The following is a 288,358-nucleotide window of genomic DNA, read 5'->3' as shown; positions in this document are numbered from 1 at the left end:
AATTATGCTTCCCCAACCAACTTAAACGTCAGTACGCATGTACTCATGGCAGCTTTGGAAGGCTTTCTTTAACATTTACATTAGTGGCAACTCACTCCTCCGATTATCAGAATATGCTGACTGCAGAACTTTATTTTTATGATGTCCTCTCTCTAACTAGTGCTCTGTGCTGGCAAAATGTTGTGCTTTCTTCCTCACACTGTTCACATTGCAAGTCCCCAGATGAAGACTGTAGACTGCTGTATGTGTGGCAGATTTGGGACTGTAGTCTGATTTCTTGCTGATGTTTTTCAAAGGTTTTCCAAATTCCATGCACTCTGAAGAGTTTTTACATAAGATATCAAACTGCACTTTATCAGTGGCAGATGTGAAAACTTCTGTGCGAGGGTGCTTCAAAAGGTTCTCGGCCTCACCAGAAAGATCGTTCTTGCATTATTTTTTAGCACAAAATTTCCTTTAACGTCAATGCAATTGGTTCACCGACGTTCAAGCTTCACTATCCCTTTGCAGAAGAAGGTCACATCTTGAGCCTCCAGTTACTCAACAGCTTGCATGACTCCATCATCACTCTGAAAACAGACCCACACAAGTGGGATTCCAGTTTGGGAAACATAGAAGTGCAGGTCGGGTGAGTAAGGTGCATGAAGCAGCAGTTCAGTGCCACATTTGGCTGCTTCCGCAAACTGTGTTGTGTGGAAAAATGCACTGTCCTGAAGCAACAGCAGGCATTTTGAAACTTTCCTCTCCTTTTTTATTTGTTCTTTCAGTTGTTGCAGTTCTGATACATAATAATCCCCATTAATGGTTTGGTGCTTTGGCAAGAAGTCAATCATGAGCAATCCCTCACTGTCCCAGAATGCAGAGCCATCACCTTGCAGACAGATGTAACTTCGTCAGACTCTTTGGCAGCTGAAGAATCAGAGTGTTTCCGTAGTTGGCTTTGGTGAGCCAATGTCTCATCCTGGATCACAAATCTCCTCAGGAATTTGGCTAGATCAGCCTGAAAATGAACCAAAAGTGTCCTTGAAATTTCCATTATCATCAACTTCTGATCTGATGTAAACATTTGAGGCGCCCATTGTACAGTTTGCTCATCCTCAAGAAGTCAGTCTGAACAATATAAACTGAGCCATCATTGAAAATTAGTTGTTTCTGACATGTGCTAAACAGTTACATGTGCATCATTCATAGCCATGCGATGATTCGCCTCCTCTTGGTCATGGATGGTTGCTAATTTTTGACATCATCTGCAGTGTTCTCCCTGCCCCTCTTGAAATCAGCAAACCTCTTCTTTAATAACAAGACAAGTCCTTACAAAATGTGTTGATTCTACCTTTGTGGAATATCTTGGGGGTTATTATTTTTAATGCTGCTACTTGATCACAGCTTCCTGACCATATCTTCATTTCATTTTCTCCTACTGATTTTCAAAGGGTGTCACCAGCAATGTAATGGCAACAAACCTTTACCTTTTTGTGAACTGTGATATAAGGCTTTGAAGGATACAGTTATGCTCCAAAATGGGAATTACACCTGTTGTTTCTGGGTGAATCCCTCTTCCATTGGCTTGTCTGAAACATTTTTGTTATCCAACTATTTTCCTTGAGTTTACTCATAATGCTGCTGACACCATCTTTTGTTGATGATTCACTTTCCGCTTTGGCTCCCAGTTCCTGCCGGATGTGACCTAAAGGTGCTTCTGCCTAATGAAATATTGCTTGAACCTGCGTCCTATTCATTAACCCTCTCTGTTTCTGACTGCCTAAATGACCCAGCAATTTAAAGTAAAACTGCTAGAAGCAGAACTTTTTCTTTTATTACTCATTTCCTTTAGAGCTGACTCCCTATTGTGATTAGATGGGAGAACAGTTTGCCAGCATTTCTCTCAACTGCTCTGCCAGTTTATTTATTTTTCCATAATTGTGCATGTCACTTAGTGCCAACTAATCATATTTCCAATGTCATAGTGATTTGAATAGTAAACACACTGCAAAAGACTGGCGGAAATGGGATGAAGATGAAAAACAATTTTGTTCACACGAGCCATGCGTTCAAACGCAGCATGCGAACATTTGACCTTTAAGAGAGCGCTGGATTCATGGGCTGTGCATTCATTTGGCTAATCAGATGAAGCCCAAGCCTCCCCCTCAGATTAATTGGTGTCAGTCTGGTGGCAAAGATAGCTAACACAACGGCTGAGGATGGAGAGAAGAGCGAGGAAAATGTTCGCACATGCTTTTGTTGAGTTTATATGAAAATATATTAAAGGGAGCAGGGGAAATTAAACTTATAATTATTGTTCAGTTTAATTTACTGTGTGATTATGTGCAATTTGTCAAGTGAAATAGATTGATTTCAATTCTTTATTCAGTGAGGTATTTATTGTTTGGGTTCCATTTTAGCAATGCAAATATTAAATCAGAATGACTAATGTGAGTCATGTTGTTATGGCAATATTAAAATATGTTAATGCATTTCACAGATTTTCCTCCTATCATACGGGCCTAGTGTCTGTTCTGAGTTGACCCAGCTTCTTTGTGCACCCTCTGCAGGCGAAAGCTTTTGTCCTTCGTCTGCAAAGGGTGCAGAAAGTGCACTTGAAAACACTCCGCACTCCACTCTGTGTCCATTTAGCTGGCACTGCATTGTTGTTCTTTATCTCTTCTTTGCTCCCTAATACCTAGCTGGTGATATTGCAGTTTAGCTGTGCATTTGATCACCATGCATTTTGGTCTGCATGCACAGCTAAAATCAGAATCTGAATCAGGACGGTTTTATAGCCGGGTAGGTTTTCACATATAAGGAATTTGGCTCGGTGTCTCAGTGTCACGGTGTTTGCTTGCAACTTCCTCTACTGCACGTAGAAACACACTGAATTTATAGGTTCTTGTGCAGTTTCCCTCTGCTGTGCCTCTGGGTCTTTCTTCCTTCTTACCTCTAATGATGCAGTAGCGGTTTCTGGCGTTTTCATGCTGTTCATACAATTACCTTAATTATGACAATTATGTTTGCAATCATTTTGCTAATTTTAATGTATTTTGTTTAGTTTTGTTTAATTATGAAAATGGAGCCTTTGCTAAGCCTCTCCTTCAAGTGCACGTGACCTTCTCTGTGATGAAACTCCATTTTTCCGTGGGTCAACAAAGTGCACCAATCGCTGCAATTGGAGTCAGAACACAATATAAAGCTTATACACAAGGTTAAGTAACATTTCAGGCCAGGGGGACGCTGACAAGACTGAGAATACTGTTGAACAAAAACAATTCCAGTCCAAAAAAAGAAAAAAAAAAACAGGCACAATTGCTTTTCCTTAACTACATGATGAAAGAAGATCATTGCTTTAGCACGAAGCTGGCTGTTGTTGAGAAAAGGAGATTAAGGATTTTTTTGTTGCAATGAAGATTTTGCAGCAAATTCTCCTTGTTCCTATTGATGTGTCTTTAAGCGTGCAGCTGTAGTTGAGCTCCTTTAAAAAACATGAACATGAGAATGCTTTCCCCAAGGCTAATGCTAATGTGCCTGTTTTTTTTTTTTCTTTCTTTTATTAGTCACTGAAGTGGAATGCATGACATTACAAACAATGCCTGGTTATGCTGTGTGGAGCAAGAGTGTACTAGATCTGAAAAGTCTTGGTTGGTTGTGCCAACCATGACTGTTCTGGAGCATACTCGAGGTAAACAGGGACTTTTTGTGCACACTCTGCTTTGCAACACACTTGAAAAACATTCAAGCAAAGCCGAAAACTAAGTTTAATGACCAGCTCTCAGTCTGAAAGAAAAGGTGAAGATTACAGGCCGCTTGAAAGCTAGATATAATGTGTATGTTCTTTAATCAGACGACAGACTTGCACTCCGTTATTCTTGGAGAGGGAGAAAGAGGTGGAGGATTCATTTTTCATGGAGCTATTTGATTTGCACATTTGGCTTTCAAGGATTCTCAGTTGGCATGTGAAGACCTGGAGTATATTTCTGCGACTGAAAGCTCAGCATGAATAAGTCAACAGTGTCAAAATGTTTATTTATTCATTTATGAAGCTGTCCTCTCCGATGCTCTTCAGCAGCCCTCCTCAGTGGCACCTCAACAGATGCTTTTGTCTGAGCACATGCACAGTATAAAGCAAATGTGATTGTTTTATGAATTTGTGTTATTGATTCCATATTATGCATCCTTCCTGGCTTGCCTTTTCTCCTTCTAATCAGGCATTTGTCCATCTTTATTCTCCCCTTGTCTCGGTAAGACTGACATTTGCTAGAAAAAAAATCCCCTTCATCTAATTAGTCATTGCTACAGCATGAAACTAATGTGTTTTAAACAAACCAAATAGGAGCCTCGGTATGACAGATAACTCCAAGTTGCTTGATGTTGCTTTTCGGCTGGTGTTTCCCTCTTTAATATTTCACTAGCTGTTGTTAATCCAATTTTTCTCTTGGAGTGATTCATATTCTTACTGCAAACAGAGCAGTTTGGCTCCCAGGACGGAAGAAATGCCTGTAACGGAAATACTTGGTGTGTTGAATGGGGGATAAAGGGCACTAGATTATGTTGGCCATGTGTGGTGGCAGCCTGCGTTAGTTTGCAAAGTCAGCACTGTTGCAAAGCAATATACAGTTTGGAAAGCAACATACGTGATTCAAACAAAGAACTACAATCCAGCAAATACCTATTTCATACGTGCTGATCCCTGGCAGGCAGCAGAGGTATCAGCTGGCCACTCATTGGTGAATGGAGCTGAGAAAAAGAAACAAAATGATAGTAAAGTCAGAGGCTCATCTGCCCATCCTTTTGTCTTCCTCCTTCTTCTGCCAAGTTAGACAAACATTTTCTGCTTTCTAGGAAGCATTTTTATGGCAGCACTGCAGAAAGAGGCCTTTTTTTTTGAGTTAATCAGTATTCCAGGACATGCAACACTACTGAATCCCTGCTCACCAGCTGTAATATAGATTTAAACTGTTTAGTGTCACTTTCCTTTATCCTTCAAAGTTAATTTTGGTGCCTGATATCCAAAGATCCCACAATGGTTGTTATACTCGGTACTTTCACACATCTTGGGCTCCTCGGTGGGAATAAAGGCACACTCAATATTTGTTAGTACCTTGGGTGTGGCTGAACATTACTGATGTTACGGAAAGATCAAAGGGGAAGAAAACAACCCTGCTATCTCTGATCAAACTTGCCTTACACTTGAGGTGATGGTGGTCAGAAGTCAGTGATTTCAACAGATTCATGCTTATTGCTAAAAATCTATAATCTCTGCTTAAAAACGTGAAACCCTATGATATGGAATGTCAGTGTTATAGTATCATTATGTGTTAAAAACAATAATGATGAAAGTGCATTTGGAAATAAATAGTGCTGCAGTGATTAGTCAGTTAATCAGACTGTCAGAAAATGAATAAACAACAATTTTAACAATTAGTTTCAGTTATTTTTTAAGCAAATGCCAATCCTCTGGTTGCAGCGTCTGCGTGAGGACTTGCTTTTCTTTGACATAAATGACTGGAGACTGACAAGATAGTGGGGTTTTAGACTGTTCTTCAAATATAGCAAGCAATTTTAATACATCATCTTGTGCTGTTGGAGATTATAACAAAGGAATATGAAGTTTAATGACAGTACACTAAAAAAATTCACTGTTAATAAAGGTAATCGTCAGGTCAAGACTGTCTTTAAAGGATGATGTAATTTACAAAAACACTGGCTTTAAACTCAATAATATATTGAATGAAATAACATCAGTAAATACACCCCATGTCAAAAGGTTTGAGACAGGTTCTAATTTATTTGAATGAGAAATTGTCTCAAAACTTTTGACGGGGGTGTACATTTGAAATGGTTGCTAGTGTCACTGATCCTACTAAGATTCTCACCAGATTGCTTTGTCTTAAAGTTATATTTCACAGATAATATACACCGATCGGCCGCAGCTTCAAAACTTTGACAGGTGAAATGAATGACATCGATCATCCCATGACAATGCCGTGTTTTGCTGGGAGTCCTTGGGTCCTGTCATTCATGTGGATGTTATTTTGACATGTGCAACGCAGCTAAACATGGCTCTGGACCAAGCAACGTTTCCTCAGGAAATCCTCAAGGAACCCAACTAAGAGCTCAAGGTTGTTGACCAGCTACTTCCCAAATCTCAATCCAAACCTATAAAATACTCTGGAACAAGGCTGATTCGCAGATGTCGCTCAGGAACCAAACACTGCAACCAAACACGGCAACCAGCGTCCTGGTCCAGCCACCACAGGACGCCTTCAGAGGCCACAAGTCCTGGAAAAATTCAAAGCTGTTTTGGTGGCACAAAGGGAATGTACCCAGAATTAGACCAGAGGTTTTATTGCTGCTGTGTCTGATCAGTGTTGAACTGAATCAATGCAGACTAATGCAATTTATTATGTAGAAAATTATAGGTCACTGTATCACTGAAGGCACTCGTTACGCCACATCTTCTTACCTCATGCTACAACATAGTAATACATTCACTATATATGCAGCTTTCATTAAATTTTATGAATGTTCTGTAAATAAACAGTGTTTCTAAATGAGATCAAACACTAAACAGTGATGCAGACCTATAGCTTATGTCATGCTTCATTTAGTTTGTTGTGGTTGTTTTCTTTATTCCCACATGATTCTTTTATTATGGTAGAAAATCAGAGAACTTAATTACATATGGCATAGGTGTACAAAACACATTTTGCTTATGGATACTGCAGCATGTAGAGGCAGTGGAGCAGGAAGCAGGTTCGACATTGTAATTAGTACAGTCTAGCTGGTAATTTGGAACAAAACAAGAAAACAGCAGGTGTCAAACCTCAGTAAGATTCAATTTAGGATGAAATGAAATCTAGATTTTCCTGGTGTTACAGTGTTACAGTGTTGCTATGCAATATGTGTGTGTTTGTGCTTGTGTCTGTCTCCTTTTGTGTGTTTGTAGATGGAGACAGGCTTGGAGACTGCTGTTTTCTTCCTGCCAACATAGCTGTTTATGTTGCTGATGCCGATAATTGGATGAGACTATGCTTATTAGTGGTGTATTGCAAGCCAGTGACATATTTCCAACAAAATGAATGCATGAAAAAATACATGGCTATCTTTTGTTTACTATCACAAGCAGGGGCTGGGATCCAAAAAGGAGTCACAATGTAATGAGATGAAGACAGAAATGCTTACGTTCAGTTTTGAGACCTAAAACTGGGGAAAAAAAAGAAAGGGAAAGAAAAAACAGTGTGAAACCTGAATACCTCAGAGACCATGATCAATCACATTATCTCTCCTCTATGCTCTCCCCGCAGGCTGCACCCAATAGCTTTGCTTTCAGCGCCTTGGCAGCTTAATCAAAGAGAGTCCAGAGTGGGTTCAGAAATGTGCAGGCGGGAACAGACAGTGCAGGCTTTCACTTACCTGTTGTCTCAGACTTGAAATGAAAATAGCCGAAACTTTACGTCTCAAGGGAAAAAGCATCTATTTCAATATTTACTCAGGCGCAGCAGTCCTCACAATAACGGCATCATCGATTTTTTTTCTCCAAAAAAACAACCTATCTTGACGTTGATCTGACAAAGTACATCTTGAGGTCGTCTGGATAAAGCCTCTGGTGTATTACAGAACTTAGTCTCTTTTGCGGAGGAGGTCCTGGTGGATAAATGTGTGATTAAATAAAGAAAGCCAAAGAGACTTTGACTTCGAACATTCTTGTCTGTATCTGCACTTTAAAAGTATCTGTGTCAGTCCGTACAAGTGGTGAATAGGAACATTAAACAATTTAAATTCAACCCAACGCATGTTAAATCATGTGTCAGAGTGGCGATTATAACATCAGGCTGGTGTCTGACCAGCAGTAAAGCAGTGAAATGTTTCTCCCCCGTCGCCAAATGGGATCATTTCCACTTTCACTCTTCATAAAGACCCTGAAGACTTCTTTATTATGTAGTTGCTGTCAATGAAGAATGGCTGGTTAAAATCTCAACTTGTTATATTTCCAGTTTACAGCACTTTCAACATTTTACTAACTTATTAAATAGAAAGCACTTGCTGTGTTGTCCCCTTCTCCACAAAATTACATTCTAATACAACTAAACTTCATTCTCAATAAGATTTTGAAACTAACGCACCTGTAATGATGCAAGAAAGCCCTCAGAATAAGAGGATGGAGGCAGACCAGACATTGACCTACAATCTCATCCTATTTAGCTTAATTTGAACTGCTTTAAATTCAGTTTTCCCTCACTGTTTGGTTAGATTTTGGCGCTAAAATTACATGACTGGTTTAGGAATACATCACACAGTGGTTGACACTTTAAAGTTCTCAGCCTCACCTGGAAACAGGGCTTCTAACTCCTATTTTGAAGCATAACGGTGCACTACAGAGCCTTGATTTACCGTCCATAAAACCACAAATGTTACAAGTAATCAAAGAACAAAGGAGAGGAAAGCTGTGAGCTGGTGTGCTGCTGTTTTACTTCAGTGCGTCTGTCCAGAAGCACAGGTGGCAGAAGCAGCTATATGAACTGTTGCTCCATGAACCTGACTCACCCAACCTGCACCGTGCCACTTCTCTCTGTTTCCCAAACTGAAATCAAACTTTGGTTGTTGCCATTTTCAAAGTGTTGATAAAGTTTCCCATGCTGTCGAGGAGTATCCGGAGGCTCCACATGACCTTCTTCAGTGAAGCTTGAACATTGGTGGAACAAGTTCACTGAAGTTGATGGAGACTAAAAAAAATAACACAAGAACAGGCAGAGAACTTTTTGAAGTATCCCCATACTCTTCAGCTGCTTGGTTGAGTTTAGGGTTGTATGGGTGACGAGTCTCACAAATCTAATACACAACTGGCTGACCGAAAAGAAGCAACAATAAAATATTCTGTTTAAGGATATGTCACATACAAATCCAGCAGAAAACAAGTTTCCCTCAACACATAATTGAGATTGCAGTTTAGCTGTGCAGAAAAAGTAATTTTTGGGAGAATTTGTTGGCAGTGTGATGCAACACCTCTGCTTGTTCTGAAAGAAATTGAGTGATTACTGTATTAGTTGTGCTGTCAGTTTAGCACTGGGTAGCACAGTTAACTCAAAGGTTCTGGGTTTGAAGCTGACGCCCAGCTGGGTTTAGTTCTCCCCATGGTTGTGAGGATTTTCTTCATGTTTTTTCATTCTTCTGGCTTCCTCTCACAGTTTAAAGCCATGCTGGCGAGGTTGTTCTCTGACTCTAAATTGCTGGCATTGGCCCTGTAACTGACTGCATCCTCACCTTCCATTGATAAACACATTACACCCATTTCTGAACTGAGACCTCTTCTCTCAGACAGTTCTTGGTGCTCTGACTCTTAACCACAGATTCAGTAGATTTACTCACAGTTGCTTTTTGTCTTCAAGGCGGTATAAAACTAATCATGCATCAGCTAATGGATAATTGTGCCTCTTGGTCTTGTTTTTTTTTTTTTTTTTTAGCTCATTTGCCTGCTGTGCCAAGACGTTTGCCCTCTTTTCAATATTTCCTTCTTCATCTGCACCAGTTAAAGTGTTTAGATCTTATAGAATCCATGCAGGGATACAGGATTTTGCTCATTATAAGTGGAGTTTGTCATTTTAGCAGGCAGACGCCTCTATGGTAATGATTACAGGTGTTTGTCTCAGTTAACCCACAGCTCCGCTTTAGGAAACATGGGAATACCGCACAGCACCATTCAAATTAAATCTAATGCGCCTGCTAATTACATAATTTATTTTCCATTCCTCTACGCTCACCTTCAACTTAATCACAGGTTTCTTTTTTATTCTCCACTGGGGATAAAGAGAGTTTCTGGGAAATTCAATTATCAAAGTGGGAGATACTGTTCTTTGACTACAAGTACTGGCTCTGATTCTTTTCATTTCTCTACTCAATCTCCATTACGGATATCGAACCATATCCCCCACTTTACACTCTATGTTAAACAGTTAAATCCAAGTATTATACTAGCATAATATTTACTGTATAAAAAGGCTTTTAATAATTCACAAGATTATGTTTCTTTTAGTGTTTGCCTTGTAAATGGAATTTAAAAAACACCGCCTTTTGGGACAGAGCAGGATCCCAGATTTGGCTGGTTCAAAGAGGCTTTTGTCCAAGCTCAATTTGGATGAAGGAAAGAGGAAGCTCTAGAGAAAACCATCAAGAGCCAAACAGACAGAGACAGAGATTAAAAGCGTCTCTGCTGCCACAGGCTTTTAATCGTGAAACTCATAAAGTAACAGGAAACAGAACAGTCTCATGGTTCTGTAATATTCTGTGAGGATCCAGTGCCCCCCTAAAAAATGCCACGCACCCACACACACACAAACGGTTACAGGCGCGTGCACAGCGAAACCTGCAAACCAAACCTGACACCGGCTGTCACAGAGAGGTTTTCGCTTTTTCATTCCAAGACCCTGTTTGTCTTTGCTGAGGTTGTAAGATGTAAAATTACACGGGGGACAAGTCTGCAGAGAAGGAAAAACGGTCTTGTGGAGTGGACCGTTTCAATGGACTGAGGCAGAAATAATAAAAAAGGCATTTATCATTCATTCATGAAATTAAATAGATGTTCATTACAATAAATTGTGTGCCAGAGTAATGAATGGATTTAAACAAAAATGAGCAATTAGCAAAATAAGTTATTATAATTAATTACATTTTTTAGCACAATTATTTCTTGTTAGAAACACACACACACACACACTCGGGCACAAGCACACGTCATATTTTTCCCTATTATCCCCAAAGAATAATGTTCCCTTTCAGTACAGACACTACCAACCACTGTGAACCACGGACATCATTTAATACCACCTGAGGCAAGTAAAAAGACAATGAATAAGCAGATAATATGACATGCTGCACAAATCACGGCAGATAGGATCAGATCAATTAAAAGTGCCATATTTTACTGGTAACTGCACATCAGCAGAAGGCAGAGTACAGGCCTGTGTCACAAAAATATATTCCCATACAACAAAACTCCATTTTCATTTAGATTTCTCCCAGGTAAGGTAACAGTATGATGAAGTATGAAATACTTCCAGTTTGTACGAGCCATGAAATCTGTGTTAGGAGCTGGAGGCATAAATCAGCAACGGGACTTTCACCATGGAGACTCTGGATTTTTTGCTCAGTGTGAGATTTCAGTTTTGTTTTCACTCAATTTGCCTCCAAGTTTAGATCATTTCATTTAGCATTTTTCCAGTTTAAATTTAATTGACTCTTGATAACATAAATTAATTTATAATGTGCTATTTTGGCTTTCTATCTGTAGTCTCTACTCTGTGGTCTTGAGCAAAATTCCTTCCACAGCACTACCTGATGGGTTACAAAGTTTGAGCAATCATCTTTATGAATAATTACTAACGGTAAATGCACAAAAATTATGTCTCTATTAAATATATCACAATTAAACGGTGGCATTTAAGTGCAGCTTCTGTTGGATCATTCAAAATGTGGACGCCAAGATTTTCATTAATAGTACAAATTTATATTCAGAACGCTGGTTATCGCCCTCCTTGGTTATCAATATTCAGCATCAATATGGAACCTGAAATGAATCAAACCATTCAACCCCTAGCGTTTGGTAATTTTTGCTTTAAAAGATAAAGGTGATTAAGCCAGTCAGTTAATCTACAATGTGCTTCATTTTTTTAAATTACCAAGAGTACAGTATATGGGATGCTCAATATGCAAGATCCACCTGAAAGCACTTCATCCATCATCCTCCTTCCCTAGCTGAGATATGTTTTTGTGACACAACACAAGCTTCATCACTGGCAAATAAAAGCTGCCAAGCAACATAATGACATAGTAAAAATTCCACATCCACTATAGTTGCTGTGACCTTTGATGTTTTTGACCTTCCTCATGATTCAGATAATTACTTTTGATTGAATAGTTGCGGGGATGTGTAGGTAGGTATTTGTGTGCTCGTGCATTTGGGAATGGGACGTAAAAAAGTAAGTTACAGACTTTGACACCTGCTCCATCAGCTCTGTGAATTGTGGAAATGAATCGATCGTTACGACAACGTTATTGTGTCTTGCCGGGCCCAGCTGGGGAGGAAGATAACAGAGATAACATAGCTCGTTTCTCAAGAGAGCATGCTTCTGTCTGTTTCCCTGCCTCTGCCTTAGGCTGTGCATCTGAGCAGCTGTGTGTGTATGGATGTGCTCTGTTTATGTTGGTTGGATGCATGGTAATAGGTGGTGTCTCAGTGGCAATGCTAAAGATAGTGGCAGCTTGTGTGTGTAAAAGGTTCCCTATGTTGTCCATTGCAAACTATCTTAGCTGTCAGGGCTGGATGATATATGGAATTATTGCAATAATTTTTTATGAAAAATATAAATAAGTTTTTGTCTTGGAATGATGTGAAAAATGGCTAAAAATTTGCACTTCTTCTGCTGTCTCTCAAACACTAATGGCAGTAGGTCGCCATAGTTACAATAGTAATTACAGTAATGGCAGCCACAGCCAGTGATGAGAACAATAATAATAAGCAAAGAAATGTGGTCAAATGTAGCTCAGTGATATGAAAATAGTTCCATATTACAAGGTCTGACAAAGGCCTGAGCAGAAAAACAATACTGATATATACCAGTGATAGACACCTAATCAAAAGCAATAAGAAAACTGTTTGACAGAGTATTTGATAATTTTACTTTTTAATTTTACATTTAGATCCAAACCGGCGCAAAGGTTAGAAGTTTAATTAACACAAACAACAGTTGCATGAATGAACCATAAATGTGCTTCCTCCCAGCCAGTCATCCTTTAAAAATGGAGCCTCTTTGCCCTGCCTTGTTCTGCCCCCACTGACTCCCCTGCAGGACTCCTGAGGCATGCTAGTCTGCAGACGCATGGGCCTCTCATCACTCCCATCTCCCATTGGAGACTGCAGACAGACAGGACCGGTGGCAGCACTTGCAAGACAGATTTCACAGTCTAGAAACACCCACAAGCCCATGTCCCCCACTGTCAGTGGCCTGTCTTGTGGGCTGATGGGCTTAATGCTGGGAGGCAGGATCCATGTCTGATGAATCTTGCTCCAGGCCAGGCATAACAACCTAACCTCAGCACAGCATGGCAACTTCCACATAGTGGCCCTCATTTTGTCTCCTGATTTTTCTTGTTTGTTTTTGTTATTTATTGTATATCAGCGAGCCTATTGTTTTGTCCTTATCCATTTTTATTTGTGTGAGTACATTTATTTATTCATTTTTGTGCAAACATTAGAATTGTTACCTGTGTAGCTTGATAAATAGGCTAAAGTATTTGTAAGTGAATGCGATATAAATGGTTAAATTAAAGCTCAATCATTTTCCTCTTGGTCCTTAATAAGAATCATTCATTACAAATAATCAAAGATTATCTGTATAAAATGAAAAAAAAATTATGATAAATCTTTTATCTATATTCCCAAGCAACAGTCTAACGTGTAACACACTACCGTGCTGCGTAAAGATTGTAAAATACTAGTAGAACTAATAGTAGCTTCATAAACCCGTTCCAGCACCAGAAACAAAAGCATGAAGTGGAGTTGGAGCAAAATGTGTTTCTTTGAGGTTCTGATGTTAGCTTCTGTGTAAACGCACTTGAAGTAGAAAACTTTAGCTGACTCATTTTTCAGGGTCACCCCATCAAAAATCAGGGCATTGGTGAAAGGAAATTACAGAAGCATGACTAGTGACTGTGGAACAAATATGATCAAGGCCTTGAAAGTGAATCAGTGGGCCCACCTCCAGTGTTTTGGACACAGGCTGCACAGCATCACAGGGCTGTGGGTTGTAGATATTAATAAGTACTGCAGTTGTACAGTGTGTGTGTGTGTGTGTTTTTTTTTAAGTGTTCAACCCCCTTGGAAATTGTCCTCTTGAATGACTTTTTAACATTACTTTTTTGCTTTTTTTTTTATCTTTTTGACAAGCGTTCACAAAAAACACTCATTCGTGTACAAGTGAAAACCATCTTCTACACAAAGTAATGTCAATTAATTAAAAATACAAAACGTTAAAAAAGCTAAAGTTATTGCATAAATTTTAAATCTCCACTAGAGTTTGCCAGACGACATATAGGAAACCTCTGTAGTCCACTTGTAAAAGGTTCTCTGGTCTAATTAGACCAAAACTGTACTTTTTGGCCATCCGACTAGACGATTTATTTGGTGGATGCTAAGATAAGATACAATGCGATATGATACGATACGATATGATACGCTAAACTTTATTCATCCCACAGTGGGAAAAGTTCACTGTTACAGCAGCTCCAAATGAGAGAAAAGCAGTTTAAAGACGGTACAGAATAAATAGAACCACAGTACAAAAAAGCAGAGAACATTATATACACAGAAGATTTTTTTTAAAGAAGACTATTTACATGAGGTTGAAAAATAAAAGTTATTGCACATAAGTGGGGGGGGGGGGGGGGGGGGGTGTGCAGCAGTGACAGAGGTAGACCAGTTTATAATGCGGCATTGTACAGTCTGACTGATGTTGGGATGAATGACCTGCGGAAACGCTCCTTCTTACGCTTAGGGTGTACCAGTCTGTTGCTGAAGGCGCTTTGGACATCATCACAAATAGAGTGTCCCTACTGTGAAGCATGGTGGTGGAAGCATCATGACGTGGGGATGCTTTCCTGCAGCAGGCCCTGGAAGGCCTTTAAAAGTAGAAGTTAAACTGAATTCAGCAACCTAATGCAGTCCACGAGAGAACCGCTACTTGGGAGAATATGTGTTTTCTCAGCAAGACGATGACCTGAAGCATAAAGCAAAGCTGCAAAGAAATGGTTTAAAGACAACAAGGTAAATGTTGTGGAGTGACCATGTCAGAGCCCACAGCATAATCCAGTTGAGAATTTGTGCCTGGACTTGAAAAGGGCTTTTCACTCTTGATCTCTGTGCAATCTGACAGACTTTGAGCAGTTTTGCAAAAAATAAAAGGTTAAAATTGTAGTGTCCAGATGAGCAAGGCTCACTGAGACCTATCCACACAGGCTACAGTTGCAGAGCAAATGGGCATCCTCTAAATACTGGCTTGAAGGGGGTGAATACATGTGCAATTATTTGTGTTCCATTTCATATTTTTAATTGATCGACATCAATGTCTAGAGATCCATTTTACTGAGACATGAAAAGTTTTTTTTTTTTTTTTTTTTTTTGCAAATTCTCTTGAAAAAAGAAACATGTTGATCAGTGACTGGGCTGCACAGTGGTGGAGTAGTTAGCACATTCACCTTGCAGCAAGAAGATCCCCTGTTCAAATCCCGGGGTGGGCCTGGGATCTTTCTGCATGGAGTTTGCATGTTCTCCCTGTGCATGCGTGGGTTTTCTCCAGGCACTCTGGCTTCCTCCCACAGTCCAAAAATATGCTGAGGTTAATTGATGACTCTAAATTGCCCGTAGGTGTGAATGTGTGTGTGATTGTTTGTCTGTATATGTAGCCCTGCGACAGACTGGCGACCTGTCCAGGGTGTCCCCTGCCATCGCCCGAGTCAGCTGGGATAGGCTCCTGCACCCCCCGTGACCCTAGTGAGGATAAAGCGGTGTACAGAGAATGGATGGATGATCAGTGACTTCCAGGAGTGGTGAGTATCTTTTATTGGCTGTGTATATTTATTTTATTTTTATTCCAAGTCATTTTTTGCCTTTTGTTCATTCATGTGTAGACCAAAAAATCTATTAAAATCATGGATTGTTTGTAACGCTAAAAAAAAATGAAACAAATAAATAAATCAGCCCTGTCATGCAGCCCGACTGTCAGATATGAATGGTATAAAATTTAAGTTAACGCACACGTACGCACAGACGTGCATCAAGTCATATCATCTATCTTTTATTGTACCGCAGTGTGGGGAGTTAATGGTGCAATATGTTAACCAAAGACAGCTCCAAGGTTAAACGTTTGCATTCCTGTGTGCTCTGTCCCATCACAGTTGATGAAAAGAGAAGATTTCCTACACTCTTATCTTTTTTTCTGTGTGGATGATGATGAAGTGGTGCTGAACATGTGCAAGCTGCAGGGGAGTAAGAGATTAGAGGAGGTCGTATGTGAACTAATAGAGTGCAGAGCACCTGAAGGTGGAGCTTGGAGCTGACAATATGCTTTGAGCACTATGGAGTCTTGGCACAAAAGAAGGTCTATAAACCTTTGCAATTGGCTGAAGAGAAATGAACGGCTTTATAGAGAGAGAACTGCAGATAATGAATGAGCGCAGACGCATATTTATCCTGCAGCATGACTAGATACATCTGAACTGTCTGCTGCCTTTTCTTCTTATTCATCCATTTTCTTCTTATTTGTATTTCTAATTTCTCAAGCTTCCCCTCATTTTCCTCACCCTCCTTTCAAGTCCGAACCACCACCATTTATTACTTCGTCTTTCTTACGCCCATTTCTGCTCTGCCCCTGTCCCCTCTCGGCTTTTGTCCCTTCCATGTGTCTCCTGTTGTCTCCCCCGCAACTCTTCATCTTCACCCTTCCCTTCCTGAGCCCAGAATGAGGCTCATTTCACTGCCAGCTCATTGTCAGACAGACAAATGAGATCATGAGACACAGAGGGACACAAAGTAGGCTTTTGACAGTAATGGGATTATGAGGTGGGGATTGAATATTAAAATAAAGAAGGGGAAATGTGAAATGTCAAATGGCCGTCTGAACAGAAGGGTAGCAACAGTTTATCTGAGCTCGAAGTCGTGCCTGCACTGCGCAGTGATTGGTGGATGCATGAGAGATGACAGGGGAAACAATAAAGGCTCTCACAGTCTGTTAAGTGTTCCATTATGTGCCAGCTTGTGATGCCCGAATGAGAAGTGAAAGAAAGAGGGAAGGTGGTTTGGCAGGATGTTGGAGAAAGACATCCTATGGAGGCCATGGCACTCTCAATCATCCAAGGACAGCTTGCTAATGGAGTTGTTTACATGCATGCAACAACTCCCTCGCTCTCTCTTACATTCCCTTTCTCTCTCACACACACAGGTCTGCAGCACGCATTCATGCCATTTCCATGCTTTTCTGTCTTCGATTTGATACAGATTGTCACCAGTGGGACCTCCAACCTCTCCACACGCTGATACTCATCAAAAGTAAGCTTTCCTTATGAACATGCATATTTAGTGTGATATACTGTAGCCTGTAGGCTGTTTGTGCCTGTGTATGTCTGTGTGTGTGGGTGTGTTTAGTCAGCAAGGCTTGATCTGGGACAAGCAGGCCTGTTAGTTTAACCTTGTGCCCTGCATGCATACCCAGCAGATAATGGGCACTGTTGGCAGGAGCCAGTTAGTATCCTCTGACTTCGCATCTGCCATGTGGTCTGGCTGAGCGTGATGCCAGTTTCTGCACCGTCTGACTGATTTAATTCACACTTCTACATCTCTATTTTACCGCACTGCAAGTCAACATGCATGTGTTTGTTGACGTGCTGTCCTGATTTGTGTTGCTTTGCCAGTTTTTTTTTAAATTTACATTGCACCTTTCAGAGCAGCGGTAGAGGGAACATGAGCAGCAAGAGACAGTAGTTTAATCAAAGGGCCTGAGCTCAAGCTGCTGTCGGGTCCTTGAATAAGACACTGAATCCCTAATCCCTGAGGGAAAAGTGTCTGCATGACTTTTTGGTTTCTGTAGCGGAATGGTTTGAAAATGAGATCCCTGCTACCCCTGTTGACAAAATCCTCCTTCAAAATCATCACTTCTGTTCTTGTTGTGTACTGTGGGTTACTTAAAGGGCAGGAACATCTGTCTGGAGAGTGAAATGCCTTGTGCAGTAAGGACTGTTTGACGGTAAAAGCAAAAGTAACACAACAATATAAAACATAAATTTCAAAGATTTATCAAGTCTTAATAGGTCGTGGAGTCACAAATACATTCTCTCAGTATATAAAGGTCAGTTTGGGATAAAACTTCCTCAATGTGATGCATCCTGTGAAAATGTTCAAAACCAATGTGCAAACCCAAACATCAATGTTGTGTATAGTTACACATCTAGTCTTATGGCTTCACAAGTTTAGATGCCCAGCAGCACATTTTCAGGTAGAATATAGTTGAAGCTAAAGAATACGTTAAAGCTAAATAAAGTTGTCATTTAATGTATCAGTAGGACAGAGCACCCCACAACAACACAACCACCTGCCTGGTGTTGTGTGGCCCAAGGACAGAAACCTGCTGGAGTGTTCATGGTGTCTTTTTGTCTGTTTCAGGGTGTGGTGATTCATGGGTCTGGCTGGTTCCAGTGCAGATCCTAAGTTGGGATCTGAGGAGTTTTGAGGCAAAACCACAGGCTCTTGGTCTTGTTCACCGAGCCGTTCCTGAGCATTTTTTGTCATAGCACTGCTGTTTACGAGTGACGTTACCATTGACGGGTGTGATTGGTCAGTCTGCCAAACATTAAGGTTGAAGGTATGTGTCAAAGTGACATCCACATGAATGCCAAGATTTCCGAGCAGAACATTGATTTTTAACAAGACGATCAATATCATTCACTTCACCTGTCAGTGGCTGATTAGGGTTCATGAGGGGGACAGATCAGCAGAAGAACAGCAATAATTGTCCTTACTGACATGTTGTGTCACTGTGAGCCTCCAGATTGCACAGATTTCTGGAGCTCTATTAGCAAGATAATGGCTGTTTTTGCTAAATCTATTGTCTCATTTGATGCTGTAGTGCTGGTGGTGAGGATTTTATAACCAGCATTAAGCATTTGGAAAACCCAATTCTTTTTAGGGAGGCATTTGCACGGCCAATGGATATTGGAGGAATATTCTTCCTAATCCTCTAATATTGATTTCAACTACTGTTCAGCAGAAACATGAGGTAACTGTGGTAAACATAGTTTAAGCAGTAGGAAAATAATGAGGCACACAGAGACTGTGCCCCCACATTGAATACCCTGTATTATCATTTGACTATTTAGGTCAAACATAAAAACTTTCATGTTAGTGTTTAGTAGAAAGTGTTGGCTTGAGTTAAATGGTTGTGGCACCGGTGGCAAATGGAGTGAAAAGAATTCTCACTCTAGCCGAAGTTATTGTCCAGTTAAGGAAAGAGACCAATGTTACAACCAACAGTAATCTTGAACGACTATTAAAAGGCTAATATGAAATTACTCACAAACAGTGATATTGATCTATCACGGATAAAAATGTGTATTTACTGTGGCTATGCATTTAATATTTAGCTAATGTTGCGTAGGACATAATTTTCTATTAAAACTCATAAACAAAAATGCGCGCACACACACACACACACATGTACACACACACATGTACACACACACACACACACACGTACACACACACACACACACACACACACACACACACACACACACACACACACACACACACACACACACACACACACACACACACAAAGACTTAGCCTGTGCCAGAGGCTGACTACAGGGCTCCATGGTGCAAAATAATAAAAAGACATTTTCAGTGATTAATACGCTTCTCTTCCAGCCTGTGGAAAACTGACGCCTCTACTCAATCATGTCCTGAATCTATTAGAAATTATTGATTTTCAAGGAAAGACAGAGAAAGAGAGAGAGAGAGAGAGAGAGAGAGAGATAAAGGCAGTGAAAAAGAGAGAGAGAAAAGTAGAACGATATAGAGACGACAGAGAGTTAGATGAAGACAAACACAGAGAGACAAACAGAACGCACCAATCAAGTTGTCGTATCTCATCAGTAATTGGAAAACGTCATGCGAATGAACTCGCCAAACTTTTCAGAACTGCTGGCGAACGTGCTGACAAGTTCGGCAGAAGTTGAACAAATGCAGTGGAGTTCATGAAAGCCTCGGGAGTGTAGCGTGATGTGACCCTTTTTCTTCGGCGTCGGCCGAGTCCTGTCTGCTGTGGCAGTGACTGATGTTGAGAGACAGAGCAGACTGGTGCAAGTTGCTTTCCAGGCAAAGCCATTCAGTGAACAGAAGAATGGGCAAGAATTCAGAGTGCTCAAAGACTGATAGGTCTTTGGCATGGTAGAAATCAAAGTCAGACCACTTCCTGAATATATTGTAAGTGTAGAGGGTGAAAGAGTGTGTTTGTTTGCGAATGTGTGTGTGTAGATTTAGTCTCAGGGTCAACATTTGATTTCAATTCCAGACAGGTATGGCATTTTATGGTGAGCTGAAGTTCCCTAGGCCTGATGTAGTTGCGCAATGACAGCATTGCTCTGATGTGCTCTGTCTTCTGCTTTGGACACAAACTGTTTCTGTCTCACCATATACATCTGCAGATACATTAGCGAATAAGGGAGTTGCAAGTGCTGGTTGTGGTACAATTTACAGTTATGGCCTTCCAGACTGCGACCTCTTTGGTAATGTAATCCAGCCAGCAATTACTTTAGTCCCTAAATGTAACTGGAAAAACAATTCTTTATAAATGTAATTTCTGGGAGACAGCAGAGCTTTCCCATAAGCACCTGCTGCCAACGAACACTAGCCTGCTACTTTGCTCCATTATATTTATTTATTTATTAAGAAAATAGTTTTGATTCACAATTTGCAATTTGCTTTATGTGTCCTTTTTACAGCCACTAGCCTGTGTGAGCCTGACAACAGAGAGGCAGTCTACTGCTGCATGCAATCCATGAATGCGTTTGCTTGCTCACCTTAGAAGTTGTGTTCTGCTGTACAGAGCAGAAAAATCGTCTTTAGTGTGCTGCATTGATTAAAATGACAGGGGAAATCCTCATTAGCCAAGATAGTTTAGAAAACCCTGGTGGCAGCAATTTAAACGTGTGCACTAAGTATTAAAAAGTCCACTGAAAGCCTTTTCTGTATACATCACATAGACGTTTATGGGCCTAAGTGACAAATAAATGATCTTTATTTACATTGTGCTTTTTACAGCAGACTCACCGCTAAGATGCATTCTGAACACACACTAAGGAGCAACAGTTAATATTTGAAACATGTAGGCCATGATTCAGCCTCGCATTGTAATTTTATAGTTAATAAATCCTAGAATGCTTTTGTATTTTTTGTCATTGACCAGTTATGCAAACTAACTTGCAGATGTCTCAAATTACATTTTAAAAACAAAATCTAACGTACAGAACTTCCTGCAGTGATCAGCATGATCAAACATGTACATTTTTCCACAACATACATTTTGTTCATAGTTTGCGTTTTTGGTTATTCTCACATTGAAAACACGTTCTCCTGCTTTGTGTGCAACAATGTTCATTCTTAAAGCCCCTCTCACATCCCTCTCGAATAAACACCTAAAACTCATCTCTGTTTATCAAAGTTACAGATTTAAGAGGGTTTTTTTCATGAAAACACTTATTTCACACCTTAAAATGGCTTAAATTCTGCTGCACACCGCTGCTCCCTTGACAATGTGTAGATCAATAAAGGCCTCCCTCTCTCTCTCTCTGCCCACCATCTGTCTGCAGCTCAAGCACACCAACTCACCTCTGACTGCTCAAAAACTGTAAAACAACTCTACGCTAGACAAGTTGTATTCCTGTTATATTTCTTGAATCTGTTTTTTAAGACTTTTGTTTATGAGATCGGTTTCAAGGAGGAACTACTCAGGCTACTGCTTGTTATCGTCATGTTGTGTCTTCCAGCATAACTACAATATAAAAGTAACATACAGTATACACATGTTAACAAGATTATTGCATTGATTTTCACTAGAGGAGGTCTTTAAATTGTACATGCTTACTGCTGAAAGGTGTGGAGGGTATAAATACAGAAAATAAATATTACTAAATGGTCTAATGATTCTTAATTACAAAAGTTCTGCTTAGTCGGGATTAGCTGAGGTTTTAAATATCACTCCCTATTTACACACTGTGAGCTACAATGCACAATAAGCCTTATCCCCCTTTACTGTGGGCTAACTCATTAAAATATGCTGTAATTAAGATCACTGCATATGTAAAGGGCCATTAGACTGTGTCAGAGGCCACCAAATTTAAGCCAAATCTTTTCATTGCACTATAGCTTTAGGGGATGGGACTGTCCACTGTTCCAGACCTAAACTTTAAAAAACTGGGAAGATTGAGGCAACATTTTTCTGGTCATTCATGGTCCTGTTGATGCACATGACCAGCCCCAGCATGGGTCCAGTTTAGCACCTGAAAATTTCAGCACCTCACTAAATCCATTTCATGCAGTTATCTTTAAATCCAGTTTATCTTTGTCCATGGAATCTAGTGAAATAATAGTTTGCCATTTGCACTACTAAGGTTGAATTATTATATGCATTGCTATACATTTACTGGGATGATATGAATGAAAGTGAGATTATACAATGTGGATAACAACATGCCACAGCTCAGGAAGAAACAGACCTCCACAGCACAACTCACTAATTAGAAGGTCAAAGAGTTCACCTTTTATTGAAGGTAATTCTGGTAAGGCAGGCAGCTTATTTAGACAAGGGATGAAGGCAACAGGAAGATCCGTAACAGGCAGACAAAACACTAGACAAAAACAGCAAAAGGGCACAGACAAAGTCACAAAAAAATTGTGCAGCAGAATAAGAAGAAGCTAAAAAAAAGTACAATCAAAAGAAGGCTGGAAGGTTACAGCTGGGATGGCACAATAGACAATCTAATCGACCTCTCATTTACCACCGGGGCCCTATCGGACGCTAAATCAATCCCTCGCTTCAACGTAGATGTTCTCCTTTGGCCTCTCAGTAGTCTTATTTTTGGCAAATCCCCCATATCCCAGCTGCCCGTTATGATACTGTGCCCCTATAATAACCTGTAAGCGCAGAGATTACCTTTCCATCATTTAATATATTTACAGCTAGTTTAACCGACACCCGCTTCGGTGCGGTCTAACACAAACTATCTGTAGTTGAGTGTGCATTTTGATAATCTTCATTGTTTTGTTCCCAACATGTTTATTCGAGGTTCTACTGAATAGTAATGAAACTGAGCAACAGAATAACAGAGAAAACTGTCAGAACAGTTATGCATGGATGACGACTCACTGTTGGCATTCAGCTGTTCACCATGATGGCAACTAATGGAGAAATGATAGTGTGTTCTGGATTCTTTATCTTCTGCCAGATTCATTTTGCCATCAGTGCGGCTGCTGGGACTTCCTAACTCAGAGCATTAACACCTGAACTTTGAAAAGATTGTTATCAACACAGCTGCCGTACTCCATCCTCTGTATTATTGGTTGAATGTCACCCCCTTTAATTAGCCCCCTGGTTGGGAATCAGCTATCTATTTTGTGACCAGACTTGCCTCCGAACCGGCTGTCCAGGAGGGAGAGCAGATGTTTCTCACAGTATGATTATCACATGAGACTTAGCTGGTTTTCTGAGACTACAGAGGCAGTGCCCTCTAATTTTTCTCTCACCAAGATGTCACAGCTGGTAACATGCAACTGTGACAAAGATGGTGTTCCAAGACGGTAAAAAATACAGTTGTAGTACACCGAGTGTTTAACGTAGTCCTGAAATAACACACTTGCCTCTCTGATGCCTTCATCCACACTTAAGTTAGAAGCTCAGTGAGTAATGTGAAGTCAATCTGTAATTATACTAAGCTAAGAGTATAATTTAGAACTAGCCAGGCAGTTGACCATTGGTCCTCCAATCACGCTTCTTACCGATTTTAAAGTCTCTTGAGTCACAAGGTCATCATTCTATTAACAAAGGACCTCAGCAATCTTTCAAATATAGATTCGCCCTAATAGGGATGTTCCTAATGACTAATTTCCCCGTTCAATTCGATGGTAGGCTGATCAACTAGTCTAAAAACCAGTAAACACCGAAAACTGAGCACAATTTAATCAATAGGGTTAAACATTGTCCATTATTAGGAGCAATTTCAAACACTGAATCACATAAGCAGCAGCTGACCAGTGTTGTACATTAATGCAGTACTAGTGATTACAGACCGACTCGTATTTCTGGTTCCAGCTGTGCGTTTTTAGCAGTGTGTCAGCCCATCTAAAACATTAGTTGCATTTACGTATGTTAACAGCACATTTTCCAGTTGTGAATCTAAGTCTGCCTCCCCAATGATGTGTGTTTTCCTGAACCAATACGTATCCTAATGCTAACCACAAGGATGCTCGTTGTCTAACAAATTTCTTGCTCCTTTCGTCATATATTCTGGCTGTTACACAACAAAACGAGTCAAGAAGCAACTTGTCTGTCTATCGTGCTCTTTCCCCACATCATCATATACAAATAAAATTCTGCAAACTCAATACATGTCTTATTTGTTTGTCCTTGTACATCCTCAGTACAAGCTACTTTCATTTTTGGAGAAAGTGGCATAAATACATTTAACAACAGATCAAAATTCTTTGGCCATTGGCCTTCATAAGTATTTGGTGTCAGCCAATACTGCTGATAAACACTGCTATTTTATTTTTAATGAGCTACTAATTCAAATGCTGAAGTTTATAAGCTTAAGTTACTAATACGATATGCATGAAAGTATAACTGGGATAATGCAGCTTCTGAAATTGGCTAGACACAGTGTGTGACTCTCCTGATGTTGTTGGGACAACAGAGACACTCAGTTCAGGTTGCAGTGTTGTTTTGATCCAAATATTACCTCATAAAAATCTCTGGTGCAGTACCCAGGTGATCAAATATTTAAAGCACATATCACATAACTTCAGCATCTGCTGTTTATCAGAGGATCCTTGGTGCGTGTCATACCTCTCTCTCATACGTTTCCTGCTGTGCTCTGCTCTGACTGCCTGGATGAAGGCAAAAACACTCCAAAGTTCTTTTGAACGGAGTTCAACCTGCTGCTGAGAACACTGCCACCCAACAACTGTCAAGTTTAGTATTAGCGTGCCATCAAATTACTCCTGGAATTTATGTTAATAAACCTGTCGCCTGCAGCATTTTGTCGTTATGAAAGTGATGGTCGGCGCCTGCTGAAAATGAGAAGCTGCTAGCTGAATGTTTTGTACAGTGATCTTTACTCATAAGACAGAACAGCTTTGTAACCATCGGAGCAAACTGGAAGGTGTCAGAACAGACTCGGTCACAAGTGCAACCAAATACAGTGCCTTGTGAAAGTATTCGGCCCCCTTGAACTTTTCAACCTTTCGCCACATTTCAGGCTTCAAACATAAAGATATAAAATTTTAATTTTTTGTCAAGAATCAACAACAAGTGGGACACAATTGTGAAGTGGAACGAAATTTATTGGATATTTCATACTTTTTTAACAAATAAAAAACTGAAAAGTGGGGTGTGCAATATTATTCGGCCCCTTTACTTTCAGTGCAGCAAACTCACTCCAGAAGTTCAGTGATGATCTCTGAATGATCCAACGTTGTCCTAAATGACTGATGATGATAAATAGAATCCACCTGTGTGTAATCAAGTCTCCGTATAAATGCACCTGCTCTGTGATAGTCTCAGGGTTCTGTTTAAAGTGCAGAGAGCATCATGAAGACCAAGGAAAACACCAGGCAGGTCTGAGATACTGTTGTGGAAAAGTTTAAAGCCGGATTTGGATACAAAAAGATTTCCCAAGCTTTAAACATCTCAAGGAGCACTGTGCAAGCAATCATATTGAAATGGAAGGAGTATCAGACCACTGCAAATCTACCAAGACCCGGCCGTCCCTCTAAACTTTCACCTCCAACAAGGAGAAGACAGATCAGAGATGCAGCCAAGAGGCCCATGATCACTCTGGATGAACTGCAGAGATCTACAGCTGAGGTGGGAGAGTCTGTCCATAGGACAACAATCAGTCGTACACTGCACAAATCTGGCCTTTATGGAAGAGTGGCAAGAAGAAAGCCATTTCTCAAAGATATCCATAAAAAGTCTCGTTTAAAGTTTGCCAAAAGCCACCTGGGAGACACACCAAACATGTGGAAGAAGGTGCTCTGGTCAGATGAAACCAAAATCGAACTTTTTGGCCACAATGCAAAATGATATGTTTGGCATAAAAGCAACACAGCTCATCACCCTGAACACACCATCCCCACTGTCAAACATGGTGGTGGCAGCCTCATGGTTTGGGCCTGCTTTTCTTCAGCAGGGACCGGGAAGATGGTTAAAATTGATGGGAAGATGAATGGAGCCAAATACAGGAGCATTCTGGAAGAAAACCTGTTGGAGTCTGCAAAAGACCTGAGACTGGGACGGAGATTTATCTTCCAACAGGACAATGATCCAAAACATAAAGCCAAATCTACAATGGAATGGTTCACAAATAAACGTATCCAGGTGTTAGAATGGCCGAGTCAAAGTCCAGACCTGAATCCAATGGAGAATCTGTGGGCAGAGCTGAAGACTGCTGTTCACAAACGCTCTCCATCCAACCTCACTGAGCTCGAGCTGTTTTGCAAGGAAGAATGGGCAAGAATTTCAGTCTCTCGATGTGCAAAACTGATAGAGACATACCCCAAGCGACTTGCAGCTGTAATTGCAGCAAAAGGTGGCGCTACAAAGTATTAATGCAAGGGGGTCGAATAATATTGCACGCCCCACTTTTCAGGTTTTTATTTGTTAAAAAAGTTTAAAATATCCAATAAATTTCGTTCCACTTCACGATTGTGTCCCACTTGTTGTTGATTCTTGACAAAAAATTAAAATTTTATATCTTTATGTTTGAAGCCTGAAATGTGGCGAAAGGTTGAAAAGTTCAAGGGGGCCGAATACTTTCACAAGGCACTGTAATATCACCTTTACACAGTATATTCACTCATATGTTCACAAATGGGTGGTAAGAGGTGGAAAAAAATACTGTACAGTAAACAAAGGACTGGATTTTTATCTGATTTACTTTGGATGATCCTTTAAAACAGCATCAATTCTACAGTATACACTTGTGCATGGATTTCCACAGTTCTTGGCAGGCAGTTTGCGATGCGTTGCCACAGTTCCTTCTGTGGATTTAGGCAGGCTCAGTATCTTCTGTTTCTTCATGTAATCCCAGATTTACTCGATGATGCTGAGTTCAGGCCTCTGTGGGGACCACACCATCTGTTGCTGGAATCTTTCTTTTTCTTGTCTCTGTAGATACCGTAGTTTTCTATGCCTCTGGCTGTATGTCTGGGGTCTCTGTCATGCTGGAGAAGAAAAAAAAAGGGAATCAGATGCAGATGCAGGATCAGGAGATTCTAGACATCTAAAGAATGCAGTCCTGTATAGAGAAACATAAGGACATTTTATCCCCCTGGTCTTGATGTGGACAGGTCTTACACACGCACACATGCACACACACAACACACACACACACACACACACACACACACTGTGTTTTCCTATCCTTGTGGGGATCTACCATTGACTCCCATTCATATCTAACCCCTAACCCTTACCCTAACCTTAATCCAGACCAAAACAATGCTTAACCCTAAAGAAACGTTTTTGCACTTTTACTTTTTTCAGTAACAACAACATGGCCAAGAAAACACTGTTTCCTCTCATGGGGACCCAAATGAGGTCCCCACAAGTGACATTTCTTTTGGTTGTCCTATGGTTGTGGGGACATTTGGTCCCCACAACAATACCCACAACCTGATCACACACACACACACACACACACACACACACACACACACACACACACACACACACACACACACACACACACACACACACACACACACACACACACACACACTATGTTTTTCTATCATTGTGGGGACATACCATTGACTCCCATTCATATCTAACTCTTACCCTAACCTTAACCCAGACCAAAACAATGCCTAACCCTGAAGAAACGTTTTTGCACTTTCACTTTTTTCAGTAACAACAATATGGCCAAGAAAACACTGTTTAAACCTGTGGGGACCGAAATGAGGTCCCCACAAGTGACATTGTTTTCTCTTTTCCTACAGTTGTGGGGACATTTGGTCCCCACAAGTATAGCCAGCACCTGACCACACACACACACACACACACACATACACACACATACACATACACACATACTGACATTTATTCTCTGACATTTAGATAAATTTGGCCTCTGGGTCGCAGAGAATATTCGGATCCATAAAGAAAACCTCCAATGACAGCTGTCATTTACTTACAAAAGTAAAATTGTCACACAGCTCTGACAAGACAGAGGAGATCCATATAATCTAATATAATACAACATAACAGATGCCCAGTAATTGACAAGCCATCTGTGTCAAAGAGAAATCTTATTTAGACTGAAATGTGTTTACAGTGAAGTGACAACTTCATGGCGTCTACAAGGAGTTGTGCAAATCATGCTGGTGCTCTTTCTACAGCAGATAGCAAGACTTTCCAGTCCTTTCAGATCTTTATTTCCCCGTGGCCCTGCGTTCTGTTCGTGGGATTTCACAAGTGTCACAGCCAGATGGTATGTGCGTGTGATCGTGTGCTTGCTCATGGTTGTATGTTTTAAACAGAATAGAACAGGTGTGCCTCTCCATGTATTGCAATATTCAGTAATTACAAATTAACATTCATCAACATACACATGAAAGCCACATTTAGAATCAAAACAGCTCTCTGAAATGGTCTTGTTACCTAACCTGTCCTATCTCTCCTCTGTCTTTGTTAACAGCTCTCCTGGTGTGTAAATACCAGCCTGGTGATTAATGGTAGGATGTAAGTCCTGTTGTGTCTCTGTCACATCATCTATCATACAGTCCAGGCTGACCAATAGCAATGACAAGATGAATGGACCTGATAAACCGGGCCTGCTGGACGGTTACTAAGATCGCTATGGTAAAAATGAGCAAAGGTTACCTTCTATACATTAATACCTCACAGCTTTGCTTGGATGACTTTTACATTTTCAGGCGGGCGGGTTTTTGCTTCTGCTCAGGTGACATTGCTCTTAGCTGTCAGAATCAACTAAACCAGAGACGTAAATGTTCAGTGGTGTGACTGAGCTGCTACAGACATGCCAACGATGTGACCATGCCCACCAGGCACTATGAGGAAGCACAGTGTAATCAGAGAGCCGCCATATTACATCTGGAGGTGAAACCACATACCTCAAGGGCATAGCTTGACCTTTCTGAAAGAAATGCGCTGCTTTTTGCCACACTGGGGCAGTTGGCCCTCACCTTCACAGGCCCCGACTGGTCATCAGTCAGACTTTTCGTCCTTCTGGTCTCTGATGAACTGACCTTCTCACTAGTCGAAATAGCTGAGTCGTACCCTTTCCTTCACTGAAGACTGAAAAGTCAAAGGTAACACACGCTGACAGTCACCTCTGCTAGCTAACTGTCCTCTATCATAGTTATAAATTGTTTCCTGTGTGTTCTTACCCTCTATTTTAGTCAAAGTACATTGGTGTTTACTTATCATGGACACACTCCTGTTTCTGTCTTGCATGGGTGTTTCACTCATGCTGCTTGCTTGTAATATTGATTTTTTTTTTTTTTGTGATTTAAATTTTTATTGATTTTCAAAAAACTTTTTCTAAAATTTACAAAACAGGGAAAAACACAAAACAGAACAAAACAAAACAGAACAAACAAAAAAAAAAAAAAAAAAAAAACCACAAAATTTGGTTGGCGCACCCCCACCCCTTTCCCTTTAGAGTCACACATATTGCAAATGCAAGTACAAAGAAGTTACATTGTTTCCTGCAACCAAAACAGAAGCAAATCCAGACAGCTATTATTTAAAAACAAAAACAAACAAACCAAAAAAGTATTATTTTATACATCAGTATAAATCAGATTTTGTTTAAGAAAACTCCAGAATGAGTCCCATTTAGTGTCTTCGTCCTCCATGGTGGCTTTTAATTTGTAAAGCATAGATTCATAAGAGGCTGTCTCTGCCATGGTTTTAATCCAGTCTTTCACTTCCGGACGCACAGTGGTTTTCCAATGTCTCAAAGTTATTCTAGATGCTGTCACCAGTCCAGTCATAACAATACTGAAAACATTCTTTGAAACATTAGGCATTTGACATCTTTCACCAAGTAAGCACAGCTCTGGGGTCAAGGGCATCTGTGAACCAGCCCATTGACTTAAAACTTCAATGACCTTTGTCCAAAAAGGTGATATTAGAGCGCATTCCCACATACAATGTAAGAATGTTCCCACCTCAACTTTACATTTCCAGCACAGGTTGTCTGATGCAAGTTTCATACCATGTAGTCTGACCGGGGTATGATAATATCTGTGCAATAGTTTATACTGTATACATTTACTTCTTGCTTCCTTCACGTATTTCCCATTATCTGATAAAATATCTGACCACCTCTCATTTGAAAAATCTACCTTTAGATCTCTCTGCCATAAAAGTTTGATATTAACAGATTCACTATTGCGGGTGTTATTCAAGAGCCTGTAAAACTGTGAAGCTGTATGACGTTCCCGTGGCATCTGGATATACTCAGAAATTACATTATCACCACCCTCTTTGAATTTTGTAGACACGCAATGTCTCATTTGCAAATATTTCCAAAAATTGTCTTTCCTTTCTAATTTAAATCTTTCAATGAGATCTGTGTAAGACACAAATTGCCCATCATTATATAAATTTTCAATAGTATATATGCCACAGGAATGCCACTGCCTCCAGAATACTGGTGTTTTACCAATGCATATTGCTGTGTTATTCCAAAGAGATGAATACTTTTGTACTTGATGTGATATCTTAATCATTTTATGTGCCTTCAGCCATACTTGGCAAGAATGAGTAAGCACTGGGTTAGTATTATCAAATTTCTGAGACAGTATATTTTTGGGATGAAATGGTGAACAAATTTCTGTTTCTATATTTATCCATTCTTGTCCCTGCTTTGATTTCTCCCAGTATTTAACCAATTTGGCCATTTCAAAAGACATACAATACAAATTTACATCAGGCAATCCTAAACCACCTTTTTCCTTAGGTGCATACAATTTACTCAGTTTTATTCTTGCTCTTTTTCCTTCCCATAGAAACTGTTTGATCAGACTTTCATACTGTTTAAAGAAGATAGGCGGAATTTCCATTGGTATCATCATTAATAAATACTGCTTTGGTGGACATTTTTAAAATATTCTGTCTGTGCAACGCTAGAGAATGGACTGACTCCTGTATTTCTTTCAACCAATCACATTCGTCTTAGTTGGAGTTTTAAAAATGGCCGCCAAAGCGTGATCTCACTTGTGTCTAAGGATAAATTTATTTGTATGACCCTAAGGTACTTCCATACCAAAGGGGACTTCATCAGTGGTTCTAGACTCACATAACAGCAGTATAGAATGGTCTGACTGCACCTCACCCTTGTTCTGCTTCTTTGTTATGTTTATGCTGAATGTATTACTTGTACTGGTTGTTTTTCAGGACCAAACTAGCTCAGTTGGGAGAGCGTTAGACTGAAGATCTAAAGGTCCCAGGTTTCGGCAGGAAGGAAGAGTTTTAGGAACAGGAAGTCTTCAGCAAACAATGCTAGAACTAAATGTTCATCTCAAAATTTCTGGGTTTTCAACAGCTGTTCTGTCTGTGCAATGCTAGAGAATGGTCTGACTCCTCTGTATTTCTTTAAACCAATCACAGTCATCTTAGTTGGAGTTTAGCCCAGGATGTAGTAATGGTGTCCCTGAAATATAGTGACATAGAATTGTTTTGGTGGGATGTTTTCCTGGTGGCTAGTATCTCTTAGCTCTGTTGGCATTTGGTCCGTCTTAATGGAATTTGAAATTAAAGCTTTTTAAATGTTGCTCTATTTTTTGCACCTTTTGGCCTCTGTAATCGCAACTCTTCAGGCTGAAGTAGCTCAGTTGGGAGAGCGTTAGACTGAAGATCCCTGGTTCGATCCCGGGTTTCAGCAGAGATATATAAACACAAGGTTGTTGCAGTACCCCTGAATGCTGTCGTCTCATTAGCTACCAATGCTAAAGTTAATGATGGTCTGCCTGAGCATGAAAATCTAAAGTTCAATTCTGGACTTCATCGGTGGTTCTAGACTCACATAACTGCAGTATTGAATGGTCTGACTGCACCTCACCCTTGTTCTGCTTCTTTGTTATGTTTATGCTGAATGTATTTCTTGTTTTTTTATTTTTAAAGATAACACTGACTTTTTGCACATCTTGGCCTCCATACCGGTTGTATTTCAGGGCCGAAGTAGCTCAGTTGGGAGAGCGTTAGACTGAAGATCTAAAGATCCCGGGTTTTGGCAGGAAGGAAGAGTTTTAGAAACAGGAAGTCTTCAGCAAACAATGCGATAACTAAATTTTCATCTCAAAATTTCTGGGTTTTCAACAGCTGTTCTGTCTGTGCAACACGAGAGAATGGTCTGACTCCTCTGTATTTCTTTAAACCAATCACAGTCATCTTAGTTGGAGTTTAGCCCAGGATGTAGTGATGGTGTCCCTTAAATATAGTGACATAGAATTGTTTTGGTGGGACCTTTTCTTGGTGGTTAGTATCTTTTAGCTCTGTTAGCATTTGGTCTGTCTTAATGGAATTTGAAATTAAAGTTTTTTAAATGTTGCTCTATTTTTTGGACCTGTTGGCCTCTGTAATTGCAACTTTTCAGGCTGAAATAGCTCAGTTGGGAGAGCGTTAGACTGAAGATCCCTGGTTCGATCCCGGGTTTCAGCAGCGATATAGAAACACAAGGTTGTTGCAGTACACCTGAATACTGTCATTTCATTAGCTAATGATGGTCTACCTGAGCATGAAAATTTAAAGTTCAGTCTTGGACTTCATCAGTGGTTCTAGACTCACATAACTTCAGTATGGAATGGTCTGACTGCATCTCACCCTTGTTCTGCTTCTTTGTTATGTTTATGCTGAATGTATTGTTTTTTATTTTTAAAGATAACACTGACTTTTTGCACATCTTGGCCTCCATACCAGTTGTTTTTCAGGGCTGAAATAGTTCAGTTGGGAGAGCGTTAGACTGAAGATCTAAAGATCCTGGGTTTCGGCAGGAAGGAAGAGTTTCAGGAACAGGACGTCTTCAGCAAACAATGCTAGAACTAAATTTTCATCTCGAAATTTCTGGGTTTTCAACAGCTGTTCTGTCTGTGCAACACGAGAGAATGGTCTGACTCCTCTGTATTTCTTTAAACCAATCACAGTCATCTTAGTTGGAGTTTAGCCCAGGATGTAGCGATGGTGTCCCTGAAATATAGTGACATAGAATTGTTTTGGTGGGATGTTTTCCTGGTGGCTATTATCTCTTAGCTCTGTTAGCATTTGGTCCGTCTTAATGGAATTTGAAATTATAGCTTTTTTAATGTTGCTCTATTTTTTGCACCTTTTGGCCTCTGTAATTGCAACTTTTCAAGCCAGTGGTGAAGTGATTAATTAGCTCCAGTGTATTTACTGTGGAAGACTGCAGCTCGTTCATCATGTCATCAGGTGTTTACTTTACTTCATGCAACTCATTTTCAAGTGTCAGTGGTTAGCACAGTTTTATCACTGTATGAAAAAGGGCCACCCTCACGTCATTCATTTCAGCTATTTATTGATTATTGATTGTTAACGTGGTTGACTTTTGGTTAAGGACATTATTTAAAATAGACATCATAGGTTCACATATTGAAATGTGTTCTACAGTTGGACACTTTAAGACACTGCTCTGAATCAGAATACAATAGAGAAGGTCATTTTCTGAGGCACAGCTATAGATTTAATTAAATTACGATAAGATTAATGAGCAATGTACCACAAATACCATAAACCTTGCCTTTATTTATATAAATTACAATACTAATCTGCATGGAAGACGTCCATCTGCTCTATTATTCATTAAAAAAAAATTGCCCAGAATTGTGTTTAAGTAGCCATCATTGTTATTACTTTGAAGTCTGACTGTGATTTGGTTCAGCTGGTTAATTTAACCCTGTTTCACCTTGAGAGTTAATTAAAATGAAAGTCAAAATTCCATTTCAAGCACTATATTCACCAAACACAACGGTCATCAAAACTCTGAATGCTGGAGTAGGGGTCATTAGTATGAAATGTGAAAGAATTTTTTTGTCCAGCATCGGGATTCAAATGAGGTCCTACATGATTCTGGTCTGCTATGAACAAAGCCATAGTCCAATAATTCAGACCACCTCTCCTTGGGTTTGCGGTTCAGCTGAGTCTATTGTTGTTCCCAGGGGTCATCCTCACAGTGATGGCTGAGCCGGCGGATCCTGGCTGCTATGCTTGACCTCTCGGCAGTCTGAAGTAATTGGCAGTCAGAAATCTCACCTCTCATCTACAAAGAGATGGGTCTGTGCACAGCATAAAAATAACAGCTCCTCCATTTCCTCACTTCAGAACACGAGCGCTTGTTGTCATTGAGCTTCACCAGGAGAGAAAAAGAGGGAGACAGAGAGAGAGAAGGGTGGAGAAGTATTCACTGTCTTGATTTTGTTCTCTATTTTGGGGATGGATTTTGTGTTAAAATGTGTTATATAAAGATACATTTACACTTTTCTTAAATTATAGTCCTGTATTTTCTGACACTTGCATGTTCACATTATGGTCTTAGACTGTCGGCATACTATGTTAATGTTAATAAATGGATGGGATCTCCTGGCATAAGAGTAGTTGCTTGACAAGTAGAGAAATGGTAGCATACTGCTGCATTATTAAGACATCATAAGCCCTCCACTGTATTATATATGTCAACCTGTATAGAACTAAAAGAGAAGATATGTATAGAAGTAAAATAAATTAAAATCACTTTTTTACTATCTAATATTATTATTATGTTGCGTGTTAAAGGGATAGTTCCTGAGGTCAAAATGAATAGCTGTTGCTGTCACATTAGCTGTCTGAAGGTAAAGTTTGCTTTCATTGGACAGTTGATGGAGAATTGTAGTCCACGTGTACAAAGAGGACCTCATTGCAATAGAAATGGTTTATTATGTACAGTATTTTGTGTAAAAGGAAGCCGAACAGTAATGCGATAGCGTGTGGTGTTTGTTTAGGGTCTGACCATAGAAAGACTTAAATTTGAAACTTATTTGGTAAAGTGAATAGATTATTGAGGACAATAAAAGCAATAAATACTGTTTTCTTTCATAAATATGGTAAACATAATGGATAGGAAAATAAATACGCGTAAATTTATTTCAAACCCTTCAACTAACTGAACTCAGACAGCACCTATGCCTTCTGCAAATATATAGAAAACTCTGTAAATAAGCACGAGGGTGAGGTAGTCTGAGGACTCTCACTCGCAATGAGTGAAAGCAACAAAACAGCTAGGTGTCCCCCAACAAATGCCTGTCACTGGACCTTCAAGTTGAAAATATTTTGGCACATTAATAATGGATTAGATATATATAGCGCTGTTTTGGGCACTCAAAGCGCTTCACAATGGATCCATTATTCATTTGCTCACACATTCTCACTCTGGTGGTGGTAAGCTACATTTGTAGACTGACGGAAGCATGGCTGCCAATCCACACCTACGACCACCACCAACATTCACACACCGGTGTGAGAGCAGCACTGGAGGCAAGGCAGGTAAAGTGTCTTGCCCAAGGACACAACAGGACATGACAAGGTCATAGCGGGAATCGAACTGCCGACCCTTCAATTATTGGACGACCTGTTCTACCACCTGATCCACAGCCGCCCCAAACAGGTACGTTCAGTATGTTGTAATGCGACCCTCTAAGGTGTTGGTGTGTGACTGTACCAATAACGGACTGATCCAGGCTCCTAAATAGAGCTTGCCAATTCAAAACTGCACAGAATGTTCGTCTGAACTTGACGTCCTCTGTACTCAGAAAGACCTCGTTTTGTTGGAGTCTTGTTGTCACAGTGAGGTTGCCAGGCAACCAGTCTAGATGCTGCACACTTCTGTGATTGCCACAAACAATTTTCCATTGACCTCCGTTTTATTGCAGATATTTCAAAACCATCCACATGACTAGATATCACATTTGTGAGAAAGCTTGTTTTTTTATAATGCAGCTGAACATTTTAATCGTTGATACTTAGCCAGTACTACGTAGGAGAAACCTTTCTCTTGATATTTGTGGATAGGACATAGCCGTCGTATGTTTCTGTTCTGTGTCGGAGATCTGTGAGCGTGCACCTGTGGCACATATTACAAAGACATGCAGCCTGTCCACACACACCTTTACATATGACTGAACAGCTCTCTTAGGTGTTTATTTATTCAGTTAAGTTGTGTTGCTCTCAGAGAGTGACCTTGTTGCCTTCATACCTGTCTCACTTCATGATGTACTCCACTATCACACTTTTCACATTTGCACACCGCTGAACTGTTCACTCACTTTTATCCAACACACACAAACACCCCCCCACACACACACACACACGCAGACACACACACATTGAAAGAGAAAGTAGTATCCCATTTCCACTGACACATTACAGCTTGCAGTATGCATGACCCACCTTGCCATTATCTCAACGCAGAAATAATTTGAGTGTCAGATGTTTCGTCAGGGAGCGGTGATTATTCACCCTGTCATTGACTGTGCGGCTCAGATGGGTGTTGGGGTGGGAGTGTTAAATTTAGTCCCTGTATGAAAATTACAGCGGTGATGGTGGAGATCTGACCAGGAAAATGAGACCTGTGACTTATGATTGTGCAGATCAGCTTTTTAAAATGTGATGTGTTATCCCAGTTTTAAGATCGTTACAGCAAAGTCCTATTATCTCTGCTAATGACCTCATCATTCACCGGGGAACAAGCTTTATTCACTCCTCTGAAGATTTACAGAACAAAAGGCCAGACTTGGGGGTGAAAGCTGAATTGTTATTTTTTTTAAACAGTGAGCCCACAGGAAATCATCGACCACTCACTGTTACTCCTTCAGTATTATTGAGTGGGAAGTTCACCGCACAGTTATACAGTCTTTTCTTTTCAGTTTGCCTCAGCTGCAATCATTTAGTAAAGAAGATGTTTTGATCCTTTGAAGGGAAACATCAAACTGCAAAATTAGGATTTAAAAATGGCAACTGTAGAGTAGGTCTCCATTCCTGATGCTTCAATGAATGACTTCACACAATTCCCTGTATAGTTCACAAAATACGGTTCACTTTTGGAGTAACTCGTTGTTTCAATCAATAACAGGGAGTATTGGATTCTGACCCCAGTTTGGTGCCCGGGGAGCTGTGTGGTGCTGGGAAATATGAGTAATATCTTTCTAGATGCACGTTAAAGCCTGATGAAAGTGAACACAGTAAACTGGACACCTCTGCTTACACTTGTGCGCGCCCACAGGATTTGTGATTGACAAGTGCATTAAACCCTCAGCAATCACACAACAGGCTCCATCAGCTCTCTCTGCATTATGGAGAACAAAAAGTCTGCCGTATGTGATTAGACTGACTGACACCGTTCACAGGTTAGCTGGCACACCAGGGGCAGCCTGTTTACAAAGCACTAGATGCAGACATGTAACCTGACTATGGCAGTATTACTCTGAGTCAAAACAATGGCATGAGATCACTCTGAGGGCATTAATATTTAACCAAGTGGGCAGGTGGACCAAAAGAGCTTGTCCTGGTTTATCTATCCCAAGAGGGGTTAGGCACTTCGGCAGACTAATTGCATCACATTACTATGCAGAGTTGTAATTTACACCTTATTCCTCTGATAGCACTCAAGGAGGGAAGAGTGCATGTGCCCATACGTGCCTTTTCAACCATTTGGGGAAACAAAGTGAACTCTTTCCTGAGCTCAGGCCAAACTTCCAGGTGTATTAAAAACTGTGGGGGAAAAAAACATAGAAATCTCATACTGTTGAATTACGGTGAAATACTGCATGAACAGACAGTGATAGTTAAAGCTGTAAAGTATTACTCTTTATTGTTTTACAACACTGGGCTGCAGACTGTTAAAAAAAACTTGAAATACTGTAATAAGGCACAAATTGCTTCTGTAGTATCTCATGATCAATAGCTTTGGGGCGTCTTGTCTAAATAAAATGTTTACATTAGAAATGGAATGTGAAATGCAAAGTAATTCATTATGCAGATATGCTGACTCCTGGTGTTTCCGATGCCTAAATAAACGCCCTAAAGGTGGATCACTTGTAAGTTTCACTGAGGAGGCTCTGCAGATTATGGCTGCTGTTATAGTAAGTGTTTTCCATTTCCAGCACCGAGAAGCTGTGATCACAGTGCAGCAGCTCTCAGGAAGAGCGGCTGAATATGTGACAATTGTACAGTATATTGCAGCTCATATACTGTACTTGCGTGTGTATTTTCTGTATAATTGGATTTCCTTTGGTGCCTGAATGGAACAATTATGCATTCAGAGGTACCTTAGCTTATTCAAGTGTGCTGATGGATTTAAAGTCCTGCTTAATTGGATGGAGAGAATTGATGGTCTTTGTCTTTGTCAGTATGTGGGCAGTCTTTCTCACTCTTCCTCTCTCTCTCCTTTTCTCTCTCTCTCTCTCTGACATTTTAATGCAATTCATTTTCACTCCAAATGTTGTACACTTTGTCCAAAAGATCTGCTTTAATTGTGCACTTCAACCTGCCCTCTGCCTTTCACAGGCGGGAAGAAAATGCCACATACCACTTGCTGCACGTCAGGTTACCATGAAAGAAGCTTTGTGGGCGGATAAGCTTAAATGCATGAACTTAGCTCTCGGCATGAAATGGCAGTTTTACATATTTTTATATATACTGTAGATATATATATATATATATATATATATATATATATATATATATATATATATATATATATATGCTGAAAGGAGATAATTTTCTGTGATTATTTCACCAGTGAATCTCTGTGTATGCAACCAAGATCTCTCTCTCTCTCTCTCTCTATACATGTGTGTGTGTGTGTGTGTGTGTGTGTGTGTGTGTGTGTGTGTGTGTGTGTGTGTGTGTGTGTGTGTGTGTGTGTGTGTGTGTGTGTGTGTGTGTGTGTGTGTGTATGCCTGTTCAATGGAGCGTATTTGAAATCTGTGGAAAGGAATTTAGTTTCTAAGCATAGTATACAGGACAGAAAATAATCATTGAATACATCTGAAAAGACTGAACTGTCCTGCATTGTGGAGTGACACAATTAAACCTATTTTAATGTTCAGGATTCTTTTGGATGTGTCAGAAATCATGGTTGAGTGAGGCACCAGAGCTATAATGCTATAAAAACTAGAATGCATGAGCATCAGTGGTTGTTTTGCTTGATCACATTTTACTACTACGGCCTACAGTCTGCTGGGCAGCTACACCCTTTCCCAGTAAATGCATCCAGAATGTGCACAACAGTATATAGAAGTGATGAGATGGTGAGTAGGTGGATTGTGAATGGAGTTAAATAGATTATCTCCCTATTTGCGTTTAATCAAAGTTTCCTTTTGTGCTGTCTTTTTTAGAACAATAGCTGACGTAGTCTAGAGAATACTCTTTGTCTGCATTAGACATTTGTAATTTCACATCTAAGTGGCTCTGCTAAACCAAACTCTGTCAGTACAGTTCATTTGGGCTGATTTAAAATCAATCAGTGATCACCTTCTGTGGACACTACACACAGCATTTCAGAGCTGAGAATACCGGAAATTTTTCACAATTCTGAAACCTTACTTTTTAATTCTCGTCATTTATCTTAGCCATTCCAATTAGACTGAGTGGTTAATAACAGTTTTCTGTGTTGTCATCAACTCATAACTCATTTGCTTGCTGTTTTAAATGTCAATCAGCTTACCTCAGTGTCAGAGAATGCAAAAAAAAGCTAGTACCAGACTGAAGCCACAGATATAAAACTAAATATTTTTATTACAGCTTGTGTGACCAGAAAATGAGACAGAGGCTCAGAAAATGTCAGACAGATGAAACGGACAAACCGTGACAGAAACCCAAATAACCGCACTGTCATGGATGGATTCAAGTCATCTCTGTTTTTGTGCAGAAGTCATATGGATGGTAGGGTGGGGCAGAAACAGATTCAGACTGTGCAGAAGCAGGTATTTTACTTGTACCCGCTGGAACTGACTGAGACAGGAACACACTGTGACACATGGGCGTCACATATAACCAGGATCTTTATAGTCTGTCCATTCCCAATGCACCAGAATTAACAGTATATCTTTAAACATCTGCAAAACATACACTGCTCAAAAAAATTAAAGGAACACTTTGAAAATACATCATATTTCAATACGGGGAAAAAACAAACTGGATATTAGCATTGATATGGACTGGATAATGTGTTAGGAATGAAAAGTGCCACATTGTTTGATGGAAATGAAAATGATCAACCCCCCAGGAGGGCTAAATTCAAGACACCCCAAAATTAAAGTGAAAAACTGATGTGGCAGGCTAGTCCATCTTGCTGAAATTCCTTGGCAGCAACTCAAAATGGTATTCAGTAGTTTGTATGGCCTCCATGTGCTTGTATTCATGACTGACGTTGCCGGGACAAGCTCTGAATGAGACGACAGATGGTGTATTGGGGTATCTCCTCCCAGAACTGGACCAGGGCATCGCTGAGCTCCTGGACAGTCTGAGGAGCAACCTGATGGTGTCGGATGGAACAAAACATAATGTTCCAAAGGTGTTCTATTGGATTCAGGTCAGGTGAGCATGGGGGCCAGCTAATGGTATCAGTTCCTTCATCCTCCAGGAACTGCATGAGTTCTCTTACCACATAAGACTGGGCATTGTCGTGCACCAGAAGGAATCCAGGACCACTGCACCAATGTAGGGTCTGACAATGGGTCAAAGGATTTCATCCTGATACCGAAAGGCAGTCAGAATGCCATTGTCCAGCCTGTAGAGGTCTGTGCGTCCCTCCATGGATATGCCTCCCCACACCATCACTGACCCACCACCAAACCAGTCATGCTGAACAATGTTACAGGCAGCATAACGTTCTCCACAGCTTCTCCAGACCCTTTCATGCCTGTCACATGCGCTCAGGGTGAACCTGCTCTCATCTGTGAAAAGCACAGGGCACCAGTGGTGGACTTGCAAATTCCTGTGTTCTATGGCAAATGCCAGCCGAGCTCCACGGTGCCGGTCAGTGAGCATAGAGGGCACTGGAGGACGCTGGACCCTCAGACCACTCTCATTACATCTCTTTCTGATTGTTTGATCAGAGACATTCACACCAGTGGTCTGCTGGAGGTCATTTTGTAGAGCTATTGCAGTGCTCATCCTGTTCCTCCTTGCACAACGGAGCAGATACCTGTCCTGCTGATGGGTTGAGGACCTTCGACAGCCCTGTCAAGCTCTCCCAGACTAACTGCCTGTCTCCTGGAATCTCCTCCATGCGCTTGAGAATGTGCTGGAAGACACAGCAAACCTTCTGGCAATGGCACGCATTGATGTGCCATCCTGGAGGAGCTGGACTGTCTGTGGTATCGCCTCATGCTACCAGAAGTGACTCTGACCCAAGTCAAATGCAAAACTAGTGAAAAACAGTCAAAAAACATTAGGAAGGAAAAAAAATGTCAGTGCCCTTCACCTGTAAACTCATTCCTGTTTTGGGGGTTGTCTCATTGTTACCCCTCTAGTGCATCTGTTGTTAATTTTATGAACACCAAAGCAGCTGAAACTGACTAAAAAGCCCCTCAGTTACTTACTTGACCAGATCAGTATCCCACATGTTTCACTGATTTGAGGCAATACTTTGATTAAAAAGTGTTCCTTTAATTTTTTTGAGCAGTGTACATTACACACTGATTAAGGAATTCCCGGAGGAGGTGGCTTCATTATTGGTCATGAAGGATGGAAAGGATGGAAAATTGGCTGATAGATTTGACTGACAGATGAAAAATGAAACCCGACACTTTCATATGCAGTGCTATACCACAGACTGGTGATGCACTAGTCACCTGAGGTTCCAGGGATTAGGTCATGATTTTTAATGAACCAATCTTTAATTTAAAGGTGATGCTTAGGACATGCAGGTGAGGTGTCAAAACACACAGTAGCATGAAGAATATGAAGCACACCACTCTGCCAATAATAATACAGATACTCCTAAGTCTTGGCTGGCCAGGGCTGTAGCTCACCTTCCTTTGGGCTGTGTTCAGAACAAAAATAACACTGTGTTTCAAAAAGAAAACGCAAGGGGCTGCATCGGTGTTGTTACAGGTACCAGTAAGAAAATCAAAGACGATCCCAGAGGCCCAGTTTAATACATCTAAGAGTTTCAGGGTTTATCAGATCCCAAAACACCACACTGCAGTTTATTCTATAGGACGAGACTTAACTCTGATAACTCTGCAAAGTAACAACTCCTTTATCCTTCCTTTTTTATGCTTGCCTGGTACACAATAAAAGTTGCTGATAATCACATAAGTAGATCATCTAACAGCGAGATAATCAGACTGAATTGCCATTTCGTTTCACTGCATTAGTTGAGCCTGGCATTGTGTTCCTGTCGGTAGAGGGCTTGTTGTTTAGAGAAGGGGTTTATTTTGTATGATGATAATGCAAGGTGAACCCTTTCACTTTGTCACACTTGCAATGCATTTGATAATTTTTTGCTTTTTTTTTTTTTTTTTTTTTAATATAAAAATGCATATTATGATCATTTTAACTCTTCTTTGACTGGGTTAAATGTGCAATATTACAGCTTGGAATCTAATAGAAAGGTTTTGCAGGACTGAAGCTAAATCTTAAGAACACGACAGAATTAAATAAAAACAAATCTTTGCTAACCTTATTTTGTACTTCTTCACTACTGCAGCAGTCCTGTTATCATGTTTCTCCAATATGCTTCTAAGTACAGTTTAAAATTTGTCACTTTTCTCCTGTTGTATTAGTTTGTTTTCCCAGCTTTGAAACCTTATAAAGTGTGATCTAAAAACTAGTGGCCATATGTTGGGGAAATAAAGCCTTGACACATTGAAACTTGACTGCTGAAAACTTGAATCTTTACTGGAAACTTTACAGAAACTATTGATGATATACATTTGCACTCATACGGCAGGTGGTATGGTGTTGTGATGCAAATTTCTAAATCAGATGCTTAAGAATGCAAAATCATTGCATTCCTCAGGTAACATTTGTGCTAAGACTGCCCTAGTCATGCTGCTTGACCTGTACGGGGTCCTCGGTTTACTATTGCAACACTTAAATGTGTCTCTACCAACTTTACCTCCAGGCAAAGGGAACAGTATGATATGTGCAGAAATATGTATGTTTTATATGTGTACAGAGTTTGAAAACACTTGAAGGATGCTTTCTTGGATATCAGCTAAGGATTATGAGTAACCTGTCATGGATTGAGGAAGAGACAAAAAAGACAAAATGCAGACATCACAGACAGACAGGCAAATTTAGCAAAAGAATCTTTAATCAAAACTAAATCTTTGTAACAAAGTCAGACAGGGAAGCAAACAAAAGATGAAAAAAATCCCAGTAATTATCTAAACAAACTAATCTAGAGTAAGCCAACAAATCCAAAACAGCACAAGATAAAAACCTGCTGAAAGCACGGAGCACATGGAGGAGGTAAGGCTGGATACAGGAGATATGTGAACAGCAAGGAAACAAACACAGGTCGAAAAACAGATGGAAAACAAGCAGGTACTCCAGAAAAAGACCGGGAGAATCGGGCAGGTGAATATAAGGTTGGCAAACAGGACAAACTGACAAAGACAGAGGGAAAGATACGAAGACTTCTGTACTCAGAAGTGACTGGGGAGAAAACATTCAGGTGAAACTAAGCAGGGCAAACAGAAAGGAGGGGAACAGACAAAGGGAGGAAGGTAAAAACACAAGAGACAGACTAGGATAGGGATCTTTCTACAAAATAAAAAAGGGAAATAAAGAAAACAAAATCCCAGACCATGGCATAACCTGCATCCTAAGAACTCTGACTGTATGAAGCCCCTTTTCTCTCTTTACTCACTCCACACAGCTCACTGTGATCTGTTTGTGTGAGTCCATCCGCAGATGCAGACTTAAAACTACACAAAGACAAACTTCTGATTTCAAGCTCTATTCAACAAAATTTGCCTCCACAGTATTCCCAAAAAGAGGCATGTTTGAACTGTACTGAAAATGATTCAGAGTTCTGAAACCAGCCTTCAGCACCATCTATAATCTACCGTAAAGGTCAAGGAGGTACTTCTGCTTGATTTGGTTTGTTTTGATTTGCATAACTTAAGTTGCATTGCATTGTTACAAAGTTTTGTCAGGCCAAGTTGAACCACAAGTCAAAGTTTGCCCCCTTGTTGTGCTGATGCATTGAAATTAATGAGGACACTGTGCTGTTGTCAGTCTGAACACGGCTCAAAGTTGTGTGTTGCTGTGTGGTGAACCAGCCAGCAGATGAGTGGATGTCAAACTGCATTATCATGTAACACAAGTACTATCTGAAAAATCCACACAGGGCATCTTCACTTCAGCCTGCACTTTTGTCACACTGCTGTCTACTGTCTTTAGTAGTGCAAAGTTTTTCCCAGACAGCGCCAACACAGGGACGAAGTCCCCCACAATGGAGAGTGACTCAGTGACAGTTTAAAAAAAAGACCTTCAAACTCTTGTCTTTTTTTCAGCATTGGAAACACCGGGAGATGGAGTCTAGCCTCACACCTGCACTCTCAGCATCTGTCGCCTCTTTGCCCAGAGCCCTGAGCATTTTCTGGAATAAAAGGAACGATGTATGCTGACACAAAAATGATGCAGTTAAATTACAGATTACAATTGTGCTGGAATTGTCGAAAGAAAATACAACATTGCTAAAGCACCAAGTAAGCAAGTAAAAATGGCAAAAATGGCCTTTTTTTCTTTGCGCATAATGTAGATAAACTCTGCATCCATGCTGGTGTTTTCTAGTGATAATGTCTCCTGTACACATTTTACAATACCTCGAGGGAATTGCTTCACATTCAGCACAAACATTCACTTGGACACAAGGACGAACAGACCATATTTTGGTGGTCAGAGGTCATTGTGTAACAAAACACATTTTTGGCCACAGTTCAGGAATTAATGTGAAAATTATGACAAAATTTCTCACAAATGTCTAATATGATGTAATTGTGAAGTGATAATATTTCAGAACCAAAAGGTTAAATGTCAGGTTAGTGACTGTATATCTAAAAAAAAAATTGACAGTTTGAGGACTTAATCAGATGGATTATGTATTTTTGAAACATGGCTCACTATTGAGTTTTTAACCAGTGAGTATTTTGCTACCCTTCCTATTCTTTCTGCTCAGTTGTTGACACAAAAGCAGAAAAAGCTTACAAAATAATCCAGTACAACAATGGCTACAGCCTCTCCAATGACTACGCTTCTATTGTTTAATGGATATCTGACACATTTCAACTAAAAGTAATTACCATATGCTTTATGAGGGTATGCCATTTTTGCAAGGTTATTGGGTTGCATTGGATTGAATTATATAGTATAAAATGTTCCTTTTAAATACAGCCTCTTCACAAAAAATATTAAAAAATAAACACAGAAGTCTGTGGCAAGCACTTACTGGATAGATGATATAACCACATTAAATGTTATGCAATGCTAGTTAGATCCTATTCTGTAATTAAGTTTTTCTTTCAGACATAAAATCATTTCTGGATTTTAGTGAGCAAGCTTTGAGTCTAACTTCAATCCCAGATAAATGTCAAAAGCAGATAAAGTATGAATTTATGTCCATCTTTATGCATACTGAATGATTTGAGCTGTCTGGTTTATTTTTATCCACACACAATTATTATTAGTGTCCATCCTATTGCATCACTTACAACACTGTGACATGCAATGATTATCTCCCAATTAGTACTTATTGAATTTCATCTGGACTATGTTACAAAAAAAAAACTTGCTTCCTGTGTACGATTATTGATTGCATTTTCACAAATGGCCAACAGTTTTAACAGTTTGCCTATAAACTCTCATCACATTGCATATAAATGAAAAGCTGAGTTACTTGCTGCTTATAATGGAATTTTAGATTATATAATGTCAGAAAAAAAAGCACCAAGAGGAGTAGGATGAAGAGCCAGCATTCTCAAAAATACCTGCTCTTGTGCCATTTTTCCCTCAGCTGCTAATTCAGGCCTAACGCAGAAAGCGGGCGCCGCTTTTCAATCACTGCAGAGGACGTTGTTTGTACAGCAGTTTAAGAGAAAGGTCACCAACAAGAGTGACTTTCCATCACTTGTTGAGGCACTCAACACCTGCCCCATTGAGATAGTTGCCAAGATGAATGGCTACCCAAGGCCCTCATCACCCCACCTGTGACAAGCTGCGCTGTGGAAGGACTCCTCTTTGCTATCAGTCAGACATAAACTGTCAACAGTTGTGACGCGGCTTTAAACACTGCTCTGAAAATGGACTAATTCATTGGACTATAATGAAATCATCTCATTATTCTCTAACCATGAAATGAAAGCAAAAGAAAGCTGTGTAGAGTGTTATTGTTTGTTGGGCGCATTTTTTAATGGAGACTTAATGGGTGTGATCAGATTTTACGACGCTCTCTCTGTGACCCTGAAAGGATAAGCAGGTTTACAAATGGAAGGATGGATGTTTGTGCATCTGCCAGGTGTGTGTGTGTGTGTCTCTGTATGTGTGTATCGAGTGTTTTTGCTGCTGTGCCAGGTTGTGAGGAGCTTGGGTTTTTTGTTTTTTGTTTTTTTTTTTACTGTGTGCCCTTCTTGTATACCTTCATTTGGAATTATACAGGCCCAGGGTGGCTAATAGGGAGGACCGGGACAGTTCCCGGTGGGCAGATCTGATGTTTGGGCCGCGAGGGCCGGTGATCAGTCATGGCACTGGGGTGGTCATTCTGCTGCTACCACTGTTCCTCGACCGCCTCCACTGGCAGCTCTTTTCTTTTTTTTTTCTTTTTTTTTGCAGACGCACCGTGACGTAACACGTCCGTGCACACGGTCAGAGGTGTTTGAAAGATGGAAAACAGGAAGAGCAAGGGTGGTGTGGAGAAGGCAAGAATTAAAAAGAGGAAAGCTCTGGAAACAGATGCAGCCGAATGTCCAGAAATTGGAAAATTTTTCACTAAAGCTCGCAGTTTGAAACGACAAATGAGGCCGAAGAAACGGATACGGACTTTGTTGAACTTTGCAAACCACCGTTCAAGTTAATTATCAAATAAATTAATTGTGTGTCATTGTGGCGTTAAACATAACATTATATGATTTAAATAATTGTATGATGCGACCACATAACTGGGAAACTTTGTCCTGCAGCCCCTTAGAGTCAGAAGAAAGATCCAGCACCAAGCAGCAGCCAAGAGCCACAAGTCCAGAGTGGGAGGTAGGATTGTTCATTGAGTGAATATTATTAGAATGAATATAATGAAGAGTCTGGTGTAGACCTGCTCTGTATGAGAAGATGATTCAGCTCTACATTCATGAAACTGAGCTGACGGCTTTGTAAAAAGTGGAGATTTGTGCTGAGAATTTTGACCATTTTAAAAATGTGATTTAGTGTCAGAGGCAGAGCCAATAGTGATGGGGATTACTGCTGTCAGTATGGAAGGAACAGGTGAGCTGTTGGAACAGAGTGAACAAGCAAGCTGTGTTCCTATTGGCTGTCCAGGAGGCTGCTTGGTGTCATCAGGAACACCTGAGCAGCTCAGTGTCTTCTTGCTTTATATCTGCAGTCAAACATTTCATCTGCTTCTCTCCAATGAACCGGGTTTGGCTCCGTTGCTTTAGGCCCCATCCACACGAAGACAAAACGCTTAACAGTTTCAAAAACGATCACCATAAAGACGAAGGCGTCTCAGAAAAGGTATACATCTACATGAATGCGCTCGATAGGCATGGAAACGCTGTAAAACACATGCCAGACCTCTAGGGCGCTGTAACGATATGACGGAAACACACGCAAACAGAAGAAAAAACAGTGGGCATGTGCACTTGCGGCAAAAGTTGTAAACAGAGACCAAGCCGGGAAGTAAATAAAGTGCCGTAATGTGTCCTCGATAATTGTTTGTTCAACTCGGTGGTGATGGAGAAGGAGATTTTGCTGCAACAGGGATAGTAGGGTCACTAGCTTCGTTGCCGTGTGTGGCGCATGCGTGTCAATGAAGATACGAAACCGACGCAAGCGTATCTGAAAAGTAGCGGATAGCCAGTAAACACGGAGCTGCGTATATGGTGTTTCAAAATCTTTCCACCCTAGGAACCTGGTTTCAAAAACGATCGTTTACAGACCCCCAAAACGCCGTCTTCGTGTGGATGATACACAGATTCAGCAAGAAACTTATGCGTTTAGATCTCGTTTTGTCTTCGTGTGGATGGGGCCTTAGTTTGTTCTTTAGGCGTTGGCTTGCAGCTTCCAGCAGTAAAATCATCTTTAATGTCTTTCTTGGTGTGTTTTAGGGCTTTGTACTGGATAATTGTCTTGGTAAATGTGGTTCTTTAGCCACAGTTAGCACATGGTGCTAATATGTGCAGTGATTAGTGGATTTGGTGCAGCTGAGCTGTGTCTTTATCTTGGCTGTAGTGGGTCTTTAGAGATTTTTGGTCAGACACATTCTGTACTCTTGTTTGTGAACCAATGTTGGTTGTCCAGAAGGTAAGAGTTCCTGTCCTGATTCTCTGTTTAAAGAGGTTCTCTGGTAGGCTGCAGGAGACTTTAGCGTTTGGGTTGTGCTAGTTTGGTTTTTGTACAGTTTCATTTGGACGACTATCCTGAGGCCCCTCCGTGTGGTTTAGTAAGGTTTTCTGGAACAGTTCTACAAAGCAACCTGCAGCAGAAGAGACTTTGAGAGTTTTTAGGAAGTTCTGGAGACCAGACTTGGAGAAGCAGAAACATTTGTCAGCAGTTTGAGCAGGAGACGGTGAGCTTCAGAGTAGAAATGAGAAGGAAACCTTCTTGACCCGTGTGGTGAGGTCCTGTACCAAGAGTTTGAGCAGGTTGTGAAGAGTCTGTAGTTCTTCGGTCTGAAAGTACAAGTAGAGTTGACTCATGAAAGGAGAAAACAGGAGATATTGTTTGTTCTTCTGTTGTTCTGCAGTTCCCTTAGACTGAATATCAAGTTTCTATTTGAAATGATTTACTGTGTGAGCCCAAGAAGACTTCAATAAACTCCCGCCATCCCCTGAACACATATTTTATGACCATGTTAAATCTTTTTATTTCTAAATGTTTTTTGAGTTTTAATCATAGTTTTAGCATAGTTTTTCTCTTGCTTGTGTAGTTTTGTCATCTGTGTGAAAGGCGCTAAACAAATAAAGTTGAATTGATAAACTAAATAACTGACTAACTCGTGATTGTGACAACAGAAGTATTTTCATTGTGATTTAAAGGTTTGTTTCATTTTTAAGGTTGGGGTTAAAATCTTGACAAAAATATTAAAGAAATAAACTACATTAAAAAAGCAATTTAATCCAAGGAAAAAAGCAGATGTTAAGTTAAGGAGTTTTATTTGTGACGTATAACCAATCAAATTACTCCAGAAGACAGAGCGACCACAGGTAGATAAAGGTTCAGAGCCAAAATAGCGCCATTTATAAATTTATTTATTACCATAAATCAGTAAAAACTAAAATACTGACAATCAGTAAATCAGTCAGCCCACAATTACTACAATTTTACAAAGTATGTCTCTTTCCTTTGACTTGTTATTTGCACAATATATAATGCATATGATGGCGTTTTTTTAACCAAAGGCTATACTATGATGGTTTCTCAGAGACATACTATGCTACTCTGTTTATTCTGGCCCTGGGCCGCTGCACTCCTCCTCTGTTGTTTTCTGGATTGTACTCAGCTGCATGCCTTCGTCCACCCGGCCTCCGTTGACTCATCCCGCCTGCCATCTCTGGAGCTGAAGCTGGACTTGAACAGACCAAAGTACAGTGCAATCACAATGCCAGCTGCCTCTCAAAAGGCTCCTTCATCTGGCTGCACTTCTTCTGAGGGGAAGCTGAGCTTCAGCAGAACTTTGGAGATGTGTTCCAGTGGTTGGTGGATGTGTGAGGAGATAGAGAGGGACCTTTGAACTGTTCAGAAAGGAAAACAGGGAACCCATTGGTAGTTCTAGTTTAGGGTGCGACTGCGGTGTGTTTTGGGGTTTAAAGAGGTGAACAGAAAGAGTTTTCTGTTTTTTGTATTGATGATCTTTTACTTTGTTCCTGGTTGGAATGCCCATCAATGTCAACGTGAAGTTCACTTTTAGTTCTGTTTATTTATTTTTATTTTACTAACACCCATTTGCTTTTAACTACCTCACATGTTATGTTGTTGTAAACTTACTCTTTCAAATAAATACTCGTCTAACCCTCTGGAAATCGGCGTTTGGACTGTCTTTGTGTTGCTCCTCACCGGCGAGGATAGAAATTTCACATTTCTCCTCTGGTTTATTCCAATTTACTCAGGCATAGTGACAGACACAACATTTTTTACACCAGGAATGCATTCTCTGAAGTCCCTAGATGTCCAAGGACACCAAGAACATGCATATGAACTTTTTTATAGTGGAGTAATTCTTCATTTACTTTGGGTATGTCTTTTTAGGCATTTTTTCTGAAAATATGGCCAGGGCTTAAGAGGTTAAACAGTGTTTTCTTGGCCATGTTGTTGTTACTGAAAAAAGTAAAAGTGCAAAAATGTTTCTTTAGGGTTAGCCATTGTTTTGGTAAGGGTTAGGGTTTGGTTAAGGTTAGGGTTAGGGGTTAGATATGAATGGGAGTCAATGGTAAGTCCCCACAAAGATAGAAAAACATAGTGTGTGTGTGTGTGTGTGTGTGTGTGTGTGTGTGTGTGTGTGTGTGTGTGTGTGTGTGTGTGTGTGTGTGTGTGTGTGTGTGTGTGTTAGGGTTTGTAGTGTACCAAGTAATACTGCCATGTCTATAGACCAGGGGTGTCAACTTAATTTTAGTTCAGTGGCTGCATACAGGTCAAATTGATCTCAAGTGGGCCTGACCAGTAAAATCACAACATATTTACCTATAAATAGGACAACTCCAAATATTTCCCTGTGTTTTAGTGCAAGAAAGTACATTGTGAAAATGATCACATTTATTGAACTACCTTTTTACAAAACATTATGAACAATCTGAAATCTCTGAGGAAAAGTAAGTGAAATTTTAACAATATTATGCCTGAGTTTATCATTTACAACTTACAGATCATAGAGTACTGAGAAAGGCGCAAAACTTTTAGTGCCAGCAATGTAGTATTTTACTATATGATCAAAACATATCATGATCTGGAAATTATTTTAAACTTACAGTTTTACAAATGTACAACTTGTAGTTGAAGTCTTCTCTAATTTTTACCCTTTTGGAAAGTCGTCCTGCGGGCCGGATTGGACGCTCTGTTGGGCCGGTTTTGGCCCTCGGGCTGTATGTTTGACACCCCTGCTATAGACTATATAGATTTTTAATCAATTCAGTTTTCTCTGGTTGCATATTTACTTCTGTATTTTCACTTAATGTCAATAACTGAGGATTTTTCAAAATAAGACAACTGTCAAACCACTGATGCCATAAAATGATGACAAAAATGTTGTGATTTAAAATTGTTAGCCATGATGTGTGCCATGTTAAACATATGACACTGAGGGTAAAAAATAGTCTCCCTTACTGGACAAACCGTGTAATTGTGTAACTTTTAGTTGACATTTGCGTCCATACCAACATAAAATCACTTAATTTCAGTACTCTAAACACTTTAACTTGCACATATAAATAAATTAATTCCTGCTAAAAAAAAATTCCACAATCCAGACTTGAAATAAAAACCAGACCAACTTACAAAATTCTCCCAGATTAGCATCTGTATAATATTTTTTGCATTTTATAATGTTTTATTGAATTTCCAAATGATTTATTGATGGTCTTTTTTGGTAAAATACCTTCTAACTTGGCAACAGTTTTGAAATTTGCTATAGAAATCAGGTTTGTCATTATATTTGTTACTAGCTATGCTACTAAAGCAGCCCCAAATGATAATGCCCTAATTTTGTTGGAGGACAGCATTCAGAAGCTAATCATTTTTGAGCTGCAATAGTTGACAAAAATTGTGCCGTTAAATCTGCAAAAACTCCCAAAGCCCAGAACGTTTGTTTTGTTTTAGTAAAATCGAATGAAAAATAAGAAAACAGTGAACATACCATTTTCCCCACAAATGTAACTGTTTATAACCATAGTGTAGCTGATGTGATTCTGGTCAGGGACTGTTGAATCATCCTTCTCCCTCAACGATTAATTAATTTTACAAACTGTTGATGCATTTCTGTTAAGCATCTAACTGATAAATCAGTTCTACGCAGGCTCATTTTCTATGACGCCACCCAATATAAGACTTTTAGCTGCACCAGTGACCCGCACAACAACACACTGTTTGATAAGCAGCTGTGATGATGAACTTACAGGCCTGAGGCACGAGCACGAGCTCACTCTGTGATGGTCTTGTGTAATTTCATTCTCAATTTATCGGATTCAGATGTAGCAGAACGTGTCCTTAAAGCCAGCAGCATATATCATTATTCAGAACATTACTTTCTGATGGCAGCCTAAAAACTTGCTTTCGCCTTTAACTGCTCCCATAAATCAGTGAAAAGCTTTTATGTTTCATTATGGGATGGAGGCATTATCCATCATTTGTCTGAGTTCAGGTTTGTTGTCTGGTCTCCTCAGTAAAAGGGAATATTTAGAGGGTTAGATTCTCTTTTGTCAAAACTATTAATGCTTAAAGTGCTTTTCTCGCTTCAGGAGGGTTAAAGAGGAATAATGAAAATATTGAACTTTTGAATAATTCCTCCAGGTTTAGTCAATACGCTTTCCCGAGCTGAAATATTTAGTGCATTTTTGTATGCGTTTCATTTAAGTTCACTCTGCCATCATGCGTACAAACGAGCTGCTAGGACATTGCAGTTACTTAAGAAAAGAGAGGACGATATTTCCCTCCCTGTCTGATAAAAGATCATGCTAATGCTTCAAATCAGAGTAAAAGACATCCCACTGTGGCCAGATCTCATCTAAATCAAGCCTTTAGGTTTTAGCTTTGCTCATTAATTACATGCCTTAGGCCAAATATAAAATCCAACTTGTAAAACAGTCCAAAATAAATGTTTAGCTCATTATATGAACTTGAGCTCTGCTTTAATGGTCTGTTGACTCTCTGCCAGATGTTACATTTCACTTTGATCCTTACCTGCAGGTATAAAACTGTGTGCTGAGGAATCCTGTTCTAATGATGGAGAGTTTCCTACAAAAGTGCCTCTTTTTGAAGATATCAAAAGCAGTGGAACATGCTATCAATCATTTACTTAAACTCTTAATCATCCAAGCCTACAAGATGATTAAGGCTAAAATTACTCCTTAACTTCACTGATGTTGTAGATCTAACAAGCCCCCACAGTGTGGTTTAATTGTGTGATATAGCTAAGTGAAATGAAGCAAACAATCACTACGAGGCTTTATTAGCACACAGAACACTATCAGATTTTTGGGAGAGAAGGCTGTTATACAAATTTTGTAACCATACCTAAGGTGTTTGTTTTTCTTCCTTCTCATTTTGTAATTAGCTCTCTGAGCACAAATGGAACTATTCTAGTGGAAAGCTTCAGTCAATTAAGTCAGATTGCAAAAGCAGAAACAATAACCTTTAATCATTACACAAAGTAATGATTAAAAACTCCAGGTCCTGCGGTTATGTTTGTTACACAAATAGAAAGTCTGATTCCTAAATATATGGTTGTTACTTCTGTTTGCATGGTTTGTTTGTAATTACATTTTTGGCATAAAGAGGAAATCTGAGTTGGAGTAAGTAACGAGCAAAATGAGTAGAAATATCTTTACCATGGGAGCCATAATCCAGTTCAATGCAACATAAGGCGTAATATAAGGTTTGAAACATCCATTTTCATGATTTTTAAGCATGACTGCAATTCTCTTTGGTTGTCCTGTTGTACTCTGATAACACACCTTCCCATAAATCAGCCTAACGGTGTTTCCAAAATGAACTCTAACTACATACTTTACAAGTAGTTTAAAAAAGATTTGTCCAAGCATTGCACAACTACTTTATTGACTCAGAATTAATCATAAACAGGATAATCTGAATTTAATGTCTCAGAATAATTTGATCATGCATTAACTGCACCTGCCTGCTGCCAGCCGTACACTCACACAGAGTGATAACCACAAACCACTGAACTGTCCTCTGTTCCTCCGACCACTCTGAATGAGTAATAATGCTCCTTTAAAGGGAGGTGAAGCAGTCTGACACTGAGCACCATTATCAGAGACACCAGTTTCTTTCTGAGGCCAACTAAAACGAGCACAAAAGAGTGACAGGGTGCTGAGAGAAGATAAGGTGCATTCTCACCATCTCTCCAATTTACAGGCCTTGAGAATCAAAGGGAAGCTCTGGCTTTTATATTAAAGGTTTAAAAATGGAGTGGCATTTTTATTTCTTTCCAGCGGACCTCATTTTATCTGCTCTGAACCTGATGGTGCAATTGGTTTCAAGTACAAAAGTGTCTCTGCCCTCACTTCACTGCTTTGCTTTTGTCCGATTACATGAGTGTGCACACACACCTCTATGCATCTTTACTCATTGGTGTGTGTGCAAAATAAAAACACACGTGTGACTAAGCAGTTTATTAGACAGAATAGCTCTTCCTCTGATTTGATCACAGGACAGTCATTACTGTGAGAACACTCGGTCAACTGGGAGACTTTCCTGGGCAAAGGCACTGAAGTGTAAGAAGAGGATGAGAACATTGCTTTGAAACCTCTTATACCTTCAGGGGAATAAATGTTGGCGAGTGTGTGTGATAAGGGTGTGATAAATATGGCTGGTGGTTGGGCTAAAGACACGCACGCCATCTTTAGGGTTAGTATGGGAGACCATGCTTCTGGTGATAGGTGACACTTTATTGATCTGCAGCCAAGTTGGAGCTAAGCAGCAGCACATGAGTGAGGTAGCATTACGTGACTGGACACTTAAATTGTGACAGTGATGGACTTTTTCTCGCTGGCTCTTTGCCTCCTCCTCCGTCGTATCTGTCCGCCTTTCCGTCCTTTTTCTATTTTTCCTCATCTTTCTCTCTCGCAGTGATTGAAATATCTATCTCAGGATCTCAAAAAAAAAGTCCCAGAGAGGCAGGAGACAGAAGTGAGCAGAGGAACCATTGTGTGCTTTAATGAAGACCTTGGACGCTCCTTTGCCCGAGGGTCCACGGTGTTTGTTTTATTCAGCACATACCACCACCTTGTCTCACATGCACACACAGATTCACACAAACACAGATGCACACAGAAAGGGAAAAAAGAAAGAAAGGTGTCCTCTTTTCCTTTAGAGGCAGAGACCTTGAGACAGCTGCTGTGAATGGCAGAAAAACAATGAAGCACTTTTCGTCCTCCAGTGAAGAGGCGTTGCCAGGCAGCAGGAGTGTGACGTTGTTACCACCTCCATCCTACCTCCCCCCCTGCACACGGTGCTGCCATTCAGGAGAGGTTTTCTATGTTGGAGGAACACAGGAAGCATGTGTACATGCATGTTTATGTCTCCTGCACGTGTTAGACTTAATCACTGGTTGTTGAAGCAAAGACCTTCGGCGAATCTGCTTTTAATAAACACTTCAGTCCCTCCTTTTACTCCACAAATGGATATCGATTTCAGGGTGGAGAGAGAAAGGGAGAGAGCAGCGGCGAGACACAGCATATTGAATATGAGACCATATTGAACAGTCTTAAATATAAAGCTTGGTATGGAATTTTAATAGCTTTCTCATATTGAAAAAAATGTCCCTAGCAGCAAAGTAGCTCCTTTTGAATTTATAAATGCATGTTAGGTTCAGATTCCAATTTTTAAACCTTTACTTAAAAGATGTAACATGTTTAAATATTGGCAATATAATAACAACTTTCTCATTGTCTTTGGCAGAAATTAGTATTCGTTAGTATTGACAATCATGCCGGAAGGTAGGACTGACAGTTTATCAGGACATTAAATGTGTACAACACTTCAATCACCATACAAAGTCCTTTTACTTTATGCATTTAAAACGTCAAAAAAAAGAAGAAAGAACAGCATCAAAATAGTAACAACATGAAACATTTAAAAAGAACAGACACAATTTTAAAGGAATTTAAAACGCAAGGAAAGAAGCAAAGCATTTAACCAGTTTTATTAGCGATATGTGAGATTTTGAATATAAATGTAGTACAAATATAGCTGTAAACAATGCCTTGCTATGTAAACATGCAGTGGAGTGTGCAGACTAGTGCATGTGAATCCCTCCCTTTGAAACCTTTGGCTCTGCAAGTTTAAACAGATTGAGTCTGACATCCCATACCACATTGGAAAAGCAAAAGTGCAGTCCAGGACATTCAGCTGGTGCCCCCTAAAAGTAAAAAATTTAAAATAAAGTATTTAATTTACGATATTTATATTTATTTTATGTGCACTCGTGTCATTTCAGCTCAGTGTGAGAGTTGTTGTGTCTCTCCTTTGTGTTGCCCTGTGGCCCATGTGGGGAAACAGACACACTTGGTTCAGGATGTGGCATATCCATTTGTTTTGGTCCAAAATGCTGGAGCTCCAGAAATATCCGGTGTTTCTGAATGCCTCATACAACACCGAGGAAACTGATAAAATGTAAAAAGGATACAATTTTTAATTGCAAAAGAAGAGAGTCTTTTTAAGGGGCATGAGTGCAATATGTATTTTTTCAGTTTTTCTATGTATGATTTTGTGTACATTTTAAGTGTTCTTGTGTTTTTTTTTAATACATTTTTGCTGCAAGTTTATTTTTTTCATTTATCAAATTATTTCTCAGTATTTCCTGGCTACTTTGCAGTCTGTAGCATTGAATTTTGATAACTGTGAAGAGATTAAAGGCGGTTTCCAGCATGATCTTGTTAACTTGTGCTAAAGACACCCTGGAAAGATGCTCACCTCCTACAGAGCAACACTCAGTATTGATGAGTGTGTTCTCTGATATGTGCTTTAAATGACTTTGACCTATGCTTCAGTTTTGCTTTTAAATCAGATTCATGATTGTTACAAATCAAGTTTGCAACGATCGAGAGCCTCATGTGCATCTTCATTTGCACAGCTGTTGTCATCAAAACCTTCGAATATCTAAACAAAATGTTGTTTTGCATTAATCCTGCAACTGTTCCATCTTCTTACGTCTTCTTCATTGTCTGTGTCAGTATTTATCCATGACATGGAGGCAACATTGCTATCATGCTATCAAAGTCAGTACAGCTATCGATACCCGCTATTAGCTGCATGTGACATTCAGTTAAAATGAAAATCTATGTTGCAACTCTGAATGCTCATTTGATAAGAAAAACACTGCTTATTGACATTTTGTACACGACACTGCACAACACTAATAGTTTAAGAATTACCAGAGAATTGATTGTGTGATTAAATTACCTGAGTGCATTTAAGAGAGTGTGATACAGTGCTGAAGTGTGTATTTGAAGATTTTGGCTTTTGTTTTCACTTTAATGTAAAAATATATTCCTATTACTCAAGATAGAATATAGAAAGATTAAGAGTCTACAACTATGCCTGTTCGGCTCAGTGAAATTCTGCTTATTTACATCAGTGCTTTGGGCAAAATGCTAACAAGCATTGTGCAAAAAAATCTGAAATCAATGTTTGCATTCTGATTATAAAAGGCACCCTCAAAAACATATGTTGTGCCAACAAAACAACAACATTGTTTATATGCTGGAAGGCAGATCATGAAGAAAACACCCATCAACACTGTGACTGGACAGAGTCACATCTAAGTCATGTTAAGATTCAAAATTTTTGTTTGCCACATCACATCATATCATATGTGCAGTAAAATACAAAGTGACTGTTGTCAAGGCTGTGCAATAACAATAAGACATTATAATAAAAAAAACTATTCTTTAAAAAAACAACACAAAATTGGAAAAACAGCTACAATGCCATAAGTACTAAGGAGGTAGAGATGGTAGTGCTAATGCTAAGGCATGAAGGAATTGTTTTTGAGGGGAAAAAACTTTCAAATGTGTAACTTTGATACACAGAGATGAGTTTTTCAGGGTTTAATCAATTTAATTACCAGAAAGGGCTGGAGGGAAGATCATTAGTTTTGCAATTATTTAGACATAAATCAAATATTAAACAAAATTTCATTTTGACTCTTTGCTAAAAGTTGCAGGTGTCACTGAAATGATTAGAATTCATCTTAATGGGGCTATGGTTGTCTGCAGGATATTTCATGGTAATTCATTCCAAAGCTATGAAGACATTTCAGTAAAAAAAAGCTTCACGGTGACAGGATACATCCTCTAGGAATAGTGAATGTCTGTATAAAATTTGCAGTTGCAGCAGTATTTCAGTTTTGGCTAAAGGGCTGCATAGTCGAACCAACTGACCCACATAAACATCTCCACTGCGCACCACAAACATGGATTATAAAGCACTGCTTTGGTAGCAGTTTGGCACCAGTACTGAATATTTCCCAGAAATATTCAGTACTTCTTAGGCAGGCCACAGCTCTTTTAAACACCTGGATGCACATGGCCACACACGGTCTCCGTCTCCTCATCAGTAATCCAGTCTTGTTTTCAGGTATTCAGCATTTATCCGTGCAGTTTATAACTAAGTTGGGACTGTCAGTTACTCAATAAGTGCCTGTGACTCACCTCAGAGCAGAGCAGCAGCATCAGGCACTCCCCTGTAATCCTCCCATTCCTTCTCTCTTTGATACATCTTGTGTACATATAGTTTATTACATAGACTTCTTTATCTGTCAAATCACTGAGGCTGTATGGTTGTTATCGGCCTGTACAGCAAAACCAATTCGGCAGATTTGTAGTTGGGGCCTTTTTGCTGTATGTTCGCTGTGGGAGCAAAGACTCACAGCGACACTGGATTGTAATAAAAAAAAAAATAGGAGACTCAACAAAAGAAGATCCAGACAGACATCATAAAACATTGAAGACAGGAAAGGATTATGATAATATGTGCTAATTTTGTGTTAATTCATATTCTGAGGACTGTATGTCTCCAGCGTCAACTCAGAGCTGATTTGGGCAGCTATATCTGTCTTATCTCCTCACCACTCTCCAACTTTGTCTCACGCTTTCCATCCCAACTCTTCCCTACTCCCTCCCAGCTGTCTCTCTGCTCCCCTGACTGAATGTAATCATAACATATTCAGAAACATCCAGCATCACGTTTTTAGATATTTATGAATGTTAGTTTTAAGTACTTCCATCCCTTGAATCTATATGTTTTCCTGAAATGATGCAATTAATGCACGAACTGAAGTCAAGCAAGAGTAAACACTGCAAAGCAATGATTTCAGCCTGATTACACTCGCAATCAAAGTTTGCACAGAGGCAGAAGCATATGTGGAATAACAATTTTGGTCACAGTACAACAGCACATATTTCCATTTTTTATTAAAAGTTATTCAGTTTAATCGAATGTTGTTTCTCTACCATGTTTATAAGGGACAAGCATACACAAATAATATGACTTATGATCCACAATTTGCCAATTCATACAGTGTGATAAGTTGGCAGAGTTGCTGGCCCTGCACCCCTCACTTGGCAGAAACAGTTGCTACTCTGCTGGAGACAAAACCATTTTCTATGAGGATGGATATGAATTGCATACTGAATGCCATCATTTGCTCCCACTGTGATGTGCATCCAGGGGCAGCTCTGTAAAGTTTGTTAAAATGCTGCATTTGTCACTTAAACACACAGGATCCATCTGTTTTGTAGCATAATTAAAGGAATATGACAATGTTTTCCATTAAATAGATGCTTTTTACGGATGTTCTTTGACAATGGAATACAAACATGTTTAAGAAGGGGAACAGCTGCTCGATCTTTTACGAAATTTAGGATCTAAAACTAAATGAAAGCAGCTTGATAAGCATGAGGAGTAAAAACATTCAATAACCTAAGAGGCAAACTTCCCTTTTACCTGAGAGTAGAAAATTACTTCGATCCACATGGATAAAGTGATTTGCCATTTTATTAAGCTCCGAAATTGGCTTAATAACACAGCAGACTACTTTAGCAATAAACATCGCACGTTTATGGGTGCTTTAATGAGAAGTGCAACAGTTTGTCAGGCTTTATGATTACTGCTTTGCTGATCTATACAATGTTAAATGCTTGTTGGGCTGTTTAGAGTTTAAAGGTCCACTGCGGAGAATTTCGAAGCATCTTGTGGTGATGGTGCAGATCGCAACCAACTACTCTTATCCCACCCTCTAGACGTGCAAGAGAAACCTACGATGGCCACTAAAAACAGAAAAGGCTCTCTTCAAGCCAGGGTCTGGTTTGTCTGTTGTGGCGTTCTGTATAGGGCAACACAGCGGACTCCTATGGAGTCACAGGAGTTCCACATGAAAATATAAATAAATAAATGAAAAAATAAATGTGGAAATATAAAGAGAAATAAATAAATAAATAAATAAAAGGAAAAAACAGAAAAGGTAAAAGCAAAGAAAAAATTTTCCTTTTTATTTATTTATTTATTTATTTCTCTTTATATTTCCACATTTATTTATTTATTTATTTCTCTTTATATTTCCACATTTATTTATTTATTTATATTTTCATGTGGCACTCCTGTGACTCCATAGACTCAGTCTGTATGCCGTCTGTAAATACAAAAGGTTCATTCTAAGATGAAGAAAACACAATAATTCCTATTTTCAGGTGGTTACACAATAATTAAAACACAATTATGAATATTGTATTATATTTCTATTAGCAAATCCCTCAAAATCCTACAAACATCGACCTTGAAGTAGGCAATCTGATGACAGCTTCTGTTTAGTAATAAATCACTTTTTATAGACGCTGTAAACTGATGGTTTTGGATAGAAGATGTAATATATTTAACTGTGTTGAGATCTTTTTTCTGAGAAAATATTCCTTCCCAGGTGTGCACAGAGTCTATTTTAGTGTTCCCCTGTAACTGCTTAATAGTTTTTGCATACTAAATCCTGTATTGACACCATTTTATATGAGTGAAGGTTTGCTTAATCCAGTTGCAAGCATCATACAGGAATTTTTGCATTCTAATTTATTTATTGGATTTTATTTGCATTTGTCAAATTGAGTGTGTCACGTCTGCTCTCATATCTGGCCAGTGGTGTTAATTTCCTAAGAGCTACAAGTATTCTTGTTTATATTCTGTGCTGCCTGGCCTTAGTCCGGGATACTGTAATTCTGCTAGCTATAAGCTCTTGGTTGTCAGCATTGTCTTAAAAATCTGTCACAAACACATTAAGTTGTCTTGTTCAACTGTGTCTTTTTCGTTATTATTGTCTTCCAGCTGGTTATCTCATTGCAAAAAGTAGAAAATATCCACTATTAGGCCTTTGTTTCATAAAGTACATGTGTAGTCTACCCTGTGGTTCCATGTCCTTGATTGATTGAAACACATTTATTATGAAAGAGCTGCAGACTATAGTCTTAATTCTCGTTGAGACTGGCAGTTCTAAATAATGTTTCACACGCAGTGAGAGTGTCATTTGATTCAATTTTAAGAGAAAAAAATCTACTGCTCAGTAGAGCTTTTATGGCAGGAAGGATGGCATTGACTGGAAATGTCACGTATTATACTCCAAAACTTTAATTGATGCTTGTTAGAACACGTTCACCTCACTTATCTTGAGCTGCTTTGAAAGTACATACTTTATGACAACATGCATACTCCATGTTCTGTGGAAACTGAAGACAGTTTCTATTTGTGCTGAGTTGAACCAACAGTTATTATGTGAAGGTGGCATTACAGAGTGCTGACAGCTGCAAACATCAGAGCTTACAAATAAACTCCAACCATGTGTTCTTTTATTTTCAGTCCCGATATACACAAATCACATATATATTGTTGTCCTGAAGGAGAGAATGGTGACAATAAGCTTAGCTTTCCACATTCTGAACAGGTCACTGTACAGTTTTGAAGAAAAATATGAACCAAGACCAATTTGTTTCTTTTGTTTTGTTAAATCTGTAAAGCTTTTGCTCATCCTTTCAGAGACACAAACAGAATTAGATATTATCCATCACATGAAAGTAACAGCTTACAGATGCACACACATATTTCAAAAATATAGTACAAATCATTTAAAACTTATATTATGTTATCATAATAAAGCTTTAATTTAAATTCCAAAATTGCCTTGAACTTTCACTGTCTTCTGTCCTGCTGCTATACAGTAAGGGGGAGATTCTGGTGAAAAGTATTTCCTGGCCTTGTGTGCCTTCAGACATTTAAACATTTCCACAATAAGACGCAATTACACGAAGCTGAGTTTTACTGTGTGGATTAATTTTCTGAGATACATTTCAACACCATACACTCCGAATACTTTGCTACTAAACTCTGTCCCCATAATGTTCAAATCTCCATAGTCCAGTAATGGCAGCTCATAAAAAAGTGCAGTTTGCAAAGTTTGCCAACTATTTAATAGGCTAATATCATTTACGTTCCCTTTGAAACCTTTTGCTCGTGAAAATGTGAAATAATGGGCAGTTTTCAGTTGACTTAATTTCAATCAAGAGCCAAAGACTGTTTCAGAGTCTGCAAAAGTCTTTTGAGAAAATAAGCTCAAATTCAACTTCTCATATCAGAATTGGAAAGTGACTCATATAATACCGGGATGTTGAAATTTACATGTGTTGAGGGGCCTTGAGAGAACCTCCCTACCCAGAGAGTCTCACATACATCATCTCTTGCTGGATGATAGTGATGACAGTAAAAGAGCTTATTTTCAGACGTCTCTTCTGAGGTTTTACCAAAGGATTATCTCACCGTGTCCATCTCTCGAGAGCCTCAAAAACTCTGAAAAAGAAGTGCTACAGAAGATTGTCCTCCTCCCTCCATTGTGTGCTTCTGATTGCAATGATCTATTATAGGCATTATGACAATGTCAAATGCTTTCTAAATTTTCTCCACCTGAGTGAGATGTGAGAATAGCAGGCTTAACCTCCACTCAAAAGAAGAGGGAAATTCACATTACTTTTATTAATGTCGTTTAAAATATTGTCACTTGGACCTAGAAGTAAAATGTTTTTCTTTAACTGCCATACAAGGAAAAACTCAACTGAAGAAGAAAATATTGGTCATGAATTTACTAAAAGCCAGGTTAAGTTAGTGGTAGGACCTGCTTGAAAAAATTTGCTCAGACAAACATCCTCTTTGGTTTTGGCGAAAGCAGCGACTGAGTCGAGGTAGCTCTCCTTCCCGGTGCCTGTAAATGGCAGTTGATCCACGCTGGCCGTTGTGGTCCTTGATGGACCGATAGTCATCGTTTTTTTGTTTTGTTTTTGGTTTTTTTAGCATTTTCAGCTTCTCCTGACACTGCTTCACTGTCCTACTGTATCCGTGTGCAGCCATCCACTGGGAGACCTCCTGATATACTTTCACCGTCCAGTTCCCTCTATATTCTCTGGTCTTCCACCAAAGACAGAAACATCTTGACCTCTTCATTGACCCACGGTACAGGTCTGGTTGCCATATTCAAATTTTGAAGAACAGAGAGTTCCGTGAAGAGCAATGCTGTTGACTTTTTTTAAAAAAAAATGCTGGGTTTGGTTTTCGTGCAGGAGTCACTCCCTGTCCAATCAGTGGCCTGCACTCTGTAGACGTCACATTATCGGCTCGACTCAGCTCGCTTGGAACTCCAGCTGGTTGGGTACTAACAAAAATAACCTGATACCAGGTACTAGTCCTAATGGAAAACCTCACAAATGAGGACGAGTCAAGTTGAGTCGAGTCGAGCCAAGTAGGTAACCTTGCCAGCAAGTTGATTTCTCGCGCTATTTGTGAGTTCACAAATCTCTCAAGAAACCATCTTGCTCCGCTCCCGCCTTCACTTTTCGTACAGCACCAAGTTGGTCCGGGCCAATCACGCAGCAGTATTCGTGTGTGGGGCGGGATATCTGGGTGTGAAGACGACACCAAGCACCAGTAGATCAAAACAAACATGGCAACGGAGGACAACAATCGTGTAGATGCTGCTATTAAGTCAGTTTTAGCTGAATCTCCTATCGCTTCTTTGAAGGAAGAACAACGAGAGGCGCTTTGCGCATTTCTGGATGGTAAAGATGTTTGTGCTTTTTTACCTACGGGTTTTGGTAAGAGTTTAATCTACCAATTGGCTCCGCTCGTTGTGAAGATCCCGCGATTGGCTAAAAACAAACCTGTCAGAGGCGGGACATACTGTTGCATTGTCCAATCCGTGCCTCTTTCCTCCAAACGGATTTACATGGAGTGGTCCCAGATTGATATTGTGGAGTACTATCAAGTACTACACAATTATTAATCTGGCTATTGCCAGGTTACCAAATAGGTCCTAACGGATATACAGCTATAGTGTTGAAAAACTACAATACATTGTGGTAACTGAAAAAATCTTGCATTATATTAAATGTAGTACAAACTGCCTCTTTTTTAAATCCGAAAAGCTCTGTAATGCTCTACTTAGATATAATATGCTCAGCACGGTTCTTTGGCTGTTCTTCACAGCTGCCAAAATCCAGTGGGGATCATGTTTTTATGACAGCCTCTTGGTCAAACTTCTGCACAAAGAAATGTAAGGAGAAAAAACTGCAATGACAACAGAGTAACGCTGTGTGTGTCACAAAGCAAATAGCAACAGAGAGACATTATTTTCAAATAATTTATTCTGTTTTGGGTGTAAAGGAGAGTACTGGTAATGTATGAATATCAAAAGGAGAGCTAAACACACAGTAGCTTGAGTCCTCGATGACCAAATTTGAATCTAGAATCAGTTTGAAGTGCCTCAGCACTTGAATGCAGTGGTGGGATGGAAGTTCACAACCAAAAAAAAAAGAAAAAAATGGACTCTGACACTATTTGAATGAGAGAAATGTTTTAGAAAGCCTGGCGTTGTGTTTCACCCCCTGTGACTCTGAGAAACCTTGAGTCAAAGCTGTTCCTCTCTGCTGCACATCACCGACTCCCTCCGGACGCTCCCACCACTCTGCTGTCACCACATGCTCTATTTCCCCTCCAAATGTGAATACTCTCAATCCCTCCGTCTTCTGTATCGCTTAGTGACAAGTACTGTGTGTGTGTGTGTGTGTGTGTGTGTGTGTGTGTGTGTGTGTGTGTGTGTGTGTGTGTGTGTGTGTGTGTGTGTGTGTACACTGTATTTGTATACGTGTGTGTTCTGTGCCTGTCTGCATGAATGAATGGATGTGTATACTCTGCAATTAAATAGACTTCCAGAGAATTCCATTAGTCTCCATTTCAGTGAAGGGTTTGACTGTTTCTGACACCTTTCCAAGTGCTTGTAAGCTTGTGTGCGTGTGTGTGTTTGTACATAGCGCGACTGGAGCTCTCTCGTGAGGGAAGCAGAGAGAACAGTGGAACTGAATGTCGGACATTTTGGATAGCTTCCAGTCCGTTACAGTGCAATACCTTGCTTCTTTCCCCTCAGGCTTGGTTGACATTTAATTTCTCTATCCTGGTGACCAATGCATAAAAGAAAAGGTCCTGCTGCAATTACAGCCAAGGTCAATGCAGTGGAGTGGAGTGTGCTGTGATGTTAAGATGTTGAATGAATGCTTTTATGGCATCACTGTTCCCCTCTGCGCACACACACACACACACACACACACACACACACACACACACACACACACACACACACACACACACACACACACACACACACACACACACACACGAGTGTGTACACGTGGGCAAAAAGGGTAGAAGCAGTCTTCATTTAATTAAAACAAAGACATTATTTTCATCCCACAGAAATGCATCACTGAGGCCAAAACCGTCTGTGAAATCCTAAATGTAAGACAGCATTTCATCTCTGTCAGTCAGGATGTGTGCATATTTAATTTAATCCATTTATAGCTATTTCAGTCAACTGGCATGGAAACCATGCATGTCATGGATACTGCTCTGTGCTAATGGTTTTAACATAATGGTTTGGTTTTACTCTGTCAGCCTGATAAATAGGTGGAATTCCGTGTGCATTAATGACCTGTCAGTCACTGAGCAGCGCAGCCACAACAATCTCACACACAAACAACTATGACCTAAACACACACACACATGCAATAACCTACATGGACAAATTCAGATATGCAGATATGGAGGCAAACAGGGCATCTGTGCTGTCATTTGTCCATCCATCTCTCGCATGGTCATTAGCATGGTGCCTCTCAGGGTGCAGATGTTGTTTCTCTAATCCTGCCAAAGCCTTGCATACTCTCCTAGCTTAACACCAAGCCAATTGTAGTGACAGAGCAACACCTCGTTATAACTTTTTTTTACCCTCTCTCACTGCAGCTTTTAATCCTGCCAACTTTTTTTCTCTCTCTACCTCTTTCTCTCTTTCCTCCCATATCGCTCCGATGCTTTACGCCTCTCCTCCCTCATTTTGTTCCTTGCTGGAGGCTCATTAAGAGCTTACCCTGGACGAATGCCTGGCCAGAGACGCTATAGACGTTGCCAGTCAAAGTGGAAGGACTTGTGGGGTGCAGTTGCAGGGAGCTACCACCAAGGGGTGGTAGTGTGCACCTTTACAAATCAACAATTTCTATACTCACTAACCCTAACCCACAAAATTAAACCAGGCAGGTCAAACCTGCGTGAAAAAGCAAGTGAATGAGGGTACATTAGGAGAGTGAAATCAAACTGTACAGAAGGTAACATGGGAGCAAAGGAGTTCGAAGGATGCAGCAGATGGTAGACAGATGGAGGCGGGAGGGCAGGGAAGAGAGACGTTGCAAAAGAGGAGAAAGGGCAGGATCGAGGGTGAATCCATCAGCTTCTTCCTGTGAGGCGTGACAGAGCGCCGGACAGCTAGATGGATGCCTGTAGATGTGCTCACTGAGTGGCAGAGCAGCTGGCTGTTCACTCCTCCGTCTTTTCCCGGATTCACCTGGATGCCCCAATGACACATACGCTGATACAGCACCGGTACCCCACACACTCTCAATCACGCATCCGCCTTCAGGTAGCCACACAAGCATATGAACATGCTGAAAAAAATTCACAAAGTCCTGCAAACTGTAAAAAACAAAACAGAAAGTGGGAACACAAAGCAGCGTGGAAGAAAACCTCAGCATGGTTGGCTAATATCAGTGTAATGCCAGGCAGTTTCATGGCTTCACTCAAACGGTCATCTTGAATGAAAGTTAATGCATCTGTAGCTTTTTCCAGAACAACAATCGCTCTGGATCACAGCCCACTGGGTGAAAACCGGGTGAATACATAATACTAGTAAAGCTCTGGTCACCCAGTGGAGTGGATGGGGAGACTAAGACAGACAGAGGGAGATAAGTTGGTGAAGAAGTCGAATACTGAGCAGGTCCTGCCTGAGGGCCGTGAGCCAATATCCGTCACTGTGGCATTAATTATATTCTCTATTCATTAGAGCACACCCTGGGGACCGCTGTTATTAGACACAGCCCAATTAGGCCTGCAGTGAGCTAACGATGCCGAGTTGGGGCGATGGGCAGTGGGATGAATAAGGAAACCTAGAGGGCTGCAGCAGTGCCTCTATCAGCCCCTTTTCTGGGAGTGGGAGGACACAGAGCAGATGGAAAAGCATGATGTAAGAGGAAATGTAGTCTTACAAGCCATATCCTCAAAGAAATCTATTTTTGCTGTTTTTCTCTTTGAGTATGTGGAAAAAATGGGAGGTTTATCCTGTGTGAAATATTCACATGAAACAAGTCCTGTATCAAAGGAAAAAGAGCAAGAATAAATTAGAGCAAACCAATTTCCCACAGTGGCAATGAAATTTGCACCTCTTTGAGGACAGCAGCACAGTGACGTATTCGGAAAGTATGATGTTGAAATGATGGACGTAAATGTGTATCTGTGTGTGTTGTTATGTTTGTTATGCATTAGAGCGTGGGTGCGTAGACCTGAATGTTTTTTACATATTTGCATTTGTCCAGTGTGATGTTGCTGGCAGATGAGGTGCTATTATTTAGATTTGACATGAGATCAGTGCTCAGTCCTGACAGAATCAGGAAAGAAGCTTTTCCTGAGTCTCTCTGTGTTCAACTTGATGTTCTGCAGGCACTGGCCAGAGCATAGCCACTCAGAAAGTTTGTTGCTGGGGTGGTAGGGTCCTCCATGATTCTGTTTTCCATGACCATCCTCTTCCTTGTGTAGATGTCCTCAAGGGTAGGGCGCACTGTGCCCGTGGTACGCTTTGCTGACCTCAGTACCCTCTGCAGGGCTCTGAAGTCACAGGCAGTGCTGTTCCTGTAGTATTGAGTGATGTTCCCAGTCAGAGAGCTCTCCCCACTCCACTGTAAAACTTCCTCTGGACCTTCAGAGAGACACTGAATTTCCTCAGCTGTCTGAGGTGATAAAGGGGCTGCCCTACCTTCTTCACCTGATTATCCAAGTGTTTGAACCATGACAGATCTTCAGAGATGTTCACTCTCAGATACTTGAAGCTGCACACCCTCTCCACAAGATACTCGTTAATTGGCAGTGGAGTATAATTCCTCTACTGGCTTCTCCCAAAGTCCGCAATCAGCTCCTTGGTTATACTGGCGTTCAGCAGCAGGCTGCTAGTTTGACACCACGGTGACAGACTGTTAACCTAGAATAGAAGTCCTTTATTGTCATTGCACAATGTATGACGAGATAGTGACAACTCCTCTGTGTGTGTCAGCTCATCATTGTTACTTACGCTTCCATCCACGACTGTGTCACCAGAAAATTTCACAGTAATATTGGAGCTGTTCGTAGCCACACGGCCACATATGTAATGGGAGAAGAGCAGAGGGCTGATGACACACTCTTGGGGGAGTCCGGTGTTCAGGGTGCTGAGGCTGGAAATGTGTCTGCCTGCCCTGAACACCTGGCTTCTTGTGAACAGTAAATCCAGAATCCAGTCACACATGGGGGTGCTCAGACCCAGACTGAACAGCTTGGTGTAGAGTTTGGAGGGCACAATGGAATTGAAAGCTGGACTAAAATCAACAAAGAGCATCCGTTGATGTGTTTGTTTTGGTGCCAACACAGCACGTCTTGTATCTCAGTTGGTGTCGGCTTGTGGTGGGATGTAAACCACTGTAACAATGACCTTAATGAATTCTTGTGATCAATGGAATGGATAGCAAGAAGACACGAGCAGGAGAAAGTTCCAATGTTTTAGGGGTTACATCAGCTGTTGTTGACCAGGAAACAAATTCCACCAGCTTTAGACTTGCCAGACTCCTCTGACCAGTCCTTATGGAGCACAAATAAAGACTTTGATGGTTGGTTGACTCGGTCAATCCATGTCTTGATCAGGCAGACAATGGTGCAGTTGCTCACATCCCAGTGGTGTCTAGTCCTACCCCTAAGATGATCCAACTTGTTGTCCAGGGACTTGACATTAGGAAGACAGGTACTAGACAGGGGTGGGTGATGAATCTCAGTTCTAAGTTTGTTCCAAACACCACCTTGTCATCTTCAGAGCTTTTTCCTTCTCCATCTCCGTGTAGTGTCACCATTGTTGTTATTCTTTCCCTCAGCGTGGTGCATTATCTCAGCTGGCCACTTCTGTCCTTCAGCTAGAAAATTTCATTTGCAACAAGCCTTCCTAAAGTAGCCTTAGGTACTGTATGTCTTAGCCTCTTCATTAGTTATTGGAAACAAATAATTAATCAAATTAGTTGTCTGCTTTAAATGCATTTATTTGCATTTGCTTGATGCCTTGCATTAGGTGATACTAAGAGTAGCTGAACATGCTAAAGCCTCACCTAGAAAACCAATCACCAGCTGCCTCTATTTGATCCAAAAGGAGTAATGAGGAGGAAATAGAGGACCTCTAATGGGTTCTCTTCATGCAGCAGAAAAGAAACCACCAAAAATCCTATGTATCACACTACTATTCAGTCAGTTTTATATTAACAGGAATTTTAATGACTCTGTATAATGTGAAATTGGTAGACGGATAATAAGACAGATTTGCTGTTTTGTCTTCATTCACTCATCCCGACACCTTGTATTTATTCGGCAGTTTATTTTGTCGATTCTGTTCCAACTCATTCAAGATTCAGGAGGTTTCATCTGTCACATGCGCATACAGTATGTGTAGTGAAATTCAAAGAGACTGTTCTCAATTCTGTGAAATAACAACACAACATTATAATAAAGGACAAATGAAGAGTTCATTTGCAAAAACAGGTAACTCCGTTTTCAGAAAACTATTTTTTTTATTGTTTACTTGAGATGATAATAATAATAATAACACTATTCATTTATTTTTTCTCAATTTTGTCATGTATTTTACTACTGTCAAATACACTCAACTTCAGTTTGATTGATATTGTCTCAAGTAAATAATTTTAAAAAAGTTTTCTGAAAATTTATCAAAAGGGAGTTATCTGTTTTTGCAAATAATCTCTTCAAATCTTAAAAAAAAAATAGAAAAATACCAAAAAAAAAGTCGCAATGTCATAAATAATGAGGCACAGTTCTCTCTGTCTGTCTGTCTGTCTGTCTGTGTGTTTATGTGTGATGATATCTTGTAAAGCCTTGTGTATCCTCATACTTGACAGATTTCAGTGCTTTCACTGCTCAGAGAAAGCTGCTTGAGAAAAGTTACCGTCCCATGAAAGTCACTGACATTTCCTGTTGCTCACTTTTACGACTCCAGAGAGACACAGTGGATGTGAGACAGCCCGTTTATTCAGGAGATAATACCTCATCTTTATGATTTGGCAAAGAGCTTCCATATCTAGATATGGGTATTAGGAGATGAGAGGAGCTCCACGTCAGCACCGCAGCCTGGCTATGATTTCTTTTTTAAATGTAAGATTTCCTTCATGATGAGAGCCATCAGATTGAACATGAAGTTTGGATCAATTTTGTCTTCTGGAGTTAGAACACAGAATTGGTCGAACACCATATTGATCCTCTAGCAGCACACATCCTCCTGTACCTGCTCAATATCTTTTCTTTTGGGTTATCTCTGCCATGATCACTGTATGTGTGAGAGTACATGAGGCGCTCTGGATCAGGCAAAGCAGATAGGCTGTTGTGGCTGGAGGTGAGGTGAATCAATGTGTCAGCACTTCTTTGATGCAGAGCCTGTTTCCCTATAGCGTGTCTTTGGTTGATTAAACACATCGACTGGCCTGTCAGCAGGCTGGAGGGATGGCCCACTGCAGCACTCTATGGCACAGCTTTTCCACCATCTCTGAGCGTTAGCTGGAGGCTAAAAGGTAAGAGCAACACTGGATGTAAGGTGATGTCAGCACAATAAATCTGACAGCACAGACAAGCATATCTTCATCGTCGCTGTTTTCTTGCCTCTTGCCTTTGTTCAATACTGACAAGAAACTTTTATCTTTTTACCTCCTGCTCTTCAAGGTCCAAGACTAAACAACTGCACTATCTACGGCAACAGCAGTCCCATTTGAATACTAAACAGAGGGTCATATTCTGTAATTGCTTCAGCCTGCACTATGTCTATTACTGAATTAATCCCTTCAGACTGCCCTCTTTCTGTCTCTTATCCCTTGTTTTTAACTGTCTCTCTAGCTATCTCTGTCTTATTGGGGGTGAGCTGTGCGATGATATCGATGACTGCCTGACTCCTGTGCATCCATAGGCTGATTATGCACTTTTCCCTCCAATCTAATCCAGCTAATGATCCAGGGATTTCATATTTATTAGGCAGCATACGGTAATTTATCATTTCCCAGCACACCACATAAATAGCCATATTGGCTTTGAGTAAATGAGAAGAGGGCAAAGGCAGAGCTAACTGTGTGGAACTCAGGAGGGATAATACCCACATCTAGTATAACAAGCCCAGAGCAGGTATTTGCCTCACTGAATCAATGTCCGATTCTCTGGTAAAAAGAAGCATTTCCTTCAAAACTCTTGATGCAATGAGATGCATCACTTTTGCTTTTATATATCCTTCCATATGGCTGAGGTTGTTCTCAGTTCCACACATCTGGTCCCAAGATTTAAGTTAGGTGAAAACCGACCTTCATTTTAAGAAAGCAAAACCTAATTTAACCTAAGCAGCAATCTCTGGTGCAGAAAACTTTCCATCTACTATCATCACCAGATCAAAAATACAATTTGGTTTATGCTCAAATACCTTAACATTCACATCAGTCTCAGATTAGTGCTAGAATGCATACATGCCAAAAACTGCAGTTCCTTGAATGGCTACTTGGGTCTGTTTCTCAAAGTGAGTCTCTCTTCACAGACCCCCATTTTAAAATGTCCAACTGAAATACACATGACTACAGGCTGGTACAACATATGATTTTGGTCTCAATAGCTAATTTCCCCTTTTAACAACAACTGTTCAGGAGGTGGATTTTTTTATATCTCACCTGTTTAAATTGTAGTAAGGCTTAAGTTTATATTTAATTAAGGGTGAGGCGGAACATTGTTTAACCTGTGAAAAGTCATGTTATGTATTCTGACCTTTGTAATATCTGAAGAAATAGCCGTAAAATTTGATCACATTTGTTTTTAGAAATTACCAATTTATGGCAAAAGGTTACAAATTTGCTTCAAGACAAGACAGCCAGGAAAGTCCTAAATAAAGATGCATTGAGTTGCATTTCAAAAAGTGTTGAATGTACAGTTTTTGGAGCTGGACCTATTTGCAGCCACTGTAGCTATGTGTCCATTTTAACTACATTTTGTGGATTTGGCAGCGAAAGACTTTCAAACTACAAAAAGTGTGGTTGCTCAGTTTAGGCAGCTTGTGTTTTCTCCTGCAAGTTTCCAGTGATAGTTGGTACTGAAAATAAAACCAGACAAGTTGAAGGAGTACTCAATAATCATGTTCCTTTTCAGTAACACACATTTAGCAAAGCCATTTTTTTTCTAAACTCCATCAATGCCAATGGCAGAATGTAAAAACAATCTTAAAAGTAGTTCATGGGACCCATTCCCAGCACCAAATTAAACATATGGTTGCACAGGGGAGTAAAAAATCTAATTTAATAGTTTTAAAATACATTTAAATTTGCAAACAATGCTGTGATGAATTGGGTTGGCAAAATGATGGCGGCATTTGCACAAACTTAATATCGTGTGTTGATTAAACTCAAATTTCTTTGTTTACCACTAAATTTAAAATGGGGTAACTTTATAAAATTAGCTTGATAGCTTAATATTTCCTCACCTTGAGGTCAGGATTTTCTCTCCTACCTACTTAATATCATAGCACCTTTGTCTTATGTTTAAATTTATGATAATTAAGTACATAACACATCACATATTACATTATATTTGCGACTAAACTCAAAGCAGTAATTAGAAATAGCTTTGATTGTGGAGGAAAAGCTACACTATTGAGTTTGCTGTTTAAGGATAATTTCATTTGAAATTGGTATAACTCAATAAGATTGATGCAAGCTGTTAAGCCAACCATTATTTTTTTTAGATTGTAGCAACTGCACACCATTGTTAACCTTTTATTTAGCATAAATGAGATAACCTTATCCTTCATCTCTCTATAATACATAGCTTAAAAAAATAAATAATTAAACATAGTCACTCTGTGGAATATAACTAAAATGAAATACATTCTGGTCATGTACACGTCTGCTTTCACTGGATAGATCAATGGTGCCCTGTTCAGTAGAATAAATTCATCACAAGCGTTGTATAGGAAGCAAATGTCGGCTCTTTCTTTCTTCTGTCAGCTGGATTTCAGATTGAACACAAAAAAAGGAATTAATCATAAACTGCACAAACCTGTCATGGTGTTTAGTTTAATAACTCCAGCTCTATGATTTTAAGAAGCTGCTGTTTTGTATTTCTTTTTCTCTGCCATATTTCATCAGCTCAGAATGGTCATCTGCCAGTGAGGGGAAATTACCTTCATTTTCATGTTCTCCATTACCGCATATGCAGTGCTTATCTTGGCAGCCTTCACGTGTCCAAACAAACACACACTGACGAAACACATAGTGGATTACAGATGGATTTGATATAGTGTTTGCTTTCACTCTGGCCCCATGTTAATTGACCCCATTGATTCTGTCAGGCTGATCCAGAGCCTACAGCCTCAGCACCACCCCGCCCCCTTCAGCATACATTCCCACCAGGGTTTGTATTCCTTTAGCCAACACACACATACACAGACATGGCATTTCACAAAAGCAAGGTGCAGCATACAAAGGGTATTTCACTGGTTATGGAACTCCTATTTACTTTACTACTGCCCTGTAATGATCATGCACTGTTCTGAAATTTCTATAATGGAAATTTCTGTTGTCTCAGCAAGAAAGCAGTGCGCTATGTGTTCATTGAAATGGCTGCGCAATTGTAATGCAATAAGGGGCTCGCCAGGAAATATGACATGTCACATACAGTAACCCCACAGTGCCGGTGGGGAGATTAACTCTGCAGGAACAGAAGAAGAGTTATGAGAGCACTTACTGTCATAGGCATTTGGAGGTCCACAGGTGAGGATCGATACTTGGCTGGGTTCATAAGGTCACATTATGGACCAGTGATCAGCACTTGAGTGACACTGACTGAATATCTCTTTGCTGATTATCACTTGCTGTTAGGTTCAAAGTGTCAGGTTTGGATGAGCCCTGTTTTTGAACCTCAGGACAAATTTTAGAAGGGAAATGCAGACAAAAGGCTCAAATTACAGAGAACAGAGTCACGTACGAATGATTGTGCAGCATTGGCTGATTTTATGACTACGCAACACATACGGTAGAATGTAATAGAAATGCACTTGTAAGTGGAGAGTGAAAGGGGCAAAATGTGCCCTGTGGTGCAGTAATTCTATGTTGCCAAAGGTCTATTTTTGGTTGATTCTTTCGCCTGACATCCTTCCAAATTCAACCCTTCCCGCTCCCCCTCAATGCAGCTCTCCAGCTCTAAGCCGGCACCCAGATTAAGGTGCAAGAAGATGTAGAAAATGAAATCTTTTGGATGCAGCCTGCTGTGATATTGCGAACTCCTTCTACCCTCAAACCTACACACACACTTTTACCTGTACTGTATTTATGACACACACACACACACACACACTCACACACACGTGCACTGGACAGATTCATGTGTTGATGGATGTTTGTGTGATGGGGGCCCTCTGTTGCAGGCAGAGCTACTTCAGCTCAGCACCGGTTCTAATTAAATGAATAAGATCCAGGCAGCATTTCTCCGTGATTCGGATTTACAGTTTGAGAATCAGAAGAGAACTGTTGTCATCTGTTATAATTTCTGCAGCTGACAAATAGGGGTCAACTACGTAGCAGTGGTCTCGGCCAGATATGCAAAATGTTTGCGTCACATCCTCATGTGTTACTGCAGGAGAAAAGAAAGAAGGACAGAGATAGGATGAGAGGAAGGGAAAAGAAAGCACCACACACAAGGGAAACCAAAATAAGGACCTAGATTACCCAAGGAGATAATGATAAACCTGACTGGGCAACAGATTTATATGGACCAAATTAGATTTACTCCCCAACAATATAATGTGGACAGTGAAGCAGGGCTTTGATGTATTGTGTCATGGCTGGGCAGCGAGGAGCCATGTTCAGAGATTGTCTCTAATGAGCTCACCCATGTTGAAGTGCAAAGTAGGGTGACATTAATTCTTAATGGGAGCATTAAAAGCTTAGTTAATGGAGAATAGTGAGCATTTGTGATTAACTGGCTAAATTAATAGCAAGTGTCACATTAAAACTTTGCTGAACTCAGTGTGTCTGCCTTGCTGCAATACAGAGCCTTTCAGATGCAACCAAAAATGATTCTACATCCACAGTGAGAAAATCCTCCATAAAAGAAAAAGCACAGCTCAAAGGTCTGAATGGATGAGGCTGGTATCGTTGTATTTTTTTTTTTTTATCAACAAATCACATAAAAGGAACAAAAGCAAAAATGCACGGTCCACTTCTCAGTAATTTCCAGTTTCCCTTTTCTCCGTGTGTAATTCTGAGCCTCTGAGATCATCCAGTCTGCACTGGAGAGGAACACAAATATATCGTTCATTTTATCAAACTGTTACTCAAATACAAGTAAACAGTGCATTTCCTGGGAAATACTTCTAGCTCAAGTTTAATACACATACGCTATTCAAGTAGATATTTACCGCAGCAGGGTGGTTTATGTGCAATTTCCTCAAAATATACCAAAGCCCCAGTGCTGTAGTTTGGCTCAGTGGTGCTTTTGATACTTCTGGACTACAGCGCTGTGCACAGAGGAGTGAACAGGTTTAGGCTACACTGGAAAAAAAACCCTCATTACTGGGATCACTTCAGCGTGGTTCTTTTCATAGGCTTTGCTGACAATAAGAAACCTATAAAATACCACCAGCCTAATCCTGTGAAAGAGCCACTGATTTAGCAATACGTTGTTGTCCATAACATTTTCAGACTCATGCTGGAGTACTCAGAAAATGTTGAAATGAATGCAGCCAAATCAGAGATATATCTTTTCTTACAGTTTGGCACAGAGAGAGCCACAGTACATAAGCAATATTTGTTATGCAGGACTGAAAAGTACATCAAGTCATGCATAATAATGCACTAAGAAACAAAATAACTAAATTTGAATCCTCAGTGTAACAAATGACTTCACTGCAGCGTAGAAACTGTATATGTGATAGCTCACCTGTCTGATGCAAAGAAGATTACAAAATGTGACTTGCTGTTAGATCTGACAGATCCTGTCTGAATATCAGGGATAATTTATAATTAGGAGTCATCAGTGAAGTTGCTACTGCTGTTCCAAATGGGTAACTGTCTTGCTTTGGAGAAGCTCTTCTGGATCCTGTTGCTGTCTGAAGCTGCAGGTATTGAATGAAATCAGAAGAAAGATTCCTACAAACAACTGGAAGCAACAAATTGAGCTCAACGCTTGTTCACATTTTGTCAAAACCTTGGATTAGATTTATTATTGGTGGATCTTATTATCATCTCAAGTTCTATATTTATGATCATTTGTGTTTGTAATATGTAAATGAGATGTGTGTTTTGTGATTTTGGCAGCATACTGTGATGTTTTTGGACTGATACTGGTGCTGAAATGTTGAAAAGTCCAAACTGTGTCACATGCCTCAAAGTTATTAAGATCTGGTGCATGTCTATCTGCTAATGTGACAAAGTGCATTCCACATTTGTGCTGTGATATGGAAATGTTACTAAGTCTGACCGAGTAAGATTTCCATCGATCCTGCAGTGGCAAAGTGAGCAGGCTGCTCATTCAGACATAAAACCAACAAATTCAGTTGCCATTGGATTAACGTGAAGGAGTGCATGTCTGAAACAGGCTTAGTAGTGATTATTGTGGTCTCAAGCAGAGAGAGATTTGGTGGCCTCCCTTTTCATTTTCATTCCAAATTTTCATTTTCAGACTTTGAGCCTTCATCCGCAACTGGTGCTGGTTCAAGACGTCACTTGAGAAAAACTGTCAGATTTCACGCAGCTCCCTTAGAAGCCACAAAAAGCTTTTCACCACTTTCTCTCTCTCATCGTACTCCCCAAGACCTGTAAACAAACTTCAATGCTTTGGAGTTACCCTTTAATGCTATTATGCTCTCTAGTGTCTCCGTTCTTTTTGTCATCAAACTGCAGGGGGTTGATAAGCTATAAAGCTCTGAAGTTAGAAAATTTATAAAGTCAACTTTCATTGTTCTGAATAGTACATGGTGCAGTCGTCGCTCCCTCTCTGTCAGCCCTTGTACTGACAGAGAGGGATGCAGTCCCATCTGCCTGTTGAAGCTTTATCTCTAACAACAACATTTTATTTCTTTTGTTTCTGCAGCCTTTTTTCATGTCTGTAAATCTTCAAAGGTCCCTGCGAATTTCGCTGTTGCGGGGTAGTGTCTTTAGGTATGGTACAAAGGAGAGGAGTCCATCAATATCAATTTAAAATGACACTGCCCATAGATTCCCTGTTTGTTTTCCTTCTGCTGAAGACACCCTCTGCAGAATATTTCACTTGAAAGCAACTGAGATACCCTGGCCTTAACCAAGAGGGTTTCAAAGCTGGGAGTAGCATGAGTATGCATTTGTTTTTAAACAACAGCATCATTTCCATTTGTAAGCCTTTCTTTTTATATTATGAAATGACAGTGAGTGTACCATTAGATGCTTAATTATAGAGTCTTTTATATTGTTGACGGTTTTTGACCTAAAGTGGTTCAGTCTGCATGCTAACACATTGTTCTACTTGGGAGGACAGAAATCTTTTATGCCTCATCTCTGTCTCTCATTGCTTCTTTCAGTCTTATTCGAAGCACGCAAATCAGCTTTTATTCTTTGTGGTCAGAATATAATTTATGGAGCACTGTGCCATGCATATGAAGTAACTTCATTATGTATAACTGCTCTTTGTGACTCTACATGGAATTCACTTTCAATTTTCTCTTCATTTGCTTGTCAGAGCAGTTGCTGGTCCCATAACACCAGCAGCACAGACATTAGGCACTAACACTGTACACATGGTGCATGTTTGTGTGTATGCGTGTGAATGCAAGCCTGCGTGTTTGGCTGACTGTGTGTCACTTCCTATCAGAAGAGGACAGGCTAATGCAGTGTTGAGTTTTTTCAGAAATTCTTCATTTTACATGTCATGCAAGTGCGACACACACGCCAGAGCTCATTTATTTTGATAGTTTTAGTTGAGACATGCAGAGATACTCTCTGTCATTGAACCAATAGCAGATGGTCAAATTCAGTCATTGACCCTGACTGACTCGGTCAAGCTGCTGCAGTTGGAGACTAAACAGGTGAAGCAACTGTTACAATTAAAGTGGATCTGTGGGGACACCAAGTGCTTAAGAGCCTTATTTTCTCTAATCCATTTTTAAAACTCAGACTTGTTTCTTTCAGGTAATGAGGAATACAGTTCAGACACTTACGAGAGCGGCTGTAAACCAGGAGAAACATTCATCTCTCAGTCGTCTTCACTTCGTGGGACACTCTCTATTCCTCTCCACGATCTCTTGTTAGACTAAAAATCAATCCCACCATGGAGTAGCAGCCCATTTGTCCTTGGCTTTGACAGAGGCTTGGGTCAATAAAGGCACTGCATCGCTACTCCCTCGTTGGGCCTCCCAGCAAAGCCTCTGCTTGGCACAGCAATACTCTGACAGGTGTCCATGATAGATGGCACACACATGTGAATGGAATCACTGGAGCAAGTCGGAGGTACAGGGCAGCTCTGACGTATTTTGTTGCCTCTGCTGCTTTTATCTCTTGGTGGTGCATCAGATGGTGAAATGACAGCAACTTGAACGGTGTCCCTGATATACCACACTGCATTTAAAAACTGGTCTAGTTTTTATTCATCAATCCTCTGTGACGTCACCCATCGGTTTCCTGTAAAGGCTGTTGGAGCTCAGAGTGGTGGCTCTGACCATGAATATCTTAGCAGTGCCTGACTCCTAGCTACATGTCCTGGTAAAGCACAGATTGTCAGAGAGGTGAAACAAGAGTGGAGCTAAGACAGCCTTGGACTGTCTAATGACGGAATTCACCTGTCACTCAAAGTTCATATTCATGATGCACAACGTTAAGACTTGACACCATTAAAACAAAAAATGTACTCAGAGAGCGCAGTACTCCACCAAGGCTGCTCAGTTGTTGTGTCATTTCCGACGGCTGAATTCTTGAAAAAAATTGCGACAGAAATCACAGCACCAAAGAATGTGGCCATTTAACATAGATGTACCCACAAACAACATGACCTTGTGCTGAGCACAGGTGTGTGTTATTCATTTGTACATTATATACAAATACCAAATCACATGACCTAAATATGTTTGCATGTTCTCCCTGTGCATGCGTGGGTTTTTTCCGGGTACTCCGGCTTCCTCCCACAGTCCAAAAATATGCTGAGGGAAATTGATTACTCTAAATTGCCCGTAGGTGTGAATGTGAGTGTGCTTGTCTGTCTGTATATGTAGCCCTGTGACAGACCGGCGACCTGTCCAGGGTGTCCCCTGCCTTCGCTCAAGTCAGCTGGGATAGGCTCCAGCACCCCCCGCGACCCTAATGAGGATAAAGCGGTGTATAGAGGATGGATGGATGGATGACCTAAATATGTAGCAGGCGGTGGGAAGTGATGGAGCTCGAAAGCACCTCCACAATTTAATCAATTGTTTCTAGTGTCATTTCTGATGGATAAGTCCCAATAAGTCTGCAACTGTTGATTTGTAGTAGAATCGCAATGATGTGATCATCAGTAGGCAGCTGACGTAGTGTTCACTTGTTGTCATGGTTAGTGACATTGTGCCGCTATCTTGCAATGATAAAGAAATCTTTAACAAATCCAGACTAAAAGCCGCATAACTGCCAAAATCTAATCACATGGTCCTTGTGCCATTTATGACCGTAACTGAAAGTATTCCACTTTTGAGTACTGTTGCTAACAGCAGACAGACAAACAGACAGACAAACATACACCGATCATAACTCTGCTGTCCCTTAGCGGAGTAATGAATGAACTCTATAAAAATTCACCTCCTATACAGTTATCATAAATGAGTTGTAGCTAATAGGTAACTAGTGAGAGCAAAACCATTTTCCACACCAGGCTGTAAATGTTTATTTCAGCTGTGCATTCAGGCATTTTAACATGTTGGTTTAGGGATCGAGTTGCTTTTGAGGCCAGACCCAAGTGGTCATTCAAGGAACTGCATTTTTGACTCTTATATTCCAGCACAAAACTGAGACAGATTTTTAGTTTTCCAGGTATTTGAACAAAACCAAACTACACTTTTGACCTGATGATAGAACTAGAGGAACAGTCAGAGGCTCAGCAAACTCATTTGAGTGCATCCTGTAGTTACCTTGAATATCAGTAGCAAATGTCATCGCAGTACATAGAGCAGTTGTCAGGATTTTATACACTGAAACACAAATATGAAACTCATTGTGATTTTGTACTAGCAGTCACAAAATCAAACTGCATTTTATAAGAATCCATTAAATACTTGTTGAAATATTTTAGTCAGGACAGCCATTGCCATCGCTTGAGGAAACTGCTGGTGCATCTAAAAATATCTCTCTGTTTTATCTTACTGAACAAAATGCTTAGTGGTTCCCAAAGAAAACTACATTCTAGTCAAGATGACAACTAAACATGCAGGAGATTTGTTTCTATTTATCTTTCATCTCCAAAACTCAAGTTTGAGAGTTATTCATCAGCTGTAAGAGGGCATTTCTCAGACATTCTTCACACCAAATGGTCTTGAATGTCTTGGACTCAGTCAGTGGACAAACACACGTAGCAAACAGAGTTGACAAATTAATTTCCTTAGTGCTAATAAAAGACAGCTTAGCCTGACTAAGAGGAGCATAATTAACAAAATCCTTTAATTTACTTGATTGTCCCTTGGATGAACATTTGATTTACTAATTAACCTGTTGCAGCCGACTTCCCTCAGTCTCAGACTGATGAATGCAATCAGTCCTGCCCTATCATTATGCATCATGAATAAATGCATGCATTACCATTATTATCAATTACACGTCTTGCAGTATATAATCAGGTAGAAAATATGCATATTTATTCAGCTGCTCACCTATTAGTTTTTTTCTGAATTGCTCATTTATAAAGATAAGACACAGAAATTCAGACTGACTGGAGTTTCCCAATTTCTCCACATTAAGTCAAAACAGAACAACATTTCAACTGAGCAAACTTTCTGAGCAGCGTATGATCGCTGGGTGAGAGGTACAGTGCTTTAGACGGCTAACCGCAGAGGGACAGGCCCTCTTTGACATAAAGATAAAACATCCTGTAAGTGTCACTTCCTTTTCTTTGCGTCATGTGGCTCTGTTCAGCTACTTCCTCTTTTGCTACGTATCAATACTCACGGCTCTATTTACTTGCCACCACATGCCCAGGGGAGACTTTATAAAGAGCAGTGTAGTTAGAGATAAAAACTTGATCAGTCATGGATGGAGATTTGCTGTCTTTGTCATCTACCTCATCGTTGTCATCCTCATCAGCAGCAGCAGAAGAAATACAGAAAGATACTTCACCTAAGAGTGACAGCAGCCTCCCTCAGAGTCAGCAGGAGCACAAAACAACCGAAGCATTATGGTATGTATCTGCCACATTTCTATATACATACAATCTGCCAATCATAACCTGAGATTCTACTTCCTGAGCTAAATTCTATAATTCTATTATGTGGCTATGTACCTATCTGTCAACAGCTTCTGTAGTCGTATTTTCTACCTTCCTCAATTACATACTTTGTTATGGAGCTCATTTGAAAGATGTTATTGTTTCATTGTTACATTTGTCTAGTCGGTAATCTATGATATTTGTAGCTGACCCCACGCTTAGATAAGTTCTTCTTCGAATCAGTGTGTAGAGATGCTGACATGCTTCATGAAAATTTTCAGCCGAGTGAGAGGAGGAATAAAGAGAACTGCGGAGTTTCCCATGAGGTCGTAAAGATGTGGGCTTCAGTTTGTTGTTTCACTTGACTGACTTCATCGACTTCATCATGTTGTAGGGGGGAAGACAAAGATGCTAATAAAATGCTATGTCTTATGTAAAGTCAAGCAATCAACCTGAAATAACGTTTGCATTTTATGGTCCTCTTTATTTTACATATTTCAGTGACAATACTTCATGCTGTTCAACGTCGACATGCTTGTTAAATGTCATGACCACAAGACTTACACTAGTAATTAGTCTGCCTTAAAATATTCCTGTTGAAAACAGTGAAACTCCCCACCCTTCTCCTCTGTGACCAGTTGTACATATCCAGAGTGACATTTGTCAAAGTTCCCACCAGCAAGAGGGAAAGATATTATCTCCCTCTTTATCATATGCCATGACAGTGAATTACCATATCGCTGGAAGAAGCAGTGGCATTTTGGTGTCCTTCCAAGGCAGCATGCGATTGAAAACTTTGTGAAACTGGGTCACACAGTGTATATCGGCTGTCAGAGGAGCCAAAAGTGAAAAGGCTGTGGATCAGGGAGACACGGCGCATGGTGTGGTCCCAATAGGATGGCTGAATACACAGTGCTGACTTGCCAAGACAGGGTATTGGACATGGGTGGGTTAGCATTTTATGCCATATACTGGCCACTAAAATTAGGATCCGTTTCATTTCATTTTGTTTCATTTCAGCCTCTGACTTCATCCCACACTTTCCAAACTGCAGAGATGATGGTTTATTTTGGATGATTCACCTATTAGTGGCCATAAACAGCCTCCACTAAAGCCCTTTGCTGCCTTGTTGAACCCTGGGGGATGACAGATGGTACAGAGTAGATTTAGACAAATATTTTGACACTGCCTCAACTTTCCTTTTATATAATAACCATTTCTGATTATCTGATAAGGTCATGCAGGTTTCACACAGCCTACAGTGTACCTTTTGGAAAAGCAGTGCATTTTGTGGAGAACATAACCTTGCTCGAGGTCGGATAATAAATTTTCTGGAAATGTCAGCTCGTCCAAGAAAAAGGAAAATGCCCTTGTTTGGAGCTTTGTCAACAGCATATATTTTACGTTATCCGGGGGCTTTGAGAAGTTGTCAGAAAAAGAAAATTCAACATTCTGGGGTACATTTGGTCATTTCTTTTCTTGCAGAAAGTTGGGTGAGAAAATTGACAACTCTCTCGTGCATGTATAAATAATACCAAGCCACTGCCCACAATGGGTTTGCTTGAAGAAAACGAAGAAAAGGAAAAAGAACTGTCAGCAACTATGCCAAAAAATATTAAATATGACTGTATGTGCCTCCAGTACAGTTCATAGCTGTTATTTAGTACTTACAGCTCCTTCCCTAACAAGGAAGTTAATGTATTTATTGAAAAATAAATCTAAAAAAACAGAAAATGAAAATATCACTTATATAACTGTAACCGCATTTAAATAACATGTGTTTAATGGAAGCCTAAAGATCATCGCCTGAGCAACAACAGAGAAATATCATATATGTATTAGAATTTGTAATAAAAGCAGTCTATTGTTTTTAACCATAACAAATTCTTTCAATGCAGAAATAGTGGTAAAGCTCTTTAAAAAATATCTGTTTTTTAAAAATCGAGAAAAAATATTGTTAAACAGAAATTAACTGCTGTCATTATTTAGTTTTGACCTCAAAAAGTATTGAATGCATGAATGAATTTATTGTGAAGGATTTTACTGGGGGAATTATGTGCTGTAACATGTAATTCAACAAAACAAGGCATATCTGTAAAATAACAGTAAACACTTCTGAAAAGTTACAGCTGAATTGGTTAAAAACTTTTTTTTCCCCCTTTTTTGTAATAGTGCAGCTTCTCTGGAAAAATGAAGGGAAATAACTCTATCCAAAGTCCAGCTACCAGAAACTCATCTTGTTTTTCTAAATTTGGCATCATAATAGGAAGAGAAATAGACAAAACTTAAAAGTTAAATAATTGAAGAGTCCGTTTGCAAAAACAGATAAATCCTTTTTTATAAATTTTCAGAAAACTTTTTTTTATTGTTTACTTGAAATAATATCAATCAAACTGAAGTTGAGTGGATTTGACTCAGTAGAAAAAAACATGACAAAATAGAGATAAAATAAATTACTACTGTTATTATTATTATTATCTCAACTAAACAATAAAAATGAGTTTTCTGAAAATGTATAAAATGGAGTTATCTGTTTTTGCAAATGAACTCTTCAGTTGCCATTGTATGAATGACAGTTACATTTGTAAGCTAGTTACTGTTGCTGACAGTGGCTGTGATTACTAAGAGTGATGGTGCATGTGTATGTTGAGAAATAAAGAAAAACCAGTGTGCTTTGTTGAGTTGTTTATGCCAAGCTAAACCAAATGGCTGCTGTCTACAGCTTCAGACATGAGAATGGTGTCAAATTTGTATCTCAATCCTGACAAGAGAGCAATTATTTCCAACTTTTGCTCTAATCTTGAGAGGAAAGTGAATTTTTAATTCCACAAAATATACAAAAACTGCTTTAAAAAAGACATATAAAGCTACCATAGAACAGTAATAAGTTTGAACAGATTGTATCACATTCAGATTAGGAATATTTATTGCACATAGAACACATAACATGCAAAACAAAAACCCCTTATGTGTCATTTTGGCGCTAAAAAGACTTACATGTTCGTATTTGTATTGCCTTGACCTGACAGTGGTGCTCTCTGAAATTGTATAACACAGGTTTTCACATAGCAGGACACTGTACATAAGTGGATGAAAGCATGTGTTTGCGGAGGAGTTTAGCCTTAAGGGGGATGAGAGGTGATCGCAGATTGTGATTCTTTGTAGTACTTAGCTCTGTGAGGTTACAGCAGTCCAACAGTATGTTTGTGTGAAGAAGCCCTGGGGGCTACATGCAGAGCTGTGTGTTCCTCCGTGAGCCGATTCTCCCCTCTGGGCTTCACTCTGCCGCCTCCCTGTCAGATATTTCTTTTAGACCAGACCTCACAACAGAGCTGCTGGAAAGGAAGCTAGTCTGACTAATTAATCCTTGCAAATATTTTTTTTCCTCTTCTGCAAGTGGTTTAATAGAAATCAACATTTTGCAGGGATCATCACCCACATTGTTTCCACAGGCTATCAGTACGCAAATACATCTGATAGTAAACACAGAGTTTGATTGGCTGGGAGAAGCAGATGCAAAGAAATGCATCAATGTGTGTGTGTGTGTGTGTGTGTGTGTGTGTGTGTGTGTGTGTGTGTGTGTGTGTGTGTGTGTGTGTGTGTGTGTCTGAGTGACTTGAGTGCATAATGTGACTGTGTGTGTGTGTGTGTGTGTGTGTGTGTGTGTGTGTGTGTGTGTGTGTGTGTGTGTGTGTGTCTGAGTGACTTGAGTGCATAATGTGACTGTGCGTGTGTGTGTGTGTGTGTGTGTGTGTGTGTGTGTGTGTGGGTGTGCATAATAGCTCCTATTCGATTCTCAGTAAGTGCTCTCTATGCGAGTGGGTGTTCAAAAGTCCCCTGACATTCTTCTGTGCATACATGTGTTTGCTTATTAATAGAAATCCCCTCCTAATGTTCCTCATCATGGCTTTATTTGTGGCACATATCCTCTCTGTATGTGTGCATGCATAAGCCAAGTAACTGTGTGTTGGTGTTGTCATGCAGGACGGAGGATGTGGGTCCCACGGGCGACAGACTACTGTCCACCGAGGAGCAGGTGACTCTGATCACTGAGAGTTTGACAGTCACCTCCACCGACCAGGAAAAACTGCTGCTGCTCAACAAGAACACCGAGCTGCGCAGAGTCAACAAAGAGGTACAGCAACACCTGAAACTAGTGCAGATTCTCCACAGGTTCACATTTTTGTTGCTGATGTTGGCAATTACACTCAGCTCTCTCTGAAAAACCAGAGGACGGCGTGGGCGTTGTGTGAAAACTGCTGCAAAGCTGCGAAGAATCATCATTTATGAGCTACATTTTCACAATTACACAACCTTTGATTCCTGCTTTTAATTAGATGCTGCCTAATAAAAATGAAGATGAGGGGAAATTGTATTCTCTCAATTGGTTCACTGTAATGAATTTAGAGATTTTAAGACGTGTAAACGGAAGAGAGAAGCGTCTTACCTCCCGATGCCCACATTGTTGAGAGGTCACACTGGCAATGAGGAAATGAATAATGCTATGGACTGCTGCAGCAGACTCCATAGCAGCCATGATTATTCTATGATGGTGATGATGATGGTGTGTCACAGCTGATGAAGCTGAATGAGGACTGGGACCAGGTGTACCGCGGTGCCACGCTGGGTCTGCAGCACAGAGTGGAGGCTTTGGAGCTGGAGAACAACGCCATCAAACAGCTAAACAGCAGACTGCTCCTCAAAGTGGAACATCAACAAGTAAACACACACTGACACAACCTGATTTTACTGCCTGGTGTTCACAGAAAAGTGGGTGTAAATACAGTACATGGGGGAATTCCTGTGGTTTGCATGTGTGATGTTTATCGCTGTATTTGGGATTGCAGAGTGCAAAGGAGTATTATGAGCAGGCCCTGATGCAAGAGTTGAAGAAGAACCAGGAGCTGCAGGAACACGTAAGACTGTTGGAGAATCGGATGCACCACCCAGAGAGAGACTGCACACTTGCCAAACAGGTATTCATTTTGTCAGTGCAGCTGATCAGCTTGCTCATTGTCATATCTTTAAATATTCTCTGCTCCATGACTGGAATGCCGCTCATCACTTTGTCTTGCGTCTTTGCTAAAGGGCAGCTTCACTGCTGCAAGCCGCAGTCCTGTGTTGAGCCCCCCCACTAATCCTCCTGGAGGTCCCGACCTGTCGCGCAGCCACATTTCTGGGTACAATCCCTCCTCCTCCTCCTTCTTCCCTGCCTTTTCCGGCCCAGAGGCGGGATCGCAGGGAAAAAGCCAAAGTAGCAGCATTCCAGTGGGAGCACTGGGAGACTCCCAGCAAGAAGTGCAGGACTTAAAAGAGCAGCTGGAGGCACTGAGATGTCAGGTGGGCTGCTCTCTTTTTCATCTATAATGTGATGAGAACAGAACTGGTGTCAACTCACTGTTGCCAGGGAAAGATCTGCTTCATGCTTTAACTCAGACTTCAATGAGACGGTGAACTGCACCACCAAGTGGTGGCTCAGAAATTCCTATTAATAAGAAGTATCTGCAGAACACAAGATATGGCTTTGATACTGGCTGACTGCCATATTGATGTCTTGTGTCAGCAGACCCAGATTTATGAAGCCGAATATCAGACAGAGCACAGCGACCACAAGCACACACTGCAGGAGAACCGAAGGCTGAGGAGGAAGAGGGAGGAGATGCGCCAGCAGGTGGCACTACTGCAAGAACAGGTAGTGTTTTTGGAATTTTACTCATAGGTACACACACACGCATTCTTACTCAAATGCCTTACGTGTATATTATCAGTAGTCTAACCTTGATCCAATCGCCCCATCCCTCAAAAAATGGACATGTTTTTGGCTCTACATCATGTTGGTTGGGTTTGATGGGGAGTGTATGGGTAGTGCAGTAGCAGTTTAAAAACACTGCAACAAGCATACCTAAAATAAAACCTTTTTTTCACTGCTCCGCATCACCTCCAAGAATATGACAAAATATGTGGATGTATCCAAATGTAGCTGCTCCCTGAATGCCTCTAACGTGTCTTTGGTGCTAGAATCTCACGTGTTTTCCTATTTCTACTGCGTGTTGCTCTGACATCGCTGCAGCTCAAGGTTTATGAGGATGACTTCAGACGGGAGCGGTCTGACAAGCAGATGCTGCAGCGGCTGTTGTTAAAGAAGACGCCTCCAAACAAGGACCCGGTGCTCGTCCACCGCTGCAATAACGAGCAGCGGCTGCTAGGGGGAGACAAGAGGACACAGAGCGGAGAGAGACGGAAAGAACACCACCCACTCTGCCCCAAACACCTGAACAGGGACAAAGAGTCAGATTGAGGCTGAGAAGCAGAAAAATAAACACACACACAATCACACACACAGAAAATTAAGTCAATCAAGTGAGTTTCGAATGAGATTCTCAAAGTGTGAAGTGACGCACATGCAATGATTTATGCTGACTCTTATCTGTAAAAGCAGCGACGCATCCTTACAGAGGGAGTAAATTTAAACTATACATGCAACAGAGACATTAACTAACATTTGCACCTTTATATCACTAATATTAATACATATCTTTCTGTAATATATATATATATATATATATATATATATATATATTTTTTTTTTTTTAATTTTATTTTATTTTATTTTATTTTATTTTATTTTTTTACAATTCATGACAAAACCCACAGTCATTGTCTGCTCATTTTTGGTACATTTTATGACTTTAAAGAATTTGATTTCAAACTACCAGACAACAAACTGTACAATAAAATATGTTTGTGGTGACTTCAGGAAGTCAAATGAGGAACTAGTGAGGGGTTATTCTAAACAATCATGCATCGCCTTCTGACTGTGGTCATGTTTGCTTTGTGTGTCTGGAAATCTGAAAGGTTTTGCTGCTGTTGTTTCCTGGTCACTAGGTTCCTGTCACAGATTGTGAAATATTCCGTCCCACTTCTTTTTGCTAAAGGTGATGTCATGAAGTGTATTTTGTAAGACGGTCTACAACAAGTAGTCTACATATTTGCTTTGATTTCTGTTCATTTAGTCGTTGATTTATTGGTTGATCTGCGAACAGCAGTATGAAATCAAGATGACATCATATGTCAGCGGCATCACATGTTTCTACTGAAGGAAGTTAAAATATGAACGCTGCTGTTTCTTGACCACACGGACATTCTGCATCCTAAAACTTGTTTCTCACACAGTTTTTTTTTTTTAGAAAAACAAAACTGACAGCTCATTTGTACGCTACTCATTATCTCTCTCCTTTCCTATTTATAAATCAAATAAATTCTTATACTCCTCATTTCAAGATTAACCTTTTCTGATTGCTTTCTTTGTTTAAGGAGAATAATACAAACTGATGCCTATTGTGATATTCTTATATAAATATGAAATGAAAACAATAGATGAAAACATAAAGAAGAAATACTGAACTAGAAAAATAATCAGGATTTTCAAATACCCAGAACAACAGCTGTAATATCAGTGTCCTTTTGTATGAAGGGAGACTCTTATTCATCTTTTATTCATTCTTTACCCAACTGTCCTCACACTCTCATCACACTCAATATGAAATATGTCTTTCATCGTCATGCCATCATTTTATCCCCATCTGAGTTCCTGACAAGGAAGAAAAAAGATGAATATGAGGTTGCGATGACTGGAAAAGTTTGCCTGATTTATCAGTTTCAAATTGAAGGACGGCACCAAAAATAGCCCCTGGGTCTGTAAATCACTGATTATCTGCTTCCTCCTGGAATGCTGTGACGTTAGTCCAGACAATTGAGCTCTGACGCTCACCTCCTGAAAGAAAACAGTTTTATGTTACCTGAGTTAATGAACCTCTTCAAATGACTCACCACACCAAGAAAACACAATCTAAAGTGGCGTGAGTCACGGAATTGCAGAATTTCGTCTTCTTTCCTTGTTGTTTGGAACGTAAAAATTGCACACAATAATTTGAGGTCATAGGCAACTCTAACATGCTGCTGCCATAGGAAGGGGAATTTCCAGAAGGTGCTCTGTGAGGTATAAAATCTCTGCTACAGAAGATGTTGTCAGTATGCAGAGTCCAGACTCACAGAGGGAGCAAGAGAAGACTGAACAGCAGACAGGTATGGAGACCACAACGTATCTGCTACTATAGTTTTAGGTAATACTGTCACATAAGGTGACAGGTTAAGATTTTGTATGAAGAAATGTGAAACGATGTACCTCAGGATGCAATATGTTTTTTTTCTCTAAAGAGGGCCATGTAACATATATTTCTTTCAATTTAACTTTTTTTTGGCGGCAGCTTTTAGACATTAAAGTGTCAGTTTTACATCTCTGCACACCAAATGTATAACTGTTTTTAGTGGTCTTTCACTATAACAAGGATGATGTTGTCTTCTGGGTCTGTTTGAGGCGACAGATATTAACAAAATCACTCTAAATATGGATAGTAAACTTGTTTCAAACAGGTGTGGTCTCTAAGGTTATATTGGTCTTGAAGGACAGGAGGAACAAGGTGTTCAGTGTTCACTGAGCAGGGTGCTATTTACTTTTACATCTATAAACAGCTTTAAGTTACACTTTGAGTCTTGAAAACTAGATAGAAAACAAGATAAACATCCAAGCACTGAATTTTGTGCCATACTTCAACTGTAATATCTCTGTTTTTTCCACCCCTTAAGCTCTACTACCACCACAAACAGTCTCAACCTTATAAATTTTGGAAGCAGAAAGCCTGAGGAATAAGCTGTGAAACTGTCTAATAGAGATGACTACATCAGCGACTAAACTACAGGAGCGCTACAACCAGCAGGGCTTCCTCTCAGCGCTGCCTGTGCTGAATGACACTGAGCTCAGGGAGGCCAGACATGCCTTTTCTGAGCTGGAGAGGGAGTTCGGTGAGTAGCACAAAGGGGAAATAAGAAGAGAGAGCTAGTTAAAGAAAAGAGGAGCAGTGGGAAACTTAGAGTAAACAACTCATAAAACCTAATTTTATCACAGGTGAGGAGTACACTCAGTACAGCCTCCACAATGTTCACCTTCAGTATCCGTGGGTGATGGGCCTCACCAAACACCCTCGTATCCTGGAAGTGGTCAAAGCCGTCCTGGGCCCTGATGTCATCCTGCTGGACTCCCGCTTCATCTGTAAATACCCGACACTCAAAACAGCCAACATCCAGGAGAACGAAGAAAACAAACCTGACGAGAGTAAACTTCCATACGTGGCCTGGCATCAGGATATGAGGTAAATCCCACTGGCTAAAAAGGACACTGAAAAGTTCTGTTTTGTGTTTTGTTTTGTTTTGTCTCACTGTGTTGATTTTGTTCAGGTACTGGGGTATTGCTGGTGGCCCTGTTCTCTCTGTGTGGCTCGCTTTAGATGACTCACTGAAAGAAAACGGTGCCCTTCAGGTCATCCCAGGTAGATGAGCTGCTTTTTTGCTTTTTATGCATGTTTCTATCTCAGGCCACTGATGAGTTTCTGCCTTGTTAAATCAAAACAAGTCTAAACATGACAAAGGGAAGTACTGAATCCAGTCCTGTACACCTGCAGAATTATAATTATCTCAAAGTAACTGGGCGCAAAATTGTTTGTTTTTGTACTGACTGGGAAAAAATGGCTACTACTGCTGAGACAGTCAGTATTCAGTGTTAATGAAGAAGAAACTCTTAGAAACTTAAACTTAGGAAATGTAAAAGAATAGAAATTAAGTCTATCTAGTTGATTCAACTTAATATATTTAAGTTTATTGAGCTTATTTTCTCAAGTTTATTCAGTTTAAGATCTCATAAAATGACTGAACTAATCAACTGAAATCAAGGAGCAGCAGCAGCAGGAAACTTCAGTTTCTAAGCTGAATGAATAAAATGGACTTACATTGAAGCTTTTCTTGAATCCTACCAAAAATTATGATGTCTACTACTTTGATGTACATGAGCATTAAATATAACTGCCTGTAAAATGTGCTTTCCGGAATCAAAACCTTAATATCGCTGAACTCTGTGTCCTGTAGGCAGCCACTGCTCCGGCATGTTGCTCCATCGTCAAGCCGACCGTCCTGGAAACATGCTGTCGGTCAACCAGGAGATCCCAGAGGAGCTGGTGCAGGTGGAGGAAGTTGTGCTCTGTCCTCTGTCAGCGGGACAGATGTCTGTGAGTCTGTTTTCATGTTTAAGCTATAAGGTTGGAAACTGGTCTAAAGACAATAGAAATTGAGTGACTTGTGAAAATTGTTTTCAACAGATTCACGATGGACTCCTCGTCCATGCAAGTGACGCCAACACATCTCAGAGGAGACGCTGTGGCTTCGTGATCCGCTATGTCCCCACCCGTGCCTACCCCACAGAGGTGAGACAAACTCATTCTCTGTTTGGGTTATAATTTTACAGCATCAGACATCAATTATGTATTGAGCATTTGTTGTTGTTGTTTTGCTCTTAGGATCCTGACCGTCCAAGGAAATTTCATGCAACAATGTTGGTCTCTGGAACCGACCAGTTCAACCATTTCTCCAACAAAAGCACCTGAAGATTTACTGGAGGCTTCCGCTTGAGTCAAAGTTGCTTTTTTACACTTAACTGGAATATAATATAGTATATATAAAATAACATTATTAGCAATAGAGTTTATAATGAGAACAAATGTTTACTGTATAGTTATGAGCAATAGAATCTCTATTCTGTATTGTATTGATGCCTCAACTGTGAATCAATCATGAATTAATGGTGTTTTCTTATTGCAATATATTATTGTGACACATACTGTTTTAACTTGTTGTGAAGCCTTAAATAAAAGAAATGACACCAATAGTAGTGAATTATAGTATTTCTTTAACTAAATTTTACATCATATTAAGGACTTAAATCTTGTGTTGTGAAAAAAAGACATTCATTCCTCATCGATACCACAGAATGCCGCTTTTCTTTGAAATCAAGACAAACAACTTATTCATTTGATGTGCACTCATCTGTTTTGGATTTATGGTTCGCCACACTGTCATAAATTCAAACTATAAATATATCATTTATCATCCAATGCAATGTTTTACTTCAAGTCTTTTTTCATATTTATTGAAAAAACTGCTAAAATGTAGTACATTGTATTTTGGGATAAGAAATATTACTGACAATTGAAATGTTTTGCTGCTCCGAAGCTCAGTAAAATCCTAAAAGAGGATTTCAGATTTATATTCCCTCCTACAAATCTGAAATAGATCCATGTTCCTGTACAAGACAAGGATTCAGAGTTAAAGCAATACCAGACCCAAAAACTGTGCATGTGTTAGCAGACATATAGTGCTTGATGCTGTTCGTTTACAGTTTCTGAGCTGAAATTATTTCAACTTTAATGGTGGTGCAAGAAAAACAATGACCAATGCTGTTCCTGAATAAGTTGTTTAAACTACCTGAACATTAAACTAAGCAAGAATTTGGTGGGTGCAAATATTTGTTTACTCTACACACAGTTTTATGCAAGCAGTTTGTGTATCTCTAAAAGAAAAAAAATTTTTTTTGTCTATTTTTAACATGGAGCAGGTTAAACTCCCAAAGCAGCCATTAAAGTTAATCTTTCTTTAAATGTTAATTACTCATTGTTAAAAACATAAAACGTGTACAGCCATTGTAGCTTGTGCAGCCTGTGAAGTTTGACAGCATCATGAAGCAGGAAACTGTAAAATCTTTACTTGTGAGCCATATCATAGCCTGGTATGAATAATTGCCACCTTATTTTGTTCTTGGATTACCTTTCGAACCTTGTGGTGCCACTCAACAATCATGGGATCCTCTCAGCAACTAACTGAGGATCTAAATTTTATGCTACTGATGCTGCAAAGAAGAGAATGTCTCCAATAAAATATATCAAAATGCATTTCCCACTGTCCCAAATATAGTCAGTCAAAAGAAACTGTGGAAGTCATAAACCAAGAGAATTTTCACATAAACCTGCTCATCTGCGGGGCAGAAAGGCAAAACAAAACACCCACATGACTACAAATGAGCTGTAGGAAGGCGTAGCTGACACAGGAGCAGCGGTGCATTTGTTTCACTGTGAAGCAGTGATGCACAAACAGGGTCTACATGGAAAATTCATGAGTCGGAAGACTTACCTGGAGCATCATTATTACAAAAACTCATGTCTGAATTATGCCAAGCAACATCTAGAAAAGCCAGAGTCATTATTTGGAAAAGAATAATAACCACTGAAGGTGTGTTTGGAGAGGAAAATGAGCACAAATTATTAAAAAGAACACCGTGTCGACTGTCTGCTGTGGTGGTAGAAATGATCTGCTTTTGTCTTGTATTGCAGCCAGACACACTGGAAACACTGCACGGTCAAAAAGAAGAATGGATTCCATGAAATACTGGCAAGTTCTGAAGGAAAACATCATACTGGGATTCAAGAAAGGGAAAATGGGAAGAGGATTGTTTTAAGACAATGACCAAAATCATATTTCACACTTTACAATGGCCACTTAAAGAAATGAAAACTGCAGCTTTTAGAGCAGCCTTCACAGTTCACTGAAATGAACATCACTGAACTTTGTGGGGAGATCTTAAGCAATCTGTGCTTAAAGGACAGACAAAAGATATCTAAAATCATCTGCAATGAAGGGTGAGTAAAAGTTCTTAAATCTTGAAGATTTTAGAGCATCCAAGGAATTGACTGTAGTTGTTTTCCTGATCTTTTTCTGTACATCTCTCTTCTGTTCCTCCCAGCTTAAGAGGTATTTAATGATCCAATCAGTCTCTTCCATAGGTTCAAACAGTATAGAGTACATGTACACTACATGTGAAAGTCTGAATACCATAGTTTATTACTGATTACCATAGTTTTGCAATTCTAAACAAAAAATAAATGCAAAATTATAATCTGAAAAGCAGCCTTTATTGAAAACCTGAAGACATCAGACCAGAGCAAAGTAAACCAGTTCGACAATATTTGGACAGCAAAACAGATCTTTTTAGAGTATATAAATACAAACATCTATGATATCAAAAAGCTCTTGTTAAGCCAGTTTCAGAGTTTCCTTAACCATGACACCAACTCCATCAAAGACTTTATGAATGGGGGCGTTGCACATGAAGGCACAGGTGGTGACCAGCTTGTTCTTGACGTCGACGTGAGCTTCCTCCACATCTTTGTTCACGTATTTGCAGCCCATCTCCTTCATAACACCTGCTGTCTGAGCATACGGCCACCTGAAGATGGAAAGAAGCTTAAACTGAGATTGAATTTTTTAAACATCCAGAAATATCTGATGATTATAAAAAACTTCTTCACCCACTTTTCACACTCTTTGTCCTGCCCCACGGTGAGCTCACAGCCGGGCAGGATTTTAGCAGCCAGGATGGGGGAGATGCAGCACATGCCCAGCGGCTTCCCAGCTTTGTGGAAATCCTTGATGAGCTTCTCCACATGTGGCTGGATGGTGCAGTCCTTGTTCTTCACTGCCCAGTCACTCAGGTTCTTAGCCACACCGAAGCCCCCTGAATGAACACGACAGGACTCATTTAGAATCTCACTGAAGTGGAGGTGAAGAAATGTCAATTATTTCACTCTGCGGTGCTCATTTGTGGCAAACTCAGTCTCACCTGGGATGATGGCAGCGTCAAACGCTGACACATCCAGCTTGGCCAGATCAGTGACGTCACCTCTGGCGATTCGAGCACTTTCCTGCAGGACGTTTCTCTTCTCCTCTGTAGGTTTCCCCTCACAGTGATTCACAACATGCATCTGATCTGCATTTGGAGCAAACATCTGCACCTGAAATCAACATTAAACATGTTAAACTTTCTGTATATGATTAGCTTTTGCATCTAGAAGGATTGTGGAATCTTTTTAAAGGACTGGATCCAGATAAACACACATAAATAGATTTTCCTTCATTTCTTGCTCTTACTTTTGCTCCAGCACGACTCAGATGGACGAGGACAGCGGAGGCCTCATGGATCTCTGTGCCGTCATAGACTCCACAGCCTGAGAGAATAACTGCAACACGCTTCACCATGATTGCTATTAAACACAGACACAAGAAGACATGTTCATCTAGATTCAACATCATATTTGTTTCCCTGTCAGACAGGAAGCATGTCACTGCTCCTGAGCCGCTTGTTGCATGTTCACATAAAACATTTACAGAGCGAGGTGAGACATGAGTCCCAGGAGTCCTGCTGCAGCTGCCAGGAAACACTGTTGACACCAGTAAAGAGACGCTACAGAAAGAGATTTCAGTCTGCTGTGGAAGAATCAGCAGGAATGAAGCTGTATCAAATAATAATTTAGCAAAATTTGAGACATTTTTCAGTTGCTGGTTTGCATTTCCTCATTGAGAAAATGTCTAAAATCATCATGTGTTATTTTTGCTACAATAAGTGGAGAAAAGCATGAAATCAGACAACAGAAGTAAAGGCAAAGTGGATCCATGGTGTCTTATTTCCTCACCTTGAGCAGGTTTTGTTGTAGACAGCCTGGTTTCAGAGTGTAATCGAGATCTTTTCGGTCGAGGTGTGATGTGTGAACTGTGAAGCAGAGACTCTTTATAGTCCTGCCTGCCTCTCCTGTCTCCTCCCTCACACTGCTGTCCATGACATCATCCACATTCAGTGTAACCAGGAACACATTTCAGAGTTACCTGAGGAGAGAAAATGCTGAGTCACCCCTGTCATAGCTGATTAAAAAAAAAAAACAGATACACCAACGGTTAAACTTCTAATCTACAGTATTTCAGAGACACTTGTCAGTGTCACATCCATTTACTTGCTTGCATTAGTATATTTTTATTTACTGATTCATTTTTAATCAATGAAAGCATTTCTAAAAACAGAATAAACAGATGTGTTAAATATTCTATTCGTCAGTCTGATCGATATTTCTACTTTTGGGGAATACAGCTGCCTACAAAAGGTCACCAAGCATCAACATTAGTCAGTAGATTTGCATGTATTTTCTTCATTATTTGCTGGGTAGAAACTTAAAATTACGTTTTACATGTATTGATTTTGAATACTGCAAGAACAACTGTTTTCACAGTTACACTCGAAAGAATATTGCTGTTGATAAGGTTGATAACGCTGTCGACAAAAATAAATAGTGTGAATTTTGTTTGACTTCACATCAAATCCTGACATTGTATTTTTGAAAAGAGTGTCAGATGAGTTCCCGGCTTCAGATTACAGACTCGACATACTTTCGGGACGATCACAGCAGCAGCCTATTTCCTCCGTCTGTTACGGCTCTTTGTTAGTTTGTTATTTCCCGGTGAGCTGCAGTTTCTCTCCTCTTAAGTTTCTCCCGTGTGCGTGATGACGTCAGACGCAGCCGTATAAAAGCCAGCCTCACGTCGTCTCAGGAACACTCGTCATGGCTCAGCTTCACTCACTGCGTGTGTCAGTCGGTATCCTGGGCATCTCCGCTGGTAAGTTTCCATATTTTATTACTGAAAAAGAAAACATTGCAGTCAACTTTCTACTGTGCTGTATTTTCTTCGTTTTATTGTTATAAAATATTTATGATGCTAAAAATAATTGTACCGTTGTAAATATATTGTGGCATCTTAAAAGGTGCTCTGTAAAATGTGAAATAAAAACAAATGAATGCGTTATTACTAAGTTAGATGCTCCTGTTAATATGGGAAAACATACAGTGACGTATAAATTCAAATTTTGAATCAATTTTTTTTTCCGGCATAAGAGCAAAAAACATGACACTACTGCTAAAGTCAAGCTTGAGCAGCTTCATAATTAAAAACAAAACACAGTGCTGTAAATATTTGTGTTTTTAAAATAAATATAGTAATTCATGAAATAATTTCATCATGAAATCAGATTTTATCTCACTTTTACATGGTAACCCTCTCTTGCTATTTCATTTGGAAAAACTTTTCAGTCTTGTGAAAGACATGAAATCATGTAATAACATCATCTTTGTTTTGGTTAATAACCTGCAGCAGCAGATAAAGACTTTGGTTTGGACTTGTAGGTTCCCTCCTGCTTTTGGTGAACAACTATGCCAGCTCTTCTGAGCAAGACTTCATCCCCCATACTGCACTGGGCATTCTGCTCCTCATCATCGCAGCCATTGTAGCTTATGCAGGTGTGTTTTAACTTTGTCATTGCATTTGTAGATGTTAATAGATGTTAATTTTCTCCTTGTTCTCAGTCTCCTGACGCTGCCTTGTTTCTCTCCCAGGTGTCCGTCACAGTCAGTCCCACGCTCGGCTGTTTTCCTCTCTGTGTCTGACTGTCTCTGCTCTGTGGTGTGGCTCAGGTCTGGTCTACATCCTGGTGGGACAGAAGGTGCTGCAGCCTGCAGAGCTGAGATCCTCTCTGGTTCCTGGCCTGGCAGCGTTCACTTTAGCTCTGTTCATCATAGGCAGCGTTTCACTCTTAGTAAAGAAAGCTGCTCTGTTTCTCATATCAGTCGGCATTTCTTTAGCCTGTGCACATCAGATCGCTGGTCTGTCAGCTGCAGGTTTCGGTCAAACTGCCACAGCTGCTAACTACCTGTTTGTCTGTCTGGTGTGTGTTTACTTTGGTTTTGGACGTCTTCTGTCCACCATCACTCATGGTAAGGTGGAGCCTCCAGGAACAGGCCTGAAGATAAAAGCTGAGCTGAAAACACAGCAGAACGAGGGCTGTAGTGATGCGGTGTCAGTAGCTTTGGTGATGAACTTGTTATCTGCCTCTGTATTAGCCTGCCCCCTGTTAGGTGTGGTCCCTCGGCTCTCCGTCGGTCACGTCCCCTGGCTGTGGACGGCTGGAGTCTTCCAGCTTGGCATGTGCGTCCTCTTTTACCGAGCTATGGACACGCTCGCTGCCACTTTCTGTGGTTTCACAGCAATACTGAAATTTGCAGAAGGTTACAGCGCTCTGTTATCATTTTACTCCATTCAGCCTTTCTCCCCTGTTCCCTTCCCTGCTGTCTTTTCAGTGCTTTTCTCCGTCCTGGCTCTGTTCAGCTGTCAGAAGAGCTTGTTGGAGGGACTCTACCAGTTATTCTTTGTAGCCTATTGTGTTGCCATAGCAGCCCAGCCTCAAGGCTTCTTCCAAGGAGGCACTCAAGGTGTACAAGCAGCGATATTTGTAGTTTCTGCCGGCATGCTTTTAGTTACCACATTCAACATGGTGTCCAGCACCACCATTCCCACGGGGCAGGGCTATTTCAAGGCTTTAGCAGCCAGGATGCAGAGTGTTACTCTCAGAGCGCAGGATAAAGAGCTGCACAGCCCTCACCTGGGCTACTCTAAATATGCAGATGCAGAGGTGTTGGGCCACGCCTGCAGTGTTCTGGCTGCTTTCGCCATCACAGCCACAGTTGGTGACAGAAATCCTCTGTCTGTGCTGGTTCTGCCCTGGGTGGTGATGGCTGGTGGGGCTCTGCAGCTGCTGTGTGGTTCAGTAGCTTTCGCTCGGGGTAAAAGCTTTGAGAGCACAGTTTTTATTCTGTACGGGATGATGTGGACAGTGTGGGGGTTGACTCGATATGGCGGCCTGTACGGTGACACCAGAGGCTTTAATTTGGCTGCTGGGATCATTAGCTTCATGCTGTTTAACTTTCTGGTGACAGCAGCAGCACTGTTTGTAAATGTGGCCTGGTTTATCTACGCTCTCACCTTCCAGCTCATCCTCATCAGCTTCCTGCTGGATGCAGTAGGTGCGCTGCCTTTTGGCTACGACATTGGAGTAACCATCATCTTTGGCCTGGTCAGTTTTTATTGTTTCCTGGCAAACATTTTCAACAGCACCTTCCAGTCCCCCCAGATCCCTTTAGGAAGAGCTCTTGTGAAGCTGAGTGGGGTAGGAGGAGGGGCAGATATCTGCCCACATGTACCCGCCCGCAAGGCCACATCTGTGCAGCAGATTGCAGGTGAGATATGAAAGACAATGATGCTGATTTGTGAAATAAACTGCTGTTTATGTTCTTGATGTGACATTTGTTGTCTTCTCTTCCCCTCTGTAGAAATCATGAAAAACGGTGGCATATGTGGAATGCCGACTGACACCGTCTATGTGCTGGTGGCGGCCTGCAACAGGCCAGACGCAGTTGTCAAAGCTTACAAGTAAGCTCAGATGTTTCTAAATGTGTCCCTCTCTACATTTTTTTCATGGTTCTTTCTCATTGCCCTCTGATCTCTCCTTCATTTCAGAGTGAAGAAGCAGGCGCAGGACCGACCCATGTCCCTGTGGATCTCCTCCATCAAGCAGCTGGAGTCGGTTCGACACCTGCTGAGCCCTCTGCTGCTGGACTTCATGGAGGCTGCGTGGCCGTCCTCTATTAGCATGGTTATACCCAGAGGTAGGTCTGTGTTTGTGGGTGTTTGCATACTGTGTGTGTGCTTCATGCATAGCATGGTGAGGTTTTATGATCATCATCTGATCTCATGCAGGTCCCTGGATGGACACGTTTGGTTTGGGAGATGCTGCCAAACACATCGGGACTCCACAAAGCATCGCTATCAGAAACCCAGACTGTTCTGTGGCAACACATCTCATTAATCTGGTACAAACAGATCACTGCATGTCTTAAAATAAATGACAATTTTGCCAGAACACCCTTCAGTTCATAAACTAGTTTTTATTTGTGCAGGTGGGGCCTATTGCAGTAACCTCAGCCAACCCTACAGGAGAAGCAGACACAACTCACCATAACCAAGTTTTTGCCAAACTGGGAGACAAGGTAAAGACAATAACTTAGAGTAGGTAAAAGCAATAGGAACCTGTGTTTCTGTTTTGTCAGTGAACTGTATGAACATTTTGTTGTTAAGGTGGATGGAGTGTTGTGTGATGGACCATCTCCAGAGAACATTGCATCTACTGTGGTCGACTGCACCAAGATTGAGACTGGACAGATTGGTTTCTTCAGAGTGGGTCTCATTCCTAAATCCAAGGTAACATAAATATCCTCACTTGCTCTGTTCATCATTCACAAACACTTGTCTCATTTCTTAATACCTGCTTTTGTTTTTGTCCTTTCAAGGTTCTTGAGCTCTTTGAGGAGGTTCAGAGGCGGCACAGACAGGGACAGACGAATCCTGCTTTTGAAAGTGATCTGCATCTCCCAGATACTCAAACGGAGCAGAGTTCAGGAGAGGACGACACAGCAGAGTCAGGAAGAGGGACTGGAAACTCCACACCGTTCAGTGTTTCACCTGAACAAAGTCCAACCCTCAGAACTGGCTCATAACATCAGTGCACTGTTTAAATATTCTCCCACCTATAGCACAGATGTCATTAAGTAATCTGATAAATACTGATATGTTTATCACATGTGCTTGTTTGTTTGAGTGGTTTTAAAGTCTGAATGTGTAATAAGCGTTATTAACAGGCACAATCTTATGTACAGCATTTCTTTTATCACTGTATAGATAAACATTTTTGGAGTGTACGGTGTATTTTTTCCATTATATGTTGTTTATTTTGAATGTTATGTTGAGTCAAAGTTGTATTTTGCCACATTACATGAATGCACTGTATGATATTACATTATTACAAAACAGTGTTTGCATTTACATGAATGTTGGATAATAAAAATAAATATTCAATAAATTAAAATCATTCAAATGCACTTACTGCCCTTTATCAGCTGCTGTTATGAAATGTATAGCCTGTTTCATGTTTTATAAAACTGATATTTTCAAGTATTGCCAAATAATGCTTGAACAGGAGGGAATTTTCACCAAATTAATAAATATTATTTTGGAAAAAAATTCTGTTTTTCAAGAATTTTTGTCCAAGTTCAAAGCAAACACTGAATGAATTCATACATGTTACTGAGACACAGTCATCTTTTTCACAGCCACTGAAGAGGAGTGGACCCCCCCCCAATAAAAAATGCACATTTCAGAGTGGCCTTTTATTGTGGGCAGTCTAAGGCACACCTGTGCACTAATCATGGTGTCTAATCAGCATCTTGATATGGCACACCTGTGAGGTGGGATGGATTATCTCAGTAAAGGAGAAGTGCTCACTATCACAGATTTAGACAGATTTGTGAACAATATTTGAGAGAATATTGTGTATGTGGAAAAAGTTTTAGATCTTTGAGTTCATCTCATAAAAAATGGGAGCAAAAACAAAAGTGTTGCGTTTAAATTTTTGTTGAGTGTAAGAAGCATGAATGAATCCTGTGTCATGCGTCAAACATTTAGGCCTCCTTTGTGCCCTAATGTAAATAATGGAGCCAACAGTGTGTTTATCTGTCAACCATTTAACTCTCTCCATCACTGTCATTTATGTCGGAATGAAGCAGTGAGAAATATTAACTTAATAATAATAATAACCAATGACCGATGACCATATGCTGGTCCAATGGTAACCATAATAAGACCATCAGAAGAGCACCATCCAGGAACGACACCATTTACTGGTTCTCAAGGAGGGAATAAAGGCAAATGAAATCCAATAGTGCTTTCATGCTTCTTCAACTAATTATGATTTTCTTTTTATTCTGTGAAAGTAATGCATTTCATAACATGTCCTGACTACACTTTACCTTTTTTTCCCTAGTCTATTGTTTGAAATTTCAAACAGGAAAAAAAGTCAAGAGGGAACGGCAGACTATGTGTAAGGTCAAAGTGAACGACCTTGTTTTTCATGGATCAGAGAGAAGACGAAGACGTTAATCAGGCATGGGCAAACTACGGACTCCAGCCTACATACGGCCCGTTGGGCTTTTCAATCCGACCTGCGAAATAATTTTGTCAATATTAGAATTGACGAAATTACAGTAAAGACTGGGCTGCACACTGGGGTAGTGGTTAGCACTTTTGCCTTGCAGCAAGAAGATCCCCGATTCAAATCCTGGCCTGGGTGTTCTCCCTGTTCATGCGTGGGTTTTCTCCGGGCACTCCGGCTTCCTCCCACAGTCCAAAAATATGCTGAGGTTAATTGGTTACTCTAAATTGCCTGTAGGTGTGAATGTGAGTGTGATTGTTCGTCTGTATATGTAGCCCTGCGACCTGTCCAGGGTGTCCCCTGCCTTTGCCTGAGTCAGCTGGGATAGGCTCCAGCACCCCCCGCGACCCTAATGAGGATAAAGCGGTGTATAGAGAATGGATGGATGGACAGTAAAGACCACATTCATTTGGCCTTCCCCTGCAGTACCCGATGTTTCTGTTGACCCCACTAGATGGCGTGCTCCAGACACAAGTGACCTTTGTTGGTTTAATTTTTCTTCTTCTACGTTGCAGCTGCATTGAGCCCTGCCGTAACAACATAGACTGTATATATAGTGGACGTAGCGGAGGGGGCAAGATGGCGGCGCTCTGAGCGGTTCGGTCTTTCGTCTTCTCTAAGTATATTCCCTCCAAAGTCTTAATATTGACGAGGAATTCCCACGAAACCCCACATTTCGCCTTAGCAAAGCAACTGGCAATTATACTGAGACCAAAATGTCAAAACAAAACGCAACTGTGTCTTCGCAGAAACTGTTTGACCACGGGTATGCTATGGTCAACGCCACGCCGATCGAAATAGACCGCAACAGCGACAAGAGAGATCGAGAGGACTCTTCTCTCCCCCAACACCGTCTAAAGATCATCCACGAAAAGTATCCAAGCAAAATGAAGAAGAGGTAACTGGCTCTGTTATCCTGGCTGCCATCAACAACCTAAACATAAAATTTGATTCACAAGAAGATCGCATGAGAGAGTTTGCTGCTAAGCTAACGCAAAACTGTGATATGCTAGCGAGCCTTGCCAAGACAACAGAATTCAATGCAGCAGAAATCAAAGACTCAAAGGCGAAAATTACTGCATTGGAACACGAACTGGAGGTTGTAAAAGCTGAAATGATTGTGTTAAAAGAAAGAAGCAAAGAACATGATACTTATAAGAGAAGATGGAATCTCAAAATTAAAGGAATGAAAGAGGCCATGAATGAAAACACCAGACGCGAAGTCATTGAACTGTTCGCAAAAATAGCTCCTCAGTGGGCTCAGAAAATGGATGACATTGTGGATACTGTGCATCGGCTTGGCCGCAAAGAGGAGGGAAGAGTAAGAAACATCATTGTTCAGTTCACCAAACGGCAACACAGAGATGCTATGTGGGATATGACAAAAGATTCAGAGGTCTGTCGAAACGCTAGAATCCGGTTCGGGGAAGATCTCACCAAGGAGGTCAAGGAGGCGAGAGAACTGATATGGCCACACATCAAACAAGCGCGCCAAGAGGGACGGAAGGCGTACTTTCGAGGCCCCTACGGATACATTGAAGGTCGTCGTATTACAACTTAAGTAATGCTACTTACAAGTGCTTCATGTGGGAGAACATTAATAGGAGGAAATGACAACTTTTCAAGTAACCTTAAGTCACTAAACACTTTCATTTGATTTCTCGTGTTACATTTTATTTGTTTATTTGTATTGCGGCGAAGTTTGCCAGCAGATGAATGTTTTGAAAGCCAATTTAAGTTTTGTTTCGTTGAACTCAAGGGGTCTTAAAGACAATCTCAAAAGGAAAGCCATTTTTTTGCATTGTAAGGGTTTAAATCACACTGTGTCCTCCTTCAAGAAACTCACTCGTGTGCCACTGATGCCGCATTCTGGACAACACAATGGGGAGACAAAATTTTCTTCAGCCATGGCAGCAACAAGTCCGCAGGAGTCGCCATCTGCCTTAACAAGTGTCCGGGTAATGTACTTTCCCATAAGGCAGATGATAAAGGCCATTGGCTGACAGTTGTTATAAAAGTTGATGATGCACATATAATTCTGACAAACATTTATGGTTATAATAATACCACCCAAAATAGGAATCTGTTGCAAGAAATCACTGAAATTATCTCTCAATACAAAATCTTATACCATACAGACTTAATATTACTGGGGGAGATTTTAATTTGGCTCCGGATGATTATCTAGATAGATATCCATCAAAATTTAGTGTTAATCATTATAATACCACTTTACTAGAATTTTGTAATACTTTCTCCTTGATTGACATCTGGAGGAACAAAAATCCAAGTCTTAAACAATACTCTTGGATCAAACCTAATGGATCTACCAAATCAAGGATTGACTTGTGGTTAGGTGCCCCAGGATTAGCTAGCTATGTTTCAGAGGTACTAATCTCCACGGCACCTTTAACTGACCACTGTCTGTTGTCTCTCAACCTAAAACCAGATGTCACAGCTAATAAAAGAAATGTATATTGGAAATTTAATACGGACCTACTAAAAGACCAAAACTATTGTGAAACAATTAAAGGCCTGATTGCGGATATCAAATATGATGTATCTATTGGTAATTACTGTTGCAGATGGGAGTTTCTTAAATTTAAAATTAGGCAGATTTCAATACAATTTGGCAAAGAAAGAAGCAAGGCTCTAAGGGAACAGGAATTGAAATTAATACAAGACTTGGATGATTACTGTAAAAAGACCCCAATGTTAGACTCTGACAAAGCTGCCTTCATAAACCTCAAGTGTAAGTTGGATGAATTAAGCTCCAGGAAGGCCAGAGGAGCCTTTATTAGGTCAAGAGCGAAATGGATCGAAGATGGAGAACGTAACACAGCGTACTTCTGTGGCCTTGAAAAAGACGACAGGAAAGAAATCAGATTAGCACACTTATGATTAATGATGTTGAATGCACAGATCCAAAAACTATTTCTGATGAGGTCTACAAATTTTATAAAGATCTTTATACACCTGCGCCCTGTGATGGAGACACACTTTTGGACAGCATAAACCACAACATTCCATCTATAAGTGTGGACTTTAAGAAAATGTGTGACTTGACCATTGAATTGTCTGAGTTTGATGCTGCGGTTAAACAACTCTCCCTAAGGAAGTCTCCCGGACAGGACGGCATCTCATCAGACTTTTATAAACACTTTTGGGAGGACATAAAAGATCTTTTCTTCCTCGCAGTACAGGAATGTATCAGAAACAAATCTCTGATGACCACCATGAAACAAGGCCTGATTTCATTGATCCCAAAAAGTGGCAAAGACAAAAGATATCTCCATAACCTACGACCAATAACTTTACTCAATGTAGATTATAAATTACTTGCTCATGTCATTGCCAACAGGCTTAAAAAGGGTCTCTCACACATTATAAGCGAATCTCAATCTGGTTTTCTTAGAGGTCGCTCTATTCACAATAATATTAGACTTGTACTCGATTTGTTAGATTATCGTGACAGAATTGAAGAAGATGGTTTCATTCTGTTTTTGGACTTCTGTAAAGCATTTGACAGAGTTGAACACTCTTTTATGCTAGATACATTACATCATTATGGTTTTGGAAACCCCTTCTGTGACCTTATCCAAATGCTGTATAGTGACATCAGTAGCTCGGTGTTGCTCCCTTTTGGTTCTTGTAAGCGCTTCAGTGTTAAAAGAGGTATTCGCCAAGGGTGTCCGGCATCGCCCTTATTGTTTATTATGGTTTCCGAAATTCTAAGTATTATGATAAAAAATTGTGAAGAAATTGAAAAGTTAACTGTTTTAGGAACGCCACTTGCTATTAGTCAACTCGCAGATGATACCACCCTTTTTCTTAAAAATGAGGCACAAATACCCATTGCTCTACAAGTAATTGACCGTTTTTCTAAAGCCTCTGGGCTCTACTTAAATATTGATAAATGTGAGTTAATGGCCATTCATGACCATCCCCAAATATCATTGTATAACATTCCCGTGAAAGACCAAGTCAAATACTTAGGAATTATGATCTCAAAGAACCCAGTTGATAGAGTAAAAAACAACTTTGATAATACGATTAAGAAGAGTAAAGATATTCTAAATATATGGTTACAGAGAGACCTTTCCATGTTTGGCAGATTATTCCTCTCTAAAATGGAGGGTCTCTCAAGGATTATTTACCCTGCCTACTCACTTGATGTCCCTCAAAACCTCATCAAACAAATCAATCAAAACAACTTTAGCTTCATCTGGAAGAACAAACATCACTTTATAAGGAGAAATGACGTGGTTAAATCGTTGGAAGAAGGTGGTTTTAACGCTATTGATTTTGATCCAATGAATGGCGCTTTAAAATTAAGGTGGTTACAAAACTTTATATCTCATATGGATTCAATCTGGTTTAATCTCCCGTCTAAATTATTCTGTAATCTTGGTGGTATTCAATTTCTCCTAAAATGTGATTTTGAATTATCCAAATTACCCATAAAACTGTCCAAATTTCATGAACAAGTCCTAAATTACTGGAAACTGGTTTATAAACATAATTTCACACCCCATGATACTCCAATATGGAACAATAGATACATCCTCATTAAGAAAAAATCATTTTACTGGAAAGATTGGGCTGATCAGGGGATATGGTCGGTACGGCACCTCATGGATGGAAGAGGGAATTTACTTGATTATACAGACTTTCAAAGTAAATACAACATTGCTTGTTCAATCCAACAATTTTCAGATGTTATTAATGCAATACCACAGGCACTTGTATGTACTTTAAAAGGTACTCTATCTTATAGTCCTATTGTTCCCTGTTTACACTCTCTTTCCATTCAACAATGCCCCTTTGTAGACAAAAATGTAATAACAAATTTTTAAGAATGACTATAACCAATGAATGCTTTCCATTACCTCTCAGGAGACGAAAGTTAATGGATGGTTTCACAAGTCAAAATATTAGGGTCATTAGATGTCACTATACTAAGTTTCCTATCCCACCTAAAGCTAAAGAAGTGCATCTTAAACATATAAACAGTATCTACCCTTGTAAAGAATACTTGCATTCCATATTTAATATTGAGGACAACGAATGTGCCTTTTGCACCAGTAATATCGAAACAGAAGAACATTTGTTCTTTGCTTGTATCTTTACAAAAATTTTTTGGGACAGTTTTTGCATATGGGCAGACTATAATGGTCTGGGAATATCATCCTTGACTTATTCTAATGTTAAATTTGGTCTTATATTGAAGAATAAGAAAAAACAATTTACAATTAATAATTTAATTGTAATGGCAAAATTCTTTATACACAAATGTAAATTTGGAGATGCCAAACCAGCTTTTATTGTTTTCTTAAAAGATCTTTTAATTCTGAAGGATTCTCTGAAACTATGTAACTCAAAAAAAGCTATGTGGCTCTACAATGACATGTCTGCTCTGTCCTTTAACCCCGTTGCACCATGATGTTGTTGGCTTTCATTGTTTTGTTTATTATTATTGTTTTGTTTCGTTTTGATATGCGAATGTTTATTAACACCGATCAGTACTTTGTCTGAATGTAAATTGCTGTTAGCTTATAAGCTTCATTTGTCAATTAAAAAAAAAAAAAAAAAAAAAAATATAGTGGACGTAGCATCTGGCTCCAGAATTGAAGTCCACCCGGAAGTGTCAAAAACTTGCAATATCCCGCCGTCCGCTAGGGTTGGCTCCAAAAAGCTTTTTCTCCATAGACCCCAATTCATTTTTGGAAAAAATAAAATTTGATAGACTGATTTTCTACAGCTCAGGATTTTTTCCCGTTAGTTTTCATGGTCAAAATGAGAGATCAGGTGGCCGATCTTAAAATAAATCAATACTGAATTTTAAATAAATTGTTAAAGTTGGCGGAGCCAGGAGGCGTGGCTATACTTGATAGACAGCAACAGAAGCCTCTGCGGTAAAACGTGGGCGGGATAAGAGAGTCCTCAGCCAATCCTGCCCCTAGTTGCTCTCCGGTCCAGTCTGTTTGATGACGCTTTTTACGTCACTGGCTCCAAAAAATCCAAAACAGCGACCAGGAAGTAGCAAAATCCGGGCTTCATTTTCTCGTCGTTGAAACCAACGGGTGACGTCACGGTTAGTTCACGCCTGCGTAACAAATGAGTGGATCAAAGAAAAGAGAAGTCGACAGTGAGTGTCGAGTGTTTCAGAAGGAGTGGACTATTAAATATCTTTCGCTGAAGTCCGTCCATTACGGTTTTAAACAATACGATATCAGCCGGCACTTTTCCACGAAGCATGCTAACTACGCTAGCAATCAGTCAGCGCAGGAACGGACAGCTACGGCTCAGAGGCTGGCAGCCAGTTTACACACTCAGTAAAATACGTTTTTTCTGCAAACTACGACTCAAGAGTCAAGCAGGAAGGTAAGCTATTTGCTAGCATTCAAAATCGTAAAGGCTAGCTGTTTGTGACCACAGACAGTTGTGTACCAGCAGCAGGAAAAGAAATAACCTGTAAATAGTCCTGTTCTCATTTGTTTGTGTGTTTTCTTTGACTTGCGAGATCACGCCTTCAATAAATGTGTTAAAATTGACACTAAAAATGCTCGAAGTTGATGAGGTTGTTCTCTTGATCTGATCACCTCAGTATCTGTATTTAAACTCTTATGATGTTAACAAATGGAAGCAAGCGTTTATAGGGATTGTGTATTTTTTTATTTCTGTAAAAAGATTGAACAATGCTTTTATAATTTGAATCCATTCTTACATGTCATCAGTTCCTTTTTCACAATCTTCCACAAGTTTCTGTTTCTTCTCACATGTTCATTGTCTTATTTCTTGACAGAAATTAATTTGTGTAACTTCAACGAGGAAATCCAAGAATGGTTTTTCAATGTCTTTCATTTATGCTGCGTCATATGCACACTGAAGAACTGAAATTTGGCACATTAGTCGTTGTGTTTCTGCTGTTGTTGGGGTGATATCTGAGGATATCAAGGTATCAACCTCACATGAACTTTAAACAACCAAACAGTATCAAAAACAGACAAAAACGATCCATATTCAAAGATAAAAGATGTAATTTCATGTCCTCAGCTCATGAACCTTGTTATATAAGTTTTTCTTTCTTGTCACAGGTTCATTGTTTTTGTCCTCATCATGAATTTGTCTGCATCACTTCAACATAGAGATCCAACAATGTGTCATTTATGTTACCTCATATGTGCACTGTGCATCGGGTGTTGAATGTTTTCTTATTGTTACATAACTCTTTGTGTTTCTGCTGCTGTTGGGATGATGTCTGAGAACAATGATCCTTTGTCTTTTGTTGGCAAGTTTGTGTTTCACTCTGAAGATGATGTGACAGAAGATGTGGCAGTGATTTATTCATTCATTCATTCATTCATTCAGTTATATATTTATTAGAAACATAAATACTGACATTAACTTCAAAATAGCAATAAAAATATTTTAACACCAAACTGTACATACCAGGAAAAGTAAAACAAGCCAAACACAGATTAAAGCGATCAGATCAGAACGAATATGACAGCAGATCTGAGGTTTGAGGTTGCATTTCATATGACAGAAGGGACATTCATTCATTTCATTCATTCATTGGATGCATAAAACGGCTGAAACATAAACAAAAGTTATTCATTTGTGTTTTCCAGAAAGTGGATACAAGTTGTCTTGTATTAAAGTCCCCAAAACAAACAATAAATTCTATGTAAAACCAGAAGGTTTTATGCAGATACTTGATCACAGCTCTGGCTTTTTCCTTGTCCATTTTTTGGTTTCCCTCTCACCTACTGATTTTCAAGGGTGTCTCCTGCAAAGAAACATCATCAAACATTACAGCCATTGTGGATCATGGTATAAGGCTTTATAGTATACGGCTATACAGTTCACTTTTTGTAGTGCCCTTGTACATGGATGTTAAGTTGTGGGGAGGCCTGTTGTCGAAAATGAGCTGATGAAATTTTAACATCTTTTGTTTAAAAAGTCTGAATTTCCCAATCACAGGTATTTGTGACCACACCCACATACTTTAGTGTCACAATGTTTAGTCCAGCTGTCACAATAAAATGTGACATTAAATTGAAATAACATAGTTTACAGTGAACAAACAGTAAAAACCTTTCATCCCGGCATTGAACCTGGTGTTATGGTAAATAATTACTGAAAGGGCTATTTTATGAACAAAATGATGCATTTCATGAAAGACCAAGTCAATACAAATCATCTTGTGTATCCCCCTCATGTAGACAAATGACTTTTCACTCTGTCTTTCTTGTGGCTGTTGTATATAAATGGATGCAGAACAATCTGACACTGAGGGCTGCAGACCTCATTTCTATTGTCATGTCATTAACATCACTGTAGACAGTTTGAATGTGACCTCACAGACCAGCAGACACACTGAAAGAGACACAAGGAACCTGTCAAACCTCTCTGCCAGGAGTATTCTACTCTACAAATGTGTTGTGTGATTTTTGAAAGATCTCATGTTCATTTTCTTGTGTTTCTTTGTTTTTAGTTTGGCGTTTACAAAATTGTATATTGGAAACAGATTTCTTTCAAAAGTCAAGTAAAACTAAAATGCTTTCTAAACTTTCTATTGTATATGCCTTCATACTTTATTTAACATTTTGGATGTTTGGATCTGTGGGCTTTATTTTGCCGTCTCCAGTTTGATTGATTGATAGTGTGTGACTTTGACAATTTAACATTTTTAAAATAAGTTTACATGTTTTATAGAATGAATGCCACAGTGGGATCACATCAAATGAAGATGAAATGACAAAAGAAAAGGTTTAAAAAGAATTATTGTTTCCAGACATTACAGTGAAAGGAGCAGAAAGAGGAAGAATTCTTCAACAATGAGGAAATTTAGTGAAACAGAAATTAGCTAACTCAAAGAAAGACCTGCTGAAAAAAGTTCCTTGTGGTTTCCCTTGCTGCAGGGATGCAAATGAACTCATGACAAAAAAAACAATGAGAGCTATTGTGAAGTTCATGTCAGGATGACTCGAGTCCGACTCACGAAAAACACAGAATGATCCACTTTTCTAGACTTTCCCCACCATGTCAGATGAATTAATGCCACTTCTGTCACATCTGTTGCAAAGAAAATCCTAAACTTACATCAAACAAGATAAAGACAAAGAATCATTGTCCTCAGACGTCACCCCAAAAGCAGCAGAAAGAAAATGAGTTATGTAACAATCAGGTAACAGCCAACGCTGGATGTTCAGTGCAGATGTGAAAGAACATAAATTAAAGACACACTGAAAAAAACATTCTTGGCATTTTCCATGTTGAAGAAAACAAGACAATGCACATGTGAGAAGAAAGAAAGCTTTTGTAAAAGGCTTACATACAAAGATAGATACATTTAGGAGAAATAAAACATTAAAACAAACTGACACTATTAATGTTTGCTTTGATATGTTAATATGTGAAGATTTGAAATACAGATACAATAAGTGATCAAATCAAGAGGACAAGGTGCATCTTAATACAGTTTCTGAAGGAGTAACGCTGCATGTCAAGAAAACCGTCTAACATACAGGCACTTCTTAGGTTCATTATCTAGAAAATGTGTGTATTTAATTGTGATCCTTCCATCACAGGTTTGAAAATGAATGAACATGAAGTGAGTGTGTTCATCTTGACTTGTAGCATCACCTCTTCAGGAATTGTGTTAAATCTACACTGAAAATGCTCAAAGCTGATGAAGTTGATCCATTGAATTGATCGTCTATTTAAAGTCTCCACATGTAAATAAATGGAAACAAACATGAATAGAACATGTTTCCATTTTCATTTGGATTTCTCTAAAATGCATTGAACAGTGGACATTTTAAGCCTTCCTTCCTGGTCATGAATCCTTTTACGTAATTTTCTTTTCCTCTCACGTGTTCATTGCCTAATTTCATGTCATGACTTTATTTGCATCAGTTCAACAGGAAAATCCAAGAATATTTTTTATTGCGTCTTCCGTTCAAGTTACATCAAATCTGTTCTATCATGTTTCACTGTTACATACCTCTTTGTCTTTCTGATGCTTTTGTGGGGAAGTCTGAGGACAATGATGCTTTGTCATTCAATGGCTTTCATTCATTCATCATTGATTGATTAGACATTAAGAAACATCTACAAAAGTGAATCATTCTGTGTTTGCATCTCAGGTGTTTTCCACAAAGTGGATGCAAGTCATCCTCACATGAACTTTAAACAACCAAACAGTATCACAAAGAAAAAACGATCCATATTCAAAGATGAAATATGTAGTTTGATGTCCTCAGGTCATGAACCTTGTTACATAAGTTTTTGTTTCTTGTCACAGGTTCATTGTTTTTGTCCTCGTCATGAATTTATCTGCATCACTTCAACATAGAGATCCAACAATGTGTCATTTATGTTACCTCATATCTGCACTGTGCATCAGATGTTGAATGTTTTCTCATTGTTACATAACTGGTTGTCATTCTGCTGCTGTTGGGGTGATGTCTGAAGACAACTTTTTCATTTGTCGGAAAGTTTGTGTTTTAGTTTGCAGATGATGTGAGAGAAGATGTGACATTCACTCATTCAATAGACACCTGAAAATGGAGATACATCAAGAAAAGTTATTATTTTCTTGTTTGTATCTTAGGTGTTTTCTACAAATTGTGAATTAATGATCATGCTCATCATGATGGAGATTTTGTAGATTTGGTTTCAGAACGTAAACTGTGTAAGTCAAGACTTTACAACAGTCTGTTCCATAAGGACCACAAAGCAGAGCTGAGTGTTCATCTGGAGATTCACAGTTTGCAGACTGAAATCTCATTTATATTTCACAGTTTTCGTTTGTTTCTTTGTTGGAAATTGTTGATTAACTGACTTCAGAGATTGTTGGAGATGTTAACTTATGATGGATATTAAACACAGTCTATGGAGAGGAAAACACAGAAGTGTCTGCATATCAGGGATTTTCTTTTTCTTTTTCATCTCTACTTGAATTCTTCACATGTGAATAAATGGAAGCGAAGATTAATAAAGTGTCAGTTCATTTCTGTTTCTGTTTTATTATTTCTCTAAAATGTATTGACCAGTTCTTGCCATGTCAATTCTTTCTTCCTGGTCATGAATCCTTTGACATCATTTTCTTTTCTTCTCATGTGTTCATTGTCTAATTTCCTGTCATGACTTCATTTGCATCATTTTCACAAGAAAAAAGTCAAGAATGTTTTTTCAATGTGTCTTTAGTTGATCTCTATCTATTTTTGCTCCACTGGAGACAAATTTGCACATTTCCACATTTCACATCGTCTGCCATGTCAAAAGCGAAGTAAAACACAAACTATCTAACAAACAACAAAGGATCATTGTCCTCAGACATCATCCCAACAGCAGCAGAAACACAAAGAGTTATGTAACAATGAGGAAATGTGCAAATTTGTCTCCAGTGGAGCAAAAATAGATAGAGATCAACTAAAGACACATTGAAAAAACATTCTTGACTTTTTTCTTGTGAAAATGGTGCAAATGAAGTCATGACAGGAAATTAGACAATGAACACATGAGAAGAAAAGAAAATGATGTCAAAGGATTCATGACCAGGAAGAAAGAATTGACATGGCAAGAACTGGTCAATACATTTTAGAGAAATAATAAAACAGAAACAGAAATGAACTGACACTTTATTAATCTTCGCTTCCATTTATTCACATGTGAAGAATTCAAGTAGAGATGAAAAAGAAAAAGAAAATCCCTGATATGCAGACACTTCTGTGTTTTCCTCTCCATAGACTGTGTTTAATATCCATCATAAGTTAACATCTCCAACAATCTCTGAAGTCAGTTAATCAACAATTTCCAACAAAGAAACAAACGAAAACTGTGAAATATAAATGAGATTTCAGTCTGCAAACTGTGAATCTCCAGATGAACACTCAGCTCTGCTTTGTGGTCCTTATGGAACAGACTGTTGTAAAGTCTTGACTTACACAGTTTACGTTCTGAAACCAAATCTACAAAATCTCCATCATGATGAGCATGATCATTAATTCACAATTTGTAGAAAACACCTAAGATACAAACAAGAAAATAATAACTTTTCTTGATGTATCTCCATTTTCAGGTGTCTATTGAATGAGTGAATGTCACATCTTCTCTCACATCATCTGCAAACTAAAACACAAACTTTCCGACAAATGAAAAAGTTGTCTTCAGACATCACCCCAACAGCAGCAGAATGACAACCAGTTATGTAACAATGAGAAAACATTCAACATCTGATGCACAGTGCAGATATGAGGTAACATAAATGACACATTGTTGGATCTCTATGTTGAAGTGATGCAGATAAATTCATGACGAGGACAAAAACAATGAACCTGTGACAAGAAACAAAAACTTATGTAACAAGGTTCATGACCTGAGGACATCAAACTACATATTTCATCTTTGAATATGGATCGTTTTTTCTTTGTGATACTGTTTGGTTGTTTAAAGTTCATGTGAGGATGACTTGCATCCACTTTGTGGAAAACACCTGAGATGCAAACACAGAATGATTCACTTTTGTAGATGTTTCTTAATGTCTAATCAATCAATGATGAATGAATGAAAGCCATTGAATGACAAAGCATCATTGTCCTCAGACTTCCCCACAAAAGCATCAGAAAGACAAAGAGGTATGTAACAGTGAAACATGATAGAACAGATTTGATGTAACTTGAACGGAAGACGCAATAAAAAATATTCTTGGATTTTCCTGTTGAACTGATGCAAATAAAGTCATGACATGAAATTAGGCAATGAACACGTGAGAGGAAAAGAAAATTACGTAAAAGGATTCATGACCAGGAAGGAAGGCTTAAAATGTCCACTGTTCAATGCATTTTAGAGAAATCCAAATGAAAATGGAAACATGTTCTATTCATGTTTGTTTCCATTTATTTACATGTGGAGACTTTAAATAGACGATCAATTCAATGGATCAACTTCATCAGCTTTGAGCATTTTCAGTGTAGATTTAACACAATTCCTGAAGAGGTGATGCTACAAGTCAAGATGAACACACTCACTTCATGTTCATTCATTTTCAAACCTGTGATGGAAGGATCACAATTAAATACACACATTTTCTAGATAATGAACCTAAGAAGTGCCTGTATGTTAGACGGTTTTCTTGACATGCAGCGTTACTCCTTCAGAAACTGTATTAAGATGCACCTTGTCCTCTTGATTTGATCACTTATTGTATCTGTATTTCAAATCTTCACATATTAACATATCAAAGCAAACATTAATAGTGTCAGTTTGTTTTAATGTTTTATTTCTCCTAAATGTATCTATCTTTGTATGTAAGCCTTTTACAAAAGCTTTCTTTCTTCTCACATGTGCATTGTCTTGTTTTCTTCAACATGGAAAATGCCAAGAATGTTTTTTTCAGTGTGTCTTTAATTTATGTTCTTTCACATCTGCACTGAACATCCAGCGTTGGCTGTTACCTGATTGTTACATAACTCATTTTCTTTCTGCTGCTTTTGGGGTGACGTCTGAGGACAATGATTCTTTGTCTTTATCTTGTTTGATGTAAGTTTAGGATTTTCTTTGCAACAGATGTGACAGAAGTGGCATTAATTCATCTGACATGGTGGGGAAAGTCTAGAAAAGTGGATCATTCTGTGTTTTTCGTGAGTCGGACTCGAGTCATCCTGACATGAACTTCACAATAGCTCTCATTGTTTTTTTTGTCATGAGTTCATTTGCATCCCTGCAGCAAGGGAAACCACAAGGAACTTTTTTCAGCAGGTCTTTCTTTGAGTTAGCTAATTTCTGTTTCACTAAATTTCCTCATTGTTGAAGAATTCTTCCTCTTTCTGCTCCTTTCACTGTAATGTCTGGAAACAATAATTCTTTTTAAACCTTTTCTTTTGTCATTTCATCTTCATTTGATGTGATCCCACTGTGGCATTCATTCTATAAAACATGTAAACTTATTTTAAAAATGTTAAATTGTCAAAGTCACACACTATCAATCAATCAAACTGGAGACGGCAAAATAAAGCCCACAGATCCAAACATCCAAAATGTTAAATAAAGTATGAAGGCATATACAATAGAAAGTTTAGAAAGCATTTTAGTTTTACTTGACTTTTGAAAGAAATCTGTTTCCAATATGCAATTTTGTAAACGCCAAACTAAAAACAAAGAAACACAAGAAAATGAACATGAGATCTTTCAAAAATCACACAACACATTTGTAGAGTAGAATACTCCTGGCAGAGAGGTTTGACAGGTTCCTTGTGTCTCTTTCAGTGTGTCTGCTGGTCTGTGAGGTCACATTCAAACTGTCTACAGTGATGTTAATGACATGACAATAGAAATGAGGTCTGCAGCCCTCAGTGTCAGATTGTTCTGCATCCATTTATATACAACAGCCACAAGAAAGACAGAGTGAAAAGTCATTTGTCTACATGAGGGGGATACACAAGATGATTTGTATTGACTTGGTCTTTCATGAAATGCATCATTTTGTTCATAAAATAGCCCTTTCAGTAATTATTTACCATAACACCAGGTTCAATGCTGGGATGAAAGGTTTTACTGTTTGTTCACTGTAAACTATGTTATTTCAATTTAATGTCACATTTTATTGTGACAGCTGGACTAAACATTGTGACACTAAAGTATGTGGGTGTGGTCACAAATACCTGTGATTGGGAAATTCAGACTTTTTAAACAAAAGATGTTAAAATTTCATCAGCTCATTTTCGACAACAGGCCTCCCCACAACTTAACATCCATGTACAAGGGCACTACAAAAAGTGAACTGTATAGCCGTATACTATAAAGCCTTATACCATGATCCACAACGGCTGTAATGTTTGATGTTGTTTCTTTGCAGGAGACACCCTTTAAAATCAGTAGGTGAGAGGGAAACCAAAAAATGGACAAGGAAAAAGCCAGAGCTGTGATCAAGTATCTGCATAAAAACAGAATGACCACCCAGGAAATCTGCAGAGACATCATCAACACACCTGGTAAAGGCCTGACCTCACTATTGAACCAGACAGAAGAAGGTTGCTGGTTTCAAGTGCGGCAGGGGGAACACTGAAGACAACCCACAGTCAGGGTGGCAAAAATCAGCAACCACAGATGATCAAGTGGAGGACATTCACCGCATGGTCGTGAATGATACATATGTGACTGTCCAACACAATGCAGAAACCACAGACATCAGCGTCCAGTTCTGGCTTCTTTCTTGTTCATTTTTTGGTTCCTCTCCCACCTGCTCATTTTTAAAGGCTGTCATCTGCAGTAAAATGATTACAAACATTTGAGTTTTTGTGGACAGTGATACAAGCCCCAAAGTGGGAGTTACTTAGACATACCCTGATAAAATATGATATAGACATTTACAGTAGCAACCTAAAACTCCTGCCCAGTATGCAGAACGTGATGGGTCACACAATAATGTGAAAATCATTAAGATGCATGATTTCACATCCAGGGTTTAACATCAGTGATTCAGAGTGAATCCCTCTAAGAAGACTGGTGGAAGACGTGGTTGTTGGTTGACTCTTGGCGTAGCTCGAACTCGTGTTTGAAAGCCGAGTTGCCATGTAGGCATACACTTGAAAACTGGATCTCACCTGAAAGCGAACAAGACCAGACATCGAAAAGCTGCAAATCGGACAGTTTATAGCAGCTTTCTGTCTGGAAGGCACCAACTGATGTGGATATTTCATCCAAGACTTAAAGAAGATACAACAACAACAACTTACAGAAGTTGTGGAAAACAGGTCTGTAGAGGACAACACCAGATCACATCACATTCTACAACATCAAGATTCCCCAGGAAACTTTCTGAGGGCGTTGTTTGTGGCCTTCAGTTCAGTTGTCCCTGAAACCTTCCTCACATAGTTCACCAAACTCCCCTCTACCTGTCAGCGGATCAAAACTCTCTGACAGACAGGCCGTAGCTTATGAGGCTGGGGAGAACCACATCCTCCACCTGGACAGTGTGCTCTGAGGCTCCCCAGAGATGCTGGCTGTCCACTCTGCTGTTTTTCCTCTGCACCAATGACTGCATCTCAACAGTTTCTGTCAAACTGCTGAAGTTCTGTCTTCCTAATGACAGCAACACGTTGGCAAGCAAACAAGAGACTTGAGACAAGAGACAACAAGCTGCAGCTCAACACTGAGACACCAGAAAAGATGGCAGTGGACTCATGTGAAGTATGACAGTACTGCTCCCACTTCACCCTCCACAGCAGCAGTATATGAACAAGCTCAGTCAAGTCACCTCACTGCTCTCTCATTGTCACATTTTTGAATGTTGGCTACATATCACGTCAGTAAAGATAGAACAAGTGTGTTAATTGTTGACATCTGTAGTGTAGAGGAGAAGCTATGCATTAACTCTTTTTATCCATTGAAAATCTCAGGTAGGTTCAAATTACTGTGTGTGTAATTATGGATACCACAGTGTTTTCTGTGTCCCATGTGGTGTTTATGCCATATGTGCTGTCTTGCGGTTTGTACATCTTTAAACATTCAACACAGGAATAATTTTAATGGTTTAAATGTATTGTTTTCCTGCTGGTAAAAATACAACTTATAACTGTTCTATCAACACCTGAGTTAGCGCTGAGATATTTTTTAAATGATTATAACATAATTTGAAGAATTTACAGTGGTATTGCAAAAGGTTTACTCTTCAGTGAATTTTTTCATCAGAATGCCATTTTAAATATTATTTATTTACACACAAATGCAGAAAAAGAATTCACATTAGGTTTAATTACCAATAGCAACAGGTTATACATGTTCTCTAAAACCTGCTTTATCAATTTTATTGCATCTTGAATTGGTTGTTGACAAATAATACAAGTTAAACAAAACTCAATTGAAGTTAATTTTTATTTCGATTTCTCAGATGTTTTGTGTTACATAGCATTTTCAAAAAATCATAATACATCGCCAACATTGCAATAATGTAATAATAGTAGTTTTATTTTACAGCAGCGTTTAATATCCACAGCAAAGACATGACCAGAAGAACAGCAGATTTCACTCTTTGGTTTATACATAGAAATGCAGAAGCTGAAGAAGCAGAATGTCTGGACAGCTCTAACGAGGAGCCCTTAGAAAGAATGAAGACATAATAATTAGGTCATCTTGCTTTTCACTCTGTCGAAGATCTCTCTGACTTTCACTGCAGGAACACAACCTTCCCTTACAATTGTGATGATCCCTGTGGAAAGAGGAAGAGTTTAGTGAGTGAGAATTTGTTTGTGCATAACCTTTTGAAAAAAGAGGAAAAAGCAAAATTTTGATTAATTGTTCAGATATTTACCTTCATCAATCTTCAGGCAGTTGACTACGGTGGAGGCAACAACTTCATTAGAGTCGCCATCACACAGAACTCCTTGGATCTTGTGTCCCAGTCGGCTGTGGAAAACAAATTGCAGTTCAGACACTGTAAAATATATTTGTATAGCAGCTTCAATGATTGAGATTAGTGCCTTACAAATGAAAATGAAATAAAAAAGACTGACACATTTCATTTTCAGCTACTTAAAACCACACTGGGTGCTCTGAGCACATAGACCACACACTTACTTGATGACCATGCTGTGGTGAGTGCTGTCTGCCTCTCCACTGGGATTGGCTGAAGTAATAGCAAGAGGTCCAGTCATATCACATAAGTGTCCGGTCACCGTGTGGTCAGGGACACGGATCATGATGCTGTCCTTGGTACCAACACGGTCATAAGCTGGTCCCACTCCTACAAAAGATGAAATAAAAGAGAGGGTGAGCACTAATAATTGATACTGAAAACAGCTGAAACTTGATTAAATCCAAACTGAACACATCACTGCTCTCTGAACTGTTTACCTAGTCTGAACAGCCAGTCTCCTTTGCTGACGATGCAGCTGATGCCTCCAGGATACACGTTCCTCATAAACTCCCACAGCAGAGGACTGAAAGGAGGATTGGCTGCCACCAGCTGCTCCACACTGGAGATGCAAATGCATATCGGCTTCTCTGCTGGTCTGTCCTGGAGCAGGTCATAGGAAAAAGGTTGATGAGTTTCAAGAGAAATCAAATGATCTGTGCCATATTTTGCATTAACTAACAGCACATTTTTCAGTCTTACTTTAATGTTGTAGATTTTCTCAATGGCCTGAGGGTTTTTGCAGGAGGCAGCCAGGGCATACACAGTGTCTGTGGGAATACCACAGACTCCTCCTTCCTCCAGGAGTCCAGCGATCTTCAACAGACCACTGGTGAGTCGTGAGTTTGCCACTGGACAGGGCGGCTCTGGAGATGTTTTCTGCTTCACCTTCTCCTAAAACAGAACACAGTGGATGAGACAAATTCATACAATGTACATAATAAATTACAGCAAATTCTAAATAAATTAGAGAAGAAGCGACAACTTAGTTCCTTCACTGTTCACCTTTATTAGTGGAGGGCCCATAGGTAGCAATCTCTGTGAGAAGATGCAGCTGAGCAGTGATGCCAGAGCTCCATAAATGCAAATGATTGAAACCAGCGCGAGCATGGCCACTTTAAAAAGATTTTGGCAATCAGTTAGAACATTTGACTACTATATTTTAGTATGTTTTAATTAAAGGCTTTTTCTCTATTGTAAAATGAGGTCTTATCTATACTTACTTTCTAGTTCATATGGCAGTCGCTGCAGGGTGGAAAGCAGGAAACAGACCAGAACAACTTCCATGACTGCTGTCAGAAACAGCAAAACCAGGTTCCTGTAGGCAGCTGACACAAAAAAGATTTTTTTTTTTTAAAAAAGAACAAAATCAATGAAATGGTTTCATTTAAAAATGTATGTGGCTAACCTTACCAATCAACATGAGTGAAGCATTAATGACCAGGAGAGCAATGGCTCCTGCTGTAAAACCATAAGCTGTCTCTGTGGAGAACTGAAGCAGGTCACCTGGAAAAGAAACATTTAGGATGAAAATCTTGTGTGACTCAGAAAGAAAAAATGTGAGTCTGTTCATATGTTTGTACTGACGTACCTGCAAACCTAAACCAGGTCCAAGCTGCCCAAATTCCCACATAGATGGACGAGATGACCGACCCAAACCGGCCACCTCCGGTGACTTGCAATCTGCTGACGTAGGCCTGGATTATCGCTCCAGAGATGAGGACCCAAGGGACACTCAGATGAAGGAGGGCAGGATTCATACTGGACACATTTGAATGAAGAGCTGACAGAGAGGCCACCCCATTTGAAAGGTAGAACAAAGCATCAGAAGCCTCGTCGGTTTGAGGCATCACCTCCTGGTCTCCCTGTTTAGATCTTCTGCACTTCAGAGCCTTCTTCAGCTGCTCTGTGGAGATGGGCTGTGGTCCAACAGGGATGAGAGACTTTTCTGCGATGGTGTTGATGAGACGGGAGAAGGTGCCATAGATGGAGGCTGCAGTAAACAAGGAGGAAGCTACACCAAAGAAGATGTAGTAACCCTGGAGAGGGATCTGGGGGACTGTTGCCACTGTGAGCAAGACAAAGAGCATGTTGTGAATCAGTTCCAGGACGTCCATGTTCAGGCTTCCCACGCACAGCACCAAACCTGCCACCACAAAGAACCAGTTTCCCACCATTGCTTCCCTCCCAGAGGCAACTTCACTGTCCTCCACGATCAGAGCAGACGCCACAAACTCGTCCCAAGCCTTGATCAGCCAATACGTAGCATGAAAGCCAAACTTTGTCGTGTGGTAGCAATCTTGGCGCAGATGGGCATAGTAACTGGAGAACAGCTGGGCAACTGAGACGATTGAGACCCAGGCAACTCCTACACCAAATGATTTCATGTACCCAAAGCTGTAGAAAGCAAAAATGAACGGCGCAACAGAGTCACAGAAGAAACCCAAGGCCATGGGCTCAGCGTATTTTGTGTTCTTCTTCTTCTCTTGGCCGATGCTCTTGGTACTTGCTGAGTTGGCGGCCCCCAACAAGAGAACGTTAAAGAGGGGCGTCCCAAAGCCTTTGAGGACAAGACGTTGTGTCAGACCTTTGACGAGCAGTGCTGCTGAACCATAGATGGCAAAGATCAAAATGAGCAGCTCCAGAACTCCAGCGACCACCAGAGCCCAGGAGCCTGATACGAGAACCACTGCTTCAAAGATTAAAGTGGCTGTGATGGCCCCAAAAACAAAAGGCATGATGTAGTTGACTGTGGCAGAGCAAAATGCCAGCAGAAAGGACAGAAGGATGTACGGGACCAGACCAGCAATTGCTGACTCTCTGATGGACAGGCATAAAGGACAAAGTGGGGTCTCTGTGGAAGCGTTCAGAAACATGTTGCTGGTCATGTTCGTGGGCAGAGATGAATTGTTCAAAACAGATGCTGTTGTCAGAGTGTGAGGTAATACGCCAAAGTAGATTCGAGTTGCACCATAACTACCCCAAAGAGCAGCATAGCCAATAAAAGCAGTACCACTCAAGTGATCGTACTTTCGAAAGGAAAGAAGTCCGGCCACCAGTTGGCAGATGCCACCAATCAGGATGAGATGAACACCTGGGAAGAAAAAGACAGAATTAAAGTTCTTTAGCCTCTCCTATATTACTTCTTGTTCTATTATTTTAGCAGAGTTTCTAAAAGTTTTACCTGCAAGTATGTTCTCCACTCCTACTGGTGCATTGCCAGTGCGAGCTGTATTGAAGTTCTGCAGAAGTACCAGGAATGCACTGATCCCATTAGACAACATGCCTAAAACTCCTGGTTCCCCATAGAAACTGGCAGGAAATCCATCTGATGTTGCCATGATGTCTTTATTGTCAAACTGAATTCTGATCAAACACCTGGCAGAGAATATATAAATGACAGAGAATTTCTATGAATTAACATCTTTTGTCAGTCTTTGAAAGTGTCAGAGGCGTTCCAAATGTAAAAAGCAATATCAGTCAAATGACTGACTGTGGTGGGTTTGTGGCTAGCTAAATATTTTTGAAAAAGTTCATTAAAATCAAAAATAGCATTTTATATTTAATTCACAGGATCTCTAGTTGATGCTGCTACTCTACACATGAACAGAAATATACAAACTAAGAACAAACAAAATGTAGTGCCTAATTCTCCTATTTTCTCCTTTGGAGCAGCTGTAATGGTGAACTTTCCCCATTGTGGGATCAATAAAGTTTATCTTTAAGTTAAATGTTATTTCAGGAAAAAAAACTCAGTCCAAAATTGAAATTTCTCTTTGACATCTGTATACTCGTTTTGTTCAAGAAACTACAGGATCCAAGTTTTTTCATAAGCCTCCCACAGCTTAAGAGTCTCTGACACTGCCTAGGCATTAATGGGATGTGGCCGTTGCAAAAGACACAGAGAGGAAATTGTATTCAACTTGAAAATAGCAACAAACATTTAATTTCTAACACACAAATATCCGACTCAAAGCAAACACAGCAGTTACTATCATACAGTTTATACATTTTATATTGATATTTTATGTATTTATGGCTATCTCGGCTTAAATGAACAACTTTAAGTCATAATAATCTTGATCCACCAATTTCTTAAAGATATGTACTGCTTTTGAAAGCATTTTGGGCTTTTTGCTTGAAAATATGTATGCAAACAAAACTATGATAATATATTAAGCATTCGGTTGTTATTGTGCAAGAAAGTAGTGAGATGTGGAAATAGAGTCTTACTTGGTCAAGATGCTTCAAAGATGAAGTGTTGAACTGCTCTGAAGCAGGGATCCAGGTTTGTCGTGCATAAGAGTTATCAGTTTGTAGGAGGAGTTTATTTTTAAAATCCTTTCCTAACCTACAGTCTTTACTGTAAGTAATTCTGCAACTGCCTCCCACCTTAATAACCAAATAGTCCAGCCCCTTGTCTTCCTCCAACATCCGCCATGCTTCCATGAAGAGGAGGATGCTAATCACACCAGGTATGATTATGATGAAAATTCTTTCCGTGATATTCCTCATCAGTACTTCCTCATTCTTTGAAGGCGAGCATTGTTAGCCAATGCCAGGTCTTGAACGATATAAGGTAGGCATCCTCCCAGTTCACAAACAGCATCACTCTTCACTGCACAACTACTGCATCAGGACAGACAAGGGAGAAACACTGAAGAGATTTTATAGAAAGAAGAAAAAGAGCAACGCGACAAAAACACAACAGTGAAGCCATGATGTCCAAGATACAGGTAAAGATTCTGAATCCTTTTTAAAATCTTTCAAAATTTTAGAATCACAGTTACATGTTCCCCTTTATTAGACTATGATGAATTGTACGTGTGTTTTTTTGCTCGGACAATCTGTGTCATGTTGTAACAAAAGTTGACTTTATTACATTTGGTCAAAGATATAATTCAATATTTTGCTATTAATAAGAGAAAGAAAGAAAAAGGATTTTCAAGAACTTTTTGAAAAGTTGAAGAGATTTCATATACTGTGCCACACCTGTTACAGCTCTCTGTGAACAGTGTGTACAGTGATGCCAATGTTCAATAAGATTAACTTCATCTGTGTCTGACAAACATACCTATAAATCACATGATCAGACTGAATTAATGATAATGGTGTTGTGTTCAACTTTCTATCCTTGTGTTCCACAGAAAACTATTGGAGCGATGTGGGCTGTCAGTGGAATGCATAAGTCTGCAGTGAAAGGTAAACTATCCTCTGGTACTTGTAGGTGACTAGTCATTCTTAATCTTAACATTAATAGTCTTGCAAATAGTACTGAATTAGCTTTTTTCCACACTGACTGTGAGGAGTGATGCCCTTGTCTTTTACAATTAGGTGCAAAAACAAAACAGCACACAATGACTTTACTTTAAGCTGTGCTACCATAAATTGAAACTATGCTTGTATTATAAGCCTTCTTTCCTTCTTTTCTCATTCATTTCTCTACACATGTCTCCATTTTCTCCACAGTCTTGCCTCATCCAGCCCTTGAAGACACAGTCACAGCCAGTTTTGGGAAGTTCATCAGTGAAATTAAGCCCCAGCACTTGTCTGCTGTGGTGCTCCAGCGCAGTAAAAGGATGGTGTTGGACAGCATCGGAGTTGGTCTGATTGGAAGCACAACAGACGTGTTTGAACTGGCCCTACAGCACTGCCAGGTCAGACAAAATGAAAGAAATAGCTGATATTTCTCCACTTAAAATTTCTTGACTGACACGTAGCTCAAATATATTGATCTAGCTTTAAGAATGATTAAGTAATTCAATTCAGTTTGACTGGGTGCATGTTTACTTATACTGCCAGTCACAAGTTTGGACACATGGTTTTTATTTAATTTTTTGTATATTGTAGATTAACACTGATGACATCAAAACTATAAAAGCATACATATGGAATTAAGTTGTAAACAACAAGGTGTAAATTTTCAGAATTACTCTACAATGTGGAAAATAATACAAATCAATAAAAAGCATTGAATGAGAAGGTGTGTTCATCCAAGTTAATGTCATGTCTGCTCAAGCGAGGGAAAAAATGACTCTGTGTATGTGTGCAGAATCTGTAATTCACATTTTGTACCACACTGATCATATAACAGCTACCTGTCTTTGTCTTTTCCCACCAGCACATGTATGCTCCTGATGACATCAGCTCTGTGTACGGACGCACAGGCACCAGACTGTCCCCAACACTGGCAGCTTTTGTCAACGGAGTGGCGGTAAGTGTGAATAAGTGGAACAGATGTGTCACCGTAGTCCATTTTAAAGCGTCTCTAGTTCTGCTGTTGCCATATGAAATAGTTTACAGCTTCTAATTCTTAGGTGCACCCATTCTAGCAGTTCCAAAGTTGAAGCTTAAATCTAAACATGACTTTGGAAAAAGCTACCTGAGAAGAAAAAGCTCACCGAATTAGCAGTTTCTTTTAAGTCACCTTATAAAAATGTTATAGAGCTGCTTTTCAGTGATGTTATCTTGTTTGTTGATCTTTTTTTTCTTATATTTGGATTTATTTATACTGACACCCCGTATTTTAAATTCGTCGTCTCTTTTATACTTGGCTTATGTTATTTTGTAAACTCAGTTTTAAAAGCTGCTACATAAATCATGTTTTTACAGTTGTTATTGTCATTATTAGATTGCTATAAAGTTGTCCTCTTGTTGCAGACTCACTCCATGGACTTTGATGATACGTGGCACCCTGCCACTCATCCCTCAGGAGCCGTCCTTCCTGCTGTGCTGGCTCTCAGTGACATGATGCCACCTAACAATAAGCCCAGTGGTCTGGACTTCTTGCTGGCATTCAACGTCGGCATTGAGATTCAGGGTCGACTAATGAGGTTCTCTAATGAGGCCCACAACATTCCCAAGAGGTGAGAGGCTCAGATTCAAATGAGACATAGTCTAATAGTCCAAGCTTTATTCAAATCACAGCATTGCAGCAAGATTTCTAGGTGCTGTTTGCTTTTCATTTACTGTTACTGTACTCAACCAGTTCCTCATTAAAGATTTCCTGTCTATTTTACATGGAGGACAACCATTCCCAAGATATTTGTAAGTGATCATGTCAGTCTCTGTACCGATCTATGGGGGTACCAGTGCAGTGTCATGTACAGTGTTTTTATAGGTGTTTTTACTGTGAAAGAGAGGAAGCTGCACAGAGTCACACGTTATACTTAAAGAAAAAACACTTTAAAAACTGCCAGCTCTAGCACCCAAGTCACAAAATTACTCTTGACCATAGTCTGTTTGTGTCTTTTTTCTGATCTCCAGGTTTCACCCTCCCAGTGTGGTCGGGACTATGGGCAGTGCAGCCGCCTGTGCTCGCCTCTTGTCTCTGGATCCCTCCCGGAGCAGTCATGCCTTAGCTATAGCTGCTTCTCTTGCTGGAGCTCCGATGGCTAATGCTGCCACTCAGTCTAAACCTCTGCACATCGGCAATGCTTCACGTTTGGGACTGGAAGCTGCCCTGCTGGCCTCCCGAGGCCTCGAGGCGAGTCCTCTGGTCCTGGATGCTGTTGCAGGGGTGGCCGGCTTCAACGCCTTTTACGAAGACTATGTGCCACAGCCTTTAGAGTCACCCAGTGATGATGGCCACATGTTTCTGCTCGAGGAGCAGGACATGGGCTTCAAGCGCTTCCCCGCCCATCTGGGGATGCACTGGGTGGCCGATGCTGCAGCCTCGATCCATAAGGTTCTTGTGGGAGTCGGTCCCGGCTCCATGTCCACAGCTCAAGTGCAGGACATCCTGCTCCGAGTCCCCCAGTCCAAATACATCAACAGGCCTTTCCCAGAGTCTGAGCACGAGGCACGCCACTCCTTCCAGTTCAACGCCTGCAGCGCTCTCCTGGACGGCGAGGTGACCGTGCAGTCCTTCACCCCTGCTGCCATTAGCCGCCCCGACCTGCTCTCTCTGCTGAGTCGTGTTCGAGTGGAGCATCCCCATGACAACCCCGCCAATTTCAACCGCATGTATGGTGAAGTCCAGGTCACACTTGTCGGGGGAGACATACTGAAGGGACGCTGCGACACCTTCTATGGCCACTGGCGAAACCCTCTGACCAACGAGAGTCTGAGGAAGAAGTTCAGGAACAACGCAGAGGTGGTGCTTCCCTCAGAGAAGGTGGAGATGCTGATTGATGTGGTGGAGGAGCTGGACAGACTCGGGGACTGCAGGGCCCTGCTGTCACAGCTGCAGTGAACATTTGCACACACACATAACAGCCACAAAAAACAAATACATTGTACATAATAAGAAAATTTGAAAATGATCCTCAAATTACAGGCAATACAACATATTTGCTTGATGAGATACAGTAATTTAAATTAATAATCACATATAATGATATCCCAAAAGAGGACTGGAAAATAAGTCAAAGTAAGTTGTATGTACTGTGTATACATAGCTATATTATGGACTGGGTTCTGACTGGTGCTCCAAAAGATAGATTGTGTCTGTCTGAAATATTTTGCGATGGATTTACTTCAGATGTTAGTCTCTGTCCTGCTGTATCACCCAACTTCTACTGAGTTTCAGCTTGTAGACCACCATCCTGATATGATCCAAGAAGATATTGCGATAAGTAGCCACTGACAGCAAGCTGTGGATATCCAGAGTCAGTAAATACCCCTAAATCACAATTTGTACATTGCAGAGATGTTTATCACCTCCAGTCTTTCTTTTAAGCCTTTCGCACCTCCTTCAAGTTTTTTTGTTTTTTTTGTTTTTTTTTGTTTTTTACCTTATCATCTTAGCTTGGCTGCCACCTCTGAGGAGAGTAGGAACGATACTTAATAATATCCATTTACAGAAAATTTATCACTGTGAACTGATACACATGTAATTACTTTATAAACCTTTTGCACAAACCAACAGTTCTTGAATGTAAGTCTTCTTATTTGCATGAAGGAATTAAAATGAATGAAAACCATTAATATGTTTGATCATTATTATAACTTAAGACACGCTCATACACTAATGTATATTATTGTGTGGTGTGACAATAACCCCAAATGCACAGCCGGGTCTCATCAACATCATTGGGTCAGTCTGGGGTCACATGAAGAAGCAATCTGGACCAGATTAAATCGAGAGCTAAGATTATTCTGCATCCAGCATTTTGTATGAATTTAATGAATTAATGAAAACTATTTTTGGCATCACTGTTGGAAACATTGTTATTTTACTTTTCGTATATTATGTGTCAAACCTTGCATGACTCTGTATATATTACATTAGTGTGCAAAATCGTCAATCAAATACTGTTTGTCTGCACTGTCCTTTATTTCAACTTCTAAAGTTTCATCATAGTTCACCCCTTCAGTCATCTCACAGACATTTATATTAACTTGGACAGGTGTTAAAAATCAGAGGTCTCGATCACATAAACACAGAGATACAGTTTCTTTAGTGATCATTTCAAGCAAAGAAAAGCCTGTAACAAAGACTGAACCTACAAATTTGCAGTACTATCAACAAGCACAAACTAGCAGCAAACGGGGAAAATATTAAAACAGAAAGGCATCTGTGTTCTCATATTTAAAATAGTCAATGAATGTGCTGCTACAATTCTGAATCTGAGCTACACAAGTTCAACATTAAAGGTCAAGTAGAAAGGCAAAGAATATACCATAAATTAAGAAAATCATACCACAATTCATACCACAGGGCAGTTATTGAGATTTTCTGCAACTACTTTTTTAATTTACTTTTACAATGTTCAATAGTTGTTGCTTGCAATGACCTTGCATTTTTTCCCCCTGAATTCTCTTACAATTCAAACTGAAAAAACATGTTTTTACTCCATCATTTGTCTGTTTGAAGGTCAGTTGGACTCAGTATTTGTTCAAATCTGTGCAGTATTTTACTATATTGGACTGAGACACGAGCCAAACCGCTAAGGCCAGTAGATTAGGTAAACGTCTTTAAAGACTTTTTTTTAATCATGTATGCTTTAAATATCCAATGTTAGCTGGGAAATAATATATGTGAGCGGAGTCAAAAGTTTGGCTTTGCTCATCAGGAACACTTTGATATTTTTCTCTATGTGCTGGAATTGTTACATTTTCATGAGATAAGCTGGAGTGACGGCCCCATTTTATTTAAGTATGAGTTGTTTTCCAGTAAAGTATTTTGGAAAATGTCCTTTTAAAACACTTCACTTGTGTGAACAAAAGGCAACATGAGACACGTTTCATGTGTGTTTGTATTTCAGAAAATGAAAAAAAGTTTGCTGACTGAACTATTACCAATTTCCATTAGCTGTATACCGTGGGGTGTACTGACAACTACCACTGATAGGCTAGCTATATTTTTGTAAATAAAAACTAAACACAAAATTGTAGTATGTAGAGTGGCTTTATTAAAAATCCAGAAATGGTGACAATATGTCAGTAGATTGATGCTCAGAGAAAAGAAAAATATAAATGTCTGTGTACAAACACAGATTGTATAAAAACAGCGTTTGATGAGAAGACCATACTTTTTAAATTTAGAGTATACAAATACAAACATCTATTATATCAAAAAGCTCTTGTTAAGCCAGTTTCAGAGTTTCCTTAACCATGACACCAACTCCATCAAAGACTTTATGAATGGGGGCATTGCACATGAAGGCACAGGTGGTGACCAGCTTGTTCTTGACGTCGACGTGAGCTTCCTCCACATCTTTGTTCATGTATTTGCAGCCCATCTCCTTCATAACACCTGCTGTCTGAGCATACGGCCACCTGAAGATGGAAAGAAGCTTAAACTGAGATTGAATTTTTTAAACATCCAGAAATATCTGATGATTATAAAAAACTTCTTCACCCACTTTTCACACTCTTTGTCCTGCCCCACGGTGAGCTCACAGCCGGGCAGGATTTTAGCAGCCAGGATGGGGGAGATGCAGCACATGCCCAGCGGCTTCCCAGCTTTGTGGAAATCCTTGATGAGCTTCTCCACATGTGGCTGGATGGTGCAGTCCTTGTTCTTCACTGCCCAGTCACTCAGGTTCTTAGCCACACCGAAGCCCCCTGAATGAACACGACAGGACTCATTTAGAATCTCACTGAAGTGGAGGTGAAGAAATGTCATTTATTTCACTCTGCGGTGCTCATTTGTGGCAAACTCAGTCTCACCTGGGATGATGGCAGCGTCAAACGCTGACACATCCAGCTTGGCCAGATCAGTGACGTCACCTCTGGCGATTCGAGCACTTTCCTGCAGGACGTTTCTCTTCTCCTCTGTAGGTTTCCCCTCACAGTGATTCACAACATGCATCTGATCTGCATTTGGAGCAAACATCTGCACCTGAAATCAACATCAAACATGTTAAACTTTCTGTATATGATTAGCTTTTGAATCTAGAAGGATTGTAGAATCTTTTTAAAGGACTGGATCCAGATACACACATAAATAGATTTTCCTTCGTTTCTTGCTCTTACTTTTGCTCCAGCACGACTCAGATGGACGAGGACAGCGGAGGCCTCATGGATCTCTGTGCCGTCATAGACTCCACAGCCTGAGAGAATAACTGCAACACGCTTCACCATGATTGCTATTAAACACAGACACAAGAAGACATGTTCAACTAGATTCAACATCATATTTGTTTCCCTGTCAGACAGGAAGTATGTCACTGCTCCCGAGCCGCTTGTTGCATGTTCACATAAAACATTTACAGAGCGAGGTGAGACATGAGTCCCAGGAGTCCTGCTGCAGCTGCCAGGAAACACTGTTGACACCAGTAAAGAGACGCTACAGAAAGAGATTTCAGTCTGCTGTGGAAGAATCAGCAGGAATGAAGCTGTATCAAATAATAATTTAGCAAAATTTGAGACATTTTTCAGTTGCTGGTTTGCATTTCCTCATTGAGAAAATGTCTAAAATCATCATGTGTTATTTTTGCTACAATAAGTGGAGAAAAGCATGAAATCAGACAACAGAAGTAAAGGCAAAGTGGATCCATGGTGTCTTATTTCCTCACCTTGAGCAGGTTTTGTTGTAGACAGCCTGGTTTCAGAGTGTAATAGAGCTCTTCGGTCGAGGTGTGATGTGTGAACTGTGAAGCAGAGACTCTTTATAGTCCTGCCTGCCTCTCCTGTCTCCTCCCTCACACTGCTGTCCATGACATCATCCACATTCAGTGTAACCAGGAACACATTTCAGAGTTACCTGAGGAGAGAAAATGCTGAGTCACCCCTCTCAATAACTGGTTCAAGGCCACATAAAAAACGAATGCAATTACAATTAGATAGTGGACTAATGACACTACAGAGACACTTTTCAGTGACATGTATTTCTATATAATATTAAAGGTACATTAAGCCAATCAAAAAATACAGGTGTGTAAGACAAAGCAGAAAAGTCTGTCTTATCTTCATTTAAAATAACAAAAACTGAAACAAGAGCTAAATGCATACATTAAACATATCAAACACAATATAGTACACACAAAAAACATAAATAAATAAATAAAAAGAAATGGCTTCATTGCCATTTGTATTTGCTGGGGTTTTATGTGTGTTCTCTATAAAGTTATAACTTCAGTTCTAAATTAATCCAGTTTCTCTCCATAATTAATAACACTGAAGTGTCTTAGTCTTAATAAATACTATAGTCTGTGCAACTGTATTTTAAAGATTTTTGTAGGGTTTTAAGTCTTAACATTTAAAACTCTCATTTACCCTCACACTTGATGAATTATTCTCTATGGTCGTGACATCAACATTCAAGAGTGATGTGGTGACACCAAATTTATGTGTCATCTTTCTACTGGAGAGCAGTTAACCCAAGGACCTCAACCCTAACGGTCAGTGCATATTTTGGCAATGGGATTTTCCGTTTTGAAACGAGTGTTGATAAACAAAAAATGAGTGGTTATCTGATTTTCGTTTTAAAATACAAAAATTAAAATTGAAGTGAATCCGTGTATGGTTCGTTCATTCGTTTTTCCACGTTGTTTTTTTCTTCTTCAGTTTTTAAAACCTAAATGTAGAAACGTATTATTTAACTAATGGAAAAACGACGGTGTTGGATTTTTCTCTTGCTTGTTAACCCGAAATACAAAATACGGCTGTTGTTTTAGTTTGTTGCAACACCGGAAGTGGCTGAGGAAGAACTGTTAAGAGCTGGTCTGGCTCGTGGACACATCTAGCAGAAATCATGGAGCTCACATTACTCTATATTAAAGAGTTTATATTATATTATATTATATTATATTATATTATATTATATTATATTATATTATATTATATTATATTATATTATATTAGGGCTGCACAGCGGATTTGACAAGACCAGACCTGGATCTGTGTGAAATTAAGATTCTAGATAGAGAAGAGCTCACCGAAAAACATCGGCATCACTGCTGAATAAAGTCAATATCCATGTAAATATCACCTACAGACAGTAAAAGGAAATGTCCTGGCAAAATAAAAAACATAAAAAATATTTTTATGAACGATGAGAGGAAACGATGGAATCCAGAAATAACATTTGAGACATTTCGTTTTACCGTCAGAGTTCTTGACATTTTAATACTTAAAAATACTTACTTGGACCATTAAAGCAATTTTGTTCACACTGAGATCATGAGCTCTCAGAGTGATGCGTCTATTCGATCTAAATAAGACAAACGTCTTGTTTTCACAGCATGTGGTGCGGAGTTTGAGACAGAGAAATGAAGTCAAGTCGCCACGAGTTCTCACTTTGACTTCCGGTTCTGCCAGTAGCTGTCAAATGGGAAAAGGCTTTTTATGTTTGTTCAAACCTTAAAATTGGTAAAAACGCAGCGTTTTTTCTTTCTATATTTTTAGTTTTTTGAATTCTATTTTTAAAACAAAAAAAAACCAAACCGATTATTTGTATTTTCTGATTTTATTTCGAAACGAAAAAACGAATGAGCGAACCACACGGATTATTCAATCTATTTGACTATTTATTTGAAATTGGGCAGAATCATAACGAGATATAATATTTGTCATTTGCAGTGTTAAATGACTATATTTTGCTTTTGTCACTCCTCGAATTAGCTGTATAACACTTTTTGGACAAACTTCCGCATAAACACTGATCGAAGAGGTTCACCTTGCTATACATCATAAACTGACACTGTTTATTTGCACATCGTGTGATATGATCCCACAGTTCCTGAACAACTAACTTCAGATTACAGACTCGAGATATGTCCCGAATGATCACAGCAAAAGCCTGTTTCCTCCTTCTGTTACGGCTCTTCCTTAGTTTATGTTATTTCCCGGTAAGCTGCAGCTTGTCTCCACTTAAGTGTCTCCCGTGTGCGTGATGACGTCAGACGCAGCCGTATAAAACCCAGCCTCACGTCGTCACAGAAACACTCGTCATGGCTCAGCTTCAGTCACTGCGTGTGTCCGTTGGTATCCTGGGCATCTCCGCTGGTAAGTGTTCATTTTAGATATTTGTTTGTTTATTTATTTGTCTTTTTTGTCCTCTTCTTTCTGTTTTTGACAGGCTTTTTGCTTATATTTTCCCCATCGTTGTTTTATTTGTTTTTACCGATCAATAATAGCTAAACTTTCTGTTATTTTCTCATTACTTATCATGAAGAATTTAATAATGTATGCTATACTCAAAGATAATGGCACATTTTACTGTAAAGTTTAAAAATTAGCATAAAAAGCACACACAAAATCACGTACCTCTGATTTTAGACAACAACTCGGACTTTAGTACTAATTGAAAACGATATATAGTTAAAAATGAATACACAAGAAGAAGAAGGTAGTGATGTGTTAGTTTGAAGTTTAAAAATAAGTTTTCAGAGAACTAAAACAAGAAAAAAAATATAAAAGAAGAAGAAGAAAAGGAAAAATAAGTAGTCCACTGCTAACATCAGCTTAATAGGCAAGTCAAGCACCCTACTACACATATTTGAATTGCATGCATAATAAGCTACACAAGGTAATGTGATGTAATTATAACAGGATAATGTCTTCTCTTGATATTTGATTGATTGGTTTGGACTTGTAGGTTCCCTCCTGCTTTTGGTGAACAACTATGCCAGCTCTTCTGAGCAAGACTTCATCCCCCTTACTGCACTGGGCATTCTGCTCCTCATCATCGCAGCCATTGTAGCTTATGCAGGTGCGTATTAACTTTGTCATTGCATTTTTAGATGTTAATTTTCTCCCTGTTCTCAGTCTCCTGACGCTGCCTTGTTTCTCTCCCAGGTGTCCGTCACAGTCAGTCCCACGCTCGGCTGTTTTCCTCTCTGTGTCTGACTGTCTCTGCTCTGTGGTGTGGCTCAGGTCTGGTCTACATCCTGGTGGGACAGAAGGTGCTGCAGCCTGCAGAGCTGAGATCCTCTCTGGTTCCTGGCCTGGCAGCGTTCACTTTAGCTCTGTTCATCATAGGCAGCGTTTCACTCTTAGTAAAGAAAGCTGCTCTGTTTCTCATATCAGTCGGCATTTCTTTAGCCTGTGCACATCAGATCGCTGGTCTGTCAGCTGCAGGTTTCGGTCAAACTGCCACAGCTGCTAACTACCTGTTTGTTTGTCTGATGTGTGTTTACTTTGGTTTTGGACGTCTTCTGTCCACCATCACTCATGGTAAGGTGGAGCCTCCAGGAACAGGCCTGAAGATAAAAGCTGAGCTGAAAACACAGCAGAACGAGGGCTGTAGTGATGCGGTGTCAGTAGCTTTGGTGATGAACTTGTTATCTGCCTCTGTATTAGCCTGCCCCCTGTTGGGTGTGGTCCCTCGGCTCTCCGTCGGTCACGTCCCCTGGCTGTGGACGGCTGGAGTCTTCCAGTTTGGCATGTGCGTCCTCTTTTACCGAGCTATGGACACGCTCGCTGCCACTTTCTGTGGTTTCACAGCAATACTGAAATTTGCAGAAGGTTACAGCGCTCTGTTATCATTTTACTCCATTCAGCCTTTCTCCCCTGTTCCCTTCCCTGCTGTCTTCTCAGTGCTTTTCTCCATCCTGGCTCTGTTCAGCTGTCAGAAGAGCTTGTTGGAGGGACTCTACCAGTTATTCTTTGTAGCCTATTGTGTTGCCATAGCAGCCCAGCCTCAAGGCTTCTTCCAAGGAGGCACTCAAGGTGTACAAGCAGCGATATTTGTAGTTTCTGCCGGCATGCTTTTAGTTACCACATTCAACATGGTGTCCAGCACCACCATTCCCACGGGGCAGGGCTATTTCAAGGCTTTAGCAGCCAGGATGCAGAGTGTTACTCTCAGAGCGCAGGATAAAGAGCTGCACAGCCCTCACCTGGGCTACTCTAAATATGCAGATGCAGAGGTGTTGGGCCACGCCTGCAGTGTTCTGGCTGCTTTCGCCATCACAGCCACAGTTGGTGACAGAAATCCTCTCTCTGTGCTGGTTCTGCCCTGGGTGGTGATGGCTGGTGGGGCTCTGCAGCTGCTGTGTGGTTCAGTAGCTTTCGCTCGGGGTAAAAGCTTTGAGAGCACAGTTTTTATTCTGTACGGGATGATGTGGACAGTGTGGGGGTTGACTCGATATGGCGGCCTGTACGGTGACACCAGAGGCTTTAATTTGGCTGCTGGGATCATTAGCTTCATGCTGTTTAACTTTCTGGTGACAGCAGCAGCACTGTTTGTAAATGTGGCCTGGTTTATCTACGCTCTCACCTTCCAGCTCATCCTCATCAGCTTCCTGCTGGATGCAGTAGGTGCGCTGCCTTTTGGCTACGACATTGGAGTCACCATCATCTTTGGCCTGGTCAGTTTTTATTGTTTCCTGGCAAACATTTTCAACAGCACCTTCCAGTCCCCCCAGATCCCTTTAGGAAGAGCTCTTGTGAAGCTGAGTGGGGTAGGAGGAGGGGCAGATATCTGCCCACATGTACCCGCCCGCAAGGCCACATCTGTGCAGCAGATTGCAGGTGAGATATGAAAGACAATGATGCTGATTTGTGAAATAAACTTCTGTTTATGTTCTTGATGTGACATTTGTTGTCTTCTCTTCCCCTCTGTAGAAATCATGAAAAACGGTGGCATATGTGGAATGCCGACTGACACCGTCTATGTGCTGGTGGCGGCCTGCAACAGGCCAGACGCAGTTGTCAAAGCTTACAAGTAAGCTCAGATGTTTCTAAATGTGTCCCTCTCTACATTTTTTTCATGGTTCTTTCTCATTGTCCTCTGATCTCTCCTTCATTTCAGAGTGAAGAAGCAGGCGCAGGACCGACCCATGTCCCTGTGGATCTCCTCCATCAAGCAGCTGGAGTCGGTTCGACACCTGCTGAGCCCTCTGCTGCTGGACTTCATGGAGGCTGCGTGGCCGTCCTCTATTAGCATGGTTATACCCAGAGGTAGGTCTGTGTTTGTGGGTGTTTGCATACTGTGTGTGTGCTTTATGCATAGCATGGTGAGATTTTATGAGCATCATCTGATCTCATGCAGGTCCCTGGATGGACACGTTTGGTTTGGGAGATGCTGCCAAACACATCGGGACTCCACAAAGCATCGCTATCAGAAACCCAGACTGTTCTGTGGCAACACATCTCATTAATCTGGTACAAACAGATCACTGCATGTCTTAAAATAAATGACAATTTTGCCAGAACACCCTTCGCTTCATAAACTAGTTTTTATTTGTGCAGGTGGGGCCTATTGCAGTAACCTCAGCCAACCCTACAGGAGAAGCAGACACAACTCACCATAACCAAGTTTTTGCCAAACTGGGAGACAAGGTAAAGACAATAACTTAGAGTAGGTAAAAGCAATAGGAACCTGTGTTTCTGTTTTGTCAGTGAACTGTATGAACATTTTATTGTTAAGGTGGATGGAGTGTTGTGTGATGGACCATCTCCAGAGAACATTGCATCTACTGTGGTCGACTGCACCAAGATTGAGACTGGACAGATTGGTTTCTTCAGAGTGGGTCTCATTCCTAAATCCAAGGTAACATAAATATCCTCACTTGCTCTGTTCATCATTCACAAACACTTGTCTCATTTCTTAATACCTGCTTTTGTTTTTGTCCTTTCAAGGTTCTTGAGATCTTTGAGGAGGTTCAGAGGCGGCACAGACAGGGACGGACGAATCCTGCTTTTGAAAGTGATCTGCATCTCCCAGGTACTCAAACGGAGCAGAGTTCAGGAGAGGACGACACAGCAGAGTCAGGAAGAGGGACTGGAAACTCCACACCGTTCAGTGTTTCACCTGAACAAAGTCCAGCCCTCAGAACTGCCCTGTAGCAGTTGTGAAAAATACTTCCAATTTTAACAAAATCTGATGAACATGAATAACTTTTATTCAATGAATTACTTGAACATTTTCATGGGCCACGTTGGTTTTTGAAGAGGCCTCATGCACCATCATGGTCAAATTGACAAACAGTTCAGTAACTATGATGCATATTTCTTCCTGTATTCAAAGTGACTCTTAAGCACTCAGTAACTTGAAATATGATTAACTAAACAGCTTTATTTTCTGTTATGTACTGAATGTATTTTTTGTATTTTTTTGTAGGAAAGTTGTTGTATTTTAAACCCATAAATGTACTGTAAATACTTTTCACGATCAAATTTGAAAATGCAATTATTTCTAAATGCAACTGCTGTTATTTATACAATAGTGGTTCAATAAACCTGTATCAATAGGAATTTACAGTTCTGTCTGTAGAATGAAAGTTCCCTGACTGCACTGTAGAAATACATGAAGGGAGCAAATATTTAAGAACTTTATCTGAAGCAAAAAGGAAAAGCAAAGGTATAAAGATGTTGAATGAAAATAATGTTGATTATAAAGGTTTGGCAGATAATGTACAATCACTAATAGAAATAAAGGTATGCTGGTGCATTTAGGGTCACACAAATAGAAACTTTTTTCATACATATTTTTAAGCTCCAACATGCCAAAGTCCAACCACATAAACCTGACACTTATGTTCCTTTACTTAAACTCCTCTCATGCATGTGTGATGCCCTCACTGTCCATGTACATTTTCTTTCACCTGTGGGGGACAAATTACACACTGTTATCATCACCAATAACTCATACAATTTGGTGACAGCATATACTATATTTCCTGGTGAAAGCTTCAGAATGACTGGAAATCTAATTCACCACAGCAAATGAAGACATTATGTGGGTTCATTAACGGAGAAACCTTCAAATCATATCCAGTATTTCATTTCATAAAACTACAAAAGGTAGCAACCCTTTGGTGCAGAATTTTTAAAATATATCAGTGATTAACATGATGATGAAATGTCCCATTATTTGATGAAAAACTGACCCATCACTAAAATATGACAAAACTATTCATTAACTGTAAGAAGTGTCCACTCGCTGATACAAGCTGTGTCAGGAGGGAGATTAAAGACCACAAAATGCCCATCATTTTTCAATCTGGACACCATATTATCTATTAAATTCTTCCACTCATTATTTTCATTTCAAACTGTTTTGCATTTTATCACTTCGACAATGTGTGCAAGATGCGAGACAATGTCATGAGACTGCTGAGTGGATAACCACGGACTGTAAAAATGTAATTTGTTGATTTATAAACTAAAAATTATTGCACAGGACAATACGGTCAGACGGTTAACCTCATATCATATAAATGCTCACTTTTCTGTTCCAGCAAAACCCTGTGAAGTCAGTTTGTACTTTAATATATGTGGCCCAGTCCATCTCCTCTTGGAGCTGATATCACTGACTGTTGATTTGCAGCTGAGCTCACAATAATGAGGACTGTTCGGCCAGGTATTTGACCTTAAAGTTGTAGATTTAAATTCAGCATGTAGAATTTTTTTGGTTAACATTCTGGTGACCGTTTTGTAGGCCTCAGTGCATCTGTGGAGATTTCCTGAATTTAGAGGACAGGTGCAGTCTATATGAAAACAATATTCAGACACCGATATGAAAACTGAATCAGAGTTTGTTGTAATTATTCCTCCTGTTGTGTGTTTTTGTGTTGTGATGGAAACAAAATCCTACTTTCAGTCCCCTTTCAATCCAAAAATACATTCAAAGATGAATCCAAATCTAACATGTGACTTTTTCAAGCTGTGTTAGAGTAAATTAAGTTATCTGGTTGTCTTTTAAATATAAAATTGCATCTTTTTATTGCTGTCTCTTTACTAAAGTTGAACAGTAACTGTCTAATTGAATACAATATAGGTATTTTACACCAAAATAGGTCTTACTTCTGGTTGCTCTTACTTCAATTGCCTGATTTGTGTGATAAAAGACTTATGTTAACGTCAGATAAATGCTTGAATGCATATTGCTTAACAGTGACTGTCCCCTCCAATACCACGAGGTAAAAGACAACAAATGGCAACAGCAGGCAGAGCCACTTTCAGTGTTCACTTTACTATTGTTTTAAGTAAGACTTCCAAAAAAGTGAGCCTTAAACATTTGCATCCAAATTAAGGAAATCGATTTCACAACAGCTCGTTCATTATAGTGAATTAGTAGAAATTCAAATGGAAATACAATTGTGTCATAATTACAATTATAAATTGATTCATGGTGAAGGCAACATGACCTCTACAGAGCTGGGAAGCATCTGAGTTGTGAAACATTTTAGGTGATAATTAGCTTAAAACTAACAAAGCAAATATTTTAGGTAATAATTAACTTAAAATTAATAAAGCAACTGAAACCAGAGGGAATTACTACATTCTTTTTTTTTATCTCTTCTGTCACACCGTTAAAGGAACACCTCGTAAATGTGTCAGCATTTCTCAAAATACTTCCTGACCTATTTTCAGTGAAACTGTGTAAATCATTGGTCCTTTAAATGTCCATTATATTATCAAGCTATTACCAGAATCCAGATTAAGGAACCAGGAACTATAGAGGTCACTGATTTCTTACAGGAACTTTCCTCTTTTTGAGAGTTGGTAAGTAAACATGTCTGGAGTTGTGTTCTCTGGACTGTTGACGATGATGACTAACAACCTGTGGAGCAGAGCGAGAGGATGTTCACACCCAGGACCTCAGACTGCAATGTCTCACAGCAGTGATTTTTCCAAAGTGTGTGTATTTATTTGTGCATGTGCAAGCATTTATGTTGTACGTGCAAATATAGTGGCTTGCAAAAGTATTCATACTCCTTGAACTTTTCCACATTTTGTCATGTTATGAATACAAACAAATATATTTATTGAAATTTTATGTGAAAGACCAACACAAAGTGTCATACAATTGTGAAGTAGAAAGAAAATTATACATTATACACCGTCCTGCTGGAAGGTGAATCTCTGCCCCAGTCTCAAGTCTTTTGCAGACTCCAACAGGTTTTCTTCCAAGATTGCCCTGTATTTGGCTCCATCCATCTTCCCATCAACTCTGACCATCTTCTCTGTCCCTGCTGAAGAGAAGCAGCCCCAGAGCATGATGCTGCCACCACCATGTTTGACAGTAGGGATGGTGTGTTCACAGTAATGTGCAGTGTTAGTTTTCCGCCACACATAGCGTTTTGCATTTAGGTCAAAAAGTTCCATTTTGGTCTCATCTGACCAGAGCACCTTCTTCCACATGTTTGCCGTGTCCCTCACATGGCTTCTGCAAACGGGATTTCTTGTGGTTTTCTTTTAACAGTGGCTTTCTTCTTGCACTCTTCCATAAAGGCCAGATTTGTGCAATGCATTTGTAAAATATTGCATTAAGAATCACTCTCAGGTCTACAAATGTAATTTCGTTTAGTCCAATTACAATCAAAATACTAAACAAATCCTAAATCCTTTGATACCTACAATGTTGAGAACTGATATATTAAAACTGTCAAGAATTTAGTTCTTAGTTTTTCTTGTAAACAATTAACGAAAAATATAATTTGTATTCGTTTGTGTCCGTCTAATGCAGCCACACCTTTTGAAACACACAAAAGGTTTTTCTACAAATTTCCTGCATTGCATTTCCTGCAATTGCATTTCCTGATAATGTTTGAGATTGTGCCAAATTCTAATGGTCTCCAAAGAGTTTTTCCCCACCACTGTAACTCAGTAATGACAGCTGTTAGCTTATCTGCTCTACTTTTATTTTTTTAAATGAGGAAACGATATGACTTCCTTGTGTGTTTGAGATAATGTAAAGCTGACACATTAGGAAAGTGATCTACTACCGCTACAAGAAAAAAATCACAATATATTTCCGTATTGTTACTGATACTCTTACGGCAACACTCCAAACAACTCCTTGAAGTTACTGGCTTTGGCAGCTTAGATAACAGAGGCCGTCAATACACCAAAGGATCTTTGCCAGTAAATGCTTTTTGAGAGAGAGGTAAGGAACCTTTGAAAAATTCTCACCAAAATCTGTACTAAAGCTCACCAAAATCTACGTGGAAGAATATAAAGTCAGCTGGAAGCAGGTTCTGGAGTATAATTGAACCAAAATGGAGCTTTTTGGCCATCACTATAACTAAACACTAAACACTGCACATCGTCATAAATACACCATCTCCACTGTGAAGCATGGTGGTGGCAGCATCATTATACGGGGGATGCTTCTCAGTGGCAAGCCCCGTAAGGCTCGGAAAAGTAGAAGTTAAAATAAATGCAGCAAAGTATGGAGAAATCTTGATGAACAACCTGATGCAGTCTGCAAGAGCACTGCAGCTTGAGAGAAGATTTATTTTCAGTCAAATGAAGCATAAAGCCAGTGCTGCACAGAAATGGTTTAAAGACAACATAGTGAATGTTCTCGAGTGGTCATCTGAGCCGAGTCCTCTATGTAACTGAGAATTTGGGGCTGGACTTGAAAATAGCTGTTCACTCACAATCCATAAGAAACCCAGGAGTAAGACGAGTGGGATTTTTCAACCCATCATTGTGCTATCAAACCCTGTAAATAGTCCTTTGTCTCTTTATACAGTGGTTTTCAAGGTAGTTGGTAGCTGCAAACCTTGCGCGATGGCACGACTTACAGCATCCATGATGTCTGAGTCTGGGCAGCCTTTGCTGAGCCCATTTTCAATTTGCCTGGCCAGACTAAAAGGTTAATTGGTCTTTTTGTCCAGGTTCATTATCTGGCCAGATATCTTAAAATCTTTGGGCCACATATCCTGTGTTACTGGAGTCATACCAGTTTCTGAAATCCTGATGGTTACCATGGAGTTCACGCTTTTGTTCACTCGGTCTTGCACTGCTTTCTCAGTTGCTTGTAAATATCATTCTGAGTGCCTCTGCCTCTTTCTGAAGATTGTTCTGTTGGCTAGTTTGGTCAGGAGTTTCATCTTCATTTGTTTCTAAGGCCATTTATATGTTGGTCATTGTGTCCTGAACATGAAGTAGTTATGACATGGCCTTATCTTCTAGGGCAGCTAGCTCTTCTAGTTCAAGTTTCTTTATAACGTGTAATCATCTGACCGCGGGTTTTACTGGTCTCATGTTCCTTGACAGGTCCTGAGATCTGGAGTAGCGAGGGAAGAATGGTAAGAAACAAACACAGCACAGTGCTCCTCTGCTCAATGGCCTGTATTGAGTGAGGGGGAAAAGTATGCGGCCCCCTGCTGGAGCCCCAAGGCATTACTAGCAGATCGATGCACATTTCAACCCTGCAGGCAGTTAATTGTATCACTAATACAAGACATAATCAGTGGATCGGTGCTAAATCAAATTGTGCATAAATGAATTTGCATCACTATTTACTATGTGCCACACAATCATTTACTTTGCCTTTTATTTTGAATTTGTTACGTAAAAACGCCGCTCTCATTTTGACATCGAAGAGTGGTACATAAATTTAAAGGGAGGTGAATCATTTTTATAGGCACTGTATATGACCCACTATGTCTGTTAAAAGTTTCTTGACTCATTAAACATATGATGAGAATCCATAATGTAATTAGAGATTTTTGTCAATATACGCTGCCCAAAATCAGTTATTGTTTTAACAGCTCATTTCCCCAAATTGTCATTTTAATGTGATGTGTCATAATTAGTAACAACAACAACTTGTGAGAAAACTGCAGTGGGAAAAGCTTTTCAGCACACCCCCCACCACAAAAGTCCACCCAGCGTAATGAACAAAAGAGAAAAAGTGACAAATGGAATTCAATCCGCAGTGTCGTAAAAACACAAAAGCACTAACCTTCTGGAAAAAAATCCTGAAAGTTGAGCCTCTTGTTCAAAAGAATTACTATTTGTAGAATTTCCATGCGTGGATAATGACACAACTAACAAGCAATGCATCCCACACATTGTAAATGAGAGACACACTTGTTGACCTCTCTTTCACCACTGCAGCACCTTATCTGCGCTTGATCTAATAAAGTTTGAAAAATAGCAACCTGATAAGCAAAATGACATCTCAGAGAGTAAAATTGTATCTGAAACATATGTTATTTCACATCAGGCTGTGAAAATAACAAGACTTGCATTAAAAGTTTTGTGCAACTTACACTTTTGCGCTAACTTGCTAAGCTACTAGTAGCTCTGCTTTTGAGGGTCTGTCAGCTGATCTGCCACAGGTAAAGTTCACAATTAGTTTGCCTGTGTGGCTAATTCTTAAATAAATTGTGTCTTTTTTTCATTGACTATATTTCTAATGTGAGATTTTTTAAGTAGCATTTTCTGTGTCTTTCTTTGTACATGAATCAAAGACCTTGATCTGTTTCTTGGATGGTGTTTCCTGTGAGACCATTTCTGGTTTGCTGTGAGGCGTGCACAGCCTGTCATCAGGTTTCTTTTGTCAATTCATATCTAAGATGCAATTAGAGCATCTTATTGGTGAAACCCAGTTATTATTGCACTTGTAGAAAACATGCAGTTGTTTGTGTGAACTGCACTGTGAAACATTGCTTGAGTCAGGGGAATAATGTCAAAACAAGATTTTGAAAAGCTCATTCAGGCCTTTATTTCTAGTAGATTAGATTACTGCAATGATCTCTTCACAGGTGGGATGCACAGTGGAATAGTGGTTAGCACCTTCTCCTCTGTATGGAGTTTGCATGTTCTCTCCGGGCACTGCGGCTTCCTCCCACAGTCCAAAAATATGCTGAGGTTAATTGATCACTCTAAATTGCCCGTAGGTGTGAATGTGAGTGTGATTGTTTGTCTGTATATGTAGCCCTACGACAGACTGGTGACCTGTCCAGGGTGTCCCCTCCCTTCACCAGAGTCAGCTGGGATAGGCTCCAGCACCCCCGCGACCCTAGTGAGGATATAGAGAATGGATGGATGTTTGATAACTTCAACATAATCAGAATGCCAAAAAGAAAGAATGTGATCATGTTACTCCAGTTCTAAAATTTTTACACTGCCTACTTCTCAGTCAGAGTAGCAGCTTCAAAATCTTACTGCTTGTGTATAAATCTTTCTGTGACTCAGCGCCAAGCTACATCTGATATGCTTGTGCCATGCAAACCTTGTCTGACCCTGAGGACGTCTGGGATTTGACTACTGCCAAGACCAAGACTTAGAACAAAACATGGCACAGCAGCATTTTGTTATAATGCAGCACAAACCTGGAACCATGAGCCTTGACTCTCTACACTGCCTCAATTTCAGACAATTGTTTGATCTGTACCTGTCTTGTCTGCACTTCTGCTATTTTAATTGTACATTTTAACATGGAAATCATTTAGTTTCTTTAAGATTTCAAATGTGTGTCCTTCTCTGTGTTGCAAAGCACTTTTGATTGTGTACAAAATGTACTGTACAAATAAAGCAGCCTTGCCTTGTCTTGTCTGCAACCAACAAAAGCTGTTGAAGTCTCGTCTGTGTTTTTATTTTTACCACTGATTTCTATTTCTAACTCAGAATGTGCGGTTGTAAAAATGTAGATATATAAATGTCACATTCACTTGTTTGTTTTTTATCCAAAATGCATCAGTTGCAGTTCACATTAAAAACTTGGGACATCCCGATAGTTTATATGCTTAAGACTCTGCTGTGCACAAAGATCTCCACATCTATTGTTCAGTTCCAGCAGTGTTTCTTTGTTGCACCTCATTCTCCCCTTTTCTTTCTGTCCCCCTTTCATTCCTGTTCACTATCAACCAGCAAATACTGAATAAAGGGACATGCTCTAAACATACTCTGAACGAATATTGACATTGTTTACATTCATATTTTGTTATAAGGACACAGACATTAAGTATCAGTCAAATTCTTTCTTTATTTTTACAGAATACTTAAATACAAATATGCACAATGAGTTTCAATACATGTCACATAGGGAAATTTCAATTCCAACCTTAAAACTGAGATGTGTGAAAAATATGTCAACATATAATGTAATTTAAATGCATAAATACATATTTACAGAATCATTAGCCAAACAACAATCATTTAAAATGTACACTCTAATTTAAGTTAACATAAATATCAAACTTTTTTCCACTTTGAGAATGATCTAGCTGGGAAACATTATCTCTCTCTCAGCTTAGACTCTTCATGAGACGTTATCGCCACAGCAGGCATCGGAGTCTACTAATTTTACTGTAACATCTGCCAAAAATCCACAGCTACATTTATATGAACTGTGATTCTTTTGTTTTCGATCAGTCATTCTCATTCTGCTCCTGAAGTGTCACTCACAAGGAACCAGACACAATGAAGCTCTCTGAAAGGAAAGAAATGAGGTACACAACAGTCACAGCATCGTGCTTTTCACTCTGTCAAATATCTGTTGGACTTTAAGGGCAGGAACACAGCCTTCTCTCACAATGGTGATGGTTCCTGTAGAGAGAGCAATGAAAGGCTTGAGTTACAAAGTGCAAAATACACACTAAAATGAGGGTGATGTGATCATTTTTCAGTTTTACCTTCATCAATTCTCAGGCAGTTGACCACAGTGGAAGCAACAACTTCATTAGAGTCGCCATCACACAGAACTCCTTGGATCTTGTGTCCCAGTCGACTGTTGCAAAAATAAATAAATAGACTAGTTAAAAGGGTAAGTAAATGTATGTGCAATCGCTTTATATCTATTAGCAATTAAATATGAGATACAACAAATTGTACATTTTTCACTGTAACATCAGACAACCTGAGTGTAATTAGCTATAAATGCATCATTAATAGCATCATAAGTGAGGTCAGTGTTTGTATTTTAGTACAATACAGTTACTCAAGGAGACACTTACTTGATGACCATGCTGTGGTGAGTGCTGTCTGCCTCTCCACTGGGATTGGCTGAAGTAATAGCAAGAGGTCCAGTCATATCACATAAGTGTCCGGTCACCGTGTGGTCAGGGACACGGATCATGATGCTGTCCTTGGTACCAACACGGTCATAAGCTGGTCCCACTCCTACACAGGATGAAATAAAAGAGAGGGTGAGCACTAATAATTGATACTGAAAACAGCTGAAACTGTTGATTAAATCCAAACTGAACACATCACTGCTGCTCTGAACTGTTTACCTAGTCTGAACAGCCAGTCTCCTTTGCTGACGATGCAGCTGATGCCTCCAGGATACACGTTCCTCATAAACTCCCACAGCAGAGGACTGAAAGGAGGATTGGCTGCCACCAGCTGCTCCACACTGGAGATGCAAATGCATATCGGCTTCTCTGCTGGTCTGTCCTGGAGCAGGTCATAGGAAAAAGGTTGATGAGTTTCAAGAGAAATGAAATGATCTGTGCCATATTTTGCATTAACTAACAGCACATTTTTCAGTCTTACTTTAATGTTGTAGATTTTCTCAATGGCCTGAGGGTTTTTGCAGGAGGCAGCCAGGGCATACACAGTGTCTGTGGGAATACCACAGACTCCTCCTTCCTCCAGGAGTCCAGCGATCTTCAACAGACCACTGGTGAGTCGTGAGTTTGCCACTGGACAGGGCGGCTCTGGAGATGTTTTCTGCTTCACCTTCTCCTAAAACAGAACACAGTGGACGAGACAAATTCATACAATGTACATAATACATTAGAGCAAATTCTAAATAAATTAGAGAAGAAGCGACAACTTAGCTCCTTCACTGTTCACCTTTATTAGTGGAGGGCCCATAGGTAGCAATCTCTGTGAGAAGATGCAGCTGAGCAGTGATGCCAGAGCTCCATAAATGCAAATGATTGAAACCAGCGCGAGCATGGCCACTTTAAAAAGATTTTGGCAATCAGTTAGAACATTTGACTACTATATTTTAGTATGTTTTAATTAAAGGCTTTTTCTCTATTGTAAAATGAGGTCTTATCTATACTTACTTTCTAGTTCATATGGCAGTCGCTGCAGGGTGGAAAGCAGGAAACAGACCAGAACAACTTCCATGACTGCTGTCAGAAACAGCAAAACCAGGTTCCTGTAGGCAGCTGACACAAAAAAGATTTTTTTAAAAAAAAAAAAGAACAAAATCAATGAAATGGTTTCATTTAAAAATGTATGTGGCTAACCTTACCAATCAACATGAGTGAAGCATTAATGACCAGGAGAGCAATGGCTCCTGCTGTAAAACCATAAGCTGTCTCTGTGGAGAACTGAAGCAGGTCACCTGGAAAAGAAACATTTAGGATGAAAATCTTGTGTGACTCAGAAAGAAAAATGTGAGTCTGTTCATATGTTTGTAATGATGTACCTGCAAACCTAAACCAGGTCCAAGCTGCCCAAATTCCCACATAGATGGACGAGATGACCGACCCAAACCGGCCACCTCCGGTGACTTGCAATCTGCTGACGTAGGCCTGGATTATCGCTCCAGAGATGAGGACCCAAGGGACACTCAGATGAAGGAGGGCAGGATTCATACTGGACACATTTGAATGAAGAGCTGACAGAGAGGCCACCCCATTTGAAAGGTAGAACAAAGCATCAGAAGCCTCGTCGGTTTGAGGCATCACCTCCTGGTCTCCCTGTTTAGATCTTCTGCACTTCAGAGCCTTCTTCAGCTGCTCTGTGGAGATGGGCTGTGGTCCAACAGGGATGAGAGACTTTTCTGCGATGGTGTTGATGAGACGGGAGAAGGTGCCATAGATGGAGGCTGCAGTAAACAAGGAGGAAGCTACACCAAAGAAGATGTAGTAACCCTGGAGAGGGATCTGGGGGACTGTTGCCACTGTGAGCAAGACAAAGAGCATGTTGTGGATCAGTTCCAGGACGTCCATGTTCAGGCTTCCCACGCACAGCACCAAACCTGCCACCACAAAGAACCAGTTTCCCACCATTGCTTCCCTCCCAGAGGCAACTTCACTGTCCTCCACGATCAGAGCAGACGCCACAAATTCGTCCCAAGCCTTGATCAGCCAATACGTAGCATGAAAGCCAAACTTTGTCGTGTGGTAGCAATCTTGGCGCAGATGGGCATAGTAACTGGAGAACAGCTGGGCAACTGAGACGATTGAGACCCAGGCAACTCCTACGCCAAATGATTTCATGTACCCAAAGCTGTAGAAAGCAAAAATGAACGGCGCAACAGAGTCACAGAAGAAACCCAAGGCCATGGGCTCAGCGTATTTTGTGTTCTTCTTCTTCTCTTGGCCGATGCTCTGGGCACTGGCTGAGTTGGCGGCCCCCAACAAGAGAACGTTAAAGAGGGGCGTCCCAAAGCCTTTGAGGACAAGACGTTGTGTCAGACCTTTGACGAGCAGTGCTGCTGAACCATAGATGGCAAAGATCAAAATGAGCAGCTCCAGAACTCCAGCGACCACCAGAGCCCAGGAGCCTGATACGAGAACCACTGCTTCAAAGATTAAAGTGGCTGTGATGGCCCCAAAAACAAAAGGCATGATGTAGTTGACTGTGGCAGAGCAAAATGCCAGCAGAAAGGACAGAAGGATGTACGGGACCAGACCAGCAATTGCTGACTCTCTAATGGACAGGCACAAAGGACAAAGTGGGGTCTCTGTGGAAGCATTCAGAAACATGTTGCTGGTCATGTTCATGGGCAGAGATGAATTGCTCAGAGTGTGAGGTAATGCGCCAAAGTAGATTCGGGTTGCACCATAACTACCCCAAAGAGCAGCATAGCCAATAAACGCAGTACCACTCAAGTGATCGTACTTTCGAAAGGAAAGAAGTCCGGCCACCAGTTGGCAGATGCCACCAATCAGGATGAGATGAACACCTGGGAAGAAAAAGACAGAATTAAAGTTCTTTAGCCTCTCCAATAGTACTCTTTGTTCTATTATTTTAGCAGAGTTTCTAAAAGTTTTACCTGCAAGTATGTTCTCCACTCCTACTGGTGCATTGCCGGTGCGAGCTGTATTGAAGTTCTGCAGAAGTACCAGGAACGCACTGATCCCATTGGACAACATGCCTAAAACTCCTGGTTCCCCATAGAAACTGGCAGGGAATCCATCTGATGTTGCCATGATGTCTTTATTGTCAATCTACAGTCTGACCAGAAAAACAAATTAATGTATGTAGTAGGCTGTACATTTTTAATCAGGGATAAAGGGCAGTTCCAAAGTGGAATCTTATTAATGTTATGGATACACAGTAACATGAATCTTGCCCAATAAAGGATATAAAATGTAATCATCCATCACAATAAAAGTATGTTAACTTCATTACAAGAATGGTTCGATGTTTCTGCATTTCGGTGAAAAAATATTTGTAAGGTATTGGACATTGACAAAGAGAGTTATAGATAGTTGTTTAATAGTTTTGTTTCAGTATTTCTGTGTGGTTACAATACAAATGCAATACTTCATCCAAATTATATGAAGAGAGAGTTTGTAGTTCAACAAACAACTTTTTTTTATTTAGTCAAAATATGTAAAGCAATTCAACTCTGACAACTCTGGAGAATTTGATCACATTGAGCTAAACTGCTCTTCAGATTCTTATCTGTGTTATCTCTGTAAATACAGAAACCTGAATCCTCAATCACTGTTGTAGTGTGAATAGTACAAGACAGGGAAGGAGCTGCATAGAACTCTGCAGCTCTAATGACTGGGAAGTGGTAGGTGTCCAGACAAGCAAGCATTTTCTGTCTAAAACTAACAGAAACTGTTATTTACTGTTATTTACCCTTAAAACAGGTACAGTTTTGATTCTGTTGGTCATTTTCAGAGTTGCAATTATTGCATTTTCACTTGATCTCCTAACTAAAATCATATTGTAATATTTAGATCATCTTTTAAATGAGGGCAAATATTTAGCCCATGTAAAATCATAATCATTAACACATGATGTGAATTTTTAGGTTGTAAGTTACATGCTACAGTCTGTTTTCTTGTCACTTAGAAAGCAAATGAAAATAAAGTCTTACCTGGTGAAGACACTCTGTCGGGTGAAGTTTTGAGTTGCTCTGAAGCAGGGATGAAAGTTTGCCATAAATAAGGCTTCCCCGTGTGTAGGTGGAGTTGTTGAAAATTCCCCACGCTATCTTACAACCTGCAACCTGAGAGGTGACATCATTGAACCTTACCTTTGACAGTAAAGTATCACTCCTTCCTCCTCCTCTTCATCCTCCTCCTCCTCCTCCTCCTCCTCCTCTATAAATGATGATGCTGGTAACAGCACTGAAAAACAATGATGATGATGACAAATCTGGAAATCCCTCCTTTAAATACAAAACAATTTTCTTTCCTGTTCCTCCCCGGCTATTATCTGACACCATTGTGAGTCCTGGACTATATAAGGCAGGTAGCCTCTCATTCAGAAAAGTATTCTTTGCAAACTCACTGCATCGAAGAGAAAGGAGAAAGAAGGTCTACGTGACAGGAACACCAGACAAAAGTCATGCTCTCCACACTGCAGGTAAAGAGTTATTTTTGTATTTCTTTTAGATTAGTAAGCATCAGTGGAGCCCAGATTGTAATAAAGGACAGAAATTTTCTTTGTGCCTGAGTTTAAAGTAAACTCCTGAGGACACTTAAAACTGTTGGACTTCAGCTTAGTGAAGGATTTAATACAAAGCTCTGCATCATAATACAACACATATTGTGTAGGTGTTTTGTGAGTGGAGCAGAATTTATCAGCGCTCTTGTTTAATGTTGAGCAGATTACTCTTGTTGCACCACACCTGTTACAGAATGGTCACCAGCACAATAGCTCTTTCTAAACAGACATACAGGCTAATTAATATTCATTAGAGTGAAGCCAATGTCCATTCTGTGAAGAAAAAAAAGAAAATGACTCAACAGCCAGTAACAGATCTGAGATGTTAAAAATAAAAGATACTATTTGCATTCCCCTTAGTGGTTTATGTGCTAGTAGTAGGTATTTTATTGTATATTTTGTTCTCTGTGTCCTACAGAAAACAAGTAGACACCTGAAGGCTGTCAGAGGACTGCATAAGCCTGCAGTGGAAGGTAAACTTTTGCTTAACTTCACTCTGTCATCTGAAATGTATTTCTTCTTGGTCTACTTGTTGCAAGTTTATTTTTTATTACAGTTTTTCCTTACCTTACTCCATCTTTTACCTCATTGCATCTCTTACTCACTTCTCCCTGCAGTCTTGAAGCACCCGGCACCTGAGGACACAGTCACAGCCAGTTTTGGAAAGTTCATCAGTGAAATTAAGCCCCAGCACTTGTCTGCTGTGGTGCTCCAGCGCAGTAAAAGGATGGTGTTGGACAGCATCGGAGTTGGTCTGATTGGAAGCACAACAGACGTGTTTGAACTGGCCCTGCAGCACTGCCAGGTGAGACATGTGAAGAGAAAAGGGATACAAATAACTCATTATTAACAACTTATTTGATCTGAGGCAGGCAGACAGATGAAAGGGTCTGACCTTATACAAACAGTGGTTCTAAGTCAGAGCAAATTCCATGTGTAGACAGACGAGATGAAGGAAAACATTATTTATTAGTATAATACATTTAGTGTTGAACATTTGATTTATTCTTTTCTCTGTGTGTTTAATGACCTTTAATTTTTGATGTTTGTCACATGATTTACAAAGAAATTTGTTCAACTCCATAATCTGAAGAGTGATTTGCCACACCCAGAAAGTTCACTTTGATGTGTGTGTCCGTATAAGTGATTATACACTCTGGGGCTGTAAAATATTGCTTTTAAAATGTGCACCTGTGCTTACCTGCCTTTGTCTTTTCCCCCCAGTACATGTATGCTCCTGATGACATCAGCTCTGTGTACGGACGCACAGGCACCAGACTCTCCCCAACACTGGCAGCTTTTGTCAACGGAGTGGCAGTGAGTGTGAATAAGTGGAACAGATGTGTCACTGTAGTCCCCGGTACACCAGACTATTTCAGATGTATTTATTTATACTCTTGGTGCAGTCTGGGCCGCAAACAACAGGAGGGCTTCATGAAAATACTGAACTGACCTCAGAAATTTCCATCATTACATCTGCAAACATTGCTTGGCTTCTGTTGCTGAAGAAGCTATCATAATGACAAGCCTATTTCTGCATCCTCGGATGGTTAAAGCTTGTTTAGGCAATTAAAAGGATTTTCCAATTAAAGTGAGTGAGTGGATGGGTGTAGGGAGCTAAATTACATCGCATAAACACAGAGTTTACAACGTGTTATTTCAGGAAGCACAGCAACATCATGTTGATGCTTGCAACATAAAAAAAACTCTAACAGTAGCCATCTAATTACATCGGCATTAAACTGATTCTGTGTTGTGCAGTAATGGAGAATTGTTTGATAATTACAGTCCTTTTGTTGCAGACTCACTCCATGGACTTTGATGATACGTGGCACCCTGCCACTCATCCCTCAGGAGCCGTCCTTCCTGCTGTGCTGGCTCTCAGTGACATGATGCCAGCTAACAATAAGCCCAGTGGTCTGGACTTCTTGCTGGCATTCAACGTCGGCATTGAGATTCAGGGCCGACTAATGAGGTTCTCTAATGAGGCCCACAACATTCCCAAGAGGTGAGAGGCTCAGAGTCAAATGAGACATAGATACTGTAATTTATAGGCTAATTGCAATATTTCTGCTGTACTTGGCCTCTGAAGCTGATCTAATCATTGATATAAAGCCTTTTCTTTATTGATAATTTTTCGGATCTTGTATTCTGTATGGAGAACAAGTACTAAACGAGACCCCTATTTGAGTCAGCTGATCTTTGCACTGTGGTTTACAAGAATGCCGCTGAGGTGTAATGTGCAGTCCTTCACTGTTGTAAATGAGCTGTGAAAGGTGTTACTTTGTTCATCTCAGGGAAGCAAGAGGATCTGTGAGTAGCAGCAGCACAATTAGCCATGTGGAGGAAAGTTTCACAGAGGACTCCATTTGGCATGTGTTTATTCCAAGTCAGCTGATCCACTGTGTTTTTGAAAAGAAAGAAAATGTGTCTCCTTTAACATCCATGAAATCAGATGTTTCTTTATGTGGAGAGCCACATAAAACAGAAGCTGTTCGAACAAAGATCTCTGCTATAGCTATAATGATGCAGAGCATTTAATTTTAAGATTCATTTAGTCACAGCAGTAGATTGTTAGAAAAACTCTTGACCATAGTCTGTTTGTGTCTTTATTCTGATCTCCAGGTTTCACCCTCCCAGTGTGGTCGGGACTATGGGCAGTGCGGCCGCCTGTGCTCGCCTCTTGTCTCTGGATCCCTCCCGGAGCAGTCATGCCTTAGCTATAGCTGCTTCTCTTGCTGGAGCTCCGATGGCTAATGCTGCCACTCAGTCTAAACCTCTGCACATCGGCAATGCTTCACGTTTGGGGCTGGAAGCTGCCCTGCTGGCCTCCCGAGGCCTCGAGGCGAGTCCTCTGGTCCTGGATGCTGTTGCAGGGGTGGCCGGCTTCAACGCCTTTTACGAAGACTATGTGCCACAGCCCTTAGAGTCACCCAGTGATGATGGCCACATGTTTCTGCTCGAGGAGCAGGACATGGGCTTCAAGCGCTTCCCCGCCCATCTGGGGATGCACTGGGTGGCCGATGCTGCAGCCTCGATCCATAAGGTTCTTGTGGGAGTCGGTCCCGGCACCGTGTCCACAGCTCAAGTGCAGGACATCCTGCTCCGAGTCCCCCAGTCCAAATACATCAACAGGCCTTTCCCAGAGTCTGAGCACGAGGCACGCCACTCCTTCCAGTTCAACGCCTGCAGCGCTCTCCTGGACGGCGAGGTGACCGTGCAGTCCTTCACCCCTGCTGCCATTAGCCGCCCTGACCTGCTCTCTCTGCTGAGTCGTGTTCGAGTGGAGCATCCCCATGACAACCCCGCCAATTTCAACCGCATGTATGGTGAAGTCCAGGTCACACTTGTCGGGGGAGACATACTGAAGGGACGCTGCGACACCTTCTATGGCCACTGGCGAAACCCTCTGACCAACGAGAGTCTGAGGAAGAAGTTCAGGAACAACGCAGAGGTGGTGCTTCCCTCAGAGAAGGTGGAGATGCTGATTGATGTGGTGGAGAAGCTGGACAGACTCGGGGACTGCAGGGCCCTGCTGTCACAGCTGCAGTGAACATTTGCAGACAAACACAATATCAGTAATAGAGAAATGATTGTCTCTAATTACACTACACCTCAATATTTATGGCAAAATGTATCTAAAATGACATATTTGACTAAACTCATGCTTTTAGAATATCACCTGTCCAAACTAAAACAGTAACTTAATAACAGTTTGACTATTCAACAGCTAAAAGTCTTATATGAGAAGCAGTTTTAGACCAGTTCTCTGTAGATTACAAATATTTTCATAGACCTGTCACCTGCACCGTGCTGTAAAGTTTACTGAAATCATTTTGAGTCATGTCCGAACATATTTATCCACTGCATATTGTAATCATTTTATATTTTTTCATTTATTTTACGTTTGTTCAATTTATTTTATCAAGAAAATAATATTGTTCCTGTAAAATGTGATCACGTTATACCGCAAGGGAAAAACAAAGGTAGATTTATGTACTGAATATTTTTCAGATAACAATGTTATACATATTTTAAATGTATGCAAAATATTGTACTTTAAAGAGTGTGTTTTTGCTCAGCAGTGTGTTGCTGAAATGTCTATGTAAACCATGTAAATGCCTGTTGCTTGTAACTGCAAATCAGAACTGAAACATCATTTTATACCATTGTACCATTTCTTTGTGTGTTTTGATTTAATAAAACTACTCAAAGCAAATTTAAATGAGTTCTTCAGTTCACTGTCAATACTCAGATTCGTTCCTGTGAGTCCATAAACACACACATTCAAGCACATATGTAAAAATGAAAGCAATTCAATGCGTACAGATAAATATTTTGACTTTATAGAGAAAATGTTTGATTGTTGAGGTTATGAAGTACAGCATGTTGGTCTGTCCTTAGATTAATAGCTGCCAGTAAATTATAAGTTTTTATAATCTTGTTTTGACTATAAGGACAAACATCCTCATGCCAAGTTAAAAAAAAAAAAGTTTTACAGTGTGAACTTTTGGAGTGAAAATAAATAGGAATATATAAATATAGAGCAGTGCTGGGAAGGACAACTGGTTTCCTCATTCCTGTCTGGTCTAATGTTAAAGTGTGCTTTAGTGACAGTGACTGTTTGTGTCGGTCACTAGGTCATGCATGAGACACCAAAGGACCTTGGCCTGTTGGTACAGCTGATGAATAAGCAATTAAAAACAAATATTTTGCAGAGGGTGGGTAACAGTTAATAAAGAACTAAAGACACCATTCAGCATATTGTTAAAATTAACAAATCTCGGTCAAAATGCACCAGAAGAAACTGAACAGAAACTAACTGAAGTGTAACTTTGATCTCGTCCTGAATAGAAAGAATCACTCAGAATTTGAGGTTGTGCATTACTTCATTACCTTTTTTGGTAATTCCTGACATATTCACTATTCATTGTAAATAACTAGCATCAGTAAAATGTAAAGTTCTTCTAGCTTTTTTGAAATGAGCAACCAGCAATAAACATCACCGGGGTAGAAACATGTCATGCTTATCTAACTGTAGAAAACTGTTATACTAGTATTGTGCATCCACAGTACTTTTTAGGTACAGTATCTTTACTATGCACAAAGCTGTAAAAAAATGCTTATTTATAATGAAAAAACAGCTGTGGATGTCTACAGGAGAAAATAACACGAGTCATATCGATGTTAAATTTCATCTGAATCTACTGCCTAGTTTGTGTTGCACTATAAAACAAGCAAACAAAAAAATAGAATTTAAAGTTGCAACTGCGTTTGATGCAGTAATTAGCTACTACTTACTTCTGATGTGGCCGCAGATATTAATGTTACACAAATATTCACTGCTTGTACTTTATAGTAATGTGTTTTTACCAAACAATGAATCGTTAAAATGTCTGTTTACACAATGCAAATGCCTGATATTTGTAATTGCATATCTATGACATAATTTGAAACATCATTTTACACAGTTCTAGCTTTTCTGTGCGTGTTTGTCCGTTTCTCTGTGCTGCCTACGTGACCCTCCACATGATAAAGTTGGTGGAGTTGATGAATGGATGGACTGAGCGTCACTACAGTTTATTTAACCTTTGAGATTTTTCCCCGTGGGACAAGCAAAGCAATAAAGGCAAAGCTTTCAGACAGTCTTTCAAAAAGACAACGGGAACAATAAGTGACCGACAGACCATAAAGATACTAGTTTTGTAGTTTACGGTATTTTTAGCAGAGTAATCAGGAAATACTGGTGCTTTAAAGTATTGCAATGCCCTCCGATTATACGACCTAAACGGAATGGCAAGATGACTGATCTCATCTTGTGTGACAATAAAATAAGGGGGAAAAAACACATAGAAGGAACTAGGCCATGGAAAAATGGACTAATTACTGGGAAAGCATGTTTGCTCAGGGATAATGGTGAGAAACGTCATCAGGGAGTGCTTCCTTCATTGCAGTGTTTTATTACAAGGAAGAATTCCTGCAAATGAAGAGCAAAAAAACGGGAAAGCTAAGCATATCCTCCTATATGTTAAAGTGTAACATAACCAGGACATGTTACGTGGGAAACACTTAATGAAAGGGCAGTGAATCCAACCACAATAGGCAGGAATTGCACTTGTTTTTCTACTCTTTTCACCCACAGCAAATGACAGCATACAATAGTGGTGCAATGTCAGATGTCCGTAGACAAAAGTAGTGGTGACATAGATGGAGTTTCCATGTAACAAAAGCTGCTCATGGTTCTATAGATTGTTGACAGTAAGACCCAGTGTCAAGGTTTAATGTCAAGAAATGGAGAAATACTGGTCTTTCTGTCTCCAGACTACAGATAAGCCACCTTACACTCATACACAGTCCATGACATTCCTCATACATCGTTTCAGAGTGAGTAGAAGTAATCAGTCAACTGTGGTGTGAACAGAAAACATACAAAGACGGGTGAGGGGGAATTCAAGAAGACAATGAAAGGTGCCTCTCTATTGTGTGTCGGGGTTCAGTCGTGAACAGAAGGCTGGGAAAACACAGATTGCAAAGGTTTGGCCATTCCTGAGAAAATCAGATTTTTAGTTGATTTGTGAAGTGAAAAGAATAAAAAAAAAATCCTGCAGCATACAGAACATATAGCAATATAGAAAAAAACACAGTAATTATGGTACACTTGAAAATATGGGCATCTTTCTAAGTCTCAGGATTCAATTGACTTGTTCAGACTTGTAAGGATTGTCATTAGGAACTGTAAGCTGATGGTGATGAATAAAAGGTATGTTCAATTTTTAGTAATTTAATATAGAAAACAGTTTTTTTTAAATTAATATTGGAGAAAGCTCAGAAAACCAAACTTGATGCCCTTCTACATCTGAAAACTGCCTTAACTCGTTTGGCTTTCATTGACTCATTAGGACCTGTAAGGCTGGTCAAGGGCCATCATTGCGATTTAAGGGCTGAGGAGTTTTTGAGAGCTGGTGAATTTTCTGGCTCTTTAAACTATGTGGTGACACTCAACAGCCTCTGGATCCTCCAAGCACCTGACCGGATATCTGGAAATGAAACTACAAAGTGGGATAGGGTTTCAAAATACTATCAAAGTACTATCAAAGTGCTTCAAATTTTGACCTTTCTACCGTCCAAAATGTAATCTTGACAAGAGATGTCAGTTCAGGATACGTGTGGAAGTCATCTAGGCCACATTGATGGGCTCATGATGTCTTTCTTTGCACTGGGTACATTGTGTCCCAGCAGCAGGAGGTTTAATAAAAAACATCTCATAATATAGTAATACAGAACATGATGGCAAAATCACAGATGTTTGCAAAAATACATGTTCAAGCACCCCGTTGGCACCTGGAAACTCTGCTAACGGGGTGCTTGAACATGATGGCAAAATCACAGATGTTTGCAAAAATACATGTTTAGGCACCCAACTCGCAATACCATGAGCACATGCAGTATAATATACGGCAGTAGGACACAAAAGATACAAAGCAAAACATATTATATTTTGTCAGACCTCTGTCTTTAAAACACCACCAGTGCTCCGTAAGCTAGTTGTTCAAATGATTTGGCATGTAGGCTGTTTCAGACCTCTTGTAGAATTTGCAGCAGTTCTTCTACAGAAGTCTGATGTTTCTTCACAGAGTCAGAAGGACTCCATGATGTTGACATCAGCTCTGTGACGAACAGATCAGCTGCTGCAGAGCCACTTGTTCTTCCCGTCTCTAAAGAGTTTTTTGTAACTCTGGTTGTATGTTTGGGATCGTCGTCATGCTGCAGAATAAATTTGTGACCAATCCAATGACTGAAAACTACTGTACGTTTTATGTATGTGTTTCCCTGTTTACCTAATTAGTATTTCTTATATTCAGACTGATTAGCCAGAAAACTGAAACCCTGCAAACAATAGTGACAATGATATAATCTATTTTTGACGCAAAATCAGAAATGCAGAGCCTTTGTTACATGTCATACCTTTTTATTTTGTCATGAAAAATAAAGCTTTCCTCTACGAAATTGAAAAAACAAATCAAAAATACCCATTTCATTATATAGATTAGCATTATTAAAGTGCAATTTTTTTTCACTTTCGAAGAGTGTTAAAAAGCCTTTTCTGCACACTCCTAAAACAGAAACCTAGACAGAACTACACAGCCAGCTGTTATCAACCCTGTCTAAATAAAGGGCAGGTGTTGATTAAATTACAGTCATTACGGTCCAAACATTTCACAGCTAAAACACTAATTGTGTGATGTAGGCCAGGTGAACATTGAGGCCTTGCGCTGGTATGGTTTGGATGTATATTTACATTTGCACAAACAAGGCCAAAGAAGTCTCAAGAAGAACCCTCTGCTGCTGCCTGGTTATAATTTGACACTTCAATGAGATTGTGGTCTGGATCTCTGAAGTACAGCGAGGTGATTGCCCCCACAGCCCCACTTCTTTCCACTGGACCCTCTTCAATCTCGACTCCACAGACCTGCAGAGGAGGAAGAGTCACCAGAAACCGGCTCTGAATATTTTAGTGGCACCTGATTGTTTTTAAAATGGGAACAAAATGTGACACAGAGAGGCTGCAAGAGGTGAGGCAGTTTTCAAAGAGTGGCCATCTTACAAGACTAGGATGGAGTACCTTCAGATGTGCAGCCACTGTAGCCAGAGGGGTTTTGGTGATGAGGCAGAGGTCTGCAGAGCCTGAGGTTGGATGCTTGGCTTTTGGTTCAAACTCCTGGCCCAGCTGGTGAAGGTTAAACTTCTGCTGCCCAAAACCCAGAGCTTTACGGTTTCCCTTGAAAAGGCAGACACGACATAAGTGGGTGTTAAAAAACATCTCAGAGCTGGAGATGCTATCACAGACTGTACATAAAAATGGTACACTCTGTACAGTGCATATGGGCTCAAGATGCTATCAGCTTGACTGCAGTCACAGAGTGCCATCTACTGGACATTTTTGTAAACTAAAAGCACAAGAGTACCACACTTTTCCTAATCCTTATGTAAAAATGCACATAAAATGAAAATATTATTGGCAAATGTAATGATTCACTTTTTTTCATGAGTCCAGTGATTATGTCATAATAATGACCTCATAATGCTTAATCTTTCTACATAATAAAACCTTTAATGTTCTGACACCTACCTTAAAAGTGATCACCTCCATGCCGAGAACTGAGGAATAAAAGTTGATGGTGTCTGGCACACTTTTCACTGTGAGCACCAGATGATCAAGATGGCTCACTTCAACTGGACAGCTTGTTTTGAGTCTGACGAGTTCTGGAGTTTGGGGGCAGACAATCTGCAAAAGGTAAAACACATGAACTCCAGGCACTAGTGTAGATTTCAGAGGAGACACAACAGATTGGATCCCCTTAATATTTAGAACTTTTGCATTTGCCACCACCATCCTAAAGCAACATGAAAAAGCAAGAGACTTTTATTTTTGTATACACTGTCTCCAAGTTTGGCAGGTCTTTCTGTCTTCAGTATACCAAATACAAATACATCCTAAACTACAGCAGGAAGTTTTAAACATGAGCTACAACAAATCTAAACTATTTTAGTCCAAGGTTATAGATATTTATCAAAAATAAATGCATTTTTTACTGCCATGAATAGGTGTGACACACAACTAAAGAGATTGCCTTCTCAAAAAAATACACATAAGAGGACAGAAGATCAAAATCAAACATCTATGTGTGTGTGTTTTTTCCACTCAGTAGGGTTAATATTAAATAAGGAAAGATGACCTACAGGAATTAAATATTTTAAAGTAGTACACAATGCCTAAAGGTTTTAAGGGTATTGTAGTCCATCATATTTTCAATGTTCACCTGGGTCCTGAATTTTCTATCTTTTCTTGCTTAAAAAAATATTTTCTCTCAGAAAAATCATGGTTCTTCAGAAGACTGTCTGATTCTTGGAAGTTTCTTTAAAGGTTAAAATTACCTCCAAGTGGGAAACCAAATTTCCACTCATAAGATTAGAAAAATGAGCAGATAAATCGAACTACAAAGAGAGAGGCTCCGTCTAACTTCGACTGGACTTCATATGAAGATGACAGTGCCAGGAAGCACTGGGTCTCCTCCTCAGACCACTGCTGCTTGGATTTGGCATCCATATGTACCGATTTTCAAAACACAAACACTGAATTCTACTACTACTACTACTACTAATTGCTTGACTGTTTAAAAATGGCGGTTCTGTGTTTTCACCGGTCACTGTAACCCTGCCCCCAGCCCGTGACGTACGTGGTCCTTAACTCTGGCCCAGCATAGAGTTCGTGCCTGAAAAGAACCAGTTTTTGAAGCCAAACACATTTCATTTACATGTTTATGGTATTCAACAACGTCTTGCATTCAAACTTTTATGTCCCAAAAATGGAGGTAATAATTGTGGCTAAGACATCAAACAGTGAATCAAGAAACATGACAGGATGGCATTAATAGTGATGCCCTCTTCTTCTGTTGCCAGTGTCCCCGTTCATTAACAGTGCTATTAAAACCTACAGAACGTCGAGCTAAAATAAAATGAACTTCAACACATAAAAAGTATTAAGCCTTCATTTAGGATCTTAGCCATAAACAACAGCTTTTAACAGTATCATACACTTACATCATGGTTGGTATTTCCCTACTTTCACCTTTGCTTGTATTGCACACCGATATGGAGCATTTGCTCATGAGGCAGAAGGAGGGCACAGTGGGCAAGCGTCTCAACGTTCTGTTGAAGCTAAAAGGACAACTGTGTGAATTTTTTCAGACTTGTAATTTGTACAGTAAAGTATATTTAAAACTATTCTGGTTTGACTGACAAACGCAAGTCTACATTTCCTTATAGGTCAATCTGGTTATTAAACTCTGCCAATACCAGGCAGAGGCAGGCTTGGTCGAAAAGGGGCATTCAAGGCATTGGAGATGAAATCATCGTAACAGCGCCGCTCTGTGGTGAATGTGAGCTGCGTCCTGTAAACGTATGAAAGGTAAAATTCTCGTATAAATTAGCAAAACGTCCAAGAAGCCTCGCAAACAGTGAGCTAATGTCATAAGTCGGTCCACAAATATAACCTGTACCCGACGCCATTATTGTTGCTCGGTATTGTGGCTGCATTTCTCCGTACTGCTGTCACGTTCAAGCAGTTAGAAAACCTCACAAAGTTGGTGTGTAAAGAGTGACAAGAGGTGTAGCTCAATTAGCGTGTGAGGATACAATTTACCTTGAAAGTGTTTATCTTAAAATGCCACAAACGGCTCCCAATCGCCCGGGTCGCCATCCTCACCGACTTACACCACTCCTTCCGTGTTCTCCACCGCTGTCCCTGGTAAACAACACCGTTGACCCTAAACCAAAACCAAAAGTAGTATTCCAGCAACGTTCATAGACAAAAGTAGTGGAACTTATTATTTCTTAAATGTCAGTTGCGTATGAATCAGGATTTTTATGAATCATACCAGTAAAGGTGCTAGTATTAACACTACTGTTAATTCATCATACACCTTAATAGGTGTACATTTGCAATCTAATGAAGCTCAATAAAACACCGTCTACTAATGAGATCATAATGTTATGATAAAAAGCTAGAAAAAGCTCAACTGTAACACAATCCAGTACACCACCACCTTTAACTATGATAACAATAATATACATGCACTGACCAAAAACATAAACTCAGCATTTCTATTGTCTTAAATTCTAATCATTCTGTTTAACTGGGGAGTATTGTTCCAAAAAAAACAAACCCTGCCTCATTTACAACAGGGAACGGATGTAATAAAACAGCCACAAGTGCACTGTATTGGAAATAGTAAAGGGCAGATTGAAAAATGAAGTCATAAACCAGAAACTGTAAGGAGTTAAACATCTACACCGCACAGAGGTAATGAGATTGTTGATGCTGGTTTGTAGAACAACGTCCTGCTCTTCCTGAATACCTCTGTGAAACTGGTGGATATTTTAGAGGACTGGATCACATTGTCAGACATCCAGAGCATCATGTGGCAGACTGTCTGACGTACTATTGCAGTCTGAAACTATTTCCTACACGACAAATATCAAAGTTGTGGCTATTCAACAGTTAGTTCTCGTCTTTCTCTTGTCATCTGTGGCATCTTGTTGTTTGTATAAATTTCAGGGACCTTTTATAGTTCTTGTCTGATATTGTGCCTTAAAGCCACGTCTGAGTAGGACATGGATTATCTTAAACGTCAAGAATTTGTCACCAGATGACAACTCCATAGCTTTCAGTGCACAATTGGCTATATGTGTCCCTTTTATAAACATAGCAATAGAAATAAGATTTCTTCAAGTCATAAAAATGACCATTTACATGCTGCATTTACAGTTTTGTTCCAATGTATTGTCAGATTTGCACATTTCAAAGTCAACAGAATGTATAACTCTGTTAGCCTAGCCATGCTATACCCATGTTTCTGACGGCACAAGGGTCTAGGGAAGCTCGACAGGGAGGGAGGCGGGCTAAAAGGTTGTCTATCAAATCCCTCTCCAGCAATTGGGTAGGTATACAACCAATCAACGCAACGAATAGGCTGACGTAGTTCCGAGAGCACCGGCGGATTGTGGCTAAGTCCCATTAGCTTCCCAACCAGCAGAGCCAACTGGTATATTAAGGATTTGCCATATCCCGTCAGCATAAGTCCAAATACGTCTTTCTTCTCAATGAAACACTTAAGTGCCGTCCTTTGTTTATCTTTCAAGTTTAATTTTAGCTTCAAATCTTTAAGGGCTGTGGCCAAAGCAGAGTCGAAAGATAACTGTTTATTGTGCACTGGTTGTTTCTGTCAGAATCGTCACGCCTCTGTCGTCACTTCGTTACGCCCGCCGACTGACTCTACACTTCATAGTGATTGGTCCAGCCAGTTTTAGGAGAATCCAGCCTCGAGCCTTACAGAGGGTAACTAGACCCACCCTGGCAGAGAATTAAATTCGTTGCCGTGGGTTGTCTAGCGCGGCTAGGCTATAACTCTGTTGTAATTATTTTCAACTATTGTACATGTGTACCTAATAAGAGGACAATAGTATGGCTGACTTTGGTGCTAATAAAAGGAAACACAAACTTGCTCTTCACACCACCACCAGGCTGAGCATTCATTTAGCAGCTTGATAAGATCAGTGTTGGCCAGCCATGCAATAAATCACTATTTTTTTAAATGCCCCAACATGAACCAGTTAAAGAAATAATGAATAGTATGCAATTAAAATAATTCAAAATGTAAGCACCTGCATGCAGCATAGGATTATAAAAAAGCACAATATGTGTACAGAATGCATAACTGCAATGCATTTCATAGCATAACAACTTGTTTAATTCAGCGGTTAGTTTCATTTAACACCCAGTTAACATACTGCACTGGGCGCGTCACAGAACAAGGCCAAAACGAAAGCATGGCCGAAGAGGGAACATACAATTTCATTTACATGTTTATGGTATTCAACAACGTCTTGCATTCAAACTTTTATGTCCCACAAAGGGAGGTAATAATTGTGGCTAAGACATCAAACAATGAAACAAGAAACATGACAGGATGGCATTAATAGTGATGCCCTCTTCTTCCTGTAGCCAGTGTCCCCGTTCATTAACAGTGCTATTAAAACCTACAGAACTTCTAGATAAAATAAAATGAACTTCAACACATAAAAGGTATTAAGTCTTCATTTAAGATCTTAGCCATGAACAACAGCTTTTAACAGTATCATACACTTACATCATGGTTGGTATTTCCCTACTTTCACTTTTGCTTGTATTGCACACCGATATGGAGCATTTGCTCATGAGGCAGAAGGAGGGCACAGTGGGGAAGCGTCTCAACGTTCTGTTGAAGCTAAAAGGACAACTGTGTGAAATTTTCAGACTCTGTAAATGTCCAACAGTCAAACCTTTGGATTAATGACTTATGTTGTAATTTGTACAGTAAAGTGTATTTAAACCTATTCTGGTATGACCGACAAAGGCAAGTCTACATTTCCTTTTAGGTCAATCTGATTATTTAACTCTGCCAATACCAGAACTCAAATCATCAACCAACAATTAAAGAAATCCAGAAAGTTAGTGGAAAAACAAAGAATCCAGCAAATAGCTAACAAAAGATGAATGGACAAATGGTTACTGTACATTAAAAAGTAAATATCCTATTGTGTATATGTGTGAGAGAGAGAAGGGAAAAAGCAAAAGCAACTTTATTTGAATTTCTGATAACATGCCCGTTTGTATATTTTTGAATCAACTCAGTATCAATTAAAGTGGGACATCCCTCCTTTCTCATATAATTCCTCCTCATCATTGTATTGATCAAGAAAACACCACCAAATGATTCCAAAATGAACTTGCACTTTGGAAAATAACCTAATTGTGTCTCCTTTATGCCAGAGCAACAATGTGTTTCAAACAATTCGGCACACACTGAAAATTTTAATGTCAAATGCCACTGCATAATAGCAAATTGTTTCCTTCAGGTGAACAAGAAGAGAGTACAAGTCACACTGTAGTTTGCAAACCAATTTATGTCCTGCATCCTTTGGACATCACAATCTGTAAATAATTCTGCTGTGTACACTGATTCAACCTTTTTTAAAAACCAAATGTGGGGTTACTGCTAACATCACCCAGATTTTCATGTGATAATTTACAATCCAAAACCAATTCACTGATACAAAGTATGATTCAAAATCGTTTTTACAAGCTTATTTACAGCTAATACTCTGAACTGGTGTAACTAGGAATAGTACCTATAACCAACTAATGGTATATAAGGCGCCATTTAGGAGCCAAGACAAAAGATCTGATTTGAAGTGCCTGAACTACCCTGCAGGTGTGCAGCATTTATAATCAGAGGATTCTTTATGAGATATAGGCCTGCTTGTGCGCATGGCTTGATGCAGTGCAACACTGCATGGGTGCTACAGGTTGATCAATCGCATGCATTGTTTGTGCCCACCTTTGGACTGCAGTAAGAAATGTCCAACTGGAGACTGAATATGTCCCGATGTCACTGTATAAAGCACCCCGAATCAAACCTGTGACTGCATTATGATCAAACTCACAAATGGTATGAAGGAAATACATTTCAACAGTGGAGACACATTTCCTCAAAGCCTCTTATGGACTTGGGATATAAGATTACTTAGGTTGAGAGAAAAGGCCTGAAGTCTGTTAAGAGTTACACTACGCTCTCTCGGTTGGCTGACACGAGGACAGCCCTGCGGCAGATGGGGCAAGTTGAGTTTTCAGACAGCCAACGATCTATGCAGTGGACGTGGTACTCATGTGAGCAGGGAAGCTTACGTAGCTTGTTCCCTTCTGCATACTCTGTTATGCAGACACTGCAAGTCTTCAAGGCATCACTCTCACCAAAGTTGCGCATGGAGAGGTTGTCAATCTGTTCTTTAGTCAGCCCCTGGGGCTGGTCCTCATCGTCATCATTTAAGAGAAAGAAGTGAGCAAGCCGCAGGAAGGGCAGTGAACTGGGCTCCTCTAGGCTGATGGGGGGTCTGGGTCGAGCCCTGCCACCAGAGGTAGGTGGACCAGTGGAAAGGCCCTCATCCATATCAGTCTCAACTGTCCTTCCCCTGACTCCAGCAGCAACAGGTTGTTCGTCAACATCAGCAGCAGGACCATCAGTTGTAGTAGCATCTGGGTTGTTAAGAGCTTCCAGGTCCGCAGTTGTGTTTGCTCCACGGTTGGAATCTGAAGAATCGGAGTCAGAATCCATGAGGTAGCCGAGCTCACCAAAACCAGTCATAATCTGTCGAATCATCGACTGGAGAGCCATTGAAGTTGCCTCTCCCAAACCTGCATCAGAGATTCTTCGGATAGGGATGCGAATAGTGCTGACGTAGGTCCTCACACCAGCACGTTCAGAGCGAGAGAAAGTCCTACGAAATCCACCACGCTCACTCTCATAAAGAAATGTGTTGTTTGAGTTTTGGGAGCGTGAGCGGGTACGACTGGCAATGCTGTCTCTTTGCCGATATTCGCCTGGGCGCACACGACGCACCTGGAGATCTAGCATAATAGTAGGGGGACGACGCCCTGCGGCTCCTCCTTCCCCCCCAGCAGCTTCTCCTTCCTGAGATCCAGCATTTTGGGCTTCGGCAACCGATTCTCCACCAGCCCTAGATGCCTGAACATCACCTTCCGTGGTGCTTTGCCTGGAAAGAACATGTTGTCGAGTCCGAGAACTGCCCTCTACTTGAGGCACAGGAGAAGCATTGGTGGAAGAACTGGGGCTTTGAGAGCTGTAAGCATATCGTGGATTAGGGAGAGCATCAAGCTGATCCAGGTTGAGAGGGGAGCGGCTTCTGGCTAAACGTGCCCTAGTCCTGCGGGGTTCTGGACTACGGCTGCGGGCCCTCCTTTGTCCTCTGCGTGGAGAAGGACAAAGTGGGGGCTGTACTGGCAGGGCAGCAGGTGAGCTGGGAGGTTCTCCTAAGACGTCTTGAGAAACAACCTCTTCTAGTTCAGGCTCAGGTTCCACTACGACAGCTAACTCTTCTACAACTGGTTCTTCCACTACTTCTGTCTCCATAGGAACCTGTGGTTCAACATTTGCTACAACTTCCTGAATCTCTGGAGACTGTTCTAGAGACAGCTCAGGAGACTCCTCTGGAGACGGTTCTGGAGGGTCTTCTGGAGGCTGTTCTGGAGGGCCTTGTGGAGACTGCCCTGGAGGGTTTTCTGGAGACTGCCCTGGAGGGTTTTCTGGAGACTGCCCTGGAGGGTTTTCTGGAGACTGCCCTGGAGGGTTTTCTGGAGACTGCCCTGGAGGGTTTTCTGGAGACTGTTCTGGAGGATCTGATGGAGATTGCTCTGGAGGGTCTAATGGAGACTGCTCTGGAGATTGGTCTGGAGACTGTTGCTCCCCTTCAGCGGCTGCCTGCTGTTCGGCCAGGTTGCGGTTCACACTGATTTCCAGACTGAAGCGAAAATCTCCACTGTTTGGGTTGGTCTGGCTTACAGCCCTCCATGACTGGTTCCCACGATGACCAGTTCTGGTTGTATTTCCTGTGCGCCTCACTGTGTTCAGCCAGTCCAGGAGACTATCCCCGCTGGCAGGATCCTCAGAGCTTTCGGGTTGTTCTGAAAATCACCAGAATTTATAAATGACAAATCATTTCTAAATTTGACAACAAATGACACAGTCAAAAACAAACAAAAATAGAATTAAAGAAATGTCAAACTTACCAACTGGATCTTCTGCACTTTCAATACTAGGGGTGTTGCTCTGCTGTTCTGGACCATCTTTGATTTGGTGAAGTCTACTTAACAGCTCATCCTCCGTTACCTCTCCTGAAAGAGACATGACAAAAAACATTCTGTTAATGACAAAGAAAAACAAATCTCTGGCAACCCATGCATACTTTTTTTGAAGGATAAGTGTTAAGTTCGCAATGTCTTCCCCAATGGGACCAGCTGGGAGAAAGACTGCAGATGGCTAGAAGAAAGAGACAGCTTAACCTCCTACAATAAAAGACATTTTATTATTTAATGCACAGAAATGGGGGAAGTTCGCAGAGATACAACTACATACTTGTACATGTGTAAAAATGTTAAGAAAAGGACTGGTGTTCATTTTTGTACTGCATTTGCTGCAACAGGACAATACTTAACACCTCCGGACTTACCAGGGCATGCCACCGTCCATTCAATGCCCTCTCCTTGTCGGATGCTCCACTTAAGGATGCTTCAAACTTACATTGCCTCTCCCTCTATCCTGGGACAGAAATGGATTGGACGTCTTCAATAGTCCACAGGCTGTTGCATTTTCAGCAGGGTGACAAATCCAAAACTAGATGTGCCTACCCAAGACTAACTTTTACTTTAACTTCTCACTCTACTGGGAAAGCTGAAGATGTGTGAAAACGGAAGAGGACATTTTACCAACGGTTCACAAAAACACTGATAAGAATTACATTACGATTTCAATGCTTGCAACATTTTAATCTGTCTTCAGGCACTACTTTGCTGTGCTGGGTCTAAGAGTAAATGCCAGAATATCTGGAAATCTAATCATCAAAATATAAAATTCATCAACTCTTTCTACTAGAGAAAGCAGATTTGCAATTCAATATGCCTTCCACACAATGTTTAGCTTAATACGAGTGTATGTCAATATAATGCAATGTGACCTTTTTACTAATTGATATATGGCTTTTGATATATCTTCATATACAGTCGCCCCTTGCCATATTGCAGTTAATTTTTCCCTGTCTCATTGTAGTGCACATTTTTAAATTGTCTATATCTGATTCTGTATCGTGGATTTTTTGTAAGGTTTTACAGTACATAGGCATTTTTACTGTCCATTATTTTTGCAGTAAAATCAGCATTTTTATGCCTACAAAACTGAAAACAATATAAAAAATAATAATTAAAACATATTAAAAGAATATTAAATCTAAATAAAATGTGTAGCATACAGCGCTGAGTGCTGATTGGTTCAGAGACCATAGCATCAGTCTCCTCCATCTCCTCTGTCTCCCATGCATGCATTCAGCATCTCGCCTTGTCCATTTCACATCGACATCTGATCACTGCACATAGTGCTGCTCTGTGGTGTTGTGTTTGGGAAACTTTCACAATTTAAAAAAAAAATTACTTTCAGGCCCTACGATGTTGATCAAACATTCTGCACCTTCTCCGGCTTCTGGCACTGAACCCAAGCACTAGAAGAAGATGCTAACCATGGCAGAAAAGGTAGAACTCCTTAAAATACATATAAATAATAAAATAAATATAAGGTCGCTACCTTGCGGATGTAATTGTAGGGGGTTCTGGAGCCTAACCCCCACGATAGACAAGGGACCACTGTATGTATAAAGATACATTATAATTTTCTACCAGCCAAACAGTTTGTAAGAGAGGCAACAACATCAGTACAGTACATAAAAGGGTAACAGATAAAATGGCAATGAGGATTTCCATAGTCACAGATTTGTGAAACAAAAGACTGGGGTAGTAAGATTTGAGTTTCATTACCTGGAGTGCCCAAAAGATTGTTGTCTCTCATGAGGCGATAGTCCTCATCACTGAGATTGTTGACAAACTGGTAGAAGGCCTCCTCCCGGTCCAGGCGGTCCAGCTGCCGTCTGCGTTGTGACTCTGGCTGGTCACTGCCATTCTGCTCTAAACTGTCAGACCCTTCCATTGACTCAGAAGGGAGGGAGGTCTAGCGATGCTCTCCAATCTTCAGCAAGATCCAGCTGAAGGAAATACAGATGTATATCAAAAAGAGATTGCTCGGTTCAACTTGTTAATTTTACATCAGATTAGAAAAAAGGCGAGTAAAACGACTTAGGATAGGATTAAGTGACTGTGACTGACTTCTAAAGGTACATAAAAATGTCTCCATCGACACCTTAAAGAGTTTCTACTGTGTTTCTGCTAGCCAGTATATCATTAACAACACGAGAAAGGGGAAAAAACTCGGATCAAAATGTGGCATCAACGCGTGACACAATCGATATATGAGGAAAACATCGAGCTCGTAGCTAATGTTAGCACAGCCAACGTCCACTGGTTACAAAGCAAACTGACATGCTAACGCCACTGCAAATGCCAAACTCGCAAGATGAGCCCTTGGTTTAATCGTAAAGTAAAACATACTTTTTCTGATAATGTCAGGAAATGTGTTTGTGTAATGGCTATAATGGATGCGGATACATTACTGATTTGTGCGTTTTAAGTCCTACGGGGAAGCAGTATGTTGGTCAAAGTCGAGATAAAAACAAAATGGCATCATCTAGCTTAGCTTACGTTAGCTACCTACCAATTAGCATCGTACACGGTTGCCAACACTGATAACTTCAAACACTACTAGCCACAATGGAGGAGCCATTGCTGGTTGAAAGTCGTGTAAATGAAATGCTAGACGACTGGACATGCCGTGAGCGTGATAAAATTCGTGTTGTCTTCTCAAAAATAAACTTATTAGATGACCAAACATCCCCAGTCATGTTAGGCTAAAGCTAGTTAGCTTCCAAGTTAACTAGCCGAGTGGCTAACTACTTACACTACAAACAGGACACTGCCGCTAGCCATCCCTTAGCCATTAACTTCGTGTTCTCGGTTAAATCAACCTGACGTGAAATATCCCCCCACAAATATATATGTTTAGGGGAAGTCTGAGGTGAACTGGATATTTGTCTTGCATACTGTTACTAATGGTCGTTAAAAATAAGAGGGTTTCGGTAAAACTGAGCTACTATTAGCATCACCGCAAGCTAACGAAGCAAACGACGTCAACCAATGACGTTCACAGACAAGCCAAAGCTAAAATTAGCTAGCTAATGAGAATAAAGTTAATCTGAGGAAATATACAATCTGTCACCAAACCACTGATACATTACCTGTTCGGCGATGTTAGCAGCAGTATAGTCGTACTACCCGGTTGCTTTTAAATAGTCTCTGAAAAACGATTGACCGTTTAGCTAAGTCCGATTTCAGGATTCCATTTTCTTTCTTGTAGGAAGGCTACGATGATTTTCCGGAAACTGACTACACACGGTTATTTTTCCCCGAGTTTAACCCTACAGGTAAGACAGAGAAGCTGCAATAACACAAGGCCAAATGGTTTGTATTTAAGTCTGCCATTGGTAGCCGATGATGAAGGGTGGGCTGTACGCAGTGAGACAAGGGAGGCTGCCTGAGAGACGTGACTCAGGGTTGTATGATCTCTCGATCCTCCGAGAACAGCAGTGAAAAAAGGATGTTTGTTTTGAACCAGGGTGCTGCTCGTCAGCTGTAGCGTCACGGTGCGGCTGTAAATGCAAATGCCTTCTGCAGAATTCAGACTGGAGGACAAAGATGCATCAACACCAGTGAGCTTAAACGGCCATTACATATTATAATTGTGGGCTTTTTAGTAAAAACATTTGACCTAGATTCATCATGTTGCCACTGGCTTCAAATGTATTTTGATGCATCCTAAAATGGATTATGTTACTTTAGTTATCCCATTTTGACCAGTATTACTATTAGTCAATGCAATATCCCTGTTTGACTGTTTCTATCTTATTTAGTTGTATATTCTCCAGGGTTGTACACACATAATTTTACAATAAAGTCTATATTTTGTGTCATACAAACATATTTGATTATTACTCAGTGTTACTTCTTTCCAGCCAGACTGGCCTGTCATCTTAAGATGTGTACATCCTTCATTCATAGTAGTCTTTTACCACATCTACTGCCACCACTGCTTCCAACACAGTATCAAAGTGCAAACAATTCACAAACAGAAAATTGAAATAAATAAAAAACACAATATGTGTCATGTAAATGAACCATATTTCCCAAATATTGAACAAAAGTCCATATAAGAGAAAATCTAAAATCTAGCTGTTATTAAAAAATAAAAATAAATTAAAGATAATAACAGTAATTCAGGGTGGTTCAGTGGTTAGCACTGTCACGGTTTCAACCTGCTGGTTGACTGAGGCCTTTCTGTGTGGAGACTGCATGTTCTCGCTGTGACTGTGAGTACTTTGAGTTCTTTCCACAGTTCACAGACATGCATGACAGACTAATTGGTGACTATAAATTGGCCGTACGTGTGAATGTGAACATGCATGTGGTTGTCTGCCTCTTTGTGTTAGCGCTGTGATGGACAGGCGACCTGTCCTCTCCTCCAGTGTGAGCTGAGATGGACTCCAACTCCTTGCGATCCTCTACAGGATCAATAGGGTATAGCAAATAGAGACAGTTTAGTAAACAAAACAGCTATGTAACTGAATATTACTGTAAAACATTTTGAACAAAAACTGCATTTTTGCCAAATTATCTGTCATGTTATGAATGTGATGTCTTCTTTATGTTTTTTTTTTTTTTTTGCAGTGACCTAATGATATGGGCACAAAACTGCAACATCCACGGTTTTATTCACAGCTGAGGAACACTATTGCTGTTGTTGTAGTTTCTTGTCTCTCTCTGCTGTCCCATAAAGGCAACAACCTTAAACAAAAAATGTTCATTTCAAATATACTTACAAAGCACCCAAATGGAAACAATCAAATAGCTGAAAAGAGCAACAAAACATGCAACATGTCTGCAGAATTAACAAACAGCACAATACCAAGTCAAAGTCAGGGATGTAGTATCAGTTTCCCTCGAGAATGATAAAAATGAACAAAAAGAAGTATAGAGGAAAAAACTCCACAGGCATATAACAAGCGCTAGACATTTGTGTGGGTGGAGGAAGGACAGTAGTGAAACAGCAGTGTGCCAGAAGAGACCCAGTGATGACCATTTGGCAGAACATGGCATCTAGCACTCTGAGACTCAGACAAGTGAAAAGTGTGTTACATATATTATTATTATTATTATTATTATTGTTATTATTATTACTATTGTTATTATTATCTAATGGCAGGCTATTTGGAAAGGAATATGTAAAATACTATTTCCATACACATTAAAGGCACAAGTTTGGGCAAATCGTGTTACTTCTAAATTGTATCTAATACCTGGAAATATACGACTATCACTAAAACTATGGGGGGGCTTTTGAGCAGCTGCTGAAAGCCTCTGAAATGGCTTAAGCTTTGTTCTAACGCACAAGAGGGATTACCGAGCAGTATGCCATTTTAATGAATTTAACACATCAGATTAGTTGTCTTTGTAAAGAAGTTTCTTTTAAAGCAACCCAAAATATGTTGAGTAATTATGCATCTTGCAGGCATGTGATATTATTCAACATGTACACACCACATGAAAACATGCACATTTAGGGATGCTGATTCTTTCAAGAAATGTTGCTCTACAGTCGTTGTAGCAATGATAACAAAGCAAAAGGCACAAACAATTCTTCCTAATGACAGAGCTGCCTATGGCTGTCTATGCAGTGTGAGCACGTACTGACAAAACAACGAGGATCTCATTTAATAACCACAGGTGTACCCGATCCATTGCATTAGACATTCCATCTTATAATTTGCTTGCTCCCTTATCTGCTACGGGTGACTAAAGAACAAAAACAATGCTAATACCAGCTGACAATTTTGGAGGCATACATCACAGGATCTGTTTATGGTCTGAGACGGTATCTCCAGCTCCAATTAAGCATGCCAGAATGAGTTGCAGTGTGGACCACAGCAGCCCAGCTCAGAGTTATGGATGAGCAGTCACTCTAGCAATGCCTGACCCTGAGTGCTAATTAGATATGACATTAAAATAACATGAGCCAAAGCCAGACTTGTACAGAAATTAAAATGACTTTCGTCTCAGAATCTTCCAATATAACAAACAGGGAGAGACTAATTGGAATTATTAAGGTTGTTTTTGTACTTACACATTTTGTGCCATGAACTAACACCGAATAGAAAAGACTGTATTATTCCCCATTACTTACTATTGTTGTTGTAGTACCGCATTGATGGGTAGAATATTTGCTTAACAGATTTGCTACTTATGTTTCACTCCTGATATCTCAATTTTTGTCTTATTTTTTTCTTCACAAAACTGCATGTCATAACCTTTACTAATTATTATTTTGAATGGATTGCATTTGTTTGCAGGGTAGTTAATAGTGTGGAGAATTGATCTTTACTCTAATGTAATGTAATTCCTGGCTAAAGCAATGGGTGGGCGGTAAAAAACACAACCCAACTCTCTTCAGAAAGCAGCATTCAAAATCTTATTTTAATTTGTATATTTACTCCATAAACATTATTACAAAACTCAGCAAGTTACCAATATTACATTATCACCATACAGGCTTGATCACAAATATTTAAAACCTTTGCAACAGTTACAACAAAACAAAAAACAAAATAATACTCAAATAATTTACATGAAAATCTATAAAACAGCAAATTGTTCACAAATTATATTTTTTTTTCCAAGTTTTCATTTTTTTTTCTTTGCTTATTTGTGTTTTGCACAGTAACACAACACTCTCACAACAAGATCATGGTCTTATTACAAAACTCCCAACAAAATGTAAATATTTCTAGTTTTCTGTTGATACTTTCATATTTTGGTTTTTAAAACCAGAAACTTGTCATTGTATATCCTTTCCACTGCCCATAGAGGCGCATAAAAGGTTACTCACACACACAAATACTTCACAGCACTTTCTAAGAAAAATATACACTTACAAAATATGTTACAAATTGGCACACAAAAAATATACAAGATTTTGTAGTGTCAAGAGTTCATTAAGATTCCTTCTGGTAACAACTCTAGACAGTATATATAAAGCTCGGTAATCTTTTAATGAAAAGAGCAAAAGTAATTCCAATCAGTGTCAAAGAATCATGAAGTGAATACATCAAACATAACATTATAATATACATTCATAAAGAGGGTTAGGTACCTAATCTATTTTGCATTTCTTTTTTGTTAAATCTGGGAAAACAAAAAAGAAAAATCTGAACAAAACAGAAAAGAAAACAATTGTCAGCTTTCTTAGCACCATTAACATGAGGCAGCTCAACAGTGGCACATTTTGAAAACAAAAAGAGAAAAAATCTATGAACTCAGAGAAGTACATTCAATTTGACAATAGGCAGAAATGAGAGAAGGCAGACTAAATGGGCTTGCAGCCCATGTGGAGCTTCCCATCAGCAGCTTGTCTTGGTCCTAACCCTGATACACTGGAGAAAAGAAACAAAGGATCATGGCAGAGAGGAGAGAAAAAAAAGAGACACAGAAAGATTGATTATGATTCTTGCCATATGCAAGCAATCAATTACTATAACCTGTGCGTCAGAATTGCCATATCCAGTGTGACAAGGCCTGTTTTCAAATCCATCAATCAATCAATTTGTCTGCGCACCTCCATGCAGTCTCTTTTAATTACTGCAATGTAAAAAAAAAATGATTTTATTGTTGAAAAGAGAGCAAAAACATAGGCCTTGTTTGACTACATATTTGTAGAAGATACTCTTGTAACCGTTTGATTGGCTCTGCATTTCTCCTGAATTTCCTTTAGCGTATAAAATCAAGTGATTTTATAACTGATTGAACATGATTGTATGGTCCATTTTAAGGTGGATTTACAGATGTTTATATTTCAGAGCTGTGAGGTAGTGAATGAGCCCAAAGTAATTAATAGCAATGGCCTGGGAATACTCTGGATCAGATAGTAAAAATGCTAATTTTTTTTTTTCAATTTATGCCCTTATTTCGCCTTAAATTTCTGGTCACACCATTTTCTGCCAGAATATCAACCCATCAAAACTGAGATGACAATTAAAGACATGTCAAGAAAGTACCTTGTAAATAAATAAGTTAAATTCAGACATGATGTGAAAATTTAACCAAATAATCAGAGACCGACAACTGATAAAGTATGACAGCATTAAGAAACAAATTACATGAGAATGTCAAGAAATGTTACTGTTTAAATTACCATTAGGTAAGATAGAAGTAAAATTCCCACATGGAGTGAATGCAAAGACATGCTTCCCTTCATTTACAAGATTACTGATTCCATTTGTACTGAAAACTGCTTTCACATTCACATTAAACCTAGCTGCAGAAAAATGTCCATTCACGGCTGATGCGTGCATCAGAATCTCTGTGAGTAATAAAACTGCCTTAAATTTCCAGTACAAACAGCTATTCAGCGAGGCACAGCCCCAAATGACAAATAGTTCCCTTGCTTACCCTCAGACATCTGCACTACACTCTTCTTGGTCCAGAGAAAGCTCGTTTGAACATCTCTTTTTTCATCTCCTTCCTCTACAGTAGCCTTCAGAGCTGATCTCCCCTTTGCCTCTCTTTTGTTGCTTCTCAGTGCCAGGCGATGTTGAGGTAAATTGAATTTGGCAAACAAAGTGGGGGAAACGAGGAGAATTCAGAGTCTTTCTGATTTGGTTTAGTGAGTGGTGGTGTACCACTGCCAGCTGTTGGTGCCTTTCATCAGAGAAGAGAGAAAAGTCTCAAATAAAGAATTCCTGTAGTTGCAAGTCTCTGTAAGGAGTCTCCAACCCGAGCAGCCAATATTCCAATGGATAGAAAAGAGGAACAGCCAATATTCACACATATATAAGAGGTCATTTACACAGCATTGTTACTTTTGGCACATTGATTTTAAGATTATAATTATCTTTTTTTTGCAAATATTGCATGTCCCTGTACAACAACATTGACAAAAATACTCTGAGGGTGGAGCTTTTATGAATTTGCAAGGCGTAAAAATGTAAATTTAGATAACCAGTTCCTCTAAACTCCAGAAGAAAAAGAAACGCTTGATAAAAGGAAACGGGGGGAGTCATTCCAACTTTGAGGGGAAAAAAAGACAACGTCTGATATGTCATCAATACAAAATGGTCCCATCTTGTGTTTTTAAGATGTCTTGGGCTTAAATAGGGCTCATTAATGTAGGTTTCCCTCTTGAAATGAGCCAGGCAGTGTATGAAGGACAGCAACAACAGGACATCCATATTCTGCATACAAAAACAGATGAGGAGGAAGGGTGCGTAGATGTCACTCAATGCATTTGTGTATATAGCTACATCTTTAGGGAAAAGGGAAATAAATATATAATTCAGGGGAGCTAGTTCTGCTGAGAAAATACAAAATCAAAGTTCCTCAAAAAGGCGACAGAACTGTTTTCAAGGCTTATTCTTTCTTTTTTTTTCAGACAAAAATAAAAACAAAAACGACTATAAGAAGAACAAACAAAGCAGAAACAACAAAAGCAAGAAAAATGCAGCCATGGTCGTTTCAAATCTCAATCAAGCTTGACACAATCACTCAATAGGTAGTTTGCAAAGTACAAGAAGTTTTTCATGCAGATATTAATTATCCTCTTCAGGGGGTTAAAAGGAAGTGGGAGTAGTCAGGGGAAACGTAGTAGTCATGCAGCTCTGGCATAGCGTCAGTGTAGGTATGTTTGGGAGGGAGGGCTGAGCAGGTAGTGGGGGAAAGTGAGAAGGAGGGGAGAGGGGGCACAACAGCAGCTGATAACAAAATATTACCTCAGTTTCTCAAAAGAGGTCATCAGTGCTATGTCCTTATTTGGGTCTCTCTCAGCTCGCTTCCCCTTCAGTGTCTCAATCCGAGGGAACTTTGCACTGGTCTTGTGGCGGTACAGCTTTTTGTGTGCAGGCCCAGGGTTAATAAAGTTGGGTTTATCAAACATGTTACAGCCCAGAGCTAGTTGAGGGAATAAGGGATGAGAGGGGTTGAATTTGGCCTGGTTTTTTCCTCCCTTTCCCCCTGCTTTTCTGCCTCTTCCAGCCCCTGTTAGCACAGCTCCTTTCTTCTTCAGGTCGGCCTCTGTTCCTGCCAAGATTTTGAGGGTCTTTAGGTTGAGGCTATTGGCCTCGGAGGGCATGCAGGCCTCAGACATGGGGTTCCACAGTGGCTCAATGGAGGCCATCATGAACCTTTGGACCTCAGCCATGCCAGAGACAATGTTGGACAGAATATTGGAGGGCTCCTCGAATTCTCTCTGGTCGTCCCCTACCAGGCTGTTACTCTCCGACCAGCCGGTGCCAGGCCAGTCCCCAGTGCTGCTACTGTCAGTCAGGCCTGTACCACAACCACCTGCCTGGTTCTTTGCTGCCTTACCCTCTAACATGGCCTTTATCTTTTTGGTGGAACGTGAGTTCTGTTTGGGGGTCTTGACTTTTTCTGACTTGGGAGCTCTGGGAGCCCGGACTTTCTTTGGGCTCTGTCCTGCAGCTGTCTGTTTGCAATTGCCTTTCCTCTTTGACTTTATGCTTTTGGCACCAGCCAACATCTCACCACTTTGTTCATCAAATTCAGTACCTCCCAGCTCCTTTTTATCTAAACCTAAGACATCCTGGTTGTTGAAGTTATGCAGAGGGAACTGACTGTCTTCCACTGTGTATGCATTTGCTGAGCGCTCCTGTTGCTGTATAACATCACAGTTCCACTTTACCTCCCTATTGCAGTCCATACTCATGTCATTCACATCCTGGTATTCTCCAGCATTCCCTGCCATCTTCATCTCACGCCCCACCACCTGGGGGGACAGGTTTGGGGTCTCAGGAGGGGAAAGCTCTGACAGTGATGAGTGTCTAAACTTGTCAGGGGTGAAGTTGGAGATATCCAGCAGGTCTGAGGACTCCCTGAGTGGGGTAAGGGCATCCACACTCTGCTGAATCACCACTTTAGGACTGCAGTGAGCTAAGAAGCTGTCTCGGCCCTCCTCCTCACCCTCTCGCTCACAAGACTTCAGGCTGAGGGAGCTGTAATTGCTGGAGGAGGCTGACAGAGAGCCCACTGAGTCATAGCTGATGAGCCTGCCGTTGTCTGTGCACAGGGACCCTCTCTGGTATTGCACCTGGCCCTCCACACAGGCAGACTGACACACTTGCAGATCTGCCCCGGGCTGCAGCCCAGCCTCACTCAGGTAGCTCTTCTCATAAAGCAACCTGTCAGCCTCAGGGCTCAGCTGGCTGTAGTTAGACACTGGCAGGTTGTCATTCAGGGGCACGGCAGCTGGGAAGTTGTTGGGTAAGATGGGAGTCTCGGGGGTCTCAGGCCCAAAGCTCTGGCTGTGACTTGCGCAGAGTTGTGGGTGCCACATCTGGGGGAAGCTGGGGCAGTTCTGGGGAGACTGCTGGAGCTCGGACTCGGAAGGAGGAGAGAGGACGCAACTCTGAGCGAGTTGCAGGGAGGAAAACTGTTTCTCCTCCAGGGACAGCCCCAGAGAATACTGCTGCCTAGAGGACTGCTGGGGGAAATAAGAGATAGCTGCTCCAGCGGAGGAGTCTGTAGCATCTAACAGGGTCTGCAGGTAGCCCCCCGGGATGACAGGGACACCCGTCTCCACTTCCTCTGAGGAGGGAGCTTTGTCGGGAGAGCAGGTGGATGAAACAAAGGGGAATTTCTCGTCAGATGCATGAGCGGTGGTGGTGTTGTCAGAGAAATGGGGTTTGACTGTAGTTGAGCTAATGCCTGCCTCTTCTAACCCAGCAGTAGGGTCCTCAATCTGTGCCGCAGTGACACAGGCATCCGTTTCATTTGTCACGCTCCTCCCCTCCTCTCCTTCTGTCTCTTTCATTTTCTTGCTCCTCAGCCTGGCTTCGCTTTTGAATTTCCTTATCCTGACTGTTTTATTTCCTCCCAATCTCCTCCCCTCCCTCTCCTCCCTCTCCTGGGAGCGGCTCTTGGCTGTGACCGTGTGCGTGATGGAGTTTGTGTCTAATGTGGCTGGGAGGCCTGGGTCTGCTATTATTCCTCCTACCGTGGGGGTGGTCTCCTCTTTAGTGACACCTCCCTGGCCCTGATCAGAGAGAGGGGAGCCCTGTGCTGTTGCTGATTGCTCCACAGTGTGAATCCTCTGAACCTTAAGCCTGTTTGCAATCTTGTATTTCCTTTTGGGATGACTAGAATTAAAAGGGCGATGATGGCGTCCGTTTAGATGAAAACCGCGTTGTTGTTTATCTCTGGCAGCCAGCTTAAGCTGTTCCTGTCTCTCTCTTTGCTTCTCCTGCCAGAAATCCTTCAGAGGAGCCAGTGTCTCATATTTGCTTACTGTGTCGGCATTTAAGCTCACAGTGGCATCCACAGGGTCCAGCTTGCCCAGTTTCACTGACATGAGTCTCTCTCCTTTAAACCTGTTGATGATGATGTACTTGATGACCACGGGTGGCTCTTTACGACAGGATTTCCGGCGTTTTTTGGGACACCAGTCTACATCCTCTTCTTCTTTCTGACCCGAAGGAGCTTTCTCTTTTTTCTCAGTATTCTTCTCACTCTCAAGCGAGTCAACGTCATACAAGTAATCATCACTGTATCGAACCTTTCTCTTGGAGCGCAAGCCGTAGTTGAGAGGGTTGGAGGGGCTGAGGAATCTCTTCGAGTGAGCCTTTTTAAACTTGCCCTCTTGCAAGGTGTCTGAGGAGGAGCCGGTGCAGGAGCTGTCGTCACTGAATTCTCCAGACTCCTCTGTGGAATTGAAGTCCATTAGGTAGTTGACTTTAGGAGTGGACATGGGGGAGCCTTGGGAGCCATCAATTGGGCTCCTACCGCTACAGTCCCCAGCCTTTCCCTCCTGTGCTGTCTCCAGGATGAGCTCATCAGATTTGGGCTGAAGCTCCTCGGTACTCCTCCTCAAGACTGCAGCTCCTTCCTCTTTCTTGGCACAGTTGGCGAGGACGCTAGGAAAAAGTTGAACTGTGTCTCCTCCTGGAGCACATTTGTCTTTTCTCTCATGTTGTCCTGGAAAGACTCGTAACGAATCTTAAGCGAACAGACATCACTGCTTAATGTCGAATCATCGTCTTCGTCGTCAAATAGATTGTCAACATCTTCCTCGGAGAAGAGGTTGACTGACAGTTCGTTCTTAGAACAAAGGTCCAGCAGTTCCATTTTACTCTCACTGATAAAACTCTCAAAGTAGCCCCAGTCCTGGCCAGCGTTAGCCAGCAGAACCTCCTCTCCACTAACTTTGTCCAGTAACAGTCCTTCATACAAGTTCTTAGCTGTTGCATCATCCTCTGGGTCATCACAGTCCTCTGTTGTTTTGTTTCCATCCACTCTCTTGCCCTCACCTGGGGCTTTCGGCAGAGGAAAACTAAGTAGCTGGTCGGAGAGGAGCTGTTCTCCATAGTGACTCACCGCCTCCCCCGCATGGCTCAGGCACTGGATGCTGATGTTGTTGATGTCAGAGAAGTCCTCTCGGTTCACATCCCCTATCCGCACACTTAGCCCAGTCTCTGTGTCGGGGTTGGCGTTAGGGTCATGGGGCGGGTTCGAGATGGAATTAGGGTCAGTAGCATCGCGGGTTTCAATGAAGCAGCCAAGGCAGGTTCTGGTAGGCTGGAGAAGACACTCGTCTGACAGGGCAGACACAGTGCCGGGTTCCATCATTGCAGCCGATAGAGGGAGGACTACAGGCAGCGGAAGGGACGTCTTCTGGGTGTCTCCTGTTGGGCCCCAGGAGCTTACAGCTGGCGTGGGGAGTGAAGTGGGAGTGGGAGCGGGGGTGGGAGTGTGGTGAATCTGGGGGACTACAGTTGGAGCGTCATCGGAGGGAGGGCAGGGGGCCACAGTTATGCCCAGAGAAGGATCGGTGCCAAGGGGCAGGGGGAGGGTCGGTGATGAAGGAGTGGTCCTCTGGTGTGTTGGGCAGGCCTGCTGTGAAGTCTCTGTGGCAGGTGGAGGTGAGGATGGAGGGAGAGCAGCATCGACGAGCCCGCACAGACTCAGATCGCCACTCTGCTCACATATCCCTGCAGGAGAGGAAAAAAGAAAAGATTTCAGCTCTTTCAACTGTACGTCTACAGTTAAATCACATTGTTTTTATGCCGCAGTTTCCCTGACATTCTTCAAGGCTGCTCAAATGCAATTAGTGTCAATTAACCCCCTAGAGCTCAAAATGTCATTTTGCGATGCTAGCCTTAAACATTAATAATTCAGTTTTGGTACCAGATTCAGTGAGAGGTATTAGCAGTGTCAAATTGGACAACTTCTTACCCATTACGGTTTGATGTTCAAATGTAAAAGTCAAGTAACAGCCGTAAAAAAAAAAAAAAATCTACTTTTCAGAACACATAAAACACAAAGAGGGTAAATGACAAATGGAGTGACCTGCTTAATGTTAAATTAGCACCATGGCGGATGTCATAGCAGCTAGAAATGCATCTTGTTTATTTAATTAAAAAAAAACTAGCAATTGTATCAAATGCTTACAGGAAAGAATGCACAGATTTAGAAACCTAAAATAAAAAAGTTGTGTCTCTGTGATCAGTGGAATTACTTGAAACTCAGTAGCATTTATTTAATGCAACAAAAAACTGTTTGAATATTGCGCTAAATGCAGCTTTCAAAGACAGAAAGAGTAGGTAAAGCCGAAAAACACTGTTTGTTCAGAAATCATCGAGTTTATGGAAATTCTATACAACAGTCTGGTGCTGTGCCTCTCTTTCCCAACCCAAGAGCAATATAGTAGATCAAATGAATGCAGTCTTCTTGCTTTACCTCCCCCTCCTTTTAGCATTTCTGTGTAGATCCAACTTGGCTTTTAAGTAACAAGATATCACAAAATTACACAGATTGACTGGAACAATAAGAGTAATGACTAAACCGAAAGTAGGTTCTGGTGATTTTCTACAGGTCAGTTGTGACAATGTCTTAATCAGTTGAAGACATCCATCTGATGAGTAACAATCAAAACTCAGAAGCGGGCTTGTAGCAGCAGGCAGATAGCTTTGTTTGCTCTGCATAATTAGATGACAGCAGCGGAGGCAGGTACGTACTCATGGGACACGACAGGCCCATATGTTGGAGACTGTATAACCAATATCATCTACACCTGCCTCCCTCTGCAATCCCAAGCTGCTGCCTCTCACATATTCTTTAAAACGATGCCAGGGAAAGAATTTAGTGCTGAAAAACACAGCACAGCAATTAATGTGTTCACAGAGGTTAACTAGCAACAGCCCCGATTTTTACAAATGATGCGCCTTATCATTATTGAGGTAGTGATAAATGCTTGAGGGTAAGACTCTTCAGCAAACAGTATTCAGCACAACTGTATTGGTGGTGAGTAAATCTTTGAATATGGATATGATTTGAGAGTGATTTAATGAGGTAATGAAATTTCTGAGAGCTGGTCTCTCTGGGTCTGCGGCCTGCAGACACATTGGAGCTACCAGAACGGCAACCAAAAGCATACGACTGCGCTACTGTCATCCTTAATGAAGAGAGCCTCAGGAGGAATACGCATCTTTTCGCTTCCTCTCAGAGTCAGAAAACTGTTATAGCAGCAACTTGTCAGAGGCTGCAGAGGCATCACAGCGAGGCGTTCACCATCAGTTCCTTTCAATCTGTGAGCCAAAATGACCTCAGAGCAAAAGCATGTGACTGACACATGTTCTCTGTGGAGAACCAGGACACACATCCCTCCCTTTTTCTACATTTAGTAAGAAATTTCAGCCATATTGTGCACTACCAGGCAAAAGATTGGACACACCTTCTCATTCAACGCTTTATATTTATTTGTATTATCTTCTAAATTGTAGATTAATACTGGAGACAAGTATCCATAAGTATCCTTTTATAGTTTTAATGTCTTCATTATTAATCTACAATGTATAAAATAATTAAATAAAAACCACTGAGTGAGAAGTGTGTCTAAACTTTTGACTGGTAGAGTAGGTCCATTATTGATTAGACAGGAACGAATGAGGGCTACAATGAAAAACATGGGCACAGTTCATTTGGAATTTTATATAAACAGAGTAATTTTCCAGCACTCCCAGACAAGACAAACATAAAGAAACTATTAGTCACCTATTTCATCTGTCCTACTAAGCAGTAAAGCCATGAAAAGGGACAAATTAGCTCCCTTTATCCCCCTGCACTCACATGAAACCTAAGCTGCCACCTAATATTGCCAAAAGATTGTTCAAAATTGCTGCGAAACATTAAACTCATATTGAGAAATGTGTTTCCTCGGGGTTTATAGTGGATTAACAATCTATCCTATTCGGTGTGTATGTGTGTGTGTGCATTGTGTTTTTGTGCGTGACAGAGAGTGTGTGTGCATACGTATATTCATGTGTGCGTGTGTACGAGCATGGGTGTACGTATGTGTGTGTGTGTGTGTGTGTGTGTGTGTGTATGAGAGGGAGAGTGATAGAGTGTGAGTATTGGCTTGGGGGTATAGTGTTATCGAGAGGCCATCTGTCTCCAGCTGGACCATTAGCTCTTCAGCTGTTCAGAATGTGCCACAGATCAGTCAGTCAGACAGGTACACAAACACACACACACACTCACACACACAGGGTCTTACAGTGATGACTGTAGCTGACAAATCGAGTTTGACATTAGAGGTCAAAGGGGGATCAGCAGCCTCATATTCACTGATATGGCACAGCATAATGTTACTACTGCATCTGAGCTGGCAAATGTAAACAAGATAAACATCCAAAATACTCACTGCTGCCAGAATTCAATATCTGGCTTACAGAAAGAATAGTTCATATATTAACCAAAAAAAATACAAGCTTTATATACTCTGAGATCATCTTAACGCAGTTTTGTGACGGTGTTAACAGGAGAGAAGCTCCTTGAATAGAAACAGAGGCTGGATGTGACACAGCTCATGCAATCTGGCATGGACATTCACCACTGAGCATATGGAAGGACCCCGGCTGCTGGCAGGTGGTGGTGATCTTCTGATCCCCAGCCCTGCCAAACCCAGCCATGCTAGACAGCCCGACCACCGCCAAACTAGACCAGACCAGACCAGACCAGTTAGCACTCTGAGCTCTCGGAGTCACGTCTCTCTTTCTAGCCATAACATTCGGGGCTTCGTCCACCTGAGGTAAGCCCGGGCTGCTCTGTGCCAGGCAGCTCTGCACGGAAACAAGTCCATGCTGAGGGACATGGTCATGGACACGAGGAGAGAAACTAGCTGGCGCCTGCAGCTCTATCTGTTAGCGTGTCAGATGCCACACATGCACAAACACACACGTTCTCTTGTGCAACCCCATTGCATATACTCCCATTTAAAATGAGACAAAAAAATATATGAATGTTTCCTTGTGAAGGCCATTTGTCTCTGATATTAGCAAGAATTCCATTCATACATGAAATCCAGTGGCTCCAATATCACAATTTGAAGTACAATGCAAATGAAAATAGCTGACAAGGCCATTTTCCTCCTTTAAATGGCTTTCTGAAATCACTCCTTATTCCCATCCCCCCATTTCCACCCATTCTGCCACCCCTTTCTGCTCACTATCTGCTTCCCCTCCAACTTCCTGCCCCTTATCCCCGTTATATGGAGGCTTTTACATTTGTAAAATGCAGAGCTAGTCGTTCTGCAGCTCAGCCACCCGGGGCGTTCTCTCATCCAGCTGGTAGGCCAGCCACAGAAGCCGCTTGCTCCGTCTTTACTATATGACATTTTGTGAATGGTGGTGGGGAGGATCAATCCAGCCAGTACAGGATGTTCATAATAAGCGGTGAGTAACTGCAGCATGATTCATGGCCATCCTCCTCAAAGAGCTGCCCTATTCCTGCTCAATGGAGCTGCTTTCACCCTTTCCTCTACTTTTTAATGCTCTCACTGCTCTCAGACTATCTCTCTCTCAGTTTTTGCTCTCCCTCTTCCTCTCTGTGCCTCTCAAGGAACATGGGAGGGCTGGGGATAATCTGTGTGATTCTCACAGTGGGGACCGGTCAGTCCCCACTGAGCCGGACCGGAGCTGAAACACCGAGATAAACCTCATCTAAAAATCAGTGGTGCTGTGTGGAGGTAAACTATAGGGGGCAGTAGGTAGTGGCTGAATGAGGCTTTGAAAAAAAGCACATCAGTGGGGTTATTGCTGGTAGAAGAAGCACCTGGATTCATTTGAATTTGAGCTTATGTGGTTTATGTTACTAAAAATTCACACGCCGAGCAGGTACCACCCAAAATAAATATTAAATTAAAAAAAATAAATCTAAACTTTATTTTGCACGCAGACCTCTTTCATTGTCTGTGGTAATGAATCTGAATATGTGTGAGAGATTAAACGGCTGCACCCCTCTGTCACATTTGGACCTTTTTATGAGAAAAGGTAAATGTCATATTTCTTAGTTGTAGAGGCATCAACACAGAGGATTAACAATAGCTTAAAAAGCTTCATTTAATGATTCTTTTCCACTTTTCATTTGAAAAAGACAGGATGTGTTTCACGCTCCCCATATCTTGTCAAAGAGCTTAAAACTGAGGGTGAAAAGCTAATTCAAGAAAGCTACTTCTGTGGGATGTGGTAATTCTAATTGTCTCTTCAAAGTTTTTACGGTGTTGTGAGAGGAACTGTTGCTATTAAGCTTTCATTTATTCTCATAAATGGGTGAACGTTCTTGGGGAAATTAACATTTCTTTGCTTGGGTCAACAACTAAGTTTGTCATAATGTTCAAGAATTAAAAAATACAAGTGGACATTTTAATTTTAGAAGTTACATTTTGTGGACGTCGTGTCTACATGTGTGAAGAAAAAAGTGAAGTTTTTACCTGTGTTCTCCACTACATTTGCATTCTCTGGTTCTGAAGTCTTCACGATCAATGTGAGACTGCTGTCTGTTAACACATCCATCAATACGGCTCAACGCTGCACCACCTACGCATCATTTTGACTTTCCCACCTGTTAAAAAAGAACGACAGAGAGAAACAGAAACAGACATGAGTATGAAGGTTGCCGTTGCAGGATGAGTGCCATGAGTCTAATGCAAAACAACATTAACAGCAGCGCATTAGATATCATTACAACAAAGACTGACACTAAACACAAAGTTGTGGTAATTGAAGAAAAAGCTCCAAACATGACAGAGACATCAAAAAGGGCCCTTGGGGCAACAAACAATCACTCATTTCTTCTCCATATCACAGATTCGTGTCTAAGATTAATTTAAACTTTGCCAACCAAGAAAGTACACAAAGAATCCCGGCCAAGATCACTATGGCAACTGTATGCCATACCATCCTATTTTAAGCTTCATTTAACATTTATAGAAGAGTTGTTAACCTATGCGAACCTTACATAGGCGGCTCTGAGCATATTTGTTTATCGTAATTAGCTGATTCCCTCCCTCCTGTGTGCCTCAGCAGCAAGAAAACCAATCCGCCTCAAAGAGGAGAGATTAAAGAGATGTGACTGAGGCGGTGACAGCAAACTGTGAACACTGACAATACTTTTTATTGTAGCAAGTGATGGTGAAAGTGGGGGTGGGGGATGATTGAGAGTGTGTGTGTGTGCGTGCAATACAAAACAATGTGTTAAAGGTAGAGAGGTTGAAGTTAGTCTCAAAATTGGGCGGAGTGGCACAGAAAAGAAAAGGCATATTCTTCTGTTGTGATTGCAAAAGAATAATGGTGATACAAGAGACTCTGGGCGAGTAAATGATGAACATTTGATGTTGTGGTCTCCTGCCTGTTTATATTGTTTTCTTTTTTTTCCCCCGCTCCTGCAGTCCTTCTCCGGAGGAGTAGTGCTGCAGGATGACAAATGAGCCAAGGGAGGGGATCTAATAACATGATCTCCTTGTGGTGTGAAAAGGGTGGCTGGGAGATTAAGACAGACGGCAGACAATAAGACAAAGGTAGTGTGAGGCTGACTACAAGCAACTGCCATCTCTTTCATCCTATTTCTTCTAAATGCCATTAGCTGTGCACTGACCTGAGCAGGAGAGCTACCTGAAGGGAGCCCCTGCTTTAGCTTACAGTTGCATACACACAAGCTCAGCGGGTAATAACCTCATCAGCCATCGCTTCTCTTCATGTGTGCCGCAGGTACCGGTACCCTGTAGGTAGACCCAGCCAGAACCTGTTCCTCTCTTCAAAGGGAAGCGCTATTACACTTAAAGCCCAGGCTTAACTGCACATTTACAGAGCTATGAGATGGTTTTCAGGTCATCTTTAATCAATTTGCTGTCTGGCTAAAACAACACATCTCCCTCGGCAAAGCATGAATTGCAATTAGACGTCTCCTCCGAACTGGCAGCAACACGACAATCCCAAGGAAAATAGCGAAGTCACAGCAGCATCTTATTAAAAAATAGGCCGCAGTGTGTCTCCAGTGTGGCTGTGACACAACACACAGCTGGGATGCTGGTCAGGCTGCAGAGGTGCTGTTAGAGTTCAGTGCAGAGAGCTGCTTGTGGGTGTGTAGCAAGGTCTGTGTCTGTGTTTATGCTCAATTGCATGTGTGTTAGATAAAGCCCCAAGGCTGAGGATCAGCAGCATCAACATCCACTGGCTGGAGCTGCACATACAATCACATGAAGAGACAGAGAGAGGGAGAGGGAGAAAGGGAAAGCCGGGCATTTAACAACACTCCCCAACACCCCTCCTGCCAGCCAGCTCCTCTGCCTCAAATGTGTTTATTTTCCACATTATTCATGATTCTCCTGTATACTCCCCATCTCCCTCCCTTTACCATCTCCACCACTCTGTCAAGACCTGACGAGAGGCCATTTCAATAATGAAGATGGACTAACTGCAATAGAGAGTGCACATAAATTGGAGCTACAGCCAACAAGCATGTCCAATTTGCCAAGCGGCTAAGCCTGATGTCTGGGTGCAGCTTTAAGAGAGCGCTATAGCTGCCGTCAACAGGTTTGTGCCGACCTGATTTATCCATCCACATCATTAATACTTCACAGAGGGCACCACCATTTAACTCTGCTGCAGAAAACAGCTCTTTAAACACCACACATTAGGGCACGTAATCACTGTGCACTCATTTCTGGAGCATTTAGCAGGTGTAGAAAAATGGCTAGTACTACTGACCCCGCCATTGTTCTTTGCTTGTGGGTCGGGGTCTTTTGCAAGATGAGAAACTGAAATAGAGACAAAGAGCAGAGAGTAGAAAATACCAAACAGAATGATTAGGATTTGATTTATCCTTTTAAACCCTCCTCCACACACTCGTGTGTTAATGTGCAAGCTGGATAACAAGATAAGAACATGTTTACTCGCTCTATATGGAACTTATCAGCACCACAATCTAATTCCTGCAAGCCTCTTCCTGGGTCCCCGTTTCACTGCATTTCGCCTCGATTCAATTGCATTTCTCTCCAATGAAGCGGCAACAAGAGGGATAGCTGGAGTGGGATCGTGTATAATTGCCAAAAATACGAGGCAAGGTCCCACAGCAGTAGTATATGTAGGTACAAAGGGCCCATTGTGGCAGCAGAGGGAGAGAGTCAGGGGCCAAGGAATAGATCCCCAACAGAGGAGCTCTCAAAGAGGGCATAGCGCCACAGGGAACATTGATCCAAACAGACAGCGCTGAAATGGCGACTCTTCTTTTCAGCACAGGTATACAGTTTCAGAGCAGGTTCAGCGGCTGGCTGCAGACAGGCTGAGTAACCTGCCTCACACGCAACTCACAGTAATACTCCTGAGCTTGTGAGCTCGCAGCAGTACGTGGTAGGAGTACAGAGAAGCACCGATCCAGTGCAGACAGAGGTGCACAACAATATTTACAACGTAAATTTTAAAAATAACACACAGACACAAATCAGCAGTATGAGCTCGTCCTTCATCTTAACCCTTTCAACCTCATGCAGTTTCTAGCTAGAAGTAACAACAAATCTCCAAAAAGTGTTTTTTGTGCAGAACAACAAAGGCACTATTGAGTAAATTATGAAAAAACAAAAAAGCTGCATTGAATTTCTTGAGAAAAAAATGAGAAAAAAGGGTAATCAACATGTTTGGCATTTTTACATGTTGCATCTATTTCAATACTTTTTCCTACCTGGTCTGTGTAAACACTGCCTGCAGTTCAGCTGAAAACACACAACTGCTTTTGTCATGTGACTGTTCGTCACAACAGAGCCAGCACTGACTTCACAGTTTTGATGACAAGCGCTGAATTTTTTGTTTTTGAAAGAATCTAGTGACAGTACATGGTATGCTTGATAGAGACGTGTACAATAATCTCACCAATGGAACAACACATCACAGAGGAGTAATGATTCTACTGTCTCAACGCAGCAATTCTCTCTCTTTCTACAATTTCCTATTACAGAAAATCATGTAATTTTGGTGATTTCTTTAAAGAAAACATGCCACTGACACCAGCGTTCAGGGAGTTAAAAGCCAGACATTTCTACATCCAGGAAGAAAACATACTGACGTCTCAGTACTGTGTATAAAAGCCAAGATCAGGACCGGTTTTAAAGACATTCTTTAATGTTGAGCACATTTTCAAAAGCTCAGATTTGACCTCTGAATTTAACCTGCCGTACTATTTTAAAAAAGTAGCAGTAACTCGGTCCCTCCAACTCCTTCTGTTACTATCACAAACATGAGCTTTGTGCTGCTGAATGGTCCATAGGCGTCCTCACAGCTGATGTGTCAAAGCTCCCTGACACGTCAAGCCGACCTCAAAGATGCGGCACTGTCAGCGGACAACAGATCAAACGCTTCGCATCACCTCACGTCGCTTCATGTCTAAATGTTGAGCACAAACACGTCGCAAAGACAGCAACCGCCCGCCCGCTAACCGTCAACATGCGTGTGCGTTCTGCGCCTGCATGAGGGGAAACAGCACGTGAGTCGTCAGTGTTTGCAATTCCACCTGGTTGATATTCATTTTCCATTTTTTTATAGTATTAATACATTGCAAATATTAAGCTTCCCCTGAGGCTGTGCAACAAGTTGTAAATACAAGCCCGACATGCTACATAATAGAACTGATTTAATGAACGCGTTAGCAAAGTTGCTAATTTGCAAACCCAGGGGAAAAGAGAATATTCATAACACTTTAGGTTTTGTCCACTTGATAAATTAGGTGCAATATTCAGTCTCCTTTTAGGTCTGTTTTCCTCTCAAGCCACTCCTGAGGGAAATACGTGGCTCTTTAGGTGCTGAACACTCTGCTATGTTCTCCTCTACTGAAGAAAGAATGGGGTTATATACATGAGCTTTATTTTATTATTGTATTGATACAACTCGCGAGTCAATTATTTCAACTATTTTCAATCAGTGTTTAGTAAAATGATGCAATTTAACTTAATGGATGCACTGTAAGTGTTAAATAATTTAAAAAAAATAAAATTTAAAACCAATCTTTTTGCACCGTTTTGCTTGTGGTTCTATTTATACATTTTTAAAAGCGTCCACATATGTTCAACAAAGGCAGCACCTGACAGAGCTGGTAGCTTGGTGTGTCAGGGCCGTGGGAGATGCACCATATGTTTCCTGATTTGTGTTTTTTTCTTTTTTTTTCCAGCCACCTCTCAGCACAAACCTCCGACTGGCTAGCTCTGTCAAGAAGATTTCTTGTCAGGTAAGATCTGTGCTGCAGCTGAGGACAAATCTCAATGAATTTGTCTCTGACACATGAAGAGAGAGTGGGGGGAAAAAAATCCCTTATCTGTATATCTTAATTCAATGGCGTCTCCAACAGGCGCCTCCTCTTCTGTGCGCCTTCTCTGTCAGCTGTTTGGAGCTGCATTTGATCCAACATCCTCACCTAAAAATCCCTGACATGGCCACGGTGATGGCAGAGATATGGCTTCTGCTTGAGATAATCATCGTCAATCACAGGCTGCTGAAGAGCCCACGAAGCATCTGATAGGTAAAGATTCACTATGAATCAGGATTATAGAGCTGGATCTTTATCAGCACGGCACAACCTGCAGAGGGAGATCTGGACGATTCCAAACTGCTGTTACCTGTGAGGCCTCAGCCTGCTTCAGAATAAAGGTGCAGTCTCTAAATGCACATTAAAACCTAGAAATAGCTCATACTCCTGCTCAGGTTACTGTTCTGTTATTAATGTGATCACAGGACTGCTGATATATAGTAGTGATGTTTTTGTCATTTTTACCGCCCGGCAAAACTGCGTTTGCCGGAAGGTATTGTTTTCAGTTGCATGGTCTTGCTTGCTTGCTTGTTTGTCTGTAACACTTTGGTTTCCGCCTGATAACTCGATCAAATATTGATGTAGCCTCACCATATTTGGTACACAGGTGTACCATAATAAGACACAGGTCAAGTTCGCATTTGGTGACCTTGACCTCATTTTCAAGGTCACAGGGGTCATCTTTGTCGCCGGGCGGTCCAAGTTTGGTAAAAGTTCTTGATAATCATAATTCTCTATGCGCCTTTAGAGACAAGTGTATTAGCTCCATTCATTTATTTCTACAGCTTAAAGACGCTTTAAAGGAGCATTTCACCACTGGTTGGAGTAGTCAAGCTGATGTTTTAGGTTATTCTCATTCACTGACCTTTTTCTGGTGAGGCTGTCATACAGTTTTCAAAATAAAATGAAGCTGCCTGCATTTAATTCAAGCGAAAAACCTCAAGTTTGCTTTGCTCCGACATAATATTACTGCAGGCAACAAAATGCTTCTTCTGTCTTCAATACAGTAGATAAGTAAGATCTAGTCTCAGGATAAACAGATCACCATGAACGCATGCGAAACATATCAAATATATATAATGTTAAAAAAAACTACCATCACATTTAATTTTTGGTTTCAGCTGCTCGGATAGACTGCTTTATCGGTGCTCATTCAATTCTATCCATTCTGGGAAAATAAAGTAACATTAACACCTTATTGTTGTGCTGCTGGAGCTGTTGCATTTCAGTTTGTGTCTTGCTTTACCTCATAAATGCAGTGATAATAACAGAAAGTAACTATTGCTGTAAATAACATTATATTTTCCAAGTGTATTTTACAGATGTCTGTGTTACTGTGCAATTAATCCTCCGGTTTAGGTTTGTGTGTGTAAGCTATTAAATATTTATCATATGAAAACTTAATTTTCACTTGCAATACCATCTTTGAAAATGAAACACAGCTTGCTTCAAACATATATATATAAAAATCTAATATAAATAATGGAAGTTATAGGATTGTACCCCTACAGCACATTTATATAATTCATTATAGTCAAATCAATAGCTGCGAGATTACAGGAGGTATTCTACTTGGGGTCATGTTTATCAGGTACTATCATGGAAAAATATAAACTTTCTAACAGAAGGAGGTGGCTGAGAAAAGCATTTTTGAAATAGTTATTGTCTGAATTAGTTTTACATACATGCAGACACAACGTATAAATAACAATAACCTACTCAAAGGTTTTATGTGTTATTAATATTAAAAACATCAGTGGCCGATAAGTGCATTGCAGTCAGCATCCCTTTGCTCATGAGTAGTTCAGTGTGATCAAGCATCCAGGATATCAAACAACTCAGTGATGTGACGTACACAAGACTGAATGCTACTGACTAGCATCACGTTGCTATCTTGATATTTGACTCCTCAGCACTGGTACTGTGTGTAGACGGGAGAAAAGTGAAGATTCAGTGCCATCATCTGAGCTGTACTGAGATCCGATTGTTTATTGTAAACATTGGCGGGCTCCATTGCTAAGCTAACATTAGCTGCACACTGTTAGGCAGCAGAGAAAGAGAGGTATTAAGGCAAGGCACTATAGAGAAATCATAAACATCACATTTCTTTGGATTTTATTGGAAAATTCATTCCAAGTCCTTCCATCCATCCATTTACTTCTACTTTTCTGGGGTGGCAGCAAGCTAAATGGGGTGTTCCAGTTGTCCTTCTCGCTGGCAACGTTTTCCGGTTTCTCCTGGGTTTATCCAAAAATGTTCCCATACCAGAGCTCTGTAAACCTTCCAGTGAGTTCTGGTCCTCCTCTCAGGTGGATGTGCCCGGTAAACCAAAGAAAGACTCACAGGAGGCAACCTGATCAGACGCCTGAACAACCTGAACCTTTTGGATTTAAAGGAGCAGCGGTTATTCTCTGAGCTCCCTCCATGTGGTCGAGTTCTTCACCGTATCTTCGATCTGAACGTGGCCATCCTGTGGTGGAGACCCATTTTGGTTGCTGGTATCTACAGTCTCATTCCTACTGTCATTACCCAGAGCTACTGACCATACGTGAGGTTTGGAACATAGACTGACTACAGCTTCCTTTTCATGATCAGTCTAATATAACGCTGCTCCAATCTGTCTGTCTGGCTCATTCTCCATTCTCACGCTACTCATAACAAAGATCCCAACATTCTAAAAACTCCTTCCCTTCAGGGCAGCAACTCACCCACAACCCAGTTGTTTACATAGAATTTCTCTGACTTTTTGGGGAAGGTCTAATTTTTTTGGTGACATTCAAATCTGCTCAAACATAAAAAAGTATTTATTACATGTACGTTACCTCACATTCTTCCATGTAGTAGCCTTTAAAATGATTTGCACTTGAAATGCAGAAACAAGCACATACTATGTGATAGATAACTTTTTAATTGTATCTTTACTTTTCTTTGTTTATCTCTAGCTCAACCTGAGCTCTTCCAGAGTGTGGAGACGAGGACGGTCAGAGATAAGGAAAAGAAAAAAATAAACGGAGGGAAGGTCAAGAGCGAGAAGAGACAGCTGAAGTACATCACTGCATGCCTCCAGAGACTGATGCTGCATGTGTTTATAATGCTGCTTCATTCATACATGAACAAACAATCAGTAAAAACAAGGCTACTGCTTAGAGCAAGGAAGAAAAATGGGATGGGGCCTTGCTGGTGAATGGCAGAGAGAAGAATGGCAATAAGGCAGGCAGTAGGCGAGGTGTTAAAAGTTGATTAGGTTGTTAAAGGTCACATAGTCAGGCCTCATCAGCTGTCCCAATGGAGCGCAAGAAGCACCTCAAGGCCTCAGTACTGCTGCTAATGAGACAGAAGCAATGGCGTCCTCACTAACATATGGATATACGCTGTTCCCATGTACAGCAGTAATCTTATGGTACAAGAGACTGCACGCTAGTATGCAGTTAATGTGATGACATTAACAAAAACACCTCGACTAGCCTGAGGATGTTATAACAAGAGCGGCACATAGTACAGAGAAAGATAGTGGGAGGCCTGCAAAGCTAAATTATTTGCTCCCAGAAATTGGAAAGGCACCATATGTTTGAACATGCTTTAAACACAGAGCAGACACGTGCACATGCACATGGGCCAGCACACCATAAACTTTAACATTACAGATTCATTTGCTCATTTGAGCAAATCTGTGTTTGGTCCACCCACTGCACTTGAAGGGTCAGTCTTATGAAACCATTGCGTATTTAATGAGGCTCTGCATACAAGCGGCTCTGTGCACGCGCGCACGCACGTTCCAATACACACTCATTACATGCACAGTGCTCCCACTCAGCACAGTTAAAAAGATGCTGATGTATGAGTAACGGCTGATAAATACAGAAGATGCATCCACCCCCCAGAAACACGGAGCCAAAACTACCAGTCATGACCAACCCTTCGAACTCCTGACTGATACACGCAGAGCTGAGCACTCACACCCTCGCGTCACATGCATCAAATAATCTTTACTGCAAAAACAAAAAGTTCAGCCACCAGAGATGAAATTATCATATTCCAACAGGTGCATTTATTAGAGCTACGCTTCATTTGCTTCACTGAATCTAAAGCAGGTTTATGATGGGGGGGGGGGGGGGGGGACTGTGGGGCCATTACGCTGCAGTGATCAGTGCTAATACAGTGACAGAATGTCCTGCAGGTTTACATGCCTGCAAAAGCACTCTGTCAATGCCTGTTTCTGCCACAACAATTCCTGTCAGACACATTATGGGCTGAAGTGATCAATAATTTTTATTACCACCACTTTGTTCTACCTCGCTCTCTCATAAGCTGCAGAATAATAGACATTTATGCACTTTTCAGCACCACTGCCTTTCTTTTCTTCACAAGTGAGAATATGTGTGTCTGTTTATGTGCGTGTTGAGAGCATTTTTTCTGGTTATGATTAAACAGTCATGAGTGAGCCCGCTCAGGAGCAACTCTGCTGATCTCTGTGTGCTTGTATCCAATGCTGTGCATATGCTGTGTGTGCAGGCGTGCATGCCACGCACCTCTATTCATGTTATAACTTAAAGTTAGAGCCCCTCATAATGAGAAGCCCTTAAAGGTGAGGCTGAATCACAGGGAAAGGGCATCAGAAGAAGTGATGATGGTCGCTATGGTGCTGGCCTCTATGGCGGGCAATCACAGCTGAGAATAAAAGTGCACATGTAGCACAGCAGGGCTACACTGTACTCATTTTAATTCAGCCTCTGCAAGAACAGACCTGCCTCCAGTGCAAATGGTGGGGGGGGGGGGGGGGGGGGGGGGGGGGGAGGAGCAAAATCACACTCAATATCAGTGTTGGCTACAACTGCCAAGAATGGCTAATCAATAGAGCAGTGCACCTATGGGAGACATGTTCCATTAAGTCTGTGGGTCAATGTGTTTGCCAGCAGATAGCACTGGTTTATTTTCCCTGACTCTTGTCCCCATCCCTGTACCCACATGCTTGATTAGCTGCCCTGCTTGGCTCCATTGATGTGTATCAGTGATCACCCCCGGAGTCCTATCAGTCAGCGACTCTGGGAAGGCAGAGGTGAACACATACGCCCCGTGACCTCTGCCCTCTGACCCCGGGTGACCCTCAGTTAATTAGGTGCGTGTGTTTACCAAATATCTGCTCGGCTTGCACCGTTACTCTACCTTCTGAAATCTAGAATCCCAGACAGAATACTGTCGGTGAATTATGGTGCAGAGCTGGGTTAAATATTGAGCGAGACAGCTGAAAGGCTGAAAAGAAAAGAAATAAAATGCAGCCAGATTTGAACTGTTCAATATGTTACTGGCTGGTTTGATGAAAATATCAGTGTAATTTTTCACATCAGTGGCTATTTGTCCTTGGGCTTGCCGTTTCCTTTTTTTTGTCAACTGCGAGATCTTTTCTCAGCACGTACATGTCATCACTACACAGACTGACAAACAGAATGTGAGAACACGCACATAACACAAGAGCTAGTAATTAATGAAATGACCTCTGAATGCTGCACCTATGCTAACCTCCCCTTTCATCACAACCACACACACACAAACACACACGAACGCATACAGAACAGAATGGCTGTATGTAGCTGCTGGAACCTGCCAATTATTCTGTACTTTACTGGACCCTCGCTTCATCGGAGGTGTGATTGGAATAACAACCATCCTCCGAACCACGCAATTCTCCATTCCCTGTAGGGCTGCATTGAACCAGCATGGGAAGAAGGAAGGGAGCATGATGAGATGGTAGCGATGACGAGGAAGTGGATACGTGTGAGACAGAGGAAGAGGAGAGACGGAGGGGAAAAAAAGAAGCTTAGGATTACATGATGAAGGAGAGGAAAGAGAGGGGAAGAAGTCAAAGCCGGGGCTCCCTGGCAACATGCAGAGGCAGAGGCAGTGTGAGAGTGAGTGCTGTCTGAGTGACACTCACTCTCATATCCCCCCTCTGGGGAAATAACCCCCTTAATCCAGCATGCTCTTTCAGATAGACAAGATCCCCCTTCTTCTCCCAGCAAGGATATGAAACGCTCCCCCTTGTGATTCAAATACCGGGGAGGAGGGCTGGAAATCGAATAGACAACAATGTGACGTGGTGCAGCCAGAGAAAGACATCAATGTCCCTGCCTCCTCCTCTCCGGCAGCTGACTCGCTGCAACCGAAGAAGGCACAAAGTCATTGGTTACCAGCGGAGGAAGTGGCCTGCCATTGGCTTGTTTGTTGGGAGGTGGCAAAACATTGGTAGTAAGAGGCACAATATTAGACAGTCAGGTGCCTTTCACTGCTGTATGCAGAAGAAATCAAATGTTAAAACATGTGTGCATCTGTCACGACACGATGTGCTTTTTTTTTTTCCTTTTTGACTAAAATAATTGACCTAAATAAGCAGCTCATTTGCCATGGTTCCCCAAAATCACTTACTATGTCCTTCCTGCTGTTTTTAATGCCTAGTCGCTCTTAGTAATATCCTTTCTCATAAGCACACACAATGTGACAAACATTCAGAGACGGAGTTAATTAACGGCACACAGCACTGGATGGACCGCGGAATCAATAAAGTCAAGGCGGGCCTAGTCGCAGCAGGCCGAGCGGCAGGACCCGCCAACCACGCAGCCTTTTCAGTGCGAACCGAGGGAGGTCTTTTTCTCTCCATACTGGTAAATCACTCCACAGCCAGGCTGCTTGGTACACAGAGCGAACTGCAGAGCTAGGCCGACACAGTGTGATATTATATTAGCATTACAAAGGCTTTCCCACCATCTGTGACACACTGTGGAAAAAAAAAAAATCACTTTTCTGTTTCCAAGCCCTGAGTGCTGATGTTTCCATAGGTTCTGTGAGGAGGACTGATGGGAGTGTGGCTGGGAATGACAAAAGAAACATGCATTTATTACAGCCTCACTGACACATGTGATTCACCTCTAGTACAGTACATACAGTGCAAATAACACGGTCAAAGCCTCGCAGTTGTTCTGAGCCTTTTAACTTCAGCTCAGGGTTAACAAATATGGCTACACAGAGCCATTATAGACCTACTAACATTATCGCACTGCATGCGGTTGTATTACTACCCTGATTCAAAAGAAGATAGTCTGGGTTTATGATCATTTCCAGCGTAGCGTGCAATTAAAAAAAATCCATAAAGTGCTATGTTCTCCTCAGTGAGAGCAGATAGAGTTCTGTGCTTCTCTCGGCGGCCTAGGGGAATGAATAGACTTGGCTCGTCCACACAGCTCTCCTTGCTTTCCACTGTAGCCTGTTGTCACTAGCCCCTGGTCGTACGCCAGTCGCCTACTTGGCAGGGAGAGGTGCTGTACAAAGCAACTGGCAGGTCTGGTAAATAATGCTGATGGAGTGTGATAGAGAGAGAAGCATCTCCTTTATTCCACACAGCTACTCTATCTGTTTCAGCAGGAAGAGAGGGGGGACAAATTCCGCCTGCTTTTTGTTGCAATCTATTTGACTGGAGAAGCAGCAAAAAAAAAAAAAAACAACAACCTACCTAGCTCCTCTTTGTGTTATCTTTCATTATGTTTGCCAGCTTAAGAAAAACCAATAGCCCTCAGCCAATGGCTTACCAGAATACCCAACACTGCAGGAACAGACAACCTGCCAACAGCTGGGATTTAGAGTTGAAACTTCATGCATACAATTACACAGATGAAGGAGGGACAAGTGGACAATAGCAATGCTGCGTTGAGGGGAAACACTCATCCAGGCAATCATGCAAAGCCCTCTACTTAGTCAGTGAAACAGGAAAGAGGGAGAATGAGAGAGAGAGAGAGAGAGACATGATTATCAGACACTGTACGGCTGACTTCGTAGTTCAAGCTTCAGCATCATCGCAGAAACATGATCCTGTGTGAAGGCTGTTTATATCCGTCAACAATGCTGTCTGAATTAGGTTAAGTCCAGTCACTGTAGAAAAGACTGCTGTAGGACATTTGCATGCACTAATGAAGTTTGTGGGTTTTCTGCATGTTGAGACTTTGTCAGAGCTGACCCTGGAACAGAAATACTCCATTAACATTGCTCATTATCCCCATTCAATAAATGCACACCCTACCATCAGTGACAGGGAGATGTGCAGCCTACTCATTGCAACATGCAATGTTTAGTCTATGTGTGCACATTTAGTGGTTTTCAGGCAAAAGAAGCATGAACACTTATTAGAGAGTAGAAAAAAACCCTGTAAATGACAGCTCATGATCCCATAAAGAGCCTCTGCACCAACTGTAACCCATATATTTGAATGAATGCATGACACATGTGAACCCCTGTCATCCATTGTGGATATATATATATGCATATAAATGGCATATATGACTCAGTGGAAGTATATAAAGACACACTCATCCCTGTGGGAGTGCAAAGGGTCAATGAGGTTTCAAGCCAACAGTAATATTGCTGTCACTGAGCGTTATTCTGAAAAAACACCTGTAGATGCAGCCAGCATCCTCCCTTTCACTAAGTGTAATTCGCATTAGCATATGGCCCGGAATATCCAGTCTGGTGAAGCAGTCAGGAAGACAGCCTGGTGAGAGCGAAGGTAGCAGGGTTAGCTCTCTTGTCAAAACCAATATCCACCTCTTGAAGACTAGACCGGGGAGAGGCAGCCAAAATCATCTGCATAAAGGAGAGGCACTAAAATCACCTCTCATAAAATACGACAGGGGAGCCAGCTCACACTGGTTAAAGCATGATGAAAGGAATGGAATCCAGCACAGCTCCCTGTCTGGGGATAATCAAACAACCCTGGCGCTAAAAGCATGGCATTCAAATTCAATTGTGAAAGCTGCTGCTGTCTGAGAAAAGAAAAAGACATGAGAGAAAAATACATTCCTGTTGTTTTGAACTCTGTGGGAGCTTAAAAGATGTGTTTTATAATGCCTCCCATTAGAAATAAACACAGAAACCCTAAAACCAGGGGAAAAAAAACTTAACAGTGGACTTGGTATACGCAGAAGAGAAGAAACGCAATGGTAATTATGTCAAATGGCGGCTAATTGGTGACGCAACGGAAACAATAAAGATTTATTAAAGTGAAGGCTGCGGCTTAATCACATGTCGCATGTAAACCTCAAGGGATGAGTAGTAAATATTAACCAGTAAAGGCAATGTACACGTGGATGTCATTGCACAAGATGAGCCTGTTGCTATGAAGTGATTGAAGTCAGAGTATCAGAGAAAAGGCAAACAAATAGTCTACAAAATTATATCTACTGTATCTCTCTCTCTCTCTCTCTCTCTCTCTCTCTATATATATATATATATATATATATATATATATATGTATATATGTGTGTGCGTAGAGATCTATCTATCTATCTATCTATCTATCTATCTATCTATCTATCTATCTATCTATCTATATCTGTATGCGTCTGTGTGCGTATGGCAAAATAACATCAGTACACATCAAGGGCCTGCAGACGTTCCCTGACACAACAGCTGGCTTTTACACTTGGACTGCAATGTAGTGGTGCGCCAAAACAGCCGAGGCAACAGAGAGAGCGTATGAATGCCTTATTACAGTGTGTGAAGTGGAGCTGGGAGCAGGGAGGGAGTGGGGAATGTCTCAGTGACAGAGGCAAGGGCTGATGAAAGCCCCGCACAGAGCAGTTGAAAGCGCAGACACATGACACAGCTCATAACTGCTCACCATCCAGGACAGGATCGTATTCATGTAGCCCTCTCCTTCATGTATATTTAAACACCCGCGGCTCCGGTTCAATTTCAGCCTAAAAACGTTTACTTTTTCCAACAAGTGCACGCATATCAATGTACATGAAAAAATCCTGGGCGAGCCTCACAAAAGCAGGGTCAGTGATGACCCCAAAATGGAGAAAATCTTCTTTGCGTCATTGTCATTTTTTCATTTTAATAAGTAGAAAAACTGAGCAGGCTGTAGTGGCCCTGACACATTAAGACTGTGTGATCTCGCACATGGTGTATCTTCAAGGCCCTTGGTGTGTTTGTGTATGGGTGTCAATGTGAGAAAACGTGTGGGTGTGTTTGCTTGACTATATCTTTGTGTAAGAGAAAAAGGGAATGACGCGATGATGAGAGCGAGAGGGAAAGACAGAACACGGACAGAGCGAATGAGAGGCAGAGAAAACATGGTGGTGATGGCGGCGGCTGCAGCAGCGGCGGCGGCGGTGGCGGCGGCGGTGGGGGTCTCTGTGAGCCCAGGGGGTAGGTAAGATTACAGATGTACACACAATGTTCTGGAGCACAGGCCAAGGGCTGAATAACAGAGTGTTGCTGTTTCTCCAGAGCTGCTTGCTGCAGCTCACTCTGTGCCTTGTTCTGTTCAATGCCCAGGGCAGCCATTCAGAGACGCTCCCTGAGTAGCAGCACGGATAGACTCTCATATCCCAAATAACAGAGTTCCTTTAACAGAATGGCACTATTGTTGATGAGCCCTTAGAAAAGCAGCCATAGAAATTCAAGCAGGCACACATATTTCTTCGCTGTGACATCATTTACATTTATGTTGAGCATCCAGCCTTTCCAGACACCTGGCTCCTCTGTTATTTATGCATATTTATGCCATTATTATTAAGATTTATTGTGTTCCTAATGTAAAGGCAGCACGTAGACCTCCATTATCATCATAGCCTGATAAAGGTGCAGGCTCATGTTGGACAAATTAAGGTAAAAATGGCCAGATTCCCCTGCATTAGTTGACTGATTGTACACATTATAGAAGTAAAGTGTGTCTTTCTACTATCAACACTTTAGATGACAACATTTTAAGCTACAGCATAAATCCATCAATACAGCACTAATAATCAAACCTGATAATCCAACGATAATGAAAAGCATGTAAACTCAGCTTACTGGGCGAGATAATTTAGTTATAATGTGAAAGTAAATGCATTTTGAATACAGCAGGTAATGGAGATTCCACAATGTCAGAAAACAGCGCACAAATGTTGTCACTGCAGCTAAATCAGTTTGACCCTAATGCACTGTGCAGCAGTAACAGGTACAAACAGGGTGGTATAGCGATATTAAAATATGATTTATGGATATTGCACTTGTAGAAACAAATGCCGCATGTGTGTTAATTTCCTTCTTCTGTAATCTCCCATTTTGTGTACAGTTTGCCTGACAAAACGAACCAAAAGACAACGCATCTCTGCTCACAGACAGACAGAGAAACTGAAAAACTCATTAGCACCTGGCATTTATACTAACGCGGACAGATGATTCAAATAAGGGCAAACAAATCCAGGGCGATCCAGGGAAAAGTTCTGCAGATCAAAAAAATCGATGAGCACAAACACTGTGAACATTTTAAGACATTTTGCTAGTTCTGGTTTGTGCTTGTTGTTTTCTTGGTTTGTGAAACTATCTTTGGGCCTCTTCTATAAATGTTTGCAGACTGTAGACACAGCTAATGGTACAGTCCAGCCACAACAGCGAAACACAAAACTGGAAAAGTAAAATGAGTGTCATTTATGGGGGTTTTTTGCACCAAAGAAAATTATAAAGCAAACACAACGTTAATCAAATTATCCATTTGTGAAGTAATCGCAAAGTAATAGCTGAAGTTTAAAATCTATTCTAGTCCATTGAGTGTGCAAAGTCTCTCAAAATAAATATATATCATCAGTGTGATCAGTAAAATTTTCTGTAAGACATCATAACTCTGCAATATGTCAATTTGATCAAACATAATAAACACACATTTAATCCAAACTGGACATGCATCTGTTACGGTAAAGAGATGAAACTGTGTTCACAGGGGTCAGTGGGTCTGTGAATGTGTTGTTGTGTTGTCTATAAATACATGATCCAGAAAATGTGACACAAAGAAAAAAAACAGTCAAACAGAAGCACAGCCAATATTAGCTAAAAACACAACTAAGAAATAAAAAAACTGAAAAACTGCCTTGTTGCAGTTTGCATCCGTGTCTGTCCGCATCGTTTAAAATATGCAGTGAAGATTTTGAAGGAATTTATTAAAATTAAGTCAAAAGAGAGGTTTGAATAGCTGATGCTGACCAGAGAGTAGCACAGGCTCACAAATATATAAATACACAAACAAACTAAGGGTACTGAGAAGGTCGGGTATTTTGGCAAAATGGAAGTTTTAACTATATCGACATGCATGATTCCAGTTAATAATTTGCAGTAAGAAACACAATGTCTTCAGTTTCAGTCTAGGCTAAACATCCATCCATCCATTATCTAAACACAAATTAATCCTCATTAGAGTCTGGAGGGGGCTGGAGTCTATCCCAGGTGAATTCAGGAGACACCCTGGACGGGACACCAGTCTGTCACAGGGCTACATATAGAGACAAACAATCACACTCACATTTACAGCTGCGGACAATTTAGAGTCACCAATTAACCTCAGCATGCTTTTACTAAACAAGAAGCCAAATGTGAAATATGGTCACAAGCTCCCTTTCTGTGTCTGACTTACTGTGTTGGTTGCTGATCAGGGAAGCGTTTCTGCAGAACGCTACGATGCCGCAGTGAAGCTGACCGTGGACATTTTAGATATTAAAATGTCACCAGTTGATCCACTCATCACTTTATTTTATTAGACACTTGTGCGAAATTTTGTCAGAATTAGCAGCGAAACATTTAAACTGTGGCCAAAAATAGGTTTTGTGAAGTCACAGTTACTTTTTAACCATAAATCAGTTCCTCCTGGAGTCCAAGTGAACATTTTTTATCACTAGTAATGAAATCTCCTTCTGATGTATTGTCTTCTCAAATAGGGGATGTATGTGAGGTCACAGTGACCTTTGACCATCAAATTTATCATCATTAGTTCATCCTTGAGTCTAAATGGAAGCTTGTGCTGAATTCATTGGCACGGCATGAAGGTGTTTCAGAGATATCATGAGAATGGGATTGAAAAACACACATCCTGACAAACCACAGCTGGCCCAGGCATATAGGAATAAACATGCATGTCTGGAAGTATCTGAGCAGTCGCTTCAATCATCCTCACTGCTTCCTGACCGAAAACACTGCAGGTCAACAAGGGACCAACAGCTCTGATCTCTGTCTGGTTAACCACTGCAACAAGGCAATCTCACAGCACATATCTAAAGTTGTGCACTATGTACATATATTATGATGTCATTGCATGTTTTACTAGAGTTAACACAAGGTCCAAGAGCAGCTTTCACGGCAAAGAAGTGCATAAGCGAACCCCACTACATTCACACCAACACTTTTTATGTCTTTTATAGTAAATCTTTAATTTAGTGCACGCTGAGAAAAATGCAAATTCTAATTAGACGATGTGAGAGTCTGGCGAGGTCTGTGAGGACTGCAGCGACCAGTTGGCAGCAGTACTAACAAAAACACAAATCTATGCACTTTACTGCAGACCAGAGCAATAAGTTATTCCTCAAGTTCACACTGTGCAAATAACGAGCAGTACTGGAAGTGTCACAAGAAAAATGTCGGGGATTTGATGCTTCTCAAGCATCATGTCTTTTGCAAAAAACACAATAATATTTTCCAACATTAAAATGTGGTTGTTGTGGGAATACTAGAAATGCAATCACATAAATTGCTACAGTGAAACAGGCAATTGCTTTTGCGGAGGATACGAACGTGGCTGTTGTATTGTCATTGTCATTATGTAATTGCAAATGAATGGTGTTGATTTGTATTGTCACTATGTATATTTTCATATGGAAGAATAGATGTTGTGATACAACACCTAATGAGAATCTAAATACAGACAGAGTGTAATGATTAGACAAACTGAACACTGAATACTTATGAATTATTTCAACTACAAGCACAAATCTGTGCAGGAATTTTTTTTGGAATCTTTAAGAATACTTCAAGATACATCAATAAACATGTAGAAGAATGGCACCCATTAAGTATATTTAGAGCTCTGTATGTTCTTCAATAAACATGAAGTTGACAGCTTAATGTCGTATTTGTACCACTTCTGTGTCTGAGCTCAGGTTTTCACCCAGTGTGGAGAAACTAGAGCTCTTGGGAGGAAAACCTGGTTCCAGTTGATTAAACATTTTGTATCTTCTACAGCCCTGAGAAGGAACTAAATTTCTGTAAAGAAATCTGGAAAATAGTCCAACGCCGACTATCATCTATTGAATTAACACTGGAGCTATTTGGTCCACTTTAAAACAGAGCAAAAGTGCCATAAATACTGCATGCAATTTACATTAAAACAGAGCTTTTCACATTGTCAAAAACTCTGAGTAAAATGCTGCCTTTTATATTGGCAAAAATATTCTTTTTCATTGTGCTCTAGTTGGAGCCCTATCTCCAAATATATGTATAAAATTCCTACAAGTTCGGATACAGCTAAACTGTATTCTCTGCAGTTAAAAGAAACATATTTTTCTTTCAGAAAGACAAGACAGACACGAAGGGGCAACAAATTCAGTGTACAGGATTAAAACAGGAAGACGGCAGTAGAAGTCAACAGCAGGACCAGGATATGCGACATTCTTCACTTAAGTTTCATTTTCACTCTGTAACTTTCTGCTTCCACTTAAGTTTTGGAAACGAACAAGCGTTGGGTGACACTTTCGTAATAATAAATACTTATTATGAGCTCGGTTAAGATTAGGCACCAAATAACTTGGCTAGATTTATGAAAATAATCTACTTCAGAATGTAATTTAGCTGTACAGGATGTAAAACATTTCCATTTTCCTCCATGTGTTTCAGGATTTTTCAAAGTGATCTGACAGAGGAACCTCACAAACCTACGCTGACCTGTGAGCCCATCCCCTCATCATGAATATTTAGTAAGACGGTCCATAATAATGTCTCACTGACCATGAATGCTTTTCAGTTTAGTTGTGCAGTCAGAAACCTTGACCCTAATCATCTTGGGTCAAGACATTAATGTTAATGTCAGAAAGTCAATTAAAATTCATTTATGTCCAAAAAAAATGAAAAAAAAAAACTATGAGCTTAAGAAGATGGCACTAAAATGACTCATTACTAGATTTCATATTGTAGTAATTTGTAATCTCAGCTTGTATTCTACATTGGAAAACCAACTGTATGTCAGTGCACAACATTGAAACCCATTGATTTTGGACGAACCACAGTTACCAGTACTTCAAACAGCTAAACATCCATGGCATTGTTCCCAAACTGTGCTACTTTGCTTTGGGATAAATGGATGAACATGAGCACATACTTATAATAATACGGGATCGTTATATGATTGAAAAATTACTACTACATTAATGGTTAACTGAAAATGTGCTCCTCCTCTTCTACATCAGTCAGACTGTAGATCAGAGTCAGTGACGGATGGCAGCACTGACTTAATTAAACTAATTGAGATTGTTGCGTTGTTAGTTTGCTGCATTGACTTTACGTTGGATGAAACAAGGGGATTCTATTCTTCTCACAATGAATTCATACTGTCAACTTTGAAACAAGTTTAATTGGCATAAAACTCGACGGTTCCAATTACTGATGGATTATTTAACGGACAGCGTAATTATGAAGTTTTCACATGCAATCTATGTGGAACAACATACGACTACATATTATATATATGAACAGTGACGACCGCAGAGACCAGCAGTTTGAAGAGGTCAAAGACAGGTGGAGCCGGTGTTCGTTATCTTGTGAGATCTTGGTTTGTGTGTGAAACTGACACACTCAGTTACACTGAAGTGGCAGCTTTCATCAGCTTACCTCTAAAACCTCAAGGCCAATGCTGCTTGCCCCATTTAAATGCATTCTGAACTTGCATTTTTCAAATATGATTAACATTCCTGAAAAAAAGAAAAGACCACCTCCTTTCTTTTGGTGTAAAAACAAGCTAAAAGAGGAGGACTGCAGTAAAATCTGATGTAATTTCAGTCAGATTCAATTGTCTCTTTAAAAGAATTTGCTCCACTCACAATTTCCTACAAGCTGGAGTCAACATATTCACATTTGTTTTGTCTGTTTAATAGTCGAAAATCCCCGAAGTGTTCAGTTTACCATCATAGTAAATGAATAAACCAACAAATGTTCACAACAGAGAATGTAGCTGAATAATTCTGTATCGTTCACACTAACCGACAGGAAAGATTTTCTTTGATCCAGAAATAAAACATGAAGTGGTAAACTACATGTCACCAAAGAGCATTAGATACTATTGTAAATACAAATTGTTTCATGATGAGAGCTGTAATTCACAAAACGCTCTGAACTGTTTCAATCAGTGTTTACGATAAGGTCCTACATGACATGTTCACAGATCTCAACATGCATCTTGCGTTTTAAACAACATTTGAGAATTTGCACGTCGCCAACCCAACGATGCGGCTGATGAGAGATGTGAGAATATTATCAGCGTTTCCTTTGGAGGTGCATTTTCTGATCCAAATCAAGGCTACAGTACAGTTATGTCACTGAAACAGTGCATCAACTTCACCGCAGTGCCTCTCTGACCTTGTTAGATGCTGTTTTTTCCTTACAATTACAGCCTAGTATTGGGCTTTTGTCCTGCTCAGTGCCGTGGTGGCCTTGCTGCTTCTATCCAGCTTCTCCTGTGTGAATGACAGCTGATAAAAGCTCTGGGCTTTTGCTGGCATCACCGCCACTATGTAATTCCACTGCAGGGGAGTGTGCTTTTAGCTATGAAGCCCACTGTCACAAGAGCACTAAAGACACAGGCACAAACCCTCGCCAAATTGCCCTTAAGCTCCAGAGATATTTCATCTGACATTTTATTGACAGAGACAATTGTCACTATTCTAACCATGTGTTATTTGTTGTGTTGCATCAGTAGCCCTGCATATACCACCAGCACCACCACTGAGATAAGCCCGGTGGCTGCATCAAATACAGCCACCCTAATTATAAGGGTCCGCATTAAAATTTCATAACACACACACACACACACACACATAAAGAAAAACACAAGATGACAATAAAGCCTCTCAAGTCAATAATGCACCAAGGCAGCGCAAAACGAAATTATTTTCAACAACCCAGAAACCTCAAGTAAAATACTGAATGCAGCTTATTTATGCTTGCTAAAGAGTGGAATGTGTGTGTGTGTGTGTGTGTGTGTGTGTGTGTGTGTGTGTGTGTGTGTGTGTGTGTGAGTGTGTGTGTGTGTGTGTGTGTGTGTGTGTGTGTGTGTAAGAGAGAGAGTGAGAGACCTTGAGTGCAATGGGAGGAGTAGATGCTGCAGCATTCAGGGAGGGAAAGCAAAGCTAACTGTGAGTCAGACTCTCTTTCTCTCTCTCCGGCCCTTACCTCCCTCCTTCCACTTCCACTCTCCCCTTCTCCTCCCTCTCTCAGCACTTAAGCAGCTGCCTCCACTTATGCAGGGCACATTTCAGATGACAGGGAGGGAGGGAGGGAGAAAAAAGGGGAGGAAGGGAATGGTGGTGTTGTTGGGGTTTAAGCAGGAGGTGCATTGGGGGGAGGGAAACAAAAGGTTGCACGATGATTGCACAACGATTCAAAAGCTGCTGAAGGGGGACATTCCAGCTTAGGTGAGGATGCTTCCTCCCCTCCTCCTCCTCCTCCTCCTCCTTCGTCTCCTCCTGGTCTAAAAACCCCACGCTGCTATACATCAAAGAGGGGAAGGTTAACCACTAGACACAGTAACCTCTGTAATAGAACTGTTTTCTAATGACCATCAAAGAGTGTTTACTACCTCTGGGCCTGTGATTAATGGCTGTATGCACGGGCACCCGCCCATTTCACATCCTCCCTCCCTGCGCTCTGAGACGGTGAAAGAGATGTGTAGGAAATGACAGCTGGGATGGAAGATTCAAGATCTTTTAGGACACAAGTGGCTCCTCACCACTTCAACAAAGCATTACAGTCCAATATTGAATCAAAACAGGAGAGGACAGAACAAAAGTCTGCTGATGGTATCGTTTTTTTTGCAGCTTTGAAGGACGATGACGATGTAGCAGTGATTCAGACCTATAGGTTGTTTTTCATGAACGACATTAGCTAACAATGAAGCAGATGATTCATTTGTTTCCTCCTCACAGTATGCACAAATGTGTTTTCGATCAAAAAGTATCATTTTCATGATTCATCATTGGTTACCTCAACTTCATCCTGTGAGACCCAACAACCAAACATTGCTGTTCTGTGAAAACAATGCAGCTCCACAATGTCAACGGCCAAAAACACAGAGCAATTTTCACAGAGTCAGACTGGCCTTTGAACAATTTTATGAAACATGCAAAGTAGAAGCAGGAACGGAAACTTCCAGAATAAATGATAAAATACACAGTTTGTCCATGCCCTCCAGAAAAACACATCTAACACCCCGATCACAGCAGGGCGACATCATTTGTCTGTTCCTTCCAAAACTGAAAAATAAATCTGCTCTATGATGTGCCAATGCTTTGGGTAAAGCTTGGTGTGGGAAATAAATGACTATTTTGGTACGGTTATGGAGACCTTTCTGTCCTAGCTTAAATAACAAACGCTTAAAGTTTAGGGAACAACCACTGGCAACTTTAATTCTTCATTAAAGTCTACAGTTTTGTTGGTCCATCCATCTAAGGCGACGTTCTTTGCTCCGATCAGATTTACTGCGACCACTAGAGTGCACTGTTGTAAACGTAAACACATTGTTTTTGGGGCATCTGTCCAAATAACTGATGCTTTTGATCTTCTTGCAGGCTCAGTACGTCTGAATGTAGTATCTCTTTAACCCCAGTTAAGGGTTGCTAGGCAAGATGTGAGTTTGCCTCAAGCATCAACCTCCAGGACTGAAGAAGTAAGCTGACTAAAAAAGTGTGGGAAAACTGCAGTTCCTTTAATGCTCACTTGAGGCTGATTCCAGAAGCTAATCCATCCCCATAGACCACCATGTTAAAATGTCTAACCTGACAACAGAAATAAACATGTTTACAGCATTGTACAAAGAACTGTTCTGGTCTCTGTGGCTAATTTCTCCATGAAAACTCTGCAGCGAGGTATGAGGTACGAGAATTGTACTATGGTTTAAAGTTACGCATAATTATGGGTGTGGCAACTTAACGTGACAGTCACAGGACAGTCCGTAGCCCAAACATGTCTGCATGGTCCAAGTCAGCTCCACTCATGCTCCATCTCTTTTCTCTTTTTGGATGTACCAGGAATTAGGAAAAGTCAGATACTGTCAAGATGGCAACAGCCTCAGTCTCCACACTGTTCAGGAAACCTATGTGTGACATAACGGAAGGTTGGTCCGTCGTCATATACAATCAAGTGTTTGTATGTAGAGCGGTTTGTGTGGAACAAATATAGACACAGAGAAAAAAAATATGCAGCAGAAATCATCATTCTACGTCTAATGTCTCAACTACTGCAGTGTAGTGGGCCAGAGTCTGCATCAAGTGCTACACACTAATGTAATTACTGACTGCACCAAAATCAAACTGTTTCTTTTCATTCACCACTACAATGGCGTTTTAAGCCCAGCTGAGTGTGCTCTGCAGCTGTCTTGATAATCAGTTCAATATCGAGTATTAATTGTTCTGAAGGCATTTCTCAGGATTAATGTAATTGTCTAAGCTTTGACAGCAACTGGCACAATGTCAGTGCTAAATACAATAAATATTAGTTTGGGATTTTTAAGTCCCTCTCCAGTTGTTGATTAAACCCCGAAAAGCCTGACTCTGTTGTTCAAAATTACATATTTAGAAGTTTCCCTTTTTGCCTGAAAATTCCCTAAACGTATCGAGAATGCTGCTTTATTCATAATGTGCGGGTCTATGAATTCCTCACCACTCTCACTGCAGCTGGAGCACACCAGCTCACCGACGGCTCCGCTCAAACACCGCATGAAGACTGTACGCAACGGCAAGCGGTAATACTGGAGTAATTCATCCTTACACGTTAAAGCTGAACACAGATTCAAAATGTGAACATTAAAACAGAAAGCCTCACCCTGCAAGTTCATGCAATCGCATCTTTAAGGTCGCTGCACATGAAACTCTGTCTGAATCAGTGAAGTGCAGGTGTTCAGCCGTTGTGTTGACTGCTGATTTCCTCGAGGATGAGTCTTCTGGCATATTCAAAAACACCATATGGACATGTTAACAAGGTAAAAAACTTGAGTTTCACCAGAGGGGGTCTTCAAAGCCGGAGAACATTTTCATTGTAACCAGCGTCTGACTGTGCAGTTATGTTTAATTATTGGTGACAGAAGGACGGTGGAGTTGCTTCACTGTAAGGTCTGTTTCTCCAGCCCACCGTGCTGATGGCTGAGATGTAAAGATGACTAACACTGTGACTCCAGCAGCTACCAGACAGAGAGCTGAGGTCATTGCCCCACCGCCTCTATCAACTAGTTGACTGACCGCTGCTGCTCCACTACCTCCAGTGTCTCCCTTCACAAAATCATCCCAAGTTTTTTTTTTTCCGATTAGCATTCATTTGGAGATTTTCTATTTCATAACATTAAACAAATGCAGCTTATCTGCGGGGGTCATATTGGTTTGGTTAATACCATTAATCACTTCAGCGCATTCACTCTCTGTGTGGACTGCAAATTCTGTTTTGAAGGGGATTTTATTTTCAACAAAGGAGGTCACTGTTGAGAGGAAGCAATATTTTGTTGTCTGACGAAAAAGATAATGTCACAGATGAATAATAATTATTGTTTAGGTACGCTGCAATTTTTAGTGAAAGTTATTTTTTAGATAAAGTGTAAACATCGGATCATCCTAAAGTATAATGCTGTTGGTTTATGGAAAAAACATCTGAAATATTTGAATAAGTGTTTGGGTTTAAACGGTTTAAAAGAGTAGCTCGATAAAAATCAACACCCACCCTGGTTCCTCGTGTTAAGAACTGAGGAACCAGGAGGCTATTAGCTTAGCTTAAACACTAGCCTGGCTCTCTCCAGGCTTCACATATAAACCTGCCAATGCGGAGACATGGTGGAACCTGGTGTGGGTGTAAATTTATCGTGTCAGTCAGCATGAAAAGATCGTAACCTCGACTTACAATCTACAATAACAGTTATTTTTCATATAGGCACTGAATGAGGTCACTCTGTGCAATATGAAAGGGTCATATGTGACACCGTACTTACAAGAATCATCACCATGTTTGCAGCTCTACTGTGGAATTTTTCAGTCTCTGTTCAGAATAATTATGGTTTTGTCAAAGCTGCTGTTATGAGTTTTTAAGATAAGGAGCTCTGCGAACACCACAGTATGCTTTAGTGCCTGTGTAACGCCAGACAGCACAGAAAAGGCAGATTTCCACTCCAGGAACTCCAGGTGCCGCGAATGTTCACAGAATCAGTGTTGTTTGCAACCCTTTCAGGTTTTCTGTTTTTATCCGACATCAACTCCAACTGGACCAAACAACTGTGAATAGTAGTTAGCGATGCAACTGCAGCTCTGTGAGCATGGAGGAAATGAAACTGAAGTTTGTTTTGTTAGCCTATGAAGTAAATTTTATCTCGTTGACGGCAATGTTGAAGACAAGAAGGCTGCTTCTCTACGAGGATGTTGAGAGAGCAGAAAAATGGTGATTGTAGACCTTTTTGATTTGAACCAATCAGCTTAAAGACCCTAAAAGGTGCACAGCAGTTTTTTTTTAGGGCCACTCAGAAGTACCTGATTCAGATACTCCTTTCTACCCTGAAAACAGCAATGAAAGAGGTTCTACAAGGTTGGAAGAAGGAAAAATGCACAGGCCACCCTAAAATGGGCTGCAAGTTTCCGCAGGGGAAAACATTGTAAAGTTAGCACCTATCAAAAAAAAAAAAAGTCAAGCATCTTCCACACTCTTATCCCATCTTATCTTGTCTTATTTTTCTTCTTATCTTGTCTGAGGAGGGCTTAGATGGTGGAGACAAAACCAGAGCAAAAAGAGTCAACTTATAAATCATCTGGTCAAAATCACAGCACCAAAAACTGCTATTATTGCACGCTGTGAAAGCAGATTATTTATTGACAATATCAACTTAATAATCCATGAACAATTTATGTATTGGCTGTTTGTGTGGAGGCTATTTTTCTGCCCCTGTGACCAAAGGTAACACAGTTTTCACATTTTATTCTTTCCTGAAAAGGCAGGATCATGCATTAAATGTGCACTAAACCTGTCAGCGTAGCACAAAGTGAGCTTCTGTGATACTTGTCACATCAGCATCGATATCTAAAAACAATGTGAACATGGTTTCTGAGCGTAAGAACGGACTCACGACGGGAAAATCTGCAGCCTTTCACCAGTCACTCAACACCCATAGAGTCCAGTTTGCTCCTAAGTGAAGAGACACTTTCCTTTCTGTCTCCAGTGAAAAGTCCAGCAGATTTTTAGCACCAAACAGCCAGAAAGCATTCGAGTGAAAAGGGTCATTAAACCCTACGGCACTACTTAAGCCCACTTCTTCACTTTAAGGCGGAAATAATTGCAAATCTTATTTTTTAATATTTTTGATGGTTTAATGACACACTTTCAGGTTACTTTGACGATCTAGAACACAGAAGGGTCACTAACTATTTTATTCATTGTAGTAATGGAAGAATTTTTTTTTAAAAAGCTGAGAATTTTCTATTGTAAACTGTCCTTTTGTAAAGGGCTGGAGTTTGGTTTATTACGTTGCTTTAATTTACTTCTAAGAGGAAGTGCAGAATTAAAAGACAATAGCACACTGCCTGCACTACGAAGCTGTGAATTATTTTTGATTTGTTTGTCATTGATGAAAAAAATAAAATTAGTTCTCGAGTGAAGGAGCCTGCACAGTTCGAGATATCACATGAGAGGAAATCTGTGTTGAGGAGACGAACTAGCGGACAGATCCACTGCATCTTTGGCTTTCCAACTCCTTATTTTGAACACAATAAATGTCCTGCTAATACGTCCACGGTCTCTCGAGCCAAGAGAAAAGCAGCTCATTGATAACAGCTCAATATGGGAGCATGGAGGTCTCTTGAGGGCTTTGAGGAATTTCCAGTCAATATGTGACCATAATGGTTGCACATGGCGCCTTTTAAAAACTGTATTACAGTGGCTGCGATTTTAGCAGCAAACTTCCACAACACACCAAAAACACATTTGTAAAGCGTGTTTGTTTTTTCCCCCCCTAGTTATTTCTTTAAATCTAATAAGAAGAAGGGGATCTATTTCAGCCATCAGTCATTACACCATTATTATTTCTCTCTTTAAATCGCAATCTTTTATCAGCATTTTGTTTCTCAAAATTGAGAGTCTAAAACGAAGACAGTTTTCATCCACATCACAAAAACCCATTCCATTACTCTCGCAGCAAAGATTTCCCTTTGTTCTCGGAGCCACAAATTATTTCCCCGTTGCTTCAGAAGGCGACTCCTTTACTTGGCTTCAAAACCAAAGGAGAGGGGCAGGCGGGGCGGGAGGAGGGGGGTAGCAAAGGACAGAAGGAGAAGAAAGGAGATACACAGAGAAAAAGAGAGAACGAGGGAACGGGAGAAGGGAGAGGGAGGGCAGACGGGAGAGAAGCCAGCGAGACAAGACAGAAAAATGCAGAGAAGGGTGTCAGTCAGAGGAAGGAGTGTGTGTGCGACGTGTTTGTATGAGTTTGGGGGTAATAATGAGGAGGGACACGGGACAGAACAACAACTACTCTGCCCTTCAGACCGTCTACACACTCAAATCTCGGTATTCACCCACCATCTCTGGCTGCTAATACGCCTCCCTTCTTTGATATTTGTTTTCCCTTTTAAAGTCATTGATGTTATTAGTTTTTGAAACCCGGCTTAGAGGCTTATTGATAGGCTGCGCAGATGGAAATATAAATGGCCTCAGAATCTCTGATGAGAAAGAACAATAATTCCTGTCTATTGCTGGTGGAGCTGCAGCACGTCTACAACACAAACCGATGCCAGGAGGGAGTTTCTGTGTTTTCCTGCATTGAGACACTCGCTATTGCTGCAGTTTTTTTTTGGCCACCGTGTTTTTCGGCAGCGTTTCTTGGACAATAAATAAAAACGCAGCTTTCTTGCGAAACACTTAATCAGGCGGTATGGAATCAGTGAGAGCAGTAAAAGGAGCACACTGTCACGGCTCTAATGTGTGTCTCTGTGTTTAGAGGAGGGGGGTTAGCCTCTCTGATGTGCCACAGCTGAAATTGGCAGGCTATCAGTCACAACCCTGTAACACAATGTACAGCATTTCTAAACAGTATAAAGAGATATGACAGCCAAGAAGGCAGAGAGACAGATTGAGGGAAGGAGAGAGAGAGAGAGAGAAGAGATGGATAGAGTGCAAAACAGAGTGAGAGTGAGAGAAATGCCATTTTTAGAAGCCTGATGTGTAAGTCTAAATGTTTTCTTTACAAGTGGGTCAGAACAGCACATTATTCTAGACTGACTGAACAAGCATTTCTCGTTTGACACCCTCAGATCCGACTCTCAGGTGCAGCAGGTCGGATTTCTCATCAGAATAAACAGAAACACCGCAGTAACGCTCTTTAAACGTCACCAGATTGAGTGTAAATGAAGGCAAAAGTTGGCAAGATGTTTGGGAAGGGGCCCGTCTTTTTCCGCAAACAAATGAGAACAAAAGCCGCTCTGCCTCCCTGTTGCTAATCAGGCCTATTGATCAGTGCCTGTGTGGGTCTACGAGGGTTTGGAAGCCGGTGGCTGTGTGCATATGCACAGGGGTATTAGCAGCGCTTATTCTCCGGGCCTGTGGGACAATGCAGCCTCTGAGCGAGGTGATTAAAAGGCCTGAGCTATTGAGCTCCTCCAATCAATGCCCTCCTGTGCTACTGGACAGCGCAGGAGGCCACTTCTTGAACAACATACACATCTATGCTAACATGCTTTCACCTCCACAACCCTCCATTTCTTTCCTCCTACCCCCCAAAATCTTAAACCAGCTTCATTAAGTGTTAGAGCAAAAGGGGCCAAATCCCTGTTGCCCTGCTGCACGGCTTCCTTGACCACACCATGTTGCAAAGGGACTTGCCATTTTCATCATGTGCAATGGCCAATTAAACAAATCTAATACAGGAGAGAAGAAGGGGATGCGGCATAAAAGCAGGAGCTTTTCATTTAAATGGATAAGGTTAATGAGTTATTTGTATGGTTGACGTATTCCGATGGTTTAAAAGGTTAGGCGCATCTGCACAGCTGCCCTTTGGAGTGATCTCCTCCGTTTCACGCTCCCTCAAGCAGTGGTAATGAGAGGTCACTGTGCACCACGAGGGCCCGAGGAGCCGGGAGCCCGGGCCAGACAACCTCACAGCCACCGACATATTACTATTTCCTCCAAAATAAACAGGCCTCGAAGAGAAGAACAGGTCATTTCAAACCATTCTCTTAACCTGGCTCTCTCTCTCTCTCTCTCTCTCTCTCTTTCAATATCCTGACAAGTGGTCTGCTCTCAGCTCACCGTGACCGGAGAACACTCCTCTCTCTTGTTTTTTGGAACATCCACTTTCATATTTTCAATAACTGCAGAATCCTATTTTTGTTTCCTAATGGAGACTGTTTTTTTTTCCTCATCTCTAAATTCCATTTCAGAGAACTGGCCTGGCTTCTGTACATCAGCTGCCATAATCAGACTTGCTATTTTTTGTAGCTGCGTGTCTCATCAACACCTCGGTTAATCCGGTCAAAAATATCACATATTGCTGACACATAATCAGTCATGGAAACTCAGTCGCAGCACGGATATAGAACAAACATACAGGCACGCAAATATGGAGCGGTCCAATTTTCATACTGGCCTCGCTCGAGCCATGAACTTGGACTTGGTTGGTGAGAATAATGCGGAAAGGCTTCGCTTTGCTTAATTCAGAGCTACTGATTTGGTAATTATTTCATAAGCCAGTATGTCCAAATACTCACAGGCACAGAAAAGCCCATATCACAGGCGACCAGACAGCCTGGGGTGTGTTGCTGTCAGGTTTGCCAGTGTGAGCGGACAGAGGCGGTGGGCTCTGCTTAAGACAGAGTATTGGACAAACACAAACAAACGAGGCAGCGGCCACTGTGACTCAGTGCTCTAATGAACCAGCGTATTGACTTGCTGGCTTTCTCTTTCTCTCTGCCTCCATGTCTCTCTCTCTCTCTCTCACACACACTCCCTCTGCCTCGCTCGCTCTCTCTCCCTCTGTCTGCTATGTTTGTATGGATCCCAGCTGCCACTCGGAATACCAATTACTGTAGGTCCAGGAGTGGGGGAAGGAGAGGGAGAGAGATGGAGTGAAAGGGAGAATGAGGGATGGAAGGACAGAGGGAGGAGAAGCTTTGGAGAGGAGGGATGGAACGTGGCTTTGCTGGCTGGCAGGTGATCCGGGACGTTCGGTCACCGAGAGAAGCAGCTCGGACTTGGAGGTGGGGGTCGACATCCCTGATGCTGTGGCACCTTCACACGGAGGGAAAATCAAAAAGTGTCTCCATGTGAGACCCTTACAGCCCTGATGCTGTGACACTCTCGCAGCTGACGCGCAAGGAAGGAAAATCAAAGGGGACCTTTTTGTGGTCTGCCACAAATAGGTGCAGCCACTGAGCAGGGAGGGGAGGGGGCTGTTCCACTGACAAAAGTAACATTTTCCCTGCAAATTCCTGGGGCCGAAAGCTGGGCGCTGCGTCTCCCATTACAAGATATTTGTATCTGATAAAAGGATTTAGACCAGGGAAGAGCTTTTGGGTCCAGTGACACTCCTTCGCTCCCTCTCCTTTTTCTCCTCTCTTCTCCAACTGCCGCAACAATTCTCATGACAACCATAATGAGCATGCTCACATTCTGCACGATACCACTAATTTGAGAAATTTCCAGCACAAAGACATAATTAGACAAACTAATTAGACGAAGACTTCGCTGCACAGAGATCCTCCACAGTTCAACTCATCCGCCTACCTGCCGATGACTAAAATAGGAAGCAGCCGTCAAGCCCATCCATGCTTATTCCCCTCAGTTAGTGCAGTGAGATGTCTGCGAGATGGCGCACAAGGAAGAATAACATGATCTCTCCCAAGGGCTGCAGCAGTACAGCAATGCCTTTGTTGTGGCTTTAGTGTCACATAGGACTAACGGGTCTTACCCAGCCACAGACTGTCTTCCTATTTATATCTGAAGCAGTATCGTTGGCTACATAGGAAAAGGTGTGCACCTATACATCACTGTGTGAGACGAATTAATAAATCAGAGAGAGACACTCAAATATTCCATGGATGCTTAAAAATACAAAGTTCCGGTTGAGGCGTTCATAGCGAGCTATAGGTGAAGTGGTGGGTTTTCTAATGAAGAATATGACAAGAGTACTTAGAGAGAGTTGGAGAGGCGAGGGAGCTAGAAAGGTAATTGATTTTAAAAGTGATGGGAAAACCCACAGGTCTCAGGAGGGAGCAGAAAACCGTCTCGACGGATACAGAAGCCCCAGCTGCCTCCAAGAATAATGGAATTAATTCTTAGTCTCACTTAAATACATTTTATAATGGGAACTTAAATTAACATTTCGTAAAGCCCCCAGAGATGGAGTCAAAGTGTAAATTGTTACAATGTTTTGGCTTTTTTTTTTTTTTTGCTTTTCTCTCAACAATGGAGCCTTTGTCCTCTGAATATGTGTTCCTTGTAGGTACTCGGTGTTATCCAAATAACTGTGTTCACTTGTTATCATTTTGTACAGTGTATGATGAAAAAAAAACCCAACAGAAATAATTGTGTTATTATGTGAACGCGGACTGGCTCGTGCATACACAAAAACAAACTTCCGTGCCCACATAGAAGCTCAGGGGGCCAAATAAGCATGTGCACATGCGTACGTAGACATTCATATCTCCAAATGCTTGGCAGACTGTCACCGCGTTCACTGTGAAGCCTCAGGAGTTGTGGGCAGATTTGTAAGAGCATAAGAGAGAGACACAGACGGTGTGCTACAGTGTTTGTTATTGCTAATTTTCTGTCAAGTCACTAAGTCCAGGTAGACTCATAGTACCCTGGGATTAACAGTCAGCACAGAGGGCTTCACTGGCTGCCCTAAAACAGATATATTATATGCACACACACACACACAAACACCCTGCAACACATACACTATGCACAACGCACATAAATACAGCACCTCTCCAGAGGCCTCATCACTCGAGCCAAAACACTGCAGCAGCATACATCTTTGATAGCAGGTTTTAAACCTATTAGATCATATGGCTATAAAGTATGCATGCAGACTGTACACCAGCTCTCCCCTGACAAAGAGTTTCCCTCAATGGAATTACCTGCATAAATAAACCATAAGCAAATCCCAAATAGTGCACACAAAAGGCAAAAAGGTGCACTCGAGCGGAAGCACACACACACACCTCAGAGGCAGATCTCAAAGGAGCAGGTTGAACACAACTTCATTTGAATATAAAAGGAGAATAGCTGGTCTTGTGACGCTGCTCAAGTATTTAGCCCACAGTGACAGAAACAGAACAGCGATAACAAAAAATGCTCACACTGGAGGTAATAATGCTGGACGCTGCAGACGATGGGAGAAGCATGTACCCCAATTAATAGCATGTTTCTCACTCACGGTATCTGTGATAAAAGAAACTTTTCCAATCTATTCCCCCTAGCAGTGTGTTCACTTACATCCATCTGGATATACAATATGCACCTTAGAAAATACAACATAACTCTGCAGCATTTGTTCAGGGTAAGTAATATAATTTTCAAGTCTTTTTGCCAAACACATTCATCGACTCTTAAAAAACAAGTCAAACATCTCACATTCAGAGTTTCACTTTGATTCAGTATTAGCTAATTTGTCAGAGTAACAGTCCAAGACTTAAAATACTCTGTTTACTATTAAATAAGCAAAAGAAAACAAGCATATTTTTAAATTTATGAGCTGTGTGTAGGATTTTTGTTGCCATTTCTATCATTTTTCAGTCCATAAAGTCAAGTACGTCGGACCTGGCCTCACCGCAACGCAACCAAACTTCACTTTATGTCGATTAAATGAGCCAAAGAGCAATTCTAATCAGGATAATACTAAGCGAAAAAGAAACAAAACACGAGGACCAAGCATGTTTTTCCAGCATCTTGAATGTTTTGACGCTCATTTCAATGCAGAATTTTCAGGCAGTACTCAAAAAGGTTTAAAAGGGTCAAAAAGGCACAACACCCAGCCCTTATTAAAGTAAATGAGATCCTTTTTGCAAGGAGGAAAGCAAAATCTGCAACGAAATGAAAATACCGAAGAAAAATACATATCCCATAGTCTGGAAATTATTCAGCAAAACAAACAAACAAAAAAACTAATCCTGAATTCCAACAGTACACAAAATATTTCAGAGAATCTCTGAGGCTTTGTGTGACTAAATGATGAATTAGCTCTTTCATCTGCGGCGGCTACACAGAGGTGCATATTTGACTCCTTCTGGAGAACGTTTTACCGCCTCAGCTGTGATGTATGTGGGCTGTATTCTGACAGAGTCGCTGAATGATGACTTGGGGAAATAGGTTAGAAGAGCACTGAGAGATAGCGAGTTGAAAAATGTCTATTTGCGCATGACAGAGCTTCGGTACGTCACTGAATGTCGCTGTCAGGGAGTGAGCCCGGAATAAATGTGAAGCCGCCATCCCGGCCCTTCAAGCCTCTTTATTCTACAATTAGCTGCTTGTTTATGACAGCAAAGACTGGGTCACTGTCATAACGTAAAATATACAGTGTGTGTGTGTGTTGTGTGCACTGTGAGAAATAACAGGAGTCACAAAGCTGGAGAAAACACAGAGCCAGCAGAAAATTCGTAACCGAGGCGCTGAAACACACACACACAGGGAAACAAGCGAGGATACACACAGCTGTACATCCGAGAAGTCAAAGAGCCACAGCACACACTTCATACACTCTCCTGCAATGCATCTGAAATGAGAAGTCCTAATTATTATTTCCATTGTGCCCCACTCCTGTGACAAGGACCACTAGCTGTGAATGATTATAATTATTACCCGTAGTAGAATAGCAGTCATGCTGTTGTGTCATCAGCAACATCATCCAACAGATCAGGGTCAGATCCAACTTGAAATTCATGTATGCAGTTCACATTCTCTGTTAAGATATTCAAAAACATTTCTCATTTGACTTCTGCTTAGATGTGTTGCGCATGGATTATGCTTTGCCTCTGGCATGCTATGGTAAATGAAAAGTAAAGCCCCGTTCGTCAGCTGGCTGCATGTGACAGAAAGACTATCGCATCTGCTCAACAGGCCTTTTCTGATGTGATTCTGCTCCAGACATCAGCTTGTGATAAAACAGCCATTTACTTCAGTTAGCACTAATATTTGATTAGCGTCCACAAAGAGCATCGCAATTAAAGCAAAAATGAATCGTGGCACATCCTTGACCGAACGCCATACATTTTCAACACTCCTGCTGCGGAAAGATTTTCAGCGAAGAAACATAGTCTTGTCTCATATTTGTACATAAATTCACAACATCGTTTAGAGTAGAAAACAAGCCCGTCTTGAATGGCTGGTAATTATGTACAGCAGCAAATAAAGCGTGGTTTCTTTCTGAGGCACTGGTGGCTTGTTAAGTGGCGAACAGACAAAACAGCATTTAGAAAATGAAAGGTGCAGGGAAACATCCAGGGCACAGCGAGCTTCTCTCCCATTAGAAACAACACTGTCTGTCTCGCGACTGTTTGTTTGTTCCAACTGGCTGTACTGGAAAGACGCACCCTGAACCCCCACCATCAACAGTAACTATGTCTCTCCCTTTTTTCCGTCCCCCTCTCCCTCTGTCCGTCCAGCCCTTCCTCTAATCTTCCCACTATGTCCATCCCCCCCCCTCCCCCTTCTGCAGCTCCTCTGTTTTCTCCTCTCTCGCCGTGCATCCGACCCAATGTTTTGCTCCCTTTCTCTTCATCAACCCCCTTTATTTCATCCCAACCACCTCCCCCCTTCTTTTCCAGCCACCAAATCAAAAGTAAAGCTAATGAAGGTGGCTTATTATTCCACTAGTCGGAACCCTGACAGTACGCACGTCCGGCTTAACATGAATATGGAGCTCCTATGGCTTCAGCGTGATGAATCTAAAAAAAAAAAAGAACATGCTCAAATTAGACAAGGGGCATTGCAGACAAGGGGAATCTATTAGTGTTATTATATAACAAAAACTGGAGCTGTTATTGCCACTGTGTGTGCCATTACAAAGGGAACAATACATAGGAGCACACTGTGTGAAACCAATTAAAATCCAGCCCTGTCATATAGCTTCCTCCCTCCCAAGTCATGTTGTGAATATGCCGCTTTCACACCATTCATGTCAGTGCACCTGTGTCCACTGCAATAAATCTCCGCCTCTTTCAGCTCCTTCTCAAATTTCCCAGCACTACATCTCACTATCTGTTTCAAGAATCCCACGAGTTGAAATACAAGGGGGCCCGCGAGAATATGAGCAGAACAGGGGAAATTTCACATTATCTATCCATCTGCAATATAAGGGTCTGATGTGGAAGCAGGAAATGAGCTATGAACGTCGGGCCTGCATGCTCACGGTCCCAGTGGCCACCAGCCTACGTATTGAGATCAAGTAGGCAACGTGGAAAGTGGTTTAATAGACCCCACTTTAATTGGACTTTTATTTGTTAATGGCTGGAATCCTGATGCATTACTTTAATTATCCTGGCAGAACTAATTCATGAACATGGTGCAAAAACGTGGCTGGACTTGGCATTCAAATAGCATCCAAATGCTTTCCACTCTGTTGTGTTTTTAAACCTGCTCTCCTCAAAGGGCTCCTGCTTCTGCCTTCCACGGGAATCTCTCTGATAGGACTTGTAAGGCACGCGACGGTTTAGACCCTCAGTGTACATTAACATGCCAGCTGTCATGAATGGAGCCACAGAAAAAGAGGAGAGGAGAGCGCTGAGGCCATTTTTCTCATCTTTTTTAAAAAAGCGCCGGGGCCCACCCAGATCCTGCATGTGAGCTTGTCCGTGTTCGCCCGGCCCTCAGAGTGCAGAGCAAACCCTTGTCGGTTTGGCTGCTGCTGCTATGGAAGTGAAAGAGGAAAAAGGAGGAGGGGGTGCAGCCACGGGCGGCCTCTGCTCGCATCCACACTTAGCCCAATCACACATCAACCGCTCTGTCAATGCCGAAGAGCAGCCAATCCAGGGAGAGATCTGTAATGTCTTTGTGACTGCGTTGTTTTTAATTCATTACATGACTGTGCTGTAACGGTTTTGCCGAGGCACCTCGCACTGACACATATTTTCTAAAACGGGGCATTCTTTAAAGTAGATTAGCACAGTTTGCCTGTCAGCTACAGATGTAATTTCTGCCTCTCTCAGCCACTCGGTGTTCTGTGTGTGTGTGTGTGTGTGTGTGTGTTTGTGTGCAGCAGAATGTGTTTGAGCGAGTTCACATGTGTGCACATGAGCATGCCAGTAGCATGCGAGTACAAATGTGTGTGTCTTCCTGGAACAGCTCCCGTCTGGGGGGCAGAGAAGGCGGCAAAGAGCTCAGCAGCGCCTCAGTCCCTCAGGACACGCTGCAGCTCTCTGCTCGCAGCCATGAAAAGCAATCAGAGCCCAGCCTTCTCCCCTGGACTTACCTCTGCCTTTAATTACAGAACTCAGCAGCAGCAGCAGCACAGAGAAAGACTGCCTCCGCTGGGCCACAGCCAGCATGTCACAGCCCAAACGCAGGGCTGGGGGTCGCCACGGCAGGCCTCTGCATACAGGGGCCTGACATAAACACAGTGTGCTTCCACATGCAGTTGCCCCTGATGCTCCTACATAGGCTGAGACGGAGCAGAGGCGCTTCCAAAGTGTAGCAACACAATGTGCAGAGGAAACTGCAGCACTCTAAACGTAAAACACAGCAGGGCTCCACACAGGCAAGGAAAGCCCTTTTCTGTATGCTTAATGAGATGTTCTCCTGTATTCTGCCATTTGTAGCAGTCAGAATACGCAAGAGAAGTGATTTGGGAGCGCCTAATTACTAGAAAGTAAAATAAATGTTTGCGATACTGCAGCGTATTATGCTGATTGTTTTCTTCCTCCTGCTCTACAGCGACCACAGCATCAGAATGATCAATCTGTGCCACGATCCTCGCATCTGAAGAATGTGACCACGTGTAAGTGACGAGGTGACTGATGGCGATCAGTTCATTGTGTATAATTGAGACTCTCTCTCATTTGGTTGTAGAGGCCCAACACATGTGCCTAAGGCTGAAGCAGAGGAGAAGCCACAGAGCACACATGGACAGGGGAAGATAAGAGACTATGTACACAAGCTGCTGGTTTTATTGCTGCAACATAACGCTCGGATAGCATTTTAAACACATTTTCGCAGAACCTGCCAGCGCCGTCCTTGCTACTGTGGAACAGAGCCATGGTGCTGAAATGTGTCATTGGGCTCAATTTCTCACCCAATTTATACTGAACAGAAAATGGCACTTTAGTGAAAGCAATGAGACTGACCAGCAGGAGACGTGAATGGCAAATGCTGCAAAGACAAATCTCCGTGGCACGCTCGGTGGCACATCACACAATGAAGACACAGTTGATATGATGGCTGCGATAGTTTCCGCGTCTATGATCTTCAAACGAGGCCGGGCGGCCGGAGCAAGGAGGCCCTCTCCCCTCCACACGTCACGTAGCCTCGGGCCCAATGGCACACTGTGCCGTCACACATGATAATGACACCCACATCAACGTGTCAACTCAATTTGGCTCTCTTATAGGCTCTCTTTGACTCAATCAATGCATGGCCTTCCATCTGGTTTCTACTGCTGTCTTCACATTAGAGGAGAAGAGGGCAGTGACAGACATTTTACTAACAGCTCACTGTAACTGTCCTCTCGACACCTGCAGTTCAACATTATATAGTCCTTTTTTTTTTCAACAAACACTCCAGGAAGCACCCAGTGCGTGCCGCAAAGTCAAAAGCAACCTGTCAAATTGGCTAAAGGCGCTTCAAGCATAAATCAAACCAAGTCATGTCAGGTCAATAGCAGTGTGTTGTACAGATCATTAACTGTGGCGATAAATTCACCAAGTTCTTATTTGAAAATCCCATCTTGCGAGGCATTCCAATAAGCATCAGCCAGGCAAATTTCTAGCTCGTTAAAATTTAATCCAATTAAAATCCTGTTTAAAACAAAGTTACACCTCCACAAAACCAGGCACAGAGGCTGTTAATATGGGCTGCAGCTCATTATTTTTCAGAATGGCTCGTCTGGCTCACAGTGGGGCTGACTGGGACATCCAGTAAACATCTGTCGTGAAGCATCCTTAAAGGAGAGCACAGGCACAGTAAGCTACTGATCCAGTGACCCAACAGTGCAGGCATTCACACATGCCTTGGTGCACCTGTGTGTGCTCTGCTGGCGTCATGCTTTGGCCAATTTTAAGAATTTGTGCTTATAAACCGTTTATGAATCATTTATTCGCCATATCACAGTGGAGGGGCCTAGCTGTAAGATGATGTGTTATCCCATTAGGTTTCAATAGCCCATTCATGAATCATTCATCAGTTTAGACTATAGATTATTCCCCCTTTATTCATTCCTTATTCATTTTGGGGCAGCACTGCTCAGGATGCACAACGTTGATTCAAAATGACGTCCACAGGCCAGTGTTTGTCTCCAAAACATACAAACAGTGCAGGGCTTCAATATGAACAACCACACGTGGCATCTGTGTTCGTGCTCAATTTTCGGAGCCTTAAGCGAATAGGTCAGAGCTTGTGCTTTAAGTAAGTGGGGGTATTTTTCGCAGGGAATAGGTAATCGATGGAGCAGAGACGAATGAATGTAGGCTACGACAGCTGTCCCAAGGAGGTAGGGCTGCTACTACACCGCATGCATGGTGTGTTCTCCCTCTGAATACACAAAAAAAATGTCCGATCAGACCAAATCAGTGCATATAAATCAGCGTGTGTATAAATCGAGCTGTCATGTGCATACCTAATGGAGCTCGCTCCCTTATTCAAATACACACGGCACGCTCAAGAGCAGCATAATAACGTTTTCACTGCCTACCTCCGGAGCGCCCGAACTGCGTTTTTTTTCCTCCCTCCGTCCGCAATGGGATCCGTTTCTTCAGCTGCTCTGGACAGTATCAGAGATGCGTCTTTGCCCCGAAATGCAAACACTTCCCCTGCATGTCGTCCCCCCTCCCCGGCCACCCACCCTCCCCAGCCACCACCACCACCACCACCAGCAGCAGCAGCAGCAGCAGCACCAGCAGCAGCAGCGGCGGCGGCAGCAGCAACCCGGGCCTCCAGTGATAGCAGGTGGACGCGCCTCTCAATGATGGAGACAACGCGACTCTCCTCTCCCCCGCCGCTCCATTTTTCAATTACGGAAGAATTCGTATTCCAGGAAACGCGCTACAGGGCAGCCAGCATGTCCTAATATCGCCGCTTCGTTTCTCAGGACGCACACAGGGGCTCGTCGCCTCTCAAACTCCCCGATCCGCGGCGCCCCCTCCGCCCGCTGTCTATCGCTTCTTCTTCTTCTTCTTCTGCTTTTCTTTTTTTAAATTTTATCTTTTTTTTGCTACGAGCTGCTTCTTGATGTTGTTGCCATTGTCGCGACGTATTTTTCCTTCCTTTTTTTTTATTTTTTATTTTTTGCAGCTGGACCTCTCCCCCTCCTTGCGACGCGCAGTCTCGTAGGCGCGCACTTTTGCTCCCCCCCTCTCCGATTCTTCTCGGTCCGACCTATGAGCGCGCACAGCCAGCCGACGCAGGGCCACGCACTGCCTTTGACGGACGCGCTGAGCAAATCAGGTAGCCCACTCCAAATAGGACTGTATCATAACAGGGCAACTGCAATGACATGAATAATGAATAGGCTACTCATGTTTGCCTGTGCTGGATGATAGGCCCACTCAAAACGCGCACCGGACTGGAAGCAATATTTGGATAGACTTGGAGCTCTCTCCCCCCCCCCCCCTCTCTCTTTTTCTGTCTCAAAACAAAAATGAAAGAAAAAATCAAAGACAAATAAGTGCCTTTACATTAACCCTCCTGCTATCCTCATTTACAGGCACCAAAAAATATTGTTTTCTTTTCTGAAATAAAATCCCAAAATTCAGTAAAAAAAATCCCCAAAAATTTCTGAAAATTTGCAAAACCTTCAGGAAGAAAATTCCAAGAATTCCTTAAAAATTTCCCTTAAAAGTTTACTTTTTTAAAAAATCCCCAAAATTTGGCAAGAAAAATCATGTAAATATTTTTAAAAAAATGAGTAAAAATCTTCCAAAAAAATCGTAAAAATATCTAAAGTGATTCTATATATATATCAGTAAAACATCGAATATTTTCCTTAAGAACATTCACATAAAAATCAACCAAAATCCAGCAAAATTTGCTGGATTTTGGTTGACTTTTATGTGAATGTTTTTAACCCTCGTGTTGTCCTTACCAAAAAATGTTGTTGCCTTGTCTGAAAAAAGTCCAGAAATTAAAAAAAGAAAATGTCTCCAAATTTATAAAAATTTGCAAAATCTTCAGGAAGAAAATTCCTGAAAAGTTTCCCTCAAAAGTTTTACTTTTTAAAATAAAAATCCCCAAATTTGACAGCGAAATTCACTGGATTTTCATTGATTTTTTAAAAAAATGTTCTTAAACTTTTTTTTTTCCATTTGTTTTTTTCCACCAAAAAATGTTCAAAAAATTTCCTAAAACAATTTTTAAAATGTGGAAGTTTTCACTGTGAAAATATATATATTTTTTCCACATTTTTAAAACTTTAAAACGGGTCAATTTGACCCGCAGGTAGACAGGAGAGTTAAAGAAACATTAACATTTCTTTTTTCCACCAAAAAATGTTCAAAGATTTCTCAAAAATGTTGAAATGTGGACATCAGAAGTTTCACTGTTAAATTTTTTTTTTTTTCCCCCACATTTTCAAACTTCAAAATGGGTCAATTATGACCCGCAGGACAACACGAGAGTTAGTCTGGTCTCTTATATCTGAAAATCACTGGGTTGAATAGAGTGACCTCATATGCACATGTCAGTATAATTTTAAAAAAGCTGTTACATTAAATATGACCCCCTGACTACACATTTTCACTTCATTTGTATTCAGAGCAGAAATCTTTAGGTGTAACAACAATTATTCTCAAAATTGCTGGTTAGCCGCTGATTATTTTCTCGTTTAACTGATTTAGCGCCATACAGTCAGTGACAAATGCTTCATACCTTTTCCCCAGTGGCCAAGATGACAAATGCAGATTCCATCTTTCAAAAGAATATTCAGTTTTGCTGTTGTATGTGACAAATAAAACCAGCAGATCCTGGTTGGAGAAGCTTCAGTCAGCATAATGAGTGCTGCCAGTGATGATAATGATGAATTGCCAATTGACTAACCCCTTTTAAGGAGAATATAGACTCTAAAATAATTAGTCTTTTGCTTGATTAGCTGATAGAATGTCAGTCAAATGAGTTCTGATCATGCTTTTCATAGTTGCTCATGTACAAATGCCAAATGGTTGCACTCTCTCCTCCTAAAACATGCTAATTTGCTGATTTCTCTGTCTTCCACATTAAGTATGTTTGGGTTTTACACTGTTTGTCCAATAAAAAGTAGACATGAAGTGGTTACCTGCAGGGTCTGAGAATCCATGATGACATTTTCACCTATTTTCTAAAATTTACAGACAAAACATGAGTTCAGGTAATTAGTTGTTTGCTCAAATTGACATTTTTAAGCTTAGATTTTAACCTAGTTCCATTCATTATACTGCAAAAGAAGAAGAAAAAAACAGGTTTGACAAAAAAAAATGACAGAACATCATCAAAATTGTTACTAATGTCAATAAATCAGTAATATTAAACATTATTGTAGGTGTATAAGTCTGTCTTTAGATATAAATACTGTGACATCTTGAGGTTCTTTCCAAATGTGCAATAATGCTCAATAAAACAGGGACACGAAACAATTTTATTCCAGCTAAACACTTTATTTCCTGTTGCATGGATTGAGCTGTAATGGCCTCCAATGTAGCACAAGATGAACACTGTCCTTGTGCTGCAGCTCAGCCGCGCACATTATTACTGATGTCACATATAAAACTGCTGCTGCTCGGCTCTGACTTGTTCTTCTCTGTACATTCTCATCACCGCGCCTTCATCTGCTGTAGCTATCTATAACCTTCACACGCACACACGCCCGCCTCACATTACCTTGGAAGTAGGTGAGTAGCATTTATTTTATTAGCTATGTTTTCACTTTCAACGTACAGCACAAGATACATGCTAATGATCTCCATAGTGACTCCATAGTAACAGAAATTGCATCTGTGTTTCTTAAAATACCTTTTCAACTGCAGCCACCACTACAGATGTTTATAAGAGGGAGACAAATTAGCTTACAGCTTCTCTCGCTGCTGCAAGTTGGTAACAAAACTCAAGGCTGACAAGAGCCGAACATTCTCATGCTGGTATAATTACAGACTTTCTTCATGTCTTTACAGTAGACAGAAGTAATCAGTGCTGCAGCACGGTGAGTTTAATGTGAAATAATACACTCAGTCACACAAATTCACACTGAAGTTTCGATTTTGGCTGCACGAACAGTGAGCATATGCGTGGAATTTGAGTGGAAATGTTTGAATTAGACGTTTGAAGGGATTTGTGAAAATGGCAGCAATTCAAGATCTGTATATTATAAGTACTGATGCCCAAAAATGAGGATTTAATTATTTGTAAGAAGTGTGAATCATATTTCACATCCACCTAACTTAGACATATGGCAAATTGACTTGTCTGTCTGCAACCTTTCTGTCTCAGTATCATAAAAGTGGCATAATAAATCATTTAAAAGATTTTAGTATAATCCCAGTGGGTCACTGTAGGTACAAAGCAAGTTCCTCTTTGTAATTAAACCAATATTTGATTGTAATAAACACAGTATAGAACAGTAACTTTGCTGTGTTGCTGTAAAGAAAAAAGGATTTAAAGTCTGAGTTTTCAGGAGGCAATGCAAAAAAGTCTTTTTTTTAACCAGCTTCAACATAAAGATCAATTTTTTAAAAAAACAAATATACATTCTCTTAATGTAAACACAGCATGCAACACTCACAGCTGACAGCAGTTTCATAGAATATTTAAGGGGAAAAGCAAACACCAGAAACTAAGAATGACACATTGTTTGCATTTCTGCTTTACAGAGAAGCAGCTTCACTGACAACAGCTGTCCATCACAGCTGGGAGCTGTACAGGTCCAAATTCTATTTATCCAGATGTGGAATAAATTTGTTCTTTTTTTAAACATTTTCCTAGTGAGAATTTCAGCGTTGTGTTTATCGGGTCATGAGTCGTTCACTCCTTGCTCTATTGCTCCATTGTAAATCAAACTGGCTCATTATATGACTGACAGAGTAAATACGCATATATTGTACCTGCCACACAGTGTGTGTTATTGCACTTAACCAAATATTGTTCTCATCACCTGTTATCTGTTTAAAGTGGTTCATTTTGCAACAGACTTTGCCATTATTTGTGTTTATCATTTTGTTCCCATGACTGATCACTAAGTTGACTTTTTGGATGTCACACTAAAAAAAAACAGATGAAATAAATGAACAATGTGAACAAAAGCAAACCGAGATTCAACTTTGAGAATATAGTGAGCAGAGATGATGTGAAGGTAAGGATGTAAACTATTACTCACCAGTACCAGACATTATGTATTGGTCATGTTATGAAGCGAATATTAATGCAGATTTTCATCACTGGGTAACTGAAAAGTTGCCTGAATTAGATTCTTCATACCAGAGTTTAAAAGTTGAAATAAATCCACAGGGGGTAACCCTGGTGTTCCAGTCCATGTAAAATTAATACACTGAGAGCAGAATGCAAACTCTGAAATTTCCGGCTTTGACGCTCACCAGGTCTGACAGTCAGTGTGAAATCTCCAATAAGATTATGACAGTTAAAACCTGCATGAATCAGTCTTTGTGTTAGCGTCACTGTGCCTGACCAAACAGTCTAAGAATGGGCCATTTGTCAGGTCTGCGAGTAATTCATTGAGTGCAATTCAAATTGCAGACCTGAAATGTACTTGCAGGCTCATATTGATTCACGTGAATCTATTTGAAAGTTGTTAGGGCCACTGAATGACAAGACACAACCACAACAAGCACATACGGCAGTGTTGTGGTGTTTTATGATTGAACAAATGATAAAATTAGACAAATGGGATGTGTAAATCAAATTTAAGAGCAAACAGAGATAAGATTGTAAGACCTAATGTGTCAAAAGAAGCTACGAGTACACTAAATAATCCTGTGGAAAGAGGGAACCCAACGGAAGACTATGGAGCCCATATAAGGCATGAGACAGGAAGTTCATGCCCTCTCCTCGTCTGCACTCGAGATTGAACCGTAGGGTACGCTGAGCCAAGCAGAAATTATGCCAACTTAGCAGAAATTAAAAAAAGAGGAGGTGGGCTAACTTTTGATGCAATCAATTTATGGGCATCCTGATTGAGTCTTAAAACGATGGGTTGTGGCTTTCCAGAGCGGAAGAGGTGTGTTTAGAAGGAATTTGCATAGCTATGAAAGACGATGTAGCACTCTGTGTAATCATTATTTGCTTCAGACTCTAATGACTGCTTGAAGACTCCTTGAAAACGTTTTGAAGACTCCAACTTTGGATCTAGAATTGATTTTTGACGACGTATGTTTGTGACAACGCTGCCTGACCATCACTGGCCCTTAGCAGGCGGACGGAGTCACAACAGCAGGTGTTTGATCCAGATTCAAAGCTCTATCGTCACTAAATTCAGACGCAGCGCTCTGGATTGCTTCACATTTATCACAAGCAGCTTTTAGAAAGTTTTTAAGTTTTTTTGTTAATTCTCTGTATCACTTCTTCTACCCACCAGAGGTCCTCAGTGTCTCTTTGCATCTTCAGTCTCCTGCCTGCCACACCCACCTCACCTGCTGTTAGTTTGTCAGTGAGCCCACCTGACTTACATCCTCACTATATATACCACCAGCTCTCCACTGTGGAGTTGCCATTGATGTCGGTGTTGCTCTGAGTCATAGAATTTTGTTTCTCAGCCCTTGATTTGCTTGTGTTTTGAGCGTTTTGCCTGTACTTTAGATTCTGCCACAGCCGTCTCCCTATGTTTCGTGTACCTGCCTTGTTATTTGAAATCTTGGACTAGTCTTTTTGTGAGGTGGTGTCATGCGTGATGCAAAATAAATATGGAAGGGATCTTAAATTGCAATAAATACATGAATACAATGAAGCAAACAGCTTGACACCACCGATGTTGGTTAAGTAATTTAATGTTTTCTTGTCATTTAATTGGATGGCTCGTCCAAAGCTTTGATCCAAACTGATCCTCAATGTTACATAGGTGGTCAGGAACCTTGTTGTAATGCTCTGTTGGGTCATTGTCTGACTCACAAGCTCAAAAAGTTGGCATAAACCTGCATTGTTAACCAGCTACCAATGTCAAAGTTCTAAAGGTAAAAACAATAATTTTTCTTTGAAGAAAATATGAATGTCAAAAACAGCTTTGCTTTTGGAGATTGAAACCCTGACTTGATAATCTCACCCAAAGTAGAGTTTATTTGTGTAATATCTCTTAGTTTGACACTGTGAATTTGATCAAGTTTCTTGCCGAACCACAAAAAGACTGTAGTGATGATGCTGTCATCTAGACACAAACCCCGGAGCTCCTCTGTAGACGGTGAATAATGGAACAAATCCTGTGGGACTCTTTGACGGCAGCTACAGTCGTTTTACTGTGACACTGGGACATTTTCTGACACACAGCTGGCAAAGTTACAGTTATAATATCTCTCTGAGCCACTAATTCAGTGTCAGTCAACCTGTGACACCAGATGACATCCTCAACTCAACTCCTGACACTCTGATTTCCATCCAAGACAAAATAATGATGATTTTATTCTCCAAAAACAGCGAAAGAATGCAACTTAGAAGCTGCAGGGGTTTATTTTTAGAGTGGATTTTCCCATGTAGCATCTCTCATCATGGAGTCCAACAAGTTTTAGTGTCTATCTACTGCACGCCTACCTTTTAGCATCTTACACAAAGTAAAAGTTTTGTTAAAAAAATGGAATAACAGAGCCGAGGGACAGAAGTCGGCTTTTACGAATCCATGGAGTCCTAACTTTTATCTTATTTTAAAAAAAAGAAAGAATCCATTTAACTTTGCATGATCCAGAGTGAAAAATATTCAGTTGTTTTTAATGTGCTAAAAAGAAAGAAGACCTTTTGTTGCCTATGAGGATAAAACGCATTCAAATTCATGAGAGATTTGCAAGTTTCGCATCTGCAGCGAGCACACATATTACAAATGTGTGGCCTGGATCATCCGGGCTCTGCTCAGAGGTTGCATCATCTGCAGCGTACTGTAAATGTGCAGAGATGGTAATACCGTTATATCTGTGTTTATTGACTTTAAAAGGACCAGCTGTGTGTGTGCAAGTGCACGCATGTGTGAATATTCATTCTCATTTTGACCAGGAGCATTGATATAGTACACAGGGATTACGCACATAAATTTACACTCCCACACAAAACGGTGGAAATAACTACATCTTCTCTGAGGCATCGATGCATATTTATCAAGGCGTAGACGCCCTTGGCCACATGCTAGTTCCATTGTAGTGGGATGGGAGTGAACTGACTGTCTGGTGCAGAGGGATCGCCGTGAGTCTCAGCCTGCTCTCCCTGTTATCATGATGAAAATAAGCACGGAGGACTTCAGCAACAGGCCAAGGAAGGGTCATCAGGGATTTGACGTGTGTGCTTGAATCTCTCTTATCACCTGTGCACTCTGAACAGCTTTGATGGGACCAGAAATGCAGCTCTTTGGGCATGTTTGGAGGAGCTACATATTAAATCCAGCACTGAATCAGCATGCAGGATAATATGATATAGCCGTGCGCTGGCAGAGTGGGTGCAACAAGGAGATATCGTACTATCTGTATATCAGCAGCATGCTCTTTGAAAATCCCTCCTTCAGTAGAAGGTCGTGGTTTGCGCTAAGGGCTGCGTCTCCTGCTGCAGTCCATATTAAGGACATTATTAGAGGCCTTTGTGTGCCTGTCTTGCTTTGCGCCTGCAGAATCCTGCATGGTAAACAGGGAAATGGCTTCCTCATTACCTCCTCAAAACATGCAGACAAACGGCTCACAACACCACTAATCACATGCATGCCATCCACAACAATTAGGGGTCATTGAAACAAATACTTTGTGAGTCATTTTTTTAAGATAAATGGCGAGAAAGCAAACCCCCTCCCCGTCTAAGTCCATCTCGGATTGCTCTGTAACTTCAATACTTTAGAGTGTCATGTCCTTGACCGCATCAGACACACACAAAGCTTTGCCTCAGCAAAGAAGAGGAAAATCAAAAAAAAAAATCCGCTGTGTGTAATATCTAAGGCTCTTTTACTGAACCCTGGCAGATCATAGTGAGTTATGTTCACTGAATAATTAGCAAATAACCTGTTAGGGACAGCAGCTGAACATTGCTGGGAGTCGCTAATGAATAGTCTCATAATCTCTTCCTAGGTTAGATTAGAAGGACGCCATTACCATCAACTCATCTGCCTGGACATCTGACGCATCAAAGCCGACCCATCCAACCAGCAATCATCCAGTTGGTTTCCTTTTAAGCGGGCCTGTATCAAAGTCTATTTTCATCTGTAATGTGCGACTTCCTCGGGAGGTGGTGGAGGCTCCACAATGCAGCACAGCGGGGCCGGGTCTGCCACGTTATCTGAATGCTTTTGCTGTTGTCGGCTTCAATTATTATCCTGCCGAAAGGCCTCACAGAAAGCGTCGTCTAATGTCTCTGGTCCCAGAGGAGGATCCGGAGCGCTGCGGGGGTTCTTGAGGGGGATCCACTGTCACTGCGTCCACCAGACAATGAACACAATGAGAGAGTGTTAGTGTCACCATTGTGTTCATAGCTGGAGCGCTTCAGCCTCTGTGACAGATCGTATCCACTCGGATGAAAGATCAATAATAAACAGAAAACCTAAAACTCTTTCACTGCTCTCACTGGCAACAGACTGTTCCTCTGATTATTAATAAAGGGAAGCACATTTATATTTCAAGAATACACTTTAAATGTGTTAAGCTAAATGTCACAGATGGTATTAGCTTTCAGAATAGAACTGCACATAAAAAAACGGAACAGAAGAAATTTTACATTGTTGTGTTGAGATATATGCATAATAAAATGTCTGGACTGAAACACTAGGGAGATGGATATTCAGATAGAAATAAGATTTTGATGCAAATATGCTGTAAATCCGATATTTCCAATATAACTGTTTTGGGTTTTTTTGCTTTGTACCTCTTTCAAACAAAGTTAACTCACGACTCCTTGTCTACATTTACAATATACTTTGAGATTTGCAAGCAAAATGTGATTCTTACCTTCTCAGATCGTTTGAATAAAACTGTTTTTCAAGGCCAGGAGAGGTGAAATAACCTGGCATTTAAAGGAATAGTTTGATTTCTGACAGATGAGAGATGTGATATAATTCTTCACATAGGAAGCTAAAACCAGCAGTCAGTTACTTCATCTCAACACAAAGAGAGAAGGACTATCCAAAAACAATACCAAGTTCATGGCCCCTCTAGAGCCAACCAATTAACACATTACACCTTGTTTGTTTAATCCTAATTATATTATAATTAGACCCAATTATCAAAGCAACAACTTGATGTCTTACAAGTGGCTCTATGTGTGGCTATTTCTTTATTTGGCTTCTTGAGCTAAAACCAAGAAATAGTTTGACTTAAACCACCTGCAAAAAAGACACGTTTTTTTTTTGTTAAACAAGATCTATCAACTATAGTGAACTACAGATATGCAGATTTTTTATATATATTCACAGTTTTTATACTGAACAGTCAGTTACTGTTGTCTCATATTTAACACAGACATGACAGTGGTGCTGATCTTCTTTTCTAAATCTTTGATAGCAAAAATCCTTTCAGAAATTAATAAGAAATTATCACTTGAGCCCTTGGAGAACTACAGCCCTCAGACTGGAACCCACTGATCTAACACAGTCACCTTGATATTAATAGTACAACTGGATGTCATCTTACAGAATCTATTACTCAATCAGAACAACATCAGCTTTATCACTTAGATAAAAGTCAACATTTATTAATTAGTCTGAATTGCACTCCACATCAACATAGTCCAGGATAATTTGAAACAGGTTTTTACATTGCGTGTACCACATAAGACACCCAGCTGTGAATGTGTCATTTGTAGATACAATACCACAGCAAGGCTTCTAACAAAATGTTCATATTGCAGCCAAAACAGCCCTCAGAAAACGAGGACATGCACGTACTGCCTGTCTTTACACATTTATACATGACACTCAGGAGGGAGACTCTGTGTTCTGGTCATACAATCGAAAAAGTTGTCTTAGCGCCGTTAAAACTTCCAGAGACAACTCTTCGTTTTGAGAGGCCAGTCTGCCAAGGATAAATGACACGATTGTGAAAAAATAAACGTGCTGCCTCTTTCTGTTGCTCCAGTTGTGGTGAGAACCATTCATGATTTATTAGAGTTCCTACCTGTTATTCTGAGTGCTGTAGTTATGTGACATTCCTGCAATTCACTGTTAAATATGACCGAGTCTGAACATTCCAGTTATGTTGTAATTTGATTATGTACCAATTTTTACAACAAACATTGAAAACAATGTCATGGGCGAATGTGCAATATGACTAAATCTAATCTCAGAGGAGCATCTGCTTTGTGTTATTCTAATAAAGATACTGCAAAGAGATCGCAGATTTTAACTGCGATCGCCTAATTGCAGAATAAACTGTGATATGTACACACCCTCAATATAAAAAGCTAAGTATAACTTCAGTTTATTTTGTAAATAATTTAAAAAATTAAATCAATACAAATTTTTTGTCAACATCAAGGCATATGTAAGTCATTACATGTACTCTCATCTGTTTCCAGAGCAGCCGAAGATGTCAATAAACCTGATGTCAAAAATGAGAAGGAGGGGGCAACCATGTTGACTAACAGATGTCTTACACACACGTATGTGATATACAAGGTCTCTTATGCTTTGATTCAGCTGAGACAACTGGCATATAAGCTCTATCTCTGGACACCAGCCAGTGCTAAACACACTTGCTCCCTTTTCTGCTCCTCCTTCTTCATTTTGGCAAGCGGTGGCCTTTATTCACATGAAGAGGAGGAGAGACAGTCACGTGCTTTGGCTGGAGTGGGTAGCGGGGACGTACCCCCTCCACAATGCTGCACAGACCAGGGATTCCAGTGTAGGCCATCTGTGAGGGATGAAGAAACATGGAGGTGGCAGCTTCTCTCAACAGGAGCAGTTCCCACAGCCCTTCACACTGTTGAGGATCTCCTCCTGCAGCTTCTTCCTCTCCTCCTCCTTCTGCGAGAGCCGCTCAGCCGGCGGCTCAGCCGAATTGTTGCGGCTGTTCAGGATTTTGCTGTTTTGTGCGTTCCACAGGTCTGCGTACAAGCTGCCCGGGGTGCTGAGGAGGGCGTGGTGAGTACCGCGCTCTGCCACTTTACCCTGGCAAATTAGGGGAAAAAAAAAACAAAAGGGCTCCACATGAAGTCAAACTGAAGGGGGGCATGAGCACAGTCCTATAGTTAGCATCTCTTCATGACCACACAACTCTGACCACACTCTCTGCGGAGAGTCAGCTCCCCCCTAGAATCCATGCCGCCTCCCCAACAACTGTTGCATTCCTCTCGCAAAAACATGGACTCGCAGAAACACACGCACATCCACACACGACAAACACACACCCCTCCCACACAGTCAAACACAAATCAAGGCGCCCCTTCCCCCACCTCCCATGAGCATGCAGAGGTGTTGGCAACATCTTTAGTGCACCAAAGATGAGCATGTGACTGCTTCCGCTCGTTATTTTAATGAGCACCCCAGGCAGTCCTCTGCTGGTGACACCGGCAAACGCCATGGCGACATCACACGCAAACATGCCTCCTCGCCACGACCCTCTGATTCCTGCCATCTGACTGTGGAAACATGGAACGACACATGCTCAACTCGCCGCAGTTCAAAGAGACCTCCTCTCATTTTATCCTATCTGACTGGAGCGCTGGTGGAAAATGTCGTGTCACCTGTGTTACATTTCATATGAACTCTTACGTTCCAGCTAATAGCTGACTTCGAGAAATCTCTTTTCGAGTTTACCGCTTCTCAAAGCCCAAACGTACTTCAGCACTATTCTATTCTCTTGAATACTTCTGTTACGCACCACACAACAGCAATGCATTAAAAAATATCACAGTTTAAAACAATCTGTGTCTAAATGGCACCTCCAACTTTAACAGGTTTGACCAAAAACTGTGTAGAAACCCCATTTGAATGGTGAGCTCCACTGAAAGGCATATTTAGTCCTGGATAAGGCCTCATCAGTGTCTGGGAAGCTGGCCCATACATTATTAGTCACTGAGACAAACAAGACATGCCATCTGACCAAAACAGCCAGTCGAGTCTGACTGCTTTAATGAGCCCTTATGGAGAAAATAATACATTCACTTCGACCAACAGTGTCCTGTTGTTGTTGAAGTTAATGAGAAAAGGTAAACAAACCGTGTTTTCATCACATACGCTGAAGAAAGGTAACTGAAAATAAATTAGTGTTAAAAACGGAGGCAACTTGCTAAATTCTTGTTGTTGGCAGATACAGTGCGCTGAAGGTTACACAGAGTGCAGGTCATCGTCCTTCCCTTCAATGCAAAATGGTTTAATTGGACCAGCAATTAACACAGTGCATGTGCGTACTCGGGAACTCTCAACTGTCATATAATTTGCTTGTCAGAAAACCGAAATGACAGCTGAAAAGCTGAAAATGTTAATCAGACAAGGTATGAGATGATGGAAAAAAAAGTGAGCGGATGAGATCGTACCTCGTTGAGCACTATAATCTCATCTGCGTCTACGATTGTGGAAAGCCTGTGGGCGATGAACACCGATGTCCTGTCCTTCACCATCCCCTTCATTGAATTCAGGATGTTCTGGAAGCACACACAAATAACAATGTCACCCTTTTGAGCTTCACACAAGTATTCCCTAATACAAAGGAAAACAGTTCCCAGTTTGCAATCAATGTTTGTCTGAGAAAATATAAGAAGAAAAAAAAGTGCATGAATGACAGGATATATATGAAATTTACTCCCGAACTTTGATTTGAAGGAGAAACCAAATCAAGACAATGTTGCTCAGCAACATCCACCTTCATATGCTTTTCTTTCCGGTGTTTACATATGATAATGTAAAACCACTACAGTGATGAGAAGCTACAGAAAATCTCAATTAACAACCACATCTACTGGCCCACTCTTTTCTACATGAAGTTCAGAGAGGGCGTGCTGAACTTTCTCATTAAGTGTAACATTTACAAAGACTGTGTGGTTTAAGCTGAGCTGGAGATTAAGTGGGAGAAAACAGTGGCAGGTGGCAAGGGAGAACATGGGGGTGGTGTGTGTGTGTGTGTGTGTGTGTGTGTGTGTGTGTGTGTGTGTGTGTGTGTGTGTGTGTGTGTGTGTGTGTGTGTGTGTGTGTGTGTCACAGCAGGTATGGGACACAGGAGTGAGCTGAATTATTGTGTACCTACAGCAGGTGACTGAGTGGGTGTTTGTTCTCTTAAATGTGTATGCAGACCCGATGCGGTGTCAAGCTGTACGTGCAGCAGAGAACCAGTATTTGTGGCTTTAACGTGTGCAGATGCCAGTGTCAGTCAGGCCAACCTCTTCGGTGATGGAGTCCAGGGAGGAGGTCGCTTCGTCATACAGGAGGATGGGTGGATTCTTCAGTATTGCTCGGGCGATGGCGACACGTTGCTTCTCACCTCCTGAAGCAAAACAATAGACAGATAGATAAAACAGCAGGCTGAAGTCAAAAGGTTGGAAATATGTGAAGTTACAGCAGGTCTCTACCAAGCTCTTTCTCATCAGAAAATTGCCTCAAAAAGAGGCCCGACACTCAGACAATGCCAGTGATACAGGCTCCAGTCTGGTAAAACAGACTTCATTTAATTGTGAAGAAAAATCTGCAGGACTCACAGATTTCTCCCACTGTGTCTGACTCGGCCTTTATTACATATGAGCTGTGTGTGGCCTCTTGAAAGCAAGCGGCGTTCAGCGAGTGTAAATATTGCTGGCAGTGGAAAACAGCAATGAAGGAAGTTAGGAGCCTCGGAGCCCAGTCTGCCCCCTTCCTGATCCCCCCTCCTCTCACAAACTCACTGGCAGCTGTCACGTACAGAAGCAGTGAAATTAATGAGAAGTTAGTCATGTCTTTATTTTGTCCGTTCTCTCACTCACTCAGTCACTCCACATAAAGAAATCTGTGCTGCCAGTAATTGCGTCTCGAATGTTGAGTGAAACTGCTGACACACTGTGTGTTTACGTGGGCTAAATGAGTTGCAGAGCGATGTTACGAGCCTAATACTACGCAGTCTTGTGTAGATCAGATGAGTGTGGCTTCAACTGTGAGGGAACATGCCATTAAACAAGTTCATACACTAAATTGAAGAAAATGATAAAATAATAGTGCGGCAGCTAGAGATTAATCAAGGTTTCGAAACTATTTCAAATGCCATGTTTATGCAGAAACTGTAATGTAATTTAGAGCTGTGCAAACGAAAATCTTCCAGGGCAGCTTCTTGCAGCCTCTCAGCATTTTAAGCAGATGTTTCAGTCACAGTCGTTTCTCACAGCGTACAATACCCAAACTCCGTCTCCCAGTTTACCCAAGATGGGATTTAAACACTATAGATATATACCTTTCATGGCATTAGATAATAAAATGTTAACGCAAATAACATTTATTTTCAAAAAACAAAAACTCATTTTTCAGCCAGAATGCACAATTTACATTTGGTAATTCTATGATGTTTCGAGGCAATTTTGAGTGAATGTTCAACATCAGTTATGTTTCATAAAGGTGAAGATGATCACGTTTACAATGGAGATGGTCAATAATTATGTGCAGTTGCACGAATACTGTTTTACTGCTACTTAGATAAAATCTTAATGCTTAATCAAGCGGTATTTTGGTATATTTATTTAGGTACAATTTATTTATTTCAGCAGAAAGGTTTGGAGAAGTGTTGACGGTTTAAACGTACAATTGTGATCGACTGTTTGTCCTGTGCAGAGGAAATATAACATGTCGAGACTCGTGAGGAGGATTTAGGCTCTTACGCGCCATTTTATTTTTCTGCCACTGTAGAAATGGTCAAAGAGTCAATGTCTGCTTTCAGTTGTTTAGCTGGCATAATCAAAATTTCAAAAAAATATTCTGCTCAGTATGTCATGGCGACACAGTGGTTAGCATGTGGAGTTTGCATGTTCTAACTACGCCTCAATGGGTGTTCTCTGGTTGCTCTGGTTATCTCCCACAGCCCAAAGACATGCATAGTGGTTTAACTGGAGATTCTAAACCAGCCATGAGCTTGCATATTTGTCTTTCCTTCAATATTAGCCCTGTAGTGGACTGGCTACCTGACCAGGACGATGCCAGCTCAATGCTAGCCGAGTTAGTCTCAACAGCCCTCTACAGGATAAAGCGGGAATAGCTAATAGACAGATGGATGATGTCAGGACAAATAATGATGACCATTTCTGCTTTCAAATTATTGAGGGAGCCATTGAAAAAGCTCACTAATCTGATTTAATTGGATGTGCTTTAAGTTCACCAAATTTTATGCAATGAATTAAACTAGAAAAACAAATCAATCTACAACTACTCAGTAAATCTTTGGAGGATTGTCTAAAGAAAACAAGCCTAATTATTCACTCGTTGTGGCTTCTAAGGGCGTGTGTCCATATAGCGTTATATTTGCCAGCAGAAAAGTGCTGGCAGGGCGCTGGAGAGCGCTTCATCAAAAAAAAAAAAAAAACCCAAAACGCTCCCACGCTGCAAGTGGGTTTTGTTTCTATGACAACAATATCCTGACAACATATCACCATTCTAGCTGCCGCTATACCATAGACTAGCATCGCGTCTTGTTGTTATATTTGTCTGACAAATATAACAACTTAGGATAAACAGGCACAGCCAGAACACGTTTCTCCTCCGTTTTCTTGGCTACCAGGGTGACAAATCCCACCCATATGACTCAATGACAGAAAAGAAGACAGAGACGACACCAGGGCAACTGAAAAATTTCAAGTTTTTGACTGGAGGTGCTCAGGGTGGATGTACAAAAAAAAGGCAAAAAAATGGGAGTAGCATTTTTTCTCAAGGTGGCCGCCTGCTTGTGGTCAGAAACCAGACCTTTATGGACATGTTAAACCAGCTGGTTTGATTGTTTAGTGTTACTTTGACAAAAATACAGCTTCAGCACAAAAATGTCAACTTGGCATTTTCAGATGCCATATTTCACATAAGACTGACAACTGGCCGGAATCAGCAGACTGTAATGAAAATAATGATCAAAATCCCAGATAACAGCGAGCCTCACTTTACAGAATTTTTTCACTACTATATCTGTAAATTTCTCCATTCTTCCTAAATTTCCATGTTAAAACTAAACTATTAGCAGCTAGCTTTTGAAAGAACAGATGTGTTTTTCCATTCTTTTTTCAGGCTAGTATACCATCCAGGGAACAAGACAAAAACACACAGCTCTTTCTCTGGCTTGGGTAGAGAGACCATATTTAAACAGTAGGCGTAACAGCGCAGCAAACCTGACAGCTTGAGGCCTCGCTCCCCAACCTGGGTGTCATAGCCATGGGGCATCCTGAGGATAGCATCATGGATGCCTGCAAGACGCGCAACTTGGTACACCTCCTCTGGTGTAGCATTGATGTTCCCGTACTGCAGGTTGTAGAAGATGGTGTTGTGGAACAGAACAGCATCCTGACAATGGCACAGTTAGAGAAAAACAATGAGGCTTCAGAGAATGTTTTTTATTGCAGCAGAGAGCGAAACAGAGGACTGCAGATATGGAGACAAGGATAAGAAGGAGAAAGAGAAAGAACGCAAATGAGAAAAATATGTTCATGTACCATCTGTTCAGATCAGCCTCTGAGCTCACTGCAGTAAAAACCTAACTGAATACTGCTTATCTCTAATGCTATTGTTAACTATTAATGTTACATTGTTCTATGCTGCCCCCTTGTTGTGCATAATCATCAGTAATAACTATATTACATTTACTACTTAAACAAAGGTATACATACATTTCACTTTAGTGAAGAAGTTCCAGAAAAATTATATCCATGTAGAGATGATAAAAAACATATTTTGTGTTGTTTTTGTGTATATTTTATTGTGCTAGAGTGTCACAGACCTGAGGTACGACCCCCAAAGCCTTCCTCAGGCTGTCAAGGCTGACGTCTCGGATATTCTGCCCCGCTATGTAGATGTTCCCCCGCTGGGGCTCATAGAAGCGGAACAACAGTCGCACAATGGTGCTCTTCCTGCAACCAGACGTGGAACAAATCATCAGCATCTTTCTGTCTGCGAGCTGGTGTGAGCCACACCCCCACAGTCTACTGATGATATCTGATGATAAGACTCTCTGTACATGTAAATAAGACAACATACCTGGCCTAAGGTTCCATATTCAGTTTACTTCTCTGAAAGGTGACCTACCCTGACCCGCTGCCACCAACAACAGCCACCTTCTTCCCAGCAGGCACTTCGAAGGACACTCCATTTAAGACTTTCTGGCCCTCCAGGTATTCAAAATAGACATCCTCGAAGCGGATGGTGGAGTCTTGTGGTGCAATGGTTAAAGGTGGGGCGAGATCCCTCTCCTAGAGCAAACCATCAGAGAGCCGAGACAGACAAAATGGGGAAAAACCGAAACCGATACAGAACAGCCACTGGCATAGAAGGCCTGACATGATGCAATGTTACTCCAACACCTTGTAAAGAGGCATAATGCAGGAGCATGGAGCCTACATGTGCTGCATAAAGCTGAGACACTCACAGCAAATTCTGAGAAGTCGTTTCAAAAGACTGCCTGAATCTTCACACACACTGTCCTTCATGGTGACTGGAGGATCAATAGGCGTGAAAACTTTCGGTACATACTGAGCCTAGCCATAGCACAGAGATGTAGCCAAGGTCAGCAGCCCTCATCCTGGGAGTAAAAGCCTGCTCTGCTCTATTTCTATACTACTTAATAGCAACATAATCACCACCAATCCACCTCAGTCAATTAATACAAATAACTCACAGTCCATTAGTATAAGCAGATGATAATTTCACAACCCTCCCCCCGTCCCCCCCAACATGGAAAAAAGCCAAAATTATTTATTTTTTATTTAGTGGCGTAGTTTCAAGTGAGGGGGGGTTTAAATTATTTTACATCTACATAATAGACCAGTGTGTTCCACACACACACAAAAGCATTCAGACAGTAATGGCCTGCTGGGCACTGCCTTTCCACAGGGAATCACAATGGAGAGGAATATTACTGATGAGTGAAAAATAACAGGGCAGATACATTTCTCCTACTGTAATTACAGGCTGGAGATGGGAATGGCCTTCATATTGTGAGGCAGCAGGCGCACATTTGCACTTAAGTGCACTCTTCTGACGCAAGATGGGCTGCTGTGTTCAGTTAAAAAAAAAAAAAGGATAAAATGTCCCACAAAAACAATTGGCAGTTATTGCACTGAAAAAATATGAAGTCTACATGTTTAAAATCTCAATTTCAATGGTGAAGTGGAAAAACACCATCTGGTTTAAAGGCAACAGTTTTCAATAGTTTTTAAAGGTGAACTTGAAGGTCAGAATATCATTTACATTACCACAATTACACCTGTCTTTTCTCACCTCAACAATTCCCAGTTACTCATTTGTTTTTCTTTCTTTTCACTGCCACCGATCATTATCAAACAGTAATGAAATTAAAAATGCATTGAAATTAATTAAGACAAAAATCTGTAACTGAAGGAGTAGTGAAAAAAAAGCAAAGCAGGCTTTTCCACACTATATAATCAGTTGAAATTATGGATGCATCAATTACATTGGCCACTGATTTCAAGCGTTTAATTACTAAACACTGTAAATAATTCAATAAGAAGCAGTCAGTCAAGCTCTGCTATAATCTGTCACAATGTCAACATACAGGTGACACCACTGCAGCAAGAAATGGAAAGTACAAGTGGCAATAGATGAGTAAGCACCTGAGTCACATCAAGCACATAATTACTGTTTGACTAAAACACGTAATTTTTACAGCACGTGAATACGTTAGCTATGCGGTGCAGCCACACATGAATAACGCAGCACTGTGTTAAAATCTTTCACCAACCATTCAATTATACAGAAAATGTCCAAATGAGGGCTTCAAGTTTATGGACATACCGTGACTTTAAATATTTGGATTTAGCTCTATGTTCACTTTCATTGTACATCTTTTCTGTTCTCTTTAATTAGAGGAACAAAAAATGTCAAACGAAAAATCAGACAAGCATTTTGTCTTCTACACCTACAATGTGGATGAGTGTATGTAAGGCTGGCGAGTTACCTTGATCTTGGTGTCGACGTTGAGCAGGGTGAAGAGGGTGTGCATGTCTATCAGAGCCTGCCTGGTCTCTCGGTACACTGTGCCCAGAAAGTTGAGAGGGAGGGAGAGCTGGAAGAGCAGGCCATTCACCATCACCAGGTCTCCGACGGTCATCGTACCTACAACGGCAGCAGAACGACCTAGAGCAATGTGCAGAATCCAGTCCTATTGTATCATGCATGTGTCTTTGGATGTAAGATCTAAAGAAAAAAAAAAAAGTAACACTCAAACCCTTTTTGCTTTCAAGTTGTGAAAGCAGACAAACCATCTCCACCCCCTGTGATTTCATTTCTGCATCAAAGCTATTTTATTTCCTATTCATGCCACTTTTTCATACTTGCTGTGCTTTGTTCTCATTTAGGTTTTATTATCCAGCTCAGTCAGGGTTTTACTTGTCAGTTTCATCTGTCCATTTGATTTTGTTTTCAGGTGTGTTTTTCACGCTTTCTTTTTCCAACTCCTATTTCGTCCCACTGTGCTGCTGCCACAGATCGTGGGCACAAAGAGGTAAATTCAGGTCAAGATAAGTAATTTCACCCGTACAAACGCATGCTTTAAAATTTTCTCATGATTTGTGTTTTGAATGCAGGATTTTCCGGTAATTGGAACCTCACCTCCCCCAACTTTAACTCCAGACTCACTCACCTGCTGTAATGCCCTTGCTGGCCAGTAACATGATGCCGGTGAGGCCAACACTGAAGATGGCACTCTGGCCAAAGTTGAGCATGGCAAGCGTGGACGTGGTTTTTAAAGAGGATGCTTCATAGATCTTCAGGAATCCATCATACCGCTGAGCTTCGTACTTCTCGTTGTTAAAGTACTGCAGGAGAGATGAGGAAAGCGGACAGAGTGGAGAGAAGGGAGCACAGGCCACGGAGACAAGGAAAAAGCGTGAATCGAGAGAGAAAGACACAAATATGGCTGAGGTTAAAGGTTAAGGAAGCATGGAGAGCAGTGTCAGGCAGATAGACACTTTAGCACAGGCTGTCTCAAGACTGCATTTGTTCTCAGTGACCGCTCTGGGCATAGTCTATGTCTCAGTTGGCCTCCAAAGCACTTTTTCATGTCTCTGAATCTTCATCTGCTCCCAACAGATTTCAAAGGACGAGGAGGGTGATAGAACAAAATCCTGAAGCCTGTTTTGCTGAGCAGGCTGTAGAGCCGACATTTTGGCAGAGCACAGCAATTGTGGCAAAACAACTGTTACAAATATTAGGGAATTATAACTGGAAGGAAAGCCGAAACGTCGCTTGCAAATTAAACAGGAATTGCTGCAGAATGCTCATCACGAGCACTGTCGTCACCCTCTGTATTTACATCTCCAGCAGCTCACACAGACACCTACATTACCGACAGAGCTCAGATAGCTCTCTTAAGTGTTACGCCACACAAGCAGCACTAATTCTGATTAAGACATAGAGCTATCATTTCGACAAAAAAAAAAGCCTCATGAATCAGCCACAAGCGCATTTTTTAAATTCAGCACATAAAACAACGGCATAATCACAACAACAATCCTCCTCAACTCTGCTGCCAATTACTTAATATTGTTGCTGTGCTGCTGTTTGTTTAGTTTGCATCATTGTTTCTCTGCTCTGGTTAAGTGGGCGATTTGCTTCTCTAGCTAACGGCAGTGATGCTGTGCGGCTACCGACTTGCCACTGATTTGGATACGAGGAAATGCAGCGAATCAGAGAAAGAGAGAGAGAGAAGGAGAGAGAGACAAGAAAGTAGCACATGGAGGACAAACTGAAGCAGTGCAAGGCACCGTGTTCAGGTTCTCATCTAGCCCTTTGTGAAAGTGGAACGGATTTCTGAGTGGGCGGAGATCTAATTACATATGCACACTCACAGCTCAGAGTGATGCTAAATCCGGCCGCATTGACACAGATGACACAAAATAACACAGAACAAAACGTTAAGGGAAACAGGACACAAAATAATACAGCAAAGAAAATAACATGGTAACAAATAAATCTGGAACGGCCAACAAAGCAGCCGAAACTTGATCGTGAATACATCTGAATTTCTTCTGTGTTCCACGAGGTTACCTAGAAAGAGCCTTAAAACCACAAAAGACGCAGATTAAGCATGACACTGACAAAAGCATAAAGTACCGTAATGTGTCGACACCGCATCACGTCAGTCCGGTGTCTGCGAGACTCACACTTATCCACAAACCACCCTGGGCCTCAGCTGGCATTTTTATTCAAAACAAAGCCTCCGACGGCAGACACCTTTCAATCCAAAACTATAATTGAGACATGATTTGGGTCACTGACTAAACCAAGAAAATAGTCCTGAGTGTCCAGTGATAAATGTGTCATTGTTTGTGGCAGCTGGAATGACATTTACAAATGTGAATGGACAATTTCACGCTGACTGAAGGAAGAGCATCGCAGAGAAACAAAGACAAACCAGAATGCAAAAACCTGCGAAATTGTGTTTTCGATGCCGCAAAACTGTTACAACTGAAAAAAAAATGAGTCAATTAATTGATCAACGGAAACTGAACCAACTATTTTGTTCTTCATTTTTCAAACAAAAATCCCATTTCCGTCTTCTCAGGTGTGATAGTTTGCCGCTTGGTTGTTTTATGTGAGAGTAACACATCATTCTGGGCTAAAGGAATGTGTGAGGAATGTTTTCCATGATTTATCTGGCATTTTGCAGATCACCAACTCTATCAGTTAAAATATAAACCACTGTTGGTTACAGCCCTAGACGAACATGTAAAAACAAAAAATGCACGGAAAAGTACGGTTACATCATCTCACATGAGATCACTGGTAATATTTACTCAAGCATCACTGGATAAAAATGTTTATCCCAAGTCAAAGTTATTAGTATTTACTAGAACATATTTTCCTTAAACGTTTACCATCCTACATTCTCTCTTTATGAAAACAAAATTTATCTAATTTGCAACTGCAAGAAATTGTGACTCACAATGTCTTCTTGAGCTTTTCATGACAATACAATTAAAACTAAGAGACATCAACCAATATACTGAATTGTTGGTCAACCTTCACTGATGATTTGGGGGGCAACAATTTGTCTGTATCAGTTCACTACATACATTGTAAAGAAAACAGCAGGAAAGTATGTTCTCAGCTATTGTAGTGGCGTAGTTCAGCCTCGATTACAAAGGCAACAGTTGAATGACAAGAATCATATAGTACAGAAACATTTGAAATCTTACTAGATACTGAATCACTTCATAACAAAAAGGTTACACAACCTTCCTCTCAACCAAGGTCTATGGGCTTACATTAGTAATTGCTGTATAATAACTTGGGGGAATATGAACGATAAATTTCACTGCTCTCATCTGAAATGATTTTACATTTTCATATGGTAAGAAGAGAGACAAAGTGAGAGAATAAAGAGCAAATTCTGACAGTGGCAATCATCCCAGTGAAATACAGTTCTCACAGACAAGTAAATATTTGTTCATGTCAATGTGGATGGCCTAAATGAACAGACGAAAAAGCCTCGAAAGGCAGAGATAAAAGGGAAGAATTGATGCATGGGGGCGGGGTGGGATTGAGGAGGGATTGAAAAAAAAAAGGGTAAACTGCAGGTGTGTAGCTGTGTGGGGGGTTCAGAACTCACCTTAACAGTCTCATAGTTCAGCAAAGAGTCAATTGCTGCATTGCCTGCTTCATTGTCTGCTTTGTTCATTTCTATCCGAAAACGAGTCCTGTGAGCAGAGACACAAAAACGTAAGCACTTATTTCATCTAGTGGATGAGTGTCTTCACCGGCAGCACGGTGATAACAAATCTTAATTACAGACAGACAGCAAAAGTAGAGAACTCATACTCTTACCTCCACTGTGTGACAAGAATCGTGAAAAGGGTATATGCTGATAAGGTACCCAAGGCCACTGCTGCAAACTGTCCACCACACTTGTAATACTGCAGAAGAGAGAAAGGCAAAGTGAGGACAAAGCATCTTTTACATACAATAACTCGACAGTTAAGAAATAAAATATCAAACGACCACATCGGGCCACAAATATGGAATGCTAGCATTGCACAGTATTTGGAGAAGATCGCGTTTTTGACCATTCCACTATGAACATGAGCGTTACAAATGGACAGAAAGCTAGAAGAAGTAATTGGGATAATGATTTAGCTATTTGGGCAATGGACTCTGCCCTCATTACATCCAACATTATAGTCCAGAGTCGAGTGGTGGCACAAAGCTACAGATGAGTCAGTCCTTCAGTGGTGGCAGAGGAGGAGGGCATCTGTTTAGCGCATTCTAGACAGGAGGACTTTAAGTGGCTATAAAGCTTTGGGACTCATAGTTGCAACTAATGGGCCCTGTGTTTGAAGTAAAGGTTCACAAGGATTCTTATTTCATTTAGAATGTAAATGAGACAATATCTGACTAAATCAATTTGCACACAGTCTGCTGTGAGGAGTGTCAAGGAGACGAAAGGTCCTGAGCTAACTAAAAGACTGAAACTGCAACAAGAAAGGAAAGCAGAAACATTGTATGCCATGTGTCTGATAATATGCTACCAGACACGAGGCTATGCTTGTGATCAGCATCAACTTCGTTTTGATTTAACTCACCAAAATGGCGCTGACGAGGCCCATCTCAAAGACTGTGGGTCCTAGATTGAAGACGAGAGCACTGAGGACGAAGGAGATGCCCCGAGTGCCTCGATCGATGGCCTTGGACAGTGCCCCGGTCTGGCGGCTGAGATGAAAGCCCAGATCCAGATTGTGCAGATGGAGAAAGACGTTCTTGGCGATGCGTCGGATGGAGCTCTGCGCTACCTTGCCGAACACGGTGTTCCTCAGCTCGTTGAAGAGGGCTGCACAAGCCCGTGAGACACCGTCTGGGATAGCAGGGAAGACAGAGAGTTTAGGACACCTCCTGTGAACAGCAAGGCAATTAAGTGAGAATCTATCATCATTCCTAACAAAGTAGACCGCTAAGAAGCAACAAAACAGGAATCTGACCCTTACTTTTCCTGCCTTAGTAGATGCAATAGCGTATTGAGGCAGTTGAAACTTTCCAGGCTCATAAGTTTGAGGTTCCAGGACCGCTCAATTCATTGTCTTTAGTTACTCGGTATGTCTAGTACGACTGCGGGTCAACGACACAGTATAACACTGCTTCATGAGTCTTGAGTGGTGGGGAAGAAGCAGGCAATCCTCAGGGATATATCACATCCTCTTTACGGTGAATACAAATTGTTACCATCAGAATGGAGGTACAAGACACTACCACCGCAGCCTTCCTTTGCTCAAAGATCATTTATCGCTTTAGCTCTGTGTTCTGTTGAACACATTTGGATGAGGGAGGTGGCTGTCACTTGCATTTTGTGATGTTATTGCACGGCACTTTGTTGTTAATTGTCTGTCCCTGATTGTAATGTATTTTCTGTAGTGGCTGAATTTATCTGACAGTTGCCACTAACAAAGAGAATTTCCCAGGGGATAGTAGACGAAGCTAAATTTCACATCATCCCTGGTCTGCAAGCTCTGCACTGCTACAGCATCAGCCTCCCCTCTGTAATTACAGAGCAGGATGCTGTGTGAAGCCTCACTACTATGGCGGGCCAGCACACTGCAGACTGAAGGAAGGGAGGGCATATCTGAGTGTACACAATAGTGCTGAGTGTGTGTGACGGGGGAGTGAGCCACGTGTGTGAGCAGAATACTAGAAGAAGCAAAAAAGTTTTTAATAAGACTGAACAATGTGAGTATCAGTTGTCAATAAGCAGACTTAATTCCACCACTGTCACGGTCGAGCCTTTCTCTGAAGCATGGGAGTGAAGGCAGTACCTCTTAAAAAGGTATTTTAAGAGGTTTTTATGCAACATATTTGACATGCAGCAAAAACCAAGAGTTCAGTCCAACAAAATCAACAATTTAAGACAAAAGCTATCATCTCTCACACTGCTCATGATTTTTTACAAGCAGATGGCCAGCATGACTGTCACAAATTGGTATTAGCCTGCGTTTGAAGGACACATGGTCTTCCTGTGGTGATTTCACTGAGTTGTGCGAATACATGACTTGTCTGCTAAGACCAAAGTCAGTGTAATAATCGCTCTGTCTGCCGGTCTTCATGGGGCTGTAATGTGGCGTTAAATAGGAATGCTCGTCTAATGAACAATGTGTCCACATCTGACAAGGTAGGATGAGCACTGCGCAGTCTTTTCAGCCAAATTACACCAGTCACTGCAGGTTTCAACTAGTGGACGTGGGTGCCACAAAAAGGGAAGAAAAAAAAACACAATTCTTTTCTTCATGACCATTCCCTATTTCCTCTTTGTCTTGTCATCCTCACTCACTCTGTCTGGAGTCTTGGTCATGTGCTCCAATTACCAAGTATGTAGCATTAGTGTGCAAAATCTAAGTGGCTCATTAAAATGAATAGTTACAAGGCTAAGTGTATGTTGCATCCGCACTGTTTTCAGTCAAAGCCAGAGTGACTTGCAGTGGGTGTCAGGTTCACAATATTTATTCATTTGATATTGCCTTTCATCAGCAGCTCGGAGAAAAAAAAAACTACTCTAATCAGGAAGAAACTTCACATTCACATCTCACCCTTAACCCCTTTTGTACTCACAGACCCATTTGAACAAAAAGGAGAAAAAAGGGAGGTGCTCTCAAGGAATGAAGTGAAAGAAACATCCCTGGCCTCTGCACAACATGAAAAAAAAAAATACCCAGACACTTTCAAAAGGACATTAGCAATTTGTTCTCCACTGCTTTAGAAATGTATCCACCTCTGTTTGCCTTAGGGGCACACAGGTATCAAACTGAAAAGTCATCAGTACTCACGAGAGTGTTGAGCAGATTAAAAGAAGTGAACTCAGGCACGGAAAGAAGATCATAATGTAAATAATGTGAGGCAGAAGCGGAGGTTGCGGAGCAGCATTGATATGAATGTGGTGGGAAAGGTCAGCCTGTAGATAATAGGCAGTCCCACAGTCCCCTCTGATGAGCATGGCACCTGCCAGTGCAATACAAGTCTGGGACTTACAGCCAATCAGCACGGCCGTTGCCATGGTAGCCACAGTGCTTGGCGCGTCATTCAGGTTCAGCATGTGTCCCGACATCTGGTTAAGCTCGTCCACTGCATACTTAAACATGAAGGGCACCATCACATTGGTGATCTGGGAAAGCAGAGAGGGAGGGAGGAAACATTCAGAGGGAAGGACAAAAAAGAAAAAAGAAAAAAAGAGTGGAAACGGTTTCAAATAGCCTATTACTCAGACATATGCTTGATACAGTTCACTGGCATTTTTCTAGTCCTCTGTGGCACCTCTCCATCTCGCCCCAAGAAAGTGAATTTCCACTGTTGTAAGGTAAATCCAACCGTGCCCATTCAGGCGCATTCACGTATACGTAAGTACGGTAAGAGCTGTGTGAGTGTGTCTGCATGCACATGTGTTCTTCTTGACTGACTGTGCTGGTGAGAAGGCTGGTGCTTCCTGCTAATGGAATTGAAATGGTTATTAGGGCTAATTAAAAGCACAGGGACAGCTGTGTGACTCAGGATGGGTGGTCCGCTGCGCATTAGGACAGACAGAGAACACGGCATCACACACAGCAAAGCATTTTCATTCGAAACCCATTTCATTTGAACCTCTCAAGCCCAAACACAGGGAGGGTTGTGGTTTTTTTTGTTGTTCCTTCACTCCTGTCGAATTCTGTACAATATGATTTTTGAGCATAAATTCAACCCATGTCAACCCTAGTGTAAGAGACGTCTAATAATGCACCACTTACACTGCAAAAGCTACATCCCCAAGGTTTTTGCTTTGCACACTTGGGTATTATACTCAGACAATAGAAGTCCTCTGAGTCCCTCAAGGAAAAACAATATCTTCCACTTTGCTACCAAGACAACAGAACATGACACAAAAATAGCCTGAGCCTTTTATCACAGGGCCACAACATGTCCTCAGCTTTACCACTAACGCATGATAAGGTTGGGTGTGCTCTTTTAATCCATTAACGGGCAACACGAGAGATTAAATCAACACTATGTCAATCCGTACCTGGCAATGTCATCCCCTAATAGAGATGCTGTGTCAAGTAGAGAAGAAAAGGCTTCTGGCTGTAAAGAATTTTGCTTAAGCTTACACATACAGACTGGCACGCAGACAGAGAGGGCTTCATTTGAGGCCAGCAAAAACAACAGCTTGTATATCATCATTTATCTGAAATGAAAATGTCACTGATAATGTGCCTTGCAGAGGTGTGATGCACTATAACCACATAATTATTCAGTTGATTTAAAAATTGCATCCACGCTGCTGGTGGTTTCGGTCGAAACAGTCAAACTGGAGAAATTGAGGTTAACTCCAGCCAAGCAGGAAAATAGAAGGAGAAGATTGGATTGCTTGTGCGTGCTCTCTCCTCCTTAGCACACACTAGAGGGAGCCATGCTGAGTGGCAGCAGGACATGCTTATTTAGGAGCTGTGAATTTGTGATTGTTTTCCAGGGTGTAAATTAGGGACCATCAACAAAGGAAGAGGAGATACATCACACACTGATTGATGCATGCAATTAATCATTTCAAAAGCAGCTACCTGTTTTAAATGCACATTATTTTAAGCTTTGCACGGGTTCTTTATCGAGTGCTTGTGTTGTTTGAGTAAAGGGTGGTCAAAGCAGAAAGGTAATGTGATTAAGTGAAGAACTTAAAAGGAGGGGGGGGGTGTTAACAAATAAATCAATGCTTTGTCGTGATCTGGTGTTGGCTTTTACAAAAACTCCACCACAACGTGTATTAGAAAAGAGTCTAACACTTTGTCAAGACATTATTTCAGTCAGTTCTCAAAATTAGCTGCTCAAGGTCTCGCTGACGCAAGTAGTTCATAAAGCAGTGCTAATGGTTGATCCTGAAAGACTCAACAGCCATTCAGAAACTTTGTGCCAAAAACGACAACAAGCTAATGAAATGTTCAACCCCGCTGATTTCTCTGGGTACTCTTTTCAATTATGTCTGAGGCAAGAGAAAAGCAAGACATTTTATGAGCGGTGATCAAGAATCCCTCAGATACAAGCACAGCGGCAGACATTTTTTTAAACTATATCTGTTTTTCTACTGCATTTAGGAAGATGAATGTTTAAACACCATTTTAAAAACATGCTTAGAAATAACCTACAAGTGTCAGTGTGAAACTAGAGGTCAACTTCACACTTTATTGCGTGCTGGTCTAACAACTTAATATCTCAAATGTACTGTCCATGAAGGATTTTTATTTATGGATAATAAAAAGAGCAAACAATTAAATATTTGAAAGTGATGCCACAAACTGCACAACTACAAAATGAGGCAAAGTCCTTATCATTTCCTTCTTCTATTCAAGGGTTAATTTTCCATAAAAATGAATAACGTGGGTTGTGAATATACAATGTTGTGTGAGCAGCCAAGTCTCGGCTGTTGGACTGCAGAGCACTTTAAGGGAGGACACATCATATGACCATATTTTTCTTATCAGTCATGTCTTCCAACAGCCCTGCCAACCAACAATGATATGTTGTTGACAAAGAATAATAACAGCAGACGTGTTTGCCAAAGGTAAAAGAGCACCATTCTGCTGTGAAACGGCTTTTAAATAAATCAGTATTTCTGTACCTTTGCTAACATGCATTAGGAAACTTCAACTTCAAGCTTCTTGGTTGCACACAGACATCCTTTCTCTTTGCTGACAGGTGCTTCATGAGACGGTATGAACATAAAACGATTGTCCATTGACACTAAATAATCTTGTGGGTGTAGCTGATGTGTCAGCTGCAACCTTGGATTGTCACTTCTCTTGTTCACTGGATTTCACTCACTCATTGTAGAGGCAAGGCTGCTTTTTCTCTGCAAGTCTCTCTCAGCAGCCACTTACATGATTTATTATTGTTATTTGGGTTTTGGGTATTGTTTATTCACCACCCTGATGATGCTCAAGCCCCAAACATCTACTAGGGGAAACATGAATAATCGCTACTTGCAATTACCAATTCTCTATGATGCATCCCTTTTGAAAACAGGGACAAATTAAAATGAGCAGCAACATGCAAGAATGACTCTGCATGTTGGTGCCGGGAATAGATGATGAGTGAAGAACTGGAGAGGGTGTAACTAGCATTTACCACAAAGCTCATGATGACCAACATGACATCAGTCCGTCTACGAACAGCGTTGGGTTTATATTATCATAAATTATCTTGCTTCAGTCTTTCAGCTTGATCAAGTTGTATTAGAGAGCGTCTGCATTTCAATGTAATCAGGGAGGGCACTAGCTGTTGTTAGAAACCTTTACTTTAGAGTGGAAAACATTACCAAAGATGAAAGCAGAAGTAAGATTAAACTAAGATCAAAAATGAAACAGTGACTGGAGCATTTCCCTCACTGGTAGCTGACAAAAATATCTTCAGTTCTGTGGGACGCCTAAGTAAAACTGCTTGGCACCAAGCAAACAGATCTAAATAGCTTTTATTACAAAACTGAGAAAGCAGAAAATAGGAAAGATGCCATTAAATTTAATAAACGGGACATTTTCTGTAAACTAACCTTGGCTCCAGCAAGCAGGCCCAGAGAGATAGCAACACGGGCCCGGAGGTCTGGTCTATCCTTCGGCCAAACATATGACAGCATTGCAGACAGGATCTGGGTTGAATTCACCTCCTTCAGCTGTGGATAAGAAACAATAGCAACGTTTCTTTTCAGAACACAGTCAACTGCTTTTAGAAATGAGCCCATCTTATAAAATACAGGTCAGATGTGTAAAATAACGATGATTGCAATGTTAACTTTCTAACCTGCCTTATGGTTGCCAGCTTTGGCAACTGACAAACATTTTGCAGTCAATGTGACAATCAAAATAACCTAAAGACGGCTCTCTGGGCAGGCGCATGGAACATCAAATGTCAATAGGAGTCCCCTGGGAGATCTGGCAGCAGCAACGACAGCAGAGTCTCCAGGTGGACTTGGGGATCCAGTCTGACACTACAACTCCCAGGAGACACCTGGGCTGTCATCCCAGCTGAGGCTGGGAGCCCACTGGTGCCAACATGGCTGTTTACCCACGCTCCAACACACATCTGCCACAGGCACTCTCCGCAGGGCAAAGAATATGCAGTAATTCCTCTAATCCACTCAATATGGTGGCACCATGTCACGGCACTGCTGTAAGGCAGCACCTCCAAGCAAATTACAGTGAAAATGTGCCCAACACCTGCCTTTAATCAAACACAATCAAGCAATGTGTAACACTGAGAAGGAAGGATTAGCGTTAACATTATAATGCACAACCGAAGGTTTCTGTACCATGTGTGGAGGAAACTAGTGAATGTAAATAAAGTCTTAAGCCGAACATGAGAGTTTTTTTGTTTAGCTTCTTATAAAAAGTAAAAGCAAAACTCAATTTTCCGAGCAAAGCTTTTCTGCATTGTAGATTAAGGGCTGTTCAGTTTATATATATCAGATAAAACATGTATAATATAATCGTTTAACAGCTTAAGCACAACCAATATGTCTTTTAAAAAATACGAGAATACTAAAAAGCTGTGCATACACTGATCATGGTACAGCAGAGAATCGTTTCGGCCATTTAAGCAACTAGTCAGGAGTACCTAACATATATGGCCCCAAACTCAATTTTTACAGCAGCAAGTTCTTATGATACCAGCATCTAGTCACCAGACAGTCCTCTCAGTCTAACCAAGTGCATTGAATACTTATTTTGTTTATGAAAATATATGGGTTTAAAATATACTACAAAAATCAATATATTAGCATTAGAAATCTGGCATTGCTCCACTGGTACATAAACACTACACAGCTCCCATGACCCCAAACCTGGATAGCAATGGACATTTGTCAGTATTTTAGAAATTAATAAACCAAAAAAAGCAATCATTGAAAAAGTCAAATAATTAATCAATACTAACAATATCCTCTGTTCGCAGCTGGATTTCAGATTGTTTGTTTTTTTTTCACATTTACATGTCATCTTTATTTGTTATGCATATGCAAGTTTGGTCCTCACACAAAGCAGCATGAAAAGTTTGACAATGAAATAACTGAAGCAAGGCTTAGGGATTGGGCACTCACCACATTTTTTGGATCTGCATTTAGACCTCCTCCTGCATTTCCATGCCAACATGTCCGTTTGTCTGTCACCTGCAAATGCTGTGGAAACGCAACTCTTTGTTATTCTGTGTTGGATTTTGATAAACATACACAGATTCGCAACTATTTCTCAAACAAACTTACTTTTGCCGCCTCCAAAATCTGACGACTGTTTTCGCTCCTGTTTGTGCTCCATGTGGCTGTTCGCAGGTGTGGAAGGGAACTTAACTGAAACACATGAGACAGCTCATTTGACTGATGCTTTGAATACGTTCATTCACAGATGTTTAAACATATAGAACACAGAAATGCAAGAACAGGAACAAAAGAGCAGACAAAGCACATAAAAAAACTTTAATTTCAATACAATTAAAAAAAAAAAAAGCACCAATCATTCTCTTCTCTGTGTGTTTTTTCCCAAAAACGCTCACAGTTTTAAGTCACCACGGTCAGAGTTCAAAGGTTAAAGAAGTGCTAGAGATGTACCGAGCAAACAAACAGGGAAGTTAGTAAAGCAGCATGACTGGTTTGAGAACCTCCCATTAATGTTTAAAAAAAATTTCTTTTCCCACTAGAATCCACTTTAAATAGTATGTAATCAATGGAAGCAGTGAAAGTTCACAATCTTTCAGAGCTCCTGAAACAACATTCACAAATAATTTAAAAGCCTGGGGTTACATATTGCCTGTTGTAAAATGTGTGGAAAATTAAAAACTCAATAAAGGCACAGCTAACAACTACTAATACACCTACAGGGGCTGTGGGCTGGATAATGCAAGAGATATTGTAGGTGGCTTAAGACTAAAAGCTTAAAACTACCTCGGTTGTAGCAACAGTTCTATTAAGATTTGAACAAAAATACACATCCTAATTGATGATGGGAGGTGGAAAATGTGGAATATCTATATCAGTCCAAACATTCCTCTTGTCTGTGATGACCATACGCAATATGTGAAAAGAAAAAATTCTGATTAAATTGTAATTATACCAGCACCATATAATTACTTCATGCATGTAAATGTATTAACTTGTGTTGTAATCTTCAGTTAATGAGACATAATTTTGATTCCTAACATAACTCAGTAAGTGCGTACTATATCAGTCTATGCAGCAGAAAGCCCAGCATAGAGAGACGTGTTGTGCTGAATGGATCATTGGAATAATATTATCAAGTCTTTTACACCCAACAGAGCTGGTCCAGGGCAAAACTAATCATTTTAGATACATGTCACCTAGAAACAGACTTTTCGAGTGGCTCCATTTCAGCAAACACCAAGGAGAAAAGAGTTACAATAACAAAGTCAATATGATTCGGCAGAATTTAGGATTTGTATGCCCTGTGGGGAAAAACTCCCCCTCAGTTTCTCAGTTCGTGCAATCTGGCGAAAGAGGACCCAGAGGACCGACAAATACTGAATTCTGCCTCATCACTGTGACTTCATTACAGTCATTCTAATCTGGTTCCAGTGACTCTGGCCATACAGACTTTAAACCCTCCTAATTTATATTTCTAAGAAGCTGCAACTCAGATTTTCACCCAATCGTACTTGTTAAATTACACTCGTATTTGGTATCCCTGAATTTGTTGTCCTTTTTGTAGTAAACACTTCTCATATTTTTATTGTACCTTGCCTCCTTAAATTTTACATATTTTATGTACAACTATTGTACCTATTAGTTATACGCCCAGTGTTTTTTCCACCAGAATAACCTTTCACCGTCACTGAAGGCAACTGTGCGCATGATAACTAAAAATCTTGAATCTTAATATTGGGTACGCCTTACTATAACTACTGTAATGAGCCCAACAGCATAAATGGAAAGGAAAGGACAAAAAACACTGACCCATTAAATGACCATAAAGCTGGATCAATACGACCCTAAAACACGTTCAGCAAACAACATTTATGATGTACTTTATGGCAGTGCTGTTGCCTAGGAGACCTCCTCAGTTTGAGCCAGGTGTACTGTACAAACTGGTGACTGATTTTTGGTTAAAGGCTAATATGTCAACTAATCAATAACGCTGTGTTACCAGAAGATGACAGTTGTATCAGAACTAATATTAGGTCTCACTGGTGAGACAGTCTTATCTAACTTGTCAGTCGGGGCTGACAACACGTGACTGAGTCTACTGACAAGACAACGTAGTTAGCACACACTGCTATCGTTAGAAAAAACAGTTGGATTTGTGATACGATTTGTTTACCCGATAAACTGATAAAACTAAAGAAGTAAAACACATATTGTAACTGTAACCACGGTGTTAAATGGCATAACGCTAGTGCTAACACAGGTAACCGAAACTACTAATTAAGTTTACCTACCTACTGAGAAGTTAGCTAGCTAGCTAGACGTTGTCCAACAGAAACTTGGACGGTTAGTTGATAAACAGTACATTTACGTGACAGCTTCCTGAGTCTTGAACAAACACCGACTAAATCTTGAAGTTTGCTTCCCCGAAAGTTAGTTATAAACACTTTTCATCTCTGTCCTTGCGTGGTGACTGTCACACCAAAAACACAGTGTCCTCTCCCGGGCAGCTGCCTCCTTACTCACCACGTATGTGCTTTGACGTTTAGGGTCCGTCGCGTTTTCAGTGCGATTTTTATTCCAAACGTGATACGAGCTCGTCTGTCTAATGAGAAACGCTAATTTTCTTCTCTGAAAGTGAAAGCCGCACTTTAGAGGTGCCAACATCGGCGCCATGTTCACGAAGAAGGAGGGGCGGTCGATGAGCACGCCGGCTACGTCATATCCGTCATCAACGGTCAGTGTCAAAGCTAGCAAGAAAACAGCTCTGCCCGACGGTACGTTTATATAAGGGAAATTACGGTTGCTAAATTATTTTTAAAACGACGTAGTTTAGTGTTTACATGTTTTTGAATGCGGTTCTAATGGGTGGCTTCTGTGCGGAAGCTGCGTAAAGCGTGTAAACATTAGCTAAGGCTAAAAGGAAGAACACGTTGTCTTTGTCAGACAGCGAGTTGAGTGTGTCGCTCGATCAGGAAACAAGCACACGGAGACGTTTTTGACCTCGTTACTCAGGATGCCATGCCACAATCAGCAACTGAACAATGTCAGCAGTGGCCAGGAGCACCCAATGAAGCAAGTTCGGTTTGCAAACAGCAGCAGCAGCGTGCCTGCAGTGCTGTCCAACCCTGAGCCAAGTGATGTCTCCACACAGGATGACAGCCAAGATAACCTGGGACCTCAGCTCAAGCTGCTCCCTCTGAATGACCAGATCCGTGAATTACAGACCATAATCAGAGACAAGTGAGTCCCCACTCTACTGTGCTCACATACAGGCCACAGCGAATGTGGAGGTTGCAGTACAAAATCAAATGGTGTTTTATTAAACTCCATTAAACTTGTCAGATCAAGACAAAACTTCATGTGCTCATGTAAACTATTGTACCTAAGCTACTGTAACTTCTGATCTTAAAAAATACACTTTGCTGAGTCAATGGTAAATTCAATATTGCATCTAATATGGAGAATACCAGAGTTAAGCCATATTCTCAAAAGGGAGGCACAAATCCAACATGTTTTGTAATGAACAGACCTTCAAGAATTCCTTATTATTGGACAGTAGCCATAGTTTTGTCAGTTTAACCCTGTGATCAGTTTTCTGTACCAAATCAGAAATGCTAAATTCAACTTTTCAAAGACAGAAAGCCTTCTAGAGAAGAAAATGTACGTCCTTAGGTGGACGTCAAGGTAAGTTCTGAAAATAATATCCCTCAAAATCTGAGGACGCTGAGTGTCCAAGAGCTTAATGCAAGTTTCTTGGTCATTGTCGTGATAATAATTTCACTTAGATATACATATATACCTCTGACAACAATGCAATTTATAATTTACACAATCACCAAAAGAATATTAGTGTATGGACATGTCCTCTAGTAGTTACAAGCCTTCTACTGATGAAAACATACATACTTAGGTTGACCTCAAGCCTTGTCCTCTGACTCCTTACCCATGAGTCCCTGAAACTAGCATTAAATATTTATCCTACAAAACTAAAATGCATAAACATGGAAAGAACAAATATATTTTAGCCCTATAAATAAACACACATATGTCAGAAAACTATAATCAGAAATATGAATATGGTGAACAAGCAGAAGAGGGACTGACTGTTTATTTTACTTAACTACAACAGTCTGAGTTGTGAAAGTTGTATCCCTCAAAATGAAAGGACATTGTCTGATGAAGGGTTAAATGCAAGTTTCTTACCCATTGTCGCATTAATAATATCGGTAACACAATTTTATAAAGTTGTAAGTACAATCCAATTTAAAAATTTTACACAAGCACCAAAAGAATAGTAGTATGACCCCATTGTGTTCCTCACAAAATAAGGTTGAAGTGAAAGATTGTAAAGTGAGAGATAAGATGACTGAGATCAGCAGTAACCCAGATTGATCTTATCAGCTCATGTTTTCATTTTCAGGACAACCAGCAGAGGAGACTTTGTGTTTTGTGCGGACCGCCTGGTAAGATCATGACTTCATAATTACTGCATACTTTTGTGTGTGTGTACATTGATAAAATACGCATCACTTTTCTTTTTGTCCAACAACAGATCAGACTCGTAGTTGAAGAGGGCTTAAATCAGCTGCCCTACTCAGAGTGCACTGTTACTACACCAACAGGTGAGCATTTCTCTCAAATCACAAAGTCAATGTTCAGATTTAAAGAACAAGGTTAAAAAAAAGACTAATTTAAACACACATATCCATCCAAGGTTCATGTCCTTTAGCATTTTACCTTCAGCGTAATATATGACTCAGTGGGCTTACTCTGAAGACCTACATTTGGGACTGTTCTTGCTTCGTTTTTCCCCTCAGGGTACAAGTATGAAGGTGTCAAGTTTGAAAGAGGCAACTGTGGAGTCAGCATTATGAGGAGCGGTAAGTTAAACCTGCTGTAGCACACTTCAAATTAGTGTCTCTCTTTTGTGAGGGCATGTAATGAGTCCTCTATGACTGTGTGATTTGCCAACTGTGTACTAATGCTGTACATTCTGTTCTGCTCCTATTCATCAGGTCAAGCTGTCATGTGCGCTGGATCATAGGCTTTTTTCTTTTTTTTTTTACAGGCAGTCAGTTCTTTACTCTGGGAAACTGGTTGATCATTTGAATACTAAATTATGCAGTAGGATTGTGTTACGGGGGATGTTTGAGACAGACACATCTCTGTACTTTTGCAGAGGTTGGTCGCAGTTTTCTGCTGACTGCGACGCCTGCAGCAGAAAACACAACCAGAAGTGACACTCGTTCTCTATCCTTTCGGATTAATGAGACTATCATCACAGTCTTGTGCATATCTGTATTATCATTTTATGACAGTAATGCTAGGTCAGAAAACGGAAAAATGTGGGCCTGTCAGACACACAGTATTATTCAGACGCTACATCTTAAAGGCAGCACGTATCAGCAGAGCACGATGCCAGTCAAAACAAATGCTCCCATTGCTTTCCACACAACGGTCACATCTTGACACACATCCCTCGGGTTGTCGCTCAACATGTCGAGATGCAGCCCTGTCGAGATCAGCACATCCAGGCCGCTGTAACTTTTACACTTTCTCCTGTCTGTATGGAGCATCTGTTCCACTCTAGGGGTGGAAAATGAAGCAATGCCCGACAACGTGGTCAATTGAATTATGTGGATATGTAGATAGGACTGTGTTTAGTCCCGGTGGTGGGAGAATTGACACAACATTGTCACTCAACTGTACAGCTTTGTAGCCTTTTGCACACACAGGTTACTTGGTGTTCAGACATACACAATTTATTGTTCTCAAGTGATTGCGATGAGTGTTGCTTGTTCTGTCTCTTTGACGGTCAGATTTGCAATGGCAAATTGAACAGATCTGGCACATGGGCGTATCAAATGTAGCTAAATAGACCACCATTCAATCCCACTTATGTTCTATGTGTCTTTCCATAGGCGAGGCCATGGAGCAGGGTCTCCGGGACTGCTGCCGCTCCATCCGCATCGGCAAGATCCTCATCCAGAGCGATGAGGAGACACAGAAAGCCAAGGTGTACTACGCCAAGTTCCCCCCAGATGTGTACAGAAGAAAAGTACTGCTCATGTACCCAATTCTTAGTAAGTGACAGAGATCCGCGATCAGTTTTTCTTACTGACAACTCTAGCTTTTCCACCCTCAGTAGCGCGTAAATGTCAAGAGATGTCCAATTTTGTGCAAATGTAAAAACAGTTTTATGTATTTATTCATTTTGAAAAATCTCCATCGAGTTGACCTTCACCACCAAGTCTGCATTTCCACATCATACCATTCACACTGCTCTGATAATTATAGCTCTCATGGGGGAAATTATACACTGCCTGGGAGATAGCCACCATGCTGCTGAATAGCATAATGAGGGCCAACAAAAATAGTATCTTAATAGCCCTGGTTTCCCAATGTCACAAAGCAGCATTTTTCTGTTCTCAGTTTTTGAAAATATGTGATGGTGACCAAGCTGCTGTAGGCTGAGGGTATATTTTATTGTGTCAGAATGATGGAGCATATGGTTTAATTGATGCATGCTAACAGGGTGAGAAATGAAAGCCTGCCAAGTGCCCAGACTCATGGGCAGATCAATCAGCATGTGGCGCGGTGGCTTTTTGAGATGCTACAATAATCAGTCTTACATGAATTTTTAAAAATGCAATTATGTGATATAACTGTTTCATAAACGTGATTCAGCAAGTTTTCAATTAATACACGGTTTCTATTTCTGCAAATGAGGCGACTTTGTTAGCACAGGAATGTGACTCAAACATCTGACCTCACATTTTCCATGTCTTCAGGTACAGGAAACACTGTGATCGAGGCGGTGAGGGTGCTGATAGAGCACGGAGTCCAGCCCCGACATATCATCCTCCTCAGCCTCTTCTCCACCCCTCATGGTATATCACCCAACTGCACTTTACTTTTACCGTGTCATTGTCTTCATATAACACACCGCCGATGAGCACAGCGCTGACGTCTTGCTCACCAGCTTAACCAACAATGGTTTTAGAAAATAGGTTTGTCCCAGAAAAGTCCCCATTTAAGGATTTCAAAGTAATTTTCAAAGCTATTGGTTAACTTCTGGGCTCGTGTAATAGTTTTCTCTTTATTAACTGCCGGGCAGATTGCTGTGACATTTATTGCGGCTATTCACGGTTTCCCAAAGGATTTCTAATCATTTAAACCTCCTTGACATTTCTTCTCGTGAATCTGAGAGGTCAAAAATTCCAGTTAAACACGAGAAATACTTGATTCTGCAAAGCTTGCCATAAAATGTACACTCGTTTGATTCTCTAAAGCCTTCAAAAGCCATTTCTGTTTATTTATTCAAAGCGCCAGTGTATACAAGGCTGAAGGTTATCTTATCAGCATTACTGGTGAATTAGCCCACTGACCAATAGCAGTGTTTTTGTACATATTTAAAGAGGCTACAGTCAGTATTTCTGTATCAATCATGTATCTAATTAAAATGCGAAAAAGTGACCATGTTAAAGGAGTCGTAATAAACCCACAGAGAACTGTCACCTGAATCTGCTTGGTAGTGAGGCTGGGCTCTTTGTCTAGCTGTGCAGTCCACATTTCTGCTGCTTTGGTTCACTCTCACTGCTCTCATAACACTTTCAGTCACAGCAGCAAAAAAAGCACTTAGACCCCACTGTACACTACCTGCTCGGCACGAAACAACAGACAGATTAAGTAGCAACTAGAGACTAGCTGGTGAACACAGTGGACCATAAAGAGGTAGACATTTCCCTCAGGGGTTGGTAGAAGCAAAAAAAACAGAGCTAAAGTAAACAGTTGAACCAACTCTAAATAAATGCTGAATGTGTCAATAATCCGCTGCTCGCTAATAAGTTTTTCTTATCAACTTAAAAGGCTGTCAGTATTGTGGTCACGGCAATTTGTTGCCGCAGAAAATTATTCAATTTTAGCTGCTCGTTCTCCATTTGCTGGAGCTCCCTTTACTAATTTCTAATCACTATAGTAATAAATTGCAATACTTATTTTCTTTTAAAACCTAACCCATTATGTATGTCTCTTTTAGGAGCTAAATCTATTATCCAGGAGTTCCCAGATATCACCATCTTGACCACGGAGGTTCACCCAGTGGCTCCAACACATTTTGGACAGAGGTACTTTGGCACTGACTAAACGGAGGACAACCTGAGGAACATGATCTGCAGATTGTTTTGGGTATATTTCTGGCACACTTTGTCTTGTATCTCATGTTCTCCTTGTTGTGCCAAATTCTGCTATGTAAGGTTCCTAAACTGACACAAAAGGATTAATCTGATCGCTGTATTTATTATGTTTTGTTGCTGTGTATACTCATGCTATAAGAGAGAAAACAACACAGAATCATATAAAGAGTTCAACTTGGATCATTTTATTTTGCATGTTACAACAACTGAAGGATCAATAAAGAATTTATATTTGTTTACAGACAGAACAGCAAAAGAAACTGGATCAGTGTTTTTGGTAGTTCTGAGGTTATGAAAAGGGAAGCACCACAATCACATACTCCAAATACAGTTCAAAAGGGACCATATGTGCTCTAGCAGTATTGAACTCCTGTCTGCCAGCTGGGTGTAATTTGTCATCTTTTCATGCTATAAATATCCTACGATTTGATAAAAGCACATTGCTTCGATAGTTTCTTAAGTGTCACTTTATGGAGCAAAATATACAGACACTGCCTGCAGCAGGGAAGAATCAAACTCAATACAGAGGATTAAAGCTGGACAATAGAACAATAAATACAGACAAGACTACATGAAACACCCAACACCCACGTCTTTCCTAATGCTTTTCTACATGCTTTCAAACACCAAATCATATCTCGGATAAAACGTACAGATTTCATCAATAAATGAACAGAAGTATCTCTCAGACATGAGCAGCATTCAATTTGGCTAACCCAACATGGAAAAACAGATCTGATGAAGCAAGTTAAAGTGTCAAGATCAAACGGCATTAACGTTTGACAAAGGCCCAACTTTTTACTCATACTAATAAATGGGTGTACTCAATAGGAAAATTAGGTTTCAGCTAAGTACACTGGCTAAATACGCAAGTTAAACAGTCTTGATAAGGAGAATTCATTACATTGGTTTTATAAATTTAAAAATACGTAAACACAGGTACAAAAAAAAAAAAAAGACTCGGAACGTCATATTGCAGAAGATCACTGTCCTTTACCAACCGGTGGATGAGGATCAGTTTTATATATGTACAGTCATCTCGATGTTTAAAAAGATCAAAAATGGAAAGAGACATAGAAGAACCTATGTCCTCTCCTATGCATGATAATGTGCCTATGACAAAAGCTTTTCTCACTTTATTACCCTGCATCCACACTTGCTGATATTACAGAAAACAAGATCGTGATAGCTATTTTAAAAAGATCTCATCACACTATGTCTCATACGCTCACCCCTTAAAAAAAAAAAAACAAAAAACGGATCACTGCATTTTTTTTTAAATTAGCCATATAGCCAACAGTCATGATATACAGTATATTTAGGATATGAATCCACTGAAAATAATACACATTTTATTAAGTTTGCCATAATCTCAGATTTAAAATGTAACGAGCTCTATGTATGAATGCCAGTTTTGTCTGCTCAGACATTATTAATGGCATTCCAACTGCTACAAGGATGCTAAAATACTCTATAAAAGCATAATATGACAGGTTCTTTCATAAATAAGTGCCCAAAATATTGGCACAGTGTACTCACAGGCAGAATGATGAGCAGAAGGATACATTCTCAGGAGAAACTGACTCCCAAAACAAAGGAATATGTATAATAATAAGGCGCAGGTCAAGTCAGGTTTTCTTATGTTTACTGAAAAGGAAAAAAAAAGTTAAATCTTGTGTTTATAGGCTGCAAAAATCCAACCAGTAGAGGCCGGACACCTTTGTTACCAAATAATTTAATCTACCAGCTTTTAAAAACTATGAGAGACTTCTGGCGCCTTTAGATACTCTGTACGGACCGAACTCTGAGGTGCAACACTGTGAACTCACCCTCACCCAGCATATAAAATAGCACAGTGCCAGACAGAAGCCTCCCAAAAGCAACATTAGTGACAATCCCACAAAGGCCAGTGCCTTCAGCGTGATCAACAACTTCAGGCAAATATACGACCACAGTAAGTAACAGTAGCTTTTTATATGTGAGGTAATATCTGACAGTGTTTTCTTCCAAATAAAACTGATGCTGTTTATCCGTCTGCGAGAGGAGAGATGACGCTGCCGCTGGTCATTCAATGAGTTCCATTTTTCATCGTTATGTAAAACACCAGGGTTAAATTGGCAATGACAATCCAAATGCAGGTTTCAATCCACCCATTTCGCCCACTTCAGCGTGTCCGAACATCCACATGATTTGGAATGCATTTACCTCATGGTGCACAGTGTGTGTGTGTGTATCTGTGTGTGTGATATAAGTCCTAATTGTCCCCTGGACCAGTGTAAATTATTCCTCCATCTCTATGGTAACAGAGGGGTCTTGGTCCTCAACTGGAGAGAAAGAAAAAAAAACATTTCAGCTCGCAAATTCATAATCTTTCAGTGGTTTTCTCAGAACAGATCCAGCTCATAATTAACAGCGTTTCATACGACCACCAGGTGGTAGCAGAATATTATGGTTGGAGTCAAAGGTAGCAGCAGCAGCAGCAGACACACAGGGTGAGACTGCCGCCTCCACATCGTTGCAACTGAACAAAAACTGTACAAATCTGTAGTTTCATGTGATCATGTGTACCACAGAAAGTGGACAGTCACATCTCATATGCCTTTTTAATCCAAGATTACAAAGTGTGTGATAGAAGTTGACTTTCTACAAGATAAGATGTTTTTTTATGTAAAGCTTCCATATTTTAAAAACTGAGCAATGGAAATTTTGGGTCAATTACACATATTGATGCACATTCAGGCCCCTGTTAGCTAATTCTTCTGGCCATAAAATGTGAGAAATCATCAGCAACTGAAGCTTTGAGAAACTTTTTGTTGGCAACAAATCAAGCGAATAAATCGGAATAAATCTCTGCCAATACAGATGTAACTTTCAGAGGAATAAAAGAAAAAAAAGCAGGCAAGACAGACATCCACTGAAATGGATTTGGTTCCTCGGGCTGACATTTGTTATGAAAGTACAGCCAAAGTCAGCAGCATTCATTGCTTCTGACTCAATCTTTATTTCTGTTTTAAGTCTGCAGCCTCTACACAAATAATAGTAGTACAAGTAATTCAAGAGATGAAAATTACCCCCCCAAAAAAACACAGTAATTATCCATATAAAAGGTTTTGGGAGATAAGCTGCACACAATTCATCTCTAAAGATGTTTTCCATGGATTTTTTTTTTAAAAACCACAATAGCCAAAAAAAATCCTGAAGAAAATATTTAGTACTTGTAGTGCCACCAATTTCCCTACAGTGGTTACGGTGAATATTGTGTGCTCTATACTGTGGTGAAACACTACAACTGTTGCATTTACTAAGACCTTTTTTTAAAACTTGAGTATGAAATATACAGTATTTGCCTTTAACACAAAAAAAGCGAGTGTGTTTGTATGTATAAATGTGGAAAAATTTAGATAAACTCACCCAAGCTTCCTTCTTCAGACCCGTCATCTGACTCATCCCACATGTCCTCATTAGCTAATAAGGGGTTCTGGGATTCAGAACTCCGATTCTTCAAAGGGAAGTAGTGACCGTTCCCTTGGCTGACACATGAAAAGTGCAAAAGGAGAAAGGAGCTAGTTAAAGATCCAAGACTGTTACCAGCTCCAAAACGCCGATTTAATCCTTCATTTTGCTTCTGCATAAACCCACACTATCTTCTGCAGGCAGTCAACATCACCTTGTCCATCCCATCAACATCCCTTCTGTTTTGATTATTCAGTTTATTGTTGAAATTATTAGATGCCGTTCTCTCGTTTTGTGATTCAATTGGTATTTATTGCAAAACTCTACTGCCCAAAAAAAACAGTTAATTATGCATCTGAACCTGCCGTCTCTTGAGAGCAAACTCACCTCGTGAACACAGGGATGAACCACAGTCTCCTCTCCTCCCCAAATACCTGCTGCAGGTTTTTGCGTATGCCAACATTGAAGCCATTCCTGTCTGGTCCACCAACAAACACTGGAGCTGAGAAGGCCTCTAGAAAAAGTCAGAATACATTTTCATGCGTCAATTCTAACCAGCCTAAATTCATAAACCAAATAAGGACCAAATATGTCCTCCATTTACAAAATGAGGGAGAGCACTGGAAAAATAGAAGATTGAGATCTTAAAATTAGCTGGAAAAACTTATTTTAAACTCTATTTTACCGGGATTATCAAGCTTAATTGTCTTAAAACAAGCCAGACTTGCTACAAAACAAACAAAAAAAAAAAGCAGTTTTTCACTCAAAAATAGATTTTTGCTTTCATGTAACCTTCTAATTTGAGATGTATTAACCCTCCTGTTGTCCTCATTTACGGGCACCGAAAAATATTGTTTCCTTGTCTGAAAAAAATCAGCAAAAAAATTCCCCAAATTTCTAAAAATTTGCAAAAACTTCAGGAAGAAAACTCTAATAATTCCTTAAAAGTTTCCCTTAGAAGTTTTTTTTTTTTTAAAAATCCCCCAAAATTGGCAAGACAATTCTTGTAAATATTTTTTTAAATGAGTAAAAATCTTCCAGAAAATCCTAAAAAATATCTAAAGTGATTACATATACAGTAAAACTGGGAAAAAAAAAAAAAAAAAAAATCAACCAAAATCCAGCGAAATTCTCTGGATTTTGGTTGATTTTTTTGTGAATGTTTTTAACATTTTTTACATTTCTTTTTCTTTTTTACACCAAAAAATGTTCAAGGATTTCCCAAAAACGTTGAAAATGTGAACATCAGAAGTTTCACTATGAAAATATTATTTTTTTGCACATTTTCAAACGAGTCAATTTTGAACCGCAGGACGACACCAGGGTTAAACTTATTTTGAGTTTTCTTGTAAAATTTAACTCAAAACAAGATAATTTCAAAATTGTTTGACTTAACAAGATATTTAAGATGCATCATCTTAACACTAGTCCCTCCATCTTGTTGAAATGTCACTTGTTAAGTGAATTTATCTTAAATCAAGTGGGATGAGACATTTTGACGAAAAATAAGACAAACAGACTTGGTAAGACTTTGAGTTTTTGCAGTGAGCAGATTCATAACGGGAATCTCAAGACGATTTCTCAACAAATATGTGAACTCTCACCTAAAGTAGATCTGTTCTTGGCCACCAACCAGCAATGGTAGCCAAAGAGGAACATGAGACTGACAAAGAACATGAGCGCCACAAACATGAGGAAGAGGACATGGAACTTTGCAGGCCCATTTGGCAGTTCCCCCTGTGAGAGAGAAACATTAGAGCCAGAAACCTGAGAAAAAAGGGGGCTTTAAAATGCCATCACCTATGACAGAGGGCTCAGTTCTCTGTTCTGTTGGAAATACAATAGTGCTGACTTTAAGCAACTCAGACTCTCAGTATTACAACATTATCAGATGGTGGACATGATTGGCAAGAAGAATGACACTCACCACCCAGAATTTGAGGAAATACTTAAAGACGGTTGCTGCAATGAACACGCAGTACAGCATAGAGTAGGAGAGGAAAAGAAGGAAAAATTTGTAGTTGGAGAAACCAACACAGTTGTTCACCCTAAAGGAAGAAGAAACCCTGGTGTCAGAACAATATAAATAAATTTATCGTAGTTTTTAACTATAAGTTAAGTTACAACTTACCAGGGACAGTGATGGTCCATCTTCAAGACACACCTGAAAAGAAAAACAAATCTACATCATTTTCAAAGAATGACAGCTGTGTAAAAGAAGCAAATTAAGTAAATAACAAGAAGAATATAGTTGCTTTACAGACCACTTTTTGTTACAGCATTCTTTACATGCATTCTGAAATCTATGTGCTAATTTCTTTTCTCTAAACCTCTGCACTGATTGGTCATTAGGATATTCTTTCTAAGAGATGGCACGCCAACAAAGCAGCATCCTCTAATTATCACAACAGTCATTGGCCCACAAATATCTGCTGGCCTAAGGCAATCTTTCTAGATGAATGGATTGGGGAGGAAAGGGTGGCTTACGTTTCACAAACCGAGCAGTGGTGACAGCGGTCAGGCTTCAGTACCTGGCAGCGGTCGCAGAACCTGATAGCTGGAGACAAGAGGATGGCTAGTTGAATGAACAACATTTGAGCCCAGCTTACCCTTCACATACTTCCTGTGCAGGATAGAACTTACTCTTAGCAATCAGCACTAATGAAAGAGATACATTGGCTGATTACTCTGGATGAGGATGCTCAGGAGAGCACGCAAAGCTAATTGTCCTAACCTACTTGCTTTCACCAAATACAGATTATGTGTGAGATGATGGGTTGTTACTAATGTTCCTGCCTCCTTACCCAGTGGCTTTGACATGTAGAAAATAAATTAATAATACAGCATATTTAACTGGGCAACTCACCTCCAGATTGAGCTCGAGTGAAAATAGGAAGCTTCTTTGCAATCTCAACCAGGATTTGCTTCTGAGCATCTGGTCTCTCCTCCATCTCGTATCTTTGCTTGTCTGAATATGACAGCTGAAACTAAAGAGACAAACACACCAGATGTTTTGGCATACCGTCACAGATTCAACATATGAAATAAATAACATTATATTCAGGCTACCTTTTTGCAAGGTGTTGCGGGAGGAGTGAATATAGACTTCCAGTAGGTCCAGGAGAACATCACAAAGCAAACATGAAATACTAGCAGATAGGCCACTGCAAGTACAAAACCACAAAATAATCATAAACTTAATTCACAGTTTAGCGGTCCTCACTGCTTGTAGCACGGAAATGAGAGGGTAACTCACCTTTTTCCAGTGGATTTTTTAGTGTAACTGTAAAAAAAACAACAACACGTTACTTAAAATAGCAAGCTGGACTACAGATAACAGCGTTTCTGCTAACATTAGGTTTATGTTTATTGAGGGAAACAACGTTTACCGGCTAACACGACTAGCCAGATGGTTGGGTTGGAGTTAGCTAAGAGCAACAACAGTACAATTGTTTTAGTGTGAACCAGAGTTAACGCCGACGTCTTAATGGCAATGACAAATTAAATTACGTGTAATGCAAGCTAACTGCACGTGAACCAAATTAAAGCACACACCTTGTGCCACTTCCGCGTAGTTTGCTAGCTGCTGCTGTCTATATCATTATTTTTGTCAACACTGCTGTGCGCTAATCTGCGATGTCTGAGCTGAAACGGTAGAAATCACAACAACCGCACACAGTCTGTCGTACTCACAAAGACATAGCTCAAAGACGTAGGCGTAGTAGGACCACAGCACAACGGCGGTTATAATAAGAACAGGTATCCAGGAGAAAACCCTTTGACAGCATCTCAAACCTCTGGAGAGAGCCATATTCATCTACCCTCAGCTCTTATCGGCGCTCCACTACCATTCCTGGGCTTTATCCATCAGTGACATCGGGGAGCGATTCACTGCACTGAGATTACTAGACCAGTATATTTGACCACTAAAAACACATATTTTTACGAATATTACTTTATCCTTTTTTCATTTTAAGTAAGCATATAAAATGAATTAATTTAAGAAAACCAACAACTGCTGCGTCTTTAGTAAATAAACTGTTATAAATTCCTATCAACCAATGAAATCCAGCTTGTCTGTATGGACACTGCAAACTGTAATACATTTATATAAACAGTTTTGACAACATTTCTAAAATCAGACATATTCATCTGAAAGAAGACATTTTACACATACACTGCCAGTCAAAAGTTTGGACACACCTTCTCCTTCAGTGGTTTTGTTTAATTATTTTATACATTGCCGATTAATACTGAAGACTTCAAAACTATGAATGAAAGATAGGTACTGAGTTTTGTTGTAAACAACAAAAAAGTATTAATCTTCAGTAATCTTCAGTCTGAGGCATAAAAGTCCAGTGCTGTATATGCTACAGACACACACACACACACACACACACACACACATATATATATATATATATATATATACACACACACTCAACAAAAATATAAACGCAACACTTTTGTTTTTGCTCACATTTTTTATGAGATGAACTCAAAGATCTAAAACTTTTTCCACATACACAATATCACCATTTCTCTCAAATATTGTTCACAAATCTGTCTAAATCTGTGATAGTGAGCACTTCTCCTTTGCTGAGATAATCCATCCCACCTCACAGGTGTGTCATATCAAGATGCTGATTAGACACCATGATTAGTGCACAGGTGTGCCTTAGACTGCCCACAATAAAAGGCCACTCTGAAAGGTGCAGTTTTGTTTTATTGTGGCTGTGCCAAGTTGCTGGATATTGGTGGGAACTGGTACACGCCGATCCAGAGCATCCCAAACATGCTCAATGGGTGACATGTCCGGTGAGTATGCTGGCCATGCAAGAACTGGGACGTTTTCAGCTTCCAAAAATTGTGTGGATGTATGGCACAACAATGGGCCTCAGGATCTCCTCATGGTATCTCTGTGCATTCAAAATGCCATCAATAAAATGCACCTGTGTTCTTCGTCCGTAACCGACGCCTGCCCATACCATAACCCCACCGCCACCATGGGCCACTCCATCCACAACATTGACCTCTCCAACGTGCCAGACGCCATCCAATGTGAGCATTTGCCCACTCAAGTCGGTTACGATGACGAACTGGAGTCAGGTCGAGACCCCGCTGAGGACGACGAGCATGCAGATGAGCTTTCCTGAGACGGTTTGTGACAGTTTGTGCAGAAATTCTTTGGTTATGCAAACCGATTGCTTCAGCAGCTGTCCGAGTGGCTGGTCTCAGACAATCTTAGAGGTGAACATGCTGGATGTGGAGGTCCTGGGCTGGTGTGGTTACACACCAAATTATTAATACCTCTCTCCTTCCAAGTGTGTATGAAAACCTTTGGTGGCCACTGAAATGCAAAAGGTCCATGTCAGCCAGTGAGTCATAACCTGGTGGACATGGCTGGAAGGATCCTTTGTTGTGATTGGCTAGGGTTGGGTCAGACAGAGTTGATCCAGTTTAATGATCCCCTCTTTAACGTGTGTGTGTGTGTGTGTGTGTGTGTCTTTTAAAACAGAATTGGATCCTCAAAACAACAAAATCATTTATATTATAACAAAAACACCATTTCTTAATGAGGAAAGTGCATTAGGAGTGTTTAGTTAAACATCAACCAGGAAGGAAGAATGAAATGGGGGACTATTTAAAGAAATAATACAGGTTTCCAATTCGGGGACACTAATTGAGCTATAACATTTTCAGTAAAGTTTTACTGTTTGCTTTGTCTGTGAAATTCTAATTTTATTGTAACGTTAATCTTTCTCCTGTTCCACTCCTGGAAACTCTGAGAACCACAAATAAACCTGTAGTCTGTTAGGACAGTGGTTCTCAACCCTGTTCCTCAGGACCCCATGTCCTGCATGTTTTAGATGCTTCCCTGCTCCAACACATCTGACTCAAATGATCAGCTCGTCATAAGGCTTCTGCAGAGGCTTGATGACGAGCTGATCATTTGAATCAGGTGTGTTGGAGCAGAGAAGCATCTAAAACAGGGGTGTCAAGATCCGTTCCTGGAGGGCCACTATCCTGCATGTTTGAGATGTTTCCCTCTTCCAACACACCTGATTCAAATGATCAGGCTCGTTATCAGGCTTCTGCTGAGCTTGATAAGCTGATCATTTGAATCAGGTGTGTTGGAAGAGGGAAACATCTAAAACATGCAGGATAGTGGCCCTCCAGGAACTGAGTTTGACACCCCTGATCTAAAACATGCAGGATAGTGGGTCCTGAGGAACAGGGTTGAGAACCACTGTGTTAGGAGAATATGCTGCAATGAGGGTCTAAGATGCAATGAAGTCTGATCATTTACAGCTTTATATGGGAGAAAAATGATTTTAAATTCGATCCTGGATTTTATGAAAACGAGGTAATTTAGAAGGAAATATGATCTCTCACTGGTTCCTGTCAGAACTCTGATTGCAGGATTTTGTATCAACTGGAGGTTTTTCACAGAGTTTTGTGGACATCATGATAAATTATAATCGTCCAGCATCGAGGTTACAAATGCATGGACTAGTTTTTCAACATCACTCTGAGACAGGATGTTCCTGATTTTGATGATGTGCAGGTGAAAATAGGCCATTGTAGTAACTTGTTTTATCTATTAGTTAAATTAAATATCCTGGTTAAAAATAACTATAAATTTCTCGGAGTAGAACCGGAACTATCTGATCTGTTATGGTTATCTTTGTATTTTGACTGAATACAAAAATATGCTACACTGAAAAACCACGACAAGAACTAACAACTACGGTCTTCATCAGAATACTTGGGAAGCCCAAGCAATAAAACTAAATCAATAAATGGTATTCTCACAAACTCAGGGGGAACAAAGCTAAAAGGGCAAGATAGACGGACACAAGGAATCCGGGAGCTGGCAGGAAACAAGACAGATAAACAGAGAGGGGACTGGCAAGTAGCCAGGGATGAGAACTGAGTTCATGTTATGAAATCCAGGGGAGCTGAGTGCAAATGGAGATCTGACAGTCTATGGTCTGGAGGAGCGTGACTGAAAGAACCAGGCTTATAAAGTGTGTAGGTGAGCTGATTGCTGCAATGAGTGTCACCTGTAGTGATCAGTTGAGTGCAGGCAGGTGAAGCAGGGAGAGAAAGAGGGTGAGAGAGATAGGAGGGAGAAAAAGATTGAGGAGGAAAAAGGGCAGGGGCCGGCGCAACAGGGCAGTAATTGTTCTGGCAGGTGACTGCTGATTTTTTTTTTTTTTTTTTTTTTTTTTTTTAAGCACAGACACAATTATGGCGGTTTTGAGGCTAACAGGGACTGTGGCAAGCTGCAGGGACAGGTTGAAAGTGTCCTGAGAAACTCCTGCCAGTTGGTCGGCACACAATTTCAGAGTGCGACCCGACATCCTGTCTGGTCCTTCAGCTTTGTTGTATTGCTTCTCTTCATGGAAGAGCTTACTTGAAGCAGCTGCAGGACCAGAGACTGATGCTGTTCCTCCAGTCGGGGTAGATGAACACTCTCTCTGCTGCCAGGTGTGTCAAAACGAGCATTGAATGTGTTCAGGGTGTCACGGAGAGTGGAATCGTGGATAACCAGCTGATCACTAAGGCTCTAACTGGTAAACAATAAATGAAGAGTTTATTTGCAAAAACGGATAACTCTGTTCTATAAATTTTCAGAAAATTTATTTTTTTATTGTATGAGTTAATAATAACAATAATAATTTATTTTTTCTCTATTTTGTCATGTATTTTTCTACGGAGTCAAATCCACTCAACTTCAGTTTTATTGATATCTCAAGTAAATGATAAAAAAAGGTTTTCTGAAAATGTATCAAAATGAGGTTATCTGTTTTTGCAAGTTGGTTTGGAAGACTATACCATCCTAAACATCCTCAAATGCAGACCTAAAAGGGGAGTTTAATGGTATATTCCACCTAAAATTGACTGCTGTAGACCTTGGAGGTTGGTCTGATGGTATATTCCACCCAACATCCTTGAACATAAACTTAAAAAGTTTGTTCAAAGGAATATTCCACCTAAAATCTTCAATGTAGACCAAAATATCATGGTGCAAAGGAGTATTCCACTTTAAATGTAGACCTAAAGGATGGTTGCAGTAATATTCTACTCAAAAATCTTCCAATGTAGACCTAAAAGGTTGATCTGATGGTATATTATACCCAGCATCCTGGAACATTTACCTAAAAGGTTGGTTTAATGGTATATTCCCAGAAGAACCCTTGAACATTGGGCTTATTGGTATATTCCACCCAAAATGCTTGTACATATACCAAGAAGTCAGTGTAAAGGAAATGTAGATCTGAAAGGGTTGTCTAAAGGAATATTTAAACTATTATTTTCATTATTTAATAATCTGTTATCAGTCAGAACCCTGGCAAACTTATTTTCATCAGTTTTTTTTGGTGGAAGTCACAAATAAAGGAGTTCTTGGTTTTTACCGGCGTTATTGAGTCAAAAGCTGCTGTTTCAACACAGACATGTTCACATGCATCCACAAACCTCTCTCCACTCAAACACCAACAGACAGGCTGCCGGCTGGGCCGAGGCTCCTCAGCATCCTCAGACCCATGAGTCGGGGAGTCAGTGAACTTGTTTGTCCGGTTTGAAGGCCTCCATGTGGTCCAGTAGAAGTCCACGTAGTCGGTGTCGGCTTTGAACCGCAGCGACTGGCCGGCATCAGGTGGACCGGCTCGTCCTCGTAGGACTCCTCCTGTTGCCTTGAGGGGACCACAGGAACATTTAGCAGCTGTTGGAGTTCTTCCTGTCAGACTCATGGTAGAACAGCTCTGAAGTATCTTGTACTTGTCATATCTGAAACAATTTAACAGCCTAAACTGTTCACAGCGGTGTAAAGAAGCAAACACCTTCAGTCCTGACATTCATGTGGATGTCTGACATGTAACAATAACAATAATGATGATAATAATAATACTAAGAAGAAGAAGAAAAGCAAATTTTATTTGTAATGCAATTTCCAAATTCACTAGCAACATGTATTTTTTCAGTAAGGACAAGTCAAAATGCACACTATGAAAAAGGCCAGTTTTTGAAAACAGAAGCAAACCAAAGGCAGGAACAAAAGAACAAGTATCAAGCTTCAAAAATCAAATACAACATACTTATCTGCCTTCTGTACAGTAGTTTTTCTACATTTCTGTCTATATTAAATAGCGTGCAAGACAACTGTCAAGAAATGAGAGTACAGACTTAAAGGAAAATCCTGAACCCTTAACCTCTGCACTAAGGTGGGGCTTTGTGCTGGCATGGTTGCACCTATTTCTCCCATTACAGGGAAAGTTACTGCAAACCAATACAAAGTTGGTCTCGTTCAGGATGGCAGTTCCCACATAAATAGGACACAAGGGGTGAACGAGTGGTTTGGAGACTAGGAAAATTATATGAATCATATCTTTGGACCTTTACATTCACCAGAAATCATCCCTCTTGAACACCAATGGAGATTTTGGACTGATATGTTTAGCATTACTGTCCACCACTACCAAAAAAACACCAAATGAGGGAATATCTTTTGGGAAAATGATGTTCATCCCTGGAGAATCTGAAGGTGATCTGGTGACACATTGTATCTCAAAACTTTACTGACAGACTTTATGTTGTTTTTCTTTTAAAATATCACCCGTATGTAGGTCGCCAGCTGGACCCCACCTGGGGAATGATTTAACATTCCCACAGTCTTTCAATTAAGTGCTCTTGTTTACTACTGTATGCTTCATTTGTAGGCTACACACCAGCTGTATATTTGTCAAAATAACTGCAGGCCACACACATTCAAAGAAAAACTCACCAAATTGTTTTGACCTCCCGAGAGCAAAAATGCTCATTTGAAGGTAAGCGTCGCTTGCTGCGGCAGTTCATTAGCGTTTAACATACAGAATAATGCTCAGTCTCTCCACAGAGCAATGCTCAGTGAATTACATCATCTTGGGCTGTTTCTTGTTAATGTAATAATTTTTCACTGAATTTCAGAGCCGTTTTGCCCCCATTTCCCGATTGTCTGTTGAAAAAAGGCTTAAAATGTTCAACATAAAAAGAATTTCAGTTTGTGTGATGGCAATATGATGCAATATAGCGTATATGATTTCGCCTGGAATGGCAATGGATCTAAGTTTAGGACTTTATTGTTACTATTTTCGTATGTGTCTGGACATATGTGTGACCTGAGGGGCTTTCTCACTGTGTCAGATTAATATGTGGTGAATTCAAGCTTAGCTAAAAGAAAAGGCATTACTTGACCTTGTTATGTATGTGCGGTCCAGTAAAGGCATGTAAAATAACACTAATACTGAAAGTGGCAACAACTGCTTTTAATAAGAACACATGCAACATCATACACTGTACAATAGAGTAGATCAGCCTGTACAAGCTGTTTCTGCTCTACCTGCTTGACTAAGTGTGGGGCCATTTGCTCAGAAAGTGGCCTCCTGTCACACCATTGAGGTATGAAGTGGACGTCTCAGGTGTTTAGTGCATCATCTCCTCACAGAGGAGGTGAAACAATTGTGTCTCCGGGGTGTCAGGTTCAACCCCATGACAGCAAACCTTTTCACTCCTTTGTTTATGCTCTTGTGCTCTCTTGGTTGACACTGATCCTCCTTAACACCAACACTGGTGATGCTCAAGGAACGATTGATGACATGTAGCGCTGCAAAGCCCGAGACTCGTCCAGAAGCACAGTTTGCTGCAATTCCCTCTGCTCAGTGGCACTGTGCGAACATTTTTTATGAGGTGCAGGAGCGCTGTGTCTCCACCTGCTCACTCTGGATGGTCATGTTTGGTGTCTTGCTCTGTTGGAAAGTGATGAACAGCTTCTTCATCTGACATGTGGGCATGATTTCCTTTCACTACTTGAGTCTTCAGCCAGATTCTCGCAATCGCCCCTAAAATAGAGGAGGAATTCCTATACATCCATGGCTTTTGAATCTGCAGCTGTGAGAGTGAATAGGCAGTGGAGAAAGAAAGCTGCAGTTAATCTGATGGTCACACTACTTTGAAGTGGCATGGAAGGCGAGAAAATGAAGGTTTAAAATGACATAAAATATCTTTTTCAGGACTGCATCTTGTCTGTTGTTCAGACCTCAAAAAACTAGAATAAATAAATCCCCTAAAGGTCAAATTGTATCAAGCCAAACTTAATCCTCGCTCAAAACCCATGTTCCAAACACTCAAGCACCTTCTATTTCCTTAGTTTGCTTCTGATTTCGCTTTGAATTGATTTCATCATTTTGTTGTGCACTTTCCAGGAGTCCCCAATGGGAGGCACTGTGAGACCGTTTTAAAAGTTTTGCCAGCACAGAGCAGCTTGCAACACACCTCTGCACTGATTACTCTTTGTAGAGCCTCACATAGTTTAAGTCATTAGCAGTGTTCGTCCTGCTATGCAAGTTCTGATACCTGCATTGAAGGAGATCAAGGCCGTGTAATGAATGAGTGTGAGTGAACATCAAGGTATCCAATTATGTCAGTAATTAGACCTGTTTGAACACAGACTGGTGTTTTTCTGGCTCACAGTCATCTCTGTGAGGTAAGAAAAAGCCCTGCTGGAACAAACTGAGCTCATGCCAGAAGACCAAGTCCGCTGATGTCACTATCAGCACTGATCTCTGTTAATGAGCGTGCGACCCTCCTCCTCCTCCTCCATCCCTTTAGAGAGATGCTGCTTCATCCATAAACTCCTTTTGTTCTCAAGATTTATGGAATGCCGTCATATTCTGACGTGGCCATTCAACACAATGCGTAACAGCCAGTGTAATTGTCTCCCCATTACTGAATGCTGTGAAACTTTTCATCATGTCAAGGGACTCCAGGGTTAGTGGAGCATTTAAGTGTGGACTCTCACAGCCCAGCGGTGGTGTGGTTTGATCACCGGCTGCGGTGAGAAGGCTTTGTGTGCTCCACAGTACCACCTGCTTTCCCCCGTCTTTACGTAATGCAGACTCACTCGTTGCCTTCTGGGATATGGGTGTGAGGTGAGCTGCACCCAACGCTGACCTCCTCTCTTCCATCACACATGTTCTCCCCTCTTTTTTCGAGGCCCCACTCCTTCTCCCTGATATCTTCTCCCACTTAAACACGTTGTCCTTCCTCTGGCACTCCATCCCACTCCTGTTCTCTCTTCCTCTCTCTGCCCCCCCCACCACCACCACCTCCACCCTGCTTTCCTCTCTCTCTCTTCAGGCAACAGTGTCGGCAGCCGGGCGATGACAGCTCCTCTCTCATTCAACCGCTCACTGGAGGCAGGGAGCGGCCGTCCATCCATCAGCACGGCAGCAAACCCCATCCACTACAAAGTCATTGTGACTAGCAAAATAGTAACGGCCTTTTAATCAAAACATTTACCCCTGTGTAAAAGTAAAACACAAGCAGCTCATATCAGCAGGTTGAGGCAGACTCCTCGCCTTGGAGGTGTGTGCGAGCAGATCGTCTTGGAAGTGCATTCCTTGCCGCCCTGGCGGTAGTCTACATAAACAGACAGTAGGGGCTGGAGGAGAGCCCGTTTGGGGAGAAGTCATGCGTGGCCGCAGGAAAGTGCGAAAGGACCACAGTTTACAAAGAAGCACCATGCAGGCTTATTAAGTGGCGAGAGAAGCACAATGGCTGACACAATCTGGTGTTATTTGAGTTTGCTCTTGAGCTGCTGCTCACTGTTATGCCTTGAAGATGAAGTGGCACTTAGAGTGTGCATTTCATTTGACCCCTGAGACTCTCATGTCATGCAGTTGTGCTCGGCAGTCACGGCTGATTCAGGGAAAGCTGATGATGCTAAGCACTTGGGAGGGTGATTCATTTGGGAGGTGTGTGCATTTGTTTTCCGTGTGTGTGTGGGAACAGCAGAGTCTGAGCATGTATGTGTGTGTCAGGAAGAGGAATGGTGATATTATTTGTCTTTTGTGTGTGCAGACTGTATGTCTGACTCTGTTTTTTGCAACACTACAAGATGATGCAGTATTGAGTTTGATAGGATTTCCATTTCATTCCCTGCATGCTTCAGCGTCTGGACGGGGAATTCATCGTGTGTGCATCCGTTTGAAGTCAGTATGGAGCACATATTGGAAAGTCTGCATTCATCTTAACATATTGTCATTGGTTTACATCCAGGTGATCAAAGAGTTGCTGTTTTGAGTTGCCCACATTTGCACAAAAGGTATTTGTGCAGAAATTAGGCAGGAGCACAGGAGTAATTAGAGAGACAGACCAGTACAAGAAAACACAGCTATGACTTCACAGAACATAGTCACACACGTCATTTGCAATTTAGCTGAACACTACACAGAAAGAGACTTAATCCATTCCACTATTAACCTATTAACACCAATGCACTGCAGTTAGAAATGTCTAGAAAATTGTTTTGATGCATTATTCATGTATGAATAAGTCAGGCTGGAATGAGGGGTGGAATAATGCATACCGTTTCAGCATTTTTACGTCACACAGCCAAATGTTCTGACTCTGAGGACGACTGCAGAGCCTCCAGATCTGGTTCTCACCCCAGTGAAGGACACAGCGGACTTTAGACGTCTGGAAAGCTGTTGAGTTGGTGTGACATCAGCAAACGGACCTCAGCGGAGCAGGAGAAGCCCTTAAACATGAATATAGTTCTGCCTAGCCTCTGCTCATATTCACACTTAACAGCAGAACAAACAATGACAGGGCAGGGAGGAATTGCAGACACCTCACCCAGCATGTGTGAAAATAAATCTGCTCGAGGGTGGAGACCTGTGTGTCTTCAACAATCATGGAAATTTCAGTGGCCACGCCCCAAAGGACGACTATATGCGTTTTAATAAAGACATTTCATTACACCGTGTGCATGTCATGCGCTCATGTGCAATTTCCATGTTTCATTGAAGACCTCCGTGGAGCTCTTTTCATTGCCAGGATTTAAACCGAAAATGTTTTTCATCAGTATCATTGTTCTTGATCTCTGTGCTTGTCATCAAACAGATTAATTGCATTTTGCCAAGTGATAAAGTAACACATTGTGTTTAACCACATGATAATATTTGGAGAAGAACATCAAAGGGAAATTGTAGCAGCTTTGTCGCTTTCAAGGGCTTTTTTTGAAAGCTGAAACACTGTCTGTCTGTGTCTAAATTTAACAACCTCCTTGCCACCGAAAATACCTTATGGAAAATCTGCTGTGTAGACAACCCTTTTCTCCTCAGAGATAGTGAGAACAAAAGGCAATCCTCTTACTTAGGCTCATTTTCATCACTTTGGGTGGACTTTCCATAAATACAATTGATTGTATCAATATGTTTTATTTAGCTGAGTGAAAGGAAGTGGTTGTTAAGTGCCACTGCTGTGATACAAAGAGAGAGAAAACAGAGTGAGCAATGGACACAGAGGGCAGCTGGGAAGTCTATCATCTCTCAGGTTTAGATGCTGTTTGTTTTGTATTGTATGCCCGCCTCCAGTGTCCCCCAAGGGTGCTTATCTGCAGACTCTTTCCATGAAGCACAGACACAGTGACAGCACACACAATGCCACCAAGAAGGAAACAGTACCGATGAGTGCAACTCATCTGTGGATGTTTTGTGTCTGCTGGTGAACAGGCAGTGAGAACACATAACAGCGATAACCCAAACACAAATATGCGAACATCCTTTTTTCCCCATACAGCCTCATAAAACAGATTACTCACTGATGGTGCAGTGGGGAATAGATTGAGGTAGACAGTGGAAGGCCTCATTGGGTTCTGATGATCCAGTCCTACTGACGCAACTACGTCAGCTTCACTTGGGACCAAATCAGTCTTCTTCCACCATTGGTGTCTGTCAGTCATCCTCATGAATAAACACTGCTCTGCCTATATACACACACACAGTATGACCTCTATTTATCAGTCAGTCACTCTCAGGATTAATGATATGGAACCATTTGTGCATACATAAACTTTAAAGACTCCTTGCCTACTTTATGAAAGGCAGTAATGAAAAATCCAGGTGCTACTTGGCAATAATCAAAAATCTTATTTTTCACCGCTCCTAGAATTTCGTGTTGCCGAGTTCACACTCACCTGAGGCCCCGGCTGCAAGCAGAGGTTAGCTCAAGTGTCTGGTACCAGATGTGCACAGCCCTGTCAGAGCCAGATCATGCAATGAACTGAGCTCTGACAGAGTAGTAATGTGGCATAAAGAAAATGTGGGTGACAACAGCTCATCTGTCTCCTGCAACAGCAGCATACAGTAATTTATGAGCACCCCATTTGAACCATACACAAATGAATGCTTTCCAAGGTTACATGCTCATAAATATTCTGATGACTGCCTTGAGTGAAGAGGTGACCCCATCTATGACAGTAATTTACATTTCAAAGGTTGCAAAAACGCTCGAATGGCTTGTTTCTTTTTTCTTCCTTTTCCTTTCCCCTCTGTAAATTCGAGTATGGGTTGACTGTTTTCCCAGTCCTGCATGGAAAGGGTCTGGAGTTATCATCGTGTTGGAGATTCCAGAGCAGGTACTTAAGGGAATCTGTTTCCATGCTCCAATTTAACATACAGGGGCAGAGAGTCAGAGAGGCTGAGGGTGGAATAAATAGAACAGAGAGAGATGAATGTGGGAGGGAGAGGGATGGAGAGAAAGAAAAGATGGCTGAGGAGTAATGAGAGCGAGGAGCAGACAGGAGGGTAAACAAAGCATAGGTAAAGGAGGTTAAGAAGATACATGAATGTGGGCGTGCTGACAATGAAAGATCCAGGTACAAGCAGCAAATCGAAAGCATATGAGGGTGGAAGAGGGGGGCTTACTGATTTAGTAATGCAGTCCGAGCTCCCAGAACAGTGAGAGAAGGCAGCCAAGGGTGGCACGGTTACTGAGTTGTAAATGACATTAAGTAATCCCAACTTTTGCATTTAAAGCCTCTTGACGGATCCACTAATGTGCTTCATGCTCCGGGTTACCAAAACAAACTGGGTTTTGTTCTGTTTTGTGAGGAATGTAACAGATGCAGACTGGAGCCGCAGGGGGCTGGTTAGTAGTCATAGCACATGTTGTTGACCTTGTCTGCACCCCCAAGAAACCTGGACCGGCCGCTGTATCTGATACATACATGCCTTTGAAGTACAGACAGACAGACAGACAGGCAGGCAGGCATACAAACAGGGCACATGTGCCATTTCAAATCACTGCCTGTGCCAGCAGGAACACTTCATTAGCAGACGTGCTTAAAAATAGAAAAAAAAATACATAAACCATGTGTCTCGCAAGTTGTTACTCATATTGCAGAGACATTTCCTCTCGGTTTGTACAACAGCGCTTCGTGCCTGAGGGTTCACACTGTGTAATCAGCAGCGATGATAGAAATTTATACCAATAAAAACATGCATGTTGCCAACAGAAACTGGTTATCGTTTCAATTAGTGTGGTTTCGGAATTTTTGAGACGTTTTCTCTGGTTTAAAATGGTGCATTCAGGTGGATGGCTAGGTTCTATCACAAATAACAACACGGTCTCACGGGGATTCGTGAAACTGTCACGTCAGTTTTTGTTTCGGTTTCGTGGGCACCAACTGAAACAAAAACTGACGTGACAGTTTCACGAATCCCCGTGAGACCGGGCTGCAAATAAAGCAGTAGAAGAAATAAATGAGGATAAGAGTCTGCAGGCATTAACGTGGACTGTTGTAGGTATAACAGCGTTTGAAGTAAATGCTAATGCCAGCCGTTGAAATTTTTATGTTAAGCTGGTATGAAGTTGACCGTGCTGATGGTGATCATGTGTTCAACGTGTTGGTGTTCAATGAAAACCTCTGGAATCAGTAAGTTCATATAAGGTTCATCATCTGAGTACCATGAACGTGGAAACAAAACATTACAGCAATCTAATAGTTGAGATATTTCAGTTCAGATAAAAGCAGTGGACCAGTCATCATCTCAGTATTTGCACTGTGAGAATGGCTAAAAATAAAAACAATGGGGTTAATTAGCATGGACAGTTATTAATATTAGAATACCCAGCTAACATTAATACACAAACACTGTAAATGAACATCTGTCTTCGGTCATACTTTAAAACCCTAAAAATTCATACTTAGGGGATTTTTTTAACATCAAAATAATCCACCCCTGCCTTAAAATGTTTTCAATGGAACTCTAAATGATTGTTTCCTCTAGAATAGGTGGATCCAACCACCAATCCCTACATGCTACAGCTCAAGCACACCAGCTCACCTTCAACTCAAAGCCTCAACCTGCTGGTAAACAGGACTGGCCTTCTAGTCTGTAAATAACATCATATGAACATGTTAAGAATGTAAAAATAATAACAAATTTTCTCTGGTGGGTGTCTTAAATGAGAAATTCTGTCAAAATTTCTCAAAAAGTGTTTTTTTTGCCATAGCATTTTATATCAGCAGGGGAAAGCTGGTTTCATTGAAGGCCTTTTCCACTGATGTATTTTATTTTAAAGGCTCCATCTTTCCATTGGCAGTGTCATGTAAACCCTGGCAGCTGACTTTGCCTCCCCTGCACTGGATCCAGTGTTACAGTCCCACTGCTGTCAGGAGCCACCGGCCAGACCGACAGCTGCCTGGAGAGAGATCCTCGTGAGTCCAAACAGAACCTCAGTCAGGGTCTTTTGGGTGTCAGCATGACTGTAAATCCTCATCCAGCCTGTGATGTCCAAAATGTTCCCATTGCACACAGATATATCCACTCCCAGAGACTGCAGATTTTACCTACAGTAACCCCAACGCCTACTATGCATGCCATTCCAAAGAATTTGACAACAT

General features: G+C 40.7%; 14 protein-coding genes across 16 annotated transcripts; 7 read left to right on the top strand and 7 right to left on the bottom strand.

Moving 5' to 3' along the window:
• Positions 1-81,569: 81,569 nt before the first annotated feature.
• si:ch211-153b23.7 (uncharacterized) lies at positions 81,570-89,128 on the top strand. The gene is made up of 7 exons (XM_022208614.2): positions 81,570-81,821; positions 85,833-85,983; positions 86,424-86,567; positions 86,696-86,824; positions 86,937-87,188; positions 87,415-87,540; positions 87,919-89,128. The coding sequence occupies exons 1-7, from the start codon at positions 81,673-81,675 to the stop codon at positions 88,144-88,146; spliced, it is 1,179 nt and encodes a 392-aa protein (XP_022064306.1). The 5' UTR covers positions 81,570-81,672; the 3' UTR covers positions 88,147-89,128.
• Positions 88,084-92,620, top strand: zgc:174917 (uncharacterized protein LOC565650 homolog). Of its 2 annotated transcripts, none has more exons than XM_051954603.1 (7): positions 88,084-88,208; positions 90,495-90,710; positions 90,814-91,057; positions 91,143-91,234; positions 91,827-91,966; positions 92,057-92,161; positions 92,255-92,620. In XM_051954603.1, exons 2-7 carry the CDS (start codon positions 90,581-90,583, stop codon positions 92,339-92,341), a joined length of 798 nt encoding a protein of 265 aa, XP_051810563.1. In that variant the 5' UTR covers positions 88,084-88,208; positions 90,495-90,580; the 3' UTR covers positions 92,342-92,620. The 2 variants fall into 2 exon arrangements, with proteins under 2 accessions (XP_051810563.1, XP_051810562.1); XM_051954602.1 differs by lacking the exon at positions 88,084-88,208 and adding an exon at positions 89,167-89,933.
• Positions 92,621-94,677: 2,057 nt separating this feature from the next.
• LOC127530219 (glutamine amidotransferase-like class 1 domain-containing protein 3, mitochondrial) lies at positions 94,678-97,111 on the bottom strand. The gene is made up of 6 exons (XM_051954606.1): positions 97,002-97,111; positions 96,257-96,446; positions 95,715-95,827; positions 95,407-95,578; positions 95,100-95,301; positions 94,678-95,013 (listed from the first exon to the last, which is right to left on the bottom strand). The coding sequence occupies exons 3-6, from the start codon at positions 95,820-95,822 to the stop codon at positions 94,821-94,823; spliced, it is 675 nt and encodes a 224-aa protein (XP_051810566.1). The 5' UTR covers positions 95,823-95,827; positions 96,257-96,446; positions 97,002-97,111; the 3' UTR covers positions 94,678-94,820.
• Positions 97,112-97,153: 42 nt separating this feature from the next.
• si:ch211-153b23.4 (uncharacterized protein LOC335392 homolog) lies at positions 97,154-101,377 on the top strand. The gene is made up of 9 exons (XM_051954596.1): positions 97,154-97,229; positions 97,793-97,906; positions 98,003-99,679; positions 99,773-99,872; positions 99,960-100,108; positions 100,200-100,312; positions 100,400-100,489; positions 100,578-100,700; positions 100,790-101,377. Exons 1-9 carry the CDS (start codon positions 97,175-97,177, stop codon positions 100,994-100,996), a joined length of 2,628 nt encoding a protein of 875 aa, XP_051810556.1. The 5' UTR covers positions 97,154-97,174; the 3' UTR covers positions 100,997-101,377.
• A 23,465-nt stretch (positions 101,378-124,842) lies between these two features.
• Positions 124,843-128,105, top strand: LOC110961125 (cis-aconitate decarboxylase-like). Its single transcript, XM_051954600.1, has 5 exons — positions 124,843-125,110; positions 125,378-125,565; positions 126,030-126,122; positions 126,569-126,774; positions 127,175-128,105. The coding sequence occupies exons 1-5, from the start codon at positions 125,011-125,013 to the stop codon at positions 128,100-128,102; spliced, it is 1,515 nt and encodes a 504-aa protein (XP_051810560.1). The 5' UTR covers positions 124,843-125,010; the 3' UTR covers positions 128,103-128,105.
• Positions 128,106-130,240: 2,135 nt separating this feature from the next.
• Positions 130,241-132,009, bottom strand: LOC110961126 (glutamine amidotransferase-like class 1 domain-containing protein 3, mitochondrial). The gene is made up of 5 exons (XM_051954601.1): positions 131,872-132,009; positions 131,330-131,442; positions 131,024-131,195; positions 130,717-130,918; positions 130,241-130,630 (listed from the first exon to the last, which is right to left on the bottom strand). The coding sequence occupies exons 2-5, from the start codon at positions 131,435-131,437 to the stop codon at positions 130,438-130,440; spliced, it is 675 nt and encodes a 224-aa protein (XP_051810561.1). The 5' UTR covers positions 131,438-131,442; positions 131,872-132,009; the 3' UTR covers positions 130,241-130,437.
• Positions 132,010-134,222: 2,213 nt separating this feature from the next.
• LOC110961127 (uncharacterized) lies at positions 134,223-138,500 on the top strand. Its single transcript, XM_051954597.1, has 9 exons — positions 134,223-134,302; positions 134,895-135,008; positions 135,095-136,771; positions 136,865-136,964; positions 137,052-137,200; positions 137,292-137,404; positions 137,492-137,581; positions 137,670-137,792; positions 137,882-138,500. The coding sequence occupies exons 1-9, from the start codon at positions 134,248-134,250 to the stop codon at positions 138,086-138,088; spliced, it is 2,628 nt and encodes an 875-aa protein (XP_051810557.1). The 5' UTR covers positions 134,223-134,247; the 3' UTR covers positions 138,089-138,500.
• Positions 138,501-151,898: 13,398 nt separating this feature from the next.
• Positions 151,899-155,742, top strand: irg1l (immunoresponsive gene 1, like). The gene is made up of 5 exons (XM_051954715.1): positions 151,899-152,049; positions 152,194-152,381; positions 152,801-152,893; positions 153,379-153,584; positions 154,202-155,742. The coding sequence occupies exons 1-5, from the start codon at positions 151,899-151,901 to the stop codon at positions 155,127-155,129; spliced, it is 1,566 nt and encodes a 521-aa protein (XP_051810675.1). The 3' UTR covers positions 155,130-155,742.
• Positions 155,743-159,530: 3,788 nt separating this feature from the next.
• Positions 159,531-163,008, bottom strand: glod5 (glyoxalase domain containing 5). The gene is made up of 4 exons (XM_022208613.2): positions 162,780-163,008; positions 160,707-160,862; positions 160,200-160,355; positions 159,531-160,046 (listed from the first exon to the last, which is right to left on the bottom strand). Exons 1-4 carry the CDS (start codon positions 162,834-162,836, stop codon positions 159,903-159,905), a joined length of 513 nt encoding a protein of 170 aa, XP_022064305.1. The 5' UTR covers positions 162,837-163,008; the 3' UTR covers positions 159,531-159,902.
• A 1,855-nt stretch (positions 163,009-164,863) lies between these two features.
• rlim (ring finger protein, LIM domain interacting) lies at positions 164,864-172,273 on the bottom strand. 2 transcript variants are annotated; one of them, XM_051954598.1, is made up of 4 exons: positions 171,926-172,273; positions 170,556-170,779; positions 168,762-168,866; positions 164,864-168,656 (listed from the first exon to the last, which is right to left on the bottom strand). In XM_051954598.1, exons 2-4 carry the CDS (start codon positions 170,722-170,724, stop codon positions 166,738-166,740), a joined length of 2,193 nt encoding a protein of 730 aa, XP_051810558.1. In that variant the 5' UTR covers positions 170,725-170,779; positions 171,926-172,273; the 3' UTR covers positions 164,864-166,737. The 2 variants fall into 2 exon arrangements, with proteins under 2 accessions (XP_051810558.1, XP_051810559.1); XM_051954599.1 differs by lacking the exon at positions 171,926-172,273 and adding an exon at positions 171,245-171,870.
• Positions 172,274-175,195: 2,922 nt separating this feature from the next.
• On the bottom strand, positions 175,196-227,438 carry nexmifb (neurite extension and migration factor b). Its single transcript, XM_022208622.2, is given in 4 exon segments — positions 175,196-181,667; positions 181,670-182,731; positions 187,510-187,640; positions 227,287-227,438. Coding segments are annotated over 3 exon segments (4,314 nt in total). The 5' UTR covers positions 187,592-187,640; positions 227,287-227,438; the 3' UTR covers positions 175,196-178,497.
• Positions 227,439-237,407: 9,969 nt separating this feature from the next.
• On the bottom strand, positions 237,408-261,692 carry abcb7 (ATP-binding cassette, sub-family B (MDR/TAP), member 7). Its single transcript, XM_022208623.2, has 16 exons — positions 261,500-261,692; positions 259,085-259,168; positions 258,923-259,000; positions 257,381-257,500; positions 253,846-253,978; positions 251,418-251,686; positions 250,663-250,751; positions 250,448-250,535; positions 247,478-247,652; positions 246,794-246,951; positions 244,906-245,069; positions 244,601-244,730; positions 243,996-244,167; positions 241,050-241,153; positions 240,210-240,317; positions 237,408-238,842 (listed from the first exon to the last, which is right to left on the bottom strand). Exons 1-16 carry the CDS (start codon positions 261,647-261,649, stop codon positions 238,624-238,626), a joined length of 2,241 nt encoding a protein of 746 aa, XP_022064315.1. The 5' UTR covers positions 261,650-261,692; the 3' UTR covers positions 237,408-238,623.
• Positions 261,693-261,702: 10 nt separating this feature from the next.
• On the top strand, positions 261,703-267,620 carry uprt (uracil phosphoribosyltransferase (FUR1) homolog (S. cerevisiae)). Its single transcript, XM_022208625.2, has 7 exons — positions 261,703-262,216; positions 263,397-263,439; positions 263,529-263,598; positions 263,794-263,856; positions 264,898-265,059; positions 265,768-265,866; positions 267,015-267,620. The coding sequence occupies exons 1-7, from the start codon at positions 261,990-261,992 to the stop codon at positions 267,119-267,121; spliced, it is 771 nt and encodes a 256-aa protein (XP_022064317.1). The 5' UTR covers positions 261,703-261,989; the 3' UTR covers positions 267,122-267,620.
• zdhhc15b (zinc finger DHHC-type palmitoyltransferase 15b) lies at positions 267,336-274,507 on the bottom strand. The gene is made up of 11 exons (XM_022208624.2): positions 274,318-274,507; positions 273,881-273,907; positions 273,694-273,788; positions 273,491-273,611; positions 273,112-273,181; positions 272,756-272,788; positions 272,552-272,672; positions 272,229-272,361; positions 271,012-271,138; positions 270,583-270,701; positions 267,336-269,495 (listed from the first exon to the last, which is right to left on the bottom strand). Exons 1-11 carry the CDS (start codon positions 274,439-274,441, stop codon positions 269,452-269,454), a joined length of 1,014 nt encoding a protein of 337 aa, XP_022064316.1. The 5' UTR covers positions 274,442-274,507; the 3' UTR covers positions 267,336-269,451.
• Positions 274,508-288,358: the final 13,851 nt, after the last annotated feature.

The sequence above is a fragment of the Acanthochromis polyacanthus genome, chromosome 10, assembly GCF_021347895.1.
Source record: "Acanthochromis polyacanthus isolate Apoly-LR-REF ecotype Palm Island chromosome 10, KAUST_Apoly_ChrSc, whole genome shotgun sequence".
NCBI classification, from domain to species: domain Eukaryota; kingdom Metazoa; phylum Chordata; class Actinopteri; family Pomacentridae; genus Acanthochromis; species Acanthochromis polyacanthus.
This window is presented reverse-complemented; position numbering and strand designations above follow the sequence as displayed.

Bases quoted from the DNA above. Each gene is read 5' to 3' on its own strand.
- LOC110961125 (XM_051954600.1), top strand. From the start codon at position 125,011: ATGATAATGGTGTTGTGTTCAACTTTCTATCCTTGTGTTCCACAGAAA. The intron at 126,123-126,568 runs GTAAGTGTGAAT...CTCTTGTTGCAG, and splicing joins CTTTTGTCAACGGAGTGGCG to ACTCACTCCATGGACTTTGA. The intron at 126,775-127,174 runs GTGAGAGGCTCA...TCTGATCTCCAG, and splicing joins GCCCACAACATTCCCAAGAG to GTTTCACCCTCCCAGTGTGG.
- abcb7 (XM_022208623.2), bottom strand. From the start codon at position 261,649: ATGGCGCCGATGTTGGCACCTCTAAAGTGCGGCTTTCACTTTCAGAGA. The intron at 253,979-257,380 runs GTTAGTTTACAG...CTGCTTTCCCAG, and splicing joins GCCTGCTTGCTGGAGCCAAG to ATCACCAATGTGATGGTGCC. The intron at 246,952-247,477 runs GTGAGTGAGTCT...CTGCCGTTGTAG, and splicing joins CAGCAAGGGCATTACAGCAG to GTACGATGACCGTCGGAGAC.
- rlim (XM_051954598.1), bottom strand. From the start codon at position 170,724: ATGGAAGGGTCTGACAGTTTAGAGCAGAATGGCAGTGACCAGCCAGAG. The intron at 168,867-170,555 runs GTAATGAAACTC...TGTCTCTTTCAG, and splicing joins CAATCTTTTGGGCACTCCAG to GAGAGGTAACGGAGGATGAG. The intron at 168,657-168,761 runs GTAAGTTTGACA...GGTGATTTTCAG, and splicing joins AAGTGCAGAAGATCCAGTTG to AACAACCCGAAAGCTCTGAG.
- LOC110961127 (XM_051954597.1), top strand. From the start codon at position 134,248: ATGGCTCAGCTTCAGTCACTGCGTGTGTCCGTTGGTATCCTGGGCATC. The intron at 136,965-137,051 runs GTAAGCTCAGAT...CCTTCATTTCAG, and splicing joins GCAGTTGTCAAAGCTTACAA to AGTGAAGAAGCAGGCGCAGG. The intron at 137,793-137,881 runs GTAACATAAATA...TGTCCTTTCAAG, and splicing joins GTCTCATTCCTAAATCCAAG to GTTCTTGAGATCTTTGAGGA.
- zdhhc15b (XM_022208624.2), bottom strand. From the start codon at position 274,441: ATGAATATGGCTCTCTCCAGAGGTTTGAGATGCTGTCAAAGGGTTTTC. The intron at 272,362-272,551 runs GTGAGTGTCATT...TCTCTCTCACAG, and splicing joins ATTTCCTCAAATTCTGGGTG to GGGGAACTGCCAAATGGGCC. The intron at 269,496-270,582 runs GTGAGTTTATCT...CTTTCTCTCCAG, and splicing joins GTCTGAAGAAGGAAGCTTGG to TTGAGGACCAAGACCCCTCT.
- irg1l (XM_051954715.1), top strand. From the start codon at position 151,899: ATGTTAAAAATAAAAGATACTATTTGCATTCCCCTTAGTGGTTTATGT. The intron at 152,050-152,193 runs GTAAACTTTTGC...TTCTCCCTGCAG, and splicing joins GCATAAGCCTGCAGTGGAAG to TCTTGAAGCACCCGGCACCT. The intron at 153,585-154,201 runs GTGAGAGGCTCA...TCTGATCTCCAG, and splicing joins GCCCACAACATTCCCAAGAG to GTTTCACCCTCCCAGTGTGG.
- LOC110961126 (XM_051954601.1), bottom strand. From the start codon at position 131,437: ATGGTGAAGCGTGTTGCAGTTATTCTCTCAGGCTGTGGAGTCTATGAC. The intron at 131,196-131,329 runs GTAAGAGCAAGA...TGTTGATTTCAG, and splicing joins TGAGTCGTGCTGGAGCAAAA to GTGCAGATGTTTGCTCCAAA. The intron at 130,631-130,716 runs GTGGGTGAAGAA...TTCCATCTTCAG, and splicing joins CAGGACAAAGAGTGTGAAAA to GTGGCCGTATGCTCAGACAG.
- glod5 (XM_022208613.2), bottom strand. From the start codon at position 162,836: ATGGCGACCCGGGCGATTGGGAGCCGTTTGTGGCATTTTAAGATAAAC. The intron at 160,863-162,779 runs GTAAATTGTATC...TACCTTTTGCAG, and splicing joins TTAAGATAAACACTTTCAAG to ATTGTCTGCCCCCAAACTCC. The intron at 160,356-160,706 runs GTAGGTGTCAGA...TGCCTTTTCAAG, and splicing joins TGGAGGTGATCACTTTTAAG to GGAAACCGTAAAGCTCTGGG.
- uprt (XM_022208625.2), top strand. From the start codon at position 261,990: ATGCCATGCCACAATCAGCAACTGAACAATGTCAGCAGTGGCCAGGAG. The intron at 263,599-263,793 runs GTGAGCATTTCT...TTTTCCCCTCAG, and splicing joins CACTGTTACTACACCAACAG to GGTACAAGTATGAAGGTGTC. The intron at 265,867-267,014 runs GTATATCACCCA...TGTCTCTTTTAG, and splicing joins CCTCTTCTCCACCCCTCATG to GAGCTAAATCTATTATCCAG.
- si:ch211-153b23.4 (XM_051954596.1), top strand. From the start codon at position 97,175: ATGGCTCAGCTTCACTCACTGCGTGTGTCAGTCGGTATCCTGGGCATC. The intron at 97,907-98,002 runs GTGTGTTTTAAC...TTTCTCTCCCAG, and splicing joins AGCCATTGTAGCTTATGCAG to GTGTCCGTCACAGTCAGTCC. The intron at 100,701-100,789 runs GTAACATAAATA...TGTCCTTTCAAG, and splicing joins GTCTCATTCCTAAATCCAAG to GTTCTTGAGCTCTTTGAGGA.
- si:ch211-153b23.7 (XM_022208614.2), top strand. From the start codon at position 81,673: ATGGATGGAGATTTGCTGTCTTTGTCATCTACCTCATCGTTGTCATCC. The intron at 85,984-86,423 runs GTACAGCAACAC...GGTGTGTCACAG, and splicing joins TGCGCAGAGTCAACAAAGAG to CTGATGAAGCTGAATGAGGA. The intron at 87,541-87,918 runs GTAGTGTTTTTG...ACATCGCTGCAG, and splicing joins TGGCACTACTGCAAGAACAG to CTCAAGGTTTATGAGGATGA.
- zgc:174917 (XM_051954603.1), top strand. From the start codon at position 90,581: ATGACTACATCAGCGACTAAACTACAGGAGCGCTACAACCAGCAGGGC. The intron at 91,235-91,826 runs GTAGATGAGCTG...TGTGTCCTGTAG, and splicing joins TGCCCTTCAGGTCATCCCAG to GCAGCCACTGCTCCGGCATG. The intron at 92,162-92,254 runs GTGAGACAAACT...TTTTGCTCTTAG, and splicing joins CCCGTGCCTACCCCACAGAG to GATCCTGACCGTCCAAGGAA.
- LOC127530219 (XM_051954606.1), bottom strand. From the start codon at position 95,822: ATGGTGAAGCGTGTTGCAGTTATTCTCTCAGGCTGTGGAGTCTATGAC. The intron at 95,302-95,406 runs GTGAGACTGAGT...GTGTTCATTCAG, and splicing joins TGACGCTGCCATCATCCCAG to GGGGCTTCGGTGTGGCTAAG. The intron at 95,014-95,099 runs GTGGGTGAAGAA...TTCCATCTTCAG, and splicing joins CAGGACAAAGAGTGTGAAAA to GTGGCCGTATGCTCAGACAG.